Source organism: Salmo salar, chromosome 01, assembly GCF_965601325.2.
Source record: "Salmo salar chromosome 01, fSalSal1, whole genome shotgun sequence".
NCBI classification, from domain to species: Eukaryota; Metazoa; Chordata; class Actinopteri; order Salmoniformes; family Salmonidae; genus Salmo; species Salmo salar.
In genome coordinates, this window is record NC_138291.1 from 39,455,362 (window position 1) to 39,743,719 (window position 288,358).

A 288,358-nucleotide genomic window follows, 5' to 3' on the forward strand; every position below is an offset into this window, starting at 1 on the left:
TCTTTGAACTTTGGACAGATCTTGTTCATTAGTTTGCCCAGCTGTTGAATAAAATACTTTGCAGTGTGTGAAACCACCTTGTCGAAACGTGAAACAGCAAATAAAAACAGAGAGCAAACCTGTCAGTGACTTGTGTTTGAATCTGATTTAAATCTTTGCTATTAGGGCATACCTCAACGTTCACCTGTGAAAAAGGCAATGAGGTGTTTTTTCTAGGGGATAGGCTACACCGTGTATAATTTACTGTAAGAGCATATTACATTGAAACCCATAATAGCTGTTCACTTTAGTATTTAATAGTCTAAACCAGCAACGCCTTTATGCCCTCATTTAAGATAATATGAATTAATAACTTATGAAGGTACATTTAGTAGTAATTATAAAGACATATGCTTACCCGGATAAGGTTTATTATATACACATCGATATTTACAATAATAAACATGTTATTATTATTATGATTAGGGCATTATTATTATTTATATGCCTAGTTGTCAATTGCCTTGGCGTATAGGTTATACGTGTTTTTCTACACATTAAATTTGAACTACATTATTCAAGTCGTCCAACCTTTAGTAATGTGTGACATATGTTATCAGCAGGCAGTGTCCAGCATGGAGATTTCAGCAGCGCCTTGTTTTCCAACTTATGTGGCATTTCACGTTTCCCCATCAAAAGCCCTGGCGCTTTCTTCACCCTTATGGACAAAAATTTCGACAACAATGCGCAGACCCCTTTACTTCAAAAGCGACCATCAGCGAGCCTACCCGTAGACCTTTCTTCTCCGTCTTTTCATTCTGAGTTTAGAAAGCCACTACAGGGCCAAGGCGCTTCTAATACCTTTTGATGGGGATTGAATTAATTATCTCCAATAACACAATTGTGCTTGGCCAACGAAAAGAGCAAAGCAATACCCCTTCAGATTCAAAGACGAAAGAAAGGAGCTTTCAAAGGCGGAGGGAGAAGAGGGAGAGATCTCTATCCGAAATCAGCTTTAGAAGCAGCTGGTTTTCCATATAAAATTATACGGAAGAAGTTTATTAGGGCTTTGTGTCCTCCTAATATACATCGACTGTCAGGTTGGTGGTCCCTCGGCCTGCCTGCCTGCTACGAGACCATGGTGTTTTGTGTCTTCATTAATCCATTTGAGGCCACAATAAGGGGGTTGTCCCCTTATTGGTTGTTTTTTTTGTTGGTTGCTCTCTTTGCAGGGTAACGGAAAAAGTTGTAACAAACAAAGGAGGATACAGAATAGTGCTATACATCAGCTTTTGCAGAGGACGAAGACAAATGGAAGTTATTCCAAATGTATACCAGCGATCCAAATATGAAATACTAGGCTACCAGTCTGTTAAATAAAATAAGATGTGGGACTATGAACAAACAGTATTTGCTATATAAACTAAATGTTAAAAAATTTGACAATCTAATACGGAACGCCCAAATAATCTATAGTCAAAAATGTAAACCATGCATAGTCTACCTATATCAAAAGGACAACTAATCATATTATGCAACACTGTAAACAACGAGATAGCCAGGAGAATGAACTGTAGCCCACTTTTTATCATTGTGCAATAGGCACATTTCTCTCCAAATGGCATGCTTTTCACATAGGCCAAGGCTTTACAACATATGTGCTTCATGAACATTGTCATTTTTATTGTCAATTAGCCTCCAGTTTCATACATTGTTACTAGAAAAGAAGGTCCATAACGAATAAATGGATGGATGGAGTGCGATAAAGTGGAAGGAAAGACAGGAAATATTTGTTGTCGTTATAGCAACAGGATCAGTCACGCTTTTCTCTGAATTTCATTCACAACTGGGCTGCCTGAACACGTTTTTAATTAAAGCGTATAAAAAGTTGTTTTGTAGTCATGTCATCATGCGATTGGTTCTCAAAATGGGTTCATCGGGATTCCCCTTCTTTTTGATGCACCCGTGTACAATCCTTTACACAGAGACCAAGATAGTACAATTCCCAGGATAAATCAAGGACCAGACTCCAAAATAACATAGTACAATAAATATAAAATGGGCTTCTATAGGCCTAGTCAAGATATATTGAACTGAACCATAATACAAATTGAGACCTATAGGCTAGCCTACATTAGGGATTTTATTTGTACTAGTGTGTGCGATCATAACAACGCGTAACGCACAATTGGAGGCGTGGCCGATTTGGGGATAACCACGTATATCAAAAGTTTTCAGATTTCAACAAAGGGAAAGATTTTGCCTCCCTATTTAGAACAAGGCGGATTATATGACGGAGAAACATACATTGGGAGGACCTTGTGGGATTAAGAGTGGGGACACCCAAGTTGTGCGATCTCCACGGTTACCAGCGCAGATGAAATCGACAAGCTTGTCGCTCGAGCATTATCTGAGGGGAGGGTACTCTCTACCCCTCCTGTCTTTGGACTGCAACTTGAGGGCAACCGTGCATCCAACCATCCAACACAAGTTCTGATTACATAATCGATCTTGTATGGGTACACAAATCTCACCACGGCCATAGCTTTAAAAAAAAATTATTATCGAAGAACAGCGGGAGGAATGTCGGGCTCGTTTGGGTCAACCCATCAATATAAGAAAAATGGAACATACACGATGCGGATATAACCGTTTGGTGTATAATCTGTAGTAAAGGTCGCCTGATCTCTTCGGCCCTCTTATGTTTATAAACTATTAGTATGCAAATAGGGACCACAGAGAGGTAGAACAGGGGGGAGAGAGAGAGAGAGAGAGGGAGAGGTTTTTGGTGCAGGAAAATGAGAGACTGATAAATGAGCAATATATCCATGGACAGTGCCTCTCTCTTTGCATCCATCTCTAGACCACATCTTTTTCTCAAAGTCAGTACACACTAAGAAAAAATGGTTCTTCAAGGGTTCTTTGGGAAGGATGGTTCTATGTAGAACCATAATGATGCAAAGAACCATTTGAGCCCTTCAAAGGTCCTTTGCAGTTCACAAAAGGGCTCTTTGCTCTTTTAGTGCTAATTAAAATGTAGTGATTATTAAAATGTAGGGGCAGCGGCTCATTTGGATATTTGGGGGCATGGTTTGCTCACAGCTCTTTTTGTGCAAGTGTGAGTGAGAGTCATTCCAGTTCATCTCATCTGTTGTGTTATGCCATCACATGTTATTCATCACTATGGCCAGTGATTGGTCTTGTGAAAGACTCACCCTTGCCCATCGGAATACTAGAATGAACATGAACCTTCTTATGATGGGATAAAGGTTAGCCATGTTGGTCAGGGAGTTGGTCAACCATGCCATGTTTGCCAGTGCTGGGATAAGATAGTGTTAAATAATGAATTTGAAGTGTGTATCTACACTGTATGTTTGTTAGCTAGCTACACAGCCAGTTTAAGAGGAATGATTCCATACATTTTCTAATTAACTGCCAAAATTCCATTCAAACAATGCAGTCAATCCACAGCCAGACACAGGCAGAAATCAGTTGATGATAGGATTTAGACAAGTTGTAAATGCAACAATTACTGATATTGTATCATATAATAGCACTCACAGCTTTCCAGGAAAACAACAATTCCAATTAGACTAGTTTGGATTTCTCCCTGACCTATTTGGCTGCCATTTTCACACCGTTGTGGAACTTTGAGGGTTTATGACATAGCCCCTCCAGTAATTTAACAGGATCTCTATGCATTATGAACAGTTGACTAAATCAGTAGTTCTCAATTCTCTACTCAGGGAGGCCCAGGTGTTCCAGAGCTACCACACCTAATTCAACTTGTCAATTAACACAATAATAACACCTACAGAATGTTAACAATATAATATGGCTGACCAGAATAACAAACCCTGTATGGTTCTTCAAAAGGATCCACAAATAACCTTTGAGATTGAGAAAGGTTTTGTATAGAACAATTCTCCATAAAGGTTCTATAAAGAACCATACAAAATGGTGCAATATAGCCCCAAAAAGGGTTATAACCATAGCAGAACCCTTTTTTTGGTGCGATATAGGACCTTTTTTGAATGGTTCTTTATAGAATCTTAGGAAATGGTTCAATATAGCACCAAAAAGGGATCCACTATAGTTAAAAGCAAAATAACCCTTATGTGGTACTATTGAGAACCATTTGTTTTTAGTGTGCAATGCCTTTGTCAGAATCTGGCCAATTAGGATATGACAATAGCCAAAATAATAGTGCCACGGACAAAATACAAATGTATTAAAATAAAGAGATTTAAAGCTCTGCTTAAAACATAATTCTATAAAACCTAGAATGAAGTTCAAGTTCCATGAAATGGATATGCATGGACTACTGGAGTTACCAAAATATACCCCTCTCTATATACTTTGACCTACTTTGAATACTTCTAAAAACTTAATATTGCTTCATAAAACCTTTAGTCAGCGAGAGAACAAATACGACAGTTGTGTAATTTAGAGAATTTTGTCATATGGATCTTACAAAATGAATATCAGAGGTAGTGGGTTTATTTTTTTACTCTTTAAGACCTGTTCTAAATTAGCACACTTTGAGAGCTGAACCTTAGATACACAGAAGTGTTAAAAAAGACAGTTTTATCTTCAAATAGAAGTTTATATCAATCCATAGGGATATAATGGTCGTGACTGAGTTGAGAAAGTACTATATAAAAATGAAGAAAAAAAGTCCTGAGAATAAAATACAATTTTTAGTGGCCGCTAATAATGTGACACCTTTTTTCTTTGAGTATAGTAAATACTGTTGAGTTACCAGAATAAAGGATGAAACCATTTTTTATCAGTTGTTGATATGTTTTATTTCATACAATACTCACACCATAAAATGTCCATAAACTATTACAGCAATACTAACTTTATAATTCAACAGATGCAAAAATACAGGAAGTTGATAGGTGATGTTCTTCAAATCACAAATTCCATGAAAGATTTGATTTGAGAGCATCATGGAGTTGACTAAATAAATCACGTTATTTGGCCCGCAGCAGCATCGATGCCGAATCCAGGCAGCACCCAGCAACCTTTACAATACAGCACTAACCTTTTCAATGAAATACTGTATATGTCAGGACACTGTGTTGATCTGGGATATCAAAGAGAATACATATTTTATCAATAAAAGTAAGGCACATAGGCATTTCCCTTGTAACAGAGATAGATAGGCAGCAACACAAACAGCAATACACAATTTAGTTGATGACAAAACAAATGTAACATGATTTTTAGTAAGGTAAAATGTAGAATTTAAGAAGAGGGAAGAGGGAAAAAGAGAGCGGGCAGCAACAAACCAACAACCCAAGTGGTTAAACAGTTTACGATTCAGTTTGAACCCAGCCTGGAATGAGGCTTTGGAGTGCTGCACTTCTAACAACTGTTTGCCCAGTTAAGGCTTGGGTGTGTTTACACAGCGTTAAACACAACAGCCTGGGTCTGGGCAGGCAGGGAGGCAGCCTGGACACCAGATGTGGCCGTTCGACTGGACGGTCGCTCAGGCTGCTCCAGTTCGGGCAGAGCAGACAGGGGTTGCATCACAAATGGCACCCTATTGCCTTTACCACTTTTGGCCTATAGGGATGTAGGGCACTGGTCAAAAGTAGTGCACTTTATAGGGAATAGGGTGCCATTTAGGACAGAGCCAGGAACTGAGTGGATTCACTGTTGCTTCCCCCGGCATAGTCTCAGTCAGATGACTGTCCGGACGCTGCCTGTCCCCACCTTCTTCCTCAGCACCTCCACCAGCCGCTCCAACCTGCACGGTGACAAAGAGAATAACATTCATTATAATACATGGGTTTTATATAGTGCTTTTTAATGACCCAAAGACACGTAGAGGAACCCCAAATATAGGGATGGTGAGGAAGAGGGGGAGACAGGGGAGGAAGAGGGGAGAGGGGAAGGGAGGAGGGGGAGTAATAATGGGGAGGCAGGGTGAGGAAAAGAGGGAGATGGGGTGAGGAAGAGGGGAAGAGAAGGATGAAGAGAGGGTGTGAGGAATGAATGCACCTCTCCTGGTGCAGTGGTGCCCAGCACACCCTAACTAACACCCTAACTAACACAAGGATACACTTGTTACAGGGCAGACTGGGGCAGGATGTAGACGCTTCTTTAAGTGGTAGTCAGACCAAACCCACTGTACAAATCATTAAAATAAACTGATTATTTTCTCTCTCCTCCCATCTCTCTCTCTCTCTCTCTCTCTCTCTCTCTCTCTGATCTAGTGTTTTTCCTGGCAGAGGGGCAGGACAATAATGGTGTCCTTATGGCTGAAAAGAAAAGCAAATGATTCCCTGACAGGATGAAAATCACAGTGAATTGATGGGCGGGTGAGAGAGAGGAGAGGAATGCTTTTGGAGCGAGAGGCTTGGTGAGAGAGGGAGGAAACAGCACATTGCTTTTTTTGGCTCTCTGGAAACAAGACATGTGAAGCTGGCCAAAACATGCACAGTCATCACACATTCTAATTTTAACCTATCCAGACTGTTATGGGTCTGCTACTGAAATACGGATGTGATTTCACGGATGTTTATTGGCGGGTTGTACTTTTTTTTTTTTTTTTTACCAGAGTCAATAATAATATTCCTCGCTATTTAGTTAAAAAGCATCCAACTGGAATTATGTTATGGTCAAAGATGTAGGGAAATTGGCTTTGACTAAAGAATATGTTGTGTATTTTCAAATAGGAACATTTCACAGGACTTGAGAGGTTTTTTATCTCGTTCAATGATATTATAAACAGCAAAAAAGAAACGTCTTCTCACTGTCATCTGCGTTTATTTTCAGCAAACTTAACATGTGTAAATATTTGTGTGAACATAACAAGATTCAACAACTGAGACATAAACTGAACAAGTTCCACAGACATGTGACTAACAGAAATAGAATAATGTGTCCCTGAACAAAGGGGGGGTCAAAATCAAAAGTAACAGTCAGTATCTGGTGTGGCCACCAGCTGCATCAAGTACTGCAGTGCGTCTCCTCCTCATGGACTGTACCAGATTTGCCAGTTCTTGCTGTGAGATGTTACCCCACTCTTCCACCAAGGCACCTGCAAGTTCCCAGACATTTCTGGGGGGGAATGGCCCTAGCCCTCACCCTCCGATCCAACAGGTCCCAGACATGCTCATTGGGATTGAGATGCTGGCTCTTCGCTGGCCATGGCAGAACACTGACATTCCTGTCTCGCAGGAAATCATGCACAGAACGAGCAGTATGGCTGGTGGCATTGTCATACTGGATGGTCATGTCAGGATGAGCCTGCAGGAAGGGTACCACATGAGGGAGGAGGATGTCTTCCCTGTAACGCACAGCGTTGAGATTGCCTGCAATGACAACAAGCTCAGTCCGTTGATGCTGTGACACACCGCCCCAGACCATGACGGACCCTCTACCTTCAAATCGATCCCGCTCCAGAGTACAGTCCTCGGTGTAATGCTCATTCCTTCGACGATAAACGCGAATCCGACCATCACCTCCGGTGAGACAAAACCGCGACTTGTCAGTGAAGAGCACTTTTTGCCAGTCCTGTCTGGTCCAGCGACGGTGGGTTTGTGCCCACGTTGTTGCCGGTGATGTCTGGTGAGGACCTGCCTTACAACAGGCCTACAAGCCCTCAGTCCAGCCTCTCTCAGCCTATTGCGGACAGTCTGAACACTGATGGAGGGATTGTGCATTCCTGGTGTAACTCGGGCAGTTGTTGTTGCCATCCTGTACCTGTCCCACATGTGTGATGTTCGGATGTACCGATCCTGTGGAGGTGTTGTTACACGTCGCAGTGGCAGAACAGCCACTGTGAGGACGATCAGCTGTCCGGCCTGTCTCACTGTAACGCTGTCTTAGGCGTCTCACAGTAAGGACATTGCAATTTATTGCCCTGGCCACATCTGCAGTCCTCATGCCTCCTTGTAGCATGCCTAAGGCATGTTCACACAGATGAGCAGGGACCCTGGGCATCTTTCTTTTGGTGTTTTTCAGAGTCAGTAGAAAGGCCTCTTTAGTGTCCTAAGTTTTCATAACTGTGACCTTAATTGCCTACCGTCTGTAAGCTGTTAAGTGTCTTAATGACTGTTCCTCAGGTGCATTTTCATTAATTGTTTATGGGTCATTGAACAAGCATGGGAAACAGTGTTTAAACCCTTTACAATGAAGATCTAAGATCTACTTGGATTTTTACGAATTATCTTTGAAAGACAGGGTCCTGAAAAAGGGACGTTTCTTTTTTTGCTGAGTTTAATTCCATGGTTATAATATCAATAAAGGGAAGGGAATCAGATAAAGCCAAATGAAATGGGATCTTCAGGAGGACCATGGACAGGTGAAGAGCATGGTGTTAAACAGGAGGAAATGAACAAGATTACATGTAGCAAGAATTGCCCTTCAATCATGAAGGACACAAGCACATCGTGACTAGTGAACAAAATGTGAAAATAAATGTTCTTTTAATAATTGATGACGCAATGGAAGTTTTCTTCCAAATGCAAACATTCTTCTTCCGTAGAATTCAAAACTTTGGGAGCACTTAGACAGGGAAAATCTCCAACTGTGAATGAAATTAGAATAGAAAGCCGGGACTGAACCCCAGCATACAGCAAGCTTTTTGTTAGAGTGAGGATTTGAAGCTCTTTCCATGAAAATCTTATCCCCCATCCTCCCCGTGACATCACTGATACGGAAATAATAAACTTGACACAAGTGGAAAGGCTACACTGCTCCTGTATTGTGATAGTTGTAAAAAAAAAAACATTTTCACTTAGATTTTTCATATATACCATAACAAAAATCACAAGTTAAATCTTTAGTCATTGTAGTTATTAAAACAACTAATTAATCATGTGCAGTCTATTATATCAAAGCTACCTTTTAAATGTAACCTTGACTTGTACGGTGGGGGAGTGGATGTTGATAAAGTATTCTTAAATTCCTGATACTGTGCATGTGCCACGCACGCACACCCCCCGAAATAATAAACCCTTTTACACAAGGAGGGACAAGGAAGAAAGACACATTGTTGATATTTTCGAGGGAGTGCGGTCTTCTCATCTTTGAAACAGGTTGAACTGATTATTTTCCCTCAGCAGCTCAGTTGTAATGATCTGAAAAGAGGCCGAGGGTGCGTCAAAATGATCTCTCCTTTCCCCCAAAAGTGTGCACTGGTTCACTTCCCTTCATGGATTTGAAAAGAAATGACTGGTATATGGAAACTCCCTCTAGCTCATACAAACACTCAATTTGTGGGGAGTAGTGAACGAGTCCACACTTCAGCAGGATGGAGAGATTATTGGGACGCAACCGGAGAATTGCGCTGCCTGCGAGAGACTGTCTAAACTGTGACCTGCCAATCTGCTTGCCAAGGGTTTCTACCGACTGGCTGGTAATCAGGCAGCATCTGGGAGTGGTCTGACCCAGGTATTGTCTGTCCGGAAGTTATTCTCCATCTGTTTTCCTCAACATGGCGAGTCACCACCACCGCAAACCTGGCTGTGTTTATTTATGCGTGGTGAGGATGACACGATGGCTAGCGCTGTGTGTAACGTCAGCTTGCTGTGGAAGAGAGATCAACATATTAGCAATGGGGAGAGAAAATAAGGCCAAGAGGATTGCTAATGTTTAAGAAAGGTCCAAGTCACAAAGGCCATGCAAACACTCCAGCAACTGAATGTACAGGCCACGCACACAGGCCAACACTCACTGACACACACAGGCAAACACGGCTCACCTAACTAGTTAACATGAACACGAGGCAAGAAATCCCCCCCTCTCAAACACACACAAACACACCTTGTCCCCCTTGTGTGTAAATGGTGCAGCCCCTTGTTGCATTTTTAAATATATGCATTAGCCTCTCTGTCACGTTTAGACAGTTCCAGCTAATGTGTGTCTCTGTCCAAGGTGCACTGGTGGGGATTTGGAACAACACTGTTTACCAAGGGTGGCCAGTAAACCCAAACACACACGCCGGGGAGCAGCCAGAGAAAACATAAATCCTGATTAAGAATTCAGTGTCGCAAAACCAACAATTATAGCTGGAATAAGAAGGAGTAAACACGCAGCTCTTCACATTCATTCTAAACAACCCCGAATCAGACTTTTTTTGCAGTAGAGCAGTAAAATATAAGCTACCAGTGTTTCAGTAGAGTGTGCATTGTACTGGATGGATGGTGCAATTGTTAGTGTTTATCAAGGTTTTAAAGCTCAGAAAGTGTTTAAAATATACATATACAGTATATAAATTAATTAATACTGTTACACATGACATCGAAAATGCAATGCTCAACATTTACAACTATGAATCATAAGAAAGTTACATAACACCAACTCAAGTTTGGGGTCACATAGACTAGTTGAGTATCTGGAGCATCAGCATTTGTGGGTTCGATTACAGGCTCAAAATGGCCAGAAACAAAGCCCTTTCTTCTGAAACTCGTCAGTCTATTCTTGTTCTGAGAAATGAAGGCTATTCCATGCGAGAAATTGCCAAGAAACAAAAGATCTCGTACAACGCTGTGTACTACTCCCTTCACAGAACAGCGCACACTGGCTCTAACCAGAATAGAAAGAGGAGTGGGAGGCCCCGGTGCACAACTGAGCAAGAGGACAAGTACATTAGAGTGTCTAGTTTGAGAAACAGACACCTCACAAGTCCTCAACTGGCAGCTTCATTAAATAGTATCCGCAAAACACCAGTCTCAACGTCAACAGCGAAGAGGCGACTCCAGGATGCTGCCCTTCTAGGCAGAGAACTTCAGTTTCTTGGCAATTTCTCGCATGGAATTGCCTTAATTTTTCAGAACAAGAATAGACTGATGAGTTTCAGAAGAAAGGTCTTTGTTTCTGGCCATTTTGAGCCTGTAATCGAACCCACAAATGCTGATGCTCCAGATACTCAACTAGTCTAAAGAACCAGTTTTATTGCTTCTTTAATCAGGAAAACAGTTTTCAGCTGTGCTAACATAATTGTAAAAGGATTTCTAATGATAAATTAGCCTTTTAAAATCATAAACTTGGATTAGCTAACACAACGTGCCATTGGAACACAGGAGTGATGGTTGCTGATAAATGGGCCTCTGTTCGCCTATGTAGATATTCCATAAAAAATCTGCCGTTTCCAGCTACAATAGTAATTTACTACATTAACAATGTCTACACTGTTTTTCTGATCAAATTGATGCTATTTTTATACACTTGCAAAAACATCTAAAAACCTGTTTTTGCTTTGTCATTATGGGGTATTGTGTGTAGATTGATGAGGACATTTAAAAAATATAATAATAATAATAATTTTAGAATAAGGCTGTAACGTCACAAAAAGGCTCCTACTTTACGAATGCACTGTAGAGCAGCAAAGGCTCTGAGATGATGATGATGATGATGATGAGAGAAAGACAGCAGTAAGCAGCGTGCCCGTAACTAGCGGGCGAGGACCACCACCTCCTGATGAAAAGGGTCTTTGTGTCCTTTCGTCTCCTCCATGGCCAATTTTGATTCAGCAGGCAGCTTCAGATAGGTCATTAGACATTCTGCTCAGCTCCTCCATCAATGGAGCTGCAGGACAGTCAGCCCCCGGCACTCAGGTGCCACATTCTGGGCCTCCTCTCCGTTTCCTCTGGCAAGCCGTGTCCTCTAGGGGGTGATGAGGGGGGAGAGGGGTGAGGGGGGAGAGAGCGAGGTAACTCGGCTCCCCTTGCATTCTTCTCACAGCCGTGCGACGGGGCCCGCGTCAGAGCTGCTTCCCACACCACCACAACCCAAATGGTGCCCTATTTCCCTACATAATGAGCTACTTTTGACTTGAGCCCTAGTGCACTATAGAGAATAGGGTGCCATCTGGGACGCATCCCAGCAGGACCAGGGCCATCCATCTTGGGGTCAGTTAACGGTTGAGTGTGACTGTCTTCTGATGCTACTGCTGCTCCTCCTTGCCCTGGGCCGCAGTCTCTACCCACCCTCCACACCTTGACACATCTAACCCCCTGACAGGCCTCCTTCTGGGAAAGGATCTGACTGAAAGATGTCCCAGTGCCAGACCATGCTCTGAAACTGTTAACACTACCTTGTTGGCCTCCACTAGGAACCAGTAGTCCAAAAAAAAATTGAACTCATAAAAGTGCAGAACATCAGTAACAATACTAGTTCAGTGCACACAAAGTAATTTCTAGCTGCAGTTTTCAAACTATTCCCAGTCTGCACACTGCAAGAGCAGTTGAGCCAGCGGACTGAAAATGTTGCCTTCATACGGGAAGTGTGCGTTAGTTTTTACATTTAGAGTGAAGGTTGTAGAAGACGCTGTGTGATCTTCCAAGCATAATGGAGGCCCTCCAGTGAGGATCGTTTAAATACAATACTAACCAGAATCCCCTCTTTTCTCCCACCCAATCCGAGGGGTGTGGGGGGGAAGCCTTTCTGCTTTCCCAGTGCTGAGAACTGTCACCCCCCTCCATCACCATCCCCCAAACCCCCCTGTTAATTCACCAGGCAAATAGATGAGCAGGGCGACTGCTGTTTGTTTAGCGGGGAGCGGGTGGCCCCAGTGTGACTGTGGGAGGATGCAGGAGCAGCAGAGATCAGGCTGGGACTGAGAAGAGAAGGCCTCCCAGACAACCAGTAACCAACTATCCTTCAGCATGGACACCCCTAGCACAAGTCAAGAGGATGGGGGTAGGGTGCAGCAGGAGTCATGGGGGGGGGGGGAGAAGGTTTTGGGGATGGGAAGGGTGGGGAATCTGTTGCAGGGGCTAAGGAGGAGCATGTGTTTACCAAATTATTGTCATGGGGCAACATGGCGGCGGTTAAAACAACGTGTCTATATTAAGTGAAACTAAATTGGCGGTGGTGGATTTGACTTTCATTTTCATATGTCGAGAAAGTACATTTGATTTAGTAGCAGTTTTTCATGGGCTAGTCATTACTGAGGGGTCTGTAACACCAGAGTTGTACTCTAGTTAGCTACTCACTTCTGTACTTTCTCGTGGGCCTCCCTCGCTGCCTCTTGGGAGTGTTGTAGCTGGGCCTGGGTGTTCTGGTGCTCCGCGGCCATTCTCTGGAGCTGAGCCAGGAGGGGCTGCTTGTGGGGGGGACTGGCCAGACCAGAGGGGGCTTCCCTGGGCTGGAGGGGCTTGGTCTGGAGGGTCTGGGATGGAGAGCTGAGAGATGAGGCCCCTTGCCCTGTCTGACTGGTGGTCCCTAACTCACACTGGGCTTGGTGCAAGCTGTAGGGAGAGATAAGATGAATTAAATGAGATGATACTTAATTGCAGTGTAAAGTACTTACGTAAAAATACTTTAAAGTACTACTTAAGTCGTTTTTTTATCTGTACTTTACAATTTATATTTTTGACTACTTTTACTTCACAACATTCCTAAAGAAAATAATGTACTTTTTACTCCACTACATTTTCAATTCTTAGCAGGACAGGAAAATGGTCCAATTCACCCACTTATCAACAGAACATCCCTGGTCATCCCTACTGCCTCTGATCTGGTGGACTCACTAAACACAAATGCTTCGTCTGATTTTCTTATTATAAGCTATTTGAATTATTTATACTTTTACTTTTGATACTTAAACATATTTAAAACCAAATACTTTTAGACTTTTACTCAAGTGGTATTTTTCTGGGTGACTTTCACTTAAGTCATTTTCTATGAAGGTATCTTTACTTTTACTAACGTATGACAATCGGATACTTTTTCCACCATTGCTTAATTGAATTCTCCCTTGCATCACAATAATCCATCATCGCACAGATACTAAAATATTACACAGTAAAACTATGGACGTCAACACATCACCAGCAACATACCGGTACTTCAGGAAGCTACAGGGTGTCAGCTAACAACAATAGCGTTAGGACTGTTAACAAGGCACTCTGGAAAAAAGCAGTTCTCATTATATTTGACTGACACATTGATATGATCCTTTGGCTTTGAATTCGGCGGGAGGAAAATATTTGTACATACTGGGTCGACTGAACACCAAAGAGGCACAACTACTGAAAACAACCTCAGCTACAACAAGTACAGCATAGGTTGTAGAAAAAGGAAGGATGAGAATGATACAATAGTAGATCTTGTAGCTTGAAAGTGCAGTACAGGAATGATGCACTGAACAGGCTTCCTTTACTCTCCACTTCTGACTTTGCAGTCAGAGTGCAGCTGGACACATTCCTAACACAAACAGACAGAAACTTGACCTTAACCAATGAAAGCATGCCTGCAGTTTAACTGACAGTAGGGAACGTTATTCTGTATTAACACCCCGTGGCAAAGAGACACGTTTAATATTCAAACGCTATGTCACTACATGAGACAATATCTGGAGGCAATAATGCAGCAGAATGTCAGTGGAATATATTACCGTACATTACTGACGGGACTGACTGACTGAAAGCATCAAACGAGTGTGACCGAGTGTGTGTGTGTGTGTGTGTGTATGCGACTGAGAGCATCAAACTGGTTGAGACACAGGAGCACAAGGTGAAAGCAGACAGGTGTTTTCCAATGAGATGAGAGAGAGAGAGAATCTCTCAAATAAAGAGAGAGAAAGCAGCTCTCAAAAAGAGAACGATTGAGGTAAACACTACATTGGTGTGGTTATATTATCAATAGAGCTTGGTAGGGTGGTGTAGGGTACTCTTCACTTTAGTAAAGGGCTGACAAAACCCATTATCTATTGGGAAGGAGGGGACTCCCAGTCACGGCCGGTTGTGATACAGCCTGGATTTGAACCAGGGTGTCTGTAGTGACGCCTCTAGCACTGAGATGCAGTGCCATAGACTGCTGCACCACTCAGGAGCCCAAGTAGGAACAGGGGGCCATTTGGGACAAATCCTATTACAGCTTTAATACTTAATTCTTCACTCGATTACAGTACAGGAACAATACCCGTCCCCAGTTCAGTTATTAACACAAACCAATTCCAATGCATATTTTTGGACAATCCCACAAGAATGTGTCCAATCAATTGAAAAAATATATTTGAAAAATATGTCTCACTGGCAATATGATTAAAAATGAGATTGGATAATGAGGTTCTCTCTCTCTCTCTCTCTCTCTCCCTCTCTCCTCTCTCTCCCTCTCTCTCTCTCTCTCTCTCTCTCTCCAAAGACCAATATGTGATCCTTAATTTAGCAAGAGTTTCAAGTCACTGCTATTGACGCACAGAGATAAAATAGAAATAATAATCATCAACATCATTGAACAATCTGGTGAAGGCCATTGGATGACACAATCCTTGACTTGCAATATAACTAAGTATGCAATAACCCCAGGGCATTCCACTTCCACAACTGAAAGACTTATATTATATATGTTCCACAATTTGCTTGATGAAAAAAAAATCACTGTACCTCAGCAGAGTTAAATATCAATTCAAAGCTAAACATTAAAACAACCCCATTCATTGAAGGTGCAGGTAACTAGCTAGGTCAAGGCTCTCCAACCCTGTTCCCGGAGAGCTACTCTCCTGTAGGTTTTCACTCCAACCCCAGTCGTAGCTAACCTGGTTCAGCTTCTCAACCAGCTAATTATTAGAATTAGGTGCGCTAGATTAGTGTTGGAGTGAAAATCAACAGGACCGTAGTTCTCCAGGAACAGGGTTGGAGAGCCGAGCTAGGTAATAAGCTTTGGTCAGATAACAATACCCTTTCTATCCTCCATTAGCGACATTATAGTCAGTTGTCCACTGACGGCTGACAATCTAATCTAGATTAATGACCAGAGGTCTCTGCTGCCATTCCAGGTAGGCGTGTGGACATAGCTTTAAAATCATATCAGTCATTCTGGCCTGTAATGACTTTCAGAGGGGCGAAGATAAAGCTCCTGTTTAATGCTTCCTCTTGTTTTTCCAGAGCTGAGGGTAATCAATTCAGCTGTGCTATTGATAGCTATTGGAAGTGATGTAAAGTTTGTGTGCTTTGTTTAATTAAATGTAAACATATTGGGTCTGAAGGCCCGATGACAGTGACAAACAAGGACAGAGGAGGGAAGGGGAGTGTTGCTTAAATATGGATTATTTTATCTGACCCTGGCCACCGCGCCTCGACTCCCCAGCTACACTATACCCCTCCCTTTACAACACACATGGAAACCGATCAACAGGAGAGAGAAACATTGTCCTCAAACTGTTCAAATTCATTTCCTGGTAGAGCGAAAGGGCGAACGAAGCAGGGAGAGAGAATGAAGGGGGAGATTCTGAATTGGGCAAAAGTCCGTCTTCTCCTCGACTCCTCTGTGACCCGGAAACCGATAAGTGGTCGAAGAGAGTGTCGTTTCATTAGTAGGCAAACATAGGAGTCTGCTCCCCTCCTTAATTACCTGCTTCGGCAGAGGATGCACAAGAGTATCCTCGCGCTTCGGAAGCGTTTTAAAATCCGCCAGCCCACCTTTGAATCGGTTGTTGTTTGCACACATTTAAAAACAATATGCTACTAATCATTGTATCTATAAAATGTCTTGCACAACTAGCTATATTTGTTTTGATCAATATACAACGTTATTTGGGGATTTCATCCCTGTAAACGTCAGTTGCCTGATGAAACGTGAGTGGAGGAGTCTCATTTCATGCAATGAAACCTTTCCTCTCCTCGCCTCCACTCCTCGATGACCTTTTTCAAAAAGAGGCAAGGAGAGGACGGAAGACAGCAAAACCAATTGAGATTCTCCCAGGGAGACACAGAGAGCTACCTATTGAGAGAGAGTGGTTAAACGAGACCACAAACCAGATGAGAGGTGATTTGAAGTTGTGTTTCTAGACTGAAATCTGCTACTGTGATCATATTAAAGTAAAATTAGGGGATTTTAGCACTAATATTTAATAGAGCTGACAACTTCCATGGGAAGTACTCCTTGGAACAACAACAAAAGCACAAGGCCATGCATGTACTGTACTGTGGAGCTGATCACGTTCCATTCATGAGGACGAGTGTCCGTTTAATCTAGCTAGGAAGCTCCTGTTGTACTGATCTGGTCACGTTTCATCCATCTGTGTTTCATTCAAATACCTAGCTGGAGTGAGAAATAGGTCTAGTTAGCTCCCATGACTTTCTTGTCATGAAGTACAGTATTTACAACAAGTGACGCTCCGCTCCAGATTCCTCATTCTTATCTCCCCACCTGCTCTTGTGCGTCTGTGTCTATCTATAGAATGCTCATGACTATTCCTTCTGTGTTTTTGAACATGGTGGCTTTCTGCTCCAGTTTCTGCCAGTGACCTACAGAACAGTCTGCAACGCAGAACAGTTAGCCATTAAGTCCCCCATATCAGATAACACAGCACAGACGCTAGAGCTCAACGAACCTGCCCTCCAATTCTAGAGATGGGGTATGTCACAAATGGCACCCTATTCCCTATATAGTGCGCTACTTTTGACTAGAGCCCTGTGGGGCCCTGGTCAAAAGCAGTGCACTATATAAGGGTGTAGGGTGCCATTTTAGGATGTATGTATGGTTAATGGTTAGTGTGGAGGAGGATTGTTAGGGGCTGGGTATGTAAAATACCATTTAATAGAGACTTATCTCTCTGGGCTCTAAACAAATAAACCACAAGGTCAGCAGAGAGAGCCTGGTCACAGACCTCTCCTGTTACCAGACAGGTACGCCAAGCTACATACTGGACAGGATAACCTTCGGTCACCTACCTATCTTGTTACCTCTGAGAGGCAGCCAGGTCATCTCACCTTTTATGACACATGTACAGTATCCCAAGCCAAACCACATTAACTGGGAGGATAGCCACCTTCAGTGCCTTGGATCTAGACTGGTCCCAGATCTGTTTATGCTGTATAGCCAACTCCTATGGTCGTTGTCATGTTTGGCATGACAATATATTAAAGACCATAGACAGCACAAACAAATCTGGGACCAGGATATCTTGGCTCCTACTACCATAGAAATAAATCACAGTGAGACACTCTCAGCACTGGGAGGAGTGTCCACGCTGTTTATACTGGCTTGTCCCTAAATAACGCGTTTCTATCATCTGCCTACGATGTAGGAACACAAACCAATTTGGGTTTGAGGTTCGGGAGTTTGCCAGGGTGCCGCTGTGCGTTTTGAATTACTTCCTCCGTTTCTATCTCGATGGAGTTTAGCTTGCTCGGAGGGCTCCCAGACAATCCGCCAAATGTATTGGGCAGCACAGACTGAAAAGGCCGGGCTAACCCTGAGTCTGAGGCAATGGTTCACTTTTCCTTGTTGTTACTCAGTCAGGATTGATGGTGACGTACATTATGTATCACTTTAAAATTAACCTAAAATGCCCCATGAAAGTGAAGAGGAAATTCAGCAACTCCTGAGGGACAGTGGAAGTTGAGAAAAATACTTCTTTACTGTTAAAGCCAATGCAGAGCCTTCATCGGGGTTTTGTGCAGATATGAACGTATATAGTGAAGCCCCAGTAGGAAACTCCAGGCAGCCTGTCTTGTTTCCGTCTGCTAGCCAAGCTAATGACTATTGAGTTTTTAGGTGTTAAAGTGCGACCCACTCAGCCTCCGTTATAATCAGTCTTCCCCAGGGAGCCGTCTCTCTGTCTGTCCGGAGTGTTAATACGTGTCCTGCTTGGGCTGACTGACTCCCTCCAGCAGCCTTGGGTTCAGTCCCAAATGGCACCCTATTCCCCTATGTAGTGCACTACTTTTGACCAGGGCTCATAGGTCTCCGGTTAAAAGTCGTGCACTATGTAGGTAATAGGGTGGCATTTAGGACACATTTGGAAACCCGCCCTGGTCTGGCTGGGTCTCAAACAAAGCACCGTCCATCTCCCCTCTCCCTCAGCCCACCCCCTCCAGCACCTCCAACGTCAACCCTTTAAAACAACTGGCCCACGCCGGCTAGTACATTTCTCCCTATTTTTGATTTTTATCAACAGGGGTTTCTCTGAACATGGAACCCCATAATGTGAGTCTGTGTTTTGACGAGGTAGGCTGGCTGGTCGCTAGCGTTTTGGCCCCTTCTCTTCTTCTTCATTTTTATTTGACGTCTGCTGCCTCCCTTTCATGTGATTGGGTGTGTTGTTATCCTGGGGACACAATGGAGAGGGCCAGTGAATCCTCAGAGCAAACAGACACACATAGCCGAGCCATCTTCTCTTCTGGGCTTTGTTGGGCCTTGAAGGCTGGTTCCCCACATAAAGGTCTAGCACCACAGGACCAGTACAAGACCCACTCTTCTATCTCGCGCTTTCTTTCTCCCGTTCTCACACAAAGCAAATTGTCTGAGAAGAGGAGAAAACAATGTCGTCCTCAGTGTCCTAGGAGTAAAGCCAGGGTGAGGTGGGGGCTTCAGAAAATCCTACTAATGTTCTCAGAGCCTCTTCCCATTTACTACACTTCTGGTAAAAATACTGTCGGCTACACATATTACTCAAATGTAAACTTGCGTGCTTGCTACGTCTTGACTGCTACCCCAGACAGTTGCCTCCTTAAAGCAGGGCAGTGTGAACAAAATGGTCACGTTGAGCCAACATTCTTACAGTATAAATGGTAATAACAGAGAAATGTTTTTAAAACAGCTGAAATCTATAGACATTTTCCTAATATTTGAAACTTTATTAAGTTTCTGCCTGAAATTGTAGTAACAGCCTGTTACATTCTGAAATTGTCACATTAGCTGCCAACTGCACTGAGCCAAATAAAACAATGGAATCCCATCCTCAAAAACATGTCAAATGTAGTTATTATTTTTTCCCCCTTCATTTTTTACATTGTGTGGTGATTTCAGAGGTGGGGGGAGGGAATTGTTTTCCAGAGGCCCAGAGTTTTTCCTGATCTGGTAGTAGGCTAATTTAACCAACTTCGGACCCAAGTTGCAGCGTACAACAGTAATAAATCAGATGAAGAAAAAAAAACGGTTTTATATGGGTAATGCAGGGTTGCATCGTATAGGCCTTTGCATCTGTAATTAAAAATATACTCATACAGTATGTCATCACTATTGTGTTAATTGATTAATTCAAGTCAATAATATGGATGAAAAAGGCCTAGGTAGCCTAGCCACCTGAAGTGTGAATATAAACCAAATTTGATCACATTCACATTTTCTCAGAATACAAATAAATGGGCCTATTTTAGGCTAGAAATACATACTGTAGCTTGGGCTATAAAAACATGATGCTACGTTTCCCCTGGCCCCGATGGGATCAGAACACATAGGTGTCTCTGGGATACCTGGAGCTGTGGTTGTTATTAGTAGTCTACAGTTGATCACACTGAAGCACAGACTAATTGTGCACATTAACAAATCATTAAGATTATTCTTTTTTTTGTGGCAGGTATGGGCTTCCATATAAAACAGCTTATTGAGGTGAATTCACTCATACCCGCATTTTCAGTCGCAATTTGCTTTGACCATATGTAATGATTTGCATGATATTGATAAAAATATATAATTTGTGATAGGCTAACATTACTTGATGAAGACATGCTCTTATAGTAACTCTGTGATTTTGTCTTGTAGCATACTGACGAGAAAATCAAGCCTTTAATTGGCGGCACATACATGCTTGTAAATTGTTGCATTATTCAAGAGTGTAAATATGGTTTGGTTGCATTATTCAATAGTGTCATATGTTTGAGAAGAAAGGTTTCTGTCATTGTTGAATAGTTTGTGCTTAATGGCCAGTGGCTACAGTGATATTTACAGTCAATTTGAGCTGCGAACCAAAATGTTGCGTTGCCATCCACAACGAAAGTTAAGGCAACAATGTAATGTGGTAGAATTAGAAAGTATTCTCTTTCGTCACCCCGCTCCTCAGACTCTTCTTCGTATCTCGTAGTGGGAATAGGACCATAGATCTGTCACAATGTGTTAACCAACGCCAGACAAACACTCAACCACGTGACAGATGAGATGCAGATAAAACGTACTATCAGAATATGGGAAACATTAAGAACAGGATGCAGGTTACCAAACCAGAACGGCTACTTTCTGAGCCAACGGAAAATACACAATGAAGGATATCTACACTGCTGGAAGGTCAAGTGTCCCATGTTTTTTGTCTCTTTTTTAAGGCGTTCATTTCTTCCATTGAATGACAAATGACAAAAACTGTCATTGGCGGATTAAAGCTGAGACAAATAAAAAGCAACCTTTCCTTATTTTTCAAAACTTCTAATAAAGAAGTTCCCACGGATTCATATTATAAGTCTAACTAGAGTGTAATTACTTATTTTAGCTATCTCAATCCAGAGCAAACACGGCATATGAGGTCCAGTTTTAACTCTTAATATGGATTTTCTTGAGTATGTTGGAGGGAGAGCTGGCTCAGAACATGCTTCTCATTTTTAATAAGTGGGAGAGCAATGATCTGTCTTGCTGTGCAGCATTTTATTTGATTAAGAAGTTAAAATGAGGTGTGACACCCCCAACTCTTTCAGCCAAATACAATTGAAAGGATCTATGGTCCCATGAATGTGTAACACTCTCCCTGCTGCTGGTATTATTGGTGCAGAATCGGATTCAAAATTACACAGGAATATAATACTTTATTACTAGGGTCAGTATTTTACAATTGTTACATAAATTATGGGATACTTTTTGTTTACATAAAATGTACTATTGGAAAAATGCACGATTGAGCATTACATTATTTATATGATTACACAAATTACTTCCCACTAAGATCCTGCTAAGTCACATCAAAGCAGACTAATATATCGCTTATCATATTTCACTGTTGTGCCTTTAAATATCAAATATTTGGAGCTGCGTAACCACAGCAGATATCATATCAATGTACCAAGCAGCAATACGCCATATATTCCTATTAACTGTGAATGTTCACTTATGCAGATAGGGATTCCTATATTTGAATCTCCTAAGCAGATGATAGTGAAGGTGTAGCATTTTTAAAAGGGGAAGTGTGTGTGTGTGTCACCTGTGGTACGTTCGCAGTGTTTGTATTTCCTCCTCCAGCCGTTGAATGTGCTCCAGGGCCCTGTCTCTCTCTCTCTGGACCGCTTCTACGTCCTCCTGGTAACACTACCACACAACGGACAGACAGACCGTTCAGAATGATGCAGATAGAAATGCAATGAATAGATGGAACATGATTACTAATTGTAACATCACTGATCTTTTGTGTAGAACACATATGACTGACTATCTCCAGCACCTTCTGGTAAAAACACAAGGAACAGACACACACACACATCCCATCACAGTTTGACAAACACAGCTTGTAGCAGTCAAGTGACATTGATTCAAACACCCGGGCACAATGTTTTTCATCAATGGCTCTCTTTCTGAAAGAAGACATTCACAAATGCTCCTGCATTTTGACCATTTTGATTTGACAATAAAGTTATCACACTTTTCATAAAACATCTTATGCATTCTGTTTTTGAACACTGGGAAAAGTAGTTTACTCAAAACCAAATCATGTTAAAATGCAGCTGAATTATCACTTCTTTATGGGTTCTCGCAGTAGTTTTCGTACTGAGGCCGAAGCTGCAAACGTAACATCCCTGATTCCTCTCAGACAGAGAACTATCCATGTCTGCAGCGTATGTCTTTTAACAGCGTTTTAATTCAGCGCATGTAGAGCGCCAGCAGTCCCAGCAGCACACAGGGAGCATCCAACACAATGAGGATGCTCTGAGGGGATCCCATTCATGCTATTGTCTCTCCACTCAGCACCTACTCAGAGGGCCTACCGGGAAGGGAGGCCGGCGGGACTGGTCGCGGCGGTGGGTGGGAGCAGGGGACGCTGGGTAAACAGTGTGTGTGTGTGAGTGAATGTGTCCTGGGCAACCCTGTGGTTAAACCTGGCCCACAATAAAGACCCTGCTAATTAGCAGCCGTTGAAACAGATGTATTGATGTTCTAAACAGCTGGGAGAGGAGGGAACAATGGAGGAGGTTTAAATAAACAAGGCAGACAGGGCCATACTGTAAATGACCGCAATATCTATAGCTTCTGTGTGATAGGGGAGGAGGGAGAGAGCTAGGAGGGGATTTGTCTAAATCTGTGACAGGAGACGAGGATTGGACAACAGGGTTATGTTCAGTAGGGCACTGCAAAAAGGGAAATCTGTGTTCTTATTGGACAAATTCAGAAAGTACCTAACTGTAAAAAATAAATAAAAATGTTGTCGGGGAAAAATGCACTTGATTTTTTAAGCCTTTTATGACTTGGACAAGGATTGTAGAGGCTGAAACCATATGAGCACTGGGCTGGGGTCTGGTCTGCTGCTATAAACACCTTTGGCCTAACTAAGTACATGCAGCTTCCCCTCGGGTCTCCAGAACCATCCTTCTAATTACTGGCACCAAGGTCTCCCAAGTCAAAGAGAACATCAAAAAGAGGCCAACCTCTAAAGTCAATATGTACTTTTCACCAACAGGGAGGAGAGCTCGACTTCAAAGCCTGTTTCTTTTAATCATATGTATTATATCAGCATTCATTACAATAATATCCAAATGAGGTTGACAGAGTAGCGGGTTAACCTGTTGTGATGAAGGCAGGCAGTCCTGTGAAGGAGAATAACTAGCGTGACCTTTTAGAGGTACAGTACAGGAGGTTGCAGGGCATACAGCCGGTGGTGAGGCGGATGGGGCCAAAGTGCAACAGATTGGCAGCAGGGACTGGCTGGCATTTCTGACTCGGTGGGAACTGGGAAGATCAATCTATGGAAAGCTGCATCTGTTATGACACACAACAAACTATTGACTGATGTGGACTTTGTTGATGGATATAAATAGAAGATCTAATATATATCTAGTGACGTTTTATTCTGGACTATGTTCTCAACATTCTCCGTAATCTTATTCATCTGTAGTGACCAATTAGAATAATTGAATTTAAACTAGTGTCAAATTGCACTGCCTTTCCTCCTCCTGCCCTCCAGTCTGAATCACCTGCTAATGTTAATGGGCATCAATCAAAGAGATAGCGACAGCCAGAGACCACACCTGGCAACTAAGCCCTTGACATACTAGACCGCAGCAAAAGTAACGTACCTGCATTCACATTAAACCGAGGGCTAGTTAATGAGCAAGTGTATGATGACTGTGCTTTCATGATAATGTCTTCAACAAATAATAGTATCAAGCTGTAGGTTTCAGATCCTATTTAAATTTTTTAAAGGTCCAATGCTGCTGTTTCTAGCTCAATATCAAATCATTTCTGGGTAGCAATTATGTACCTTACTGTGATTGTATTTTTTTTTTTTAAGAAACAAAAAGAGCAATTTCTCAAGCAAGAATTTGGCTAGGACAGTTTGAAAGTGGTCTGAGTGGGGAGGGGAAAACTGAAAACGAGCTGTTATTGGTAGAGAGGTTTGGTCTCTTCTTATTGGTCTATTAACTAATTTACCGCACAGTGATGTCACCAGGCAGGCCAAAACTCCATCCCAAACATTTCAAACTTACACGAAAAGGCATTATCATAATTTTCACAATTTCACACTATTATTCCCACCTCAGTGTGAATAGAAATGTATATAAAACACAGAAAAATCATGTTTTCATCTATGAGTGCCTGTGAGAGAACCAGTTCTTCAGTCTTCTCAAGGACGCTCTGCAAGTGGGTCCTAAAGCTCTGTGTGTGTGTGTGAGAGAGTGTGTGGGCTTGTCTTGAGCGGAGTAGATGTCTGTGACTTTAGGGCCCTCTGAAATGGCAGGGGTGGAGAGGAGAGGGCCGGGGTTGAGGGGTTCTCATTGCTCTCAATGCTCAGGTCATTTCAAGTGGTCTGTTGTAGTGGCTGCCCTAGCCCTGAACCACCTGTGTTTGCACACCAGCTTTTCTTTCAAGCACTGACAGCCCAGAATGATCGCACTGCAATGCTCCTCTCCCCGCCTCGCCAACGCAGTTAATCATTACGACTGCTTCCTCCCTCTAGCTAGCCCTAGCAGCTCAGATTCAGCCTGCTCCTCCACAACACTTCTACTTGACATTACTTAGTCATGCTAGGGAAGAATTTGATATCATGATCAAATGCAAGTCTGGGGATCTTAAAATGTAAACAAATTGGGAATGTTGGGTTGGCCATGTCCCCTGTCCCTGTTTCTATAATTCTTTAGAAAATAAACCATAGGTTATGAGTATACAGAGAGTCCGTTCATGCAGTTATAGGAAAAAAATCGATTTAAAATGAGTACATTTTCTGCACGTCACGATGAATTTCAGCAGAAGACTTTCCGACACTGACCTTTCTATTGTGAAATCAATTTAAAAGTAATTTTCTCTCAGCTGGTTTCTTTAAAGTAAAATGTCAATTGATGAATCAAAGATCTGTGAGTTTTTAAATTGTTTTGTGGATCTGTTCCCGGCACTGTTGACTAATTTTATGACAGCTGTTCCCGTTTCATTTTAAATTAAAACCCCGCTCTGTAATCCCAGGAGCCAATCTGTAATTAAGGGGATTTATAGAAAAACCAACTGCTACATTAATAACAAAATGTAATATATTTCTTAATAAGCCATCAGTGGAGAAACCTTCTAAGAAATAAAGAAGAGTACAAATCCTGGCAGCAAGCAGCCTTTAGAAAGAGCAGAAGAAGACTGGACGGAGGTTCTCATAGTTGAGTTAAAGGAGAAGAAGTCATCATAGTCACCTGAAATAAATAAAATGACCACAATACTCCTAGTCACAAACGTGTTCATTGTTTTCGTCAACAAACATCTGGTGTGTCCGTTTCACCATACTGGCCAACAAATATTGCCGTGATTTTCATGATCATGAATTCTATTAGTGAAATATAAGGATTAAAAAATGTGGCAATCACACCCAGAGAGAGTAGTCATCTGAAAATCCTAAAGCAAATGTTAATTATGAGAATAAAAAGTATAAAATAATGTATAAAATAATGTAAAATATAATGTATAAAATGTAGCTGTTGGAATAGGTCAGAGGCAACAATAAGGGAGCTAGCTATGTAGTAATTCTGTGCCTTATTGCTTTTTCTATCAATTCCAAAATGGTGGTGACTCGAGAGCTCAGTCAGCCAAAGGACAAGGAGAAGAGAGCAGTGAATGACTACAGACAGAGCAATAGGCAAGCACTAGTCAGAATAGGCCTGACTGCAAACATATAGCAGTGTAATCTACTGTATCCTCAGAGAATCCTTTTCTTAATGGGACCATCAGCTGACCTCTCAGGCAACCTTGCTACTTCAGGCTCATCGGTGGGGTGATACCGTTCACCTAGCTAGCCCCATCTAATGAGCATGTTTTTAGCTCACTCTCTCCGCATTAAGCATAGGGGGCTCTGCTTCATCAGATAAATGGAAGAAATCAAATAGTCTTGTGTTTACCCTGTACCTCACTGGAGGGGACACGTGTGTGTGTGTGTGTGTGTGTGGGTGTGTGTGTGTGTGGGTGTGTGTGTGACATTACGGCCCTAGCCCTTGTTGATGATGTCATTTCTAAATCCCATCAAATAGTTGGTTGGATCACCCAACCAACAGCTCTATCGCTTTAGATCACCAGGCCAAATAAGGGCAAAAAACAAGCAAACAGTGAGTGGTTGAATAAACAATACCATTTTACCTGTGAGGAAAATTTAAATGGAAATGTGGTGTGTGAGTGTGGGGGCAGGGCTGGTTTTAGGGGTTGGTATCTAAGTAAGACCCCAGCATACTGTAGTAGGAGTGGGGGAGGCCATATAAGACTTGTTGGCAAACAGCAGCAGTGAGCTCGGCACAGTAATGTACACAGCCCCTTGTATTCATACACAGAGTTCTAGGCCCAAATGGCACCCTATTCCCTTTATAGTGCACTACCTTTGACCAAGGCCCATAGGGCTCTCTGGTCAAAAGTAGTGCACTATATAGGGAAAAGGGTGACAATTGGAACGCAACCCTAGAGAAGGATAACCTGTGCTGCTCAAAGCCTTAATTTGCAAGGATTCTTTTGCGAGAGGGGCAAAAAGAAGGGGAGGTAGATTTACCTTCCGAGAACGCTCTTGATTGTTTTCGGCAGTCAGGTGTCTCAAGTTGTTTGCTGAAGTCTGGCTCTGCTCTCTCGCCTGTAGGAGATCCTGCTCCAGCCGCTTGCACTGCGGAAGAAGAGCCAGAGGAAGAGAAAGGGAAATAATCACTTGAAATACATTAGTAGGGAATTCGCCCATCGCAGTGCAGTGAAAGCTTCGGCATGCCAGGCAGGCAGAGTTAAATGTATACATGCATCAGCCAGTCTTTCTCACCAGTAGCTCTCGGTTTCTACTCCTTGGCAGAGAAGCTTCTTATGAGTCATGAAGGACGAAGAGAAATGGAGAATTTATAGGCCAAACCGACCAGTTACAACCGTTTGAAAAGATCAGAGACATCTTGTTTTCACTGGTCTATTTCTGGAAAAAAATACTTCATACCGCAAATGTATGTGTCGACCTTTATTCTTCAGCATGTATAAATACATTATTTAATGACTTTATAACATGCAATATACTTTGATGACAATGAAGCTTTCATAAAAGTATTTAAAAATAATGACCAAAAGGTATCTTTTTCAATACCATAAACAGACGCAACGTGAATAACCACATACTATGTGATTGTTATCTACTCTGATGTCAGCAGTTCGCCTGCTTTTTTCCCACAGGCACTGCAGACTACACTGACAGACAGACAGACAGCTAGACAGACGGACAGTATAAACACCCAGACCGTGGCACAGACCGCGGCTCAGTCAGATCGTCTCAGTGTTATTGTAAGCCAGAGTTGTTTCATACCAGTCTATATGTGTTCTTCTCCATGTGCACATTCTAAGACTAAAGGACACTTACCAGGAATGTAAACCATCCCTCTCACCCTGACAAGCCGCAATGTTTCGACATCCAGCTGCCTAAAAAAAATACCAAAGTGCTCCCGCAAACAAGAGCAGGCGGGCGCAGCCTAGAAGCCCCGCTCGCTGCTCTCGTCCCTCATCCTCTTCCTCTGCCGTCTGGAATAATAGTTCCTGGTCCAGACAAAACACAAAGCTTCTCTTTAGTGTCAGGGTGAGTTATGGCTTACAGGCAACAGATGTTTTGGACTAAAAGTATTTCAATCTGAACACAGAGAGAAGGAGCGCACCTCTCTACTCTTCCCAGGCAGGCTAGGAAGGCCACTCCTGGAGCTACAGTACGGCCCCCAAACACATCACTCCTTCGGAACACATGGAGGACGGAGCAGACACAGACTACCTAGCGTTACATATGTTCGGCGCATTATGCCTGAAAACACACGTGCATCACACGGTCAATCAAATCAGAGGCTCGTCACTCAGTTACACATCATCGACGCTGGGAAAATATGTGGATCTGACAATGAGAGACGACAAAAATCAGAACATAGCAAAATGTCAGCACTCAGTTTTTAACATGTACACTAGTCTACCAAGGAACAATATTCACTAATGCATAAAGTAACCATACTGCCAGGTACCTAAGAAATCAATAACCTTTGTTTTGCAGCATTCACTTTATAGAGAGAAAATAAGGGGGGGGGGGGGTATAGGACAGAATAGATGTGTTCCTGTTTCTCCTCCCTCCCTTCACTTATCCAGCTTTTCATATTCCAGCAGGCTGGTGGGTGTAGCGGCCCTCTGGTAGTCGCAGTGGGCTAATCCCTTCGAGATGAAGAGAGGGATAGGAAGAGCAGCAGGGGACGCAGAAATCCTTCAGGATAGAGTGTGGAGACCATCCCCGCCTCACAGGGATTAGGAACAGGCATTTGTAACCTACTTTTAAAATTGCTCCAAAGATGATTTTTTTGGCCCTCCGCAAAAAGCAGGGGCAATATTTTTTCCAGGAGATGTGAATGTGATGTTAGCCCAGGGTTTTGTGGAGATATGGTTGTAGTCTAGGGTTGAGCTCGGCTGGTTGCTCCCACTCAGCCTTGTGTTAAAGTCAGAGGCATTAAGAAGACTGGCGACATCTCCCTCATTGACAACCTCAAAACTTGAGTCAACCTCAAATTCATTGACTGACTTCTATGAACTTGAGTCATTGCATTGGTCAGCTGATTACTAGATTTTAAAATGTGTGAGCACTGCTGTAAATGTGTACAAATCTGGAGAATCAACACATTTTCAAATCAGATTTAGGCTCTCATATTTTGAAGAACTTCTCTGGAGCGTAAAACTTGATCGCACCAGCTTGTATTTTGAACAAAGGGAAGTCCCCTCAAAGTCCACATACAGTCTTTGATTTAGGCATTGTAAATAAAAAAGCCTCATAAAATGGCTTGAACACCTGGGACAACAAAATTAACAGAGGTGGATGAGAGAGGAGAGAAGAGACTGAACCAATGATGAGAAATGAGCAGGAGAGGACAGGAGTGTTCTTTTCATAGAAATAGAATGAGGCAGCCAGTTCACCAATTATGCCATCATTGACTTGAATAGGGACGCCTGTTCTATTCATTCTAGTTCTGTGGTTCTTCTGTTACTGAGTCTCAGAACACAGTGAAACAATACTGAAACCATATTCTAATTTTATGACTGAAACGTATAACAGTAGCTAAGTTGGACCAATACAGCTAACCGGGCATTACTAGAAAAGGTACTAGAAATACATGTTTATTACACATCCCATTGACTAAAATGGACCCATTAGAGATCCTTTTTAAACTGAATCAGCATATCATACAGCCCTATTAACCAATATGCCTTCTTCATGGAGAGAGAGTCTACAGGCACATGAAACTAGACTAGCTTTAGACCAGTCGGAAGTGTTGCTCCGGAGCAGCGTGACCTCCATGAAGCTGAATCTGTTCAGTCTACATATAGGCGAGTCCCAAATGACCCCCTATTCCCTATATCAAGGACTACTTTTGACCAGAGCCCTATGGGCCCTAGTCAAAAGTATTGCACTACAGTATATAGGAAAATAGGGCGCCATTTAGAACGCAGGCATAGTGGAGTTGCGGAGGCCTTTCTTCTCCATACGTCTGATGCCTGCCTTTTAATGCCCCGGCGTCGGGCTGAATGGGACAGAGATCCATGAAGCTCACCCACAGGGAGGGGAGCAGAAAGGAAGCATCCCAATCATAATATGCCTGGTAAATCCAGGCTACAGAGAAAAATGTCAAACTCCAGCTAGAAACAGTTCGCAGCTCTGTCTGCGACCACCCACCCAGATGAATGCATGACCGTATGACTCCCTGCACAGTAGTGTCCTGCTGAAAACTCTGAGCTATGATTGACATTCTTACCACACCTTCCTAAAGAGGAGTGAGTGTCTGACATGGCGATTGTTGCATGTATGGACGGACACATTTTTTAAGGAAGTCCGGCTTTCAGCTTACTCTTGGAAGTTGTAAAAGTAGAAGGCACAAGGTGCAATTTCTAAATTGGGTAGTGCATCATCAGTTCCTCTTGTCATTTTAGTCATTACATACCTTAGAGAGCTATTTCTAACTTGTCTGAAATGTTCAGGTCAACAAGCCTAAGTCGGTGAATTTTTTTTGCTGTTTCTTTTGCGAATTTTTTTGTTGTTACGTTTGAGTCACTCAAATATCACATGAACACACATAAGACATGGCAAAATGTGTCGAACTGCAGGGCATGAGCTTTAAAACTGCTAATTACAGGACATACATAAACTGTCAACATTTTCTCTCAGCCAAGAAGAGGGGTGTGAACAGTTTGTGCCTATAGAAATAGACGTGGCACACACACGGGGGTTCCCCAATGGGGGCCTGAGTGAAAAAGTTTGGAACCCCTGCCCTAAATTCTAATTTGGGGATTTCTCTGTTGATAATTTGGTCAACAGTAATACTGTGGTGCTGTGACAGGTTCCTATTTTATTAACCTTATTTTACCAGGTAAGTTGACTGAGAACACATTCTCATTTACAGCAATGACCTGGGGAATAGTTACAGGGGAGAGGAGGGGGATGAATGAGCCAATTGGAAGCTTTAATATATGGACTTGTTTTGCACATTGGTACAAAACGGTGGCCTATCTGCATAACTCTCCTCAAACAAACCCAGTTGTAAAACAGGACACTGAATCACTATACGAGAGGTCTAGTCTATATATCAACATCCCAGATATCCAAGCAAATACCGGGCCCACATTTGAATGTTGAGGTATAATATCTGGATGTCAATATTTGTCAGACTGCTTGTTTGTTTTTAAATCCTTGAAAATATCCACGTAAGGTGGATGTATCAAATATTTGAGGTTACACTACCATAACCTCAAATGTGAATCAAGTAGTTGGCTTTACTAAATCAAAACAGATAACGTCAGACACAACCCCTGTGTGTGTCTGTTTGAGGGGGGGAAGAGATTTCTTGCATTGTGTACATGTGAACTAGTTAGGTGAGCCGTGTTTGCCTATGTGTGTCAGTATGTATCGGCAAAATAGACTTCCAATCAAAGGGCATTTTAAAATTGAGAAAATGGGGGAGATGTCAATAGTGCTGGAGATAGCAATTTCTTTCAGTATTCAGAGGAGAGACAGTGTGGTTCATTTTTGAAACATTGACACAATGAAAGGCGTACATGTCTCTCTCCTCTATAACGACTGTTTGTTTGTGTGTGTGTGTGTGTGTGTGTGTGTGTGTGTGTGTGTGTGTGTGTGTGTGTGTGTGTGTGTGTGTGTGTGTGTGTGTGTGTAGTGTCGTTCAGACCCACCCTGGCCAGTGCTGTCTCTCTCTCCTCTATAACAGCATTCATCTCCTCTGCTGTAATCTTCCTCCTTCTCTCCCGGACCTTCTGCAGCCGGTCCACGATCACACCCCCGCTCCGCTCAATCCCCAGCGCTGAATCTGCACTGTTCACCCTGTTCAGCAGTTCCTCAAGGTCCTAACACACACGACAAGCAGGTGCAACACACACACACACACACACACATCATTCCTAATTCAACAACAGCAACTGACCAAAATAAAGAAAACATACAAAACAACAGAAATGTTAAAAATATGCAGATGCTACAGGTGCACAAATATCAGTTCTCAGAAGTGGTGCATAGGTGTGTGCACATGTAGGATATATCTGAATTCATAAGCCAATAATAACAATATATTTATAGTCATGTTTCATTTAAGGAGATGTTAACAAAATATACTAAAATAACAATATCATAGTGTTGAAATGTGCTTAGCTGTCCTTTATTTCCCAATACCTTTTTATTGAGGACATTCTGGTGAGAGAAAAAAAGTGAGCCCACATGAGCTCCTAAGGGGAGGGCTTACCGCGTCGCTTTCCTCAGGGTTAATATTCTCCAGGCTGAGTATAGGGGGAAGAGAGAGAGACAGAGCGAGAGAAAGGGGGAGAGAGGACAGAGAGAGAGGGGGGAGAGAGAGAGGAGAGAGAGAGAGTTTCTTTTCCTTAGTGCGGCAAAATGAGATCACTTCCCAAATCTTCCTCACATCCAATAATTGCGTTCTGTTCTGGAGGTTTTCAGAGTCGATGATCAGAACAAAAAGACACCCCCAACATATGAAAAGTGCCAGCAGATCCCAGCCATTATTCCTCCAGTAATGCCCTGTATATTCATGTTTACTGCTAATAATGACTACTGGGATCAATTGTTCATATGTGCTGAGATGAGGTGTTGAATCATTTGTAGGTGTGCAGTATTGAGCACCTTTACAGAGAAAAGACTACTGTAATTACAGCAGTGTGTCAGGAGATTCATGGACCACCTCAAAGCACTCAGTACATTTTTCTTGCTAACAATCAAAAAGAAGAACAACTCCAGCACAGTGGTAATCTTCATGCTTCTAACAAGTTTAAGGGATCTTATTTAACCACATTTTTGGTCTCAATCTACCTTCATCAGAGTGGTTTCCTAGATAACAACCAGACATAAACCAGTTTACCAGTGGGATACAACAATAAAATGATATTTCTTGTTAAATGTTTTTGTTTTTTACAAATTGAGACTGAAGCGATTTTACAACAAAATTGTATTAAATCAAAATACAATTCAAAACAACACTCATATAGCATATCAATAACACCAGCTTTCCTCTGGCTTCAATCAGGACGGGACATGGCTCTTTACAACCCAGTTTAAACGTTTACCGGTCGAGGCACCTCTCCCTGTATGCATCCTAAATGGCACCCTATTCCCTTTATAGTACACTGCAATTGAAAAGGGCCCATAGGAATTTGAGAGTGGTTCAATTTCTCCAGCCCCATCCCTCAGCTTTTTACTGAAACAGTGGCGGGAGCCAGTGGCGGTTCTAGACCATTTCAACTGGGGGGCCAAGCTGGGGCCAGTTGTACTGTTAGAGGGGCCAGTTACATTAGACGCTATTGTTGTCATATCGTTTTCTTCACTGCATTGCAGGCATTAGCAGGCAAAAGACCATGTTCATAATGCAGATGCATGTGGTACGATACTGTTGTGTTCCGCCTAAAGCCGTCCCTCTAGAAAATGTGTGGGTTAAATTAGTGTTCCGAGTTGCCACTGTCTAATAACGGATGTAAAAAAAGAACGATAGCAAAAATTAGTTATGTAAAAATGATTTCATACTCCACATTTAGGGGGGCCACAAGGGGGTCCAAAATTGTTGTCACGGGGCACTGGCCCCCCCTAGAACCGCTAGTGGCGGGAGCACGCAGGCTGAGAACAGAATGCTGATTGCACCATTAAAGTGCCAATGTGATTTCCCCCAGGAGGCCAGTCAGTCGGTCCTCTCCTCTCATGGAAAAAAACAAAAATTCTTCAGCTCATTTACAAAGGCATTACACAGATCACCTCCCATTATAAAGGTACATACTCAATCATACTGGGCCTGCCACTGACCTGCCTGGGAAAATAAAGGTTTAGAACATGCTTTTCCATATTCCAGCTAAAATAATGGGATAGTGCTTGGCTATCAATTACCTTTTCTTTCTAAGAGGAAGGCTGGGAGACGCCGTTGAAGAGATGAAATGTGCTGTTTTTCTAATTAGATTGCCAGGCTATTTGGCATAATACTAGGCTGAAAGCGCTTCATGCCAACCAATAAGTCCAGCCAATTTAAATCACTTTAATCATTCAAATAAAAGGCAATATCAAATAAATGTGATTTGAGATAAAAAATGTGTTTGACAAATGTTTTAGAGTAAACAATGCATTGGATATACAAAAAAACAACAACAATGGGATTTATGCAAGTGGCTCACACACCAACCAGCATACCAAGGCTTATTGAAATATAGATTTGCTTCCGACAGAAAGTTATATATTCCCTTAAGTAGAAATGTAATTACTTCTAAACTGCACCAGCTAATATTGCCTGCCTGCCTCCATTCTTTCCTAGTGGACAATGCAGCTTTAATTTGAAAAGGTCTTGGACCTTAAGAACATACCCCACCCCAGTCGAACAACCACCTAAACAAAACAAAAAGATCACATTAATTAGCCCTCTCAGGCAGGCTGGTAAAGATCTGCTGGTCTGAAGGACTTGATTGATTTCCTATACAGTGCAACTCTTGACTGACAACCTCGCACGGAGGGCGAGGGGACTCTTATGAAATGTCACACCCCTCCGATATATTCCCAAACCAGTCGATATTGCATTTTTCTCCAACCCCCCCCACTTGTTTTGCACCGCCATTCCATTCACTTTGTCGACTAGCCTGAAGAACAAAGCGGAGTTCGCCTAAGCAATGGCAAGTAAACAGACTGACCCATTATAGCTGTCAGTAAATCCTCCGTCCCCACTTCCATAGAAGGGGGAAATGGGGAAGTGAGGAAATAACAAAGAGTTTAGCAGAGAGAGAGAACAAATTTAATGCTTTTCACTATTATCTCATAGACTGCATTCTCCTATTTATTTCCCAACTTGTCTATGTACTGCTGGTGTTGTGAAGTACAGTGAGAGCAGAGGGAGGGAGACAGGTGTCTTTCTGTAGTTGATCAGAGTGGTCCTGTGTGGTAGGGTTGGGGGTCAACGACACCACTTCCATTTATTAATTTCAGGAAATAAATTGAAATTCAAATGTTCCTTGAAATCTAAGTTACACTCTGAACTGACTGAATTCAAATGGATTGTGACAGAGAAGAGGCGGGAGAGGTGAGTTAGTTAAGCAGAATGAGTCAATGTGTCAGGGATGAGAAAATTAGGAAACTTGAATTTCTGTTCATTTCCTGAATTGTCACAGAATTGAATCCTGAATTGCTCCGTGATGTGTTGTGGTTTACTATGTTGTGGTTTACTATGTTGTGGTTTACTATGTTGTGGTGTGTTGTGGTTTACTATGTTGTGGTTTACTATGTTGAGGTTTACTATGTTGAGGTTTACTATGTTGTGGTGTGTTGTGGTTTACTATGTTGTGTTGTGGTTTACTATGTTGTGGTGTGTTGTGGTTTACTATGTTGTGGTTTACTATGTTGTGGTATGTTGTGGTTTACTATGTTGTGGTGTGTTGTGGTTTACTATGTTGTGGTATGTTGTGGTTTACTATGTTGTGGTTTACTATGTTGTGGTGTGTTGTGGTTGACTATGTTGTGGTTTATTATGTTGTGGTGTGTTGTGGTTTACTATGTTGTGGTATGTTGTGGTTTACTATGTTGTGGTGTGTTGTGGTTTACTATGTTGTGGTTTACTGTGTTGTGGTTTACTGTGTTGAGGTTTACTATGTTGTGGTTTACTATGTTGTGGTGTGTTGTGGTTTACTATGTTGTGGTTTATTATGTTGTGATGTGTTGTGGTTTACTATGTTGTGGTTTACTATGTTGTGGTATGTTGTGGTTTACTATGTTGTGGTGTGTTGTGGTTTACTATGTTGTGGTATGTTGTGGTTTACTATGTTGTGGTTTACTATGTTGTGGTATGTTGTGGTTTACTATGTTGTGGTTTACTATGTTGTGGTTTACTATGTTGTGATGTGTTGTGGTTTACTATGTTGTGATGTGTTGTGGTTTACTATGTTGTGGTTTACTATGTTGTGGTTTGTTGTGGTTTACTATGTTGTGTTGTGGTTTACTATGTTGTGGTGTGTTGTGGTTTACTATGTTGTGATGTGTTGTGGTTTACTATGTTGTGATGTATTGTGGTTTACTATGTTGTGGTTTACTATGTTGTGGTTTACTATGTTGTGATGTGTTGTAGTTTACTATGTTGTGATATGTTGTGGTTTACTATGTTGTGGTTTACTATGTTGTGGTGTGTTGTGGTTTGTTGTGATGTGTTGTGGTTTACTATGTTGTGGTTTACTATGTTGTGGTATGTTGTGGTTTACTATGTTGTGGTGTGTTGTGGTTTACTATGTTGTGGTATGTTGTGGTTTACTATGTTGTGGTTTACTATGTTGTGGTATGTTGTGGTTTACTATGTTGTGGTTTACTATGTTGTGGTTTACTATGTTGTGATGTGTTGTGGTTTACTATGTTGTGATGTGTTGTGGTTTACTATGTTGTGGTTTACTATGTTGTGGTTTGTTGTGGTTTACTATGTTGTGTTGTGGTTTACTATGTTGTGGTGTGTTGTGGTTTACTATGTTGTGATGTGTTGTGGTTTACTATGTTGTGATGTGTTGTGGTTTACTATGTTGTGGTTTACTATGTTGTGGTTTACTATGTTGTGATGTGTTGTAGTTTACTATGTTGTGATATGTTGTGGTTTACTATGTTGTGGTTTACTATGTTGTGGTGTGTTGTGGTTTACTATGTTGTGGTATGTTGTGGTTTACTATGTTGTGATGTGTTGTGGTTTACTATGTTGTGATGTGTTGTGGTTTACTATGTTGTGGTGTGGTTTACTATGTTGTGATGTGTTGTGGTTTACAATGTTGTGGTTTACAATGTTGTGGTGTGTTGTGGTTTACTATGTTGTGGTATGTTGTGGTTTACTATGATGTGGTTTACTATATTGTGCTGTGTTGTGGTTTACTATGTTGTGATGTGGTGTGTTGTGGTTTTACTATGTTGTGATGTGTTGTGGTTTACTATGTTGAGGTTTACTATGTTGTGGTTTACTATGTTGCGGTTTACTATGTTGTGATGTGTTGTGGTTTACTATGTTGTGGTGTGTTGTGGTTTACTATGTTGAGGTTTACTATGTTGTGGTTTACTATGTTGTGGTTTACTATGTTGTGATGTGTTGTGGTTTACTATGTTGTGATGTGTTGTGGTTTACTATGTTGTGATTTACTATGCTGTGGTGTGTTGTGGTTTACTATGTTGTGGTTTACTATGTTGTGGTTTACAATGTTGTGGTGTGTTGTGGTTTACTATGTTGAGGTTTACTATGTTGTGGTGTGTTGTGGTTTACTATGTTGTGTTGTGGTTTACTATGTTGTGATGTGTTGTGGTTTACTATGTTGTGGTTTACTATGTTGTGGTTTACTATGTTGTGGTTTATTATGTTGTGGTGTGTTGTGGTTTACTATGTTGTGATGTATTGTGGTTTACTATGTTGTGTTGTGGTTTACTATGTTGAGGTTTACTCTGTTGTGGTTTACTATGTTGTAGTGTGTTGTGGTTTACTATGTTGTGGTTTACTATGTTGTGGTGTGTTGTGGTTTACTATGTTGTGGTTTAGTATGTTGTGGTATGTTGTGGTTTACTATGTTGTGGTGTGTTGTGGTTTACTATGTTGTGGTGTGTTGTGGTTTACTATGTTGTGGTTTACTATGTTGTGGTATGTTGTGGTTTACTATGTTGTGGTGTGTTGTGGTTTACTATGTTGTGGTGTGTTGTGGTTTACTATGTTGTGGTTTACTATGTTGTGTTGTGGTTTACTATGTTGTGGTTTACTATGTTGTGATGTGTTGTGGTTTACTATGTTGTGGTTTACTATGTTGTGGTATGTTGTGGTTTACTATGTTGTGGTGTGTTGTGGTTTACTATGTTGTGGTGTGTTGTGGTTTACTATGTTGTGGTTTACTATGTTGTGATGTGGTTTACTATGTTGTGGTTTACTATGTTGTGGTTTACTATGTTGTGGCGTGTTGTGGTTTACTATGTTGTGGTTTACTATGTTGTGTTGTGGTTTACTATGTTGTGATGTGTTGTGGTTTACTATGTTGTGGTGTGTTGTGGTTTACTATGTTGTGGTTTACTATGTTGTGGCGTGTTGTGGTTTACTATGTTGTGGTATGTTGTGGTTTACTATGTTGTGGTGTGTTGTGGTTTACTATGTTGTGGTTTACTATGTTGTGGCGTGTTGTGGTTTACTATGTTGTGGTTTACTATGTTGTGTTGTGGTTTACTATGTTGTGATGTGTTGTGGTTTACTATGTTGTGGTTTACTATGTTGTGGCGTGTTGTGGTTTACTATGTTGTGGTATGTTGTGGTTTACTATGTTGTGGTGTGTTGTGGTTTACTATGTTGTGGTTTACTATGTTGTGGTTTACTATGTTGTAGTGTGTTGTGGTTTACTATGTTGTGGTTTACTATGTTGTGTTGTGGTTTACTATGTTGTGTTGTGGTTTACTATGTTGTGATGTGTTGTGGTTTACTATGTTGTGGTTTACTATGTTGTGATGTGTTGTGGTTTACTATGTTGTGGTTTACTATGTTGTGGTGTGTTGTGGTTTACTATGTTGTGGTTTACTATGTTGTGATGTGTTGTGGTTTACTATGTTGTGATGTGTTGTGGTTTACTATGTTGTGATGTGTTGTGGTTTACTATGTTGTGGTATGTTGTGGTTTACTATGTTGTGTTGTGGTTTACTATGTTGTGATGTGTTGTGGTTTACTATGTTGTGGTTTACTATGTTGTGGTGTGTTGTGGTTTACTATGTTGTGATGTGTTGTGGTTTACTATGTTGTGGTGTGTTGTGGTTTACTATGTTGTGGTTTACTATGTTGTGATGTGTTGTGGTTTACTATGTTGTGGTTTACTATGTTGTGGTGTGTTGTGGTTTACTATGTTGTGGTTTACTATGTTGTGATGTGTTGTGGTTTACTATGTTGTGGTTTACTATGTTGTGATGTGTTGTGGTTTACTATGTTGTGATGTGTTGTGGTTTACTATGTTGTGATGTGTTGTGGTTTACTATGTTGTGGTTTACTATGTTGTGGTGTGTTGTGGTTTACTATGTTGTGATGTGTTGTGGTTTACTATGTTGTGGTATGTTGTGGTTTGCTATGTTGTGGTTTACTATGTTGTGGTTTACTATGTTGTGGTATGTTGTGGTTTACTATGTTGTGATGTGTTGTGGTTTACTATGTTGTGGTATGTTGTGGTTTGCTATGTTGTGGTTTACTATGTTGTGGTGTGTTGTGGTTTACTATGTTGTGGTGCTTTAGTACATACTCAGCCATCGCCTGCTGCAGTCGCTTGGCTCTGAGCAGGGCCTCGTCCCTCTCTTCATTTGCCAGACGCAACCGGGCCATCACTGCCTGGTCCCTATCCCTCTGAGCCTGGTAGATCTCCTCCACTAGGGCTGAAGGAGAGAGACAGTGAAAGAGAGAGAGGGGGGACAGAGAGAAAGCAAGCGAGAGAAAGTAGTAATGGAAATAGAAAAAAGAGAAATAGTAAAAGAGAGAGAGGGAAAGATATAAAGAGAGAGGAAGCATTGTTCTTAGTTTCTGACCATCAGTTACTGCTCAATAACAACGATAAGCTCCCTGTGGAAGAAAGTTATTGCCACTGAAACACTGTGGCACAGGTATTAACTCCAGTCAAACTCATTTTGTGGGGAAGTGAACTGCTGCGGTGATCTCCACAGAGGCTGGACATATAGTTGCACCAAGCAATAAAGACACAGGATCTGCGCCTCGGAGACAGGCAGTTGGGTCTACATTGTCACAACATCAGCAAGTACTCATCATCTCACAATGGTTAAGAGATTGGCCAGTCCTTAACCCTAACTCAAGACGTTTGATTTGATAAACAAGGTTGAACAAACATTTTCATGCCAAAAACATTGTGTTCTTCTAATGTCTGAAAACGGGACAGGTTTTAGTGAGAATGAGCTGTGAAATGATTTGTCTAATGTGTTGCCAAATTGAGTTTGAGTTATGAAGAGCACATACTGAGTTAGACCAAAAGAAAAATAGTCCATCCATGAGTGCTTTTATGTAATTCTGTCTGTCCCACTCATGGAGGGAAAACTTTTCTTATTGATACAGACTCTGTAGCCTGGCAGGGAGAGATTTCCCTTCAGCTTACACCTGACCCGGGTCCCGAAATTCCTGCGCTGTATGCCGGTTGCCTTAAAACCAGCAGATTTTGGGATTACCACTGTCTTCAGATCCCTTTGTTAATCCCACTACGAAAGAGCCCCTGAGATCCATCAACAGCTAATTCCTCTACTGTCTCAGAGATGGCTTAATGATAAACAGTGAGCCTCGCTGTAAGCCATTACAAAGTTCAGTAAGAAAATCAATATAGCATTTTAGCTGGAATTTGCTCATTAAACATCGCCTCCCTGAGCCATGCAAATCATATTAATATGAAGACGGCAAATAGGCTACACGACACGCACTTTAAATTTATTAAAGGCACAATTGGAGCTGCTAATTGTGCAGCTCGATGTACGGTATTTTGTTTAATTATTAGGTGGGTTGAGAGGGCTCTCACCTAAGAAGAAAAGCAATAGTAAAGAAAAGAAGTTGTTTGCTCAGCTAAATTCTAATATTTGTTCAGTGGAGGTTGGGAGCGGTTAAATTACATTAACAAACACGATTAGTAAGTTACAATTCGTTTTGATACTCAAGTTGCATGTAAAACAAATGTATAATTATTTTCCACACTTGACATCTCCGTTTTTCTTCTACCAAAGTTAATCAGGGATAAAATGTCTGAGGAGAACTACGTTCTAACTTCATCTTGTAGACATTGCTTGCCTTTAGGCCATCTTGAAAATCTTATGGGCCATCACTTTACATTACAGCGCAGAAAAAATTATAATTGGTCAGATAATAGGCTTTATTTGAGATGTTATTATCCTCAATGTACTGTATTGTACTGTCTGTACTGTACTGTATGACCCTTCCTACGGCCAGCCTTCCCACAGGCCCAGGGTTTGTCCTCTCTCCCCTAGCCTCTCCCCCCTCCATAATGTACCTCCAGCCTTCCCACAGGCCCAGGGTTTGTCCTCTCTCCCCCCTCCATACCGTACCTCCAGCCTTCTCACAGGCCCGGGCATCCAGTTGAGTCTGCATCAGCTCAGCGTCCACCAGCCTGCTCTCTAACTCCTTCTCCCTCGTGGCCAACTTGTCCTGGAGCTGCCGGAGAGCACAAAATCAGACAGACGTCAAAATTGGCACGTTCATTGAATTGAGAAATGTCCTTTCTATGACGATTCATGAATTGGATTAATGAATTGAAAATGGAATTGACCCCAACCAATGCTGAGCTGCAGAGCCTGTCAGTACGTGTCCAGACATATTCGCTAACTTGCTTCACTCACAGACAGTAGCAAAAACCTCATGCAAAACACCAGATAGACACCTGACTCCATCCTGCAGTTTGACGACATACTAAATAACTGTTGTAGTTTCCCGGGTGGTGACAACCATCCATTTAACAAACAGAATATTATGTATCACTCAGGCATTCTGTAACAAGTTATACAATCGAGCCTCTACATCACATTATTTCAGACGCCAATAAAAAAGAAGCACTGCTATTGAAGTCCTATAAATCTTGTCGGGGAGTGATATTTTACAAGACCTAGTGATAGATTTAACCTCCTGTCTTAAATATTTTGCTCCAAGTTGGTGTTCCCCCCCCCGCACTTTGAAAACATGCCTCGGTTCAGTCCACAGAGTCGGCTCTCACGGCCCTGCCAGCAAAAACAGACTCTTGGGAACTGTTCCTGACTTTCTGTCAGGAGTCACAGCTACTTGCAAACCAGAGGCATCAATTATAGCCGTTTCAGAGGGCTTCTCTGTGGCTACAGCCTCTCTAACAGGCGCTCAGCTGCAAGGAGGCAGCCTGTGCACAGAGGGACACTGGGCATGCTCCAGACCAAACACAGGACAGGACAGGACAGGACAGCATAACCAGCTAGTCATATGCTTTGGACATGGCGGGTAACGTTTGTGGACAGACAAGAGAGGTGGACACTCAATAGTTGGCAGCTGTGACAGACACAACACAATCATCTATTTAAAGAGGAAGAGGACAAGTTAAGACAAAGGACATTTGAGTCACAAACAGATATTGCTCACAACCAAAAACATAGTCTATACTGCATATATTACAAACAGTGAAAAAAAGCTGGAACCACAAAATGCCATGTATTTTAGCTAGGACCTGTATCTAGCAGGGCAAGATTCCTTTAACATTTCAACCTACCTTCTTATTGAGCTCTCTGAGTGAATCCAGCTCCTTCAGCAGGAAGGCAATATTCTTCTCTTTGTCCAGGACGAGGCTTTGCTTTTTGGAGTCAAAGGAACTACTGCTAACTTTAATCTTTCCTTGGTCCTCTTTTATACTGCATTATGGGAGAAAAATCATTTGATTAGAGAGAGAGCAACAATATTAAAACTTGAGAGCGAACGGCAATACAAATCAGTTATAGCCTTGTCTCCAACGAAACAGACGCGCAATTATCAAATACGCAAGGGATGCACTCTGCACTATTTCAGGCATATTACAGTCTCTTTATTTACTCTGTTATATTAGGCAAATCATACAGTTGACCTTTAAGGTAATATTAAGGTATTACGGCAGTGTATTGCCATGTAGATTACTTCCCTCTTGTAGCCAGGAATATGATTCCGTGCAGCAATGCCTCATATTATCTATCTATCTATCTATCTATCTATCTATCTATCTATCTATCTATCTATCTATCTATCTATCTATCTATCTATCTATCTATCTATCTATCTATCTATCTATCTATCTATCTATCTATCTATCTATCTATCTATCTATCTATCTATCTATCTATCTATCTATCTATCTATCTATCTATCTATCTAGACCTTCATATCAGATGCCAAATCATGTGACCTTTGATTGAATATCTTTACAAGAGGACAAAGATACAGTAGCACATCTTTATGTTGTAGAAACACAGGTTTAGGTCACTCAGAAACAGCTCTTGTTACCAGACAGACCACACACAAGGAAACAAAGAGGCTATATTAAAATGACTGGAGTGACCCTTTATTGCATCATCTTCATGCGCCAATATTGCCAAGTGTTATAGTGGGTACAGATACTCCTTCACAGGTACATGTACAGTGCCTTTGGAAAATATTCAGACCCTTTGACTTTTCCCAAATTTTGTTACATTACAGCCTTATTCAAAAATGGATTAAATAAAACATTTTCCTCAGCAATCTACACACAATACCCCATAATGACAAAGCTAAAACAGGTTTGTATTTAAAATAAAAACAGAAATACCTTATTTACATAAGTACTTAGACTGTTTGCTATGAGACTCGAAATTGAGCTCAGGTGCATCCTGTTTCCATTGATCATCCTTGAGATGTTTCTACAACTTGATTGGAGTCCACCTGTAGTAAATTCAATTGATTGGACATTATTTGGAAAGGCACAAACCTGTCTATATAAGGTCTCACAGTTGACAGTGCATGTCAGAGCAAAAACCAAGCCATAAGGTCGAAGGAATTGTCTGTAGAGCACGGAGACAGGATTGTGTCGAGGCACAGATCTGGGGAAGGGTACCAAAACATTTCTGCAGCATTGAAGGTCCCCAAGAACACAGTGGCCTCAATCATTCCTAAATGGAAGAAGTTTGGAACCACCAAGACTCTTCCTAGAGCTGGCCGCCCGGCCAAACTGAACAATCGGGTCAGGGAGGTGACAAAGACCCGATACTCACTCTGACAGAGCTCTAGAGTTCCTCTGTGGAGAAGGGAGAACCTTCCAGAAGGACAACCATCGCTGCAGCACTCCACCAATTAGGCCTTTATGGTAGAGTGGCCAGACGGAAACCACTCCTCAGTAAAAGGCACATGACAGCCCGCTTGGAGTTTGCCAAAAGGCACCAAAAGACTCTCAGACCATGAATAACAAAATTCTCTGGTCTGATGAAACCAAGATTGAACTCTTTGTCCTGAATGCCAAGCGTCACGTCTGGAGGAAACCTGGCACCATCCCTACGGTGAAGCGTGGTGGCAGCATCATGCTGTGGGGATGTTTTTCAGCAGCAGGGACTGGGAGACTAGTCAGGATCGATACAGACAAACTGAGCAAAGTACAGAGAGATCCTTGTTGAAAACCTGCTCCAGAGTGCTCAGGACCTCAGACTGGGCCGAAGGTTCACCTTCCAACAGGACAACGACCCTAAGCACACAGCCAAGACAATGCAGGAGTGGCTTCAGGACAAGTTTCTGAATGTCCTTGAGTGGCCCAGCCAGACTCTGAACATGAACACCAACGAACATCTCTGGAGAGACCTGAAAATAGCTGTGTAGCGACGCTCCCCATCCAACCTGACAGAGCTTGAGAGGATCTGCAGAGAAGAGTGGGAGAAACTCCCCAAAATACGGGTGTGCCAAACTTGTAGCGTCATACCCAATAAGACTCGATCCTGTAATCGCTGGCAAAGGTGCTTCAACAAAGTACTGAGTAAAGGGTCTGAATACTCATGTAAATGTAATGTTTTTTATTTTTTATAAATTAACAAAAAGTTATAAAAAACTGTTTTTGCTTTGTCATTATGGGTAGATTGATGAGGGAAAAAACAATTTAATCAATTTTAGAATAAGGCTGTAACGTAACAAAATGTGGAAAAAGTCAAGGGGTCTGAATACTTTCCGAATGCACTGTATGTGTTTCTCGTTAAAGTGTTTCTGGGAGCCGTGCACGTAACTTGTTTTTTGCAAAAATCACCTATTGACCAAAATATGATTTACGTATTTCTGACTACAGCGTAAGTTACGATTGGGCTCTAAGAGAGCTCACCTTGATTGGAGAGCTTGGCTGGAGTCTGGAGGGACAAGGTGTCTTCTGTAGACTGGAGGACTGCCGTCCAACCCCTGGCTGTGACCCTCTGACCTGTAGCCGTCCTGGGTGAATGGGCTCCGGCTGGAGGTCCTCTCCTCCTCCATCCTCCTGCCTGTGTCTGGAGCCCTGTGGTAGGCCTGAGGTGATGGAGATCTCCTGTGGTGGGCCTGGGGTGAGGGAGATCTCCTGTGGTGGGCCTGGGGTGAGGGAGATCTCCTGTGGTGGGCCTGGGGTGAGGGAGATCTCCTGTGGTGGGCCTGAGGTGATGGAGATCTGGATGTCCGACTCTCTTCCTCTATGGGTCTAAAATACTGGGGGACTAAAGTTACTGAGATGACAGAATGAATTAAGCTTAATAGGGAACAAATGCTAAAAAAACTTTGAAAAACAGGCAACATCTGGTAAATCTTTGGTTCAATATCCTTCGGAAGTTGTGGGAAAATGGTTACACATCGATCACTGTGCAAAATACGGTAAAATGCTTAAATGAACATGTGGTAAGAAAGTAAACGGACATTAGTGGCGTGTGAATAGAAATAAAACATCTAAGAGCATCCTCAACACCGACCATGACAATATTGTTCCACTTAAAGACCCAGTGAATTATGAGCTGGTGGAATGGGCTATTTTCAGTCATTTTGGGGAGGGGTAGGGGGGCTTCTTGAGGAAACAAGGGAATACAAAGAGGCTTGGTGACTGGTGCTGGCAGGGAACTACATGGTGCTCTGTAAATGTTTCTGTTGAGAGCTGAGCCAGAGAGAAAGAGAGAAGAGAGGGAGAGAAAGGGCAGCAACTAGCCTAGCAGTTAGAGCATTCCCTATCCATTCCCTATCCCCGAGCCGACTATGTGGCATATCTGCCGAGGTGCCCTTGAGCAAGGAACTTAACCTTAATTAGTCGTGTAAAACGCTCTGGATAAGAGTGTCTGCTTAATGACTAAAGTAACGTTCCATGCTTTCAAGTCAAATTCTAATGCTCAACCCTGATAGAAAATAAGCTAAAATGCTTTAAAGAAAGTCATTACAAAAGGTCAAGTTATGATTGTTATGAACATAGAAAAGAAAAATACATGTTTAGAACTGATAATTAACCTGGCATGGTGGAAGAGCGAACGCAATTAATTGATTATTGAATGTGATGATGGACACAGCTTTGTGTAACCACTACATACACAGCCTCTGCTCAACAAACTCCAACTTGAGATTGAATCGTTGGGGACCTGCAGTTCGCAAACGACATTGCGCTGCTTATCACCCACACCGCAGTCAAGCAATGCTTTCCGCCAAGAGTCGTTCACAATCTAATCCGGTTACGGCCACAACTAGACCTTGTTTCAAATGTATCAAGACATAATCTTATTGGTATGCCTAGAAATCAACAAATGTACATTGTTTAAAGCACATGTTTACAAGTCTCAGTCGCAAATGACAGCTCAAATAAGCCACCTATGGTGAACAACTTGTCAGAGGCTTTGTAGAATCATGACTCTTTTGAGTTTTCAGTTCATCGTTCACCGGTACTCTGGACATGACTGAATCAAATGAACGAAATGAGTCAAAAGAGTCATTCTTTTGACTGAAAGAGTCGAAAAGATCCGAGATAGTAAAAAGAGCCGAACTTCCCATCAGTACTTTAAAGTATGATTGCCTTCCAAGTTACAACTTGACCTCCTCGTTCGAGTGTTGCATGAAAAATAACACCTCTTTATGATTACGAAATATATTTTAAGGAATAAAACATCAATCCAATTCAAATGTGGTAGAATTCAAACACGAGCTGGTTTAAAGAGCATCAAACATTGCATCAAACGGTTTTCTTTTTTAAAGCAGCAGTGTGTTGTGTTAATAAATGTGTTGTGATGGAGAAGCCCATGAGCAGCATTGCCCCACTATGTCCAAAACAAGCTCCAGCTTAGCGGTGACAATTATTTTGCGAAAGGTCAGGTTTTTGAAGTTGAGATCAGGGAGGTCTGCCGCCTCCTCGTAGCTTTGTTGCCAGGGTCCTCCTCTCTGGATTGTTGCAGACAATTATTAGTATTCTCTTTAAGACTCACCAATGCAAACAGTAAATTCAAACATGAATAACACCAAACGCGCTTATATAGCCCCCTTTGTCAAACTGAAAATATGGGCCACATTGTTCCTAAACCTGGGTTACCACTTAAAAAAATGTAAATCTGGCCGTGGCGGGTTCCCACAAAGACAACTGCCTCCACCAAGTATGGCATTTCCCAATGGTGAGAGCTGGTGTTGTTTAATCTGACAGTGGATGGGCTGTTGGCTGTTTCCTATGGGGAAAAAACCGAGGGAGATTCTCCTTTCAAGGATGAGAAAAATCAACTCAAAGACTGGAGCTGCAAGGACAGATGTGACGTTTTATGTGGTAAATAGTGTAAAAGGGTAACAGACGTATACAACAACATGTACAATGTGGACCCAGAGGATATCACCTAAAAGTATTAATGAAAACGCTTGTTTCCAAAGTGGTCCTCGATGGTAAAAACAATAACACATATAATGATTAAAAGGCAAGACAAATTTACAAACAACCATAAATACATTCATTTATATAGACATCCTAAAATGTGGCACTATTCACTGCACTTCTCCCTAACCTTAAAAATCAACCATATTAATTTCACATTAAAACAATCTATTCATTACACATCATACCGATCCTTCAAATGAATATACCTGACCAGCAGTAGGGGGCACAAGGGGCAGTGGAGTGGTTTCTCTTACTTAGACAACCTTGTCCAAATGAAAACCATTTCTACTTTTTCTTTGCTTGATCTCCATGGGGAAGCTATTCCATAGACAAATCCCTGTATAGACAAATTTGCTCCTCGCAGTACTGTTTACTCTTGGGATTTTACAAGACCTAACACTAGCTCTGGTATTGTGACTGTGTTGGTTATAGACCATAACAATGTGTTTTTTCATATTACCTGGGGCATGATCATTTATGATGTCAAACATAAGATTAAGTTTAAGTTAGTACACTCTGGACTCCAAAGGCAACACGCCCACCTCCCGGAACTCCTGTACCCCTATGTGGGTCCTAGGGGGGGACATTCAGCATATACCTGATAACATTATTTTGCATGACCTGCATCAGCTTTATTGATAGCCCACTATACCAAGCAGAGCAGGCATAATCAAAATGACATTGAATCAAGGTTGAGACAAGCAGTTTCTTAACTTTGATGTTAAAATACAGTGGTGAAAAAGTACCCAATTGTCATACTTGAGTAAAAGTAAAGATACCTTAATAGAAAATGACTCAAGTAAAAGTCACCCAGTACATTACTACTTGAGTAAAAGTCAAAAAGTGTTTGGTTTTAAATATTCTTAAGTATTAAAAGTAAACGTAATTGCTAAACAATACTTAAGTATCAAAAGTAAAAGTATAAATCATTTCAAATTCCTTATATTAAGCAAACCATATGGTACCATTTTCTTTTTTCTTTTATTTATGGATAGCCAGGGGCAAACTCCAACACTCAGACATCATTTACAAACGAAGCATTTGTGTTTAGTTAGTCCACCAGATCAGAGGCAATAGGGATGACCAGGGATGTTCTGTTGATAAGTGTGTGAATTAGACCATTTTCCTGTCCTGCTAAGAATTCAAAATGTAATGACTACTTTTGGGTGTCAAGGAAAATGAATGGAGTGAAAAGTAAAAGTTGTCAAAAATAAAAATAGTAAAGTACAAACTAATTAAGTAGTACTTAAGTATTTTTACTTAAGTACTTTACACAACTGTTAAAATATCTAGTGTAGATATAGATATAAACATTTCTATTTGTTCGCCATTTTAGAAAGAATCTTAGCAGCAATCAGGTTTCCAGAAAGGGATTGATCTAGGGACATACCAAGATAAGTTACACTTGTTTTAGATTCAATCTCCTTGCCTGCACAGTTTACCTTTATCTTGTCAGCCCTAAAGCAATCTACGTTTTGTTCCAAACAAAATCGATTCAGTTTTCCCCCCAAATGTAGCGACAATTTGTTGTCAGTTAACCAATCTCTAACAAAATGCAATTCCTTACTCAGGGTCTCCTCTATGTAAACTATATCCTTCTCTGATACCAGTATGGCTGAGTCATCAGCATAAAGCAGGAGTTTGTGCTTTACTGTATCTGGCATATCATTAATAACGTATATAAGAAATAAGAGAGGCCCTAAAATTGATCCCTGTGGTACTCTGACAGAACATCACCAACATTACATACTTGTGTTCTGTTGGTCAGATAAGACCTAAACCAATTCACTGCTACATCATTTAGACCCAGTTTCATCAGGAGAACATCATGGTCCACAGTGTCAAAAGCTTTCGGCAGCCTGTCTATTTCCTCTTCTCACTTTCCTGCTTAATGTGGTCAAAAAGGTGGATAAGGCATGTATCCGTGGAATGAGCTGTTCTAAAGCCAGATTGGAGTTCATAAAAAAGTTTGTGCTCGAGAAGGTATCCCTCAAGTTGATTAAAAACAAATCTCTTAACAACTTTGGATAAGGTGCTGAGCATCGACACAGGCCTGTAGTTTCCAATATAGGTTCACAATATGCGTTATCACTTTAGCAGTGACACAAGCACCATCCTTTATGAATCTTGCAGGAAGGCTCTCCTTTATGAATCTTGCAGGAAGGTTATCCAGCCCAGTTGCTTTGCTTCTGCTCAATAAGCATAGTAGTCCTCTGTTACCATGCACAGCTCCAACAAATAATTTGTGATACCTTTGCTATGGTAAAAGTTGTTAATGAAAGACTGGCCATAGCGTCCAGAACAGGTCGGTAATCAGAGATGAGGCTATAGTGGTAAAAAATGTGGTAAAATAATTTGCAACCTTTTCCTGGTATAAAACATCATCAATATCCAGGCCAATACTACAAGATTTTACCGTATGGGGAGTTTATGAGCCAATGTCCTTTAACATGTTCTACAGTTTACGAGGCTGGTGTAAGTTCTCATTAACAGTGTCTATGTACTTTAATAATGCCACTTTAATAATGTTTACATATCTTGCATTACTCATCTCATATGTATATACTGTATTCTATACTGTCTATTGCATCTTGCCTATGCCGCTCTGACATTGCTCATCCATATATTTATATTTATATTTACTTATTCCATTCCTTTACTTAGATTTCTGTGTATTAGGTATTTGTTGTGGAATTGTTAGATATTACTTGTTAGATATTGCTGCACTGTGTATGTGACCAATATAATTTGATTTGATTTGTAATGTTGGGATTTGGCCTTATCCATTTTGTATATTGCTGGTTTCTACAGTTAATATAACCATAATAATCTTGCTGTAGATTTGTCCTTCTGAATTTGGCCAGGTAGCGATCCCCTTTCCTTATGAGGTCTAAGATCTCGGAAGTGATCCATTTCCCTGACCGCTGTTTGATTTGAATTTGTTTCATCGGAGCCAGAGAGTCGGGCGCAGACAGAAACAGATCTTTAAAAAGATAGCAAGTTTGATCAACATCATCACAGTTTAGTACATGAGACCAATCCAAAATTCCAAGTACTTCTACAAAACGTTCCTTTCATAGACCGTACCTTCATGTAGTTATTACCTGGCTCAAGTAGGATTTTTGATTTCTTACAGGTACAGTAGTTTACCATATGATCACTAAAACCAATATTTAAGATTCCTGACTGACAGACTTTCTCTTCGTCTGATACAATAATCAAATCCAAAGTTGATTTACTATCAATTCACATCTGGGTTGGCTCAACAATCAGTTGTTTAAATCCAAATAAATCATACAATTTGTACAGGGCATTTAATAGTGTACTTATCTTGGGTGATATGTGCACATTTGTTAAATGTGATCGCCAAGCAGAATACATTCCCTATCAGCGAATACATTTTGATCACAGCAATTCGATTCAAGTAAATCATATAAATGATTATGCTTAGGAGGCCGATAGCACAGACCAACAAGTATTGGACGACATTTAGGAAGAAGTATATGTACCCATGATGAGTAGGGCCAGCAGCCTTTGCTTGCAAAAACATCTCCTTTTGGAGTTCCTTTCCGGCTCGCTCCTTATACCACAGGAAACACCACTCTGCTTGCCATCTTCTAATAACCGTACAGGCCATGTCATTAATAGCTGTTTGGCTAGCAAGACTAAGTGTTTTAGCTATAGCCCAAATGTATATTTGAGCAGAGGAGCTGAATACATTTACATATCAGGAGTGTTTGGTGAAGGGTGGGTAAATACCAATGACGTATATGAACCCTGGATTGCTGATGCTATGTATTGGCCAATGAGAGGCTTTGAAGCCATCGGTCGGCCATATTGGCACTCCCCAGAAGTAGCAGTCCTCCATAGGAATGAATGGAATTCTACAGTCTTTCAATGAAATGTTTCATGGACAAAATTACATTTATTTAACCATTGTTTACATTAGTACTTAAAAAAAATTTAACTTTAAGGAATTTAAAAAAATATATTTAAAAATGTTATCTTTAGCTTACATAATATAATTTAAAGTATGCATTAAGGTGTATGTAATAAAATACATGTGGCAAAACAAATGTAGACATTAGTAAATGCATTTCTATAGCTTCCAAAATAAATAAAAAATTAAACGGTGGGGGAGTACCAAGATGGAGGCGCGGAGGCTTCAAAACAGCACCCCCGTCAGTCATCTAGTGTACATATAAATCAATGGGTAAATACTCTGTTAATCGCTCATTGTCAATCCAACCAGTTTATCTAAATAGTGGCAGTGCCATATGACTTCGGACGGTCTAGGTAACGGTTATTAGAAGGCAGAGTGACACCCTAGCTGGAAGTGATTTACACTTGTAAATAAATGTTTATGTATCGCATGGAACAGCATTGAAACTAAAGCAAGCGGGTAAACAGGCAGGAACACCCAGGCTCTGAAATCTGCAGTCATTTACACAGGTTTCCAAATACTGAAGTGGACAAAATATTCCTATAATGTGCAATTACAAACACAGATACATACAGCCAGCCTAGTGCTCAAGCACTGAAGAAAGATATCCTTTTACAAAATGTTATATTTTGTGTCTTGAAAGATAGGAAGAAGAATTTAAAAAAAAGGTCAGATACCTAGTGGCCAGTCTTTGTCAGGTACCTCTAGTACAAGTTGATTTGATGTTGTGCCCAAAATGGCTCCCAAGTCAGTACTTCTGAAATAAAGCAAAATAAAAACTTAAGCTGACGGAACGAATGAATTCAAAATGATTTTGAATCTACTGCTAATATCCATTAATATTGCAATGCATGGATGGGTATGGCAGAATTTATAGCTGAGCATGGCCTGAGCTCAGATGTTCAAGTGGGCCACTGCTATAGCTAACAGGGGTTGCGTCCCAAATGGCGCCCTACCTCCATAGGGCTCCGGTCAAAAGTAGTGCACTATATAGGGAATAGGGTGCCCTTTGAGACGCAAGCAGGGACTTGACAGGTGAGTCGTGGGGTCAGGGAAAAGAGAGCTCATCACTGTCAACACTGTCACAGCAGCATGACCTTCCCAGTGCTAAGCCTGTAAGCTACGGCAAGCAAGTCTTAACCATCTTTTAACTGGAAAAAGTCTCATAGCATCCTTTTCACAGGATGTGGTAGGTCTATTTCTAATCTTTTTGTGGACATTTACAAACAGCATTGAGTCTGAAAGAGGGTGTTGTTGAGAGAAATAAAATGCTCTTTGAAGACAAGGGTGCAATGAAAATCATGTTAACACAATCGACAATGCGGGAACAAAGGTACCTAACACATTGACATAGTGTACAGTGTACACACTCCCCGTACAGTAGCTAATTGTATTGGTATCCAATTTAGTTTTCGCATTCAACTGAGGATGAACAAACTAGAAGACTACGAGCTTGTATTTTTAGCCTTTGTAGCCAACATTCGCTCAGGATTTTGAACACACAACTCGACAAAGAAGAAGTCATTATTGCAGTGAGTCGTCACAGTAACACTGATAAACATCCCGTAATATTATGACAAACGTTTTTTTTTTTGTCACGTGGGTGAAAAGCCATACCCAAACAATGTAAGTACATAGGAGCGGAGGAGAATAATACGACGGCATCTTTACCCAAGTTGTGGCAGCGTGGTCTCTGAGCGTTGGTGCCTTACTGGGGAGGGCAGTCTTTGTTTCAGCTCCTCATTGACTTTAGGATTAGCTGAAAATAATATAGAAATGGATATGATTCATTTAAAAATCAGGAAAAATGCATTTCGTTGGAGGCATCGAAGCAGGCACTTTCCAGTACATTAGCCTAGAGGAAAGGTTAGTATTAATTATAGCCTGTCAATATGATCTCAGGGGTACCTCTGCTGCAGAGAGACGATCTTTAATAACCTCCCTGAGTATAGCAAAACAAGACCGACATCTTTCATTTGCAGAGTGAAATGGTGCTTTATTTAAGTCATCTCATCATCTACCCCCTACCATTGCTCTAACTAACAGTTTATCAAGGCACTAATGTATGCCGGCAATTAACAAATCATAATCCCGTCACGCAGATATCATTTAATGCTTTTAGTTATCAGGAAAGTAAACAGTCATTTAATACTGCTCAAGCCCCGTATCAGATCCTCCTTGCTCGTTAGGAAGCCCCACCAATTAAAGTTCAGCCTCTACTCAGGTGTAATTAACGGATGGCTGTTAAATTGGTCCTGATAACTGCAAGTTAATTCATAAGCAAGCAACAAATACACTGACTGGAAGCAATTAAGGGAACCATTGACATTCACTTTTTGGAGGAGGGAGCAGGAAGGGAGCCTGTTGCTCTTATGCAGGTGTGTGTGTGTGTGTGTGTGTGTGTGTGTGTGTGTGTACTGTAGGAGAGGGCTACCATCTAGTGGTGAAGGGGCTAAGACAAAAGCAAATTAGTATACACCCACTGCAGTAAGCGACTTCAACAGAATCCTTCCAGATGCAGCATGGGAGCTGGGTTAGCATTCTGAAGGTGGTGCAACCTCAGAGGCACAAAGTGGTTTCTATTGTATGAACCATATAGATAAGATATACAAATCCCTTTAGAATCTCCAGAAAGGGCTATTGAAGTGTCTCTATCCTTCTCTTTTGGGTATACGGATGGCCCAAACAATGTTTCTAGAAGAGGGCTAGGGTTGTCGAAAGACAGAAATAACAAAGCATATGAGTTTGGGGGTCCACAACCACTGAGAGTTTAGGTGAAGAAGGAGACCTAGAGACGGATCCAGGAGAGGAGGGAGAAAGAGTGATTGAGTGAACAAGAAAAAAGAGAGGGAAAAGGAGAAAGCTCTTGGGAGGTTGGGTGCTTGGCGGGTGGGTGACCTCTAGGGCAGATGCCAGTGGAACGTTATCCCTGTGTTGTAAGCCAGCACACACTGCTCACACACTGCTCACACACTGCTCACACGCTATTCAGCTCTGACACGGTGAGGCGTGAACGGACAACTGGCTTTTTGTGGGAGAAACAACAGGGCTCCATTAATCCCAGTGATAGACTCTGGGCAAAAGCTAGTCTTTTGGGGGAGGATTTGGTAGAAGGAGAGGGACTTTTGAGCTGGTACGGCTGGTAGCAGTGGTAGGTATGGCTCAGGAGATTGGTAATCCTTTAACATGAACATGAGAAAGTAGCTTTGATAAAGGAGAAGCAGAAAAACAGAGCATACAAACCTGACCTTTTGATGTTCTCATCATTTTGGTTGGGCGGGGGGGGAATGAAGGAACCGAGATGGGATTGGAACGGCAAAGGGCGCAGCTCGACAAAATACGAACAAGAATCATTGATTGACGTGGGTTTCCACACAGTGAATCACCAAACAAAGCCTTAATGAAATATGATCCAATAATCCATTCCGCCCCAAAAAAGAGACTTTATTTCTATCTTTTCATAGAAGTTTTGCACCACGAGACGAGAGTCTGGGAGTTGCTCTTTTAAAGCTTAATGTTGCACTTGGAGGAGGTTATGTGGGAGATACAAAGACCTGCCTATCAATGAATAAATGTGAACCAATCAATCCAATCATCATCCTATAGTAAATCCTTCCATGGTGATTAGCAGTTATATTATGGTCATTCTTTGTCAAGGTCATTATTTCCCACAAGCAAGGTTGGGCACTTTTTAAAAATGTATTTCAGAAATAGTATGCCTGGTATGGTCAACAGAACATAATTGGGTGCTTAAAGAGAACCCTATCTCAAATTGTGAGCTATCCCGATTCATGAATTGGATTAGAATTCAAATACTATTGCTTCAATTAAGTTACTTTTAAGAGACAAACAGATGCCTGCAATGGAAACAATGGTGAAAGAGTGCTGGTTTAAAAAGTAATACAATTATATGAAAATGAAAATCCATGACAATGGCCTTTAAATGATGAAACCAGCTTTATCCGGGCATTTCAAACTTTTCTCATTTTCTTTGTCCTTTCCTGTCTTTCTGTGATCTTCATATTCTTGCCTTGTAGACTTTGAGCTAATTGCCTCTGTGGGCTACTTATTATTCATGTACAATTATTGCAGCGTAATGTCTTTAAATCCTTTTAAATGACCATTCATGCGTCGCATTCATTGAAAAAGCCTTTGAAGTCTGTCAAAGATGGAATTCTTCAAAAAGAAATATCTAAGCCCAATCTCAGTCAACCAATACCGGGTTTTGCATTCCCCCCACTCACCCCCTAATATAAACAAAATTCCATTAATTTTTTAAGCTGCATTTAATACATTTTCCGCGGCAAAAGTTTCCAGATTCCACAGTCATTTGTATTCCAGCTGACTTGATGAATATTAATAACAGCGTTATCCTGATTAAATGGGCTTCATACAAAATCCCTGTGAATCCTCTAGCTCAGGCCTCAAATCTTCCCACTATTCTTTATGAATTTTGATACAGACATTAATCTGGAGAGGAACTTAAAGCAGGTTTAATTGTGCAGCGGCGTGCTTATGGTTTTCCGTCCAGTAAAATGCAGAAGGACGGAGAATGTAGTAGGTGGTTAGGTAAACATACATCTTATATGGCATGGAACACTAACACCCAGAGAGGGCACCTGCTGAGACAGTTGATTGTCATGGGCTGCCTGTTCGAAGGCAGGTGATGGACTTGACTTCCCTGGGATGAAAAGATTTGGATACATTCTTCCTATTTTGCTCCACAAAAGGCCCATCTATGCCATGTGGAATTGTTTTATTAAATGTATTACTTTAATTTATGTAGTTTATTGATTTGACTATTGCAATAACAGTGTGGTAATATAGTTACCATTTATTATTAATGCTAAAAATACAAGAAAAACAACCAATTTCTCATTTGAATCAACTGGTATGGAATTACTAGTTTTTCAAATACAAGTTTTATGTTTACCATAAAAAAGTAAGCGAAAGCTAACCGATTCTTTCTGAAACTATCAGGAGACATAAGCCTAATGTGCCGATAAAATAAGAACCTTTTTAGAACAACAAAGTTAGACAATTATTGGGGGTTTCAAGTCATTAATCCAAATGATGACAAAGATCTTTTCTCAAACTTTCAACAACATTTCACTCAAAACTTCCACAAAGGGTTCTTACATAGGTCTACATACCAGTGCTACATATATGGGCATGGGGCTATTCTTTAAAGAAAGCAAACAGGTCATTTGTAACGGGTCTTTTAAAGAGAGGCGAGTCCGGTGGGGAATTCCATGACATTAAAAGGTATGGACAATGAAGCACCGAGCCAGCCAGGGCACATTTCAGCCGTTATGCAGTAACTGACCTTAGCACCTTTCCGTTTCATAGTTCATCCACCGTCAAAACGGACAAAATGCTGAATAGACTGGTAAAAAAAAGACACACTCAACTTGAGGACCTCTGAAGGGACAAATATTGATCTGTGTGTAATATTAACCATTCCCACAAGATAAATGGAGGGCAAAGAGAGAGCAGGAGGTGTGTGAGAGGCGAACAAAGAGGGAACACACAATGGCCGACCACGACGAGTGATGCAGAGCTTTCTGTTGAGGTCGTTTCACAGCCGCTATCGTTGACAGCCGCCAGTGTCCTGCCTGAAACAGTGACATAGCCAGTTACATTTGTTCACTTTCAAGTGATATACATAATAACATAACTACATTCTAAAGCTAGACAGATGTGTGGCCACAACTTCTAAGAGAACTCATGATTGCCGAGCGAATGACATTTTCGTCATTTGTCTTACGTCAGACAGCGTAACTTTGTTTGAGGTACTAGTGCTGTGTACAAGTGACGCCACCTTTCAGGAGACAATGCATATTTGTGCTACGTTGACAAAGGTAAACCTCAGACAACACCACTAGCATGGTGCAGGCAGAGAGAGGTCACCTCTAATAAGTACTGATGATGAACCTGCGTCTCATCACTCTCGCAGAACTTTTCCCCCTCAAACTTATGCTGCTACGTCAAAGTGAAAGGCTATTGGAAAGTAAAACTTTTGGTCAAATAGTTTACATCCAACCAGTAGAGCTGCCCTGTTAAACCACCTCACTAATCAAGGTGTGTGAATGTGTGCCTACATCCTGATTAGGCCTATACCTGGGCTTAGTGCCTCTCTGATGGTAGACTGGGAGCCCTGAGAGGAAGGAATTGGACCACAAGATCTCTATCTATCGGAGGCTCAGCCTCAGTGATAGTGATAATTGAATTGAGCCCTGGGGAATGGGGGAAAGTATGGTGAAAGCCGCACCACTGCAGATCCTCCGCAGGATGGATCCATTCTGGGTGGCAGTCTGTCAACAGGACGGGAAGCTCTGATCCCCCAGCATTAAGGGGGGGGGGGGGGGGGTGGTGGAGGAATGACCTGCAGAATCAGCCGGGATGAGTGCCTCATTTCCACAAAGATCCAGCTAATTTTTGGCGAGAAAAATCCGGGAGACGGGAGGTTTGGGGAGAGCCAAGGAAGCAAGCCCACCCTTCCCAATCCCGTGTAGGTGTGACAGCTGTGCAGAGTGAATAGCTTAGAGCACGAAACCCTCCTGCAGACTGCTAGATCAGCCCCTGAATATCTTATCTCATACTCAGGGGAGAAAAAGGCATCGCTCTGTCTGATTGTACTTCCTGCATTGTATCTCTGGTTGAAAACGGAAAGGTGATCCTAAAGCCTCTGCACATAAAGTGACTATGAGAAATAGTGAACCTGTTTTCACAAGCGCTTTATGGAAAATGATGCATAGCCTCAGTATGTAGGCCTAGGAAAAGGATACAGGACTTTTTTGTGATGGTAACTTGAAAAGTAAACTATGGCTAGCTATACGTATAGTTACAATTTCATATCAAGTCTATTTGTGGAAGTGAAAAGTCACTGCTTATCAGTACTCTAAATATCTACTGTAAGCTCTTCAGAAGATTTATTTTATTTAACCTTTATTTACCTAGGCAAGCTAAGAACAAATTCATATTTACAGTGACGGCCTACCCCGGCAAAACCCTAACCTGGATGACGTTGGGCCAATTGTGCGCCGCCCTATGGGACTCCCAATCACGGCCGGTTGTGATACAGCCTGGAATCGAACCAGGGTCTGTACTGACTGCCTCTAGCATTGAGATGCAGTGCCTTAGACCGCTGCGCCACTCGGGAGCACTGACAACCAGTGACGAAAAAGACAAGATTGATGTCTGAGGTAAAATTCAAAAGCGGTTGCATTTGAATCAATGTCAATGCTGTCTAACAGCATTTATCCAAACACACCGTTTACACAATGAATCAAGCTTGGCTAAAAGTACATGATAACACAAACCCATCACAGTGTGTATGGCCTTAGTCACTATAAAGGACTTGTTTAAATTCTTAATACTGTTGGACGAACGAGGAAGACAAATCTTATCAGCTAAGCTAACAAGAGTGCAAATACAGTGCAGATAATCAGATTTCTAATTATTGTCACTCACATCATCCAATGTGCTTATTTGAATTACAGCGATCACATGTGATTATATATTCAATGCTTTGGGTTTAGCAGAGGCTTTATTGGAATGTAAAGCCTGAATAATGACGATCTATCAAGCATCAACCAGGGAGCTAACTACTCATCAGCACTCAGCAAGACAGACATTCTCCTTTGGATCCCTACCTAAAATGTCTAGATCTAGTTAGCCAGGATTTCTCAACTGTTTTTATTCCAGAGAACAACAAACTAGCTTTACAAATGGCACCATATTCACTTGTGACTAGGGAGTATTAGGCTCAAGTCAAAAGTAGTGGACTTTAGAGGGGATAGTGTGGCATTTAGGACCCATCCCTGGTCCTTCCTTGCTTACCTTAACACTAGCACTTCAGAAGAGACTAAATCTGTGTCAGACCACCTCGGCTTATCCGTAAGTGGATAATACGTTCCGGAATATTTGGCTACATTAGTTCTTGTAAGGGAAATTAAAATGTCATTTTCCCTTCACATTCTCTATTAGAATCTCTATTGTTTCAAGTAATTGATAAATTGACCATTAAAATCAAATGTGGAATCAACTATGTGTCTCTAGCGTGAAATCCTGATATTTTCATGAAGATAATGAATAAATGATGCCAAACAATGGGAATAAACTCAGGATGGGTCAGGAGACCCATAATACTTGTAATATGTAATTATATGGTTGTAAGTGCAAAAGTGTTATGTTGTGTCATAGTAACAACACCAAACAAAGCCTCATTGTAACCGACAGGCTTGTGAAACCAGTAAAGAGTGGTGTGTCACAAGAACGGACATGTTATTAGTCACTCTACAGAAACTACTGAGGAGGGATAGGTGGGTGGGTCCACCTGCCTTCAGGAGTCAACTCAGGGTCACATGACGTGGCCAGCTTTGGTAGGCAGTTTCACATCCTTACCTTCTTTTCACCTTTCCCTCTATACCTGCATGGTGCAATATTGTGACATCCACAGGTTAGGGTAAATTGAGTTCTTTATGCAACTGTTAGGCAGAACTCCATTACTCACTACTGTAGGACAAAGTTAGTAGTACCCTCAATTAACATCATTTGTCCAACTATTATTTCACCTGCTTTTAGCCCCACAATCCATTAGTCGCTACATTTCAATGTGAGGATTCACAATGTGTACACACACACACACACACAATTTTAGTGTTAAGGAGGACTTTATAGTGGGGTGTTTTCTTTTGTTAAGAAAATCCCTCTACTAACATGCTTATAAACAGGAACCTTTGCTATGCGCTAGGACGGAATCCAAATGAAGCGCTTTTGTAAAGGATGAGTGATGCTCTGGCTTCGACCTGTCCTTCAGAACAACCAGCAGGAGACAAGTGGCCCAGCTCTAGAATCAACACTCAGCCAGCGTCCTAAACGTCACCCTACACTCTACATAATGTACTTCTTTTGACCAGAGCCCTACCATAGCCAAAATGGCACCCTATTCCCTATGTAGGGAATAGAGTGCCATTTGGGAAACAGCCTCAAACATTCCAGGATTCTTTCCAAAGGAAAAGGGAAAAAGTTTCAGTGACTAAGATGCCCTGCTATAAGTTGTAGTAGCTAATAATAATGAGAAGGGGAGGAAGGGAGGTGGGGTTTAGGTCACAAAAATATTCAAAGTTGGATTTAAATACATGTTTCCTAGCCGTCAAAACTACCTTGCAGCACCACTGTGCTTTGCAGAGCTCCTCTGGGGGGGGGGGGGGGGGGGGGGTGAATGTGGCTGAGGGTTGATCACATCAGCACAACCAACCAATCACACCTGGGTTCAAATAGTATTGGTTTCATTTCAAATTGCTTGACTGAGCTAGCCTGGCACAATGGAACCGATGGGATAGTCCCAAAGAGTGCAAACACCCCTGGTATTCCAGGCAAGCTCAATCAACTACAGCTTAAAGCATGTGATAGAAAAACAATACTATTTGAACCCAGGAGTGACAGGAGCAGCACAACCAAGAGGTCCTCATTAGCACTTGATGTTTGAGCATGGGTCACAGCAGTGACCGTTTGTGCAAAGCCAGCCCTGTTTGTTTTTCTCTATGGTTCATAGGCGGTCATTGGGTGTGTGGTCACGATTGAGGGGGACTTGCAAGGCAGCATTTGCACAACATTGCTGCAATGTTATTGAGACCTAGCAGAGACTAAACAATAGGCTGATTTCCTGGTGAATTATTTTAAATTCCTTAACAAGGCATTGGACTGGACACCATTCCCTTCCTGGCAGCAGGCTAAAGTAACAACAGGGTATCCATCGTCACCAGAGATGCTTCATTTGAGAAACTACTTTCAACAAGGAAGGTTAAGGCTATATTACTCATAGCGATTTTGTATGGGAAATGCTAACAAAACATGAATAACTCAATTATTAAGATGTTTCATTTAGTGAACCACAAAAACATCCAAAAACCTGTACAACAACAATGTGTGTGTGAGTCTATGTATGTGCTGTGGTCTCTCCCAGATGAGAATAATCACCCCAGGCACCGTTTTAACAGTGCCCACCCTGTGTCTATTCCCTAAACCAACACAGGGAGACAAAGAGGGACAGAGGCTGAGAATCCCTGTGCCTGCCTAGCGCTCAGAGTGAGACCACCCACTTAGGAAGCGGGGCGGCCTGTTAGGCCACACCACACTCAATTCCAAGGATTTCAGGACTTCAATCAGACCCACATGGTAGCCCAAACGTGCCGATAGCGCGCCTCTTGCCCCGGTGGAGGGGGAGTCAGTGAGTGGCTGGGTGGGTGTTGGAGGAACATCGCAGAGGGTCGTGAATGATGGGGGAAGACTAGAGACCAAACTGTTTCTTCCACACCGCTACCAGTTGCTGTTAGTATCACTGACCCAATGGGTTTAAACACTACATTTCCTGCCTGGGATACTGATGCTAAGAGCGGGGGAAGTAGGAGGGAGTAAGGGTTAGGGCAGAGGTCGATCCACCTGCTAAGAACAAAGCTCTCTAGGACTGGAGCTCTTCTCTCCCTGTTCAGAGAGCCAATTCAACTCCCTAGGAAACTTTACATCATTTGTTATTTGGCCCGGGCTTGAAGGCAGGCTGCACTTTGAATTCCTGGTGGGAGAAAAAGCAGTCAGCAGACAGATACACAGGAATTAGACATACCAGACGTGGGTTCTATGCTATGTGTTTCAGTCCAGTGTAACGGTAGCCCTGCCACTTGACTTGGAACAGAGCTAGCTACTTCGCTGGGAAATGTTAGACTCTCAAATTCATACAGAGCTGTGATTTCATATTGAACATCCACTGATCGGTGGTCAAGGCAAACACATATTTATTCAATTTACGCGAATAATAATACATCATAAATAGGGCAGGCCTAAGCAGCATTTCCTAACTACCCTTTAAAAAAAAGGCACAATTATTTTGATCTCTGATAACCCATATTTATTAGACAGCAAATTCTCTCCATTTGCAGAACATGTTAAGTTAACCTTTTTTTGACAAGTAGGAACCACTCTGATTATTTCTGACTGTTGCTTAACTATGGATGGACACATAATCATCTGAACGAACCACGTGATAATCCTCAAAGCATATTCATGTCCAAGATTCAGACAAGTTAGGATATTTGACACCCATTGTTCCACCTGCCTGAGTCAGTCTCATTAAAGTGAGTCAGACAGACCCACGCAGCAAAGTGTTTCTTGTTTTAAAGAGAATCAGGGATTTGCTTAGTGATGACGAACGGCTGCTAGTAGGATCTGAGAACTGAGAGCTCAACGCTGCTCGCAGACACAGGCTCTGTAGGAAAAGGTTAATAACTACAGATTAAATGAGCCCCTGAAGACAGATTAGACTTGATTGAGACACTGTGACGGTTTCATGTCTCACAGAGGTTGAAACACAAGAGGCTGGGACATAGGAGCGAATCTGCCTGTCATCCTTGTATGCGCTCTTTATCTGTGTATGTCCACCAGTGTCTGCTGGGGTCTGATGGGGTACCTGCAGGGGCTCAGGGCTGACATTAATGTGAGCCACAATGCCTCCAGGTGTAGTTTTTGACAAGGTACCGGTCACAGACAAGCTGACACACCTTCCTCTAAGGCCCTTTATATTAATATCAGGATTTGTGTTGGGCTACATCCTGCTCCAGTCGTTGGGCTCCACCCTCCTGCACTAGGATGTTGTAGGACAAGCAGAGCTGGAGCAGAATACATCTGCATATCAGTAACGCAACAAACCTGCCGCTAGGTCAAAACAGCTTCAATTAACATAGAGCGCTTACTGTTGGGAATTTTCCTATTCAGCTGTACTAACCTCTACTGTAACAGGAAAATGCATAGGCTACCAGCCTTGGGGCAGTTCTTGACTGCTGTTTTTGTCCCCCACCAGTCCTGCAGCAATCCCCTATGCTTGATAACCACTTGTGGTTTCTCTATGAAAGGACAACATTTATAATTCAAACCACTTTTTTTAAACACTTCACACTGTCATGAAGATGAACACTGTGAAATGAGGACTACCAGCACCACATCTCTGTGGATTAATAGGATCTACAATAACGAGTAACAGGCCAAAGGTTTTGGAAGTCAAATAAATTGTAATAAAAGGTTTTTGGCAAACATATTTGTTATGGTGTTCAGACTGTCTATGCCTATGGGCTCCCTGTTTCCATTCGATTTATTTTGAAGATTAGCAGCGAACCAAGGACAATGCAACTTTTTCCTGTTTGAAGAGAGACTTGATATAATTGTGGATAAATGGAATAGGCTAGTTCAGAAAACATATGTCAGTCACACCCACAGTTTAGAGCACTTCAATAGGCTTGAAAAAGGTCTTCACTTATTTCGTTTTAGAAGGATGGTCCACCTCAGGCTCAGTTTTCCTTCATACCAAAGTTCTCAAACAACAATTTGAAATGGCAAGTGTGCCCTCTTGAGGAGAGACTTGGGTCTAACATTTCAAATATCATTTTTTTCTCCAACAGCGCTTTTTGGTAATTCCATCCAACACATCACACTCTTCTGAATACATTACATTTAACACCAAAATCATCCACACAAGATTCAATTCTTACACACATTGGTCTCTAGTGTCAAAAGGAAAGGAGGTTTCTCAGAAGCCTTAGAAACTCAGTGGTGAAATCCTTTTTTTTTTTTTTACATTGGTTGAGTTGAGGACTTAGAAGTGCTGTTATTAGGCTACACTTCAGAATGCGTTCTAGATTCCCTTATGGAGTGGACTCACTATAAACACTCTGGTTGTCTTACATCTTAACAGAACAATTCAAACTTTATAGAACAACATATTGCAACGTTTCTAGACTGGTTTATCCTACTTGAACATTCTGCTACACATCCACTCTCACAAAAAGTTGACAATAACAACAAGGAAATGAGTATCTGACATGTGTAACATTGGCTTAATAACCAGAATACATAGTTGAACATTTGTATTTACCTTTGTACATATCAACGAGGGAGTCTTTGAGTTCCTTGCTGTGTGTCCATGACAGACTGCGTTCCTCTTCACTCTCAGAGAAGCAGCTCTCCCTGGGAATGAATGAGAATTAACTTGTTTGAATGTTAGAATCTCCTCTGGGTTTCATGCATTCTGTTCTAAGAAAAGAATCCCAGACTAGTTCAGCTCAACTGTTTGGAGACTCCACTAACTTCCTCTCAAGGGATTTTATGTGGCAAATCAAGCAGGTCATATGCTTTTCAGATTACGGCGTCTGACTAATCTCCCTCACAATGTGCCCTGACTGAGGTGGGGGGGGGGGCCCCTCAGATTTACAACCATGCTACTTTTATCATTTCAGATGACATAAGGAAATACTAGCAGAACTTTATTTGAAGGACACCTATATAAGGACTTAACCTGTTGGGGCTCGGGGGCAGTATTGAGAAATTTTGAAAAAAATATGTGCCCATTTTTAACTGCCTCCTACACTAACTCAGAAGCTAGGATATGCATATTATTAACACATTAATAAGACCTACATAACCATTATGACGAATTCTCATGTCAACAGCTGGACAGGTGTTTTTTTGGGGTCCGATACCGATTTTATGGGGGACAAAACTTACTGATACCGCTATACAGTGCTTTCAGAAAGTATTCAGACCCCTTGACTTTTTCCAAATTTTGTTATGTTACAGTCTTATTCTAAAATGGATGAAATAAAAACAATTCCTTATCAATCTACACACAACACCCCATAATGAAAACATGTTTTTAGAAATGTTTGCAAATGTATTAAAAATAAAAACACCTTATTTACATTGGTATTCAGACCCTTTGCTATGAGACTCGAAATTGAGCTCAGGTGCACCCTGTTTCCATTGATCATCCTTGAGATGTTTCTACAACTTGATTGGAGTCCACCTGTAGTAAATTCAATTGATTGGACATGATTTGGAAAGGCACACACCTGTCTATATAAGGTCTCACAGTTGACAGTGCATCAGAGCAAAAACCAAGCCATGAGGTCGAAGGAATTGTCCGTAGAGCTCTGAGATAGGATTGTGTTGAGGTACAGATCTGGGGAAAGGTACCAAAAAATGTCTGCAGCATTGAAGGTCCCCAAGAACACAGTGGCCTCCATCATTTTTAAATTGAAGAATATAGGCGCACAATTGGCCCAGCGTCGTCCGGGTTTTGCCGGGGTAGGCCTTCATTGTAAATAAGAACTTGTTCTTAACTGACTTGCCTAGTTATATGAAGGTTACATTTAAAAATATGAATTAAAAAAGTTTGGGACCACCAAGACTGATCGTAGAGCTGGCCCGCACGGCCAAACTGAGCAATCGGGGGAGAATGGCCTTGGTCAGGGAGGTGACCAAGACAGAGCTCTAGAATCCAGAAGGACAACCATCTCTGCAGCACTCCACCAATTAGGCCTTTATGGTAGAGTGGCCAGACGGAAGCCACTCCTCAGTAAAAGGCACATGACAGCCCGCTTGAAGTTTGCCAAAAGGCACAAAAAGACTCTCAGACCATGAGAAACAAGATTCTCTGGTCTGATGAAACCAGATTGAACTCTTTTGGCCTGAATGCCAAGCGTCACATCTGGAGGAAACCTGGCACCATCCCTACGGTGAAGCATGTTGGTGGCAGCATCATTCTGAGGGGATGTTTTCAGCGGAAGGGACTGGGAGACTAGTCAGGATCGAGGCAAAGATGAACGGAGCAAAGTACAGAGAGATCCTTGATGAAAACTTGCTCAGGACCTCAGACTGGGAAAGGTTCACCTTCCAACAGGTTAACGACCCTAAGCACACAGCCAAGACAAAGCATGAGTGGCTTCGGGACAAGTCTCTGAACGTCCTTGAGTGGCCCAGACAGAGCCCGGACTTGAACCCAATCGAACATCTCTGGAGAGACCTGAAAATAGCTGTGCAGCAACGCTCCCCATCCAACCTGACAGAGCTTAAGAGGATCTGCAGAGAAGAATGGGAGAAACTCCCCAAATACAGGTGTGCCAAGCTTGTAGCGTCATACCCAAGAAGACTTGATGCTGTAATCGCTGCCAAAGGTGCATCAACAAAGTACTGAGTAAAGGGTCTGAATACTTATGTAAATGTGATCAGTAATTTATTAGCAAACATTTCTGAAAAACTATTTTCGCTTTGACATTATGGGGTATTGTGTGTAGATTGATGAAAAAGTAAAGAGGTCTGAACACATTCTGAAAGCACTGTATATCGGTCAGCCTTTATCAACAACCACAAGTTTATTTTGTATTATTAGCTTCCCTCCCTCATTGAGCATTGTCTGGTCTGTGTTATCTGAGAATAGAGGTGTCACATTTCAGGAAACCGAGGTATCACATTTCAAACATAACAAATGATCATTAGCCTATATACTTCTCACATTAATCCTAAAACTCTTATCATTCAATATAGGCTAACAGTTAGGAATTATAGATCATTGCCAATTTCCCAACACTTTGGATAAGCCTACTTGTATGATAAGAATAAGGATCTTTATGGATTAGAAGTTAACTGCAACGACTTAAATCCTTGATGGCACTTCCCAAAGCATTAAAGACTACAATCAAACATTAAAACAACCTTTAATCAATCTGACAGTCAATTTTAGGCTATCATTTCTACATTTGCTGAACCAACGGCATGCATGATATCAACTCAGAAGACAAGTAGGCTGCCTAGCTGTAACAAAAGTAGGCTATTGCAACATGTGAGCTGTGGTACTTACTTCAGCGAGAGCTCCTTTTTTAAGCTTGATATCTGGTGCTTAGCTCTTTGCAATGCATTTCTAACATCGTAAGCTCTTATTTTTGTAGCCATCAGCCAACTGGAATTCCACCTGGGTGCTGAATAGCTACTGTTCTGGGCACCTCAGTTGCAATTTGATACATATCCATGACAACACTACTCACAGCATCTTAAAGAACATCCTGGTCAAATGAACAATCAACTCAATTCACCTGTCATGAACAGCCAATGGGCAAGAAGCATGCACCCTGTACAGTTGAAGTCAGAAGTTTACATACATTTATGTTGGAGTCATTAAAACTCGTTTTTCAACCACTCCACAAATTTCTTGGTAACAAACTATAGTTTTGGCAAGTCGGTTACGACATCTACTTTGTGTATGACAGTAATTTTTCAACAATTGTTTACAGACAGATTATTTCATTTATAATTCACTGTTTCACAATTCCAGTGGGTCAGAAGTTTACATACACTAAGTTGACTGTGCCTTTAAACAGCTTGGAAAATTCCAGAAAATGATGTCATGGCTTTAGAAGCTTCTGATAGGCTAATTGACATCATTTGAGTCAATTGGAGGTGTACCTGTGGATGTATTTCAAGGCCTACCTTCAAACTCAGTGCCTCTTTGCTTGACATCATGGGAAAATCAAAAGAAATCAGCCAAGACCTCAGAAAAACAATTGTAGACCTCCATAAGTCTGGTTCATCCTTGGGAGCAATTTCCAAACGCCTGAAGGTACCACGTTCATCTGTACAAACAATAGTACGCAAGTATAATGGTACGCAAGTGGGGTGGCAGACAGCCTAGTGGTTAGAGCATTGGACTTGTAACCGAAAGGTTGCAAGATCGAATCCCTGAGCTGACAAGGCAAAAATCTGTCGTTCTGCACCTGAACAAGGCTGTCATTGAAAATAAAAAAAAATTCTTAACTGACTTGCCTAGTTAAATAAAGGTAAAAATAAACACCATGGGACCAGGCAGCCATCATACCGCTCAGGAAGGAGACGTGTTCTGTCTCCTAGAGATGAATGTACTTTGGTGCGAAAAGTGCAAATCAATCCCAGAACAGCAGCAAAGGACCTTGTGAAGATGCTGGAGGAAACTGGTACAAAAGTATCTATATCCACAGTAAAATGAGTCTTATATCGACATAACCTGAAAGACCGCTCAGCAAGGAAGAAGCCACTGCTCCAAAACTGCCAGAAAAAAGCCAGACTATGGTTTGCAGCTGCACATGGGGACAAAGATCATACTTTTTGGAGAAATGTCCTCTGGTCTGATGAAATAAAAATAGAACTGTTTGGCCATAATGACCATTGTTATGTTTGGAGGAAAAAAGGGGGAGGCTTGCAAGCCGAAGATTACCATCCCAACCGTGATGTACGGGGGTGGCAGCATCATGTTGTGGGGGGTGCTTTGCTGCAGGAGGGACTGGTGCACTTCACAAAATAGATGGCATCATGAGGCTGGAAAGTTATGTGGATATATTGAAGCAACATCTCAAGACATTAGTCAGGAAGTTAAAGCTTGGTCGCAAATGGGTCTTCCAAATGGACAATGACCACAAGCATACTTCCAAAGTTGTGGCGAAATGGCTTAAGGACAACAAAGTCAAGGTATTGGAGTGGCCATCACAAAGCCCTGACCTCAATCCTATAGAAAATGTGTGGGCAGAACTGAAAAGGTGTGTGTGAGCAAGGAAGCCTACAAACCTGACTCAGTTACACCAGCTCTGTCAGGAGGAATGGGCCAAAATTCACCCAACTTATTGTGGGAAGCTTGTGGGAGGCTACCTGAAACGTTTGACCCAAGTTAAACAATTTAAAGGCAATGCTACCAAATACTAATTGAGTGTATGTAAACTTCTGACCCACTGGGAATGTGATGAAAGAAAAGCTGAAATAAATCATTCTCTCTACTATTATTCAGACATTTCACATTCTTAAAATAAAGTGGTGATCCTAACTGACCTAAGACAGGGAATTTTGACAAGGATTAAATGTCAGGAATTGTGAAAAACTGAGTTTAAATGTATTTGGCTAAGGTGTATGTAAACTTCCGACTTCAACTGTATGTGTACCACAACCTCACGTACAGCTCTCTGGGCACTCTCTCTCTCTCTGAGGTACTAGTTAGTAAACACAACAAGCTCTCACTGTCTCACTGCAGTATTAGACGTTCATCCAAATGTAACATTTCTAAGCTGCTCCAAACATCAAATTTCGAAATGTTTTTGACACCCTGGCAGGGTTTCCATTAGGAAAATGTGGCACCTGACAACATGACCGGGAAGATTTTAATTTACCAGCCATTTCAGATATTTACTGGAACCATATGCATTGGGTGCATAACCCATTAGGGTGTTAATCCACGGACCTTAGAATGACAGTGCTCAGAAATCACATTTACATTATGGTAATCCATTTTAACAGAACATGCAACTCATGTAATGAAGCAGCCAATAAAATGTCATTTTCAAACATTTGCCAAAATGCAATTCGCGGGGAAACGCCATTCTAAACAGAGCACCTGGGGAAACGCCATTCTAAACAGAGCACCTGGGAAAAGGCCATTCTAAACAGAGCACCTGGGAAAACGCCATTCTAAACAGAGCACCTGGGAAAAGGCCATTCTAAACAGAGCACCTGGGAAAACGCCATTCTAAACAGAGCACCTGGGAAAAGGCCATTCTAAACAGAGCACCCGGGAAAACACCATTCTAAACAGAGCACCTGGGAAAAGGCCATTCTAAACAGAGCACCCGGGAAAACGCCAGTCTAAACAGAGCACCTGGGAAAACACCATTCTAAACAGAGCACCCGGGAAAACGCCATTCTAAACAGAGCACCTGGGAAAACGCCATTCTAAACAGAGCACCTGGGAAAACACCATTCTAAACAGAGCACCTGGGAAAACGCCATTCTAAACAGAGCACCTGGGAAAACGCCATTCTAAACAGAGCACCTGGGAAAACGCCATTCTAAACAGAGCACCTGGGAAAACACCATTCTAAACAGAGCACCTGGGAAAACACCATTCTAAACAGAGCACCTGGGAAAACACCATTCTAAACAGAGCACCTGGGAAAACGCTATTCTAAACAGAGCACCTGGGAAAACGCCATTCTAAACAGAGCACCTGGGAAAACGCCATTCTAAACAGAGCACCTGGGAAAACACCATTCTAAACAGAGCACCTGGGAAAACGCCATTCTAAACAGAGCACCTGGGAAAACGCCATTCTAAACAGAGCACCTGGGAAAACGCCATTCTAAACAGAGCACCCGGGAAAACACCATTCTAAACAGAGCACCTGGGAAAACACCATTCTAAACAGAGCACCTGGGAAAACACCATTCTAAACAGAGCACCTGGGAAAACACCATTCTAAACAGAGCACCTGGGAAAACACCATTCTAAACAGAGCACCTGATAGCAGTTCCATACGTGACAGAGATGAAAATCTCTGTTAAAAACTTAGAGGGGGAGTCTAATGGCATAGCTGTGGGTTCAAGAGGGAACTAAATTGAAATACATTTGCCAAAATGATCAATACTCGTATATACAGAAACAATGAAAATAATTGAAAATACTTTACCAGAAAGCATGACTTAACCACAGAGGAATCAGTGAAAAGGTGTGTGCGAGCTTATTTAAAAAAATAGCTGTGGATTGTTTCAAATCACAAGCTCGTAGGCCTATGACTATTTGGGAAGCCTGTAATTTGGGCAGCGCGTGTGGCAATAGTCCTAGCTGATGATTGAGTTGTGGCTGTCAATGAAAAGCATCTAAAATATGTGTGAAGATAATGTGTCAGAGTATAATTTAAAATGTTGAGACAAGAAGAAGGGGAGGGGGGGGGTGGCGAAGATATGGGGGAGTCTCTCTCCAGAATGGCTCAACTGTCTCCTGCTCTTCTTGCTCATTCATTGTTTCATTGTGTGAATTGTGCCTTTTGATTTTGATCAGTTCCCCATCACATCTCCAGTAGTAAATGCAACGTTAATCCCCATTTGGTTACATTCATTTCTGTTAATGCATCAATTAATTAGTCATTTACCGTTCTCATTCTCAGAGTGGAAACGTTGTTTGCAGAGTTCACAACCTTCTACACTTTTGAGAAACAAGTTTTGGTTTATTTCATAACCATCATCATTAGTGATGCACCGATATGACATTTTTGGCCGATACCGATATCCAATATTTTCCTTGCCAAAAAACCCGATACTGACATTTAACATTTTTGAGGCCTTTTAAGCATTCTAGTACAGTTATATAGTTAACACACACACACACATGGACGCAACAGTCTAAGGCACTGCATCTCATTGCAAGAAGCGTCACTACAGTCCCTGGTTTGAATCCAGGCTGTATCACATCCGGCCGTGATTGGGAGTCCCATTGGGTGGCGCACAATTGGCCCAGCGTCGTCCGGGTTTGGCTGGGGTAGGCCGCCATTGTAAATACAAATTTCTTCTTAACTGACTTGCCTCGTTAAATAAAGGTTACACACACACCGACACGCACCGACACGCACCGACACCGACCAAAAAGTTATTTTGTTGGCATTTACGTATGTCCCCATTACCAGTAAAACATAATCAAAACCTATTTCTTTCACATACTTGATGTGCTGTTTCGTTGTTCATTTCTTTGTTCATTTCTTCAGTCGTTTCATTCTCAACCAGGATTTCTCATACTATGGAAAGCCGTTTGGGTCTTTGCGTGTCAAATAACACTATTTGACGTGTCAAATAAGCTTGTTGACCAATCAGGATCTGAATATGACTGCACGTCACATAATAATTTAACGCGTTCATTCATTTTTTACGTAGTTATTACACATTGATTACACTATCACTCATATTTCATGTCACAACAATTCATCGATACGTATGCTATGATGCTGGTAAAGTTTTATCGCGCACCTACAGTGCTGGTCATAAAAAAAGCTAGCTAGCTCATGGATGCAAACAATGTTCTTCCCCAAAAACATAGCAAAACGACATAATCTGTTTCAGTAGCTATAGTTAGCTAGCCTACTATATAGCTAGGTGTCATCATCTAAAATAACCCTAATTTATAAGACAGTTCTTATTTGATTAATGGTGGTCGGAACCATCTTTGTGAAGTTAGCCACAAGAAGGATTAGCCACAATAGTGGACTTTGCGGTTAGCCTTCAAAATAAAAGCAATTTTTAAATGTATTTTATTTTACCAGGTAAGTTGACTGAGAACACATTCTCATTTACAGCAACGACCTGGGGAATAGTTTCAGGGGGAAGGGGGGGATAAATGAGCCAATTGTAAGCTGGGGATGATTAGGTGACCGTGATGATATGAGGGACAGCTTGGGAATTTAGCCAGGACACCAGGGTTAACACCCCTACGATAAGTGCAATGGGATCTTTAATGACCTAAGAGAGTCAGGACACCCGTTTAACATCCCATCCGAAAGACGGCACCCTACACAGGACAGTGTCCCCAATCACTGCCCTGGGGCATTAGGATATTTTTTTAGACTAGAGGAAAGAGTGCCTCCTACTGGCCCTCCAACACCACTTCCAGCAGCATCTGGTCTCCCATCCAGAGACTGACCAGGACCAACCCTGCTTAGCTTCAGAAGCAAGCCAGCAGTGGGATGCAGGGTGGTATGCTGCTGGCTATCATTAACAGTGATGCAAATGAAAACAAATAGTAGAATTATGCCATAATTGAATAGATCATGCTAAACGAGGTTGGAATGTTTTTATATAAAATCAACAAAAGACAATAATTTGTTAATTTGACAAATCTATTGAAATCACACTGGATTAGACTTTAGAATTGCATTGGGGACATACTTATTTCACTGTACAGCCGTACCTATGGATTGGGGCTCAATGACATGGGGTATCAGTCTACTCAGTGACACCCAGAGTACATTAGCATAGTAGCTATTATGCAACTGAAACAACTGTGAATTGAGCCACATTTATTGTCAACCTATATGTATTGAACACTATTCCCGAAGAAAAACAATACTGCATGGATGTTTTGGAGTCTAATAACTCTGAGGAGGACATTGGGAAAAAATATATTGGGTATTGAGTAGACTGCTACCCCATTTCATTGATCCCCAATCCTTAGGTAAAGCTGTACAGTGCAATATGAATGTCAATACACACAATAGCCTGACTGGGGAGGTGATTTCACACACACAGTCCCGCGATAAGAGCTATAACGCTAATATTTGCGTAAACTCTTCACAGTTGTGTTCTGTGGGTGTCACCGAGTAGACTGACATCCCATTTCATTGCTTCACATACCAACCTTGTTTAACATTATCTAGTCTAAATATGGCATGATTCCACCAATTGTAACCTTATGCATCCCTTTCAAAGAGGTACTTTTATTTTGAAGGCAAACCGCAAATTCCACTATTGTGCCAAATCCTTATTGTGGCTAGCTTCACAACACATAACCCGGTCCGGTCGGGCCTCACTAGCCAGATGAAGCTAGCTGGCTGCTTATAACGTTAGCTTTGGGCAACAGGGTTAAGTAGCTGTCTAGCTATTTATTTTCATGAACTGAAGTTCAATTTCAATAGGCGAACAACAAGTGGCAACCTTGCAAATACTTACAAGGATTCCTAAATCATTGCTAAGAATAATGAAAATGACTGCAGTTTCTACTGGTCATTGTTATCAGGCTGGTTGTATTGGTGCTAGCTAGGTACCAAGCTAAAGCTAGCTACCCCAGAAGTTGCGGTCGAACAAATAATCCCTTACCACCAACGCGGTATTGTAAACACATCGTTCGTGGCCGGTGTGTGCTTGTTTGCCAGACTTTTTTTGTACAGCTTTGACAGTGCTACTGATAGTAGTGGTGGCGCTTGGCTTGCACGTGCAAATTCAGAACACACAACATTCTATAATAGAACTGTGTTATTTGACGGGTCAAATAGTGTTACTTGACGTGTATCTTTTTTGACACGCAAAAACCCAAACGGCGTTCCATAAAATGTTGTGAAGCTAATAGCAGTGACGCTATTACTGTGCAACTCTTGTAGGGCTACATGTGTACCGGTGCTCGACCAGTCGGCGAAAGCCAACATACCCCACGACAGAGAATGGTTGATTATCTTGGCGTTAATGGATTTCTCCTTTCAGTTGTCTCGCTGAAATGTTCTTACTCTTTCAAATGACTGCTGGACTTGTTGACTGCACGATCCACACAGCAGACATTGTGGGCTAGATTAGGAATGCTGTGTTGCACGTGTAGCGCACAATTTTACTTGGCGTCATTACGTCATGTGTCTACGTTATATAGGTATGCACGTCAGCTTTGACATCAGTTTTGCACATCGGCGTTAAACTAGACATCAGGCCGATACCGATGTTGTCATTTTTCGCTAATATCGGCCGATTCCGATATGTTCACCGATATATCGTGCATCCCTAATCATCATACATTTTTCGTTGTCTTTTGTTTGGAGTGCTCCATGTGAGCAATGAGCACGTGTCTGGTTTCTTTCCTTGGTGTGAAAGAGCAATGGAAGTTATAGGCCTACTGCTGCATTGGCCTATAGGCTATAAGTTCCATGCGCTCATTTCTTTAGCCACCAATGGATCACGATGTATCAATGTGTCCATATGGCAGAGGCTGGTGATCTCGCATTAGTTTACTTTTACCTTTAGGTTTTTAGCATTTTCATTCCTATTTTTATAATTAACCACATGACAATGATTTTGATAATCAAAAATGTTATTATTGAAATTAAACTGTTCCATGAAAATGTGCATATGAAAATTCGAAACTGGCACGCAAAACTAGAGAAATGGAAGGATATATTGTACGTTTCCCCAAACTTGAAACTCACACTCCGCCTATGAAGTCTTTATAAAAATAATTGCCACCATGTTTCCATAGTGGGATTTTGCCTATAGGTTACTTTGAAGCAAGGTAAAACATGCCTCATAATATGATAATAATATGCAATACAACATTCATGTTTCAAACAATTATGTTTTCAAAATGCATACTGCCTCCAGCTCACATTGTAAAGTGGTGGGTGACACACTGATAGCCTGTTGCCTGCACTTGAATGGTGAATGGGAGGTGCGCTTCAATTACAAGTTGATAAATAAAAATAGTAGATATTTTTAATTGTGCACCAAAACTGTTTTTAACCCACAATTGCATTTAGAATTTTTGCGCAATGAATGGGCTTATAAAAGCACATGTTTTACTCCAGCAGCAACCAGCTGAGGATCTTCAGGAGAAATCTCTCAAAATAGGCTCTGTAGTTGTGTTAGATAAATAAGATACATGATCACTAAAGAAAATACACACAGGCCAATTTATATTGAACAAAAATGTAAAACGCACATGTAAAGTGTTGGTCCCATGTTTCATAGGCTGAAATAAAAGATCCCCGAAATGTTCCATATGTACAAAAAGCTTATTTCGCTCAAATTCTGTGCACAAATGTGTTTACATCCTTGTTAGTGAACATTTATCCTTTGCCTGACAGGTATGGCATATCAAGAAGCTGATTTTTGTAGTTTTTACCCCATTGTCTCACTAATTGCTGGACCTTGTCTCATCGCTGCAACTCCTCAATGGGCTCAGAAGAGGCGAAGGTCGAGACACGCATCCTCCGAAACATGACACGCCTAGCCACCTACTTCTTAACACACTGCTCGCTTAACCCGGAAATCAGCCGCACCAATGTGTCAGAAGAAACACCATTCAACTGACTACCTTCATCAGCTTGCAGGCGCCTAGCCTGCCACAAGGAGTTGCTAGAGCAATTGAGAAATCCACGAATTGTGGACAAATTCTTTGTTTTATTGAAAGCATACGGCTTTCAATAAAACAATGAATTGTTTTGTTTTATTGAAAGCGTATGGCTTTCAATAAAACAAAGAATTGTTCAACAATTCGTAGATTTCTCAATTGCTCTTCGACTGACAACGGAGCAGAGCTAGCAGTCAGGGGCGGAAATCCCGGGGGGGGACGGGGGGGACACGACCCCCCCATCCTGGGAAAAATATGATTTGTCCCCCCCAATATATCACTGAAACATAACTATGTAATTTAAATAATATTAATAATACGCAATGAAAGCAATTGTGCTGATTATAGACACTTAATAGCGCGTTTTTAAGTTTCAAAAGATTGCAACCCCCCCACCCTTTGCCTCACAATGGTTTGATCCACTGCCAGTTCCTTAGCTTGCTAGGTAACAGAGAGGTCGTATCTACTGTCTGAAAGGCACTCAATGCACGTAACTGACGTGAGGTTAATCCAGTCAATCGCGCACACACACTAGCTGAATATGCAGAGCTAGCGCGCAAATATGAACTATTAAGCTAGCTAGTACCTATTCCATTTATGTGGCGTCGTCAAAGATGGAATCAGCATGCAGATGATGTAAGTTAGTGCTTCAAAGTCCCTGTGATAAGGTTAGCGATAAACTGAAATCCAAACTGAACAGAACTACACTCTCTTCTACCATTGTCTTAAATATATTTAATGGTCTCGTTGCAAAAGCTAAATTGTCGCAAGTGAACTTTTATTAATTTATTTTATTTCACCTTTATTTAACCCGGGTAGCAAAGATTATAGCAAACACCACTGAAACTGAATTGGTGCTCGCTAGCTTTGCAAATTCAGCTATTGTTGGAAGCCAGCCAATATGAAACAAACTATTAAAATTACAAAAGGTTGCAGCATATGTTGTGTAAATGGTGAACTCATACAGCTGTCAACTCTTGTCATTTTAATCCGTTTCACATTTGCTAGCTACCTTTTAGATCGAAGCCCAAATAGAATGATTGAAGATGATAGAAGCCCATCTCCTACTGTAAATAACCTACACACTGTGTGTGTAGCAGGCCAGCCAGCCAGGTAGAAAAATGGCAGAAAAATAAAAGACGGACATCAGAGTATTTTTCAATACACCAAAACGCATAGTAAGAACCCTAGTAGCCTAATATCTCAAAGACTAGTTGATAAAATGTTCATAAGAAAGAAATGAAATTCTAATGGAAATGTTTCACAATGTCATTAGGCAGAGCAGGCAACAGATGGCACACAGACAGCAGAGTTGGGGACAGATATGCAGGGACAGACTGGCAGAGACGGGGAGTCTCAGGTAAGTTTGTTGAGTCTTTGTTTGGCAACATTATGAAAGGTTCTCCATTTTTTTGACTTGTAAAATAGGAACATAATTGGAAAATGCCATGGATACCCCCACTCTCAACATAAACTGGTGACTGAACTAAGATTTGTTAAAGGCAATGGTATTGCTGTTGTGATTAGTTGTGTAGTTTTGGGTACCGGTAGTTAGGAGTACAGCAAACACCTTATTTCTTTGGTTCCTCAATATAGATTTACCATATTACAATGTAGGCTATGTGTTACAGCTCTACTTTTGGTGTCCCCCTCAGGAATTGCTCTTGAGAAAATGTCATGTAATTGCCCCCTCCAAAGTTGATATCAGATTTTCGCCAATGCTAGCAGTGCACAATGACATGTCACGTGACCCGTTCTTTTGCTGCTTTCCAGTTCTAGACCGCACGGAGAGGGAGGGGGAGAAGTCAAACTCCCTCTAACTAGTTTCAATGTATGGAATCACTTGGGAAATGTTGGATTTTAGGTAAACTTCCTATTTAAGGGTTAAGTGTAGGCACTCCTTCCGAATGGTTAAGGTAAGGGTTAACGTTTGGGATAGGGTTAAAACATAAAATAAAATAGTGTCCACCACTGGGATCAAACACACAACCTTCTGATCCAGAGTTATGGGATAGGGCTAAAACAAAAAAAACTGTGTCCACCATGCATGATCCAGAGTCATGGGATTACGCCAATCCACAATCACTGTCGAAAACGCCAAAGCAAAACCGAAATCTACTTGATGGTAATAGGGACAACTGTTTCCCCTAGTGGCCAGGTTTGAAAGCATTTCCCGACCTCCTCTGGACATGGATAGACGTCCAATTTCGAAGTCAATCTTCCTGAGTAAACAACGATGTCGTAGTAAGTCGCTCTGGATAAGAGCGTCTGCTAAATGACGTAAATGTAAATGTAAATGTAGTACATTGCTATTATGCACCCTACTTTTTGCCACTAAAATAACAGTCTGGTCTGTGTTTGAGGGTTTCACATACGGAGGTAGGGATTCACACCCTAACCCCATATCTTATTTTGTACAGTCCTCAATGCATAGTACAACATTGTTTTACTGCCCAAACTCAAGTTGACTAGGCTACATTATAGAAATCAGATACCATTTGTATTGTACACTTTCTTGACAGCCAAATAACGTTACGTGATGCAGTATTATAACAAGCATATTATACCCCTATACCTATATTTGCTGTGGCATGCCTAAAATATGTCAAATAGTTGACATGGAATCTATAGCCAAACCCTAACTTTGAGTTAGTGTGGCTATCTTGTTCTTAATCAAAGTTTTGCACACATTTCGAATCTAAAAATATTTGCCACGTGTGCAAATGTCATAAATGAATATGCTGCTTTCTCAGCCGCGAGTGTCAAGCAAAGATCCACCCCCTGGGTCAAGCTAGGTAGCTATCAAGCTATAGTTAACAAGCAAAGCTAGCTAGCTAACTTCATTGAACAATAGCTAATGGAGCTAACTAACCATGTAACTTTTCTTTTCACAAGACAGTATAGCGTTACATTGTTGAAGCACTTACCACAAAATCAGAAATATGACCAGAGACCAGTTTATCTGTGCCAATAAAAACCTATTTAAGTATTCACGCAACTGATAGCACACCGCTACAGTGCTTACAGTGGTTTCTGTGGATTGAGGAAGTTTACATTCCAAGTGGAATTCTGTTGTTGCATAACTTTTGTCCACCAGGGAGCAGTCGATGATTAGCTAAACTAAATCATTCATAAATATCAATACACATACTTCTCCCACGAATGTTGAGAAAATAGAAGGAACTGAATGAAATGTATGAACGTAAAGAAACAAATGGTAGGAGGGCGCTTCTGTTATTGATTAGGGCCGTTTGCAGGTGGGTTCGGGTTATGTAGCCAGTATTGATGGCAAGTTAACTGCTGAACTTAGTTTGTTTACCAGTGTATTACCGATTAAATCTGTTCATTTTGAAATGAGGTTAAACATTGAAGACTATAGTATTGCAAAATGAGTATGACTAGTGTATAAAATCTTCCTGTAGATGTTTAGGATGAAGTTTATGATGAGTGTGCAGTGCACTTCCACTCCACCACAGGAGGTGGCAGTATGTTTGCATGTTCAGCGCGGCTGCTGTTGTACGTAAAGACATTTTCTTGTTGGTTGGTGAATGACTGGGATGTGCTGAAACGCATCAGACGGAGTTGTTATAAAGGAGTTTTTAAAGTTTTCAACACAATGAGTTCAATTGGAACTGGGGTAAGTTTGATAGCTAAGATAGTGCTCGTTATACATTTGTATGCTAACAAACGAAAGGTTTGGTAACTTGTTAGCACCTGCTCATTCTTGGACAAGTTAGCTAACTGTGGCTGCTCTGTGGTAGTTTTAGGTTTTACAGTAGTAAACTAATAACACATTAAATTACGTCATTCGTATGTAGAGTGACACACATTTTACATTGGTTATTGCTATCTATCTAAGTAACGTTAGTTATTTCCCTGTAGAACTAGCAAACTAACTAGTTATCATGACTGCTGACTCACTTGTACTGCAGCTAGCTAGCTAAATTAGCAATGCTGGCTGAACTAAATCGAAATTGAAACAAATTCAACCGGATGGTGTTGGGTATTGGTTGCTCTCCTATCGCTAAACAAATGTTTTATTTCACCACTGGGTAAATTCAATTTCACAATACGATACTTACAAGTTCTTTAATCTTTTAAATAGCTACAATTACGCGCTGGCACCTGCATTGTAAGAATGGGATTACTCAAGTTGTAATGTCACATGCACAAGTACAGTGAAATGTCTTAATTGCAAACTCAAAACCCAACAATGCAATAATCAATAACAATGTATTACTAGAAAAAAAGCACACGAGGAATAATAAATATGAGATGCGCAGTGAAGTAAGTAATTAAGCATACTATATACAGGAAATATTTAAAAAGTCAGTTCCAATACCATATTTACATGTGCCGGGATACTGGAGTGATGGAGGTAAATATGGATAAGGTGACAAGGCAACAGGATATAAGCTAGAGTAGCAGCATCTTGCAGGTGTGTAGTCATGTATGTGCATATTATGTGTGAGTGAGCGTGTAGGGCCCTGTGAGTGTGCATAGACAGTGCAAAATACTGAAATAAAGGGTAAATAAAGATACAAGGTTAACTTGGTCCGTGTAGCTATTTTATCAGTTGTATTGCTTGGGGATAGAAGCTGTTCAAGAGCCTGTTGGTGTCAGATTTGATGCACCGGTACTTCTTGCCGTGCAGCAACAGAGAAAATAGACTATAGCTTGGGTGGTTGGGGTCTTTCAGGATTTTCCAGGCCTTCTTTTCACACTGCCCTATATAGAGGTCCCCGATGGCAGGGAGCTCAGCCCCAGTGATGTACTGGGCTGTCTGCACAATCCTCTAGCGCCATACAATCGAGGGCGGTGCTATTGCCATACCAAGTAGGGATGCAGCCAGTCAATATGATCTCACTTGTACAGCTGTAAAACCTTTCCAGGAGGGCCCATACTAAAGTTATTCAACCTCCTGAGGGGGAAGAGGTACTGACGTGCCGCCTTAATGACTGTGTGTGTGTTTGGACCATTTTTAACTCTTTAGTGATTTGGACACAGAAACTTTAAGTTCTCTACCTGCTCCACTGCCGCCCCGTCGACTGCCGCCCCGTTTCATGTAGTCCATGATCAGCTCCTTGGTCTTGCTGACATTGAGGGAGAGGTTGTTGCTTCGGCACCACACTGCCAGGTCACTGACCTCCTCCCTGTAGGCTGACTCATCGGCACCGGTGATCAGGCCTACCACCGTCATGTCGTCAGCAAACTTGATAATGGTGTTGGAGTCGTGCGTGGCCACACAGTCGTGGGTGAACATTCAGGCCTATCATGAAGCTACTTCCATGGTTTTTGCTAGCTAATATTTTGAAAATGGACACCTTTGAGTTTGGTTGGATTGATGTAAAAGTATGAAGTCTGACAGTTCCTGTCAATGACAAGTGTAGCTATGTTATCTCAACAGCAGTGGCCTTCAAAATATAACATCCAAAACTCTTTCCCTTTCTAGTATGACTTGTCTGCCTCCACCTTTTCACCTGATGGAAGGGTATTCCAGGTGGAATATGCCATGAAGGCAGTAGAAAACAGCAGGTATATGATCCTTCCCTGTTTGAATGTTTTCAATGCAGTACAACCACATGATGGAAAATAACCCAAGTGTCTCAATTTGCTGGTTCTTGTTCTTTCTCCTTACAGCACAGCAATTGGGATCCGATGCAAGGATGGGGTTGTGTTCGGTGTTGAGAAATTGGTTCTGTCCAAACTTTATGAACAAGGCTCAAACAAGCGCATCTTCAATGTTGACCGTCACGTAGGAATGGTATGTATTCATCCAGACCACATCCATAGTGTAATTACAGGTAGTGTTGACCAACAAAACTGATGCGCACATAACCAAAACACAGATGGGTTGTCTTATCAAAGGAGTATTGACAACATGTAAGCTATATTTCTGAGCTTGTCTGCAAATCTTTATTGAAAACACAAAAACATTTACTTAATGCACTTGTTTTGTTAGTTATTGGTTGGCTAGCTGGCTAACCCTAGCTACATTAGCATAGACGTGACAAGCGACTAAACACTTCAAAACAAGAGATGGTATCAAGAACAAAATACAGCTAGCTGAAACAAGCCTTCTACCATTAACCACACACCAGCTTCTAGTCAATGTTGCTAGCTATCTGACTGATCAGAGTGACAATAACACAGACATTTACCTCTGGGTTGCTCTTGCATTTGTCATGACGTTGTCAATATTCATCTCGAAATATCTTAGAGGGGGACTGAACTCTTCTACGCATTAAGAAAAACTGGATTTGGGTGTTGGATGTGGTTCGGTGTGTTATGTTTGTCCCTCTTGAGTCATGGTAAAAACATTTCACTCTCAAAATAGTCAGAATGAATCTAAGATGAATCAAGAAATGTGTAATAAATTGACGTTTTTGTCAGAGGTCTTAGTTGTGCAATTTTACATCTAGCTAAAAGTATTTGGTGCAGTATCTCTCTAGTAAAAAGTTGCATGAAAACTACCTAGTACTGCTATCGACGCGGCTGCTGCTCCCCTCAGGACTTATTTCTGACAACTTTTCTACAACTTCAGAAAGCTGTCAAACTAGCTACACACTGTTAATCATTGCCCAAAATCACAAGCTAGTTTAATCTGTTTGTCAATGAAGCTAGCTAGTAGCACATTGAGCAGGCAGGCCACGTTAACTAAATCTGCTTATCAAGTCACTGGCGAGTGGCATAGTGCTTCGGTGGCATTTTTACAACTTTCTCACTATTACCGAGGTGTGTGTCTGGAGGTTTGTGTGTGTGGCGCCCTGTGATGGAGCAGTGCAGACAGTCACGGGCTATCTTACTGTAGTGACATGGGCTGGTTAGAATCAGTCTGTCTTCAGAACTGGTAATAATTGCTTATTTGCCTGGCAAAATAATAGAACAATATTATTTCTATAATAAAGCTGTGATTGAGACTTTCATTGTTATTTTTGAAAGCCACAACTTTAGGAGAAAATCTTTGTAGGCTAGAATATTTGGGAAATAACTTTGTAGATGTCCTGGAGGGCAGGCCCCCGGTGATGCGTTGGGCTGACCACACCCTCTGGAGAGGTGGTTGCGTCCGGTGCTGTAGCCGTACCAGGCAGTGATGCAGTCCAACAGGATGCTCTCAATGGTGCATCAGGATGTTTGCGAGGGTCTTAGGGACCAAGCTGAATTTTTCAGCCTTCTGAGATTGAAGAGGCGCTGTTGCGCTTCACTACACTCTCTGTGTGGATGGATCATTTCAGGTTGTCAGTGATGTGCACGCAGATAAACTTGAAGCTTTTCACCCTCCACTGCTACCCATGTGGATTGGGGGCGTGCTCCCTCTGCTGTCTCCTGAAGTCCACAATCATCTCCTTCATTTTTTCCTGGCACCACTCTGCCAGGGCCCACACCACATCCCTGCAGGCTTTCATCCATGGATCTGTTGGGGTGGTATGCAAATTGTAGTGGGTCTAGGGTGTCGGGTAAGGTGGAGGTTTGATTAAATAGCCTCTCAAAGCACTTCATGATGACAGAAATGGGGACTACAGACTGGGATAGGGTGAGATTGAATATGTCCGTAAACACTCCAGCCAGCTGGTCTGCACATAATCTAAGGATGTGGCTATGGATGCCGTTTGGGCCGGCAGCCTTGCGAGGCTTAACACGGTTAAATGTCTTCACGTTGGCCGTGGAGAACGAGAGCTCGCAGGAGCGACGGGAGTAGCAGAATGTAGGCGTGATCGGATTTGCCAAAGGGAGGGCGGGGGAGTAGCAATGGTCAAGATTTCTTGATGAGCGAGTAGCGCAGGCGATGTGTTGATAAAGCTTTGGTTGCATTTTCCTGGTACGAACATAGGATCCAATTCAGGAATGTCTAATTTTTGGTGAAAATGCTGGTGAGTGACTGCCGATCTAATATCCAAGTTATTTTTGGCTATAGGTAATAATGCTAGAAACGTTCTGAGCAAATATAAGAAATAACACACAAAAACAAAATACTGTGAAGACTGCTAGGAACAGGGTGACCATATCTGTTGGCACCATGTCTGTTGGAGCCTATCCAATAGAAACACAAGATAGTTAAGGAGTATCCATTATAAAAAATAAAACAATGAATAGGATAAGGCTATAGCCCATGCATCCAGAGGGAGATTTTCTGACTGGACATTTTGGGGTGCTTTGGTATAATATTCCGCTTTGTCTAGCCTACATTCCTCTCTTGTGTTCTGTATAACATTTTTTATTGAAATAGGCTATAGGAATAGGCTAATTACTCTTAATGTCACTTGTGTGCTGCGAGACTCTGTTCTTTACTGTGGGGCGCCAGTCAAGTTCAAATAGGCTAAACCATCGTGTCACATCACAATGTCGTCACCTTCTACGATGGCTGTCAATCATCGTAAATAGACGATGTTATTGTAATAACACTCAACCTTACTTTCAACATAACATTGGTGACGCTTTGTCTTATCTAAACAAGTATGCGGCGCTGTGTAATGTGGGCAGGTCTGTCTGTCTAGTTTCTTCCGTACGATTGAATAGTTGCAGAGCAAGGAAAGCTACTAATTCAAAGTCTCGTGGGTGCGCACCGCTAGCAATTTCACAACGGTTACATAGGATGATCTAGGAATGGAACAGCTTCCATAAATCTCTTGTTTTGGAAGGTACTGACTTTGTGACAAATTATGCTATTAACACTTTGTAGTCAATTTCTACAGTTGTATTGATGTTTGAGTAATATCGAATATCAATGCAACAGACAGTTTAACCAGAGTTTTTTTGGGTTCACATGTTTTTAAAGCAGGGATTGATCTTCATTACCAGTTCATCTCATAGAAAGGGCGAATAAAGGCAGGTTCAAATGTTAACTCATTAAAATGAGACTCAGCGATTATACAACCTTGCCATGAGCAGCAAGATGCACCACAGATATTGCAGATAAGCGCGATGCACTCTATCTGGTATGGCCAAGAATGTGTTTCACACTGCTGCAACATGGTTGCTGCTGGACCATAACAATGGAGAAGTTTAGCATCAAGCCTAACACTCTTAGTTGTGGAAGTTGTCCCCGACTCTGCTGTTTACTTTGTGCATGGCTGATCTACCTTTTTAACTTTCTTACCCATAGGCAGTGGCTGGACTACTGGCTGACGCTCGATCCCTGTCTGAGGTGGCCAGAGAGGAGGCCTCCAACTTCAGATCCAACTATGGACACAACATCCCACTGAAGGTAAAAATAACTGCAATTTATCGGTGTTTCCCTCAAACTCCTCCTCGGATATCCTGTCAGTTCCACATATTTGATATATTCCATTACAGGACTACCAGGCCTAATTCAACTGGTTAACTGACTATACTAACCTATTTTGGAGACATATTCTGAATTGCTTTGTCCCTAAATCCTATGGACAGTCATATTCCTTGAATTGCATATAATCTCTCTCTACAGTATCTCTCAGAGAGAGTGGCCATGTACGTTCATGCCTACACGTTATACAGTGCCGTGCGGCCGTTTGGGTGCAGCTTCATCTTGGGCTCTTACGATCAAGATGATGGTCCTCAGCTGTACATGGTTGATCCCTCTGGAATCTCATTTGTGAGTTAGGTTTTGGGTGTTTATCACTAAACTAACTGTTGTCTAATGTCATTAACTTACTGTTGTCACACTCTTAGGGCCGGTTTCCCGAATCAAGATTAAGACTAGTCTAGGAGGCATTCTCAATGGAGATTTTACAATGAGCATGGGGTTTACTCCTTGACTAGGTTTGATCTGGGTCTGGGAAAATTGCCATTTAAAGGCCCCAGTGCAGTCAAAAATGTGTGTATATATAAAACACAGGAAAATCACATTTCCACACTGAGGTTTAGAATAATATTGTGAAAATTATAATGCCCTTTTAGTTTAAGAGTTGTTTGAAAAGACTGCCTGAACTTTCAGCCGTTTTAGTGTTATCGAGTTTTGGCCTACCATGGTGACATCACCATGTTCTAAATTAGTGAATAGACCAATAAGAAAGAGTTCAAAACCTTTCTGCCAATAAGTTAGTATTCTGTTTTTCCCTCCCCAGACAGGCCTAGCAAAATTCTTGCTTGAGAAATTAATTTTTTACCATTTTAATTGAAAGTACTTCATTGTTACCCAGAAATTATTTAAATAGTATGATTAAAAAACAGCTGATTTTGACCTTTTTAAATGTGTTTGGAACTATGCAATGTATTCAGAAGGGAATGTTCATTTTACAAACTCCATATGTCATCATGCAGCTTCAAAGTGATGTGAAATGTGTAACATTGTTGTGAAAATGTTCAAGATGGCCACTGAAATGTTTGTTTTAAGGGTTACTGGGGATGTGCTATTGGAAAAGCCAAGCAAGCCGCCAAGACAGAAATTGAAAAGCTTCAGGTGAGAATATTAATTTTGCCAAGCTGTCCAATTTCATAAAACATGGGAATATCTTCATTGTTTATCTTTGTATGTCATTGCTATCAACAGATGAAAGACATGACCTGCAGGGAGTTGGTAAAAGAGGTGGCCAAAATGTAAGTGTTTTTTATCTTATTTAAGGAATACACCTACTGTTGCTCATTCTCATCAATAGCCTTCAATCAAGGCACTGAGTATTACTCATATGCATTTTTGGTTTTGTAGAATCTACATTGTACACGATGAAGTGAAAGACAAAGCGTTCGAGTTGGAACTCAGCTGGGTTGGAGAAGGTAATGCAGCTTTCTCTTATACACTGAGTGTACAAAACAGACACCTGCTCTTTCCATGAGACTGTCCAGGTGAAAGCTATGATCCCTTATTGATGTCACTTGTTAAATCCACTTCAATCAGTGTAGATGAAGGGGAGGTGACAGGTTAAAGGATTTTTTTTTTAAGCCTTGAGACAATTGAGACCAGGATTGTGTGTGTGCCATTCAGATGGGAAAGACGGATGATTTAAGTGCCTTTGAACAGGGTATGGTAGTAGGTGCCAGGCGCACCGGTTTGTGCCAAGAACTGCAACGCTGCTGGGTATAACGCTCAACAGGTTCCTGTTTGTATCAAGAATGGTCCACCACCCAAAGGACAATCCAGCCAACTTGACACAACTGTGTGAAGCATTGGAGTCAACATGGGCCAGCATCTCTGTGGAATGTTTCGACACCTTGTAGAGGCCATGCCCTGACGAATTGAGGCTGTTCTGAGGGCAGGGGGGGGGCGACTGAAGGCAGGCTTAATCAGCGTGTCACACACCACTTTGCATTTTCAAAACATATACTTAATTGTTTGAAACCTGAACGTTTTACTACATATTATGAGGCATGTCTTACCTGGCTTCAAAGTAGCCTAGCCAAAAACAGACCATATCCGTGGAGGCAATTATTTTATATAAACTTTCTTTCATTGTCCAGTAACCAAAGGCACACTTCTAGTCATATTAGCAACCCATGCTAGTAGTTGCATATTCAGTCACCCCTCTTTCTAAATTTCTAACATATTTTCATCTGTCACATGAAACCGACGGCATGTGCAGTGAGCTTTTGATAACTGTGGTTTCCTGCTAATTGCATTATGGAACGAACATTTGCACTTGTGCGCATTGTTGCGCTTATAATGTGAAGAAATAATGGTTCATCAACATTAAGCTAAACATTCTGATCTGTTGCATCACTCATTCCTTTTTTTCATCTTTTTTATTTTTTATATAGCCTATGCCTATTGGTTGTGTGAATTTGGGACCTATCGTCCCACAACTGTCCCAGAGTCTGTTTTGGAATAGGCTATTTCTTTCTCAATAAGCTGACCAATAGAATAGGTTAACTTTTCTACTATGGGGGATAGCAGATTGAGATAGGATAGTGATTTTGCTGTTCGTTACTGGTCTTGTTGGCTGAGGAAAAGTAAATGTGGACAGGTATTCTAACATCTTCAAAGTGCGCATCAGAATTGGGTAAGAAGGACCGCACGTTGTTGCATCCTCGACTTGCATGTTCTGTTAATATGAATTACCATAATCGAAATGTCAATCTGAGCACCGTGGGTGGATGCCCTAGTCAGGTTATGCACCCAATCCAAAAGGGTCTGGTAAATTTCTCAAATGTCCGCTAAATTAAAATGCTGCCGGTCAAATGTCCGGCGCCTCATTTTCCTAACAGAAACCCTGGCGTGAGCAGTGTTCCACTCAAATCTGAAAGTTAACCCAGCTCCTAACAAAGTGATGTATTGCATGCATGTGCAGTAATGGGTTAGGATTCTGTTGGACGCTTCATCACCGGTTTTGACCAGCTACGTGACGGGCCATCGCCCGATCCAGTCAAATCAATGTTATGCATAACTTATGACCTTAATTTCCCTTCACCAGTGACAAATGGAAAGCACGAGCTGGTTCCTAAAGACATCAGGGTGGAGGCAGAGAAGTATGCTAAGGTATGTACCACAACCACCAGTTTGTTGCATGGCATTTCTGTGACCTGGGTTCAAAACAACAGTACCTTCAAAGTATTTTTTTCCACATTTTGTGGTTACAAACTGAATTTAAAATGGAATAAATTGAAATTGTGTCATTGGCCTACACACAATACCCCATAATGAGTCAAGTATTCAACACCTTTGTTATGACAAGCCTAAATAAGTTGAGTAAAGATGTGCTTAACTCACATAAGTTGCTGTGTGCAATAATGGTGTTTAACATAGTTTTTTTTATTTTTATGACTGCCTCATCTCTGTACCGTACACATACAATTATCTGTAAGGTTGAGCACTGAATTTCAAACACCAATTCAACCACAAAGACCAGGGAGGTTTTCCAATGCCTTGCAAACAAGGGTAGATGGGTATAAAAAAAAAAAATAGCAGACATTGAATATATCCCTTTGTGCATGGTGAAGTTATTGATTATACTTTGGATGGTGTATCAATACACCCAGTCACTAGAACGATACAGGCGTCCTTCCCTAACTCAGTAGCCGGAGAGGAAGGAAACTACTCAGGGATTTCAACATGAGGCCAATGGTGACTTTAAAACAGTTAGTTTATTGGCTGTGATAGAACTGAGGATGGATCAACAACATTGTAATTACTCTACAATACTACGCTAATTAACAGAGCAAAGAAATTAACTTCATGTCCTGAATAGAATGTGTTATGTTTGTGGAAAATCCAGCAGTGATCAACAACCAATTTAAGAGTTTGAATTTTAAAAGGAAGAATCCGCAAATATTGTACAAACCAGGTGTGCAAAGCTCTTAGAGACTTACCCAGAAAGAATCACTTTCTGAAGGCACTGTATGTCTATGAATCAAACTCGGGTTTCCTGTGCGCCACAAGACTGTTAGCCTTCTGAGCTAAATCCTAGGTTTTAGCCCAGGGAGCTAACTAGTCTTCAGGTCCCAGGCAAGGTTACTCATCACACGAGCGTGGTTCACTAAACCACCATTATACAGTATCTGTTAGTGTTGCACGGCGTACCGAAACTATAACATGAAAAACGGTTGGGTATTAGAATTTGTTACGTTCGCTTCTTCTATCAAATGTCTCACGTTTGGAAATGAGCTAAATGTGTTAAACTTATTAGAAAATATGATCAATTTGGCCAAATGATTACAAGAAATTAACAATGCATCAGTGTTTGTATTCCCTGCAACTTTCTGAAGAAGCATCGGCACGGGAATGCCTGTCTGGGTGTGCCAATGTCGACCACTTTGTGTAGCTGTTAGCAGGGTTGGGTAGGTTACTTTCTAGATGTAGTCAGTTACAAGTTACCAGTACAAAATTGTAATCAGTAACATAACTTTTGGATTACCCAAACTCTGAATGTAATCTGCTTACTTTCCCCTTAAGAGGCATTAGAACAAGACAAAAATGAATTACCAATTGAATGACATCTATTGCAGGATAAATGTTAGGTTACATACTTTTCACAGCATTGTATTTGCCCCCTTTTCTAATTTTCTCCACTTTTGCATATTTTTGATACTGAATGTTATCAGATCTTCAACCAAAACCTAATATTAGATAAAGGGAACCTTGGTGAACAAATAACAACAATGACATACTTATTTCATAAACAAAGTTAAACAACATCCAATGCCCTTGGGGAAAATTTATTTCCCTCTTACACTTAACTGGTTGTCACTTTTAGCTGCAATGACTCCAACCAAATGCGTCCTGTAGTAGTTGTTGATCAGTGTCTCACGTCGCAGTAGAGGTATTTTGGCCCACTCTTCCATGCGGAACTGCTTTAACTTAGTGACATTTGTGGGTTTTCAAGCATGAACTGCCCCTTTCAAATCCTGCCACAACTCAATTGGGATTAGGTTTGGACTTTGACTAGGCCATTCCAAAACTTTAAATTTGTTGCTTTTTAGCCATTTTCATGTAGACTTCATTGTGTGTGTTGGATCATTGTTTTGCTGCATGACCCAGCTGTGCTTCAGCTCAGATGGATGGCCTGTCATTCTGTAGAATTCTGATACAGACCACCACCATGCTTGACCTTTGGTATAAGGTTCTTACTGTGGAATGTAGTTTGGTTTTTGCCAGGTTTTCACCATGTTGTCCAAAAAGTTATACTTTTGACTGTCCATAGAACATTCTTCCAAGAGTCTTGATGATCATCCAGGCGGTTTTTGGCTAACTTGAGTCAACTTCTTGTAAGACGTGGTTCCTGTTGTGTCTGGTGAAATTCAAACACTTCCTATGGATTATTAGTAGTAGTAGTTTATCAGCATGAATTAGATTGCTCAATAAAAGCCCCACTCGGGGTCTTTTTAAATTGAATTTTTTTTCTGATGGTATGGAGCACAATACCACAGAGGAGTTTAGAAGTGAACTCCCTCAAACTTGTATTCCATAGGCTGGGATCCGCAGCTGTTGCAAGAGCGCATTTTTCACTGGTTGTCCACTGGTCACAAAAACAGTGATTGATAGGCATTTTAAATTTCTTCAATTCAATCATTATTTGGTTAAAATACAAATACCTTGAACAGCCATCCACAATCCGTAAGGTGCAAATAGCTTAAAGAGAGCAGCAGTATGATTCACATCAATGCAATATGTAATGCCAATAATAAGTGTTATCCGTATCGCCCGAAGTCGACACCACTGATGTCGTCCATAGATCATAACGTTTATTCAAATTGAATAATATTTTGATGCCGACAGCAGTCGTACCATTGGAAGACATGGCTTGGACTGTAGCCTACGAAGGTCTATTCCTGCTCATTTCCCATTAGCCATCAAATACATTTTGTGTCATCATAGTGGTCTCTGACTTGTGGTCAGACTCGCTCAGGTGGGGAAAAACTTTCACCTTTTTTTCCCCTCAATGCTGATTTGAATGTCATTGAGAAAATAAAGTTGTCAACTTTTTCGCAAACATCCTTTTAATCTAGTTTTTCAAAAATATCTGATTACAAAAAAAATCTGGTAACGGGCAATTTTTGGGGGGTAATCATTAATCATGTTTTCATGAGAGTAGAAGTCATACGCTATAAAAATACAAAATCACGACCGCGGTGATGAGAACGGGACATTTCGGTACAACTTCATGAATGCACTCGGAACAAATCATCTTTTGACATTGTGGGATGTTTTTGTCGGTAAAATTGTGAGAGATGGCAGTGGAAACTCCTTCATGTGCAAATATTGATATAATAACCATCATCGAAGTAAGCATGGAGTCACTCGATGATATGGGGTGTGGTCCTCCCACTACGACTCGGGAAACCATGCAATTTATTAGGCTACAGATGAAATAAACTAAACTTCACAGGGTGGTAAGTGCACGGTGATCTGGATGCTCCCTTTCAATAAATATCGTGGGTCTGATTCTGGTGACATTAGACGCTTAACTGCTGTTTTACAAATGCAAGTATTCTCACCCTTTTATATGTAATCTCATGTAGACTAGCCTAACGTTACCCGTACAGTATCTACGAGCTGTTGGCTACAGGAACGTCCTAAAACCAGATTTGCTATTTAACCCAAGTTTGACAACTATTGTTAGAGTTGAAAATGCGATGGAAACGCATTTAACTTTTAAATTTTTATTTTGTGAAATTATTTTTTACATGAAAAAGTACATTGTGTGCACTGTCCCCACGCACTAATTTTATCCGCAATTTTATCCATTTCCATGTGTTGGAAACACGCACATTTTCTTTGGATTTTAGAATATTTGCATTTAAATCGATAGGCAATTGGATTGAATCCTAGCTAGTTACATTTAATGTTACTTCCTATCCTTGGCCGTTAGCATGATGATGATGATAATAACCGTCTTCAGGCAGATGGAAAGGCTTTCCCAAAAATCTTCATTCGGAAAATATTCAGGCCCCTGGACTTTTTCCACATTTTGTTACCTTACAGCCTTATTCTAAAATTGATTAAATAGTTGTTTCCCCCCTCAACAATCTACACACAATACCCCATGACAAAGCAAAAGCAGGTTTAGACATTTATTTATTTTTTTATTAAAAATATCATATAGAAAAATCACATTTACATAAGTATTCAGACCCCTTACTCAGTATTTTGTTGAAGCACCATTGACAGCGATTACACCATCAACTCTTCTTGGGCATGGCGCTACAAGCTTGTCACATCTGTATTTGGGGAGTTTCTCCTATTCTTCTCTGCAGATCCTCTTAAGCTGTCAAGTTGGATGAGAGAGTCGCTGCACAGCTATTTTCAGGTCTCTCCAGAGATGTTCAAGGCCGGGCTCTTGCTGGGCCCCTCAAGGACATTGAGACTTGTCCCGAAGCCACTCCTGCTTTCTCTTGGCTGTGTGTCCTGGGTCGTTGTCCTGCTGGAAGGAACCTTCGCCCCAGTCTGCTGTCCTGAGCGCTCTGGAGCAGGTTTTTATCAAGGATCTCTCTGTATTTTGCGCTGTTCATCTTTCCCTCAATCCTTACTAGTCTCCCAGTCCCTTCCCCTGAAAAACATCCCCACAGCATGATGCTGCCAGCACCATGCTTCACTGTGGGTTTGGTGCCAGGTTTCCTCAAAACGTGATGTTTGGCATTCAGGCCAGAGTTCAATCTTGGTTTCATTAGACCAGACAATCTTGTTTCTCATGGTCTGAGTCCTTTAGGTGCCTTTTGGCTAATTCCAAGCGGGCTGTCATGTGCCTTTTTACTGAGCTCAATTGACTCTCATAGCAAAGGGTCTGAATACTTATGTAAATAAGGTATCTTTTTTATTTGCAAAAAAATCTAAACCTGTTTTCATTTTGTCATTATGGCGTACTGTGTGTGAACTGAGGGGGAAAATTATTTAATACATTTTAGAATAAGACCGTAACGCAACAAAATGTGGAAAAAGTAAAGGGTTCTGAATACTTTACGAATGCACTGTAAGTGATTATTTACATCCATTTTGTGGGCATTTATTTTACAAACTCCTTCATGTGCTACAGAAACACTGCTAAACAAAGTGGTAGGTGCACTTTGTTTAGCAGGCTAACTACACTGAAATCATGTAATTTTCCCCCAGACCTCAAAGTTATCTCCAGATGTGGTTTAAGCATTGTAGTGGACTTAGAAAAATGTTTCCAATTGTTTGTTCTATTAAAATGCTTGTTCTTTTGTTCTCTTTTTCGCAGCTTTTTTTTTGGAGGGGGGGGTTATTGAGTATTGTGATACTAAATCTGGTATCGAAGTCATTTCTGCTATCGTGATAACATTAGTCTTTCTGGTGTCTGATTCACAATGCTTCTTGCTTCCACCATAGGATTCTTTGGAGGAGGAGGATGACTCTGAAGAAGACAACATGTAAACTCAATTCTGCGGTTTCTTCACTCGTCACACACCTGACAGGACAGCTCTACAAGGAACAGACGGAAATTATTTTGTATGTTTTGTAGTTAATGGACCATTCATGTCATTTTTTCCCCCATATGGTTTGATGGATTACACAGCTTTGAAATAAAAGTGGATGAGCACTGTTTATACTAAAAGCATCTTTGACCATTTTTAATAAAAAAAACACAATACAGTCAACAAGGGTTTGTCTTTATACATTAGCAAAAAGTAACAAATTACTATGTATTTAGTCCTTGAGGTATTATTTACAAGACTATCACTACTTGATCCTTCTACTGGTGGTGCCAGTTGTGTAAGAACATAAAGACTATTTCAGTGCACAGTGTGATGTTTCAACTATGACATGAGTTCAGTGACTCCCGAAGGGCAGTAGTCTCCACATTGACCTTACCATAGACCTCCATCGGCTACCATGCCTCTACATTCCATCCTTGTTGTTCCGTCCCTGCTTGGATACACTTAAGACTCAATGCAGAAGACCTGACGATAACAGTGTCTTGAATCTGATTGAGCTCATCTCATCTGTACATTTGATGAAGAACACATGCCATGCTGTCTCGGACAAATTTATGCTATGGCCTTAGGTAAGTAGTAAACAAGATTTGACAGCAATCACTTCACTAGCTGTTCTGGTCATTGCTATCCGGGATCGTTGGGACGTCCATACCCTAACCTTATCCATAACGAAGGACAATACAGTATGTTTAGAAACTATGTGCCATAAGTCTAACCATTTAAAATAACTTCAATGGGGTAGGGACTTCCCAAAAAAGCCGGATAGCGAGGACCGCTTTTACCTGCACATGTTTCCGGTTACGTAAACCAACTTGCCCGCTGACGTCCTACAAACATGTACACGGCGCCATTGCCCTCGACCACAAACAAATCGATCTTGAGTATTTAACTCGTATCGCATTCTATCCCCAGCACACGACTAAATAGCTAGTAACTCCTTAGTTCAAATACGAGTCACGGCTAGCACCATCCAACGAGTGTGTAGAAATGGCACGTGTTTTCACATACAGTCCATTTCCATCCTTAGGAGTGACAAGGAAGCTTCCAGCCAGTGTCGAAAATAGGCGGTCCATGGTAAAATATGTCTAACCAGTGAAAGGCTTGGATAGAGATAAGAAAAGCCAATCATATTTCCATAGTGGGGTGTTCTGGAGGATAAAAAAGTCAAGTATATGAGGACCAATGGCAACTTTTCCCTCAAAGAGCCGATTTCATCTCTACCAACCATCAATACAGATTAGTTATGTCCTATAGCATTTGAAGCATGTGTTGACCAATCACATTTCTGCGATTTGACCACCACTGTCATGGCAGCCAATCTGATTTCGAGAAACACAGCTTCGGATCAAGCTTATTCTTCGTGTATTGCTTTGCAACTCTAGCAAGTGGTGAGCAGTCGGGTCGTTGCAGTAAGTATAAAAAAATATTAGCTAATATTCCTCTCAAATGAATTACAAACAGTTCAAGCTATTTAGATCAAGGTGACACCCGTTTTGTTAAATACGGAGGACACTTAGCTCAATGTCTCTTTATTTTGTCTTGCCAGATTAGACCGTAAGGAATTGAATGGCAGTGACCAGTCGGCTTGTTTTTGCAGTGAAGAAATGTATGCGCCTTTTGTGAAACTGTATAATAAATAAATAATTGTTGTCCTGATACTTTTTGTTTTATCGTCGTGAACTACCTGCTTCTCGTTTATCCAAAAGAGAACCACCGTTTGAAATGTTATGCCGGAACTAGCTAGCTGACAAACTCAAGGACTAGCAAGGCGGTTTAAATCGCCATATCGATAAACTGTTCTTAGCTAGCTAACCTTAGTATGGTGAAGTTAGCTAGCTAGGTAGCTAAATTTAGCTCCCGAGTTGAGAGAAATATTCTGTCTTTCCTTATTTTCACAAAGACTGACGATATTTTTATATTTTCCGTTTTACTGAAACAACCTTGTTTAAGATGACTGTGTGGCACACATTTTAGAAACAGATGTTGTTTGTAACGTTATTTCAAGCAGTTTGGAATGAACCCCCAGCCTGACATGGTGCAGCACGGCGAGCTATGATGGCGACGTGACACACACAGTCAGATTGCGAGGCAAGCGGGAAGAAACACGCATTATTCTTCTTGTCTATGTGCAACGTCCTCTTTTTAAAAAGCTTCCGACTAATTATTTGAGGTCTATTTTAACAATCAGCATACAGTTAAAACTAGCTACCTACACATTTTTGTAAATCTGGAGGGAGGGGGCGGCTGCATCGAGCTTGAAAAGAATGCGTTAAGTAGCTAGCTAGTTTGTTAGCTAGTATATTTATTCATTGTCCCAATTTATAGCTATTCTGACACGTCTTTAATAATCTGCTATTACTATATTGTTTTACAGCAATCAAAACCAATCGAGCTGGACTCCCTCATATAGTCTCTACGATGAAGGTAAGTCACTTGGCTAACCTCAGTTGAAAACAGGAGTGAAGCCGACGCCTCTTTCACTGAGCTTGCAAAAAAGAGACAGGGTCAACTGTATATGGTTGGCAACAACATATCAACTTGAATGTGTCAGAATGTCAGGCATATGTTTCACAATTAATTTAAATGTTCTCACGTTTTAATCTAGGCGTCACCACCACCTTTTCCTGAACAAGATGTTTAGATGAAAAATGCGAATGCAACTTCATGTTTGTGGCATTTGATCGGTGTTACAAGTTCATGCTTCATGGACATTTCATTAAATAGTGGCCTAACTGTTTTGTTCCGAAGTAAGTACAATGATGCATGTTATGGCGTGTCTGTTTTTCTCACAGGCAGCAAACGAGCCTGCCTACCTGACCGTGGGGACGGAGGTCAGTGCCAAATACAGAGGTGCCTTCTGTGAGGCAAAAATCAAGACTGTTAAACGGATGGTGAAGGTTAAGGTAAGAGCACCACACAACAATGGCTCCACCCCAAATGGCAGCCTATTACCTTTTCTAGTGCACTACTTCTGACCAGGACCCATAGGGTTGTGGTCAAAAGTAGTGCATTATATAGGTCGTGTGTCATTTGGGACAATGACACTAATCAAACAAGGTAGTTAGTGGAATGGTCCGTTGTGTCAGCAAATGTTGATGTCCACATATAACAATATGTTGTTTTATATAGACAAGCTGATTGTCCAGTTTCGGGTGACAGTTTTGCTGCAAAAGAACCCCTTCTCTCTAATCTAGATATTAGTGTCTGCCAGTGGCATCTTTCAAGTAGAGACTTGTTCTATGAACAGTTTTCCTCAGTTTGTTTTATAAAGCATTAGGTAGTCTGTAACAGCCTACATAGTACCAGGTACACACTCCAAAAAAAGTTAATTTAGTCATGACATAATCATAACACAACAATAAACACAGGCGATACTGGAATGTTTGTATATTCTGCTGTTAATCAGCAGGTAGTTTGTATTCAATTACTAACCTAATCTGTTGGTTTCAACATTTGGTAATACACATGAATGTACATTAAATGGGGACTGAAAATGCTTGGATTAGTCAAGTCTTGTTTTGTATGTTTTTGAGCTATGGATAGGACTAGGAATTTAAGTTAATATGTACTTTTGTATTCAAAACCCATTGTGAAAATGTGGAGTTGGTGAACCTGCTTCTGGTTGATGATGGTTATTGTTTCAAGACCAGATGATCCCCCACCAATCACCAGGTAGCAACATTGTGACCTGACCTCCTGTATTCTCCATTATTCTCCTTTGCTTTGCCACTTCCATTATGATTGTCACAAGGTCAGAGTTCCCTTGACTGATTGTTTCATGGGACATGGTAGGAAGCCCCATTGAACTTTTTCCACATTAAACATAGGCTGTCATTTGAAATAAGAATTTGTTCTTAACTGACTTGCCTAGTTAAATAAATAAAAACTGATGTGAACAATGAGGAAACAGTGAGTTTGCAAGTGAAGGCACCATTCCCTGTTAATACTATAAGCACAAACCTACTACCGTATCGTTGTCTTCCAGCACTGCCATGTGTAGCCCCTGAATACAGGAGTTCATCTAAAGTCCCTTGGGGACAGGTCAGGAAGGGAAGAGTTTTGTCTGTTACACAACTGAATTATTTCACCTTGACTGAACTTCTTATCTCATTCATTCTATTTCTTTGTCTCTCTCCCTAGGTGATGGTCAAAGGAGACACCACCTCGCAAGTTGTTCAAGATGATCAAGTGAAAGGACCGTTAAGGGTAAGTTGGAACTAACTGGCACCACCAAACTTGTCACAGGAAGATAAGGAAAATATTAGTTAGGCCCTCAGTGTCCTTTTGGTTCTCAGAATAAATAATCTGTTAATCACATGATTCTAAGAGCTGATCTGTCGGATACAACAATGGTGCTGTGCTTGTGACAGGAGTAGAACGGGGACAGTTGGTACATATTGGGTATTGTTGACGTTAAGCTTATGTATATTGCCTAATTGTAATGGTCATGTGACTAATGCTCTGGCAAAGCATGCTGATCACCTGTTTTTCAACATCAATGGCACTGCAAGTGTTACACATTCAAAGTTCCCCGACGGTTCAAAATGGCCTCAGTTTTTCTTTCTTGATGTTTTCGAAGCCCTGTGTGGTTCACTTTTCATTGTTTGAACATATGCGTTAGGCTTTCGCTCTGCTCAGGCACATTGTTCTTTATTTAGGGGAAGTCTCTTAACTTTTGCCGTTTTGAGTTCTTGTTGAAATGGGAGTAAAAGAGCAGAACGTATGAGGTGTTTCAGTCTCATCCCTTTGTTTCCTTTTGCAGGTGGGCTCCACAGTGGAGGTGAAGAGTGCAGAGGGGATCTGCAGTGAGGCAACCATCAACAAACTCACAGACGCCAGTTGGTACACAGTGGGCAAGTACAGCAACAACACCCAAACTAATATACAATGCCTGCTCTTCAGTTAATGTTAACGTACACACTGTACGTCTTTGTTGGTTGCATTTTCCCCATTTTTCTCTCAACTTGCCTAATGGTTAATAACTATTTGTCTATATAAAGTCCTTAGGAAGTCTCATATTTTGGTGTGACTTTTGCAAGGGGTGCCGTTTTTTTTAAACTTTTGCATGGGGCGCTGTTTTTCATGTGTTCCAGTGTTTGACGATGGGGATGAGAAGACACTCCGCAGGACGTCACTGTGTCTGAAGGGAGAAAGACATTTTGCTGAGAGCGAGGTAAAGGGACTACTATTCTGACCTGACTCTTTTCTTAGCCATTTGATTTGCTGGCCTCTCCGTTATGTTACACGTTAACATATTGATTAAGCCCTCTCCTTTCACCTCTCCCTCACATCTAGACGTTGGACCAACTGCCCCTAACCAACCCAGAGCACTTTGGGACCCCCGTCATCGGGAAGAAGGGAAACCGCGGAGGGAGGAGGTCATCTCAGGCTCAGTAAGTTGACCGTTCTTTTACTTTTGGCTATAGGGAACCACACCGTTCTTTCCTTTAGATACGGTTTTATGACTTAACAAGCATTACCTCTTACATTTACCAGTATGATTTTAATCTATAGCAAGCATGCTTCTTTAAATGCTCTGCCTGCATACATTCAGACATGGTCATTTATATACAACAACATAGCAAGATATATAGGCCTTTGTGATTGATACAGCGTTGAGCTTCTATAGAGCTCTGTCGAAGCTTTTGACTGAGACTAAATGTTTTGATGGAGACGGACTATAGCTTCTGACCTGTAACGATTTTGTTCTGATGGGGAGTCCTTTTGTTCAACTCCTCAGTGCGGACGATGACAAGGAGTCGTCTTCCAGTGAAGATGACAATGAAGACAGGAGGAGGCTAAACGATGACCTGATGGGTAAAGTGGCCAGTGTTCAGACTGGGACAGAGCGGACATCCTGGTACCTGGCCCTGGTGAGTCACAACCTGCACAGCCCCAGTTACACACGCTGTTTCTTTCTCTGCTCTCTTTCACTTTCTCTCTTGCTCTCTCAATATGTATGGTATAATTAAATGGTCCTAGACCTTATAGCAGCCATTGACAAGTTAGATTGAAACGTCCCTGATCTGTACAACTCTTTCACATTCAGCTACACTTGTCCTACCTGCTAATTGAGCAGTGTCATGGAGATGTTAGTTCTGTTCATACAACCACCTGAAAAACAACTCCTTGTGAAATTGAGAGCAAATGGTCAAAAACCCTCCTAGACCGTTGGCCCTTGTTGTATGATTGTTCCTAACTGTTCTTTATTGGTTCTGTCTAGGTGATATCACCCAGCTGCAATGATGACTTGACAGTCAAGAAGGACCAATGTTTAGTCAGATCATTTGCAGACTCCAAATTGTAAGTGTTGTGCATCCTACTTTTACATAATACAGTTTTAAAGAATTCCCAGTTCATTTACAAACATGTCTTGGTATACGTTTGCCCTGCCATGCAATGTAAATACACATGTATAATGTAAATCGCTGTTGCAGTCTTCTCAGAATTGGTACTCTGAAAAAAAATAATCTGAATGCACATTTAGATGTTTGTTGTTTTTCAGTCACACTGTGGCAAGAAAGGAGATCCATGAAGTGAACATGGACAGCATCTCTAAACCTGAGTTCTCACCCAGGAAAGGTAAGGATGGCTCACCTAGGGCTCAACACTTACAATTGCAGTAAGTTCCAAAACCGAATGTTATTATGTTTATTTCAACTGAATTGAGATGAAATTGACCTGTAGGCCTAACTCTTTACATAGGGGGCTTTCACCAAATTGGGTCGGAGCGGTTTTTCCGAACTCTGGCGTATTTCCCACCCTTAGTACGGTTCGTTTGGACTGGTGTGTGTGTGAACACTGCGCATTAAACTCACCGTGGTTCGCTCAAAAAGGGTGGTCTCAGTCCGATTCCATTCTTACCGTGGTGCGGTTCGCTGCAGGTGAGAACGCAGTCCGAACTAAACGGGAAAATAACCAAGGAGTATTATTGGTTGTTTGACTGCGTGCATTTCATAAAATGCACGTAGTACCATTACTTTATCTCTGAAACATTTTGTGATCGCATCCAGGCTATACCGGGGATATAGGCTATTCACATCCCAGTGAGAGCGGCTATTCCCTCCCGAATGTTGTTGGAAGACCAAAGCGAAAGTAATGAAGTTTGCGACAAGTTATGCTTCTTGGTAATCCTAGACGGATTGAACTTGATGATAATTTTTCTCTAATAAACAAATGACGTGGTTTTGTTTGGACATTTAGCAATGTGAAACCAACTGGACCAGATGGGGGGGGGGGGGGGGGGGGGGGAGACAACAACAATGTAACATAATCTACGTCTGATTTGAACTATGTGTGAAAGTACCCTTTTTCTGACTACTCTCAGGGTTGGATGGGGCAGTGCATTTCCTCAAGACCAAGGTAGTTCCTGACAGTTGGAAGATGGACATGAGTGAGATTTTAGAATCCTCCAGCAGTGACGAGGAGGACACAGAAGGAAAGGAGAGTGACGATGAGGAGGAGGAAGAGGAGGAGGAGAAGGAGGAGGAGGAGGAGGAGGAGGAGAAGGAAGATACCAATGATGAGGTAAGAAGAACATGGTTTTAGTCTGGAGGGTTATTTTAAGACTACAAGTAAGTCACTTTCCTTTTAGGTGATGATTAGGCCAGAGCCTTTTTATATTCATAAATGAAGTCTTTCTATCAGTTTTGACAAGGCAGTAGCTTATCCAGTGTTTTGACTGTTTACTGACCTGTGTTATACTCTACTAACAATGACCATTACAACCTGCTTGAATAGCTACTAATTTATGGAGAGAGAAAGGAAGTTATCACTCTCTTTGCTGCATATTCATTTTGTCGTGATAAGCTTTATCTGAGGGCCGGCTCTCAGTAATGTAAACCCAGCTGTGTATTGTAGTGACCTCACCTGCTTTGAGAATAAAGTTGGCTTGGCACCATGCATTCATTGCATTCCCTTTCTGACATCTTGTGGCTACTGAGCCAAAATTGATTGAGCCAGACTCCCAATAGACCCTGATTGCGTCCCAAATGGCACCCTATTCCCTCTTAGTGTACTACTTTTGACCAGGGCCCATAGGGAATAGGGTGCCATTTTGGACTTAGTCCCAGTGTGTGGGAAAGCCCCTTCCTCCGGAACAACAATGGTTCTTTCTGCTCCCAGAGTTTGGGACAAATGGCCATTCGTGTGGTTTCAGACACTGTTCCCATAGCAACTGGCAGCTACTTCCTATCGTTTTAGAGAGGGGCTGTGGGGATTGGCTGAGGGCCAGTGGAGGCTCCTGACTCGAGTTCTTTCTACCTCTGCTGCTTGTCATAAAGGCTTTGCTTCTCATGAGTGAAATTGGTTCACTTCACTGTGTATTTGCTTGTGTCTGGGGCACTTTGTCAGTCAAGGTATAATTCACACATTACATATCACAGCCTACATAGATTACAATGGCATGGACATTGTTGATTTTTCTTTCTAGTTCCTCCATTTTAGACTTCAGTGTACTGTGACAGTATCTGTTTAGTAATATATGTACAGTGCATTCAGGAAAGTATTCAGACCTCTTGACTTTTTCCACATTTTATATGGATTATAATTTTTCCCTCATCAATCTACACACAATATCCCATAAAGACAAAGCAAAAACAGGTTTTTAGAAATAAAATAAAAACTATAAAATATCACATTTACATAAGTATTCAGACCCTTTACTCAGTACTTTGTTGAAGCACTTTTGGCAGTGATTACAGCCTCGTGTCTTCTTGGGTATGACGCTACAAGCTTGGTACACCTGTATTTGGGGAGTTTCTCCCATTCTTCTCTGCAGATCATCTCAAGCTCTGTCAGGTTGGATGGGGAGCGTCGTTACACAGCTAATTTCAGGTCTCTCCAGAGATGTTCGTTTGTGTTCATGTCCAGGGTCTGGCTGGGCCACTCAAGGACATTCAGAGACTTGTCCCAAAACCACTCCTGCATTGTCTTGGCTGTGTGCTTAGGGTCGTTGTCCTGTTGGAAGGTGAACCTTCGGCCCAGTCTGAGGTCCTGAGCACTCTGGAGCAGGTTTTCAACAAGGATCTCTCTGTGCTTTGCTCCGTTCATCTTTGCCTCGATCCTGACTAGTCTCACAGTCCCTGCCACTGAAAACCATCCCCACAGCATGATGGTGCCATGTTTCCTCCAGATGTGACGCTTCAATGTTGGTTTCATCACACCAGCGAATCTTGTTTCTCATGGTCAGATTCCTTAGGTGCCTTTTGGCAAACTCCAAGTGGGCTGTCATGTGCCTTATACTGAGGAGTGAATTCCGTCTGGCCACTCTAACATAAAGGCCTGATTTGGTGGAGTGCTGGTTGTCCTTCTGGAAGGTTCTCCCATCTCCACAGACAAACTCTGGAGTTCTGTCAGTGACCATCGGGTTCTTGGTCACATACGCGACCAAGGATTTTCTCCCACAATTGCTCAGTTTGGCGGGGCGGCCAGCTCTAGGAAGAGTCGTGGTGGTTCCAAACTTCTTCCATTTACGAATGATTGAAGCCATGGTGTTTTCGGGAACCTTCAATGCTGCAGAAATATTTTGGTACCCTTCCCTAGAAGGGGGAGCACCGAGAGAGGATTGTGTTGAGACAATCCTGTCTCGGTGCTCTACGGACAATTCCTTCGACCTCATGGCTTGGTTTTTGCAAAAATGTAAACTCTCTTCGCTTTGTAATTATGGGGTATTGTGTGTCGATTTCTTAGGACTTTGAAATGTTTTTATTTTTTTTTCATTTATAATTACGTCTGCAACGTAACAAAATGTGGAGAGAGTCCAGGGGTCTGAATACTTTCTGAAGGCACTGTACATAGGGAGCCATATCTATGGCCATGGATGCTGTGAATAGGTAACACACCGTACAATATGATTCTCTGAGAATGGTTTCGCAAACTCATCGGAAGTTATGATGACATGTTTCTCTTGGCTATCGGATGAGTGAGTGTTAAATATATTTAACCATTAAATCTGTCCTTGAATTTAACCTACAGTAAGTTGTTTTGCCCAAGTGACTTGGCTTGACAAGTAACAGAATGTGCAACGACTTCAGAGGCAAAGCGTGAGCTCAAAATAATCTCAGCACCTGACTGACTACTGGCCTTGGCATACATGGAAAACTTCCTCTGCTCTAGTAGCATTGCTAACGCTACAGGAATGAATTAGTTGTGTCAAGACTGATGGCTTGCATGTCACCTTGTGTACTCTGCTAGACTAGTCAGTAGAGATTCTGACTAAGGTTTTTGTCTTTATCATTAAAAAAAGTAACCTTTTTTACCAAGTTAGTTGCGTTGATATTTTGACTCAAGTGTGTTTTTGTCGAGACCGTGTCAAATTAGCAGCACACTCAATGAAGGATAATGGCTATTATAAGTAATTGTCAGTTCATGTCTAATTTGCCTATATAACCAAGGTGTATGTTTCCTGCAGCCTGAGGATGAGGCAGACCCAGAGGAGAGAGATCACTTCCTGCAGCAGCTGTATAAGTTCATGGAGGATCGAGGTGAGCCTTCAGCCCTGTCCCATTTATCTTCCAGCTTGTCTACGTCCCAAATGGCATCCTATTCCCTATATAGTGCCCTACTTTTGACCAGGGACTATATAGGGAATAGGGTACCATTTTGGGATGCAGCCCTGAATTGTGCATTACCTCACTCACTAACCCACAAGAGTTTGAAACCATTGGATTGATGTAAGAAATATGGTGGACACTCTCCACACCTATCCAGTGCTTTTACATCCTTGAGAGAGTGAATCAGTGCACACGTCAGGGAGAAGAATGGGAAATAATTGGCGATCTTTCATATGACTTTTACTGAACACAACACTTTAGTGCACGCACACACTGCCTGGCCTGGCTCTGAATTGCCCATCCATCTTTCATTTGATTTCACTGCAGGTCTTTGTAACACAATGTATTCTAATCACTCATTCAACGACAACCCATGAAATAAAAGGATCCTCCTGTGATTTTTCAATGCCCTAAAATGTGGCTACTTTTCCTCTGTGTAACGTCCCTCTGCTCTTCTCATCCTTTCCTCCTCAGGGACGCCAATTAACAAGCCTCCTGTGCTCGGCTACAAGGATCTGAACCTCTTCAAGCTCTTCAGGCTAGTCTACCACCAGGGGGGCTGTGACAAAGTGAGTGCATCATCTCTACAGCTTGCTCTCTCTCCCTCCCTCTTCACTGCAGCGGCAGGCAGACTGTCTGGTCTCGTCGTCTAATGTGAACAACCTGTTCTCTCCAGCTTTGCCTTGCCTCTCCTGCGTCTCTGTAAGCAAAATTGCAGCGTGTAGGTTTTTAGTGGACTGTCAAGGTCAAGGGGTGTCTGTCTGGCTGGTGTTTTGCACATCGGCTGCTATGAGGGCAAAGAAAACAGGCCTGCAAAAACGACTTAATAATTTGGACTCGCTCGATCAAGTGATGTTGGTAGCGTTTTGTCTCAGTACCTCTTTCTTTTGTTGAATATATTCTTGATAAAGCGTAGCCTACATGAATGGTTATTGTGATGGTGTTTTTTTGCAGATTGAAAGTGGATCTGTGTGGAAACAAATCTACATAGACCTTGGCATTCCCGTCCTAAACTCTGCTGCCTCCTACAATGTGAAGACTGCCTATAGAAAGTAGGTGTTTGATCACTTCACTCAGACTTACAAACGGTCTTTACCAGATGGTTCTTTCTTTTGAAGCTGTTGAGTCATTTTCTGTGCTTCAAACTGTATTTTAGGCCAGATTACTGTAAAGCACTTGTGAAATATGTCGCTGTAAAAAAGGCTTTATAAATAGATTTGATTGATATTTCTGTTTTTATGCACCAAGATTGTTTCTAAGTGTTGTGAGTGATGTCTACTGTGCCTGAGGGAGTGCTAATACATTGTGTGTGTGTGTAGGTACCTGTATGGCTTCGAGGAGTACTGTCGCTCAGCCTGCATCGTCTTCAGGACCATCCACCACAGCGAGGATCCGCCAGCCTCCCAGTCCCAGACAGAAGAGAAGGCTGCCCAGATCTCTGAGGTGAAGGAGTGCCAGGGCCCAACACCATCCGTCAAAACTGAGTCTGCTGCGGCCATGGAGGACAAGCCTGCCCAGGAGGAGGCAGAGTCGGGGAGCGAGAGCGACAAAGATGTCTCCTCTCCCAGGGTTAGTAAGAGTTGTTTATTTACATTTTTTTGGCGTAATTTGTACATGACACTGAAGACAATTCAATTTTGGACTCTGTTAGATTGAAATCCTGTTCAGTTTCATGGTCAGTCAGCGTGACCAGTGTTGGTTCTCTTTCATTGAGATGGCTTTCTACTGTTCCTTCCCTCGGATCTTCTTTCAATGCGTTTTGAGAAGGAGCCGGAGGGAGGATGCGAGGAATAGAGGAAATACATTTGAGACGGAGCTGTAGGTAGTTTTGCTGCAGGCAGCCTAGGGTTCCACCTCCACAGACACTAATCACTTTACTTTCTTCTTTATCTCAGGGGAGGAGACGGTGCACTGTGACCCCGGTCAAAGCTGAGGTGAAGGAGCCCTCAAAGCTGGAGAAGATCAAAGAGAAGGAGGAGCAGAGTGGTGTGGGGGAGACCAGCGGAGAGGAGACTGGAGGTCCGAGAGACGGCAGCAGGTCAGATGGAGGGGACACCCCGGGGAACAGACGCAGCCAACGCCTGGAGGAGTCCGATAAAGAGTCTGAGGACGAAGAGGAGGAGGAGGAGGAGGAGGAGTTGGAGGATGAGGAAGACGGCGAGAGGAGAGTCGGAGAAAGGTACAGTTGAATGTTAATGAACTGTCGGTGTAAAATAAATGGTGATAGAATTCATGGAATGTTCAAGATGATGTAATAATTGAATGTCACCTCAGGGCATCAAGTCTATTAGCTGCCAAATGTTAATCTTCTCAAGTTCCTCTATTTTGTACATGTCAGGATGTGTGGCCATTGAACCGACTAGAATGTCATGAATTGTGTAACACACAAACGGGAGGAATGTGATTACAATCAACGTGTGGTTTCACATACTTGCTGAAGTTTTGTGATGTCATGTTTCAGGGTTGGTTTCCTATTGGATGGCAGTGCTGCAGATTTCTTTTGTTGCTGTAACGTGCAGAGCTAATGGTCATATTTACTAGGAAGCAAACTGACTGAAACGTGGAGGGTTTATCTGAACTTGTCCAATAAGAAACTCACATTTTCGTTGTAAAACGGTTTGCTACGGTGTGAACTAATGAATACGACCCATTTCTATCATGTGAAATTGGAGTGGTGCTTGTAGTACTGACTGAAGAGCTTCTTCGCTGAGTTTGAGGGCCTTGTTCGGATGGCTCTACAGTGAGCCCAAAGGTATTTTTTAGGACTCTTTTGTTAGATCACGGAACGGGGGTCTGTAGAAAACCCTTAAAGTGGCAATGTGTAACTTTCTGGGGGACTTGACCAATTTCACATAGATCTATAACTCACATTTCTATCATTCTATTTGAAAGCAAGTCTAAGAAGCGGTAGACCTATTCTATGTGTGCGATTTCTATGCTTCTTGTTCATCAATCAATCAAATTGATTTATAATGCCCTTTTTACATCAGCCGATGTCACAAAGTGCTGTACAGAAACCCAGCCTAAAACCCCAAACAGCAAGCAATGCAGATGTAGAAGCACGGTGGCTAGGAAAAACTCCCTAGAAAGGCCAGAACCTAGGAGGAAACCTAGAGAGGAACCAGGCTCTGAGGGGTGGCCAGTCCTCTTCTGGAGATTATAACAGAAAATGGCCAAGATGTTCATAGATGACCAGCAGGGTCAGATAATAATAATCACAGTGGTTGTAGAGGGTGCAACTGGTCAGAACCTCAGGAGTAAATGTCACTTGGCTTTTCGTAGCCGATCATTCAGAGTTAGACAGCAGGTGCGGTAGAGAGCGAGTCCAAAACAGCAGGTCCGGGACAAGGTAGTACGTCCAGTGAACAGGTCAGGGTTCCATAGCCGCAGGCAGAACAGTTGAAACTGAGAAGCAGCATGACCAGGTGGACTGGGGACAGCAAGGAGTCATCAGGCCAGGTAGTCCTGAGGCATGGTCCTAGGGCTCAGGGAGAGAGAGAGGGAGCATACTTAAATTGACACAGGACACCGGATAAGACAGGAGAAATACTCCAGATATAACAGACTGACCCTAGCCCCCCGAGACACAAACTATTGCAGCATAAATACTGGAGGCTGAGACAGGAGGGGTCGGGAGACACTGTGGCCCTGTCCGACAATACCCCCGGACCAGGCCAAACAGGCAGGATATAACCCCACCCACTTTGTCAAAGCACAGCCCCCACACCACTAGAGGGATATCTTCAACCACCAACCTACTACCCTGAGACAAGGCAGAGTATAGACCCCACACCACTAGAGGGATATCTTCAACCACCAACCTACTACCCTGAGACAAGGCAGAGTATAGACCCCACACCACTAGAGGGATATCTTCAACCACCAACCTACTACCCTGAGACAAGGCAGAGTATAGACCCCACACCACTAGAGGGATATCTTCAACCACCAACCTACTACCCTGAGACAAGGCAGAGTATAGACCCCACACCACTAGAGGGATATCTTCAACCACCAACCTACTACCCTGAGACAAGGCAGAGTATAGACCCCACACCACTAGAGGGATATCTTCAACCACCAACCTACTACCCTGAGACAAGGCAGAGTATAGACCCCACACCACTAGAGGGATATCTTCAACCACCAACCTACTACCCTGAGACAAGGCAGAGTATAGACCCCACACCACTAGAGGGATATCTTCAACCACCAACCTACTACCCTGAGACAAGGCAGAGTATAGACCCCACACCACTAGAGGGATATCTTCAACCACCAACCTACTACCCTGAGACAAGGCAGAGTATAGACCCCACACCACTAGAGGGATATCTTCAACCACCAACCTACTACCCTGAGACAAGGCAGAGTATAGAGCCCACACCACTAGAGGGATATCTTCAACCACCAACCTACTACCCTGAGACAAGGCAGAGTATAGCCCACGAAGATCTCCCTCAGGCACGAACCCGAGGGGGGCGCCAACTTAAGTATTTTTGTTTTTGCGTCTTCACTTTGGAAAACCAGCGTCACAGCTGAATTATTTTTCTTCTGTTATGCAAAATATATTTCACAGCGGTTTAGATGGTACAATGATTCGCTACACCAGTGGTTTCCAAAACTTTTTATAGTCCAAATGTTGTTTTTTGCCATCATTGTAAGCCTGCCCACACACACACACACCTCCACCTACAATACATTATTTAAACATAAGAATGAGTGTGAGTTTTTTGGCACAACCCGGTTCATGGGAAGTGACAGAGCTCTTATAGGACCAGGGCACAAATAATAATCAATCATTTTGCTCTTTATTTAACCATCTTACATATTAAACCTTATTTGTTCATCAAATTGTGAATAACTCACCACAGGTTAATGAGAATGGTGTGCTTGAAAGGATGCACATAACTCTGCAATGTTTGGTTGTATTGGAGAGTCTCTTAAATAATTTCACACACAGTGTGCCTGTATTTAGTTTTCATGCTAGTGAGGGCCGAGAATCCACTCTCACATAGGTACATGTTTGCAAAGGGCATCAGTGTCTTAACAGCGCGATTTGCCAAGGCAGGATACTCTGAGCGCAGCCCAATCCAGAAATCTGGCAGTAGCTTCGGATTAAATTAAATTTTCACAGAACCGCTTGTTGCAATTTCGATGAGGCTCTCTTGTTCAGATATCAGTAAGTGGACTGGAGGCAGGGCATGAAAGAGATAACGAATCCAGTTTGTGTCATCCGTTTCGGGAAAGTACCTGCGTAATTGCGAACCCAACTCACTCAGGTGCATCGCTATATCACATTTGACATTGTCCGTAAGCTTGAGTTCATTTGCACACAAAAAAATTCATACTATGATGGAAAGACCTGTGTGTTGTCCTTGTTAATGCAGACCTAGAAGAGCTCCAACTTCTTAAAGCATAGCCTCAATTTTGTCCCGCACATTAAATATAGTTGCGGAGAGTCCCTGTAATCCTAGATTCAGATCATTCAGGCGAGAAAAAAACATCACCCAGATAGGCCAGTCGTGTGAGAAACTCATCATCATGCAAGCGTTCAGACAAGTGAAAATTATGGTCAGTAAAGAACTTTAAGCTCGTCTCTCAATTTAAAAAAAACATGTCAATACTTTGCGCCTTGATAACCAGCGCTGCCCATATCATTGCATAGTGCAGAAAATACACAAGCGTTCAGGGGCCTTGCTTTAACAAAGTTAACCATTTTCACTGTAGCGTCCAAAACGTCTTGGCAGCAAGAGCCTCTCGGTGGATGCTGCAGTGGACCCAAGTAGCGTCGGGAGCAACTACTTGCACGTGCGTTACCACTCCCCTGTCATGGCTTTTGTGCCATCAGTACAGACACCAACATGAGCAGCAGCTACGTTTGGCTACATACGGAACATTCGTGGAATTCCCGTGAGAGAGTAAAGGTTAATGTGATTGGATGTTAATTATTTGATTAGGCTACCTTTATTTGATATTGTGGTGTTTAGCTGAACACTAGATGGTTGAATTATATTTTTGGCAGTGAAACGAGGCTACTCGGGGGGGGGGGGGGCGGCCAAACCTCAGCCCAAATGGAAAATATAAATGGACTGTTTGAAAATGTGAATAAAATACATTTATTTTTAATGTGAATCACATTTTTATTTGGCGTACCCCAGTTTGGTAATAACGGCTCTACACTATACTAGCTTATTTTGTCACAAACTGAACTTAGGTGAACTAAGATTTTTAGCAATCAGGAAATGGCGGAGCGATATCTGCATACGCCAAGCTACTTAGTTGCACTATCAGGGTAAAGCAATGTGTTCTACTCCTTTTCATCAGAACCCTGGGCTTTTATATCTTTGTGGACAGATGTCAGCTCAGCTGCTCCATTTATGTCGAACAAACTTTGAAGCAGGTGTGCATTCATTAGTGCACGTTGTAGAAAACTGTCGAAAAACGTTATGCAGCTGAGAACTTTTTGCAACAAAGTTACAAAAGTTCAGTTTAATCCCTCCGTTTGGTTCCTAGTGAATACACCACAGTATTGGCAGTGTTTAATAACCTGCTTTTGATGTTAGCTAGCTTTATTTTTGTGAATGGGCACCGTAAGATTTGAAGGCTCTCAGGGACAGCCTTTAACCGTGTGTGTATGTGTGTGTGTATGTGTGTGGACAGGGGTGAGGACGAAGACTCTGAAGACTCAGTAACAGGGATTAAGGTGAAGGTAAAGTACGGTCGAGGGAAGACCCAAAAGATCTACGAGGCCAACATCAAGAAGGCAGAGAATGATGATGGAGGAGATGTCCTCTACCTGGTTCACTACTATGGCTGGAACGTCAGGTAACCCATGGACACATGCTTCCATTCTCACCCACCTGAAAGAGATGATAGGGATGTTATAATTCGCTGTCTTGATCGCAGCAGTATTTTCAGTATTACTTTTCCACCTTTATCTGTTTTTGAAGTGACTGACTTTCAATGTAATATTTTGCTACTTAGTGCAAGCAGTATGTGTATAATCTGAGAGATGAATGAGTGGGTCTAGCTATAGGGTTAATGGTTTCATTTCCCCTCTAGGTATGACGAGTGGGTCAAAGCAGACCGGATAATCTGGCCTGTCGACAAGGGCGGAACAAAAAAGAAACAGAAAAAGAAAGTGAAGAATAAAGAGGAAGGCGAGAAGGAGGACGACAAGCAGGGGAAGCTGTGTGGCTTGAAGCGAGGTCGCCCTCTTCTTAGAACCACCCCCGCCAGCGCCAACCGCAGCGTCTCCAAGACCCCCAGCAGTGAGGGGCGCTCCAGCAGCAAGAGCAAATCTGATGTATCAGCCCTGCCCAACGGAGAGGGTAAGAGACCCGACACCTGTACTTAGGTACCAGCATGTAACATGACACCATGGGTGCATCTTGAACCCTGGCTTCCTTTTCTCCCATCTCCTCCTCACCATAATCTGCACCGATCATCAGTATTATGGAGAGGGTAAGACCGTGGAGCTCGTTCAGCAGGCTGCAGTCTTATACAATGTTCAGACCGAAATGTATTATTATATAGAACTGATATCGTTGTCTGTCATGTAGAATAGTGAATTGTGGCAGCTCTATTGATTTGATTTGTCTGTCGGTCTGTGTAAACAGGTACCCCTCGCCGACGCACAAGAAGAACCTCTGGGTTGTATGACTCGGACAGGGATTCTTCCTCCAATGGTAGGTCAACATGCCTCCAGATGCAGTATAGTCACTAGTTTAATTAGGATAACTAGGATAGTCCACATCTAAGAATGATTAGAGGGCGTTTCTGGCCACGTGAGGCTGGTTTTACCAGACACCGATTAAACTTAGTCCTGGACTATGAAGCCCTTTCAGTGGAGATTAATTCTAGTCATGGACTCAAAATCAATCTGTCTGGGGAAACTGCCCCTTGGTGTTTGGGAAGTAATTGTTGTTTTAAGGACTGAAGCCTAGACTTTTGATGGATGCAAGCTAACCCTTAATGTCCCCCCCTCTCTACTTCTGGTAGAAGAATCGGGGAACTCGTCAGAGGACAGTGAGTCAGAGGATTCTCCTGAGAAGAAGTCTGCGTGGGCGGAGAGGACGGACCCCGCCACGGCCCGTAAGCAGGAGGAGGAGGAGGACCGGCGGGTGGAGAGAGGAAGGGCAGAGGCAGCGGCCGCCGCAGCAGCCCAGGTCGCAGCCCAGGACCAGCCCCCCAGCAGCCCTCAGGAGAAGGAGCAGCAGGAGGACACGCTCCCTGAGAGGAGGGAGCCGGAGAAAGTTGAGGAGCAGCCCCAGGTGCCCCCCATGACCCCTGAACCCGACAGAACCAAGGAGGAGGACCCCCCTACCCCGAAATCCCCCAGGTCTAAAGCAGCACGTAGAAGTAACGTTCGTGAGCCAGAGAGGAACACCAACAATGACACTGGCTCTGAAACACCCACCATCATCACCACCACCACTCCCAACTACACTGAGGCTGAGTCGTCTCCCTGCCCGCGCCCCCTGAACAGGCAGGATGAGCCCATGGTGGTCCTTCATTGTCTCCCTGCTGAGCACATTCCCAGCATCCCTGACCTTCCCACCATGGACTCGGACACAGACTCAGCCACGGAGGAGGAGATCTGCAGGGAGGAGCGAGGTGTGGCCAAGCGTAAAGCCACTGAGCAGAGGACGCCGGACAAGAAGGTGCGTCTGGACAGGAGGGAAGAGATGACCAAGATGGCGTCGCCAGCCCGGCGGCCCGCCGACTCGCCAGAATGGAGGCTGGAGGCGGGGGGACAGAGAGGCGAGGAGCGCCTGACACCAGCTAAGGGTAAAACGGAGCCCGAGGTTAAAACAGAGATGCCTGCCCTCACTCCGGAGGTGCAGTGTCAAGGTCTAGGAGAGGGAGGTGTAGCAGGAGGTCGACCCAGGTCGGAGCAGCTAGCCTCGGGGGTCGAGGAGGAGGTGATGCCCCAGATCGGTCCTGAGGCGCTGGTCTGCCACGAGGTGGATCTGGACGACCTGGATGAGAAGGACAAGACCTTAGCAGAAGACCTCCTAATGATGATGAGTCAAGGGAAGGTCCATGCTCCCCCTCCGTCCAATGCCTCCTCCCACCAGACCCACAACAACCCTCTGTCCTCGGGGGGCGCTGCTCCTCCACGGGTCTTCTCCCCCACCTCTGCCCCCAGCCCTGATGAGTCCCACAGCACCAAGAGTGAGAGCGACGTCCCCATCGAGGTGGACAGTGTAGCCGGGGAGTCTCAGGAGGGGCTTGGTGATAACGAGTTGGCCAACTCAAACTGCTTTGAAGCTAGCACCAGCTCCAGCAACTCCAGCATGTCACTACAGGAGAGGGACACCAAGGACAGAGGTGGGTCACACAAAGAATGGCATAGAATAGGCTATCTTAGGGATGTGACAAAGGGCACATTTGTCTTAACATTAACAATTTTTGTTTGTTTTTGTTAAAACGATTTAAGTCATAATTTCAGAATGCAGAATATGGTCCTATTGCGTTTGGTCACAATGAAGTTCTATCTAGCGCAGTCATAGGCTGAATCTCAAACCCAACACTTGACTCCTAAGCCCTTTTATCGAGTGGCCACTTACTGTTGTGTTTGATAGCGACCACTCGAGTCTGCATTGAGACGATGCGCACTCAACGTCCAAACTGCCGCTTACCAATATCCCAAAAATCTATTTGCGAGCATTGTGTCCTTCGACCTGTCTTGTGCATGACTCACTCGCTGTGAAACTGGGGCAGACAGACGCATATACTGAGACAGTGAGAAAATTGTAAAGAACAAAATGACATGTCCTATTCCTGCACAAAATGTGCAATTTATATCGGTCGCCAGTGATTTCATCAACTGATTTAGGTTATAACCTGTCTTCTTCTTGCTAGCTTCACTGACACAGGGATGGAATTTTAGCTAGATAACTATGGCTGTTGGGCACTGCACTGATGAATGGCGTGTATTTCTGGTAGTTTGACAGCTTGCTGATGAAGTTGTAGACATGCTCCCAGCAGTCAGTCCATACTTCAGCATGCTTCCAAAGCACAGCAGCCAGGCAGCAGTAGACTCGGTACTGTACTGACTTGGGGCAGAGCAGGCTGTTCGCTGCTGTCACAACTCGCTTGCCTTTCTCTGCCATTTTTCCAACATGGCAACGATGACTTGCATGACTTTATATCCGTGGCAAATAATTTGATGGATGCGTATCTCCTAACGTTACAGCATTGTTGTGTTTAGGTATTTGTAAAAAAAATAATAATGATTATGATAGACCTGTTAATGGTCATTTTGTGAGAAATGCACAGTGATTTTGCCCTCTGAAATAAACATTCTCAATATTCTCCCTTTCATGATCAGGTCAGAAAAGGTTGATGGACTGCCATATGAGTTCTTCTGCAAAGAAGCAGAAGCGAAACCAGAAACGGCCAAGCACAACATCCAAAATTGATAAGAACGGAGCAGGTAAGTTTCATTGTTCAATTCCATTAATGGCAGGCTGCCAACTCACCCCCCCCCCCCCCCCCCAAAAAAAAACGTGCCAATGTTTGAATCCGTCTTGGCAGTAATGTGATTTGTGGATTCAAATAAAGTATTTTAAAATGTGTGTGACCACAGGGCACAGCAGTGACAGTGAGGACCTGTCTGTCATGGACACCTCTAGTAAGCTGACTCCAGTGAAACACTCCATGTCTAAAGGAAGCCAGAAGCTGGTCTCTCCTAACAGTAAGGAGCTAGAGAAATATAAGCACAAAGACAAGCAGTCCTCCTTCCCCTCCCCTCGCACGTACAAGTGGACCTTCCAGCTCAGTAAGTTCAACTAACTACTTATCCCTAATCAGCTTATCACACTGATCTCAGGTGTTGAGGATGAGGAATAACAACAGGGGCCGGTTTCCCAGACAGACAAAACATAATAATTATGACTAGGCTTAATCTGTGTCCGGGAAACTGGCCCTAGGAGTTTGGATTTTAGCCTTAATTTTGTGAATATTCTTAAATGTAATATATTCAGTGTTGTAAATGAAATGGTTTTGAAAGCATGCATAGGTTTATAGCTGAATGGTCACAGTGTGTTTGTTTTTGTTTGTTCTGACCTTTTACAATAAGAACTTTTGTCTCTGAGCAGATGAGCTGGACAGCATGACAAGTGCTCAGAGGATTTCCTTCTTACAAGACAAACTACAGGATATAAGGAAGTATTACATGTCACTCAAGTCTGAAGTGGCCTCCATAGACAGGAGGCGGAAGAGGTTAAAGAAGAAGGAAAGAGAAGGTAATATGGCTTTTCCTCCGTTCAACTCTGATTTCGCTGAAGACTCAATGTTCTTCTAATCCTCAGTAATCCTGTATTGTAATGCTTTACTTGGAATATTTCCTTAGTCTGTTTTTGGCACACATTCAGCTGTCGAACCTCGTCTCCCTCTTACTACTGTCTATAGCTTTCATTGTAATGGTTTGCTTTGTTTCCATGGTCTCTTTGCTCACCACGATACTTTGTAGAGTATGAAAGACAGATACAGCTGTCTAACCTAGTCTCTCCTCCCTCCCAGTGTCCCACACCACAGCGTCAACGTCATCCGGCTCGTCAGACACTGGGATGAGCCCCTCCTCTGCCTCGCCCACTCAGAACACTGTGGCTGTCGAGTGTAGGTGATGACACGCCTCCTCTCCCATGGCGACCACCCTGCCCATCTCTGCCTGCCAGCCCAGCATCCCGCTGCCTCCCTGGAGACACAGGGTACATCTGAAATGGCACCCTATTCCCTATATAGGGAATATCTTTTGACCAGAAGCCCATGTCAAATGACCAGAGACCCTAGTCAAAAGTAGTCTACTATATATGGCATAGGGGTGGCATTTGGGACGCACGCACGTACTGACACATAGGAGCAAGCGGCCTAAAGCACTCGACTGCCCCCCCCGGTCTCCTTTTACCCCTTATCCTTTCTACCGTATCCCGTCCACCACTCCCACTTCCTGCACTTTCCTGCCTCGTAGTCATTTTAGTCCACCTATCGCAGTCGTCAGGAAATGGATTCCATGTGAGTTGAATGTAAAGGAAACTACAAACCCAAGATATAGCCAAACACCGTCAGACTCTCCATCCTTGAACAGTCCATGGCACTTTTCTCCTACCGCTCTGTCAGAACCACAAACATATAACCTCCTCTGGTTCCCCAAATGGGACCAATCTGGATGCAGTAATGAATCAATGATGTCCCAGACAGAACCAGACAAATGCAATGTATGTAACCTACAATGTAAAGGGTTCCTACCTATGTTAATAATGGTCACTTAACCAGCTGGACATGGTTTGCAAGAAGGTAAATTATGTTCGCTTGCACCATCAGAACTGCCAAAGTACTAGTGTTACAGCAGAGTGCCCTATTTTGGAAGTGTGAAATTCAATTGTGAAAGGGAATGTAGTTTACTGAAAACTGCAGCTGTTGTCTTCCACTATTGCAGTGTCAGCACAGATTAATTATGCAAACTATTTTTTAGTTCTTTTTAAGGAAAGTAATTTAAAAAATAAAAGGTTTATAGTGGAACAAGAGAAAATGATTTCAGTGGACTAATTTCCTTTGCGAGTGTATTTTGCCGTTTTATATGTAATTGCAGAGTTTTTATTTTAGTATGGAAATTTTCAGAAACTATATCACAGCAGTGAAGTTATTTAATGAAAGATTTCTCAAACTGAAATTGTGTAAAATAAAGTCATGGTTTGCTTTGTTAAATATATTTATTCTGTTAGTGGAGACTTTTGTATTTTTTACAATATAGAGACATGAACCTTCTACAGTTTGGACAATGGGAAAGTATATTGAAATAATGTAATGTGCTCATCTAAAAGCTGACTTTGACTGTGTTTCAATTGGGGAGCTACTATGCAGTAGATACACTGTGTACAAAACATTAGGAACACCTTCCTAATATTGAGTTGCACCCCCTTTTGCACGGGAAACTGTTGAGCGTGAAAAAACCCAGCAGCGTTGCAGTTCTTGACACACACTACCATACCCCGTTCAAAGGCACTTAACTCTTTTTGTCTTGCCCATTCACCCTCAATGGCACACATACACAATCCATATCTCTATTTTAAGGCTTAAAAATCCTTATTTAAAAACCTGTCTCCTTCCCTTGAAGTGGATTTAGTGATTGAAGTGACATCAATAAGGGATCATAGCGTTCATTTGGATTCACCTGGTCAGTCTGTCATGGAAAGAGCGGGTGTTCCTAATGTTTTGTACACTGTATGTTTCCCCCATTTTCAATAGGGCCCACTACTTTCCCTTAATGTTTGCTTTTCCCTATTTGTTTTTTGGGAACACCATAATTTGGTGGCCTTCACTTTGTTTCTTGGTACTTGTATTTTGTTATTTAAAACATTGTATTTTCAACATGAGTTCTGACCAATTAAAAGTTGCATAAGAAGCATGTATGTTAAGCCCAGGGGTTTCCTATGATTTGTTTCTTTTGTACAGATTGTCCAAAACCATGTATTTGAAAAATACATTTTACACAAACTGTAATGAATGATTTATTCTTTTTAACCTCATCTTTGTACCAGTATATTAAAACATTAGCACACAGTGTATATACTGAACCAGTGAGTTTCAGCATTAGTCTGAAGAGAATGGAAGCATTCAGGACATTTTAAAATGTTTGTTTGACTTGATTTCATTGTGAAAAAATGTACTTCTTTAAATCGAAGTTGATCTACGGATTCCTAGATGAAGGTATTACGATTCCCTGAGCAAAGCCATTGTATCTTTGTAAAATAATGAGAGCTCTCATTTCTAATAAAAGTTTTTAAATATTTCCCTTGTGCAATACTGGTCATTGATGAGAGACAGAAATCTGTCTCCGGGGGTTGTCCTGCAGCCACCTCTGCTAAACTCTTACTGTTATTTTTGACATTTTCTGGAGAAATATCTGTATGTAGATACGCCCTACACTAGATTCAAGCAGTACTCATCTTGTTTTACCAGGTTGGGAAAAAGCATTTTGCTTGGATTACCTGAGATGGATCAATTTGATTTTAGCCTGCATTTACACAGGCAATCTAATTCTGATATTTTTTTCCCACTAGTGATTGGTCAACATATCAGAATTGGGCTGCCTGGGTAAATGCTAAGTGGAGTGACTGGAAGCAGCCCTCAATTGTGGTATATTGGCCATAAACCACAAACCCCTGAGGTGCCTTAATTATATTAAACTGGTTACCAACATAAATAGAACAGTAAGGTTGAGTCATACCTATGGTATATTGTCTGATACACAACAAATGCTGTGTAAACCAATCAGCATCCAGAACCTAAACTACCCAGTTTATAATCTTCAACCTCTGGTTATGCATCTCTAGGCCAATGACCTTCAAGTGAGGACAGTTGTCATTGAGCGGTTCCTCATTATTACCATCTTGGCTGCAGTGACAATCCATTACCAACAGAAGGCAGCGATGTCAAGTGTTTAGAGGTCAAACAACAGGACATTATACAATGGGCAATTTAGCAGTATGCCAATGTACAATTTAGTTTAATGAATGGTGCAGAAACATTTCAGAGAACAAATGGGCATTATCATAGGATAAAGGAGACAAACTAATACCCAGGATTGTCATTACCTTATTCAACAATCAGACTTTCACTATAATAAAACCAAAGGTAGCTACTTTATATTTTTATCTCATGTTCTCCCTGGATCGCAACTCAACATGATCTCATACATCATGATCAGGCTTTTCTGGATAAAAGTGTCCAAGCAGTCATCAGCCCCAGCCTAACAAGTAGTGGAGGTAGACAAGGACAGATTTGTGGCTGGTGTTAGCCATCCACTGATTCACATTGAGTTGGGACCAGACTGGAGGGGCGACTCCTGGCGTGTAAAGGGCAGAAAGTCTCTACCGTGGTCCCATTAAGCCTGCTTTCTGAGCCAGGGCTTCGTTCTGCTGGATGTGGTACTCCTGGAAGCGCATGGAGATGCGCTGGGTCATCTTTAGGTACTTCTGAAGGCAGCTCTCCGAGCAGGTGGACTGAGGTGGAAACAATGACACTATCACATATCCAGATAATCACACCTCTACAAATATTGCTTCTACTCTAAAGAAGCTAACCTGGTACAATGTGAAATTTGACAACATACAGGAACATTCAGTGACAACATTTTGTTGAAAAGCAATGGTGCCACATTGTGTCCTATTTTAGCCATTACTTAACATTGTCCCCAGGCTCGATTGCTAGAGAGAACCTTCTGATGGATGAGATTACCCACTACAGCTTCGATCGACGAGACAGGATTTGGAAGTATGGCCTCGAGACTGCCTACTACTCAGTAATAAGTATGAGGTCGTGTTCCCCTGCTCAGATCTTGCATGCAACAACCAATTGTTGTGTGCCACGTCAGACTGTGCCGTCGGGCACCAGGATCATGTTTGAATGGCTTTCAAGATATCATGAAAACGTGGTAATTTAAGATATGTAAAATTATATTATTTTTTGTGGATTCATTTACTTATACCCAATGCCTTCTGTGATGGTTTACAAAAAAGAAAACAATCATGAAAAGCTTCAGGTAAAAGTAAATTAATCCACAAATACAATTTGACATATCTTAAACGGCCCATGTTTTCATGGATTTGATTAAATAATTTTGAATGCCATTCAAAATCACCTTGGGACATGATCCAGAAAGTTTGCTAACAGAATGACGGCACAAACATCAAACTGTCATTCTGTTAGCATTCTGTTTTATATGCACTCTTCTAGTAAATGTGTTTTTGTACAATTTTCTTTGGAATTTGTTTTAAAAAGTAGTCATTGTGCATAGAGTTGTATGGTTTGTTTAACTTTGCAATCATTGGTTTTTGTTTGACATACATTTTAAAGAAAATAAATATATCGGAGTGTCAGCATCATTCTGCTACCGTGGAATTGCCCTATACATATGGATGTTGCTGAAGCATGCTAGGCCTTACGTAAAATACCTATCCAGGCGTATCAGCTAACCAAATCTTATTGTTATAGCAATCTGGTGTCCGACTGCACAGTCGATGACATGGTACGCAACCATTGGTTGATGCATGCAACGTCTGAGCAGGGGAACGCGACTAATGCGGTTAGCTGATACATAAAATACCTATCCAGGCGTTATAAGATCGGACATGCGTCAGCAACGTCTGAGCGGAGGAACATGACCTGAGTCTTGAAGACATGAAGGAAATCAACCTACCTCCTCTGACTTTACTTCTCTTGTGGTAAAATCCTTCACACAGTCCATGAAGCAGTTCTCGGTGAGTTTGTTGTAGGTGCCAAGAAATTCTTTAAACTGTGAACACATACATATTAAAACAGATAAAAATACACCTTATGGAACAGCGGGGACTGTGAAAAGAGAGAGACACACACGATAACATAATCATTATACACACACACCACAGGAGGTTGGTGGCACCTTAATTGGGGAGGACAGGCTCGTGGTAATGGCTGGAGCGGAATAAGTGGAATGGTGTCAAATACATGGTTTTCATGTGTTTAATGCCATCCGATCTGTTCCGACTATTATTATGTGCCGTCCTCCCCTAAGCAGCCTCCACTGACACACACGTACACATGGATTTTGTGTTGTAGATATGTGGTAATAGTAGCCTTGGCTTCAATACAAAACCTAGGAGGCTGTTAGGCCTCACCCCCTTCCATAGACATAAACTCAGCAACAAAAGAAACATCCCCTTTTCAAGACCCTGTCTTTCAAAGATAATTCATAAAAATCCAAATAACTTCACAGATCTTCATTGTAAAGGGTTTAAACACTGTTTCCCATGCTTGTTCAATGAACCATAAACAATTAATGAACATGCACCTGTGGAAGTCGTTAAGACACTAACAGCTTATAGACAGTAGGCAATTAAGGTCACAGTTATGAAAACTTAGGACACTAAAGAGGCCTTTCTACTGACTATGAAAAATTCCAAAAGAAAATTGCCCAGGGTCCCTGCTCATCTGCATGAACGTGCCTTAGGCATGCTGCAAGGAGGCATGAGGACTGCAGATGTGGCCAGGGCAATAAATTGCAATGTCCGTACTGTGAGACGCCTAAGACAGTGCTACAGGGAGACAGAACGGACAGCTGATCGTCCTCGCAGTGGCAGACCATGTGTAACAACACCTGCACAGGATCGGTACATCCGAACATCACACCTGTGGGACAGGTACAGGATGGCAACAACAACTGCCTGAGTTACACCAGGAACGCACAATCCCTCCATCAGTGCTCAGGCTGTCCGCAATAGGCTGAGAGAGGCTGAACTGAGGCCTTGTGGACCTGTTGTAAGGCAGGTCCTCACCAGACATCATCGGAAACAACGTCGCCTATGGGCACAAACACACCGTCGCTGGACCAGACAGGACTGGCAAAAAGTGCTCTTCACTTCACGGATTCGCATTTATTGTCGAAGGAATGAGCGTTACACTGAGGCCTGTACTCTGGAGCGGGATCGATTTGGAGGTGGAGGGTCCGTCATGGTCTGGGGCGGTGTGTCACAGCATCAACGGACTGAGCTTGTTGTCATTGCAGGCATTCTCAACGCTGTGCGTTAAAGGGAAGACATACTCCTCCCTCATGTGGTACCCTTCCTGCAGGCTCATCCTGACATGACCCTCCAGCCATACTGCTCGTTCTGTGTGTGATTTCCTGCAAGACAGGAAGGTCAGTGTTCTGCCATGGCCAGCGAAGAGCCCGGATCTTAATCCCATTGAGAACGTCTGGGACCTGTTGGATCGGAGGGTGAGGGCTAGGGCCATTCCCCCCAGAAATGTCCGGGAACTTGCAGGTGCCTTGGTGGAAGAGTGGGGTAACATCTCACAGCAAGAACTGGCAAATCTGGTGCAGTCCATGAGGAGGAGATGCACTGCAATACTTAATGCAGCTGGTGGCCACACCAGATACTGACTGTTACTTTTGATTTTGACCCCCCCCCTTTGTTCAGGGAAACATTATTCCATTTCTGTTAGTCACAAGTCTGTGGAACTTGTTCAGTTTGTCTCATTTGTTAAATCTTGTTATGTTCATACAAATATTTACACATGTAAAGTTTACTGAAAATAAATGCAGTTTACAGTGAGGACGTTTCTTTTTTTGCTGAGTTTCCATGGTAATTATGACCACTTCCGGAGGACGTCCTCCAACCAATCAAAGCTTTTGCAGTATGAACTGACATGTTGTCCATCCAATCATAGATATATGGTCAGACAATGAACCTAGTGTGTTGTATTGGGATTGTCCCACAGAGCATTATAGGGGTTCTATGTGTTGAGAAGCTTGGTAACATTGTTGGATAGAGACAGGTGAGCATTTTTGGGACATTATTCAATTCAAATTAGTTTTTTTTTAAATGACAGGAGATGGAGGAGGTATATTCTAATTTTTTTTTGGGGGGGGGGGGTTAGAACTTTATTTTTGTGTCCAGTTAGTGCAATTTATTTACATTTGCCTTGCTAACTTCAGTAGCTAGCTAGCTACCAGCGCGAGTGTGCAGTTTTCTCCGCCCGAACGGTAGAATGGCCAATGCTGCTGAAAATGTTGTGGACTTTTTGTTGAAGAACCCGTTTCATTCTCTGGGGTACACGGATAAGGTGCAAATTAAAAGCGAGGGTCGACCTCTGCCTGAGATCAGTTTCATGACTGATGAAAAGGTGAGGGCGGTCAATACCAACTGGTATCAAATGTATAGCTGGTTAACAGGGAGCCTATCATCAAGCCGCCTGTAATTGCACGTTACGATGCTTTACATCTTTTCTGGGATGTCGAAAAAAATTCTGAATGACTTGATAGCTTCCATCGCATCATCCATTAAACGTTAGATTAGAGAGGTTGACGCAGCACATTTTTTCACGTGCGCTCAAGTAGGCTTTGCACTTTCCTCCGGTATCTATTTAGCAAAGATGATAACACAATCACACACAAAAAAAAAGACAAATGTTGCAGCAGCCTAGGCTACACCCAATCTGACATGTTGTATGGGATGAAAACGAGACTATTTTTCCATCTGATCGACTGTAGGCTACTAATTTTGTGTTAGCCTTCCCTGTAGCTCAGTTGGTAGAGCATGGTGTTTGCAACACCAGGGTTGTGGGTTCGATTCCCACGGGGGGCCAGCACAGAAAAAAAATGTATGAAATGTATGCATTCACTACTGTAAGTCGCTCTGGATAAGAGCGTCTGCTAAATGACTAAAATGTAAAAATGTAATAAGAGCTTCTGCATACAGCCTATGCACCCTGTCCATCTGGTCAGGGTAACTAAATGGTAACGTTATGTATTTATAGTCCATTTGTGTATCAGGAGAAAATGTGAATGTGATCAAATGTTGATTATTTTCAAAATTGGGCTGGCTAGGCTGCCTATACGTTTTTAATCCCAAATTATTACCTGGAATGAATCAATCAACATAATAGTGATGGCAGATGTGAATCATTTAAAAAAAAATCAAGGCCTACAGTTGCATAGGCCTGCATGATGCAAACATGCATAAAGAAAGCTCAGCCCTTTGAGTTCTATTGTCTATGTGTCTGGGTAGAGGAAATCCCTCTCCAAATCTAGTCGAAATATAATTTATATGAACAAATACAAGGTAGCTGCAGTTTGAGAGTGTTTTCATCCCCCCCGGGCCAGGATTTTTTTTTTTTTCAGGAGTTAAGCCATGTGACTTGATTCTGAAAAACTGGTCCCTTAATAGTCCATATAAAACCTTTTTAGTACTGATTAATCAGTCATACCTTATAGGGTCCAGAGTTTTCCTAGTTAGGTTAACATAAGGAAAAACTCCAGGCCCCAGGGGGTAAAAATTGCCCCACCGCTCTGGGACCTATGGTGCCACCAGTCTGCTTGCAATTGTCAGTTATCGTCAGGTATGTGGATGATCAGATCTTTATTCAGGAATGTTTCTTGGGCTACTTTGATGTGTCAAGTGGGCAGGATGCACAGTCTGTGTTTGACTTTATGAATTTTGAGATGTCTGAGTTTAACTTCATAGAGAAACTCGTCATCCATACCTACGATGGCGCAGCTGTAATAAAATGGATCTGCTATTTGTATTTACAGCTAAGTCCCCTCCTGTTCCCTGATTAAGAGGTGATGACTACTCCACTCCACTACCATTGTCAACTTTCTCCTGACATGAACGGAAGCCACAGCGTCTCATGTGCCCGATCATCCACTGGCACATTGAATGTTTCCCTTCCAAGCACTGTGAGAACCCCTATCAATTTTCTCTCATGACCGTATGTAGTCAATCCCTTACACAATCACATTATTACACATCAACGATTTTACTCCTTGCTTGGACTAACTCATTCTTATCTTGTTTGTCTAACTGTGTAGTGTCTTATTGTTTTTTGTCTTCCGAGTAAAATCCTGTCATGCACTGGTCAAGCCTCAGAACACCTCAACTCATGCCTCCTACCCTCATTCAATCACTGCTGTGATCCCTTTCCAACACTTTAAGTAGCCCTCTCATTCCCCTTCCCCATAATATTGTACTATAAATGTGTTTATTAAATGCTTTAGGTTAAAATAATTAGTCTTTGATGACTTTGAAACACACTTTGTGGTCTCCGTGCGTTCCGCCCTATACAGTGAGTCTCCCATCCTCCTCATTTTTTCAAGTCACCAGCCTCCACTGGGGTGAGAGTATCCTCAATTTACATACCTGTTTAACCTGGTCCGCTTCTGTTACCTGGATAGCCATGGTGGTTCAAATCGACGAGATTTCTGTTGGATTAAAGTTACACCCATGAATGTAATTGATTTAATGACAGCCCTATCCATTGTTATGTAGCTATGATGTCCGTTCACTAGCTATAACTAGCTAGGCATAGGGAGTACTGAATTACCAAGATAGCTACAGAGTATTCGTTGATTAGCTATATATGACACCTGACCACGCATTCATAACTGACCATTTCCATAGCTACCTACTACATAGTTTAAGCCTTTTTGTGTTAGCTAGCTAGCTAGCAAGCGCAGTGTACAGCTAACGTTAAAAGTTCCCTAGCTGATTTGGTAAGGTTCACAAGCTAACTATATAGCGCAGGACAAGTGAAGCATTTGAAGACATTACATACATTTTGATATCAAGTTGTGTGCATAAAATGCATGATAAATCACATTTTCTTTAACACAGCAAAGAAGTCATTCACCCACCCAGATTCCGAAGGACATGTGACGTTATGAAAAGGGGACTGCAGTGGCTGCGGCACCAACAGTTTCGAGAGGCTTGAAAGGCCAGATATTGGAAATTAAAAATTGTTTTTAAAACAAATATTTCTAGGATAGTATTATATATTGTATACGTTCGTATGGATATGTATGGAACTCAAAATCAAAAAGTAAATTCTCGAAAATAATAACCGAAATGTCAAATTAGGATGAATTTTGTGTCACAACATAAACACTCCGGTGTAACACGAGGTAATTAAAATATTCCGGACCTCATTATCCAGTTGTTCGCTAGCCCTCCTTTTATCTAATATAAATAATGATCAACAACATACGTTTAATTATTTAAGATTGTATTAATATATGTTCTCTTTGGATTAATGTTTCCTCATCCATGGAGTCCCTATCATGCCCAGCAGATGATGGCGATATTTCTCGCGGAGAGAGGATGGTCCTTGGCCGGAAGTTATTGTTGTCAGCAACAGTTGCTGTGTTTTCATATTTTCCATCGTTAGCTAGCAGTTGGGAAGCTATTATGTATTGTTCGATTCTGACCTCGGGTTGCAACGAATTCAGTTTGTTCAAAATTACATAGGTCTAGCTAGCTACTTTCTGCTGAGTTTTGTCGCGTTGTGCTTTCAACTTTTTAGAGGTGTTAGCCAGCTAACGTCAGTAGCTAGCTACTGTTAGCATAAAGTCGTCATTAAACAAGCGTGAAGCGGGATATTTAAATGTTCGACTTCCTAAGGAGAATTGCGACATTGGTTGTTTTATTTATCTATATCAACTCCCACGGTTAGTAACAACTATGTTATGTGTAATGCCTGATCGGGTCTGGTGTTGAGCATACTATCTATCATACAATCTACTCTACTACAGTGCTCGCTACTAGATAATCAACTGAACGTCAGAGTCGATTAGATATGGCTCATACTCTTCTGAGCCGATCAAATGAACTTCTGAACTTTGCAAGGAATATAAACCTTGACGAATCCAATTCAAGTTCTGACGCTGGAGATGTCTTGATTCGTGCAACTAAGATTCACTTTCCTGAGCAGAGCTATGAAGGGCAGAGGGATTTGGGGTCGTTGTCCACCATATCTAATAAAACAGACAATGTAAAGATAACAGTGAAGAAGTTGCGTGATGTTGCCCAGCCCTCTCTTCTTGACGAGCCACCAAAGATCGAAAAGCAAAGACAAGCAAGGAAACAAGAGCACAGGCATGTGCCTCCTGCCCTGCAAGCAAACCTGCCATCAGTTTCACCCTCTGGTAGGCTAAGTAAACCCACACTCGTTATAAGGCCAGTGAAAATGTTATACTGTATTGCAGTTGTATATGCCATTGATTTCAGTCTGACCAACATTTTTCTCTTCCCATGTTGTCTTTTCCAGAGGGAACGAAAGCACGCAGAAAGAGTCCCATAAAAAGTGTCCCACAAATAGAGTCCCAAGTAAGATGTCTTCTAGCTTTTTTTTTCCTGAGAAGTGTGTGCCTCACAAGTATGTCACCCATACAAATATAATACATTTTAAACTGGTGTCATTTAAATTCCAATTTCAGGTTCCTAGTATAGATGGAAAAGAAACAGCGACCTCTGTTCAAACTAAGGGCAGTGAGGACAAAGGTAAGTGTCCTTGGGCTAAACCTCTGATGTACTGGACAGTATGCTGTCATTGATTATCTACTGGCTACTTCATATACAGTGAGCTCCAAAAGTATTGGGTCAGTGATTTTGTTGTTTTGGTTCTGTACTCCAGCACTTTGGATTTGAAACAATACAATGACTGAGATTAAAGTGCAGACTGTCATCTTTAATTTGAGAGTATTTGGAGTTACTTTGATTCAAAATAAGAATAGACTATGTTTCTAAACACTTCTACATTAATGGAGATGCTACTATGATTACCGATAACCCGGAATGAATCGTGAATAATGATGAGTGCGAAAGTTACAGAGATATAAGTATCATACCGCCCCCCCAAAATTGCTAACCTCCCCTGTTATTGTAATAGTGAGAGGTTAGCATGTCTTGGGGCTATGATATTTGTGCGTTTAACTTTCACACTCATCATTATTCAGGATTATCTGTAATCATGGTAGCATCCACATTCTATTATGTTATATTCTTGTTTACAATAAAAAATAACTCCAAATACCATTAATTTCTATTGGGCACAAAATAATCTGAAACACAACCAATACAAAAAGCAAATGCATCCAACAAGTTTGTGGAGTCACAAGCTTGATGTAATAATTGTGTGCTAGGAATATGGGACTTAAATACTAAACTTTTGATTACTTTAATACACATTAATGATTTTTTCCCCAATACTTTTGGTCCCCTAAAATGCGGTGACTATGTACAAAAAGTGCTGTAATTTCTAAATGGTTCACCCAATATGGATGAAAATACCCTCAAATTAAAGCTGACAGTCTGCACTTTAACCTCATAGTAATTGTATCATTTCAAATTCAAATCATTTCAAAGTGCTGGACTACAGAGGTAAACACCAACAACATTGTCACTGTCCCAATACTTTGGGAGTTCACCCTATGCCATTTTGTATCATAACCCCACTCTTGGGTTGTCCCTTAGACCATGATCTGCTAATATCCCGATATGCTGCTGGTGGCAAAGGGGCACTCTTGGCAGCTCTAAGACAGAGGTAAGCATGGCACAAAGCTGTGGGATGATTTTCACTTTTTACATGCCAGATGTATTTGTGTTTGTAATGTTTGTCTACATTGCAACACAGTTGTACATCCCAAATCTTTAGGTTGTAGTCATCATGACTCCATTCGATACTGTTTTCCTCAGGTCCCAGACTGCCCCCTTGAGGCGAGAGGTGAAGGTGCAGTTACTGGACCAGGGGCCACCATCGAGCCATGAGCCCCAGCCTGTTTCTGGCCTCTCAGGGGATACGGGAGCTGCCTCCACTGCAGCCGTGGTCACAGCTGCTGCCACAGCACCACTCATCAAGGTATTGTTGTAGCAGAGCAGTTGTGTGTTATTTTTTTCTATGTCCTTCTGAGATTATGATGCCATCTGAGAAAGCTTTTGTAAGTCCAAACCCCCCAAAGTCTACCTAAAATGCTTAGTGGACTGAATATGGATGCAAAATGGTTTGTTTCTCAGAGTGACATGGAGGCGTGTGTTTCCCAGGTGTGGGAGGGGCTACAGAGGCTGCTGGAGTCAGACAGGTACCCAGGCAGGGCTCAGGAGGCCAGAGAGGACAGAGCATCAGAGAGGGTGACCCAGCTGGAGGAGCAGCTCAACACCGTGACCCAGCAGAGACTGCAGCACCTGGAGTGGATCCAGAGCCAACAGATGGAGCTGCAGGTACTGTAGGGAAGGAGGAGCGCTGAGCCTTCACTCGAGTGCTCCAGATAGTAATATTTTCCTCAATAAGTTGCTGTCATTCTAATTGTTGCATGAAGTTATGTAAAAGTATATTTATGTAGACCCCTAAAGTTGTACACATCTTTATACAGTCCCAGAGTCTGAGTATGTCTGCAATGTTTCAAGCAGTGTGGTGTTCGGTGTACTTCTTTTTCTATTGCGTCTTTCATCACCGCTATACTCAACCCTTTTTACTTTTAGTCATTCAATAATAGTTCTGACCACTTCATCCATGCCCTCTCATCCTCTCAGAACCGTCTCCTAGGTTCTGCTCTGAGTGTAGTGACTGGCCACGCCTCTGTGCCCTCAACCTCCATGCTGAACACTGGCCCTGCTGCCACTGTCCATCCAGACCCTCGGCTTCCTCAGGACCTTCCCGGTCACGTTCATATTACCCACCTTGATGCTGCAGACTCTTCCCCTGCTGTTCCAGCCACAGGTAGGGTGCTACGTTTCCTGAGTCAGTTGCCTCATTGAAACAAATGATGAGAATGGCATTAGGATCTGTCGTCAGAAAGTATTCACACCCCTTTACTTTTTTTCACATTTTGTAGTGTTGTAGCCTGAATTGAAAATGTATTAAATGTAAAAAATAAAATAAATAAAAAAATTGTAACAAATGAAGGACAAATGAAAAGTTTCAATGTCTTGAGTTCAATAAGTGTTCTACCCCTTTTTTTTATGGCAAGCCTAAATAAGTTTGAGTAAACATTTTCTTCATAGGTTGCATGGACTCACTCTGTGTGCAATAATAGTGTGACTACCTCATCTCTGTACCCCACACGTACAATTGTCTGTAAGGTCTCTCAGTCGAGCAGTGAATTTCATTTTCATTTGCAAAAATGGAATCATGTGGTAACAAGGACAGATTTCCACCGGTCTAATGTCCATTGCTTGTGTTTCTTGGCCCAAGCATGTCTCTTTTTGTTATTGAGGTCCTTTAGCAGTGATTTCTTTGCACCAATTCGATCATGAAGGCCTGATTCACACAGTCTTCTCTGAACAGTTGATGTTGAGATGTGTCTGTTACTTGAACTCTGAAGCATTTATTTGCACTGCAATTTCTGAGGCTGGTAACTCTAATGAACTTATCCTGCTGCAGCAGAGGTAACTCTGGGTCTTCCTTTCCTGTGGCGGTCCTCATGAGAGCCAGTTTCATCATAGCGCTCGATGGTTTTTGCGACTGCACTTGAAGAAACGTTCAAAGTTCTTAATTTTTGCTTTGACTGACCCTCATGTCTTTTGTTTCTCTTTGCTTATTTGAGCTGTTCTTGCCATAATATGGACTTGGTCTTTTACCAAATAGGGCTATCTTCTGTATACCACCCCTACCTTGTCACAACACAACTAATTGGCTCAAACGTATTAAGAAGGAAAGAAATTCCACAATTGCACTTTTAACAAGGCACACCTGTTAATTGAAATGCATTCCAGGTGACTACCTCATGAAGCTGGTTGAGAGAATGCCAAGAGTGTGCAAAACTGTCATCAAGGCAAAGGGTGGCTACTTTGAAGAATCTAAAATATATTTAGATCTGTTTAACACTTTTTTTTTTTGTTGGTTAGTACATGATTCCATATGTGCTATTTCATAGTTTTGATGTCTTCACTATTATTCTACAATGTAAAAATAAAGAAAAACCCTTGAATGAGTAGGTGTGTCCAAACTTTTAACTGGTACTGTATGTCATCTGCTTTGTGTCTCCTCTTCTTCTGAAGCATCTCCAGACCCATCTAGCCAGCAGAGGGGAGGAGGGGGTAAGAGCCCTCTGGAGACCCCAGCTCCTCGCAGGGTCATCCCAAAGCCTACGCGCTGGAACACCACCAACGTCCGGACCACACAGAACGCTACACAGCAGCACAGCTACAGGACACAGAAAACACCTCGCACAGCACCGCAAGGTTAGTCATCAGTCTAGGCATCTGTTAATTCATGGGCTGTCTGAAATGGCACCCTATTCCCCATATAGTGCACTTCTTTTGAGCAGAGCCTTATGGGTCCTGGTCAAAAGTAGTGCACTATCTGGGGAATAGGATGCCATTTTGGATGTACCCATGGGTTTCTCTGGATTTCTTGTCAGATGCAAGTCCTTTATATTTTCACCTCTTGGGGGCAGTAGCGTCACTCCGACCTTCTGGCTCTTTAGGAAGCACAGGCTTCTGCAGGAGATTTGAAAAAGGCCGTGTTTATTCCAAAAATCTGAAAACAGGGTTTAATCATAGGCTTTAATGTCACTGTGTTTTTTCCTGTCTTTGTTGATTTTTGTGATGGCTATTTCTCTTTGTCACCCCTTGATGAGATGGAATTAGGGCTCACCCCATTTGTCGATTGTTTGTATGATATATAGGCTGTTGGTCGACCAAGGTTTCTTTAGTCGAGCAGCAGCACATTTTATAACTTTTAAAATCATGGTGTACAAGACAACTGTCTGATTGGCGCCTGTCTGAGTGGACTGATCCATTGTGGAAGCTGTGGGGATGGCACAGTCCAGCAGTCTAAGACATGTGCTACTGAAATTGTATATGGTTATATTATGTAAGAACAATGGTGCAACACTAATACAAATTCTACTATTTTATAACAAATGCGCTTTCTCCCGCGTTGGATAGTGGTCGTTGTCCACGGTTCAGAAACGCATCAGTGCGCTATTGAATTGCCACCTTTTCCTAGACCATGTTGCCATGTGCATAATAGCAAAGTTAACCAGCATATTGGTGTTGAAAACAATGCGGCGGAGGTAGCAGCAGAATGAGGAGACTAGAAAACAACCCTTGCCTTATTGTCTAAGAAAAGTGAGGAGAGAAGAAACCCCAAGTTAATCTATAATCAACAGCCTAACTGATAAATGTGCCTGGCTTTATAAATCATCCATATATATCTACAGAAATAAGACAGATCCTGCTTCAGTGTTTGTTTAATAGCCTACTGATTCCGTGAACTGCAAGCCTCATGAAACCCACATATCGGATAAATACTTTAAAAAAAAACTTTGCTATGCTGTAATGAAGGCTTTACATTTTTGTTAGACCAGCCTCTCTGGTATTATTTATCATTTATTTAGTGTTTACACTTTTCCTAATTGACAGAAAAATTATGTTTATAATAATGATAATAACTCTATTTTTTCCTTGATCTCCTTATTGTTATTATGATCAGCATTATTATAATAAGTAATGTCATTATCATTAGTAGGCTTAGTAAAGCAGCCTTGTATAACCACCATCGAGCTTGTTTGCCTAAGAGCACCTCCTGTTTAGTCTTAACTTACTTAAGCCTATATTTTAATACTTTTATATAGGCTGCTGTATCAAAAATGTATTTGTTCATGTCATCAAACAGCATACGAGTTATTCATGATTTCAAATGCAATCAAGCGTTTTAGTTTAAAAATAACAAAGCGGCCATTGAATAGTTAGCGTAAACAATAAATATTTCTGAAAATGCATTCACAAATGAATGCAGTGTTTTCTTTTTTTGTCTTTCCATTTTGCTGTCACGTGTTACGTTGTTCAGAGTTTGTTATAACTCATTTATTGATGTGATTATGATATGCTATAGGTCAGACCCTATTGGTCACGTGCATGCGATGCTTACATGTGTCGTAAAGAGAGCAAGGGTTGAGGGAATAGGGAATGTTAACTTTTCAGTCGGTAACATAACTTTTCAGTCAGACATGGCTGTATTAGGTTGCAGCTTCAGCAACACGGACAGCGCGATACACACTGTTGATGTTCTGTGGTGGTCGCTACAGCAGTGAGGGGGGAGAGAGAGAGAGAGAGAGAGAGAACGGGAGCTAGTCAGTCACTCGCTGTCTTTTTTTCTTTCTTTTTTTTACACAGGGCAGCAAGTCAGCCTGACCCGGCACAATCAAATCAATTGTTGGTCGGACTCTTTAGTCAATTGTGTGTCTTAATTATTTCATCCAACAGTTTGCTTAAAGCATCAGACAAGCTCAGTGCATATAGTTGATTTGATTAAAACACATAGGATGTGTCTATATATGGAAAAATACACGTTTGAACATTTAAACCAGTCGATTGGTAGAAAGAACAGAGGGCTCTTGGTCGACCAATATTTTTTCCCCTCGGGGACAGCCCTAGATGGAATAAGAAAACAACTGTTACTTTCAACCTCGGTTCATTCAACAAATAACAGATGCCTTCTATTGTCCTCTGACAAGTTCTCGTTATTTACAACAAAGTCATTAATCATTTTATGTCGATGCCAACTCAACACATTTCCATTTGGTCATTTTCTACACAATACTGCAGTTAGGTCAACACTTGTTGTACTGTCAGTATCTGCATTCCAGAAAATATCTCAAATGTTACCCGCTGAATTGAAAACCTGCGCTTTGTACAACGAGCCAGACTGCACTGTGTGTTTGGAATTATTGTCTGTCAATATTAAGCATTCATTACAAGTAGACCTACGGCTGACTTATTAACATATTGTTTGGACAGGTTGTGTGATACAGTGATAAATACATGCCATACATACAGCTCATGTTTTGGCGGTCCGTCACGTCTCCGTCTTGGTTTTGTGATAATCATACTTAATCTCCCTGTGTTTGGCTCTGTTGGCCGAGCACCAAGACTACTTTGAATTATGGCAATGGCCGCTGGGCCCTGCTCGGTCTCCCCAGCCGCAGGTCTTGGAATGCAGCCTCCTCCTGATCACTGGAGATGTGAATTACATCCATACAAAGCACCATTGACTATTTTAAAGGTCACATTTTAACAGTGTAGGAGGAATATGATGGTATTCTTAAGGAAAAAGGGTCACACCGCACCGCATGAATATATACTGAACAAAAATATAAACGCAACATGTAAAGTGTTGCTCCCATGTTTCATGAGCTGAAACAAAAGATCCCTGAAATTTTACATGCGTGCAAAAAACGTATTTTTCTCATGTTTTACACAAATTTGTTTACATCCCTGTTAGTGAACATTTCTCCTTTGCCAAGATAGTCCATCCACCTGACAGGTGTGGCATATCAAGAAGCTGATTATATAGCATGATCATTACACAGGTGCACCTTGTGCTGGGGACAATAAAAGGCCACTCACAACGCCATAGATGTCTGTTGGAGCTTCCAATTGGCATGCTGACTACGGGAATGTCCACCAGAGCTGTTGCCAGAGAATTGAATGTTAATTTCTCTACCATAAGCCACCTCCAACATCATTTAAGAGAATTTAACAGTATGTCCAACTGGGCTCACAACCACAGACCACGTACGTTTATGGCGTCGTTTGGGCGAGCAGTTTGTTCATGTCAACGTTCTGAACAGAGTGCCCCATGGTGGGATGGGATTATGGTATGGGCAGGCATAAGCTACGGATAATGAACACAATTGCATTTTATCGATGGCAATTTGAATACACAGAGATACCGTGACGAGATCCTGAAGTCCATTGCCTTTTTTTTTTTTTAAGGTATCTGTGACCAACTGATGCATATCTGTATGCCCTTTGATGTTAAATCCATAGATGAGGGCCTAATTCATTTATTTCTATTGACTGATGTCCTTATATGAATCTCTGAAATTGTTGCATTTATATTTTTGTACAGCCTATTAAACTCTGTACTGCTGTTATATTGTGCTGGCTGGCAATATCAATTAAATTGCTTGGGAAGATTAGGTCTTGCTCCTCTCTCTTTGTGTAAAACTCATTTAAGGGTGAAACCATTCAGGTGAAAACAATGGCTGGTGCACGGCTGTGCAAGTATAGACAAACAGACAGAAAGGCAGACTGCGCCCTTCAGTGCTTCAGTTTATTGATTTTATTTTAGGGCTCACAAGTGGCGCAGCGGTCTAAGGCACTGCATCTCGGTGCAAGAGGCATTACTACAGTCCTTGGTTCGAATCCAAGCTGTATCACATCTGGCCGTGATTGGGAGTCCTATAGGGCGGCACACAATTGGCCCAGCATCGTCCGGGTTTGGCCGGAGTAGGCCGTCATTGTAAATATGAATTTGTTCTTAACTGACTTGCCAAGTTAAATAAAGGTTAAATAAATAAAGAATTGATAGCCATCAGTCTTGAAATACTTTGTGAACAAATAGTTGGCTTTTTAACCAGTTGAATGATAGGGCAAAATTTAGATTTCCACCTAAATAAACATACCTGCACATGTTGCATAATTTCAGAAAGGTCTAGAACTCACCTTTCTGGTAAAAAAAAATAGTTATCAATTGCTGAGGTGTACTCACTTTTGAAGCCACAAACTCAAGTATATAGTACAATACCATTTTTTTACCCCCTATTCAACAAAAGTTGGGCAATGGGGCCTGAAATGACTGAAATTCTTTCTAAATATAGTAACATTTAAATTATAAACGACTTACTATAAGATTTCACCTTTCTTATAACTGTATAATACATGTGATCATACTTCCATGGTGACCAAACCGGACATGTGCACGTTGATTTTGTTCACCCACACCAGAAGTGACCAGGACACGCAGGTTGAAATATCAAAACAACCTCTGAACCAATTATTCATTTGGGGACAGGTCAGAAACCATTAAACATTTATAGCAATTTAGCTAGCTAGCTAATTTGTCCTGGTATATAAACATTGGCAATTAATCCCGAAATAAAACGGTGAACCGAATTAGTTTCTCGTCATCTCTCCTCCTTCCTTAAGGCTTCTTTTTCTTCTTTGGACTTAATATGGCGGTTGGCAACCAACTTTACAGCATTTCTACAAGCTACTGGAGTGTGGACCTCAGTTCATCTTTCAATCACCCACGTGGGTATATGCTCCTAAAAACCAATGAGGAGATGGGACTTGCAGCGCGTCGAGCGTCACAAATAGAACCAATTTCTATTTTAGCGCCTGGCCACGCAGATGCTCGCTGTCTCGCGCGAGCAGTGTGGGTGCAATGATTGAATAACATGTATGTGTACATTTATTTTGCAACGCTTGTGCAGTGTAGTCAGCATGTTAGTGATAGTACAATATTGACTCTATTTAATATAACTGACGACAGAGAATTTTTCTCCTAAACGTCCATTTCAAATGGTGTCTCGTTGCAACTTCAGCTTTAAGCACAGGGATTTCGTCCGTCTGAGACCAAGAGAAAGTAGTCTTGTTTTAATTCTATGAAATGATTTAGTCTTTTTTTCATGTTGAGAGCTCTAAATCATGCTGCGAATATCACAGCAGGATGAAACCACAACGGTTGGATTCTCTAGACTGTCAACTTTCATATGCCATCTCCCAGGCTGGGCTCCGTTATTCAGAGGAAGAGCAAATGTATTCTTTGCCTGGATAGACCAGAAAATGTGACACGTCACTCCCTATGCAAATGTGGGGTGTGAAACCTGACACTTCAAGTCGGTTCCGCTGACAGAGTGGAAGCGGAGGGCAGACAGATGGGTCTTTCTGGCACTATAAGGCACGGAACCCTACGGCGCTCATAGAGCGCTTTATGCACCAAAATGTCAGTCGGAACCGGTCCAGAACCGCTCAAAGTTCCCCGTATAGGGGACTTAACATCTGAATAGATGTGCCTTTTTGTTGATGTGGAGGTAATTGATGTTTCACACATAGACGTTGCAGCAAGCAAGTCAACTCCAAGACACCTATGAAGCTCACCAGAGTTGGAGAAATATAGTTATTGTTGATAGTGTGTATATACACTCAGCCATTTTGAGTGCACACTGACAACAACAGCACCTTCAGAAAGGTCATATAACTGCTATTCTAGTCATTGTGTCATTCACCACGAGGACTATTACTGGCTACTCCTCCACTGTCCTCTGTTCAACTGTAATTTGTGTGCAGTCTAGTGCTACATGTTGGGGACAAAGATCAGTGCCAGGTTCTCCGCTACACCCTAGACACTGCCGTCTGAAAGCCTTGGACAGTCTTCCCCTCGAAATCGAATAGGCCTCCCTCTCTAGAATTGGTATCCATGGTGATGGATGTGTGGGGGGTGAGTGGAGTGTTAATTATGGCTTGGAAATCATCAGTGTGTTTGTAGGTATGGGTGGATCGTGAGCGGGTGCTGTAAGAAATTAAAGGGAGACATTTGGGGAAATGCATAGGTCTTGTAAGATTGACTCGATACCCTTGCTTTGTTTGGCCGACTGACCAGTGTTACTTGACCAGCCTCCCTATTAAAGCCAGCAATGCAGTCAGAGGGACACAGTTGTGATAAGGGAATGCACTGAGTACGGGCATTTAACATTTGTATCAAGTAACGGTCTGTTCACATATTTTTAAATGTACATTGTCAGATGACTTGGATTTATCATCACTTGCAATTTCTATCAATTGGAATTTATTCAAGCTGGACATAAATGTTCATGAGCTATCACTGCGGCATAACAAGCACGGTGATGTAATGTACTTTATGTACTGCACATATTTGGTGTGACGAACTGGTTATTGTAATGATTAGAGCATGTTTGAGGGAGGATGTTGTTAGCCTGGCAGACTCGACCCACGTGACTCATAGAGCTGTGAGACACTGGTCTGGAAAGGAGGCTGTTTTTAATGCAATATTCGCTCAGAAGTTGTGCCACGGGTTTGATTGGTTCTCCAATTTATTTGTAATTTTATTTTTGGGGGGGGTTGAGACCTCTCATTGTTTTGGATTTGAAAATCCAAACGTTGTAATGTTTTGGGGGCTGTGTGTGGGTGTTTTAAGTGAGAAAGACACAGAGAAGAGCCAACCAGTAAAAGCACAGCCCCCTTCATTATGGACGCATTGTGCCGACAACATCAAAGAGCCGTTCCACACTCTGTTAGGTGCTAGTCAGACTAGTATCCTAGTGGTTAGAGCGTTGGACTAGTAACTGAAAGGTAAAATAAAATAGTATGTTATGCCATAAGATGTCTGAAGTGGCACCATTTTGTTGCTGGTAGTACCTCCAAACCAGTTGTCATGGCAACCATGCTATTTCTTCTCCTTTTGCCTTTTCTCTTTTTTTTTTCCTCTATATTTTTCTTTTCACCAGCTGCCAAACTGCTCTCTTTGAGAATTTGCTATTTATAGTCCTTTCTTTCCTTTGTTTCCCAAGCACTACATCCCCATAGGGGCGGCAGGTAGCCCAGTGGTTAGAGCGTTGGACTAGTAACCGAAAGGTTGCAAGATCGAATCCCCGAGCTGACAAGGTAAAAATCTGTCGTTCTGCCCCTGAACAAGGCAGTTAACCCACTGTTCCTAGGCCGTCATTGAAAATAAGAATTTGTTCTTAACTGACTTGCCTAGTTAAATAAAGGTAAAATAAATAAAAATGTGTCTTCGAGAAGCACTCGCTCGGTAATCTCCTATTTTAAAATGTGATGTCATCTTCAAGTGTTTCATCATCAGTCATCCGGATACACACAGACTAAGCCCCAGCCATACCAGACCCCCACTCACACACACACACAGTTATAGCATTCATCTGTCAGCCTGGGCCTAATTCTGATGAATGACACGGACTCAGGACTAATCTTCTCCTCTGAGGGGTATTTCCTCCCAGCACCAGATCACATGAGGTAAATGCCTCCCAAATGGTACCCTATCCATATAGTGTGCTATGTAGGGAATAGGGTGCCAATTGGGATGTATTTGCTTTTCTGATCTGCATAAAAACACAGCATTTTAATTTATACATTTTAACGGTGACTTCACCAGGGTCCTCATTTTGGATAGCTTTTGTAGACTCATAATTAAACCAGTGGAACACACCTTTATGATAAGCAAAGGAAATCTCTTAATGTGTTTTGGTAAACATCCACTTTCTTCCGGGTGATCCAAAACATGACTTCGTAATTTAATTACGTAGTTTAAGTTACTTAAACTACGGGTCTTTTTATAATTTCCTTCAGCCAAGTCCACCATTTTGGTTTTGTCACTCATCGTTGATTGGATTCCATGCTGCCATTACAGCGCCTGAGAAATACCACTTCGGGTCATGTCTGGCCCCTGTAGAGATGCCCTTTTGAACAGAAATGGCAGACTATATATTATTAGCCTGGTGCCCTTACCTGCCATGGCCTGGGCTGCAGCTGATGGTCAGCAGGGGGTGTGGTGGGGCATGCATTACTAGCTAATGGAGGGCACCAATCAGGTGACCAATCCTTTCATTCAGCAGTGTTGTCGTAGTCCCCTCCCCCCAGTGTCTGGTGAACAACATTCCCAGGTACTAAACCAAAAGAAAGGGTATTGCACAGTGTGGGAGCAATATATTATATATCTATGCACCACATTGCTTTGTTTGAAATGAGTTGGCAGAATTCTTTGCGGTTTTGCAAGTATATTGCTTTGTTTGTTTGAATATTTGCTGGCATTATCCAGTGAGACATGATGTTGCACAACATCCAGCTGTAACTATATTTTAATAAGCACTTCACTCTGCTCAGAATCATTATATTTGTTGTGGTGGTGAAGGAAGTTTGTTACCATGCAATTCCATTCAATTGCTTTTCGTCCTACTTGATTCAACTTAGTATGATAATGTTAAATATATGCCATTTAGCAGACACTTAAAAAAAATCCAAAGCGATTTAGTCATTCTTACATACGGATGGTCCCGGCAATTGAACCCAGTATCCTGGTGTTGCAAGCACTATGCTCTACCAACTGAGCTATAGAGGACAGCATGTTAGAGCAAAGATTGTCTATTATATTGACGAGATAGTCAACGGAACACTCTAACAATGGAAATACATCAGATTGAAGGCAGGTGGGAGGAGGTGAGATCAGGTGGGACCATTCTAGCCAATGAGAGGGCAGATATGCGTGTGAACAGACCATAGAGAGAGAGGACTCAGCTTCATCTATATCATCATAGCATCTGTGACAGCATGGCAGTGCCTTTTGAGGCTATCTCCGTTTTAAAGTAGTCCATTTTCTTTTTCATTGGCTGATGTCTCCAAACTCACCCAGTTAACTACTTTAAAATGGTGGAAGCCCTCAATGGCAATGTCCGTGCCAGAACGGGTTATATCCTTGATGAGTCCTCCTATCTTTCTCTATGACAACAGGCACAAGTCCAAGATGCTGTAGTCTCTTTTTTTCCAAAGTTGCCGAAATACCACGTGCGTCCACTTATATCAGTGCATTTGTAACAACCTAACCGTTACGAAACTTCAATTCCATCAAATGAGCCTCACTTAGAAAATCATAGACTTATTTATTTTTATTTTTTTTACATGTATTCGACACTCATTGACCTCCATCCCAAAATTCCTCACTTCATAGGCTTATTTTCATTGACAGATTTTGGGCGGAGTAAAACCTCTCGCTTCCTGTCTGGTTGGAGTCAATATTGTTTTAAGTGGGAAGAGACCTTTCTCCTTTGACCAGAGGAAATGATTATGCTAGCTAGACCATACAGACCAGGGCTAGGATTTTGTTCCAACTAGGCACTACACCTGACCAACTGAGCTAATTGACCAGTTCAGTGATTGCCTAAATTCAACACATCTGGTCTTCCAGGTCGTTTAAATCAAAAACATGAAGTGCCTGTTGCACTCCAGGACCAGGGTTGCCTACCCCTGTACCAGACAGGCAGACTGTTCTAACCATATGTTATCCATATGTTTATTTAACTGATTTCACTTTCTCTCTGTATTCTTAGTTTCTATGGGTGTCATACCCCTGACTGAGCTAAGCATTCCAATACATTGATGACAATGACTATGAATACAACCAATATCATCCATCTGCCTTTTACTCATGAACTAGTTAGCCTAGAGAGAAAAGCCATTTGGATCCAACAATAGATATTGATACAATTTCTGTGTGACAAATCTTTAATCTAGAATATGAACACACCATTGTATAGCAAATGATCTACAGAAGAAAGAGATTTGTGATGAAAATGTATGAAGAGGCCCTGTGAAGCAATCAGCTCATTGTGCGATGTGAATTCCTGTGTCCCTGTGTGGAATACTGAGAGAGGGGGGAGATAAAGTGCTGACTGAGCTGAGGCAGGTGTCTGAGACTGAGTGGCTGATTGCTGGTGTCTCTCTGTCTCTGCAGGAAATGGCAGACTTCTGGAGGCTATCCCTAACAACAGCAGCAGCTTGGCAACCAGAGGTGTGCAGCAGCAATCTTCTGCTAGGGCTGCCATAGCAACGCCCAACGACGGCTGCCAGCAACCAGCGCAATCCAGGTAAGGGAGAAAGAAAAAAAAATTGTGGTCAGTCATTTTTTTTTCAGGATTTGAAAGAATCATTGGATATCTTTTGTCTTTGAATTTAACCTCCCAAATTTTGCCCATCAATCTTTGACTGTGATTATTTCATAGACTAATATGTACACTACCATTCAAAAGTTTGGGGTCACTGAGAAATTCTTGTTTTTGAAAGAAAAGCTATTTTTTGGTCCATTAAAATAACATAAATTTGATGAGAAATACAGTGTAGACATTGTTAATGTTGTAGCTGGAAATTGATGATTTAAAAAAAATTGAATATCTACATGGGCGTACAGAGGCCCGTTATCAGCAACCATCACTCCTGTGTTCCAATGGCACGTTGTGTTAGCTAATCAGTGTTTATAATTTTAAAAGGCTAATTGATCATTAGAAAACCCTTTTGCAATTATGTTAGCAAAGCTGTAAACTGTTGTCTTGATTAAAGAAGCAATAAAACTGGTCTTCTTTAGACTAGTTGAGTATCTGGAGCATCAGCATTTGTGGGTTCGATTACAGGCTCAAAATGGCCAGAAACAAAGAACTTTCTTCTGAAACTCGTCAGTCTGTTCTTGTTCTGAGAAATGAAATTTCTCGTATGGAATAGCCTTCATTTCTCAGAACAAGAATAGACTGACGAGTTTCAGAAGAAAGGGCTTTGTTTCTGGCCATTTTGAGCCTGTAATCGAACCCACAAATGCTGATGCTCAACTAGTCTAAAGAAGGACAGTTTTATTGCTTTTTTAATCAGAACAACAGTTTTCAGCTGTGCTAACATAATTGCAAAAGGGTTTTTTAATTATCAATTGGCCTTTTTAAAATGATAAACTTGGATTAGCTAACACAATGTGCCATTGGAACACAGGAGTGATGGTTTCTGATAATGGGCCTCTGTACGCCTATGTAGATAATCCATTAAAAATCAGCCGTTTCCAGCTACAATAGTAATTTACAACATTAACAATGTCTACACTGTATTTCTGATCAATTTGATGTTATTTTAATGGACCAAAAATGTGCTTTTCTTTCAAAAACAAGGACATTTCTAAGTGACCCTAAACTTTTGAATGGTAGTGTATATTATTGGCATATAGTATGTTTAAAACAGAGCAAAGGACAATAGGGACAATGTTTTTCAAAGACCTTTACAATTTCAGCATTAAAGGGATAAAGGCTGTATTTTCTCAACTCTAAGAACAGCGTAAGTTAACAAGTTGTGTGTGTGTGTGATTGTAAAGAGTATTTGCATAAAAGGAAAGAGCAAAGGAGAGAGAAAGAGAAAAGTAGATGCAGTTATTCACTGGACCACTCCGGTCTGTCACCTAGCTGAGAATGATCCCCATGACAACGACAGCGGCATTTATCAGCTCCATCTGAGAGTGAGAGGAGAGAGTAGGTAAAGTAGTCTACAGTGCATTCGGAAAGTGCTCAGACCCCTTGACTTATTCCATATTTTGTTACGTTACAGCCTTATTCTAAAATGGATTGAATTTATGTTTTTCCTCCATCAATCTATACACAATATCCCATAATGACAAAGCGAAAACAGGTTTAGACATTTTGCACATTTATTTAAAAAAAAGCACACCTTATTTACAGAAGTATTCAGACCCTTTGCTATGAGACTTGATATAGAGCTCAGGTGCATCCTGTTTCCATTGATCATCCTTGAGATGTTTCTACAACTTGATTGGAGTCCACCTGTGGTAAACCTATTGATTGGACTGGGGAAGGGTACCAAAAAATGTCTGCAGCATTGAAGGTCCCATAGAACAACGTGGCCTCCATCAGAAGTTTGGAACCACCAAGACTCTTCCTAGAGCTGGCCGCCCAGGAAAACTGAGCAATGGGGGAGAAGGGCCTTGGTCAGGGAGGTGACCAAGAATCCGATGGTCATTCTGACAGATCTCCAGAGTTCCTCTGTGGAGATGGGAGAACCTTCCAGAAGGTCAACCATATCTGCAGCACTCTACCAATCAGACCTTTATGGTAGAGTGGCCAAACAGAAGCCGGTCCTCAGTAAAAGGCATACGACAGCCCGCTTGGAGTTTGACAAAAGGCACCTAAAGACTCTGACCATTAGAAACAATATTCTCTGGTCTGATGAAACCAAGATTGAACTCTTTGGCCTGAATGCCAAGCGTCACGTCTGGAGGAAACCTGGCACCATCCCTACAGTGAAGCGTGGTGGCAGCATCATGCTGTGGGGATGTTTTTCAGCAGCAGGGACTGGGAGACTAGTCATGATCGAGGGAAAGATGAACAAAGCAAAGTACAGAGAGATCCTTGATGAAAACCTGCTCCAGAACGTTCAGGACCTCAGACTGGGGTGAAGGTTCGTCTTCCAACAGGACAATGACCCTAAGCACACAGCCAATACAACACAGGAGTGGCTTCAGGACAACTCTCTGAATGTCCTTGAGTGGCCCAGGCAGAGCCCGGACTTGAACCCAATCGAACATCTCTGGAGAGACCTGAAAATAGCTGAGCAGCGATGCTCCCCATCCAACCTGACAGAGCTTGAGAGGAAATGCAGAGAAGAATGGAAGAAACTCCCCAAATACAAGTGTGCCAAGCTTGGAGTGTCATACCCAAGAAGACTCAAGGCTGTAATTGCTGCCAAAGGTGCTTCAACAAAGTACTGAGTAAAAGGTCTGAGTACTTGTGAATAATGTGATTTCTGTTTTAATTGTTTTTTTTAAATGTGCAACAATTTCTAACAACCAGGTTTTGCTTTGTCATTATGGGGTATTGTGTGTAGATTGATGAGGGGGGAAAACAATTTAATATATTTTAGAAGAAGGCTGAATAAGGCTTTTTCCTCAATGTGGAAATAGTCAAGGCGTCTGAATACTTTCCGAATGCACTGTATCTGCATGCTGCTGGCAGTCTGCCAACATCTCAAATGAAAGAGCACTTTGAACTGCTGCCAAGTTTGGAGGAAAAGAGGAGCTGTCAGGCCTGCTTAATGTTGGCAGTTTGTACTTGGCAAGTCTCACCTTTTCCCAGAATTCATCTGTCTGGCAACTTGCCAGGTGCTTAGCGGAAGCAAAAAATTAACCCCTGCGCTTGACTGTGTGGGCCCCGCAAAATTTTCCACAAAGAGGGAGAGCGAGAGAGAGAGATCAAGTTGGTGTGTGAGCAGCTCAGTGTGAGCAGCTCAGTGTATGCATGAGGGACCGTGGGGATTGCACAGGATCCTTTCAGGAAGGAGGGGAGCTCGAGGCTGGTACTCAGGCAGACAGTGTGTAGAGTTATGTATCTGGTTGTTTTTGAAGTCGTCTGAGGCAGAATTAGCTGATTTTAACATTGCCGCGATGTTGAGCTCTGCAGATGATATTTAAACGACAGAACTACCACTTACATGGATGGATATATGTTAGTTAGTTGATGTGGCATAGTTTTCTTATAGGCTTATGTTTTAATTCTATCCATATGTCTACAACACTTTTGCCACATGCTTTTAGGATCATTCAGACCTTTTTAGAACTGGAAGATTGTGCTCCACACTCATCAGGCACAACTATTGATAGTGTTGGAGTAAATGGAACAAACAGACTTTTCTCTTCCCCGGCCCAGGTCTTTATCTGCTCCAATTCTGTTGACTGATGATGGCTGCCTCTTTCATTTGCCTGTCCTTCACAATCCCTGGAGCACAAATAAAGTGACAGTTGTCCACATAACAACCTCAGCTGCTGCCTGCTGCTGGTAGTCATAGAGCCTGCTCTGTCTGGCACAGACTGAAGGAAAAACACCAATCCATCTTTTCTTCTAGTCCTGTTGTTGTTTCTAGCTTCCCCCACCACTGTGTGGGCTGGGAGAAAAAGCATGTATTGCTGATGATTTTATATTGGGTATATAGTTAAGGAAGGCAGTTAATATGTTGAAGTGCAATCATTTAATTTGGTCTGACTTTGCATCATACATACGTCGCATATTTCATATACAGTGACATCAGAGACATTATCAGTGTTTGTAATTACAGTCTGTGCTGTACTCAAAACACAGTATTTACAACTACTCACCAATGTGCACACAGTACCCACTTAGCCTAAAAGCACGGTACAGTGAAAGCAACATTGTTTTGGGAAAGCGGCGGCATGGCGCTGACTCTTTCTTGACCGAGGCCATACTTGGCCCCTTCTTGGCTGGACGGAGGGACCACACCACCACCACCATGCAGTACTGTGCCAGCGGTATGTGTAGACTGCAATATATGACTTTTCTTCCTCCCTCCCTCTGCTGCCTTACGTTGTTTTTCTTCCCTCTCTCGTCTTCCAGTTGTATAAAGGAAAATTCTGCTCGCCTGCCTACTGGGTGTTGTTAATCAGGAAGGGGAGACTGGGGAAAGGGGGGGATGGATGGGGCGCAGTGCAGACTATGCTTGTCTGTACATAGGTTAACAATCAACATGTAGGGAACCCCTAACTCGTGCTCAACTAGCCCAGTGTAATTATTACAGAGGATATTGCTGAGCAACCGCGATTTATTTTAGCCAGTGCGCTAAAAAAATAACAATAAATCTTATACAGTACACCGGTTATTGTAATCGCTCATATCTATTGGAATGAATAGGCTGCCAAATTCAATCAGATTAGTAGCATATTTTGGTCAGAAATTAACTGGATTACATAAAGGTAGACTATAGCCAGGCGTTTGCATTTTAACCAGACGTTTTGTTTGATTCAGTGAGTAGTTTGATATAAAATAATGTATTATTCTGTCGCTGCATTGCAAGCACGACGCATAATAAATTAGTTTGTTTCATTATCATAAATTATTTTATCATATTGAAGGTTTAGTTTAGCTGACATAAGCAAAAGTAACCTGTTTGAAACAGAATAAATGTTTATTTAATAATAATAATGAATGGTATAATGATTATATCTCATTCAAATGCCCATATTGTACAGACCCGTATTCTGCTGCATGTAATTTGTGTAGCCTAGCTCCCAGTCCATTCAGAAGATTAGGAGGGAGTGGTTTGAGTTTGCGCGTTTGGAAAGCAACAAGTGGCATGTCATTTGTTTCAAAGGAACTGCGGAACGTGGTGCTTGCGTCACTGCTCCAGCCAGGTGGCATTCCAAGTGGGGAGAGGAGACGTGGAGGCACAATCAACATTTCAAATCACAAACTAAGTCAGGATGTGAAGCGCGTTTAAAGCGAATTTCATTCCTACAACCCAACACTGCACGTCACTGGCATCAGAAGTCAGAAGACGAGTAGGAGAAGAGGGTTTCTTTTGTGTGGCAAATTCACGGACTGAAAAGAATTCCAAACGAATAATCTGGGGGAAAAGGACCAAGGCAAGGGACATTAAACATGTCTTCTGCACAAGTATCTTCATCACGGAGACAGTCATGTTACCTGTGCGATTTACCCCGTATGCCATGGGCTATGATTTGGGATTTTACGGAGGCAGTGTGCAGGGGTTGTGTGAATTATGAAGGTGCGGATCGGATCGAGTTTGTTATCGAAACTGCACGCCACCTCAAACGAGCTCATGGTTTCCAAGGGGGGAGATCCCCCGGTCCACCACCGCCGCCCACAGTCAAAACACAGTCGGCAATATCAGCCAAGGAGACGGTGCAAATCAGCCATGTGGACGGACCCTCCAAACAACAACAGTCGGGGATGGACCGCTACTCTCTGAGTGCGGAAAGACCTCGCTTTGACTACTCCAGTATTGGCGCCCATGCCAGCAGACTTCCCAATGGAATGAGCGGTCCAAATGGGTTCCCCAAACCGGACGATGGTCCCCCAGAACTGAACCGACAGAGCCCGAACTCCCGTCGGAGCCACGGTCTCGCTGCGGTCCCAGGACAAATGAACGTTCCCCCCAACCTTCTCCCACAGACCATGTTGAATGGACCCTCCTCGGCAACAACCATAGCCCCGCATAGCCTGTCCAGCCGCCCCCCTCCTCCATCCATTGTGGGACCCTCTTTGTCCATGGCCGCTCAGTCCATGTCAGAACAAGGTAAACGACCAGGTTCTGTGTCAAGCACTGACCAAGAGAGGGATCTGAAAGAGAAACAGCGTAACGCAGAAGCTTTGGCTGAGCTCAGTGAAAGTTTAAGGAACAGAAACGAAGACTGGGGAAACAAACCCAAAATAGTAAGGGACACTTTGGTTACTCTTTCGAACAGCTCCCCGTTTGATGTGAGATTTAAAAAGGATCATTCACTCGTGGGTAGGGTGTTTGCTTTCGATGCAGTGTCAAAGCCTGGAATGGACTATGAATTGAAAATATTTGTCGAATACCCAAATGGATCTGGTAATATATTTTCCAGCGCATCAGGGGTGGCCAAACAAATGTATCAGGACTGCATGAAAGACTTTGGCAGAGGGCTTTCCTCGGGCTTTAAATATTTGGAGTATGAGAAAAAGCATGGTTCGGGGGACTGGCGACTCCTGGGTGATTTGTTGCCCGAATCCGTCCGATTCTTTAAAGAGGGGCTGGGGGTTGAAATGTTGCCTCAGCCCTACATCGATGCCAGCTGCCCATTGCTGCCCACTGCTTTGGTCAACATCCCTCGTGCCTTGCCATCTACGAGTGCACCGAGGACTGGCGTGCGTAAGCGTAAAGCCTCCCCAGAACCTGACTCTGCAGAGAGCGCGCTGAAACTATCTGAACAGGAACAACAGAGGCAGCAGTGGATGGCCAACCAGAGCGAGGCGTTAAAACTGACCATGGCATCCGGATCATTCGGTGCCTCACACGGGGGACCTCCGCCGCTTGGCCCTGGCCATTCTGTTCACTCAAGTCGCGCCACACCCCCTGAATCTGCGCCCCAGAATGGACAGTCTCCAATGGCCGCGCTCATGTCTGTCGCGGACACGTTGGGCAATGCGCACTCTCCGAAGGACAACAACTCTGTTCACTCTACAACATCCACCAGGCATAACAGCAGCAGCCCAGTCTCCCCAGCCTCTGTTTCTGGGCAGAGGCGTTTGGCTTCCCGTAACGGAGAGCTCAATCTGGCCGGGACTCCGTCTCAGTCCAATGCGCATTCTGGCATGGATCAGGTCCACTCGCAAAACATTCCAGATTCTCCCATGGCAAACAACGGACCTCTGTGTTGTACCATTTGCCACGAACGTTTAGAGGATACCCATTTCGTTCAGTGTCCGTCAGTTCCCAACCATAAATTCTGTTTCCCTTGTTCTCGAGAGAGCATCAAAGCGCAGGGAGCAACTGGCGAGGTGTATTGTCCTAGCGGAGAGAAATGCCCCCTGGTAGGTTCTAATGTGCCTTGGGCGTTCATGCAAGGTGAGATAGCAACAATATTAGCTGGGGACGTTAAGGTAAAAAAGGAGCGAGACCCATAGATGTGATCTATGGCTTCCCATAGAAACGTGAATTTTAGTCGAATATATACACGTGTGATTACTCAAAACGGACAAAAATAGTCGATGTACAGAGACGTTCTCCACCTCATGTCTGTTTTTTTTTAAACAAAGGAACATGTGATGTCATGTCGCCTAATGTTATGGAGGGTGTGTTGACGGGTAGTAGTGTTGTATTTGGGTGGCAGTGACGAGTTAAAGCACTAACTTTATAATCACTGCTGCAGTTTTATTCCTTCCAATTAATGCACTTCTCTCATTATAAAAAGGCCAGTTTCTACTCCCAATGAATATATGTCTGTAAAATTAAACTACTCATCGTGAATATCCAATAACAGGTTACATTGCCCTAACTCCTGTATTGGGTACGAATCAATATGGGGATTTTTTTCTTCTTCTCTTCCTTATTTTATTTCATATCTTTAATTTTTTATATTTTTTACAGCAAATATCTCTTCATCTTGTGATCGAAAATATTTTTACTACGTGTTATTCATTTCTCTTCCAGTTTGTTTTGATGATGCACGGATGCTTAAAAAGGTAGAGCAAAATGCTGTACATGAACGTAAACTGTTTGTTTATACATTTCTGTAGGTACAGAAGACTTGTAATGTGCCTTGGAGCTGAGTAAATTGTAATAAATTCCATTGATATTAACCCTTGGTGAAATGTCAGTTTATTTAACAAGTTTAGACTGTTACAAAATCTGGGTCACTGAGGTATAATGAATAATTCCTTTAGTTTTGGTGTCCATCAGTATATTTCTCAACCATAGCATTTTAACAATTTACAATGTTATCCCTAACATAAGATTTGATCTAATTGGACATGACAACCTTGATATTAAGATCTGGTTCAAAAGTGTTTTATATTCAAATGTGTTTATTACGCACACACCTTGCTACAAAGCCAAATTAACCATGTACTCAAATATATTTATATATATATCAGATGATTCCATGTTTATTCATAACATCTTTCACTATGTCAAATTAACATTGCTTTACATTCTACAGGGATGATCCCTGCTTAAATATTTTTCCATTTTAAATGAGCATTTTAGTCATTCAGCAGACACACACTTGTCCAGAGCAACTTACAAGAGCAATTAGGGTTAAGTTTCTTGCTCAAGGGCACATCGACAGATTCCCCCCCCAAATGAGTATCACTTAGTTGCATCTATCTGAATGGCAAATAAGTTCCTTGCATTGGATATGCCCACAATTTCAACGGCTGTGCCTCTCGGCAAGACAAGAAAAAGAGGCCTCAACAAGTTGGCATTGAATGCCATGTTGCTCTCCTCCTTGTGCTTATAACAGTCAGCTGTTACGGCATGCTTCTCACTAACGACAGCTCATCTTTCTGATGGTTGTAGTATTGGTGCATGCTCAAGCAGCACTACGATTTCCCCATGTTTACGCTGCGTGTGTGTGTGCTTCTGTCTGAAAATGATTGCACATGCCTCAGTATAGCCCAAGGGAAGGTATTCCTCGTTTACAATGCAGCAGGCAGGCGGTCATTGGACACGGTTCCTCACTTCCATTGGCCGGTAATAATATAGATAGATAGATATAGCACGGTTGGTGCATGGCTGTTATGTAGCTGTGAGTCGAGCCTAGCGCTGCTAACCTAGCGCTGCTCTGGGTTACGGAGACAAATGGTCGTATGTACACACAGTCTGCAGCAGGCAGCGTGGTTCCCAATCCCACGTGGCTCTGTGCCATGGAGCGCATAGAGCAGGTAGAGACTGGGAGGTCAGATAGCCCCATAAATACCAACCAGGCTCAACTAGAGCCTTCTGTACGTGAGCTCGGAAGAGACTAAGACCATGGCTGCTATGTATGTCCCGGAAACATGTCACAAACTAGTATCCTTTTCCCAAGAGAACCAACCGATGTACATATACTGGAAATGGAGAAGAGCTTTGATACGCCCGTTGAGGAGTATTTGGTAATGTGAAGGCAGCAGTCCAGATGTAGCCTCGGCCTTAACATTGGTCTGACGTGTCTGAATTTAGATGGGGTCTGTCCTCCAGCCTGGGGTTGTTGGAGGTGGCGGCCTTTGTACAGTATCATCCCTGCTCGTCGGTGGGTTATGAGGTGGTTCTGTAGATGGAGAGGTGAGTAGGATTTATCCTCAGAGACTCCTGTCTTCTATGTAATGCTCTGACCGACTGCCGTAGTTAGTTTTGAATACTCTGTCCTGGTTACCGTCCCTGTTTCCAAGTAGGGTTTTTACCGCCTGGGGAATACTATGGTCAAAATAATTGGTTGTACGCCAGAGGAAAACGGGGTTGTTAGTGTCGAGTTTCTCAAATTTGGTTCACACAAATTGGCTCATCAGTTGGAATAGAGAAAGCGGCTGTCTGAGTGAGTAAGCGACACCCCCCCACCCTTTCTCCAAGTCTGATAGAAATACAAATCTCACACTCATTTTCTCACTCAATCTTTCTTTTTTCATCTCCCAGGCGGCATTTTCCGACTATAGTATATCCAAAATAATCTCTCTATTTACCAACATGCGCACACCCCCAACAAAAACAGGCCTATAGAAACCGTAGGCTGGGATTGAGGCATTGAATCGTAGCTACCCATCTAATGGTGCATTGCAGTGCCTCAGTTTCCATTGGCCTGTCTATCCCAGGTGCTGTGAGGCAACAAAGCACCTGGTTTGGGATGGAACATGTCTCTATTGTCATGCTAAAACAGAACAGAGCAGCCCTTCCATGGTTAAGGTGCCTTTGGCTGTCTCAATACTTTAGGTTTCAGGTTGCAGTGTGCATGCAAAGGAGGGAGCAGAGGCACCTACTCACCCAGACACCCCTCAGGGAAGGATCTCTCCCTCTCTTGCTCTCCACCTGTTTAGAATTCACAAGACTCCTCACTCGTTAGATTCAAATGCAGCCTCACACAGACACAGACACACTCACGTCGTACCACCACCGCCTTCATTCTGAGTGCAAAACACTGTCTCTTTTCTCTCCTTCAGACCTCTGAATTACCTGAGGTAACGAACTCTAGCCTCTCGCTAGATTGCGTCTGGAATAGCTGATATGTTGCGTGAAATCCCAGAATCGGTTTAGTTGATAACACCTTCTATACTTATAGCTTGTCTGGTGAAAAAATGCTGAATGTCAACTGAAAAGGGACCTCATTTTCTTCAGACATTTTAATGAAAGTGTCTATGTATATGCCCTCCCTTTGCAACTTCTAAGAATTGCACTGATCACATCTAATCGGCTCAAATACAGGATTGAAAAATATGAGCATTGTGAACGTACGTCCGTGGCTGTTCGTGCCAAGCCGAACAGAGCGTGTGCAGTGTCATTGGGAGTAGGAGGAAGGCTGGTGTCGATGAAATTGCAGGGGGTTTCTGCTCCATCACATAGACCTAGGAGGGGAGGCCAAGCGAAAGAGTTCCTGCTGGTGTCACAGACAGACCCCTCTGTTCCACATTCACCAGATGTTGTGTCTATCCTCAATTTAAGTGGTTGACTGATATCTCTGATGTCTTGAATGATGAATTGCATAATTTCTTGGGGTATTGTCCCATAAGGCGGCGCACAACTGGCCCGTCGTCCTCCAGTTAGGGTTTGGCCGGGGTAGGCCCTCATTGTAAATAAGAATTTGTTGTTAACTGACTTGCCTAGTTAAATAAATAAAATAAAAAAACTGTAGAATGTAGTTTTTTTTTTAACGAGTTTAAAGGGGATGTTGTGTTATTGCCCTGCATAACCACTTAAACAGTTCATTCCAGCACCTCGTGACACATTTACCTCCAGAGAACAAACATATAACTGCTCATAACAGTAGCTACATGATTATGAATGTTCTTCCATTACAGTGTAGAAATATAATCCCAACCCCATTTCTCTCCTCAAACAAACCCAGTCTGGAGAGGCCAGGCTTTCAGTGGACTGTTTCAGCTTACATTCTCTCAAATCACATCAGTATGTTTTCCTTCTGTTGGCCAGCAAGGGATGCCAGCCTGTCTCCCCCTCCTCCCATTCCCCCATTCTCCCCAGTCAGGAAAAGTTTACAGCGGATGAAAATACAGCCTTCCCAAAGGTTACTCTGCAGTGCCTCTGCTCTGCTGTTGCCATGGGTTACCAGCCTTGTTCAAAACATCATTTATTCAGGAATGTGCTGCGGACACAAAGGGGGGGGGAGGGAGGGAGGGAGAGAGACGACAGACTGGTGGTTAACCCTGCGTGCGCTGGAAGGACGATGTTTTCCCCTTACACAGATTCTCTATTTTTGGTACATTTGCGTCGTGCTTCGATTCAATACTTGTTTTTTCGTTGCGTCGAATACAATGTTGCTTGCTTTTGTAACTTTGCATTACTGGAGGTAATACTACATTACCCGAATAGCAACAAAACAATGTGCATGACATGCCTGGACGTATTCGGTGTATCAAAGTATTTGTAACATATAACGTTAGCAGATTGTTTACAAATGCACAAAAATCACAGGTCAGCTTTGAAACCCCAGCTTCCTTTATTCTCATAGAAACAAGCAAACCACTTTCATCTGGTCGAGACTCACACATGCTGTTTCTAGGGGGAGGGGAAGTGTGTGTGGGGAAAGGGTTTTGTTTTCCCTCCCAGTGTCTCAAAGCCCAGCCATTTATAGATGGTGATGTCAGCACTATCTTTCACAGCCCTGGGCCCCCTTAGCAGATAATGTATGCACTCAAACATTCCTCTCTGGCGAATGAGCTGCTGGGAGCTGCAGGCGTGTGCCTCCCTCCTGCCTCTTTGTGCGACTCACAGCCGCAGCGCAGAGAGGAATTTGATTTGCCCCTTTTCATTTTTTTTTTTATTCCCACTTATTTTCTCCTTCGTCCTCCCGCCTTATTTTTCAGAAAATAAAATGGAGCTGGAAAGGCTGAGGTAGTTTTTTAGTTTTTTATTGTGATCTCTTTTTAGAGCGTCTTCACTCAATTGATTTGATAGTTAGCTGGGCAAATAAATCGATGTTGAATGCGTATTTTCTTTGTTTTTAATCACCTTTGAGGGCTGATCTGCAACGTCCTACTCGTTTTACATCTGCATTTAATCATATGTGTTGTTTCCACTAGTGCATTTTAATTTAAATAGAATGTGTGTATACATGTATGTCCAATTGTCCTCTTATCAAATTAATGTTTTAAATTGGTTGGCAGAGATTATTTATTGTAAAACATTTCAAAAAATAAATAAATCTGGTTTCTTAATTGTCCAGTGCTGATACCCTTTGGAAAGAATACCCTAACATTTGCTTTTCAAGGCCCTCCCTCCTGGAGATGCAGCCTACTGCAGCCATTCTGAAGTTAACCGCCAAATCTCCACACAGGTTTCCCTGTTTAGTGGGGCACAAATAGAGGGGTGTTGTTTTTGGAGACACTGACAATAAGGTCACCAGTTTTCTCCTCTAGTTTGATGCTAGCACCTTCAGATTTGATTTGTTTTTTTCTCTCCGTCCCGGCTGAAGTTAGCTAGTCTTGTTATATTCCTTATTGCATAATTCCTCATTTCCTCCTCATGTTTTTAAAGTCATCTGTAATTCTTCTCTCATGTTGAACGTGAGGAAGCTTGAGAAGGGAAGGAGTTAACTCCACCCTCAACACTCTCGGTTAGTACTGCCCCTGCAGCCCCTGGCATGCACGCTGGAGAAATGTAGCGCTTTCATTCTCTGCCTTGTTTACACCAGGCTCTGGCAGCCATCTTAGGCTGCTGCCACAAGCAAGGGAAGGGGCACTGAGCTGCGTGCTCCTCGGGTTTCTCCCCAGCCCTCCAAGAGCACAGAGTTCAGATGGCAGACTGCCATGAATATCAACTACTACTGGGGCCCACTGTTCTCTACAACATTCTACCCACAGATGAGAATGTTCTGTACATTCATCCCTCATGGATACAATGCTATATCTGACTTTTTCCTGCATGCTGTCTTTCCCTCTAAGCTTCTGTTTGGTATTTTGCATTGTTTGCATTCTTTTTCTCCACACAGGTTTCTTGGAATATAAGGCTCTCCCTTTGTCTTTTGTTAATCCATATTTAGAAAGGCTTGACTGATCGCACGTGTTCCGGGGGAGTCAGTCGACTGTGTATCAGATAGCACGTGCTCCGGGGGAGTCAGTCGACTGTGTATCAGATAGCACGTGCTCCGGGGGAGTCAGTCGACTGTGTGTATCAGATAGCACGTGCTCCGGGGGGAGTCAGTCGACTGTGTATCAGATAGCACGTGCTCCGGGGGGAGTCAGTCGACTGTGTATCAGATAGCACGTGCTCCGGGGGGAGTCAGTCGACTGTGTATCAGATAGCACGTGCTCCGGGGGGAGTCAGTCGACTGTGTATCAGATAGCACGTGCTCCGGGGGGAGTCAGTCGACTGTGTATCAGATAGCACGTGCTCCGGGGGAGTATCAGGGCATCCTTTGTCTCGGGCCTTGACTGGTCTAACATTGTGATAACAACCACATAATGAAAATAGTTAACATGAAAAGCACAGCATTCCCTTGGTTAAGATAACTTTACTCTGTCATTTGGGAATGAGAGACACTCAAATCGAATGTTATATGTCACATGCACCAAATACAACAGGTGTAGACTTTACCATGAAATTCTTACTTGCGAGCACTTTCCCAACAATGCAGAGTTAATAAGACAAATAAGCGCAATAAAAAAAGAAATACTTACACAATAAAATAACATTAGCAAGGCTATATACAAGGAGTACCGGTACCGTGTCAATGTAATTGAGGTAGTACTGCATGTACATGTAGGTAGGGGTGAAATTGACTAGGCAATCAGGATAGTGTGTGTTGGAGTGTCAGTGTAGTAGTATGTGAGTGTGTGGCTAGAGTCCAGTGAGTGTATATAGAGCCTGTGAACGAGAGAAAGTGCAACAAAAATGGGGGGTCAATGCAAATATTCTGGGTGGCCATTTGATTAACTGTTCAGCAGTCTCATGGCTTGGAGGTAGAAGCTGTTCAGGTGCCTTTTGGTCCAGACTTGGTACTCCAGTACCGCTTGCTGTGCAGTGAGAACAGTCTATGATTTGGGTGGCTGGAGTCTTTGACAATTTTTATGGTCTTCCTCTGACACCGCCTGGTATAGAGTTTCAGGATGGCAGGGAGCTCGGCCACAGTGATGTACTGGGCCGTATACACACTACCATATGTAGCGCCTCAGTCGAATGCCAAGCAGTTGCCATACCAAGCGATGATGAAACCAGTCAAGATGCTCTCAATGGTGCAGCTGTAGAACTTTTTGAATATCTGAGGGCCCATGCCAAATCTTTTCAGCTTCCTGAGGGGGAAAAGGAATTGTCGTGCCCTCTTCACGACTGTGTTGGTGTGTTTGGACCATGATAGGTCCTTAGTGATGTGGACACTGAGGAATTTGAAGCTCTCGAACCGCTCCACTACAGCCCCGTCGATGTGAATGGGGGTGTGCTCGGCCCTTCGTATCATCTCCTTTGTCTGAGTCATGTGTTTCAAGTCATTTAACATATATCTGCAGCAAGCGATAGGATAACTAGGATGTAGCCGTGGCCTAGTTCTTCCATCAAGTAGGTCTGTAGGCCGACATGTCACCACACTATTCAATTGTTTTCCATTGGCAACAACCCCTGATAAGAGGAAGCTAACAGCCTTGTGTCCTCTCAGGCATGGCAGAATTTCCATATCTAAGGCCAGGCCTAAACGGCTCTCTGTTGACATTTAGAATCCTCTCTCTGAGGAGTTTACTCTGACTCTCTCCTGATCTTTCCCTCTAACCGTTTACTGTGAATTATCAATGGAGGACGACTCCTTGTGAAAAAAAAAAAGAAGCTTTCTGAGGGGAACAACAACCCCCAACGCAATTCACACTGACTGACCGCCTTTCATTCAGCTCTGTCCAGTTCACCGGTTTTGTCTTGTAAATTACAACAGTGTGAGACTCCTTTCCCTAGCCCAAACAAACAGCATGTCATAGAAAGTGTCGGTGTAGTGTTTCCAAAACATCACACAGAGAAAATGAATTGGAGATTACATGACATTATTCCTACATTATACTTCCAACCCACAACAGCCAGCCAGGGCCTACATCACCTTCATTTCCAGTGTGATAAGTATTTTTACAGACTGTGGGGGATGGGGATCTGTGGACAGTGTTGCCAGATTCTATTGACACCTTCCAGCTCTATCAGAGCCAATAGGCTATGAGACCCCCCACACAGGTGTGTGTGTGTGTGTGTGTGTGTGTGTTTGGTGTGCTGTAGTACAGCTGCAGTCACCTCCCTCCGAGTCCCTTCATCATCTCGTCACCTGGGTCAAGTGTGGATTGTTCCCTCTCTTTCCAAACATCTGTTGTGTGAATGAGGCTGCGATGGCTGATGCTAATTGAGGTGCTATAGCTAGCTGCCTGTCTTGTCTATCTACTGTCAAACAGCAGACGTGGCAGACTTCCTCTCGCACTTCCTCATACAGCTGACAAAAGTCTTTGAAAATGAAAGTTTCAATGATCCTTGTTGGGTTTCTGGCATGAACTAATAAATACCGCTACTTTCCATAGAATTTAGTTTAGAAATACGCTGTTAATACTTTTCAAAGAAAGTAGCCTTTTCACATTCAGACCTTATTTCTTGATGTAATACACTACATAGAAATGTGTCTTGCAAAATGGTGTAGTTTGGGGCTGGCTGCTATGGGGGTAACAGCATTGGGCTCTAAGCACAGTTTGGGACTGACTGGTACATTATGTATTCAGAGAGTGTCGATGTGTTCAAGCAGCAGTAGAGTCTTGGATGGCCTGGACTGCCCCCTCTGTGCCAAAAACACATGTTCTTTTATATGAGAGACAAAGAGCCATACCTTCCCTGTCCGGCTAATAAAGACGGTAGCCTGTTCTGTTTTGCAGCAGTCAGCGGCATCGGGTTGCTGCCTGAGCCCCACTCCTTTCCCCTTTCGCTCCGCTAGCTACATACTATTGAAATTTGATGGTTGGTGGTTTCGCACAAATGAGCTGCAACTTTCCCTAGAGGTCAACATACAGCACGCCGCTCGCTATATGCTGATCTGATTCTGTACCTTTTTGGTACTGGAAAACAGATCTGCTAATAAATGAAATATGTACATAGTAAATAGTCATTTCATGCATGGTGATGTGCTGTATGACATGAAGGATGTAGGAGAATAACTGTTATGTACTCATAATGATAATTTGTGAGTGATGGAAGTGCCAGTTGACATCTATCACAAGGAGTACTTGGCAGTAAGGTATATAACTAGTTACCTAACTGCCAAGTAATAGCATCTGTGTATGGCATGTAGTTATTTTGATTGCAAGGGGGGATTACTTTTCAAGCAGCATGCCATTATAGAATTCCATTTCCTGATTGAAAGCATTAAGGTATTACTTCACATTTTTTATACACACGCACTATTATAAATCAAGACGAAGGGTAGCTCTAGCCTCCTCCCGTCCTCCTGCAGTAACCCCCTAGCTACCTGCGGTAAAGAGAATAGTACATCGTCTCTGTCATGAACTGTTGTGCACTAACCGAGCCACCGCACCGCTTCCACCAGATGCCTGTTACCATGGCGACAGAGCCATCGGGTGATGCTGATTGGATGGCGTGGGGGTGTTTTTTTTAAATGTTGTTTTTTACCTCAATACTCTCCAAAGGATTGTGTTTTTCTACTGGCGCTTTTTCTCCCTCCAGAATGAATTTGAATGACAAGGTGAATGATAGTCTGCAGCATCCTGTGAGCTCTGCTATCTTTCGGATTCATTTAAAAACCTGATCACTACAGCACCTGATTATAATGGGGGGTTTTGTGATGGATTCTGAATATGAAAAATGACTCGTTTTGTGTGCTGCTCCAGCCTGTAAGAGAAAGACATAACAGAGCCAGTTAGTGAGCATGTTCCATTATGCGATGGGAGGCCTGTTTTTGTCATGAATGGATAGGTCTCAATGCATAGCACATCTGACCTGACCAGGTCTCTACTCCAGTTGAGAAAGGATGCGTGTGTTTCAGCGCTACCCAGGTGTAAAAGACATTACAGAAAGTCAGCCAGAACGACGCTAAATGAACATGGCGCTTTCCTGGTTTACAACAAGGAAACGGGTGCGGTGTCCTAAATAGCACCCTATTCCCTATATAGTGCCTATGGGGAATGGTCAGAAGTAGTGCACCGTAAAGGGAGCAGTGTGTCATTTGGGACGCAGACAAGATTCGTCTTGGTTAGTTAATTCCGGAGGTAAAATAGTAATTGCTCATCTGAGGTCATGTTTCAGATTCATGAGGCTCATTCATCTCTAAAATGCTACCAGCCAGTGTACTAAGTGTTAATACATTCCCTCACAGTGGCCAACACAGAACTGCCTGTGTACACTGCCAGGAGGACTCCTACAGGCCATTCCACGGTAGTGCGTCCACTGTCCAGCCACATGACGCATCCAGCCAGTGTGCTGCAGCCTCCCTGCCTGTCTGTCGTCTGTACTGCCTCCCCCTCCAGTGTGATTAATGGAGCTCTGTTCATCCCCCTGCCCCCCCCCCCCCTCCTCTCACCCCTCTCTGGACCACTGCTCACCCCCCACAGCCTGCGCTCTGTTTACCTGAAGACAGTGGATACACTTAGTCTCTGGTATTTCTAGGCAACAGACATTTCCAAGTTTCAAGCCTCTGGTATAAGAGAGCATCTGTGGTATTCCTGCTGTATTCTCTCCAAACTGCTTAGTCCATCATACCCCGTGTTTCTTTGGAAACCACTGTAGAATACTGATTGTCAGTTCCCAAAGTAAATAGTTGTTATCTTACAGCACTACTGCCTACTGTCTGACCGGTGTGTGTGTGTGTGTGTGTGGGTGTGTGTGTGTGTGTGTGTGTGTGTGTGTGTGTGTGTGTGTGTGCCCAGTTCTGTCCGTTCTACCAGTCATGTTAACAGAGCTGTGGTTCAGGCTAATTCTGGCCCAATGCTGCAGGGGAGACCGGAACAGTCCGCCAAACATGGCCTGAACAGGGCCGGTCTGTTGGGTTTGTTTGGTTAACAGCCTCTTGGGTTACCCAAGCGGAGAGAGGACTCTGGCACGACTTTCGATTAGGTGTGTTATGATGATGGGTGAGGTTGTGGAAGAAATGAGACGTTAAGGCTCAGAAATCAGCTGTGGAGTAGAATACCTTAGTTTGTAGCCATGGTGGCTGGGTCACAAGAGAAAGAAAGAACAGAAGGATAGATGGATGTCTGGTTGCTGCTGGTTCTACTGCTGCGGCTCGTTCCGGTCTGCTACCCCTTCAGCCTCAGTCAGTCAATGGGAAGACTGCTCTGGTGTCCTCTGTACCGCTCCTCTCCGTCGCTGCTCTGTTCTCTGCACGGGGGGGGGGGGAGGAGCAGCCAGCCAATGTCATTTTGATGTGATGAGCAGAGATGACACGGGCAGAAATAGCCCCCCGCTTACTCATTTAGCCGCTTGGTCCCAGTCTGCCCCAAACCCACTTGGCAGTTAATGTCTCCTCAGCCAATCACAGCCAGCTCTGTTGCTAGGTAATGGCTCCCTGGCCTCGCCTTTGAGGTATGCTAATATGCTGCTGCCTCTGCCACTGGCGCATCCTCTCGGTGATGGGGAGGACTAGGAGATGCCTCTTACAAGTGAGCGTTTGTCTTTCTGAGAGGGGAGGAGAGGAAATTGAAATGCAGGAGAGAGGAGGACATGTTGAGGTGGAGAAAAACAAGGAGGGGACTGACGGGAGGGATAGACGGACAGAAAATGGAATCGGGAGGAGGTGGCAATAACAGACCTTTTCGTCCCCTAAGGTTCACGTCCACTGAATGAATCACCACAGCACTTGATGATAGGACCAATGCTTTTGGATAGATGGGTGGGTGTGTTTTACCAGCCTGGCAGTGCAGGCCAGGGCACAGGGCTGTAAAGACAGAGAGACTCACTGTGGTGTGAAGACATTCATTGAGGAGTGTGTTTTTTTTCCAATCTGCGGTAGATATGATGTATTTAAGAGCGTCTCTGGCTCTGCAGTACTCAGGCCTGTGTTCAGTTCCACTCCCTGTAATGTGTAGTATAACTCTGCCTGCCTGCCATACCCGGCCAGTCACAGTCCCATTCCCAGACAGCCTGTTAAATACAGCGGGTCCTTTGACGAGCAGGCAGGCCTCTCACTCACTATATTAGGCCGTCCCTCCCTGCCTGCTTGCCCCATTAAACCGATGTGCAGCTATTAAATCAGCTTGTACTGTTCTGTTCATAGCCAAAACACATGGCTACGGCGTCCCTTACTATAGGCAGATCTGGAAGCTGTTAGGATTTTACCTATTACAAATTCTGCAATGCTGTATGTTAAGGGTTTATGTATTGAACTATTTTAGGCAGTTGGAATTGCAAATGCACAATTATCCTTTTGTCTAGCTAACTCTCTGCGCCATATTATTGCAGTTAGTTAGATGAGACACACTGGCCTTGCACGCCCTCCTTGGTTGTGGTAATACACACATGGCTTTATGTGTAGTGCTAAAACCTACTCATCACTGTTACCGATGCCTATTCATTTACAATATTCATACATTGAATTGGGGACTGAGGACTTGGAGAGGGAGGGATGGTTGTTGGTAGTCTGTTAGTAGTCCAAGGACGCAGCAGCACAATGTGGACGGATGGAAAGGGTTAAATTCAGAGATGCGGCCTGCGATAAGAAGCCCCATTATGATGCGTTCCATGAGTGTGTTTATATTTAGGAGGAAGAAGGAGTCTGTTATGCCCGCTGCATAATTCCAGCCTCTTTATCCAGCAGCACAGCATAATGCTTAGTTGGGACTTTCTGCCTTGGGAGAGACGAACTAAATCCACATTTTCTATGATTAAGTAGCAGCCTGCCTGCCAGCCACCAGAATAAATACGCCCCCGAAAAACACTCCAAGACAAACATAAATATGTATGGCCAGCATCCATCTGTCCGCATGCCCCCATTTGTTATATAAAAAGGACCTATACAGTCATAAAAAATGCTTGAGCTATATATTAACACAGATAAATATGAATGAGGAATGCGTCTATTGGGCGGACTGACGGACGGATGCGCTTTAATAACAAGCGTGTGTGTGTGGGTGGGTTGTGTGTGCTGTAAGCTGCTGAGTGCTGGGCTAGGATGAGGGGAGGGCTGTGTGGCCAGAACACAGTAGTGAGTAGAATACTAATGCATCCATATACCTTTTTGTTCTGAGTCTTTCTCTCCCTGGCTCCTCGGACCCACCCCACAGCTTCTCTCTCTCTCTCATTCACGCTTGATTCTACGTTGAACGAAAATATTACCACAACATGTAAAGTGTTGTTCCCATGTTTCATGAGCTGAAATCAGAGATCCCAGAAATGTTCCACAAGCACAACAAGATTATTTCTCTCAAATTGTGTGCACACATCTGTTTACATCCCTGTTAGTGTGCATTTCTCCTTTGCCAAGATAATCCATCCATCTGACAGGTGTTAAACAGCATGATCATTACACAGGTGCACCTTGTGCTGGGGGCAATAAAAGGCCACACTAAAATGTGCCGTTTTGATGGAGCGTGCAATTGGCATGCTGACTGCAGGAATGTCTACCAGAGTGGTCGCCAGAGAATTTAATGTTAATTTCTCTACCATAAACCGCCTCCAATGTCGTTTTAAACTTTGGCAGTACGTCCAACCGGCCTCACAACCGCAGACCACGTGTAACCATGCCAGCCCAGGACCTCCACATCCGGCTTCTTCACCTGCGGGATTGTCTGGACCAGCCACCCGGACAGCTGATCAAACTGAGGAGTATTTCCATCTGTAATAAAGCCTTTTGATGGGGAAAAACTCATTCCGATTGGCTGGGCCTGACTCCCCACCCATGGCTGCACTCCTGCCCAGTCATGTGAAGTCCATAGATTAGGACCTAATGAATTTATTTCAATTGACTGATTTCCTTATGTGAACTGTAACTCAGTAAAATCGTTGAATTTGTTGCGTTTATATTTTTGTCCAGTGTATATATAAAACCACCAGGCAAGATACATGTTTTGTGCTTTGAAATGTGTTTGTGTCATCTCACTAGATTAATGGATGACTACTGTTCAACACTGTTTTTGTCATGAATTACTGAGAAAAATAGCAGAGTTATGATGGCTGCACCGATTGAACAGGGTTTCTGTGGGTTGTTTGTGTGTTTGTGTCTGTGTGCGCATGCGTGCGTGTCTCCTCAGTATGAGGCAGCAGACGACAGACCCCACATGCCGCGTTGTTCCCCTGGGATACAGTTGCTATGTTGAGCATCATTAATTCATACAGTGACCTTGACCACCTTGATAACAACATTGATTTTACTTCCTCCCTTTTCATCGTTATCATGAAAATTCAGTCAATTCTGCCTTGTTCAGGACCCTGAAGGTCCAACACCTCACTGATATATTCAGGGAAATTGCTTTTAAATTACATTGAGAAGGGGCTTCTCAGCAACCCCTACTTTTATCAGTGCATGGAAAGAAATGACTATAACCATTCATGATATCCAATTTCACTTTGCCCAGAGCTCTGGGGTTGAATGAAATGTGGTTGTGTGTGTGTGTGTGTGTGTGTGTGTGTGTGTGTGTGTGTGTGTGTGTGTGTGTGTGTGTGTGTGTGTGTGTGTGTGTGTGTGTGTGTGTGTGTGTGTGTGTGTGTGTGTGTGTGTGTGTGTGGTCAAAGTATGGTATTTTCAGTTCAGACTCCACTGAAAATAATTGGCTAAACCAAATCCAGGCTTTTGATGTCATATAAAGCGGAAACGTTGAATGGTTCTGACTACAAAGCCGGGTCGGCATCAGGCTACAATAGGATGAGCAAGGCTACACCACCTGAGGTGAATGAATGGGCTTGTGGAAAGCAGAATCGTTTTCACCAACATCTTATGCAAGAAAGTGCTCGTGACTCCGTGGTCGAGCAACTGCTCGCTCCTTGAGTGCATGCAGCAGGAGAGGGAGAAAGATGACTCCAGTATCAAACGGAGTAAACTCAAGACAAAGGAGATGATTGTGGACTACAGGAAAAAGAGGACCGAGCACGCCCCCATTCTCATCGACGGGGCTGCAGTGGAGCAGGTTGAGAGTTTCAAGTTCCTTGGCGTCCACATCAACAACAAACTAACATGGTCCAAACACACAAAGACAGTCGTGAAGCGGGCACAACAAAACCTATTCTCCCTCAGGAGACTAAAAAGATTTGGCATGGGTCCTCAGATCCTCAAAAGGTTCTACAGCTGCACCATTGAGAGCATCCTGACTGGTTGCATCACTGCCTGGTATGGTAACTGCTCGGCCTCCGACCGCAAGGCACTACAGAGGGTAGTGCGTACGGCCCAGTACATCACTGGGGCCAAGCTTCCTGCCATCCAGGACCTCCTATACCAGGCGGTGTCAGAGGAAGGCCCTAAAAATTGTCAAAGACTCCAGCCACCCTAGTCATAGACTACATCATTATCTCAAATACCTCAACACCGGTGCCCCCGCACATTGATTCTGTACTGGTACCCCCTGTATATAGCCCCGCTATTGTTTTTTACAGCTGCTCTTTAATTATTTGTTTTTCTTATCTCTTACTTTTTTAATTTTACATTTTTTGGGTATTTTCTTAAAACTGCATCGTTGGTTAAGGGCTTGTAAGTAAGCATTTCACTGTAAGGTTACACCTGTTGTATTCGGCGCATGTGACAAATCAAATTTGATTTGATTTATATAAACGGATATTACACGCGCCGGAGTTGCGTATCACTTTTAACAAACCAAACAAATTCCGTTATAGAAGGTCAAGTAAAAACCCAAATCGGTATATTGTAGAATATGGTATACCGGTCAGCCCTAGGTCCCATAATAGCCAGGAATCGGGGAATCAGTTACCCAGAGCTCTGGGGTTGAATAAAATGTGTTTGATGAATGTTTGTGTGATCAAAGTATGTTATTCATAGTCCAGGCTCCAGATATCACAGCACAAATTGGATAAACTAAACCCAGGCCTTTTTATGTAAAAATGAAACAGATGTTGAATGGTTTTGACTACAAAGGCATTGGCCACTGCAAACAGTCAGGCTCAACAGGCTGAGTTACACCAGTGACGCCACCCTAGAGGGAACAACATTGAGCCGGAGGAGTGGCTGGTGTTCCTAGAATAGCTGCCGGGGCATCAGGTGATCAACGTAAACTATGGAGATGAGGTCACATCTGGTAGATTTGATTTACTTGGACATAGAGGGGCTGGAATTCAAACATGTGCTGCTTGATGATAACGTTTCAATGAGATTGGGGGGCGTTTGGGGAGTGCTGGTGCTGTGGCAGCCAAGGTAGAGGAATGGGGATATGACGGCCCTGGATGGTGGATGGTGCAGCTTGCCAACAGGAAAAGACACACGTGAAAAAACCAGAGCAGAGAGGGTGGAGGGTGAGACCACCACCAGGCTCCCTGATACGCCTCTGATATTGATAAGATAATAGCAGCTATTCTGGTGGTGGTGGGAGTAATGACCACATGTTGGAATGGGAGGCAGGATGAGAATGGATTTAGGAAGAGGTCAAAATAATCCCAATGTTCAAGGGGGCGGGGTGCGGTAGAGGATCACACGTAGAACTCACAAAGACAGATGTTTTAAGAGCTAACCTATCGGATGTATTATATTATGTTTAGAATAATTTCAGCTTTTTCCCTATGTGGTTCATTCATCATTTGTTGAAGACACTGGTTTGTCAAAGACATCCCCCTCACCTCACACCCACTCTACATGTGTCATAGTTCCATCTATAAATACTGTATCTGGCTTACGAATGGGATATGAATTGTCTCGACACCTCTCCTTTGCACTCACAAAGAGAGAGACGTTTGAAACTGTCCCCATGGCGACGAGTCCTCGTTCTACCTTTTTCGGAGGAAAGGAAAGCAGTGGGAAGTCTCTCCTTCACATCTGGCACGGTCCTCACTCCATCAACAACCCATTCTTTTTCATCCCTTTTAGCTGAAGGTATCTCCCCTCTTTTGTCCACCAGATACCACTTTAAGTTGTGTGTGTGTGTGTGTGTGTGTGTGTGTGTGTGTGTGTGTGTGTGTGTGTGTGTGTGTGTGTGTGTGTGTGTGTGTGTGTGTGTGTGTGTGTGTGTGTGTGTGTGTGTGTGTGTGTGTGTGTGTGTGTGTGTGTGTGTGTGTTTGCCTCTGCAGGAGAGAAGGGCTAGCTAGAGAAACGGGCTGTGCTCAGTACAATACAGAACGGTCTTCCCTCGTTACCAGAGAGAAAGACAATGTATGACCATGAGGTGAAATTTAAGAAGCTGCTGACAATAATCAAGTAGATCCGTTAGTATAGAAATCACTGAGACGTGGCGAAGGATTGACCAAGACCTCTAGCTCCAACCCAACATGTGTTGTATAACAAGACAGAAATGTAATGTAGATCTTGTTCTCATATCGACTTTCAAAAAAAACCCATTATCAACATATAGATTTCCTGTCAACGTGGGATCATTTCTTTACCTCCATAATGATTTTATGATCAGGTTCTACACACAGGCACACATGCATGGCTGCACGCACAGCTGTCAACAGCTTGTAGGAAAAAGTGGTGTCTGAAATAGCACTCTATTCAAAAGTAGTGCACTAACCGTTTCAGGGTGCCATTTCAGACGTTGCCTGAGTGAGTTGAACAATCTGTTCTATTTGAACGCATTTCCTATGGAAGGGGAGAGGGAGAGAGTAGACATTTGCATATGGTGACCTCTAACAGGACGTTTTGTCTCAGAGTCCCTGTATCTCCACCCTAATCAATTTGAGCAAGATCAAAAAGGCTGGCGTCAACAAGGCACTCTCGCTCTTCAAACGGATTAGCTCATTTTGAGGCGTCTTAAGGCTGATCGAAAACATCTTACTGAGTGGGATACATCAGCACTAGACAGATAGCATGACATTCTGCCTTAATGTTTATTTATTGGAAGAGAACAGAACGCCCCCGAAAGGGAAATGAAGGAACCAACGCTACTTCTTCTGGGTCTCCCTCAGAGGGCAGAACTGAGGGCAGAACAGACACATCATTGTGTGATTGCAGTGGTGATTTTAGCAAGTAAAAATATTTTTATGCATTCCAGCAAAGCCACTACATAACAACACTAAACAATATGTTATTTGCAATGTAACGGTGCCCACAAACTGTTAGGGCCTACATAAAGCTGTCTCAACAGCAGAGCTTTCTATTCAGCACCATGGAGTGAATTCTTACCTCTGCTACACCTGGTTATCAGCGGAGCCTTGTCTGGCAGCGAAACAGTTCATTCAGCCTCATTTACTGCCTGATATGGCTGACTTGCTTGAACAAATGTGGTTTCTACTGACAATTCAGATGTACAAACTATGGCATAAGGGGACGACGAGCGGATAAGGAGCAATCCGTCATTTCGATTAAGACATTGATGAGCGAGCTAGGACGGACGTAGTCAATATAACTATTTGTTCAGCACTTTTGAAATGGACAGCGACAGAATTCAGAACGTGGGCCGTTCTTACAGTATTCTCCCTGTCAGAGCCATAGGATAAATAAAGGTGGCATATAAGCAGACAATGAATGCTCTTACATTATTCAATGATTACATTTCTCTAAAATAGGCTATGGGCTACATGTGCACCACCAAGTCAGAACAGTAGGCTAAGTTATGAGGGGGAAAGGGACCATATAATTAGGGTGAGGCACACGGGCTACTAACAGCTTACTACACAACATACACTTAGTATTACTTTCTTAGCTACAGTATACATATCTCCCTGGCATATTACATCATCTTATGAAGCAGCATACAAGACATGTTTGGACTCATCTTGTTGTGCTGTGCTCACTTGAACAGAAAGGTTGTGCGGCGGTCCATTTGGGCAAATTTTGTCTTTTGTCATGAAAGTCTGGCATTCTCTGGATTGATGGTGCTTTCAAGACAACTGGGAACTCGGAAAAAAGAAAGGTAGAATAATGACATCAATGATCTTCTTGTCGGAGCTCTAGAAAGAGGCCCGAGTTCCCGACTTGGAATTCCGAGTTGGATGACTGTTCAAAACGTATTTTTCCAGTCAGAGCTCGTTTTTTTCCCCGAGTTCCCAGGTGTCTTGAACTCACTGATGTCTGAGATTTCCGAGTTTCCAGTTGTTTTGAACGCAGCAGAAGTCATGCTGGATTCACAGCATGGCCAATGTATTCAACCTTTTCTGGCCCATGGCATGTGAATGTTTATCCTCTTAAGCTTGTAAAAGAGACCCTTAAACCCAGACTTGGACCACACACCCACTCCAATGAATAGCAGGCTAGTGATTGATTTGCAACACTTGCAGTTTGCCTCTGATTCCTTCCAAACCACTCATTGTTGAATTTGTGATTCCCAGCTTGTTGTGTGATGTTTATGTCCAATGGCCGATGAGCACTGATGTTTTATCTATAATTTCTCTTCATATGACGGATTGAAAAGGATGACTGTAGATTGTCGATGTGATTCATGACTTTGACTTCTTGTCTAGCTTGCTAGCTAAGATTTTGAAAGTATGATGTTGACATGATCAGTCCAATCAAAGCTCGTGTTTTGACGTCATTTTATTCTTGGATGGGCAATTCTAATGTAACTCTATGGTAACACCCAAGGGGCTTGAATTTTCGAACTCTCCCTGTAGATTTTGCGGTGACGTAGTGTCCCCATGAGTGACAGAACACTGAGCCAGTCACGGCACAACTAGAGAACATTACCAATCCCTACGCTCCGTATTTTCCACTGGCTGCCCCACCACCACAGAAAGCACTGAGCTAGGCTGAAACACCTGCATTTTGGAGCTGCCTTACTCATGAAAAAAATACCATGTTTGTATTCGGCTTTATTAACTCAATGATTATTTTTTTTTTTAATTTTTTTTTACATTGTTTGCAAACTGATATGTGACACGTATTAATACCAAAATAACATGCAGAACATGTCTTTTTAATTTTTTCTTTTAGATAAACAGGTGGGGCTCTCCCCCACCTCCCCTGAATGACGGGCCGCCAGTGTGAAGATTGACATTTACAACATGTTCCATGTTAGTCCATGGATCTAAAAGTCTGACAATGCTCAGAGGTTGTTAGATTCTCCTTCCCTTTGAAGTTTACCTTGTATCATTTATGCATACATTTTCCTCAGTTGCTTACATAAATCCCAATGTGTATCATATTCCCGCCCAGCACTAAAAAACTGAATACATTATTACATGTTTTTGTAAACCCCACACAGCTGATCTGACTTGCATGGTTCTACCGCCGAAGAGGACTTAGTATACTGAGTAGAGATGCTGCCGTCCTAGCAATACTTCTCTGTTTTAGCCTGGACGCTAGGATTGCAATCTCTTGGAATGGAGTGGAATGTCAAGTACACAATACCTGTCACTGCTACGCATCCAGAGTAAATCCTGTCCTTTGTCAGTTTGAGTCAGAACATTCCTAATCTGTAAGATTCTTTGAGATGTGTCAAAAAAATCTTCCCCTCCCTACAGAATGAAGTTGTGAGTGCAGGGCCAGTGGACTGGGTATTGTATAAGGCAGTACTGTGAAGATTCCAGGGTTGCTAGACGTGTGCTGCAGAGACGCGTGCTGCAGAGACGCGTGCTGCAGAGCCCTTTTCTGCTCCAAAAGTTGACAGGATGATTGGTACCCACACGGCAGCACACCGTTCTGTTAAATACAGTTGCCTCCTGAATTATTGGCACCCTAAGTAAATATGAACAAAAAAATCTGTGAAAAAATGCCATTGTTTATCAGCTTGATCTTACACTCAAAATATATGAGTCTAAACTTTAATTTAGTTTAAATTGTTGAAAGAACATTTAATACTTTGTGAACCCTCCCTTTGCCAAGATAACAACTCTGAGTCGTCTCCTATAATGTTTGATGAGGTGGGAGAACACATAGGAAGGGATTCTGCACCATTCCTCCATACAGAAACTGTCCAGATCAATCAGTGTTCTTGGTCCTCACTTGTGGACTCTCCTCTTCAGTTCACCTCGCAGGTTTTCAATGGGGTTTAGGTCAGGGGACTGGGATGGCCTGAAAAAGCTTGATTCTATGGTCAGTGAACCATTTTCGTGTGGATTTGGAGGTATGCTTTGGATCATTGTCCTGCTGGAATATCCAACGACGACCCAGTTTTAGCTTCTTGGCAGAGGCAGACAGGTTTTGGCTTAAAATATCCTAGTACTTGATGGAGTCCATGATGACATGTATCTTAACAATGTTACCAGTGCCTTTGGAAGTAAAACAGCCCCACAACATTACAGATCCATCACCGTACTTCACAGTGGGGATTAGATTATTTTCTGCATGACCATGGCTCTTTTTATGACAAACCCACCTCTGGTGTTTGTTTCCAAAAAGCTCTATTTTAGTCTCATCAGAACATAGAACCTGATTCCAATCAAAGTTCCAAGGACATTTAGCAAACCCCAGGCGCTTACGTTTGTGTTTTGGTGACAGCAGAGGCTTTCTTCTGGCAACCCTTCCAAATAACTTGGCGTCTAATTGTAGTTTTGGAGACTCGGTGACCCCAAGATGTAACCAACTTCTGCAATTCTCTAACTGTGATCCCTGGAGATTTTATAATGCCACTTGAACCATCCTTCTTACTGTGCGTGGGGGCAAAATACACCTGCCTCCTCTTCCAGGCAGGTTCATCACAGTTCTAGTTGTTTTATATGTCTTAATTATTGCCCTAAAAGTGGATATGGGTATTTTCAGGAGTGTAGCTATCTTTTTATAGCCACTGCCTGATTTATGGTCAACAACCTTTTTGTCTCATTTCATTTGTGTGTTCTCTGGCCTATCTCATGTTGATGGATGACTAAGGGAGTTTAGCCTGGGTGTCACCTCATATTTATACCCCAGAGAAACAGGAAGCCATGGATGACCACTTAAGAGTTCCCAAAGACTCAGATTAACTTCAAAAAGTCACATCTTAATCAATTCGATTTTGTTAATAAGAATTTCAATAATTGGGACACTCATGTTTTAGAATAAAACAAATATTTATTGATTACTTTTAGTTTTTTTGTAGATAAAAAAAAAACTAAAGTAAAGGTTAGATTCATATGATATTTTGATTGTAAAATCAAGCTGATAAACAACAATGACATTTTTCAACAGCCTTTTTTGTTCATATTTATCTAGGTTGCCAATAATTTAGGAGGGAACTGTAAATAAGTACTCACACGCACCCTGCCCAGAGGATGGGCGCTGCCTCTGCCTCTCAATGGTGACCTTTGCATTGTCAGCACGGCTCAGCGGGAGCCTTACATGTCAGCTAGCCTCTCTCGCATCTTCTCTCGTTTCCTCCTTCCCTCTGTGGGATACACTAAATTAAAATGTGTAGGCCTCAGTGATCTCTCTCTCCGTTCTTTTTTGTTGTTGTACATTATTTTCTTTTTACAAAAGTAGTACACAGGGCCTTTACTTGTCCTGTATTAACGTACCGCTATATCCGTCTGCAGCGCGGGCAAAAAAAAATAAATCTAACTACTTCCCGCGGCTATGCAGAAGCATCAACAAAATCTCCATCGCCCGCTGTGAAACCATAGAAATTAAGGCCTACTTTTTAAATATATTTTTTTGCGACGTGACAAGACAAAAATAATCTAGAGGATCGTTGTGATTTCAATGGCGGTACTTTTGTGTGACAGTTTTGGCAATTCACAGTAGGCACTTCTGTTCCTGCCTGTAGAACCTGACAGGGACAATTATAACAGTCTGTCTACTGTGGATGAAGTTGCTTTTGTATCATTTCAAATATGTTACTATGATGAAGTTCAATGGAAACTGTGTGTGTGTGATTAAGTTCTCAAAAAAGTGGACAGACACAGCAGTATTGGAGCCATTGAGTTCACAGTCAGTAACACACAGTGAATTGGCAACCCAACACTATGAAAACAGTTCATTTGAAGGACACGCACAGAGTCGGAGAGGCCTTGGTTGTACCTCCATGAACCCCCTCTCTCAGATCTTTGGAGTCCACTCATTATCGGCTCCATCCCTGCCAGTGTAAACACAGCTCTCAGCTCCAATGTTAGACAGATTTGATTGTATGCCAATTATCACTCATATGAAACTGAAATGTAAATAATGAGGCTCACTGTACAGGAAAAGGACGGACAGTTCATGTGTTTTTTTTTCTTCATACGCTAATAACAGCCTGTTACTATTGGATATTTTAGAGGACTAGAGTCTCAACCAAGTATGGCATATAACAAGACAGCCGGCCTCATTGTCCTCTGAATGACCCTATGGGCTTTCCCCTCCATCCAAAGCAGGACTCACTCTACTCAGCCACTTAATGCAATTGAAGTCTTTAGTGATCTAGCAACAGCATTACGTAGTCTGCTTGGAAGCTATCCTATGTGTGAGTCATGTTATTGGTGCTGTGCCACCACTCTGGCCCTCTTCCCTGAAGGGCAAACACTTCTCCAGGCCAGATGGAAGGAAGGAGGAAGGCTGGCTGTCCTCTCCTACTTTCCTAATGGATGAGCTGACCAAGCTCAGCGGGCACATTCTGATTTTGTAATACCATCATTGCAAAGTTGTAATGATGTCATAGCATTGGCATTGCAGACAGTTTTGCCTGCAAAGATGGAATTTGTGTCATCTGACAAGAAAATGAACAATAGAAGCATTCTTCATCTAACGCCCACACTTTATTTCCTTACAGGGAAGGCCAACACCAGCAAGAGGTCTCTAATGTTACCTCTGGGGTTAGAGAGCTGGTCATTGCAGCATTAGCGAAGCACAGCGACACAAATCACCAACATAGAGGAGGAGGTCACCAGCCAGGCCTCCCATCATCCTTTGGGGTTCCTGAGCAACTCAGCTCAGCCGTGAAACGAGCCAATGATACACTTCAGGACCTGGGACGACTCAAAACTGAGATGCAGACCCTGCTGCAGGTGAGATGGACTGACTGAGAGGAACTATCAACTGTCAATCTTATCAAGAATACTGTATATAGAGATTTTCCCTGCACTATTTTAAGCCTCCTTGAATAACCTCTACTGGTAGCAATATGATGAGAACAAAAGTGGTCTGAGAACAGAGCCTTGAGGAACTCCAAACTATTGTCAAACAGTTTTCCTTTCTCCTAGAAGATAATCAAGGTCAAGAGAAAAACTGTCAACTGCTGTAGGCCCTCACAATGACTTTCCCATTACACCAGTTCTGTGTGGTCTTCTCCATTAACTTTCCTTTTGTATTCTAATGCACCAAGTCTATAAGCTGTTATCGCTGGTGCTGCTCAGTTCCCCCTAAATCTATTATTGGCATATTGGAGACATTCAAACTGGAGAATGAGATTATCCCTGTACCCATTTATTGCTCTGAACGACGGGAGGCACCCCGGCACCACACACACACACACATACACACACACACACACACACACACACACACACACACACACACACACACACACACACACACACACACACACACACACACACACACACAGAGCCGTCAGGACGTTTCCTGTTTCCTGTTTCCCTAAGTGGGCCAATATCATCCTCTCGTCTGTGTTCAGCTTTGGGATTTTGCTAATCTAATTGGTGCCTTTACCACTGATGAAATCAAGCCAAGACACAAGTGTGTCTGGTATTTCAATGACCAAGACAGCAGTGTTCTATTGTTTCTACCCTCTCTCCTCTCCCTCTCCTCTCCCTCTCCTCTCCCCTTAATAAATTACAACACTTCTTCATCCTTACCCAACGAACGCGTTGCCACAGCCGCCCGACGCCTGTTCCCGTCTATTACACTCTGATCCCGTTGCCGCGCCAACCAGGAATTGAGTTTCCGAGCACGCCTCTGCCGCTGCTGAAAAATTCCATCAGCTTAGAATAATGTGGCACACGGCAAATTATACATTAGCATATAATTGAGCATGCAGGGTGTGAATGCTATTTGGCCTGCTGCTGTCTGTCTGCCTGCCTGTCTGTCTCGCTGTCTCTGTCAGTCTGTCTGCCTGTCGGTCTGTATGTCTGTCTGTGGGCTGCAAGAATAGGAAGGAAGCACGTTTCTCTCTCTCTCTCTCTCTCTCTCTCTCTCTCTCTCTCTCTCTCTCTCTCTCTCTCTCGCTCTCTGTCTCTCTCTCTCTGTGTCTCTCTCTCTCTCTCTCTGCCCTCAGAATAGGCAGTGACACCCAGGTCCCTTCGCTGTGTGTCTGGATTAAATGGAATGCCTGTCATTGTCACACCAGGTTTTAATGCAGTAGTTCTTTTCTAGTGGGGTTTAGTGGCAGGCACGATCATGTAATGGTCGCCCGTTCTGGTGGTGTATGACATTTGTGAATGCTTGGTCATGACGAAAGTGTATGAGTACAGCGTTGCTGTGTCCCACAAATGATCAAGTGTGGCCTCTTACAACTAGAGCAGATCCTCTAGTATGACTTTGAGTCGGAGAAACATGTCCAACCAACACTGCTTTTTGTCAGTCGGTTGGTACTCAGACAGCCTGTGTTGCGTTCCACTGTCCTTCTCATCCAGGCTCGCGAGGCCTTTCCTGCTGCAGAGAGCAGAGAGACTGTCAGAGAGACGGCATCAGCCAAGACCAGCAACACCACAAGCAGCAGCAGCAGCAGCAGCAAGCAGCCCACTATCCCCTCACCCACCACCATGCACCACCACCCTCCTCCCTGCGTCTCCATGGTAGGTTCCCATAGCAACCCCTGCCTGCCTCTGCAGTGCCAGCCTCACGAGGTAGGGAGGTTTTCCTCCCTACATTCTGTGTTGTACGGTCTGTGTTGCCATCCGTCCATCCATCCATCCATACCAAGCCACCGCCAAGCAGCGGACAGACACAATGCCACACTTGTATCCCTGCATTTTCAGCTGTGTCCCCATTTTATGGACTTAAAGCGATAAATCAGTGGTGTTGTTATCTCTGTTTTACACATGGACCAAAGGAGAATGCACAATGGCTAGAGCAGAAAGAGATTTCCCCAAGCCTATTATTCAACCACTATAGCTGTTTCTACAGAGAGAAAGAGTAATGATGACCGTTGTCGCATTGGTTGGTTGGTCCTGTGCTAGCCTATTGGTGTGTTGGGTGAGTACTCTATTGGCTGTGTCTCATTGACCTGCATTCTGATTAAGTTTGGTCATTCTGGTGTTGTCACAATGCCTGTTCTGTACAGGTTCTGGGATTGACTTGGCAACTAGGGAATTTCTTCTCCCATGCTGTACCTCACCAGACTATTTCAGTTGCCACATTTCGGACAGAATTCCTGAATTGCTGTCAGCAGCGCAGATGTGAAAAGCAAGGACGAACCTCCTCCCTTTACTGCAGTGCACTGTTGCTGTGAAAATGCCTTTCCCACAGAAACGAACGAGACAAATAACCCGTTTATACCCAAAAGGAGGGAAATGGTGTCTGATAACCGTGTAAGTGGTTTTGATTTTGCATTATTTGCGAAAGCGACGGGGAAGCACGAGGCTGAATCAAACGACCCTCAGCTAGCTAACGATGGAAGGCTGTGGTCTGTTCCTCCCCACGCAGCCACGCAGGGCAGCCAGGCACACAGATTCATATAATATATATACGAGATGAGAACAAGATGAGGGGAGGATGAAAGAAACAGCCAAGGTCTCCAGCTGTATCAGATCTGTCTGAAAGGAACGCCTTGTGATGGGTGGGGAGAAAAAGAGAGGGAACAGAACGGGTCCCTATCTCTCTCTGTCTCTTTCATCAGCACAGAAAAAGGTGATTTGGAGTAACTATTGCTATTGGTAGTGGATGCAGCAGATGCGAGAGCCTGGCTAGCGTTCTCTGTCACCGCTGTCTGTCGCCCGATAGTGACAGTTATTAAAGCCAGAATCAAGCTGGAGTGTAATGGATTCTTCTTGAAATATTCTTCCAAACTGTTCTCCTTGTGACACGCCCAATATTTTACTCCTCTCATGCTTCTGAATGGTTTTGACTTAATAGCTAAGCCCAGCCGACAAATGTTGAAATGTGTGGAGCCAGAGCCATATATTTAGGTTTCTGTACATTTAGAAGGTAATCGAGATATCCGTTGAAATCTAGATATTTCTTTGTAAATATATGTTTCTGTGGTGAACTGTGTATGTGTCATGTAAAGGTCCCCCACCCTCCCCCCAACAGTCTCAGGAAGAGGTGGCCGTAGCGCTCCCTCCAGTCCTCCCCCTGCCTCCCGCCAGGCCCACCCCCACCCTGCTGCAGCGGAGCCGGCCGTGCCCCTCCATGTTTGAGGATGCTGAGAGGGTCCTCCGGCAGGTCCAACGACACAAGAAGACCCTGGAGGAAAATGTAGAGGCCATACTGAGGGCTAAAGACGGAGAGACCCTGCACTCCCAGTTAGAGGCACTCTCCTGCAACAGGTAACACACAGGTGGACTGCTCCGGTCTCCCCTGCAGCTTGGGACCAAAATTAGCCTGTTTCCAAACATTGGAGTAAAACAAGTTTAATATTCTGGGTTCTGATGGGGTACGACAGTTGAACTAAGCTCATGAGGCATTTCTAAGTTATATTCTTCAAGAATCAATGGGTGTATAGCCTATCGTTAATTTATCAGTCAAAACAATGGAAGTGGCAACTAAAGATTGAAGCTTTAATGGACATAAACAGATCATTTCCTTAATATAACCTTTCTTGAACTCTAAGCAGTTTAAATGTTTCAGGTACCTCCCCTCCACCACCAGTATGTATCACCACCAATGTGAGGGTAGAAATGTTAAAGATGGATAACAAGCCCAACAGTCCTACAGCATGGTCATTCAAGCAAATCTATCCCTGGAGAAACTTTCTGAATATAATAAATGTCCTCGCAGCATTTTGGGTTGTTGTTGTCAAGTGGGAAATGTGTGGAGGGCAAATTGGGAGAATTCAGGGCAGTGATTGCCTGCGCTGAGCTCCGTTGTTGAGAGCTGTGTATCTCCTGTTGAGAGCACACTGGAGGCTGCGGAGGTCTAAGCCAAATGGAACAATCACTATGACAGGCAGTTGTCAGTGGGGAGGAGAGGCTGCGTCCCAAATGACGCCCTATTCCCCATGGTCCCTGGTTAAAAGTAGTGCACTACATAGGGATTAGGGTGCCATTTGGGACATAGACGACTGCTGCCCTGCCAGCTCTCAGCTCGACCCAATAAATTCTATGTGAGTTGTGGACTCTGAAGTGACTGACTGTCTGACTGGAAACTGGGGATGCTTATACTGCCTGTTTCACTGCAAGTGGGTAACCTGTACAAGTGCGAGGTGTGAAATGGAATCAGCCATTATTGACAGCGATCCTAGAGCAATTAGGGTTAAATGCCTTGCTCAAGGGGCAGATCCACAGATTTCTCACATTGTCTGCTCGGGGATTCGAACTAGCAACCTTTCGGTTAATGCTCTAACCGCTAGGCTACCTGCCGTGGCAGAATCTCTAGAGGTCAACTGCACCTTGCATAGCTAGACATGCAATGTTGTGGTGAGCAGTGAGAATCTGTAACGTAGCAGATGTTTGGCATGTAGGGACATCTCAGGGCTTCCCTCTCTTATCCTTCTTCTCAGTGAGTCTGCTTGAGAGACGGTGAGCACCCAGGAGGTTTTACCCAGGGAAATGGTACCTTATTAATGGTAAGGTAATGGCACACAAATGAATGTCATTTCTTTCATTCTTGACTGATTGTTGTTTTCCTTCCTTGCCAACATTAGTATCCAGTAGGCCAACCTGCCATGTTGTTTCTGGAGAACTGACCAGGGAGAACTTTTGTGATTAATCAACGTTGTAAATCTCAGGAGATGTTTGGTTGTGTTTGTTTGTTTGTTTACTGCCTTTCAAACAAGCCAAAAAATGGTCAAATCACTTCCTCATATAAAAGAGAGAGGTTATTTGAAGTATACTGAACAAAAATATATACATAACATGTAAAGTGTTGGTCCCATGTTTTTATTTTTGCACAAATTTGTTTACATCCCTGTTAGTAAGCATTTCTCCTTTGCCAAGATAATCCATCCCCCTGACAGGTGTGGCATATCAAGAAGCTGATTAAACAGCCTAGTCATTACAGAGGTGCACCTTGTGCTGGGCAAAATAAAAGGCCACTCTATAATGTGCCATTCTGTCACACAGCACAATGCCACAGATGTCTCAAGTTTTGAGGGAGCGTGCGATTGTCATGCTGACTGCAGGTATGTCCATCTGAGCTGTTGCCAGAGAATTTAATGTTCATTTCTCTACCATAAGTCGCCTCCAGCGTCGTTTTAGAGAATTTGGCAGTACGTAACCGGCCTCACAATCGCAGACCATGTGTAACCACGCCAGCCCAGGACCTCCACATCCAGCTTCTTCACCTGTGGGATCGCCTGGGGGGGTATTTATTTCTGTAATAACGTATTTATTTCTGTAATAACGCCCTTTTGTAGGAAAAAAACTCATTCTGATTATCTGGGCCTGGCTACCCAGTGGGTGGGCCTATGTCCTCCCAGGCCTAATCCAAAGGTTAGGACCTAATGCATTTATTTCAATTGACTGATTTCCTTATATGAACTGTAACTCAGTAAAATCTTTGAAATTGTTGCATGTTATGTTTATATTTTTGTTCAGTATAAATATCCGCTACACATCCGAAGCGTTGCATTCATCTTATGGAGTGGTGGCGGAGTGATGCCTTTTCATGCCTAGAGATTCATTGTGACATTAATAAAGTTCACGTGGGTGAGATTGCCTAATGGCTTGCGATGCAGCACCCAAGGCTGAGCTCTGTCTCCTCTCTCGCTCTCTAATGGAGTGCGGAATAAGTGGTTTAAACATTGAAATGGAGAAGGTTTGGCTGCCTTACGTCCACAGCACACAGACGGGGTCCTTCAGGAAGGAGTAGTCTTTAGCATAACGATACGGAGTCTCTCTCTGGGTGAAAAGTTCTCTCATTACAGCCATAATATAACAGGAGTTTTCAATGCTCTTTTAATCATAGAAATAGGTTCTAATTCTCTCCCGCACTGAAGAAGCTAGATTACACCAGAGAAATATAATTACTAGAGTGGACAAAGCTTCTCAGACCACAGTCATTTTACTGATTGAGTCGCATGGGTTCACTCAATATGGTGTTCTAATTCTAAGGATTATACATGGTGTGAATGTTTAGTCTGTCCAGAGAACGGGCAAAGAGAGGAACCATAGAATTTCAACATAAAGGAAAGTACAGTGAACAGGTTACTCAGATGATGTCATCGCATAGCAACCACACAACACACATTACTACGGTGTGATGTGTTTTCAGTGTTTTTTTTATGTTGGCTCAGTGGGACACTACTCCCTCCACCTTGTATTATAATTAACTGAAACCAACCTGAGTCAAAATGTCAGCTCGTATGCTAATCATCTCCAAAATGGCAGCCGGCCGATAATCAGCTCTGAGCTAATGTCAGAGCATGACAACACAAACGCACTGATTGATGCAGCCCTTCCCCCGCATAATGGCGTTAGTCTTTTCCTTCGTTGGAAAGGTCACGGGACTAGGATGGGGCTGCCAGATGCTCAGGTAAGGAGGAGGGAACTGTAGCGGATGGCTTGACATCCCCCTCAAATGTGGCTGGATGGTTGGTTGGTTGCTTGATGGATTCAGTCGTTTGTATTGCATGACATTGCAAAATGAGGCAGGGCTGTGACTTAATGCATGCCATCTATTTCCACACAACATATTAATGAAGCCATTTGCAAACAAAAATGTGCCTCCATCTCAATTGCTCAAACAAGCGTGACAGTTTGCTCTTGTTTACTTGTGTTATATCTCACCAGGTGGGTTCAGTGAGAACACACTTGGACGGGCGTCCTGGCCCTGGTCCACACCTGTCTCTGCCTGTCTGCAGTATCTGTGTTCCTAGAGTTGGTGGACTACTTCCACTTTCGCCACTCCACAGCGCTTTTGTTCTTTTTCAAAAACTGTTCTCGATTAGATTGATTTCCTCTCATTTCTTTTGTTTGGCTTCTTCAGCGTTTTGCTGCTGGACACATGTTGTCTCTGGCTTAAATATGAGTCCTGATATCCCCTGTCTGTAAATTAGAAGCAGACAGTCATTTGTCCACGACCCTTTGCAGTTGGCACAGACAGTTGTTTGAATTTTTCAAACAAAACATTTCTCGGCAGGGGTTCAGGCAGCCTTGTCTGTTGTTGTTTCTGTGTTGGATTACAGAATAGTTGAATCGTAGTGCTCTCTCCGCTAGACCTCATAGACAGTGACGCACTGTTCCTGTTTTTCATATTCCAGAGAATTTCCTGATGCTGTTCCAATGGGGACAGTATGCCTGCAGACAACTATCATTAGGCCTAGTTCTGGTAATTTCCTACCATCTGTATCATTGCATATTGGCTGTGTGATTCCCAGGCCTCTGCTTTCAGCTATCATTTAAATGTTTTACATAGAATTTTGTCCAGCAGTTGATACGTTTGCCATCATGGACAAGCCTGTTACAATAAAGGTATAATCAGGCGCGGTGGTGTTATGCCACCATAATGGCAGGCTTTGAGCATTCTAGAATAATAATAGTACAGGTTTGTTTTCGAAGCAAGTCGTTTATTGAAGGTCACATGCTGAACTGATGACTGACATGCTTGAGCAGGCAGGTAGCCTAGCAGTTAGACGGTTGGGCCAGTAACCGAACGGTCGCTGGTTCGAATACCCAAGCCGACAAAGTGAAAAATCGGTCGATGTGCCCTTGAGCAAGGCACTTAACCCTTATTTGCTTTAGGGGCGCCGTACTACTATGGATGACCCTGGAAAACAACACATTTCACTGCAACTGTGACAGATTATTATTATTATTATTATATATTTTTGTGTCTGGAGGCATCGCCTGATTAGGTAGATCCATCCCAGATCACACTCAGAGACACCAGGGCTTGGAGCGAACGCAGCCATAGAGGGTAGCTTCATCTGTATGGGTAATGAGGTTTGGGTCTGTGTCAATAAAGCTCAACTCCCTCTCCTCTACCCTCCTCTACCCTCCACTCTCCCCTCCCAATCCAGCCAGCTGCTCACCTCACAGCAGAGACCAGACCCCCCTCTCTCACTCCTCAGGATCTCAGAGGGAAAGGGAGATGGCATTTTTCTGCCCAGAGACAGCGACTCTCCCCTCAGCATCAAAATGAGGAGCTATCTGCCTCCCTGCCTCCCTGCCTGGCTGACGCACACACACACACACACAGACTCGCAAACACGCACGCACACACTTACACACTTGTGTAAACACACACACACAGCAGCCCTGGTGGGCTTTCCTCACTGAGCTGCTGCATTGATTCTGAGTTCTGGTCCGAATCTGTCAAGCCTCAGTACCCTCTCTCTAACTCTTATTCCTTGTTCTGTCTGGATAGCTGGCACGGTGCTATAGAAATACAAAAGGAGAGGAGAAAGTGGGATCTGCATAATGTAGTATACCCTCTGATTATATCGCTCTGCCGTTTTCATTTCCATAGCTGATGAAGTCAAATCAAATTGTATTTGTCACATGATTCGTAGACAACAGGTGTAGACTAACAGTGAAATGCTTACTTACGGGTCCTTATCCAACAATGCAGAGTTAAAGATAAAATAAAAAGTTCAAATAACATGGCTGGATGTAGGAAAAAAAGTGGATTGATCTGTTGTGATGATGACACAGTACAGTATATTACTGTATATTACAGTATACTAGATAATCTGGTTCCAAGTGTGTGTTTATATGGGTAGACAGACAATGCTCTAGTCTAGTGGATATAGCTAGCTACCGGTTTAGTTAACATGAACAGTACCCACCCATTCATGTTATTATGACACATACTTAATAGTCTTGTTAGTGTTTCCTCATATGGAAACATATCAAGTGCTGTGTTATGAGTTGACGTTGATATGATTGAGTGTCCTGGGAAGAGCAATAATGTGTGATTTATGTTATGTGGTGTGGATGGGGGATATGTACATTCCGTTGGTAAGTAGGGACGTTGGCTGCAGCTCCAGCATGGTAAAGAATCCATGTGTTACAGGGACACCACAGAAGAAGTCAGGATTAAGAAGACAGTGGATGCATGGATCAACGCCCTGAGTAAGGATATCCAGGTGAGTCAGTCAGAAGGTCACCTTCAGTCATTTCAGTTGGTTTGTTCCAACTGCCATTTTGTTTTTGGTCCAGTTGGATCAGCATATGGTGCACAACATTCATGTCCAATTTAATAATGCTAGATCAAGGTGTCTTATGAACACCCGACACCCCATAAGATATTACATTTCATTGACATTACTCTAAGTAGTATGCCAGAGTGGTATGCGATCCAGAAAACAATATTTTTTCAAGTCAAGTCTTTCAACTTATTTTCAACCCTTAGTCCTCCTCTGAGAGATCAAAATAATCCATGCAATTTGGTTTAAATGCTCCGTGCTGTTTGAAAGTAAATATCTCGGCCACAAAAGCCGTGAGGGACTGAGTTCAGCCGCCCTTTTTTCTAGGCTTTGCAGCAGAGAGCATATTCCAACTTGTTCTCTTTTTTTTCTCGTTTTCGAAAATTGCTTTCTGGCACAGTTGAGAATTGACTCAAACTCAGAGTTGATGGTAGGTTCACAATTTCACTGTGGTAGAAGAAGAGTAATGCTCCATAAAAAGAAGAGCGTTTGAGCAGCGGTAAAGGCTGCTGACTGTGCCAATTATATGTCCCCAGGATTTCAGGTCCTCAAGTCCAAATATCTACAGTACCAGTCAAAAGTTTGGGCACACCTACTCATTCCAGGGTTTTTCTTTATTTTTTGGCTATTTTCTACGTTGAAGAATAATAGTGAAGGAATCAAAACTATGAAATAATCATGTAGTAACCAAAAAGGTGTTAAACAAATCAAAATATATTTTATATTTGAGATTCTTCAAAGTAGCCACCCTTTGCCTTGATGAGAGTTTTGGACACTCATGGCATTCTCTCAACCAGCTTCATGAGGTAGTCACCTGGAATGCATTTCAATTAACAGGTGTGCCTTGTTAAAAGTACATTTGTGAAATGTATTTCCTTCTTAATGCATTTGAGCCAATCAGTTGTGTTGTGATAAGGTAGGGGTGATATACAGAAGATAGCCCTATTTGGTAAAAGTCCATATTATGGCAAGAACAGCTCAAATAAGCAAAGAGAAACGACAGTCCATCATTACTTTAAGACATGAAGGTCAGTCAATCCGGAAAATCTCAAGAAGCTTCTTCAAGTGCAGTCGCAAAAACCATCATGAGCTATGATGAAACTGGCTCTCATGAGGACCGCCACAGGAAAGGAAGACCCAGAGTTACCTCTACTGCAGAGGATAAGTTCATTAGAGTTACCAGCCTCAGAAATTGCAGCCCAAATAAATGCTTCACAGAGTTCACGTAACAGACACATCTCAACATCAACTGTTCAGAGGAGTCTGTGTAAATCAGGCCTTCATGGTCAAATTGCTGCAAAGAAACTACTACTGAAGGACACCAATAAGAAGAAGAGAACTTGCTTAGGCCAAGAAACACAAGCAATGGACATTAGATCGGTGGAAATCTGTCTTTTGGTTCCAACCGCAGTGTCTTTGTGAGAGGCAGAGTAGGTGAACGAATTATCTCCGCATGTGTGGTTCCTGTGAAGCATGGAGGAGGAGGAGTGATGGTGTGGTGGTGCTTTGCTGGTAACACTGTTTAGAATTCAAGGCACGCTAAACCAGCATGTCTACCACAACATTCTGCAGTGATACACCATTCCATCTGGTTTGCGCTTTGTGGGACTGTCATTTGTTTTTCAACAGGACAATAACCCAACACACCTCCAGGCTGTGTAAGGGCAATTTGACCAAGAAGGAGAGTGATGGAGTGCTGCATCAGATGACCTGGCCTCCACAATCACCCGACCTCAACCCAATTTTACATTTACATTTACATTTAAGTCATTTAGCAGACGCTCTTATCCAGAGCGACTTACAAAATGGTGCATTCACCTTATGATATCCAGTGGAACAACCACTTTACAATAGTGCATCTAAATCTTTTAGGGGGGGGGGGTAGAAGGATTACTTTATCCTATCCTAGGTATTCCTTAAAGAGGTGGGGTTTCAGGTGTCTCCGGAAGGTGGTGATTGACTCCGCCAATTGAGATGAGTTGGACCTCAGAGTGAAGGAAAAGCAGCCAACAAGTGCTCAGCATGTGGGAACTTTCAAGACTGTTGGAAAAGCATTCCAGGTGAAGCTGGTTGAGAGAATGCCAAGAGTGTGCAAAGATGTCATCAAGGCAAAGGGTGGCTACTTTGAGGAATCTAAAATCTAAAATATATTTTGATTTGTTTTAGCACTTTTTTGGTTACTACATGATTCCATATGTGTTGTTTCGTAATTTTGATGTCTTCACTATTCTACAGTGTAGAGAATAGTAAAAAAAAAAAGCATCCTAAATGGCACCCTATTCCCTCTATAGTGCACTACTTTTGTAGTGCTTTGTAAAGGGAATAGGGTTCAAATGTGTCTCACGGCTGGATGTTGTCTGTTACTTGTCTGTAGCATCTGAATCCATCGTCTTTGTGAAAAGCTTTCAGTCTTAGCTGAAGAAGACAATTACCATTTCTGAACAAATCACTATCCCAAGATAGATCACTAAATGCTGTCCTCAAGTAAATCCGCCTTTGCTTGGTTGTTTTTTGCAGGCTGATATTACAAAAGAAGACCTTGTTGCTCAGACGAGAGCTAAAGACAAAGTCAAAGAGTCTTCTGCTGCTGCCGCCGTGTTGCTCCAGAAAGACAGAGGGACCAAGAAGGACACCACCACCTTCAGGCTTAATGACGTGAAGAGCAAGATTCAGACTGGTGGGCCTCGAACAGCAGGAAGTAAGCCCTGTCAGAGAGCAGGCAGAGGACAGACGGAAAGCACTGAGGAGCTGAACAACAAGCGCAAACACACCACTGGCCCCAATGTGAGGCTGAGACGATCTCCATCTCAACAGGTGGTGAGCAACATGACAGCACTGAACCTACTCTCTATTCCCTATATAGTGCACTACTTTTGACCAGGGCACTATATAGGGAATAGGGTGCCATTTCGGACAAAGGCGACTGCTGCCCTGCCAGCTCTCAGCCTCTCAGCTCAACCCATTAAATTCAGCCTTTGACAGCACTGAACCATACACCCCCTTCATTTCACTCATCAACAGACAATTAGCAGCGTGACATCACAGCCCGTATCTGTACCGTCTCTTTGAACACAACTTTCTGTCTTTGCTTTTCTGAAACCCTGTATTTACTTATGTAATCTATTTTTGATTTTAGTGTTGACTGACTTATCGACAGGAACCGAACAACAAAGTGCTCACACCACTCCGTCGCATGTCTTGCTAATCTTCCCATCTGGATACAAACACTGCATTTCTGAAGCTTCCGCCACGTCGATTTAACTAAATGAGGTTTTCTAACTGGCCATATGTTTCCTCCCACATTGATAAGAAGCACAACACCTAAACCAGACAAAGAACGACCCTGCTTATCTCCAAGTTGCATACCTTTTTTTGCTTAATGGCCGACTGCGTTGCCATGAGCCCAAGAACAACATACAGAACCTAGCGACCAGGACAGTGCTTAGTTTAGTTTACCCCTGTGTCTGCTCTATCCACTTTCAGTTTCAAGTTTTTTGGGGTCACATATACAGCGGGTGTAAAACAGGTCAGTGACATGCTTAACATGCCAGCTCTTTACCAACAGTGCTCAATAAAGCTAGTAAAATACATAAGAAATAAAGCATGTGAAATGGCAGAGAAGAAGAAAATAAATATGAGAATGCAGTTATACAGGTCTTCTATACAGGTCAGTGCAGTATCCATGGCCGTTACTTTGTGTACAAACCTGTTAGCTGTTCTCTTTATTACTCAAACACAGGAAGGAAAAGCCACAAAGACAGCACTTCAGATATAAGGTTTAATGTCCAACAGAAAATAGCTTGAGGCTGAGAAAAACATCACTCGGTACAAGAATCAGTGGCACTGAAGTGCAGAAAGTAGCTTCATCGGTTCCACAGACACACACACACACACACACACACACACACACACACACACACACACACACACACACACACACACACACACACACACACACACACACACACACACACACACACACACACACACACACACACAGTAGTATTTGATAGTGTATTCTTATTACAGAGTCAGTGTGGAGAGATGAAGTCAAATCAGGATGGAGAGGAGTATTTGGTGAAACTGTATGGGAAGGCTCTGTACGAAGGCAATCGGAGGACACTGAAGAAAGGACCCTATCTCCGATTCAACTCTCCCTCCCCAAAGTCCAAAGCCCCGCGGCCAAGAGTGATAGAGAGTGTGAGAGGTGAGTGGTAGAGTGTGTGAGTGGTAGAGTGTGTGAGAGGTAGAGAGTGTGAGAGGTGAGTGGTAGAGAGTGTGAGAGGTGAGTGGTAGAGTGTGTGAGTGGTAGAGTGTGTGAGAGGTGAGTGGTAGAGAGTGTGAGAGGTGAGTGGTAGAGAGTGAGCGGTAGAGAGGGTGAGTGGTAGAGTGTGTGAGTGGTAGAGTGTGTGAGAGGTAGAGAGTGTGAGAGGTGAGTGGTAGAGAGTGTGAGAGGTGAGTGGTAGAGTGTGTGAGTGGTAGAGTGTGTGAGAGGTGAGTGGTAGAGAGTGTGAGAGGTGAGTGGTAGAGAGTGAGAGTGAGAGGGTGAGTGGTAGAGAGTGTGAGAGGAGAGTGGTAGAGAGTGTGAGTGGTGAGTGGTAGAGAGGGTGAGAGGTAGAGAGGGTGAGAGGAGAGTGGTAGAGAGTGTGAGTGGTAGAGAGTGTGAGAGGAGAGTGGTAGAGAGTGTGAGTGGTGAGTGGTAGAGAGGGTGAGAGGTAGAGAGGGTGAGAGGAGAGTGGTAGAGAGTGTGAGTGGTGAGTGGTAGAGAGTGTAAGTGGTGAGTGGTAGAGAGGGTGAGAGGTAGAGAGGGTGAGAGGAGAGTGGTAGAGAGTGTGAGTGGTAGAGAGGGTGAGAGGTAGAGAGGGTGAGAGGAGAGTGGTAGAGAGTGTGAGTGGTGAGTGGTAGAGAGTGTAAGTGGTGAGTGGTAGAGAGTGTAAGTGGTGAGTGGTAGACAGGTGAGAGGTAGAGAGGGTGAGAGGAGAGTGGTAGAGAGTGTGAGTGGTAGAGAGGGTGAGAGGTAGAGAGGGTGAGAGGAGAGTGGTAGAGAGTGTGAGTGGTGAGTGGTAGAGAGTGTAAGTGGTGAGTGGTAGAGAGTGTGAGTGGTGAGTGGTAGAGAGGGTGAGAGGTAGAGAGTGTGAGTGGTGAGTGGTAGAGAGTGTGAGTGGTGAGTGGTAGAGAGGGTGAGAGGTAGAGAGTGTGAGTGGTGAGTGGTAGAGAGTGTGAGTGGTGAGTGGTAGAGAGTGTGAGTGGTGAGTGGTAGAGAGTGTAAGTGGTGAGTGGTAGAGAGTGTGAGTGGTGAGTGGTAGAGAGGGTGAGAGGTAGAGAGTGTGAGTGGTGAGTGGTAGAGAGTGTGAGTGGTGAGTGGTAGAGAGGGTGAGAGGTAGAGAGTGTGAGTGGTGAGTGGTAGAGAGTGTGAGTGGTGAGTGGTAGAGAGTGTGAGTGGTGAGTGGTAGAGAGTGTGAGTGGTGAGTGGTAGAGAGGGTGAGAGGTAGAGAGGGTGAGAGGTGAGTGGTAGACAGGTGAGTGGCTCACCAGAGATCTCAACAGGTTTATGTCTTCCCACAGTTGTTCATGTGACGTGTTCTCTCTGTCTCTTTCTTTACCAGTTAATCACACGCTCTCTCCTCTCTCTCTTTCGCCTCTCACACCTCCCTCCCTCCCTCCTCTCTCACCTCCCTCCCTCCAGGGGTGAAGATGAAGTCATCGAAGACCCAGACCAGTCTCCCCCACGGACAGTCAGTCTCCTCTTCCCTGTACCCGGCCGTACCCAGTGAACCTCAGTACATCTTCAGCCCGACCTGTGGAGGAACCCAGTACCACCCTGGAACCTCGCTGGAGGGGTACCTCATCCCCATGGCCATCCCGCTGGGTGAGACTGGACTCTACCTGGGGCTGATATACCCATTTTACACCACCGTTCCGACCCTTACTGTGCTGACTTGGACACCAATTCCAATTTTCCCAGTGGAACCTAGCTAACACAAGTCTGTTGTTGACATCGGTGTTATTTTCACCCCTTTCTCTACTGTTTGTTGGCTGTGCCTCAAAGGCCATCTAGCTCCTCACTGCAATTAAATGGTTCCCGGGCTGACCTATTATAGGAGTGTGGTGAATCAGTGCATGGTGTGTCACTCTGTTCGTCTCCATCCTCTCTCAGCTGAAAGGTCACTGGATTGTGACACAGACCGAACACACACTGGCACAAAGTAATGTTGAGGGGAGACGAGGAATCTAAAGGCCTTAATTAGTATTACAATGAAGCTTCTCAGTTTAAAGCTTAATTATAGCTTCTTTTCCCTCCCTCTTTTTCTAATTCCGAACCTCTATTTGAATGAACAACAAGTAGATCCTGGCTCTCTCATTTGTTTGAGGGGCTGCATCTGATAGACTGCTTTCTCAGGCAATAGTCATTTTGCTTATTGAAAGCTTTTTGGCGTAGCGAGTTCTATACATTTTACATGATGGGATGTTCCTTTTCTTGAATGATAATGACCTCGCCTAAACTTCTATTAACATTCGTTGAATTTATATCGTTATTTTGAGAAATATGTTTATTTTATTTTTGTTTAAAAAATGTATGATATCCTCAGCACCTCCACACACAAAAATCGAAATGGGCATTTCTGATAGGAGCGACAGTAATAACCTGTAATTGGCCAGCAGCCAAGTAAAATTAATGACGCGCCGTATCCGAAATGGAATCAAATAGAATTAAATCAAATATTTTTGTTCAAACAGCGGGAGATCATTTGTCTCTTGTCTCCTGTCTGCTTTGTTGACCTCAAGTACCGGTGGGGTTTTTCAGACAGAGAGAACAAAAGAAATCCGGTAATAGCATCTGCAATGCAGTGTCTCTCTCATTACTGTGTTAGAGAGAGGGAGAAGGTCCTTTACTCTCTAATACAGACTCATCCCCGTGTGTTAGTGGGACACACAAACGCTTGTTAGTGTTGGGGCTTATTTGGGAGTGTCTTGACGGTTCCCTCTCAAGGACAATAAAGGCTGATTTATCAGTGTGTCTGCGTGGGGGTTTTCCTGATTCCTACCACCGCAGCATCGTAATGCAGTCCCGTAGTAAAGCTCTCTAGCTGTTATGCAGTCTATAATCTGAGTCTATAAGTCTGGGTAGCTAATTCTGACAATTACGTTCCTATAGCAGCATATATATATAGTTTTCCCATACTCCTCCTATATATATATATATATATAGAATCAATATCATACATGTGTACTGCATGCAACTCCCTGGTTAAACACAATTAGCTTTCGAATAGTGTTTCTATATCTATGGCATCACCATATCTATGCAGGACTTCCTGTTTCATGTGTAGGTGTATTATTTGAATACTCTTTGCGTCGGTGAGACCCAGCGCAGCCAGTCAGAGTAGAGTACCCTGTAGGGATCCTCATTAAGCAGATTTTGTTTATAGATTTTATTGCTGACAGTCGGAAGGTAGAAAGGGAGACCGAGAGTAGAGGCAGAGGACATGTGTGGTCTGGACTTTGCAGCACTACCTCTAGACCAGACTCTGCCACTCCTAAATAAGTAGGCCTGAGATGAAAGTTTCTGGCTCCCATTAATAACTGATGAGGATGGTAACTTAGTATGTCTGGAAGGGGTTAGGACTGGGAGAGCAGAGCAGTCGGTCTGAGTGTGTGTGTTAGCTAGTCAGAGACAGTGTGTCACGTTGTGAGGGTATAGATTAGAGTTGGCCTAATTCTTCTTCTCTGGCTGTGCATCCCCGGGGAGGGAGGAGGCCTCCAGGAGCCTGCCAGCCCTTTCATCTGCTGCAGATGCTCCCGCTCCCACTCTCGCTCCCTCCGACACACAGAGGCACAGCTCAGGACAGCCAGCTAGCTCACTGACTGCCCCCCCCTCTCTCGGTCTCTCTCTCTCTCTCTCTCTCTCTCTCTCTCTCACTCTCTTAACACTGCAGGGCAGGTTGCCCTCCCCTCCACTGCAAGCCGGTTTTGGGAAGTTGTGCAAGAAGAAGTTTCTGGGGTTTGCAGTCAAGGCGTAAAATAAGTAGCCTCATCCCATTGTGTATGTGCTGTGCTGGAGACAAGTCTTCTATCAGAGTGGTTGGTCAGACACGTTGGAATCTGTGTGCTGCTTGTCTTGCTTGTGAACCCCGTAGGGCATCAGTGTACAGCAGCAAGACCACACTTCCCCTAAAATCACTCCACACACTGACTTCTTTGTTTCTCATCTCGTGCATGTTGTTGGTCACTGGGTTTGAATACAAACATTCTGCGTCAGTTCATCTGTTCCTTGTGTCTCATTATCTGCTATTTTGGCTTGGTGCTCCTTCCAGTTCTATTTACATTCAACCAGTCTTTGGGCGAGGAGGACGACTGCAAATTAGCTGGGATGGTTTTCCTATACTGCCAGCAGTTACACAACCGACCACCCCTGCCCACGTGTTTTCCATAAAAAGTACTCGCACATTCCAAATGACTCAGAGCCATTTGCTCTGAATGAACTAACGCAAAAAGAAGTCACCCTTTTTGGATGCCCTTCAGCCAAATTATGGAAATCATAAAGCTTATGTTTCCCCAGCTACGGGCTCAGAGCGGGATAAACAGCTTTCTGTAGTCCGCTGTGCTCTGAGCAGCTTTACGTTAATGTAATCCTGTGTGTTATATTACAGGGTGGTAGTGGTGGTGGTTGGGGTGGGGGGGGGGGGGGGGTGTTTTAGGGCTGGGCTGCATGGCCACGTGTCTCTTAATAGGAGTTAACTCATCAACAGAAGCCTTCACCAGCGAGTCCAATAACAAATTATACAACCAAACTACACTCTGTCTGAACTTATTTAGCTAGCTAGTTTTCCCATACTCCTCCTCAGCAATCTTTGCGAGCGCCGAGCGGAGCGTGTCCAGTGGGCAGCGTCCAAGGTTGGCAGATGTGCGGAGGACAAAAGAGTGATGCGTGAGAGTTATTATTTAGGATGTCGTTTACAGCCCTCCTCTTCCCACAAACTAAACTGAACAGCAGCTCGGGAGAAATAAGAGCCAGGTGTGCTCACTGTGCTTGGCGTTTGGTGCTTTCCACAGGCGGAGCGAGCCAGCCATGGGAGGAGAGCAGCTCTCCTCTTAGCACGCCCAGCACGTAATGCTCTTCACTGTTCACTACCCCCGTGTTGTGTAAATACGGTTGAGATATTATCTGCTCTGCACCAAGGGGATGTACTCTATGAGCTGGACGGAAGAGACAGAGAGTGGAGGAGAACCAGAGAGAGAGAGGGAGAGAGAGACGTACCCCTCTCTCTTCTTAAGTGCATCTAGCTGCGATATAGCCTCCCCTTGCATGTATCACCATATGCTAGTGCTTGAAACAACAAACAACTGTTTTTTTCCCTTGGTGACTTTTTGTTGACGGTAACTCAGTGCCATGATATCACCAACCACCAGTGTTTAACAGTATTGCCTAGACACTTAGCAGGAAGTACCACTTCAGCATACTGTTTAGTTTGATGTTGGTGTCTGCTGCCTCTGGGTCTTGTGTGTCTAATTGAGACCGTATTTGACGTCTCCCTCTACCTCCAGGCCAGCCCAGAGTGGATGGATTGGCCCCCCAGCCCTCCCGTGTCCTCATCAGTGACTGGCCGGTGACCACCTCCATGCCCCCCTCCCCACCCAGACGGGCCCCTGCCCCCCGCAAACCCACCGTGGCCGTGCCGGAGGTGACGTCTGGCCCGAGGAGAAGACAACCACAGCTCCAAGTGCAAGTAAGGCTCAGCCTCATCGGTCAGCCTCGATATCTGCCTGGTTGTGGACAATCATCCCAAATGTAATGGCGTCGTTGTGTGGACTGTGTAGTCTATATTTGAATCATGCATCTGAAATCTCTCTGAATGCAACAGGTTCAGCCCAGTGTGAATATCGAACCCCACACGCCAACTCCAACCCCCAGCCAGAGCCCTGCTCCCTCTCCACCACCTCCCCTTGCTGCTGTTCCTCCTCCAGACATTCAGGTACAGTAACAACCAATGAGAAATGTGACGTACTTGTCTCCCCCCACCCACCCCCTAGCCAGCTGCGTGAAGGCCCAGTATTATGCAGTAACATAATGTAACATTATTCTGTAATGGGCTCAGCCTCAAAAACATCCATCAATCAGCATCTAGACCAGGCCAGTGAAACGTGTGGTTGTCCTACGGTGTGCAGCCAGGACTGCACTTAGCCAGGACTGCACTTAGCCAGGACTGCACTTAGCCAGGACTGCACTTAGCCAGGACTGCACTCAGTCGTCCCCCCAAGGCCTTTCCTTTCCACACTCCCCGGGACAAAAGACCCCCCCGCTTGCCCCCAGACCGGGACTCCCTTCTTGCTGAGTCCACAGACTGGGGTAGAAAAGGAGCATTGAGTGAGAGGTGTAACAGTATCCGTATGGGGAGAGAAAGGAGGGAGTGGTCCCAGGGCTGGGGGTTATCCGTGTCTGCCGTGATGCCTCCTCCTGTTCTGTAGACACCAGTGTTTCTTGCCTGCTAACATTTTCTTCAGGATGCATCGCAAATGGCACCCTATTCCCTATATAGAGCTCCACTTTTGATCAGAGCCCTATGCACTATATAGGGAATAGGGTGCCAGTCTCTCCCAGACTGTTTGATTCATGACGACGCTAGCCTTCCTCAGTAATGTCTCCATGCTGAACTGGCTGTGATGGTGTTGTGGGAAGAGGGTCTATAATGTCTCTCATATAGCAGCTTGTGGCAGACCATTCACTGGCTATAGATGGCAGTTTGGCCCTCTGAGCTTGGCCCTGCTCCAGACCGCGGGGGCTTCTGATGGCTTATAATAGAGAGTTTTCTTCTCTTCATGCAGCACAGCACATTTGTTTTGCAATGAGATGTGTGTGTGTGTGTGTGCATGTGTGTGTTTTGCTCCCACGCAAATATTTCCATCGTGAGTGTGTGTGTGGAAGTGAATGATTAATAAGACTCACAGGAGGTTGGTGGCAACTTAATTGGGGAGGACAGGCTTGTGGTAATGACTGGAGCAGAAAGAGTGGAACGGTATCCATCACATGGTTTCCTGGTCTTTGATGCCATTCTATTCACTCCGTTCCAGCCATTATTATGAGGCGTCCTCCCCTCAGCAGCCACCTCTGACAAGACTGTGGTGGAGCCTGCCAGGCTGCAGTGCTGCTCACACTTAAAGGCCCCAGCCACTCACTCTCTCTCTCTCTCTTACAAATTCAACTGCGCTCCAGTCAGGCAGGCACATATGGTTGCCTGGCAACGGATGTGGGTTATCAATCTCTGTGCTTGCAGTGGGAGTCAGTCGATGCAAGGACAAAGCAGTGCTCTAGAGGTATGGCTGATGCCTGACTGCTGCAGTGAGCATCCTTCCTCCTCCTCATAATACTGCTTGTCACATACCAGTTATGCTGATTGCAGCTTTGGTTATGTCCCAGAATTGCTGAAGGTTCCTGGAGTCGGCTATCCAGTTTTCGCTGGTGGTCTAAATGTGTTCTCATTCCTATCACCGTCCTGGCAGTAATGTCTTTGTCATAAGCACTCCTTCAGTTGAGTCATGTCTTGCTATGTACTTGATATTCTAGCATTCCACACTGTCTTGAGGGCTACTTTCGAGAGATAAAAAATGTCCGATCCGCTCTGCTGTTCTTTGGTTATCAGTTTCGTTTAGAACATTGTAGACCTGTGTTTGTTCATTTTCTATGAAGTCTAGCTACTGAGCAGGGAAGAGTGTTTTAAGTGTGGGTGGCCATTTTCTTCCTCTGTCTCACTGAGGTACTAGTGCATCACCTGGCCACTATTGGCCTGATCTGTCCGGTCCATCTGTCCGGTCCACCCCCCCCCCCCCCGTGCTGACTGAGTGGAATGATAATGTGTTGGTGTGGTTCTGTGCCTCTCTCTCTGCAACACTTTGCCCTCCAAGTCCTGGAGCTTTATCCGCAGTCCACAACAACAAACACCGCAGCTCTCAGTTCTCTTACACTCACTCACCTACCGCCACAGACGGCCCAATACCGCCCAGACGGCCCAATACCACCCAGCAAACAAATAGTTGCACTGGTAACAAACAAACTCAGCAGTGAACACTCATTAGCACAATGGTATTCCTTTTAATGACCAAATTCCTTACCCGGTAGCCTAATAGCACCTGTCAATCAAATGGTGTCAGTCTGTTAAATGAAAACTGTCTATTACTCCGTATATTACTGGCGTGCTGCAAAGGGAGTCAATGGGAAATGAATCAAGTATTTGAACCAAGCAGGTTTTTGTGTGTGTTTACTACAGCAACCAGTGCATATGTCCCATGTATCACAGGCCTCTCAATCAGTCATAGCAGTGTGTTTTCTGCTGAATACGGAGGCTTCGCTCTCCTGTAATCCTGTACTGTGTGGGACAGTATGTGAATAAAGCCGGTGCCAAACACTGGTTTCAGTCTGAGCCACGGTTAGCTCATTGAACTAATGTAATAAACCTTCCAACTTGATTCATGGCCCTCTCGGAGACCACACTACATGGGGTGAATGCACTGTATGAAGGGAATAATCAACAACACTGCTGAATGGTACTCGCATTGGTACCTCCTGCAATCACGCCGAAAGAAATCACTGAGCTTGAAGAACAGTTGTATTTTTCCTATCATAGATTCAATATTTGGACGGGCGGGACTCAGCGAGAGGCTACCGCAGATTTTGCGTTGGATTGATTGGGTTGTACTTTATGAATGGAAAGCAGGATAAGTTGAACGCGCTTCATAATTGTCTCTCTCTCCCAGGGTGTTGTTGTTTATTGTTTACGGTCAATAGCCGTACACAAATCTTAGAATGTCACAACAACCCTATCGATAATAAATGGTTTTCCAGGCACTTGTCATTGTCTAGCATGAACAGCAGGTCTGCCATAGCTGGGGGGAACCCAATAGTTAGACGGGTTAAATAAGGACTATGATCTATCCGTCCTCTTATTGCAGAGTGTGGAGGGGACGCATGATGAAGAGAGGGACGATGAGGAGCAGAGCGTTTTCCCCGGAACACATTTCCTGGAGGTTGCTGACATTGCCCAGGTAGAGACCATTTGAAAGTCCGTTTTGCCCGTCTGTGTCTGTGCGTGCCCAGTCCTGTGTGTGTGTGGGAAGCATGTGGCATCTGAGTCACCAGCTCAAGGGCATCTAGAAATCAGGTCTGCTGCTTCCAACACTTTTAACCCCTTCCTTCTTCCTTGACGTTCACCTCCTTGGAAGGCTGATTGAAATATTGCAAAAGGAATAGATTATTTTATTCATTTGATTTTCATACAGTGTGTCACCTTTGCATGCCAATAAGAGCGATATTCAGAGCAGTGCCACAGAGCTTTGAATTTCTCCTCACTTCCACGCATAAAATGTTTTAAAAATTCAAGTCATCATAAATGGATGTCAATTTAATTACAATCTCGTCAATAATAGGCCTACCTTTTTTCACCTTCTATTGTAATAGTAGCTGTTGTACGTTTTCTCTTTGTTTGATGCACTGTCTTTCTCCAGCAGCCCTCCACCGTGGCTTCGCTAGGAATTTGTGTATTATGTAAACCTACATCCCCTCAATCAGAAAATCCACACAAACCATACGCTTTCCATATTCACCGCTAACAAGCAGCCAAAGCAGCACTGACGCAAATCGGGCCATTAAGGCAGGTTCCTCGCAGTCACACAAGGGCAAATAGTTTGTTAACATAGAAATGCTCCTGTTGTCATGATTGTGTAAGGAGGCTTAGGAGAACAACAGGCTCCATAGCTGTCAGAAAGGAAAGAAAGAGAAAGAAAGGTATTGGAATTAAAAGGGGGTTTGAATTGAAGAACATCTCTATGGTTCCACAGTGCCCTCTTTTGGTCGGGAAGTGAACTACATTCTCAAACAAGGCCAATTTGAAATGTAGCTTTGTGTGGATTTGATATGCAATGGAAATAATGTTAGGAGAGGGAGTTTTACATTTGGTAGAATATGGTGTTCCAAATGGCAAAAGTAGGGCACTACATAGTGAATATGGTGCCATTTGGGATGTATTAGTAGGGTTCAGTTGCTGCCTGCTGCTGAATCACTGTCTGGGTTACTCAGTCCTCCCTCTCATTGTTTCAAATTGTGGTCATTTGGATCAGAGAGATAGTTCCAATAAGTAATGCACACATTTCCAAAAAAGTTAAAGCTGTAAAAGTTTTAATGTGATCTGGAACCATTGCCCATAATTAAGCTCTTTTTAAAATTGCGATCTTTCCCTGCAATCACTCTTTAACGTTTCCCAACAACCTAATAAAGAGTTGTGTTTTTAAAACCCCATCTAAACAATGCATCCAGTCAAAAAAGAGATATCATGAAACATGGGCTGGCTCTGTTGTGTTACACAACTGTGTATAGACAGACGCCAGCTACTAGTGTCCCCACCTCAACGCCTTAGCCCTAACACTATTTTGATATTTTTTTATTTCAATGTTTTGACCAAGCAGAAAACTTCAAACAGTCTCCTTTTGGCAGGCAAACCACACTCTCTCTCGTTCTCGCTCTCTCTCTCTCTCGTTCTCTCTCTCTCTCTCTCTCTCTCTCTCTCTCTCTCTCTCTCTCGTTTTCTCTCTCTCTCATTTTCTCTCTCTCGTTCTCTCTCTCTCTCGTTTTCTCTCTCTCTCTCTCTCTCTCTCTCTCTCTCTCTCTCTCTCGCCATCTCGCCACTAGAAATGAGATAAAAGAGCCAGCTTGACGCAGCCTTCCCTGTCTTTACTGCCAAGGAATCTGCAAGTAATGCAAACCAGTGACCAAAACGTACTAAACGGACACCATAAAGCCAGAGCAAGGGATCTAAAACCCCAAATCACATTTTCGTCCTGACCTTTCAGGCCTCCAATCCTACTACTAGTGTATCCATCTAGCATTCCCCACCCATCTTCTTCCTACAATTAAAATGTATTTTTCCATCAGGATCCAGAGGAGGAGGAGGAGGAGGAGGAGCTCCATGATGGTCCTATAGAACTGAACGGTCTGGCCTCTCCTCCTACTGCTATGTACCACGGTCCTGTGTTCCCCTGCTACCCTGCAGAGCCCCTGCCACCCCCAGACCCTGTCCTCAGCTCCATCCAACACAGAGAGACCCTGGAGAACAGGCTGGTTGACTGGTGAGGAGGATAGCATTATGTTACGCAGTGAAGCTGAACACGTTTTTTTTGATTGCAGAATACACAAGCCACATTCCAATATCCCTACTGGTGTACTACTTGGAATACCAAATTCATGCCAACAGGCAATGTAGAGTTCACGATCAACATGAAGGGAGGTAGTTAGAAGTAACGGGTTTGTTTGTTCGCTTAGGGTGGAGCAGCAGCTGATGGCCAGAATGATCTCCGAGATGTACCAACCCCCTCTAGCTGACCCCGCCCAGAACCAGAGCCCCTCCCACTCCGAGCCAGAGGACAGTGTTACCTCTGACATCGGTGAGAACTGGGACTGGTTACATAGTATACCTTAACCGCATGATAACCCTTAACCTGACTCCCTTACAGCACTAGTTCCACGTGGCTAACTTGGTCATGCTAACCCTTACTGTAACTTGCCGCGTGGCAAGTTACAATTTGCTTTTTGAAAGTCTTATATCTTGAAAACCGTATTGCTGACGTGCAAAACATTTTGGGACTGTATCAGCAGTGAACTAATGAACAAAAATACCAAAAGATAGTTTTTGAGTGGATTATTCCTTTAATCCCAACCCTGACCTTAACCCTCACGGAAAAAGCCTTATGTGAGAATTGGGTCCTTTCACTGCAAAAGGTCTAGTCCTGGTAGAGCATTACAGCATAGCTGTGGCCTGGGAGATTCTGGTAGCCACTTTCCTCAGGGAATTTGTGTGGGGCTCTGTGGTACAGGGACTGTGTCAGTGGGGCTCTGTGGTAGCATTGTGAGTGCTGTTAACCATCCGATGACATGCGAAACGCTACTTCAAGCTCAACGGCTTTGTCAAGCCACCGACCACAATCCTCATGTTCAGGAATCCCAAAATGTCCCTTGTGGCTTTTAAAAAATGAGCTCAAATGGGTCCGTATGCATGCTGAGATATTGACTGACATTAAACTGAGTAGATGAACTATACATCATCCCCTTAGTTCAAGTAGCTGACTGACCTTTGGTGTTGAACAGGAGCAATGTTGCTGGGCTGTTTAATGTTTATTTTGTTTGGGGGGGGGGGGGGGTCAAGGTGAGAAGGAGGATTGGCTTCAGGGGGAAGCTGGTTCCTCCATTGGGGGGCCAGGACAGAGAAGAACTTGGACTGGGCTGAGCGGGAGCTGCCATCCCGTAGTGGTGGGAGGGCCAAGAGACCTGAGGTGGCAGAACGGAATTCTGGGGTTAGGGTGTAGGGTCTGAGCATAGCCTGAAGGTAGAAGGTAGGGAGGGGCGCAGGGGTGAGATGAGAGAACTTGCCTCATTGAAGTTATGCCTCATGGTTTCTCTGAGTTCGAGCTGTCTGTCCTGAAGGAAAAAGACATGTCAAAGCCCCAATACGATAATACAGTTTCTCATTAAGTCATTGATTGCTCTTTCTCATCTACTCGGCTCGGCTTCTCCTTCTTCTGCGCTGCTACGGATTGCAGTCAGAACACTTAAGAGAGGCAGTGGCAGCGAAGTTAGCGGGCCATTGATTCAGGTTGTCTCCCAAACGGCACCCCGTTCCCTTTGTAGTGCACCCTTTTATAGTGCCCTATATAGGTAATAGGGTGCCATTTGGGACGTTGCCTCACACTCTCATCTAGTAGAAAGATCAATGATGTATCACATTTGCAGATGAGGCCTCCACTCTGTGATCACTGGAGGGTTGTCAGCACTTTTTCCACTGACTCTGCTACTTCCCTTTAGACAGAACAGTCAGAAGAATGAGGGGAATACTGCTGGGGCTATTTTGTGCAATATAAACCCAGCTATTGAATGTGAACTATAATTTTAATTGCTTTGTTACAACGATCCAGTATGCAAAAATGGGTATACCAGAGTAGTAGATGTTCAGTAGTGAGAATCCGTTTTGAAACTTTGTGTCCGTCCAATAAGAACACAGATTTTGGTTTTCTGATGCAAAACGCTGTGCTACAATGTGCCCTAATGAATCTGTGGTTCCAGTGGAGGCTGCGGGTGGAGAGGGCCTACAGCTGTTTGTGGACGCCAGTGTTCCTGTGGACTCAGAGCTGATCAGACAGTATGTGAACGAGGCGCTGGCAGAGACCATAGCCCTGATGCTGGGACAGAGAGAGGGACAGGAGAGACCTGTAGCACCAGCCAGGCCTCAGGATCCTCCCCCACAGGAGGTAGTGTGTACAGTCAATCAATCAATCAATCAATCAATCAGTCTTTACTGTATAAACAAACAAAAAAATAGTATTTCTAATCTAACATTTACACTGGGTTATTTGTTCCTTTTCCTACAGTAATTTATTTGTATTCTTTCTTTCCACAATGTGGTGCTGTTGTAGGAGCCCTTGGTGCCAACCCCAGTGCCCACCCCAGAGCCCAGTGTTAGTCCTGGGCCCCCCAGCAGAGGCCTGTCCCCCCTGGCCACCCCACAGGCTTCAGAGCAGGGGACCCCCCAGCAGTCACCCAGAGAACCCCAGCCTCAGGAGCCTCACACCTCCACACCTGCAGGTCTGATAGCATAGTTACTGTATCTCCATTACACAAGCACGCTCTGAGTGGTCCATGACTAGGGACCAGAGCTTTTCATGATCATGTGACCTGATAAGGGAAAACTCAGGGCCCTAGTTATGAGCAAGGACCTAAAGTTTTTCTTGTGCTGGTCACGTGGTCAGGAAAAACTTGGGCTTATCCATGATAGATTGATCCCCAGCCTATCCAATGAGATAATGAACATTTCTGTTCCACTTTGATCTCAGACCCAGAGCCTATAGTGACCCCCGTCACCACTCCAGACCCCTCTCCCCTGGCGGTGTCCCCTCTCTCTGGCCCTGCCGGCCCCTGGGGAGACGCATCGCTGCCCCTGGCTGAGGAGCAACCCCACAGCCCTGTAGAGGAGCAGGAGAAGCACAAGCCACTGTGAGTCTGCCTGTCTGCTGATTCTACTGTCCGTTTGTCTGACTGAATGTCTGTCTTTCTGAATGGTGGAACTGCGTGGGGACCTCCCTCAGAAGACACTAAGGGTACATAGTGGAGAGTGTAGGATGCACTGCTTTGTGTGGTTGTATTGTACCACAGCTCCCCCTGCTGTCAGGAGATTACAATGCAGTTAGAGTTACAAAGAACATAGAAAGATAACACACAGGCCTGGAACATAGATGGTTATTGGTTTTAACCTGACCGAGTACCACCCATCCTACTAATATCTCCTCTCTCTCTCTTTCTCTCTCTCCCTCTTTCCCTCCCTCCCTCCTTCCCTCCCTCTTCTCTCTTTCTACAGAGTGATGTCAGTGGCTGAGGAGGAGCCTGTCAGTGTGCCTCCAGTCCCACCTGTAACCTCCAGCCCCCAGCCCCTGTCTCCCCGCTCCCCTACTCCACCACCCCCACCTGGGCCTCAGACCCCCTCCACTCCCCCGTCCTCGTCGTCGGAGGAGGAGAGTACCAGCAGCAGCAGTAGTTCCACAGTCACTGGGACAGACGCAGCTGCTAGACACATCTCAGAGGGAGAGCTGCTCCTCAGCTATAGCCAGGCGGCAGCAGCACGAGGTGAGATGGATAGACAACGCAGCTCAACACACGCACACTCACACAGTGTTGGGGCTTATTTGGGAGTGTCTTGACTGGTTCCTCAGCCGTCGGGGTGGTCTACAAAAGGCCATCCGTTCCTAAGATTGTAAACTCCATAGTCATCATAGTGTGACTATTATCATGTCAAACCCATCAATGCCTTTTCCTCTGTTTCCACCCAGCCTTTGAGGAGGAAGGCTTCTATGTTCCCTATCTAGTCAACAGCTTCTCCAGCTCGCTGCAGGAGGTTCAGGACATGGTGAGTGGCACAGTCTCCACTGCTTTTCTTTTACTAGCATAACGCTGTTATTCCAAATGTCCAAATGGCTCCCATACATAGCATACATGCTAATCGTTACATTTTCTGTGTCACTCAGGACTACGACCCTCCCAGTGAGGGTCAGGTGAGGAGGCCTGTCATCCCGGCCCACCACGACCCCATCCTGTCTCTATTGGCTAAGATGGACCAGGGGGTCATCACGCAGACACGCCTTGACCCGGAGGTAACTATCAGACTACTGCACTGCTCTGTACATACTGGAACCTTCTGTGGTCACTGCTGTCCATGATTCTACTTATATTGAATGCCTGTCTGCTATTTGTCCTGTTGTGACATTATAATTCCTCTAGGTGGCAGGTTTACCCCATTTGTCAATGCATGCCAAAATGGAAGGTGACCTTATCGTGTTTGTGCATAGCATTTATGCAAGGGAAATCCAATGAAATGCAATATAGGCAAAAGCTTTGGCACAGTGTACATAAATACTGGGTTTATGCTGACGTGGAATAAAAAAAATTATTGTGATTCGCAAGCAAACAGCCAAGGCATTAAGCCCTTGCAGTGCAGGGTCATGTTCAGAATGGCAGACCATAGCCAAATGTTTTGCAAAAGGTCAGTGAGCTGTGACTGCTGTGTCCCCCCCCCCCAATCCCCAGGAGTCCTGGGAGGAGGAGGGAGAGGTCAGCGAAGGCCAGAGACCCAGGCTGCATCCTGCAGGGGAGAGGCTAGTGACTGGACACAGGACAGTGACCAGGACTGGGACAGAGCCCAACCCCAGACAGGGACACGTCTCCTCCCCAGGACAGCTCACCCTGCAGTCAGCAGGTAGAACTGGAACCCCACGCCAATGTTTCTCTTTCCATTCTACCTCTGTTCCCCCCTGCCTAAAGGAGTTTGTTGTGTATATTTGTTGGATTCAAATGGCAAAATATGTTGCCTTTTAAAACTCTGGCCCAGAACCCACAAACGACAGGCCTACGACCGGACTTCTCTATCGCATTAAAACGAGTTGATATGTGTGTGAGGAGGAGGAGAGGAGAGGGGTACTAGAAATACAAGACAGCATAAGGGTTGATATGGTGTTCACGGACACAGGGGAAGGGAACAGGGAAGGACAAAGAGAGGAGAGGGGGGAATAGAGGTGTTGACACCACAGAGCAGAGCCACAGTGCTGAGAGATTTATCCTGAGTCATAGGGGAAATCAGACAGCCTGGATTCTCCATCAGGGGCTGCTGGGAGCACAGAGAGGCCAGGCCAGCGGAAAACCACTGCTGCTGCCTCGTAGGGGGGCTGTGTGTGTCTTTACGTCGTCTGCCTTCCAGATATAATATGTAATCATGTAATTCACTGAATTTATACAGCACTATTCTAGGACCCAAATACTCTTTCAAATACTACTAGATCCCAGAACTAGAAATGACAAATAAAGACAAAAGGAAGTGGGATAAGGGTTCTTAAAAAGATGATGATTCACATGATATAGGAGGAGGAGGGGCGGCAGGTAGCCTAGTGGTTAGAGTGTTGGGCCAGTAACCGAAAGGTTGCTGGATCGAATCCCTGAGCTGACAAGGTAAAAATCTGTTGTTCTGCCCCTGAACAAGGCAGTTAACCCACTGTTCCCTGGTAGGCCGTCATTGTAAATAAGAATTTGTTCTTAACTGACTTGCCTAGTTAAATAAAGGTAAAAAAAAAAAATATATATATATATATATATATATATATAGTGGTGATCATAACCATGTATGGCAGGGGAACTAGAGATGTCCTCGGTTTCCCATTCCTGGTATGTTAACCATAACGTCCACTCTTAACTAGGCCTCTTCTCGTAAAAACCTAGCACTAATCAGTGTTTCACACCCTGCATACTGGTGTTTCAGTGTATACAAATATCCAGTTTAGAGCTGGATGAAAAAGCGTGAAATGAATACTGTAATATGTACTTAGTGGTGGAAAAGCAAGATGCGATTCTGTTACGGTTGTCGGTCTGATGTTGTGAATGCTCCTCTGTGTTCACATGGCTCTGTAAGACTCTGTGTCTAAGTTCTGCATCCACTCAGACAGAAGAACCTCATAGCAGATTCCTATCCTCTTCCTGTGTTGGCCAAAACCAATATTTACCCAACTCAAAATCAACTCGACCCGCGGTAAAAAAAAGAGCCCCGATGTTGCTTGGAGACCAGACCAGAGAGAAGGGGGGGAGCCCTGCAATCCAAGCAGAAAAGACAGGGACTGTATTAATGACAGAGGAAGAACTCAAAGCCATTTAGTTTTCCACTCAAACTGGAGCTGTTTGGTACTACTTTTGAACAGGGCCCATAGGACACTATAGGGTGCAATTTGGGATGCACACTACTTTTTAATAATTTAGCAGACACTCTTATCAAGAGCGACTTACAGGAGCAATTAGGGTTAAGTTCCTTGCTCAAGGGCACATAGACAGATTTTTCATCTTGTCGGCCCGGGGATTCAAACCAGCGACCTTTCAGTTTCTGGCCTAACGCTCTTAACCCCTAGGGCAGCTCTTGACACCAACAGACTGGCGACTCAATTACAATATCACTGAGCTGACACAGAGCCTGTAAAACAGTTTGACAAACCCTCTGTTGTGGCTTATCCTGAAAAGCATCTCAAACCCCATGTTTTGGCTAGAGAAACCATTGTTTTTGTGGCTTTGTGTCATCTGTTTCAGACTGCAACGCCTTGTGTTTGGACTTGTGAAAGCGTTTGAAGTGACAGGGCTCCATCTCCTTTCGAGGCTAGGCTGCATGGACACCAGTCATTGATGCAATAGTTCATGAAGTTCTACATGATACTGTATATCTCTATTAGTGGGGAAATGTTAGCTAGGCTTGGATACGGAAGAATGAAAGTGTGTTTCTACAGATGTTACAGATGCAACGAGCTTCCAGGACACTCAGTGGCCAGTTGACATCAGAGTCCTGGATGTGGAGCCAGAGATGCCAAATCAACCTGACACCTCAATGTCACCTCCGCCGATGGAGGACTCCATCTCCCACTGTGCACCACAGGCAAGCATTACACATTTATACTGTACACAGCATCTGCTCTGCTCTGACGCACACACACACACACACACACACACACACACACACACACACACACACACACACACACACACACACACACACACACACACACACACACACACACACAGAGAGAGACCTGGCTCTCTGTCTTTCACGCTGTGTTATTCTTGGCAGCTAGGTAGATGAGGATAAGGTTCCACCGAGTTGTGTTTCTGTTAAAGATATAGTTGATTTGAGGACACTTGCACAAGAGAAGAGTCTCTTTCAACAGCTGTAAGAAGGATTAGCCAATGTGCTTCTTTCACCCAAGATGCATTGCAACCTAATCTCTTAGAACAGATCATCTTCTTCCATATCAACTCGGCTTATAGGACAAGACAGAGAGTACAGCCATGTGCTGTGGCTGCATCCCATGAGAAGGATCAGGAGGATTTACTATTCCCTATGTATGCAATGGGGTGCCATTGGGGACGAGCCTTTATCTTCTATAAAACTGGTGCAGATGTCCTCATGGTTGAATCATTGGCTGGCTCCAGCAGCCTCCATACAGTATTGTCTGGTGTTGAGTGTTGACAGTGACAAACAACAACCAGTTTTATTTTTTAGCCCTGTGTCCTGCCTCCACATGCGCCAAATGCAACAGGTGTAGACTTTACAGTGAAATGCTTGCTTACTTGCTCTTCCCAGTGACACAGAGTTTACAAAATATATATAATAAACATACAAAAGGACGATACATATCAATATAGTATCCTCCTTTTGTTCCTCTATTTTCTGAATCAGTTAAGCGAAGTGGACTCTATTGTTGAGTGTTGACACATGAAACACGCTCATCAGTCGGGATACCAGATCTGGATGCAGCCCATGCGTGTGTTTGGGGATTACTCTTCTTAAATGGAGACATCAAAACAATGTGTTGGCTTCCTCCTCTGCTTTCTGTTTTCGCCTGATCTCCTTTGAATACAATGTCTACCCTACCTACAGTTGAAGTTGGAAGTTTACATACACCTTAGCCACATACATTTAAACTCAGTTTTTCACAATTACTGGCATTTAATCTAACTAAAAATTCCCTGTCTTAGGTCAGTTAGGATCACCACTTTATTTTAAGAATGTGAAATGTCAGAATAATAGTTGAGAGAATTATTTATTTCAGCTTTTATTTCTTTCATCACATTCCCAGTGGGTCAGAAGTTTACATACACTCAATTAGTATTTGGTAGCATTGCCTTTAAATTGTTTAACTTGGATCAAATGTTTCAGGTAGACTTCCACAAGCTTCCCACAATAAGTTGGGTGAATTTAGGCCCATTTCTTCTGACAAAGCTGGTGTAACTGAGTCAGGTTTGTAGGCCTCCTTGCTCGCACACGCTTTTTCAGTTCTGCCCACAGATTTTCTATGGGATTGAGGTCAGGGCTTTGTGATGGCCACTCCAATACCTTGACTTTGATGTCCTTAAGCCATTTTGCCACAACTTTGGAAGTATGCTTGGTGTCATTGTCCATTTGGAAGACACATTTGCGACCAAGCTTTAACTTCCTGACTGATGTCTTGAGATGTTGCTTCAATATATCCACAAAGTTTCCCTTCCTCATGATGCCATCTATTTTGTGAAGTGCACCAGTCCCTCCTGCAGCAAAGCACCCCCACAACATGATGCTGCCACCCCCGTGCTTCATGGTTGGGATGGTGTTCTTCGGCTTGCAAGCCTCCCCCTTTTTCCTCCAAACATAACGATGGTCGTTATGACCAAACAGTTCTATTTTTGTTTCATCAGACCAGAGGACATTTCTCCAAAAAGTACAATCTTTGTCCCCATGTGCAGTTGCAAACCGTAGTCTGGCTTTTTTTGCGGTTTTGGAGCAGTGGCTTCTTCCTTACTGAGTTATGTCAATATAGGACTCGTATAAATGTGGATATAGATACTTTTGTACCTATTTCCTCCAGCATCTTCACAAGGTCCTTTGCTGTTGTTCTGGGATTGATTTGCACTTTTTGCACCAAAGTACATTCATCTCTAGGAGACAGAACGTGTCTCCTTCCTGAGTGGTATGACGACTGCGTGGTCCCATGGTGTTTATACTTGCGTACTATTGTTTGTGCAGATGAACATGGTACCTTCAGGCGTTTGGAAATTGCTCCCAAGGATGAACCAGACTTGTGGAGGTCTACAATTGTTTTCCTGAGGTTTTTGCTCATTTCTTTTGATTTTCCCATGATGTCAAGCAAAGAGGCACTGAGTTTACATTTAAGTCATTTAGCAGACGCTCTTATCCAGAGCGACTTACAGTAGTGAATGCATACATTTCATACATATTTTATTTTTTTCCCGTACTGGTCCCCTGTGGGAATCGAACCCACAACCCTGGCATTGCAAACACCATGCTCTACCAACTGAGCCACACGGGGCCTTGAAATACATCGACAGGTACACCTCCAATTGACTAAAATGATGTCAATTAGTCTATTAGAAGCTTCTAAAGCCATGACATCATTTTTTGGGATTTTCCAAGCTGTTTAAAGGCACAGTCAACTTAGTGTATGTAATGTTCTGACCCACTGGAATTGTGATACAGTGAATAATAAGTGAAATAATCTGTCTGTAAACAATTGTTGGAAGAATTACTTGTGTCATGCACAAAGTAGATGTCCTAACCGACATGCCAAAACTATCGTTTTTTAACAAGAAATTTGTGGAGTGGTTGAAAAACGAGTTTTAATGACTCCAACCTAAGTGTATATGAACTTCCGACTTCATCTGTACATGTACATATTGTAGGTGTCACAAAGTGCTTACAAAGAAACCCAGTCGGAAACCCCAAAGAGCAAGCAATGCACGGTGGCTAGGAAAAACTCCCTAGAAAGGCTGGAACCTAAGAAGAAACCTAGAGTGGTACCAGGCTCTGAACCAGCCTCGTATTTATTGTGTTACCTCTCCTCTATGTTTAGGCAACTGAGTTGTCTTGTCCTCCAGCTCCCAGACCTGCTCCCATCCTGGTCAGGCAGTTTCAAAAGACTAATGGAGAGACGTCAGAGAAACCAGGTATGGTCGTTCAAGTCCAGTTTTATTGATTTTATTTTTATTCATTCAATTGGTCTCACCAATGCTACAATGTAAAAACATTCTAATTGATTCTTGTAAAGGGGACGGTGTGGCACGTTACAAATCCATCTGAAAGCTTTGTAAAAAATGGCTACATCTTATGGAAAAAAAGGGTACATCTTACGGAAAAAATGGGTACATCTTAGACACAAACGATGTGTTTGAGAAGCCAACTTACAACGACGTGGGTCGACCATCGGGTGTCCCTTTGTTCTCCTCTGACCACCAGATGGCAGTAGTGTATCTGTGCGGTCTGCACTTCAACTTCCTCCCCTCTCCTTTTCTCCTCCCCTCTCCTTTTCCCCTCCCCTTCCCTCTCCTTTTCTTTTCCTTTGTCTCCAAGTCAGGTCACTGCAGTTGTTCTCCCAGAGAGGGTGAAATCATTTTTGCCTGACTTCACTGTTGTGTCCTGTCCTCCCTAGCTACATCTAGACCACAGGGGGCTAGGAACTGCTCAAGTCAGTGCTTTAAAACTCAATATTGTACATGGAGATGGCATTAGAGTCACTCAGCATGGAGGAAGGGAGGATAGACATGGAGTGACTGAATAAATAGGCTGCATCTCAAATGGCACCCTATTCCCAATATTCCTCCTTTGGCCTCCTTTCCTTCCAGTTCTCTGCTGCCGATGACTGGAACGAACTGCAAAAAAATCATTGAAGCTGGAGACTTATATCTTCCTCACTAACTTGAAGCACCAGCTGTCAGAGCAGCTCACAGATCACTGCACCTGTACATAGCCCATCTATAAATAGCCCATCCAACTACCCCATCCCCATCCTGTATTTATTTATTTATTTTGCTCCTTTGCACCCCAGTATCTCTACTTGCACATTCATCTTCTGCACATCTATCACTCCAATGTTTAATTGCTATGTTGTAATTACCTCGCCACTATGGCCTATTCTATTGGTTTTACCTCCCTTATCTTACCTTATTTGCACACTCTATATTGTCTGTATGTTTGTTTATTCCATGTGTAACTCTGTGTTGTTGTATGTGTCGAACTGCTTTGCTTTATCTTGGCCAGGTTGCAGTTGTAAATGAGAACTTGTTCTCAAATAGCCTACCTGGTTAATTAAAGGTGAAATAAATCAATCGGTGATCATCAACTAGATTCAGCCGCGGCCGATTTTATTCTTGGGTGGATGGTCGAGGGGCCGGAACATAATTTGTAAACTGCAATTTGACCCCAAGAATCCCAAACAGATATAAAATATTTGACCAAAACATAATATTTTCAAACCGTATACAATCACGTCTCTCTATTAGCGTGGGAATACTTGGGAACAGATTTCCAAAATTCTCATCACCAAGGAGTTGATTTCCTGGTGTTTTCACAGTCTTATGTCCAAATAAAACCACTCGCGGGCAAAATTCGTCCCAGAGGCAGCCAGGTGGGGAACCATGCCCTATAAAGTGCCTTCGTAAAAGTATTCAGACCCCTTGACTTTGTCCACATTTTGTTAGGTTACAGCCTTATTCTAAAATTGATTAAATTGTTGTTTTCCTCAGCAATCTACACACAATACCCCATAATGAAAAAGCAAAAACTGGTTTGTCGAAATGTTGACAAATGTATTAAAAATAAACAACTTGAATATCACATTTACAAAAGTATTCAGACCCTTTACTCAGGACTTTGTTGAGGCACCTTTGGCAGTGATTACAGCCTCGAGTCTTTTTTATTTTTATTGAACCTTTTATTGAACTTGGCAAGTCAGTTAAGAACAAATTCTTATTTACAATGACGGCCTACACCAGCCAAACCCGGACGACACTGGGCCAATGGTGCGCCGCCCTATGGGACTCCCAATCACGGCCTGGATTCGAACCAGGGTGTCTGTAGTGATGCCTGTAGCACTCAGATGCAGTGCCTTAGACCGCTGCGTCACTCGGGGTATGACGCTACAAGCTTGGTACACCTGTATTTGGGGAGTTTCTCCCATGGGGAGCATTGCTGCACAGCTATTTTCAGGTCTCTCCAGAGATGTTCGATCGGGTTCAAGTCTGGGCTCTGGCTGAGCCACTCAATGACATTCAGAGACTTGTCCCGAAGCCACTCCTGCGTTGACTTGGCTGTGTGCTTAGGGTCATGGTCCTGTTGGAAGGTGAACCTTCGCCCCAGTCTGAGGTCCTGAACGCTCTGGAGCAGGTTTTCAACAAGGATCTCTCAGTATTTTGCTCCGTTCATCTTTGCCTCGATCCTGACTAGTCTTGGTGGTTCCAAACTTCTTCCATTGAAGAAGGATGGAGGCCACTGTGTTCTTGGGGACCTTCAATGCTGCAGAAATGTTTTGGTACCCTTCCCCAGATCTGTGCCTCGACACAATCCTGTCTTGGAGCTCAACGGACAATTCCTTCGACCTCATGGCTTGGTTTTTGCTCTGACATGCACTGTCAACTGTGGGACCTTATATAGACAGGCGTGTGCCTTTCCAAATCATGTCCAATCAATTGAATTCACCACAGGTGGACTCCAATCAAGTTGTGGAAACATCAAGGATGATCAATGGAAACAGGATGCACCTGAGCTCAATTTCGAGTGTCATAGCAAAGGGTCTGAAGAATTATGTAAATAAGGTAATTCTTTTTTTTTTTTGTATTAATACATTTGCAAACATTTCTAAAAAACTGTTTTTCACTTTGTCATTATGGGGTATTGTGTGTAGATTGCTGAGGAAATTGTTTTATTTAATCATTTTTAGAATAAGTTTGTAACGTAACAAAATGTGGATAATGTCAATGGGTCTGAATACTTTCCCGAAAGGCAGTGAAATAGTGGAATAAGTCTCTCTGGTCAAAAGTGGTGCACGACATATAAGGTACCATTTGGGACACACCATTGGAGCATGGGTACTGTTAAGGTTATTGTATATCAGTGGGAGAGAGACTCTGGGAGTGAAGCAATGTCACTGCGTTGAGATTAGGTAGACTAATCCAATCTAATACAGAGGAACAGTGAAGGATGATGGAGAATGTAGTACTAACACTGCTGAAGGAAGAGGAGCCTCATGGGCTTTGTCTTAAAGGTCCAATGCAGCTGTTTTTATCTCGATATCAAATCATTTCTGGGTAACAATTAAGTAGCTTACAGTGATTGTTTTCATTAAAACAGTCAAAAAGAAGCAAACAAATAGCAATTTCTCAAGCAAGAATTTAGCTAGGACTGTCTGGGAGTGGTCTGAGGGGAGGGAAAAACTGAAAACTAGCTGTTATTGGCAGAGAGGTTTGGAACTCTCTTTTTTATTGGTCTATTAACTAATTTGCCTCCTGTTGACGTCACAAGGCAGGCCAAAACTCCATCTCACCAAAACAGGCTGAAATTTCAGACGGCCTTTTCAAACAGCTCTTACACTAAAAGAGCAATATCATAATTTTCACAATTCTACAGTATTATTCCAACTTCATAGTGTGGAAAAACGGAATAAAACACAGGAAAATCGCGTTTTCGACTGCACTGGGCCTTTTTAAATGGCTCCCGTGTGGTCAAAAGTAGTGCACTATGTCGAGAATTGGGTGCCATTTGGGACGCATGTAAGTCGCTCTGGATAAGAATGTCTGCTAAATGACAAAACTGTAAATGTAGAAATGCATACAGAGCTTTAGCTTCCTGGTATTCTACTAGGCACTGGGGGGTTACTGTTGCTGTAAAAACATTTGCCTTCCATGTGTTTGTTAATGCGAGAGAACATACATGTCACCATGTTGACCAGTGGAAGCCAGTCCAAACTGCTTACTGGGAGCCTTTATTGTGCTGGCTAATGGCTGTCTCTGCCTGCTTTCTTCACTCTATGTGTCCCAAATGGCACCCTACACAGTGTACTACTTTTTGACCAGAGCCCTATGGGCCCCAGTGCACTATATAGAGAATGGGTGCCATTTGGGATTCAAACTATCATATGAAGCTGTAAGAATCTCTCGGCTTGATCCTGTGCCCTCATATCTAATGGTTCATTATGTATCTGAAATTGTATCAAACTTTATCCGGTTTATCAGTTGGATTAGTTTTCCTTATCTGCTTTTCTCTCAAATCAAACACGTTCCCTGCCTGTCCTTTAAGCCTGTGAGTCTGTGATGATAACTAGCTACCGTCCATGTCGGGTATTTTGTGATGGCCAGCAGAAGGCCTCGGCTGAGTCTGTTAAAGTAATTCCTTCTGTGTTTGGATATTTTTGTAGCTGTGTTGAATGTCAGTGTGCTTTGTCTCTCACTGCGTCGCTGTAGAGATTTTGTTTCAGCAGTAATTTGATGGACCAGTGAGACGAGGGACGGGGGAATGAGCAAAGCTTCCACCTGCATGTTAATGTTTCTCGTTTCGTTTTTGTTTATCGCCTCAGCGCCTTCAACCCTTTCTTCTCCCCCCAGTTGTCTAGTCGTTGTAGCTACTTGTTGTTAGGGAAGAAAACACAAGCCTGAATTGAAAGGGAAATCTCAACTGACGCCTTTGCAGCTAACATGATTATGTTACCACTCAGTTATTGTGTCTTAGTCTATATGTTGTGCTCTAGCTTTACTTGGGGAAACGGAACTCAGCCAGCAGCAGGGGGCTTTGATTTGGGTGGTCAAATAAAAAAGCCATTCACATAAAAAATACATTTTACTAGCCGTTCATTACTAGGTTCAATGAGGAACTGCATTTAAAGGTATTGTCAAGGCACTACACTAGGACTATGTCCCAAATGGCACTCTATTCCCTATATAGTGCACGACTTTTGACCAGAACCCTATGGGTGCACTAAATAATGGGGCTCTGGTCAGAAGTAGTGCACTAGATAGGGAATGAGGTGCCACTTGGGACGTAGTCTAGGACCTGGTTGTGTGCGCTGGAGCTAGAGTACTGAGTGACCGAGGCCTGACTTCTCTTACAGAAGCCCCAAGACCAGTAAGCTGTCGCCTCCTGTCCTGCCTCCCTCCATGCTATAGATGGGCCAATGGTCTGATTCAATGCGGACTGTAGCCTAATCATTTAGACTGGATGTGACACAGTGAAGGTTGTCTGTCCGGTGTCTCTCATTGCTTTAACTGTGGCTTGAGTCCCAAATGGCCCCCTATTCCCTATATACGATACTACTTTTGTCCACAGCCCTATGGGGGATGTAGTGTCCCATTTAGGACGCAGGTTCTATTTACAGGTCGGAAAGCAGTAAGAAACTATATAGGATATATGGTCAGAGTGGATGCACTGTCTGTCTGTCTCCCTGCCTCAGTTTAGTGTTCACTCCAGGCACTGGAGTGTAACAAGATCATAGTGAATGAGACTTTATATAACCATGGCTTGCAGTTGTCTTAAAGGATACATCCACAGTTGTTGTTGTTATGTATGGCAAAGCTACTACTGAATGCAAGCTTCAAGAAATGGTATATTGTTTTTAGCTTCATTTTGACACACAATGATCCGTACTGCAAACGATACCTTTATTAGCACCAGGAAGTACTGGACTGTACTATTTATTTGGAAAGGGGGTGTTCTGCTGGGCTCCCTGGCACTAAATTGTATACATTTTTCTGGATTCATGTTTTCTTATGCTGCGTTTGGACATCAACTGTATAAATGACTATTTTGCTGTGGTCCTGTACTAGTCAGCCCCAGCCTGCCCTGAAGCCAGACCAACTTGGCTGAACACTTGTCTGTTTTCTGTGATGTGGACCTACTGTATAGTATGTGTGTTTGGGGAGGTGCGACAGGCGGAGCGGGGGTCTACTTTCCCCTCCCTACCGTCCTGCGTCATTGGCAGCAGATGAAGTGTAGAGGTCTAAATCTAACAGGCCCACTAGAAGAACACCATACGGATATAGAAGCTAAACTGTTTCCAAGCTTCAGTTATGTTTTCATCGTCAGGATCAAAACACACCACACCGACTCGCTCAAGGAGTTTTAACTTTCAAAGAGCTCTCCCTCTCTCCAGTTAATCCTCATTTAGCTGATGTGCTTCTGAGCTGGGATCTGTAATTAACAGTCCGTCAGCCCCCCAAGTTCACAACACTAGCTGCTGTAGGATGAATTACCACAGCAGCACCACTGAGTTGACAACACTGTTGGGATAGAGTGCCGTTTGTGACACAAAGTCATTTATCGAAATGGGAATATTTGAGGACGTATTTGCAGACATTGCACAGTGTGATGTTTGTAGGATTTTAGGCCTAAGCCCTTTGAGGCGCCACCCGGTTTTTCCTATAGTGATTTACCGTTGTTTATCTGACTATGCCTTGTTACAGTTCATCAATGTTTACTCGTGACTTTGAGTAAATTGAACTAACTCTTCCCACTGATCTCCCTGACTGTTTGGTTATTAGTGTTTTTTTCTTGCTGAGAGATTAGTCTGGCTGCTGGGTTTTTTCCACTCAGCCAGGCAGCAGTCTTCGCTAAAGCAAACAAACAGTACATATTTAGACACAGTGGTTGTGTCCAAAATGGCACTCGATTCCCTACATAGTGCACTACTTTCATCCATGGCCCATTGGGCTCTGGTCAAAAGTAGTTCACTCTATAGGGAATAGTAGGGAGCCATTTAGGACACTGCCTTAGACAAACAGTGTATAGGTTTATGGCTATTCATGGTTCTCCCAGGGAGGAATGATTATTTACCCTGTAGCAGAGTGGATGTCTGCCCTCCTACTTTGAAGTAAAAGATACACAAGTTAGGTCCCTTATTTTAAACAACTCTCTCTCCCCTGGCCAATAGCCAAGATTTAATAACCTTTTGTCGTTTCAACAAACACAACAGACTCGGTGTACTTAAATGTGTTTAACCTAGCTTCAACCCAATTCTAACCCAGTTTCATTCAGTCAACCTCCCTAGATACTGAGTTATGTGGAAAAGGGCAACACGCTTACAACAAGCTGGCAAGAATGGGGGGGAAACAATTCTAAAGCACGATGGGAGCATGTTTATCGTCCACGCTCGTGTTGAGTCCTGCATTTTCAGCCAAACACTCTGACGCTTTGTCATTGACAGTGTTAGCACAAACGTGTTTATCAGCAGCGTTGGCTGGCCGGACTAGCTCCTCTTTAGAATTGAGGCCAGACAAGATGGACATTGCTACTCTGGTCTTAAGGGGGATTTCACTGTGTTGTTGTATTGGTTAGCAGGAAGTGGAGTAACAATGATCAAATCCGCTGCTAAACCAACAAAAGACAAGCCAGGTTCTCTGACGTAGTCTGCCAACAGTCCGGGCACTACTGCGCACAGGAGGTTGGTGGCAACTTAATTGGGGAGGACAGGCTCGTGGGAATGGCTGGAGCAGAAAGAGTGGAACGGTATCCATCACATGGTTTCCTGGTCTTTGATGCCATTCTATTCGCTCCGTTCCAGCCATTATTATGAGGCGTCCTCCCCTCAGCAGCCTCCTCTGCTACTGAGTATGGAAAACATGGAGCTCCTTCTGTGTAAACCCCTGCATTTTAGTGTTGCCCTTGAAGTGCTATATCAAACGTAGTGCACTATATAGGGAATAGGGTGCCATTTGGGTTGCATCCAAGCATCTGCACAATGGAGAAGGTTGTTCCTGGTTGTTCTTCTATCTAGCAGCCAGGCTCAGGGTTACATAAATCACCACTGCAGATCACAGCGCTCACGAGAACTTAATTAAGAAATCATGTCAGCTCTGAAAGTCTCTGTAACAAATGCAGGAGTCCTTAACTTGGTCCACATGAGTCAAACTCCAGAGAGGGAGAACAAAAGAAAGAGAGAGAGGGAGAACAAAAGAAAGAGAGAGAGAGAACAAAAGAGAGAGAGAGAGAGAACAAAAGAGAGAGAGAGAGAGAGAACAAAAGAGAGAGAGAGAGAACAAAAGAGAGAGAGAGAGAGAACAAAAGAGAGAGAGAGAGCGAACAAAAGAGAGAGAGAGCGAACAAAAGAGAGAGAGAGAGAGAACAAAAGAGAGAGAGAGAGCGAACAAAAGAGAGAGAGAGCGAACAAAAGAGAGTGGGAGAAAGAGGGAAAAGAAAGGGGGATACCTAGTCAGTTGTACAACTGAATGCATTCAACTGAAATGTGTCTTCCGCATTTAACCCAACCCCTCTGAATCAGAGAGGTACGGGAAGCTGCTTTAATCGACATCCACGTCATCGGCGCCCGGGGAACAGAGGCTGGAGTTGGATAGAGACAAGATGAGTTGGAGAGAGCGAGTTTGAGAGACAGCGAGAAAGTGTTAGAGAAAGTCGATGCTGCTCTACTCGTGACATGTCCTACAGGCAGATGATGACCAGCTAGCTAGCTGCTAGCCCAAAACAACAGTGAAAAGCCAAACTCTATTTGTCATTCTGCTGCCTCGCTCACCAACCACAACTGCCTACTTCACTGATTGTTCCCCTGTTAAACTGATGTTTTGACAGACCGGGAGAACGAGAATGCCCTCCAGTACAGTGTGTCTGTGTGTGTATAACACACTCTCTTTCTCTGTGGCGCTACGATGAGTCGTTCCCCCGAGGTTATTGAGTGCGACATCGGCGCTCGAGTAGTATGTTTATTTTCACGGTTGACTGTGTTCTCCTTCTCCCATTATCTGACCTGGAGACACTGACTGCAGCACCAGTTCACTCTGCGGTCACACTGCAGGCAAACGCTGTCACGATGGTCAGCACATGGGAATACACATTCAAAGAGACTCCACTGTTGAACTTGATGTGTTGAGTCTTGTTGTATACAGTTTGTGTGTAATGTGAATGATGTCAGTGAGGGATTGTGGTTGGTTAGTGCTATCTGGGATCCTTGGGACGTCCCTACCCTAAACCCTAATCTTACCCCCGTACCTTAACCATTTTAAATTTCAACTTCAAAGGGGTGACGTCAAATTTGAGACGTCCCAATGACCTCATTTAGACTTTTCCAATTGTGGTTTCACCCATAAGTGTCAGAAGACTTCCTCGGTTATTGTTGCTCCATTTACAATGTCAGAGTCATTGACTGGTTAAAAAAAACACTGCCCAAAACCCTTTTACTGTAGGGCTTCTGTAGCTGTAAAGGTTGGCATTTGGGATGCAGACTCACTATGCAGCAGATATCTCCTCACCCCTGCCAGTAGGCTGTGGAAGTCCTATTAGAGCCAGTTTCCCAGTTCCAGACTAAACCTAATCCAGGACTAAAAAGCATTCTCAATGGACATTCTCCATTGAAAGACCTTTTTAAGTACTAGGCCTAATCTGTGTCTGGGAAACCGTCCCTTAGCTATCTTCCCCTTTCAATTGTAATAATAGATTCCCAACCTACGGTTTGTGTTTTATAAATTCTAGGAGGAGATGAAATATAAAGAGTTCCACCTATCCTCCAATTTCTTTCAGCACCACATGATGCATGCTTATGACCTACAATATTCTGCATCAGCTATAAGTCACACCCGTATTGAAAAAGATCTGAAGGCCCAGAGAAATCTCCAGCAAGCCTGAACAATGGTCTAGCCTAGAAGACAACCATTGCGTGGCTCAGCTAATCAACAGAGCGTTGTGCTTTCTGTCTGTTGGGAGTTCGATATATTTAGTCCATTTATCTTGTCTGCTCTCGTAGCTGCCTGGCCTTACATGAGGGGGAGAACACTATGGGTGCGTCCCAAATGACATCCTATTCCCCATATAGTGCACTACTTTTGACCTGAGACCAATGGGCCCTGGTCAGAAGTAGTGTACTGTATAGGGAGTAGGTTGCCATTTGGGAAACATCCTATGTATTCAGGCCTGGTTTCATCCTCCACCCTCCACAGCTGCACTGGTATGTCTAACAGGCAACAGCTGCAGGTAGCAGGGCATGTGAGAGAAAATCAGAGAGAGAATATGTTGCGTCCCAAATAGCATCCTATTCCCTTTATAGTTCACTACTTTTGACCATGGCCCATTGGTCTCCTGTCAAAAGTAGTGTGCCATATAGAGAATAGCATTTGGGACAAAGACAGAATGCTGTTGGCTCAAGCCGAGGGAGTGCTAGGCATTCCTAATGGCTTGACCAGCCCAGGCATATCATTTTATTGTGTCTGCCAAAGATTCCACCACGTGTTTGCATTTCTTTACCGACCAACCACGGTCCTCAGTGACAGGTCCTGGTTAAAAATAGTGCACTAAATTGGGTATAGGTTGCCGTTTGGGACGCAGATTGACAATGCAACAGATTGCTTCTCCTCACCCCTGCCAGTAGGCTTTGTAAGTCCTGTTAATTGCTAAAACAGAGCCTGAACAAGGGCCAAAGTACTGAGGAACGGTGTGTCAGATTCACTGTTAATTGCTGTGATCCTCCCTGGTATTGTCTGGTAGATAGATAATTTCATACAGAGCAGCTGCACACACTTCTGTTTTCATAGGGTAGTTATTAACCGACGGTCTCACAAGAACACAGGTCTGAATTTTACAACACATGGAGTTTATTTGAACCGAATCCCCATCAACTTAAAAGAGCTTCTTAAATCATGCAGAAATCATTAAAAACTTTTGACGTTGTGAAATGCTATTTCCATTAGGTTTTTGAAGATTGGCCATGCCTCTGCTGTGATGCCTGAACCGTATCTCTGCGGCGCTCTCATCCTCCGCAGCATGCAATGGGGGGGTGAGAGAAGAGGGAGGGATGAAGAGAGGGAGGGGTTATAGATAATGTTCCTCGCACAGATGGAGACGTCAGTGAAACCCAAGTCCCTGTTGTTGAGTAGGTCCCGGCCGTATCATGCCACTGATAGGCCTCACCTCTTCACCCCTGGCCCTTCATCTGGGCGCCGGAGATGGGATGCTTCCCCGATTCCCCTGGCCGTGGGGCTTTGATCAGCGGGGCCCCCAGACGGGCCTGGCCCCTGCAGGCCCCTCTAGGCCCCTGGGTGCTAAGCCACGCGCCAGAAGGACAGGGGCTCTGCTTTCACAGGCAGGTGGAGGAGCAGCCAGGTTTAAGAAGAGCTCTTCTTTCAGTTCAGCCATGTCTGACAGGATTGCCCCCCCTCTGTTTGATGTCGGCCGAAAGAGAGTCCAGGCAGAGGCAGATGTGGTGGGTCATCAAAATTACCATGAGGCAATATGGCATGTCTCTCTCATGGGAGTCTAGGGTTGCGATCCAAATGGCACCCTGTTCTGTATATAGTGTACTACTTTTGACCAGGGTATGGTGCGCTATAAAGGGAATAGGGTGCCGTTTGGTGTGCAGACTGTTTAAATAGTTAGGAAGTTGGCTACACCAGTAGCAGCATGACTGTTGTTAGCGAAGCTACAGAGGGCCTCTTAGCTAACTGGATTAGTTAGAAAACATTATTTTCCCTCTAAATAAGATACATACCCTGGTTTTTCCCGAAAGTAATCAACCCTCCTTAGCCTTACTTTGCTGAAAGTCAGCCTGTGTAATGTGAAGATTAGTAGGTGATGGTGCAGAGGGGGGTGCTGGCTGCCTGGGCAGGCTTCCTGGCTGAACTCTGGCTTGTCTTTTGTTTTAGAGACTCCTCTCCTCATCTGGTTTACATTAAGCTCTGCTTTAGCTCCAAACCAATCCCCCTCTCTCTTCTTCTCCCTCCAGGCAGCTCCCTCCCTTTCTCCCTATCTCATATCAAAGTCCCCCCGCCCCCTCCCACTACCACCACCATAACTCAGGCAGCATCTTGAATCTATCACCTTTGTCTGTCCTGTCCTGTACTAAAGCTACAGCTAGCACTGCCTAATAAACATAACAGAGCCATACTCTGAGCTGAGCCACTGCCCAATCACCAATCACTGGGCCAACTCACTCACACGGACACCCGCACAGAGCCCCTCCCCACACACACTGCCCAGTCCAGCCCCGTTGACTGACTGAAGCCATGTTGGAACACAATTCAAAGCTCAGAGGTTAGGTGACCATCAGTGTGGATTGGATTATAGACCAATAATGAGCCACAGAAGACTGACTGTGTTACCCCACACCACACACACACATACATACACACATGTAACGCTGTAGTCCTCCTTATTAAAACGGCATGTTGCTGTTCCATTGCTTAGTCTCTAAACTAGCTTGGCTGCAAAATCAATGAATGGAAATTCACTGCAATTCAGTTTATGAATCTGTCACTAACTGGGCAATCGCTAAAAGGATCCTGGTATTAGTTATACCGCCTTTACAGCACCAGTCCTAAATAAGTAAAACGTTCAAATTATTAATCAGACAGAGGGTGCCCTATTCTCTTTATAATGTACTGCTTTTGACCAGAGCCCTATGCACTATATAGAGAATAGGGAGCCGTTTGAGACGCACAGGAGAGATCCAAACTGCTGCGTTCGTTCATTTCCCATCCAAGATCATTACAGTGGATGTGTACAGAGTAGACAGATGTCCTACTCCCCTGTTCCCCTGTTCTGATCCCAGATGGTTGTTGGGGGGGGACTGGGCGCCCTGCCCACAGGCCCTGGATAACCCTCTTCTCCAGATATGGCCTGTGTTCCAGGCTGACTTCATTGCGGGGTCAGACACCTGCCACATTTCACAACGCATGGATAGGTGTTGAACATCTCAGCTTACCAACCATCATATGATTCAGCCATCTGATGCCCAACTGCTCAGTCGACGACGTGGCACGCAACCATTGGTTGCTGCTCGCTGCGCCGCTACAATGTCGGTCTGGAATGACACCATATGCTGTGATCTGCGCCCAGACGGACAGACAGACAGACGTATGGAGCCCTAACAGCCTGGGTACTGTAGTATGTTGGAGTACCTACCTGGAGAACACTGTCCCTCCCAGGTCTCCCTCCATCTATCAGGGCCAAAGCAGGCTGTCATATTGACTCTGGATCAGCTTTCAGTTTCACTACTAAACCCTTAATGTGTCTCAAACGGCACCCTATTCCCTTTATAGTTGAAACATAGTGCACTATAAAGGGAATAGGGTGCCATTTGGAATGTAACCTGGATCAGGTTTCATCACTAAACCCTGTCACATCTGGCCCCCTCTGATGAAGGGAGAGGATGGCAGGTAGGTGTCTCAGAGGGCCCCTAGTCTAGTGTAGTGCCAAATCCAAACACTGGAAAATCACCAAGCTGTGAAGGACTCATCTGTTCTTTGTGAACGTGTTCATAAGGATGACTGTATTCACGTTGTTATATGTTTGGGCATGTACCTCTGCACATAACAAGATGAACAATTTACAATGCGGTGAGTAAATCAAAGTAGGTGTTTGATTGTAACAATTTAAAGTTAACCAGACTTTTTCCCTTTCAGGGTTTAAGATATAGTGAATTTAGAAATTTGCCACAGAATTTACTACAAAGCAGTCGTTTCTCGAAGAGGGTAAGATTTCTGTTTGGTTTAATAGGAATACTGTCCGGTTTAAGAAGCTGGAGATACTGTGTGATCCGCTGATAAGGTCTTTGTGTGGGTGAGATCTCTACTTCTGACTACAGCTGTTTTGTAAATAGACTCGGTAACACATTATTATTTTGTTAACAGAATGTAGCTGCCTGGTGTCAATAGCGAAAATTAGCATCTATTCATTTCCAATTTCTTCAAATGTTCCAAGAACATGTTTGTACAATAACAATTTGAAATCAACTGATGTATTTTATCCTCCCCCCCCCCCAATTTTTTTTTTATCTTAATAATTAATATCACTCGTTGATTCAATTAGTTACATTTTCAAAGATGGATAATTCCTATTACCAATTGTTTAAAATAGAATGACTTCAAACTCATTTCCATTTAGCTTGCTGTAACAATGGTCTCAATATTATTCTACCTTTAACTGGGTTTTCCCATATTCTGTGAAGTGTGCCTGTTTTCTTTCTCAAGTTGTGCTTTCTGAAGAGCCTTGCGGTGTCTCGTGGGACAGGCCAACCCCCTTAAAAAAGTATCAAAATAATTGGCACTATTGCAGGGGTCTTCGGTGGGACTAGGAGGGGGGTTTGCGAGGGGCTGCCTTGAGATCTGGTGTTGGACCATCTTTCTAAAGCATAACGATGCAGAACAAAGCTACTTATAGCAATGCCTGACCTCCTCTTAGGCTGTGGGGAATTGTGACTGACGACTTGTCTGTTTTCATGTCTTGTAACATTGTGTATCCTACATTATTTATAAAAACAATGGCTTCATAATATTAGCCCAACATTGTTTTTGCTGTGCCTCAAGTGTAGCAGGCCTACTAGTGTGTAAAACAGGTTGCCATAGCAACCCTTTTGTCACAACGAGTCTGTAAATCCTTTTTATTGTTCTGGGTTTTTCTTGAATGTCTTTCTCAAAATGGCACAGGTCGCCACATTTGTATGTCTCGTTTTGATTGATTCGTATGGTTGGTTTGTTGGTATGTAGCTGCGTTCTGAAGAGTGTGTGTGTCAGAGAAAGATGGATGTACAGTAGCGTTGGTTTGGAACAGCCTGCAGGGGCTCTCTAAATGAAGGATTATCCATGTCTGTTCTCCCTGTAGCTACCACTTCTCCTCTCCTCTCCCCTCCCTCCCTCAATTGCCCACTACACAGGAGACTCTCTCACCCTCTCTCTCTTTCTCAGTTCAATTCAAAGGGACTTTATTGGCATGGGAAACATTGCCAAAGCAAGTGAAATAAACAATAAACAAAAGTTAGAAGACACAAAACAACATCAACAAAATCGATTTGAATTTGACAGTAAATATTGACCTCAAAAAGATTTTCAAAAGATGGAATAGTAGGGGAAGATAAATAAACAGATAAATATTGGTGGTATTTACAATGTTGTTTGTGCTACACTGGTTGCCCTTTTCTCATGGCAGCGGGCCGCAAGTCTTGCTGCTGTGATTGTACACTGCGGTATTTCACCTAACATATATGGGAGTTTATCAATGTTTGATTTGTTTTCAAATTCTTTTGGGTCTGTGATCTGTGGGGAATAAATAAAATCAAATTGTATTGGTCACATACACATGTTTAGCAGATGTTATTGCTGGTGTAGCGAAATGCTTGTGTTTCTAGCACCAACAGTGCGGTAATATCTAACAATTCACAACAATAGACAACCTAAAAGTAAAATAATGGAATTAAGGAATATATCAATATTTCAAGTCTATGTATATAGGGCAGCAGCCTCTAATGTGCTAGTGATGGCTATTTAAGTCTGATGACTTTGAGATAGGAGCTGTTTTTCAGTCTCTCGGTCCCAGCTTTGATTCGCCTGTACTGACTTCGCCTTCTAAATGATAGTGGGGTGAACAGGCAGTAGCTCGGGTAGTTGATGTCCTTGATGATCTTTTTGGCCTTCCTGTGACATCGGGTGGTGTAGGTATCCTGGAGGGCAGGTAGTTTGCCCCCGATGATGCGTTGGGCAGACCGCACCACCCTCTGGAGAGCCCTGCGGTTGCGGGCGGTGCAGTTTCCGTACCAGGCGGTAATACAGCCCGACAGGATGCTCTCAATTGTGCATCTATAAAAGTTTGTGAGGGTTTTAGTTGCCAAGCCAAATTTCTTTGGCCTCCCGAGGTTGAAGAGGCTTTAACAGAGGTTGTGTCTCTAATGTGGTCATACAGTTGAAGTCGGAAGTTTACATACACTTAGGTTGGAGTCATTAAAACCCGTTTTTCAACCACTCCACGAATTTCTTGTTAACAAACTATAGTTTTGGCAAGTCAGTTAGGACATCTGCTTTGTGCATGACACAAGTAATTCTTCCAACAATTGTTTACAGACAGATTATTTCACTTATAATTCACTGTATCACAATTCCAGTGGATCAGAAGTTTACATACACTAAGACTGTGCCTTTAAACAGCTTGGAAAATTCCATAAAATGATGTCATGGCTTTAGAAGCTTCTGATAGGTTAATTGACATCATTTGTGTCAATTGGAGGTGTACCTGTGGATGTATTTCAAGGCCTACCTTCAAACTCAGTGCCTTTTTGCTTGACATCATGGGAAAATCAAAAGAAATCAGCCAAGACCTCAGAAAACAATTGTAGACCTCCACAAGTCTGTTTCATCCTTGGGGGCAATTTCCAAACGCCTGAAGGTACCACGTTCATCTGTACAAACAATAGTACGCAAGTATAAACACCATGGGACCACACAGCCGTCATACCGCCCAGGAAGGAGACTCATTCTGTCTCCTAGAGATGAACGTACTTTGGTGCGAAAAGCGCATATCAATCCCAGAACAACAGCAAAGGACCTTGTGAAGATGCTGAAGGAAACAGGTACAAAAGTATCTATATCCACAGTAAAACAAGTCCTATATCGACATAACCTGAAAGGCCGCTCAGCAAGGAAGAAACTACTGCTCCAAAACCACCATAAAAAAGCCAGACTACGGTTTGCAACTGCACATGTTGGTAAAGATTGTACTTTTTGGAGAAATGTCCTCTGGTCTGATGAAACAAAAATAGAACTGTTTGGCCATAATGACCATTATGTTTGGAAGAAAAAGGGGGATGCTTGCAAGCTGAAGAACACCATCCCAACCGGGATGCACGGGGGTGGCAGCATCATGTTGTGGGGGTGCTTTGCTGCAGGAGGGACTGGTGCACTTCACAAAATAGATGGCATCATGAGGGAGGAAGATTATGTGGATATATTGAAGCAACATCTCAAGACATCAGTCAGGAAGTTAAAGCTTGGTCGCAAATGGGTCTTCCAAATGGACAATGACCCCAAGCATACTTCCAAAGTTGTGGCAAAATGGCTTAAGGACATCAAAGTCAATGTATTGGAGTTGGCCATCACAAAGCCCTGACCTCAATCCTATAGAAAATTTGTGGTCAGAACTGAAAAAGCGTTTGCGAACAAGGAGGCCTACAAATCTGACTCAGTTACACCAGCTCTGTCAGGAGGAATGGGCCAAAATTCACCCAACTTATTGTGGGAAGCTTGTGGAAGGCTACCCAAAACGTTTGACCCAAGTTAAATAATTTAAAGGCAATGCTACCAAATACTAATTGACTGTATGTAAACTTCTGTCCCACTGGGAATGTGATGAAAGAAATAAAAGCTGAAATAAATCATTCTCTCTAATATTATTCTGACATTTCACATTCTTAAAATAAAGTGGTGATCCTAACTGACCTAAGACAGGGAATTGTTACTAGGATTAAATGTCAGGAATTGTGAAAAACTGAGTTTAAATGTATTTGGCTAAGGTGTATGTAAAGTTACAACTTCAACTGTACCTTTGGCAGGAGTTTAGGAAGTGCAGCTCATTTTCCACCTCATTTTGTGGGCAGTGTGCACATAGCCTGTCTTCTTTTGAGAGCCAGGTCTGCCTGCGGCGGCCTCTCTCAATGGCAAGGCTATGCTCACTGAGTCGGTACATTTTGGGTCAGTCATAGTGGTCAGGTATTCTGCCACTGTGTAGTCTCTGTTTAGGGCCAGATACCCTTCCTTTATGTCCCTCCACTAGGCAGGTACCTGAGATGAAAAGCCCATTGATTGTCACTCTCCTGTACCCTGGCCTGCACCCCACTCCCACTCCCCGCCCCACCCACCCTCCATAGGAATAGAGCTGGGGGGATGAAAGCCTTCTTCTTGGGGCAAATGCAAATCCCCCTGTCCTTTCCCCCCGCTGCTAGGCTTTTCTACCCACACAGCTGCCTCTCCTTTCAGCCTACTTACTGCAGGAGAGTAGCTCTGTGTGGCCGCAGGGACTTTCCACGAGACCCCCTCTGCAAACCAGGCTCCGCACCCCACGCAGTGTGGCGGCTCGGGAGAGAGGGGCTCAGTGCCCCCTGACAAAGGTCGCAACCTCTGACTTTCAATTAGCGTTACTCTCATTGTGCTCTCTGTGTTTTGAAGATAGGGCTTGGGTCGAGGCTGGCTGGGGGGGTTGGCTGCCCCTCTTTACAACACTATGACTCAATCAACAGCGCATACAGTTTCCCTGTTCAGTGGTGTAAACAAGCGAAGAGAAAAGGATTGGTTAAAAGAGCCATTGAAGTCTTCTGATTGACTTAATCTGTCTTGAGGGGAAAGGAAGTTTGATGGGGTTCTCCTTTTGACACCAGGGGTGACCTAGCCTACCCCCTAACTCCACTCCTGACCCCCTCTGAGCTAAACCTCCGTGATGGATACCTAGTGGGTAGAGAATGAGCTCCACTTTGTCTTTAGGACAGGTGAACTGACCCTAAGGTGTCTGCCAAAGGGCGCTGCTCAAAAGTATTGCGCTATATAGGGAATAGGGTGCCATTTGGGACGTGCAGTCTAACATCCAGATATATGAAGTAACAAATGAATATTCCAGAAGCAACCAGGAGCCACGTTAATTTGGCATGAAGCTTCTCTTCTCAGTTGGTGATGTCAGGCTAGGTGTATTTTCTAATGAATGATGTGTTGCCATGGTGAATATACAGTAGTTTTGATATGTAGGTGTGGTGGGATAATGAAGCAAGGCTGGCCTGGCTTAGCCTTGTGTCCATACTTTAAATGCTATAGCAAACAGTGGAAGACTGTAGCTGATCTCTATAAGACGAGCCTAGATAAATAAAGGTTGAATGAATAAATAAATACAAGTCTGCTACAGCACATACAGTGTGGATACTGGGTTAGTCTTTCCCTTCTCTATACACCTTTAAAATCCTATTCCCAGCACTGCTGCACAGCCTTAATCCTGCTCTTTCTATCAGACGCGTGGATTAGCAGAGTTCCCAGTCTGTTGGTGTCAAGAGCTGGCCTAGGGGCGGCAAGTAGACTAGCGGTTCAGAGCGACGCGCTCGATTCCCTGAGCCGGCTATGTGAGACATCTGCCCATGTGCCCTTGAGCAAGGCTCTTAACCCCAATTGCTCTTGTAAATCGCTCTGGATAAGAGCGTCTGCTAAGTGACTGAAATGTAAATGTAGCGCCACTGCGTCGTTACGTTGTGCCACATTTAGCTTTTCGAGGCTTTTGTAGGTGGAAAAGATTGGTGGGTTTTCCATTCCGGAGGAGTTTTAAATTGTGGAGATAGTTGGGGTGGGGTGGTATTACCATCAGAATGATGGGTTCGTATATACAGTACTCACTCTACTCTGTCTAGGAGTCATTTACTGACCGACTTTCTTCACTCAATTGCACCTGCAGGGCTGGACTCTCCTCCAGTTGTCTCTCTGCTTGTTTTGATCCATTTCCATCCATACAGATAAATATACTTCCCTATGAAGAGCAGTGGTAGCCTAGCAGTAACTGTTCCTCCTGGGCTCCAGGCTGTTGACGGTGGAGAGTAAAGTTGTGTGTGTGGTCGGTGGATGTGAGAGGGAGAGGAGGGTTTTCTACGTAAGACAGCCATGCCTGTAGGCCAGGTCAGGAGTTCACTGGTTTCCATGGCTTTGACTTTCCCTCCAGCCGCACCACAGAACCAGCTGTTGTCAGTTGTAGCCTCTTTTTTTTTTTTTCTCACCGCTGAAATATCAGGTAGGGAAAACAAGAAAGATATCCTCCTCTCTGAAAATATCCACTGTTTGTACTTCTTATACCCTTTGTTGGGTTGTGGCTATCAATCTCCACATTTAAGAAATGCCAGCTTTTCAGAACAGACTTGAAACAGAATGAATGGAGTTACATATTTATTTTCACTAGGCTGTACATTTTTATCCAGTTTTTAAAAATGTTGAGATAGTGGAAACCTTCCCATTCTCACTGGTGTGGTTCACACCCATGTCTTTGAGGACTGGGATTTTAATCAAATGTAAATACTTGTGTGTGCATAAACTCTTTGTCATTCCTTCCCCTATGTTTTTATTGAGTTCAGATATTCAGACCCCCAAAAAAACATTCCAAAGGTTCCAACATGAATCCATGAGGTTCATTCGTTTTATTGTTCAGTTTATCATCGAGGGCTCTCATTTAACAATGTCTATCATCGGTTCCAAGAACTATTAAACTGAAACATCAAACGAGAAGGAGAAAGAACTTTCCAGAAGTCCTCTACCTCCAGGAATGGACTGCCAGTAGGCTCTTACGTCAGTGTCCCACACCCTCTGCAGTTAGTCAGTCAACCTTGGGAGGCTCAGTCAGTCAAGGGGAGGCAGGGGATCGTGAGTTTGGCGAGAGCGTAGTCTGTCAGCTCTGGTTCACTGAGAGGAGGGTGGAGACAACCTTTTTAAGTGTTTGCAGGTGTCCTTTTGAGAGAAGAAGAACACCGCCTTTCTCCTCTGATGTGTTCGTGCGTCGTTCACAGTCTAGCTATGTAGCTTCCTTGCTGCCCGTCCATTCAGCCGGACTTGACTCAGACGTTATTTATTTTGATGCTCTTCTTAAAGCCTTCCTGTCCTGGGTCTCTCTATGTGTGTGTGAATGTTTCATCTCCATGGGCCCTGGTCAAAGGTGGTGCACTATAAAGGGAATAGGGTGCCATTTGGGACGCAGACCAAGGGTTGACCTTTGACCTCACTGCACCTGGTCCACATATCCTCTCGGGTCACCATTCAGCTTATGTTGTCACACCTGTTGTGAATCAAGCATTCATTTTTCAAGGTGTCATTGATAGAATCAACTCAAAGTATTTCAAGCTGTGATGACAGATATGGGTCAGTCAAAAGCCTCACCTGACCCGTTGTTCAGGAAAAGCTGCTCGACCATTTGACGGTTGTTGTTCTAGTTGTGTTGAAGAAGGAAGACGTGCAAAGATCACAGGATTGTGGTTGGTGGTTGAAAAAGGAAGAGACAGCCAAATGTTACGTTGACAGCAACATGAAACCGAGCAAGACTGCTTTAAACCGCGTGTCAACAGCCAGCACCTGATCAATGGAGTAATCCATCTTTGCAATGTTGATAGTATCACTGTCACCCTTCTGAAAGTCTAGAAATGCAAGGGCTCTCCGCTGACATTTCTGGTCGTAAGTCAGGGGGCTTGCGCTCTTTCCTCACTTGGGAGACTGGCCGTTTAACAACTTTGATATGTCAGTTAGCAGAATTCATTAGAATTTTGACAATATTTATTACATGGACTTCAAAGATGTCCTTGAGTTGCTAAATGGATGTAAGGCGGGTACATAGATGGCAGCGCACAGGGAGAGTATTTACTGCTTTCTCTTCATCTCGGTCTTTCCTGCATCTCTCGCTTTCATCCACTACGGGGCATTTCCTGTCCTGGGCCAGGCCATTTTTCATATCAGCAGATAGTAGGCTTCTAGGCCTGCTAGTACTACAGGAAGCACTGAGCAGACACAGGCAGCCTTTGACAGGAAGGATGATAAATAGCTCATTTCCAAGATAGCATGCTCATTTCCAAGATAGCATGTGCATCCAAAATGGCACCCTATTCCCTTTATAGTGCACTGCTTTGGACCAGGTACCATAGGGCTCTGGTCAATAGTAGTGCACTATATAGGGAACAGGGTGCCATTTGGGATGCAAACAGCTACTTCTTTGTCTCGGCTCATTCACAAAGAGGATGTCCTCTCTCTTATCTTGCATTAATAGTTTAGAGGGGATATGGAAAAGGAGCATGTTACAAAGCAGAGGTGGCCTGGAGAAACTAAACTCTGGCATAACACCATGAAAAACCAGCTACTAGCAGCATCAATAAAATATGGTGCTTTTAGTCAGTTTCACTGCTGGAACAAGTACCACAAGAGCACCCCAACAATAGGCTTTAATGGAGCTGTCTATTTCACACCACATCATGCTCTGTGTGTTTCTAAGACAACAGGGTAAAACAAATGCATCTGAATCATGAATTTTTTATTTCTTGGTAGTTTTGCTCAAGGTCAAGAGAGAGCCGAAGCTTAGCATCCTCTAATAGCATGTTTTATTTCTGCACACATACACTCACTAGCTGTGTAGAGATACACACGTACACTCACTAGCTGTGTAGAGATACACATACACTCACCAGCTGTGTAGAGATACACATACACTCACCAGCTGTGTAGAGATACACATACACTCACTAGCTGTGTAGAGATACACATACACTCACTAGCTGTGTAGAGACACACATACACTCACTAGCTGTGTAGAGACACACACGTACACTCACTAGCTGTGTAGAGATGCACACGTACACTCACTAGCTGTGTAGAGATACACACGTACACTCACTAGCTGTGTAGAGATACACACGTACACTCACTAGCTGTGTAGAGATACACACGTACACTCACTAGCTGTGTAGAGATACACACGTACACTCACTAGCTGTGTAGAGATACACACGTACACTCACTAGCTGTGTAGAGATACACACGTACACTCACTAGCTGTGTAGAGATACACACGTACACTCACTAGCTGTGTAGAGATACACACGTACACTCACTAGCTGTGTAGAGATACACACGTACACTCACTAGCTGTGTAGAGATACACACGTACACTCACTAGCTGTGTAGAGATACACACGTACACTCACTAGCTGTGTAGAGATACACACCTACACTCACTAGCTGTGTAGAGATACACACCTACACTCACTAGCTGTGTAGAGACACACGCACACTCACTAGCTGTGTAGAGACACACGTACACTCACTAGCTGTGTAGAGAGACACACGTACACTCACTAGCTGTGTAGAGATACACACGGACACTCACTAGCTGTGTAGAGATACACACGGACACTCACTAGCTGTGTAGAGATACACACGTACACTCACTAGCTGTGTAGAGATACACACGTATACTCACTAGCTGTGTAGACACACACGTATACTCACTACCCGTGTAGAGACACACACACACTCTCTAGCTGTGTAGAGACACACATACACTCACTAGCTGTGTAGAGACACACACACTCTCTAGCTGTGTAGAGACACACATACACTCACTAGCTGTGTAGAGACACACACACACTCACTAGCTGTGTAGAGACACACACACACTCACTAGCTGTTTAGAGACACACACACACTCACTAGCTGTTTAGAGACACACACACACTCACTAGCTGTTTAGAGACACACACACACTCACTAGCTGTGTAGAGATACACATACACTCACTAGCTGTGTAGAGAGACACACATACACTCACTAGCTGTGTAGAGAGACACACACACACACACACACACACTCACTAGCTGTGTAGAGAGACACACATACACTCACTAGCTGTGTAGAGAGACACACACACACACACACACACACACACACACACTCACTAGCTGTGTAGAGATACACACGTACACTCACTAGCTGTTTAGAGACACACACACACACACACACTCACTAGCTGTGTAGAGATACACACACACACACACACACACACACACACGTACACTCACTAGCTATGTAGAGATACACACACACACTCACTAGCTGTGTAGAGATACACACACACACACACACACACACACACACACGTACACTCACTAGCTGTGTAGAGACACACGTACACTCACTAGCTGTGTAGAGACACACACTCACTAGCTGTGTAGAGACACACACACACACTCACTAGCTGTGTAGAGATACACACACACACACTCACTAGCTGTGTAGAGATACACACACACACACTCACTAGCTGTGTAGAGATACACACACACACACTCACTAGCTGTGTAGAGATACACACACACACACTCACTAGCTGTGTAGAGACACACGTACACTCACTAGCTGTGTAGAGACACACGTACACTCACTAGCTGTGTAGAGACACACACACACACACACACACACACACACTCACTAGCTGTGTAGAGAGACACACACACTCACTAGCTGTGTAGAGATACACACGTACACTCACTAGCTGTGTAGAGATACACACGTACACTCACTAGCTGTGTAGAGACACACACGTACACTCACTAGCTGTGTAGAGATACACACACACACACACACTCACTAGCTGTGTAGAGACACACACACACTCACTAGCTGTGTAGAGACACACACACACTCACTAGCTGTGTAGAGACACACATACACTCACTAGCTGTGTAGAGACACACATACACTCACTAGCTGTGTAGAGACACACACACACACTCACTAGCTGTGTAGAGACACATACACTCACTAGCTGTGTAGAGACACACACACACACACTCACTAGACGTGTAGAGACACACATACACTCACTAGCTGTGTAGAGACACACACACACTCACTAGCTGTGTAGAGACGCATACACTCACTAGCTGTGTAGAGACACACATACACTCACTAGCTGTGTAGAGACACACGTACACTCACTAGCTGTGTAGAGACACACATACACTCACTAGCTGTGTAGAGACACACATACACTCACTAGCTGTGTAGAGACACACACACACACTCACTAGCTGTGTAGAGAGACACATACACTCACTAGCTGTGTAGAGACACACACACACACACACTCACTAGACGTGTAGAGACACACATACACTCACTAGCTGTGTAGAGACACACACACACTCACTAGCTGTGTAGAGACACACACACACTCACTAGCTGTGTAGAGACACATACACTCACTAGCTGTGTAGAGACACACATACACTCACTAGCTGTGTAGAGACACACGTACACTCACTAGCTGTGTAGAGACACACGTACACTCACTAGCTGTGTAGAGATACACACACACACTCACACACACACACACTCACTAGCTGTGTAGAGATACACACACACACACACACACACACACACACTCACTAGCTGTGTAGAGATACACACACACACACACACACACACACACACACACACACGTACACTCACTAGCTGTGTAGAGATACACACACACTCACTAGCTGTGTAGAGATACACACACACACTCACTAGCTGTGTAGAGATACACACACACACACACACACACACACACACACACACACACACACACACACACACACACACACACACACACACACACTCACTAGCTGTGTAGAGACACACACACACACACTCACTAGCTGTGTAGAGACACACACACACACACTCACTAGCTGTGTAGAGACACACACACACACACTCACTAGCTGTGTAGAGACACACACACACACACACACACTCACTAGCTGTGTAGAGAGACACACACTCACCCACTAGCTGTGTAGAGACACACACGTACACTCACCCACTAGCTGTGTAGAGACACACACGTACACTCACCCACTAGCTGTGTAGAGACACACACGTACACTCACCCACTAGCTGTGTAGAGACACACACGTACACTCACCCACTAGTTGTGTAGAGACACACACATACACTCACCCACTAGCTGTGTAGAGATACACATACACTTACTAGCTGTGTAGAGATACACATACACTCACTAGCTGTGTAGAGATACACACGTACACTCACTAGCTGTGTAGAGATACACACGTACACTCACTAGCTGTGTAGAGACACACGTACACTCACTAGCTGTGTAGAGATACACACCTACACTCACTAGCTGTGTAGAGATACACACCTACACTCACTAGCTGTGTAGAGATACACACCTACACTCACTAGCTGTGTAGAGATACACACCTACACTCACTAGCTGTGTAGAGATACACACCTACACTCACTAGCTGTGTAGAGATACACACCTACACTCACTAGCTGTGTAGAGATACACACGTACACTCACTAGCTGTGTAGAGATACACACCTACACTCACTCACTAGCTGTGTAGAGATACACACGTACACTCACTCACTAGCTGTGTAGAGATACACACGTACACTCACTAGCTGTGTAGAGATACACACGTACACTCACTAGCTGTGTAGAGATACACACGTACACTCACTCACTAGCTGTGTAGAGATACACACCTACACTCACTCACTAGCTGTGTAGAGATACACACGTACACTCACTAGCTGTGGCTGGTGTGTTTTAGCGTCTTATTCTTCTGCCTGGTATGTGAAGGCTATCTCCATGTTGACTGATGTAGAGATGCATACAGACATCTTGCTATATACTTGATATTGCCACTCTCAGTCCACGCCTCAAGGTTGTTGTGAATAGCCACTTCTATGAATGACATACACATTGTTATGTGGGCTGAAGTTCTTTCTTATGTCCTTTACATTGGAACATTAAACGTTTTGGTGTTCAGTTTAAGTCTATGGATGCTTCTCAAATGACACCCTTTTCCATATATAGTGCACTCCATTTTAGCATAATGCCATAGGGCTCTGCTCGTGCACTATGTTTGGGAATAGCTGTATTTTGGGGGGATTCCGCCTTTGTCTAGCAATTTGATGATCCAAACATTTGAAATGTGATCAACCACAGCTCTCAAGCATGAGAGAAGAAAACCTCAGCTAACCGTATCTTATTTCTGGAAAGATGAGTTGAATCAACAACACTGGAACACTAGAGAGTAATATTTGTAGTGACATCTGATCAATCCTTCACCGCTCTCCAAACACTTTTTAATTGGAAAATAGGAGAGTTAGGGCTGAGTAATCACAATCCAAATATTTCACCAAGACCCAAATTCCCACATGTGTTCTTGAGCTGAGAACACTGGAGCTCTTCTTTGCATAGCAACGTCTGCCTGCGCTGCCTTTCTGCTCTGCCTGCTCTGCCTTTCTGCCCTACCTGCCTGCTCTGCCTTTCTGCCCTACCTACCTGCCTGCTCTGCCTTTCTGCCCTACCTGCCTGCTCTGCCTTTCTGCCCTACCTACCTGACTGCTCTGCCTTTCTGTCCTACCTGACTGCTCTGCCTTTCTGTCCTACCTGCCTGCTCTGCCTTTCTGCCCTACCTACCTGCCTGCTCTGCCTTTCTGTCCTACCTGACTGCTCTGCCTTTCTGTCCTACCTGACTGCTCTGCCTTTCTGTCCTACCTGCCTGCTCTGCCTTTCTGCCCTACCTGCCTGCTCTGCCTTTCTGCCCTACCTGCCTGCTCTGCCTTTCTGCCCTACCTGCCTGCTCTGCCCTACCTGCCTGCTCTGCCCTACCTGCCTGCTCTGCCCTACCTGCCTGCTCTGCCTTTCTGTCCTACCTGCCCGCTCTGCCTTTCTGTCCTACCTTCCCGCTCTGCCTTTCTGTCCTACCTGACTGCTCTGCCTTTCTGTCCTACCTTCCTGCTCTGCCTTTCTGCCCTACCTGCCTGCTCTGCCTTTCTGCCCTACCTGACTGCTCTGCCTTTCTGTCCTACCTGACTGCTCTGCCTTTCAGCCCTACCTGCCCGCTCTGCCTTTCTGTCCTACCTGCCCACTCTGCCTTTCTGTCCTACCTGACTGCTCTGCCTTTCTGCCCTACCTGCCCGCTCTGCCTTTCTGCCCTACTTGACTGCTCTGCCTTTCTGTCCTATTTGCCTTTCTGCCCTACCTGCCTGCTCTGCCTGTCTGCCTGCCTGCTCTGCCTTTCTTCCCTACCTGCCTGCTCTGCCTTTCTGCTCTACCTGCCTGCTCTGCCTTTCTTCCCTACCTGCCTGCTCTGCCTTTCTTCCCTACCTACCTGCCTGCTCTGCCTTTCTGTCCTACCTGACTGCTCTGCCTTTCTGCCCTACCTGCCCGCTCTGCCTTTCTGCCCTACCTGCCCGCTCTGCCTTTCTGCCCTACCTGCCTGCTCCGCCTTTCTGCCCTACCTGCCTGCTCTGCCCTACCTGCCTGCTCTGCCTTTCTGCCCTACCTGCCTGCTCTGCCTTTCTGCCCTACCTTCCCGCTCTGCCTTTCTGTCCTACCTTCCCGCTCTGCCTTTCTGTCCTACCTGCCTGCTCTGCCTTTCTGTCCTACCTGCCCGCTCTGCCTTTCTGCCCTACCTGCCTGCTCTGCCTTTCTGCCCTACCTGCCTGCTCTGCCTTTCTGTCCTACCTGACTGCTCTGCCTTTCTGTCCTACCTGCCTGCTCTGCCCTACCTGCCCGCTCTGCCTTTCTGTCCTACCTGACTGCTCTGCCTTTCTGTCCTACCTGACTGCTCTGCCTTTCTGCCCTACCTGCCCGCTCTGCCTTTCTGCCCTACCTGCCTGCTCTGCCTTTCTGCCCTACCTTCCTGCTCTGCCTTTCTGCCCTACCTGCCTTTTCTGCCTGCCTGCTCTGCCTTTCTGCCCTACCTGCCTGCTCTGCCTTTCTGCCCTACCTGCCTGCTCTGCCTTTCTGCCTACCTGCCTGCTCTGCCTTTGTGCCCTACCTGCCTGCCTGCGTTGCCTTTCTGCCCTACCTGTCTGCCTGCGTTGCCTTTCTGCCCTACCTGTCTGCCTGCTCTGCCTTTCTGCCCTACCTGACTGCCTGTGTTGCCTTTCTGCCCTACCTGCCTGTCTGCGTTGCCTTTCTGCCCTACCTGCCTGTCTGCGCTGCCTTTCTGCCCTACCTGCCTGCCTGCGCTGCCTTTCTGCCCTACCTGCCTGTCTGCGCTGCCTTTCTGCCCTGCCTGCGCTGCCTTTCTTCCCTACCTGCCTGTCTGCGCTGCATTTTTGCCCTACCTGCCTGCATGTCTGCCTGCCTGCCTCTGCCTGTCTGTCTGTATCCATGTGTCTGATTGTTTTGGCAGCGCAATTTCGATCTTTCATGCAGCTGTGAATATTTGTTAAGAAGGCCCACATCGAAAGTAAAATCATTCCTTTTTGCTCCTCACACTTCAAGCACTTGGCAGTGCTCTGGGAGCCATGAGAATACGGTGGGTCTCTGGAGAACCCAGCAGCAGAAAGGCCAAAGCTAGCTTGTGTCCAAAATGGCACCTTATTCCCTATTTTGTGATCTACTGGTCAAAGGTAGTGCACTATATAGGGAATAGGGTTCCATTTGAGACGCAGGCCAGAGTCAAGCAGCTGCATGGGAGGGGAGGGACCCAGCCGGTCTCTCTGAGGAGGCAATGATACTGGAAAATATTATATCAAAACCCCTTTTCTTTTCAATTCACTCTCTCCACCAACTTTAAGAGTCCCCATTAAGATTTGAATAATTGTATCATATATATTTTATTACATGTCATTTATTGGCTTTTTCCTCCACCAACAAGCTTATTTGGGCCTTTTGTAGCTATGGGCTGTTTACTTGTGTTTTTGGCTTCAAAGTAGTTTTGTCCTCCAGTACTTTTCCAACTCCCACTCTTCTTTTACCTACCCCCAGGTAGCGTAGGCCGTCTGTTGTGTTCACTAGCCATGGGGCTCTCTCTCTCGTTCTCCCCCTCTCTCTGTCTCTCTCTTTCTCCCCCTCTCTCTATCTGTCTATCACTATCCCTCGTGGAGGAAATGAAACCTGCCTGAATTTTGGCCCATCTACTCAGCATAGGCCTCTTCCAAACCTTTTTTTGTTTGTTGCAAATAGACTGTCAATTTGAGAATCTAGGCCTTGGAGAGTTTTCGCCCCACAAGACCCACCATGTTTAAAAACAGTGATGTCTTTAATACCGCCAGGCTGCTGTTGTCCCCCTGGCCAGCCTGCGCGGTCGGGACAAAGCGTAGGTCGCTTCATTGAGAGCTGCCTGCATGGTTCAGGCTGAAGACTACTGTTGCCATATTGATTGTTATGCTTGACCTCTCTATGCATTTAAGGTCCACTCTAGGGGAAGATTGTGTTTCGACTTTAGCAAAGTAAGAACCTCATTCAAATATGAAAGGTTACCAAGAATTTGGTAATGATTTCCTGGTATATTCTGTAATGTGAAATGAATTAGCCTATAGACCTATATTTCAGTTGATTCAAATTAAGTCCGCCAATATTAGTTATGCTCTTTCTCTTGTCGAGCTATAAATAGCCCATCTGACTGAGTGATAACCCTGAGGGACACATGTGTCCTGCCTCTCCCATGTGAATTCCAAGCCCTGAGTTGCAGAACACAACCAATCTGTGTGCATCCATATGGCAGCGGCTTGGCATAAGCAAACCTGTCAGCCTCAGTCAGCGCTGGGAACTGGGACTGTGTAGAGTGCCTCAAATGGCACCTTATTCGCAAACAGTGCACTACTTTTGAGCCCTATGAGCCCTGGTCAAAGGTAGTGCACTATATTGGTGTTTGTCTCGCTACGAGTAAACGTTTATGCTTATCTAGACTGCGAAAGACTCGATTCAATTCAATGGACTTTATTTGTCTCCTTTAGGGCCATATCAGTAGTAGGGTCATATCAGACTTTTCAGCAGTTTCCTCCTTACCCATCCACGACTTTTATAAATGTTAAAGGACTAGTTCACTATTTTACTTGATGTTAGATGATTCCTTACCCTGAAAGTTTTCTATGGACCAGGAGAAACTATGATTCATGGTTCAGTTTACTTTAAAAAGCAATTACAAACTTTAGAAACCGCTAGCTAAAAATCTATGGAAGTGATGTGAGCATGCTTGCAAAAATGATGTCCAAATCACCTGAAATCAACTCCATATTTGATTTGATGTTACTTAACCCTCCTGTTGTGTTCTGGTCGAATTGGACCGATTTACAAGTTTTCTCTCTGAAAAATGTATTTAATTTAATCTGATTGTCATAAGGCTCCATGACTTTGTCCACACAGGGCATTTGAACACACATTTTCATAACATTTGGGGTGTTTTATTTAACTTTTGTACACCTGTGGTGTTCCCGGTCAAAAATGACCGGTCATTAGAAATGAATGGGTGAGACTACAATTAGTGTTTAAAATTGAGTTCAGGCACATGCCCATTCATCAGATGGACGACACTTCCACTCTCAGACCCCCACATGCATGTGTGTTTGAACACACACACCTCACTTCCCTTCTTGGCTTCCATGGCAACCCCCATGGGAACCTTTCCCCAATAGAATCTTTCTCGCACGGGAACCACACCTGTTGGCATTTTCACAAACAATCGCTACATTGTTTCAATAATATATAGAACTTTCCTCGCAGCTCTGGTATATAAAGCTTTTTTGAGGCCTTTCTCACAATTCATTCTGTGGCAGCACAATGACCAAACGATATACTGTATGTGAGGCTCTTGATCATATCTTTAATCATGACACTGGTGAGGAGGAGAGAGGCCAGGAAACTGACAGTGAAGATGCATTAGAGGAGGAAAGTGGCAGAAGTTGAAGACAACACAGAATATGATCCAGACCAATAGTCAAACAATGTGGAACAATCCAGTGATGAGGACCCTGCTGAGGTTGTTGTTACATTCCGGTCAAAGAATTTGTCCTGGTCTTCATCCCCACCTGAGAGGAGAGGTCGGCTGTCGGCTGAAACTTTTATCAGGATGACCCCAGGGCCAACGAGATACGCCATATCCCGGGTTGATGACATAACATCCTGCTTCGAACTGTTCCTGACTGAGACAATGGAAACTATAGTGATGAACATGACCAACCTGGAGGGGAGACGTGTAAACAAAGACAACTGGAAGGAGGTAGACCGCACAGACGTCCAAGAAGACGTGGGTCTCTTGATTTTGGCTGGTGTGATCAGATCCAGAAACTAATCTACCACCAGTTTATGGGATGCAGAGTCTGGTCGGGGGATTTTTCGTGCCACTATTGGACTCCAGACATTTCAGGTGTTGTCACGGGTGATTCGCTTCGACAACCGTGATACAGGACCAGGCTGCCGTCAACAAGACAAGCTGGCAGCGATCAGAGAGGTTTGGCACTAGTGGGTGGAGCGCCTGCCACTCATCTATAAACCAATTCCAGACATCTCAGTGGATGAGCGTCTGGTCACATTTAGGGGACGCTGCCCATTCAAACAGTACATGCCAAGCAAACCGTCTAAATATGGAATGAAGATATGGGCAGCATGTGATGGCAGGACAAGTTATGCCTGGAACATGCAGGTTTACCCCGGGAAACCTACTGACGGTGTTCCCGAAAGGAACCAGGGGAAGTGGGTGGTCCTGGAAATGACTGCAGGTCTCCAGGGGCACAACATAACGTGACAATTTCTTCACCTCATATGCTCTTGGTTAGGAGCTGCTCCAAAAACAAATGACCATGGTGGGGACAGTCAGAAGGAACAAGCCTGAGTTCCCTCCTGCCTTACTCACCACCAAGGACAGGGATCGATTTTCCTCTAAATGGGCCTTCACCGATACACACACTCTTGTGTCCTACTGCCCGAAGAAAAGAAGAATGTGCTCCTGATGACAACTCTGCACAGGGATGCCGCTGTGAGTACCAGGGAGGACAGGAAGCCCAGCGGTGTCCTGGATTACAACAGGAACAAAGAGGAGTTGACAACCTTGATAAGGTATGTTACTTTTTATCTTTCAGGTCTCATGTACTTTTTTTTCTATTACCAGATTGTTTTATCTGCACCATAAAAATAAGACCTGTTGTTATTTGGTGAAATGCTCATTGAATTTGTGAACAATATGGAGTCAATTCTATTCAATTGATTATGTAAATATCTTTTAGATGTGATAAATGAAAACAACGCTTTGATGCAATTTTTCATGTTACTATGCAAGACATGAAGTATCACTTGTATGTACTCATTCTTTTATTTACTGATTGTTGCACTTTTGCAGGTTACTGGCACATACTCTTGTCAGAGGATGACGGCACGTTGGCCCATGGTGGTGTTCTTCAACATCCTGGATGTGTCGGCCTACAAGGCGTTTGTGGTGTGGATGAAGATGATTCCAGGCTGGAAGCAGGGGAAGTTCTTCAAGAGGAGACTATTCCTAGAAGAATTGGGGAAAGCCACGGTGGCACCCTTCACTCAAAGGCGCCAACACCTTCCTCCAACACCATCCTCTGCTGGATTGGTGAGAGATATACAAGGGCCAGATGCAAGATCTATGGCCGCCAGAGACAGAAGAGACAAAAGGAAGAGGTGCAATCTGTGTGCACCAAGAGATGTCAAAACGAGCGTTATGTGCCATAAATGCAGTACATATATTTGTAAGGCACATGCAGCAACCACCACGTATTGTCCAACATGTGCATGAGAACACACAAAATGTATCCACCATTGATTGACAGATTGTGAACATTTGAATGTTTTTGTTAGTAATACTGTTATTGTTACTGTTGCTCTTTAATGTGTTCAGACATACATTTTGTAATATGGTAAAGTTTTCATGTGTATGAGCTCAGGTCAATGAGGCCTACAGGCCATAAATAGCAAATACAAGTTCAAAACTTGTAATGTTCACAAGAACTTAAGTTGATAAAAAGATCTAACACAACATTAGGTGATAATATATGTATTATTATGGATTTATAATCAACTATAATGGGGGCGGTCATTTTGGACCGGGAACACAGAATGAATGAACATGAAACCAACCCAACAGGAGGTGATTTGGCCATAAAAACACAACATGCTGACATGCCCCCATTACTTCCATCGATTTGCAGCGTGTGGTGGCTGAAGGCAGCTGAAGTTTGTAATGGCTGTATATAGAGAACTGAACCATGACTTACAGTTTCTCCGGCCCCATAGACTACTTTCAGGGTGAGGAATCGTCTAACGTCAAGCTGTAAAATAGTGAACTTCAGTAGAGTCATGTCAACTAGTATTAAGTCAACTATAAGCACTCGAATGTCAAAGCCAAACCTCATAATATACTGTATGTATTTAGCAGACGCAGGCTAACTTGGATGTGGCTGTATTTGATCTAAGTGGAGTTGCCATGTAAGAGAGCTCTTGGTTTGTAATATTTTTCTTAGATATCGTAATAACACGGGGTCCTTAGAATATAATAGTATATGCCATCTAACAGACGCTTTTAACCAAAGTGACTTTTTCATCCTCAAATACATTTTCTCATGGGTGGCCACAGTGGGAATCGACCCTCGATCCTGATGTTGGCAAAGCACCATGGCCTACCAACTGAGCCACACAATTCATTCTTCACAAACCCAGACACTCATTCAGCGGGTTAGTGGCAGACAGACAACAAACAAGTTCAACAGACAAGTTCAAAAAGTATTTTTGATCAACCTTTAAAGAAACTAAGAAATGAACCTCTGCCTTGGCTCCAGTCTGTGCTGTCAGAGTGAGTCACCTAGCAGATGGGTCCTACAGTAGCTCTGCCACCACATGCTCAGCTGCTGCTCTGCATTAGTGGTGCTTCACCCTTCTAGGCCTGAACATCTCTCTGTGTACAAACACCACTGACCTTACCAAACACTGCTGGCTCCTACATAACGTGTGTGTGTGTGTGTGTGTGTGTGTGTGTGTGTGTGTGTGTGTGTGTGTGTGTGTGTGTGTGTGTGTGTGTGTGTGTGTGTGTGTGTGTGTGTGTGTGTGTGTGTGTGTGTGTGTGTGTGTGTGTGTGTGTGTGTGTGGAAACAACACTTCCCTCTACACTGCTGGTTCCTACACAACACACGTCTGTGTGTCTATGTGTGTGTAGAAACACCACTTCCCTCTACACCGCTGGCTCCTACACAACACACGTCTGTGTGTGTAGAAACACCACTTCCCTCTACACCGCTGGCTCCTACACAACACACGTCTCATTCATCAGGCTAACCAGCCAGCTTAGGGTTGGGGTGAGGCTGGGCAGGGCTGGAGCTAGGGCTGGTGGTTGGAGCTGGTGGCTGGGGTTGGGTTGGGTTGGGGTGAGGCTGGGCAGGGCTGGAGCTAGGGCTGGTGGTTGGAGCTCGGGCTGTACTGTGCTGGTCAGGCAGGCAGCAGACCGGGTGACTGATGTAGTGAGTAATGTGTGTTTATGTTCCAGGGGAGCGGGCTCAGCAGGGCTCCAGAGTGGTGGCCGTCCGGCTGCCCTTCACCGGCCCAGAGGAAGAAGAGGAGGAGGGTTCTGTCAGTCTGGGGCTCAGCACCAGAGGAGGAGGAGGAGACACAGACTCATCAGGGAATGACGTGTTCTAGTGCTGCTGACCCGCTTTAGTCATTACTGAGACATTACAGAAAAATGCCTCCAAGACGCCAACTACTTCCATCTCCGTTTCATCACACTCAGTGGAACGATGGTGAGACCACTAAAGCCTTCTTACCAGGTCTGGACAGAGCTCAGCAGAGAGAGATAACATTCCATTTCTTGTGAAGATCTTCAGACAGTCGCTATTTATTTACCACTGGAACCAATGTGTTTGGACCAATTTGCCTGTCAGATAATCAATGTATTGTATGTAGCAATAATCAATTATACTTTTTTTTACCAATAAAGTTGATACTTTTTAGTGTTTTAGTAACAACTGTTATATAAACTGTTATCTTAACTTCATACTTACCCTATGCAAATGAAAGATTTTTCATTCAAAGACACATTTTCATTTAAATACAGCCAACTCCAGGCATATCAGTTAAGTGGTTGTTTTCATAGCTGCATTGTGATATTCAGACAAGTCAGCCAGTCATTCAAATGTTTCGTTGAGTTATTTCCCAAGCCCATGTAAACAGTGTGATGTCATGGTCATGCTACTACAGTACATTGCACTAGACTAGGAGATTGGCTTTTCACCTCATTACACACCCATTTGCTTTCCTGCTGCCCCAGATGAAGATAGTATCTCCGTCCCAAATGGCACCCTATTCCCTGCATATAATGCACTACGTTTGACCAGGGCCCAAAAGGCAGTGGACTATGTAGGGAATAGTGAATTTGGGACTCAGCCAGTATATCTGATGTTGGTGTGCTGTACGCAACACTAACAACGCCAGCCTAATGAGCATCCTGTTTCAATTCACCAAGTGTGCCAAGAGGAGAAACTAAATGAGCGTTCCTCTCCCTCCTAGCTAAACCAAAGAGAAGAAGTCTAGTTGGGTCCCATTTCTTATCCAAATTAAGGAGATGTTGAATCTGCTATAAACTGCTGCTCACACTCTATGGAGTAGCCTGGAATCCAAAACAGAATATCGCTCCATTTGACTAGTGTTTCACTTCACTGATCGACTGAATCAGTAAAGGGTTGTAGCTAAGTAGAGGAGCAGGATTAAATGTGGCTCCATGTCAGGCCATGCCGTATAGTGATAAGTCACAATGATAAAGAGAGGAAGGAAATGAGATTAAAGACAGGAGGGCAGATGGTCTGGCATGACACTGACCAGGAAACTGCACCTCTATCTGCAACAGCTCTCTCTGTCATTCTCGCTCTCCCTCACCCCATCTCCCCTCCCTCCCTCCCTCCCTCCCTCCCTCCCTCCCTCTCTCTCTCGCTCTGCCTTGTATCTTATTTGAAATTGTAAATAGTATTTGATGTAAATTGGCGTAAGATAGATTTCAGCTTTTCAACGACAAATTCCTCCTACATTGTTGGAGTTGTTTTTTTGGATGGGCATGTTCTGTTGAGAAATGCTTCCATTACAGAAAATCAAGGCCTGTGTCCCAAATGGCACCCTATTCCCTTCAGAAAGCCTTCCTTGCCCTTGTTAAAAGCAGTATGCCATTTGGGATGCAGACATGGTCTTCCAGTTCATCTGGGGCCATGGCACACGTTCCTGTCGAATAGTAAGACTTACTACACTACAGTACGATGACCTCAGATACATGTAGTGTGTCACTAGCTGGGATTGCTGAGCCGGCCCTGTCCAGGGGAAATATCAAACTTCAGCTAATCTCTGAGCTGGTCTTAAATGTCTGAGCTACAGCTAATCTCTGAGCTGGGGCAAAAACTCTTAACTGTTTAGTAAAGACTAGACCAGAGGTTGAGGGGTGCAGAGCATTCTCTCTCCCCACCCCCACCCCAGTGCCTCCAGCTTTCTCTCGGCCAGCCCAGCTGTTTATCAAAGCCAGATGTGAGGGGTGGGAAGAGGAGGGAAATCGAGCATGACATTGACCACTCTCCTCTCACAGCCAGGCACCAGAATGCACTGCAGCGAGGGACAGGACGGCACTTATTTTTACCCACAACCCTACAGCAAACCCAGCCTGGTCCCAGATCAGTCGATGCTGTCTAGCCAACTCCTTGGCATATGACATGACAATGACCATAGGAGTTGGCACGACAGCACAATCACAACTGGAACCAGGCTACAGTAAGCGCCACTGTCGTCACTGTGGCGTTTTAACACATCGGAGATGGCACCCTTTCAATATTACTTTGGAGCTTTTCAGCTGAGACACCCTTTGGACTCCAGAGAGAGGTCTGACATGATTTAGATGTTTGCTGGCAGTCAAAACATGGAGTTTTCTAACCCTGACATGAACCATAGGCACCTTATCCCCTACATAGTGCACTACTTTTGACCATGGGGCCCTGGTTAAAAGTAGTGCACTATTTAGGCAATGGAGTGCCATTTGGGACACAGCCACTGGCATCCTTATGGAGGAGATACTGTAGTTAGAATTGCACTTAAAACACCGTGTTTTTTTTACCCCACAGGAACTTGGGGATATGAAAGAGGCTGTATATTTGGGAGGGCTTTGAGTGCGTGTTATTCATATTCCATTTGAACCTCGGGGAGGATTCCGCGGTGAGTGTTAGGGTGTTAAATGGGGTGAAATGAAGGTGAAATCCATGCAGAACATTAAGGATTCATACCTATTGGCTGATAGAGAGAGTGGCTGTTTAGTTGGAAAATGTTGTAATGATGACTTGGAAAACCCTTAGTAGTGTCTACAAATGTTTACCGTCTTTCAAGATGAAGACGCTACTTGTGTGTGTGTGTGTGTGTCTGTGTGTGTGTTTGTGCTGTGTGGGTTGTGGTAAAGCAGTACAACTGATTCTCAAGCATTACTAAGCATTCATATTTCTAACATTTCATTTGGGTTCCATGATTGAATGAGTGCCTTATCTGAAAGCTTTAAGTCCGCTGCTGCTGCCTTTAGACCACACAACAAGCCACTACTCTACTGGCTCAGTTAAACCTATAGGTCATGTTAATCATGGCTTTTACAATGTTGATGATAATTGTTTGAGCCTATGTGTCTGAAAGGAATACTGTAAACTTTGAAGTTGCATTCAGATTACATTGATGGAGACCATCAAATGTGGAAGTTTGTATTTTTAATCTTTGTTTAATTATATACAGCGTTGCATTTCTAAGTTTTTGACTCATTCCAAAGGATCCCTCCCTGATGACTCTCAAAATGGCAATTAAATCTGCATATCAAATTAGCTTTTTCCTTTAATTAATCATGTGAAAGGACTTCATGTGTGAGTCCCAAGTGGCACCCTATGCCCTATATAATGCACTACTTTTAAGCAGAGCCCTATGGGCCCTGGTCAAAAGCAGTGCACTACATAGGGGATAGGGTGTAATTTGGGACAGAAACCCTGTATTTCTCTATCTATCCCCCTGCCTGCCCCAGTCAACATCAACTTCGGGAGCAAGTTAGTTAAGATAATATACTAAGGAGATTATGAATGATCTAGATCCTGAGTAGTCGGTTTGGACACAAACAACAGCTTTAGTTTCCTTAAGGTGATGGGCTTCATTAGGTAGAATCCTGGTCTGGGTTCCATACGGCACGCTGTTCCCCACATAGTGCACTACTTTTGACCTGGCCCCTATGGGCCTTAGTCAAAAGCAGTGCACTACATAGGGAATAGGGCGCCATTTGGGACACATCCCTATTTGATTGGTGTATAGGAGGAGCCTTGTTATTAGGCCCTACTGAGTTTTAATGGGGATAAACCCAGCAGGAGGGCCATAGTTACTGGACTGGATCCAGAACCGCATGGCTGGCAGGCTCGGTGTGAATTCTGTTCTAGTCAGCCAAATCAGGCTCGCCGTGAAGTCTGTTCTAGTCAGTCACATCAAGCTCGCCGGTCAATGACACATGCAACTCTATACGCCCTTGCTAGAAAACTGCATTCCAATGAACTCATTACTTTACAGAATGTTTTCTCTCCCAGTCTGAGCTTCATTATGAGGGGGTGTGTGTGTGTGTGTGTGTGTGTGTGTGTGTGTGTGTGTGTGTGTGTGTGTGTGTGTGTGTGTGTGTGTGTGTGTGTGTGTGTGTGTGTGTGTGTGTGTGTGTGTCTGGCAGTTGTTAGATCCCTGTACATGAGGGATCAGAACATCACCCCCTCTCCTTTTCCCACCTGAGACAGTGTTTGATGAATGGATAGGTTTAAGAATCCTGAGCACACCTATCGATACTGTAGGCAAACGGTTTTTATTGATAACCGAAGATAGACCCCGGCCTGTCATTTCCAACGGGAGCAAATTAATCATAGTGGGCAGAACAAGCAAGGAGGTGGGCAGGGCCTCCCGAGTGGCGCAGCGGTCGAAGGCACTGCTACGCAGTGCTAGAGGCGTCACTACGGAGCCGGGTTCGATCCCAGGCTGTGTCGCAGCCGGCCATGAGGCAGCGCACAATTGGCCCGGCTGGGATGTCGTTGTCCCATCGTGCTCTAGCGACTCCTTGTGGCGGGCCGGGCGCATCCACGCTGACTTTGGTCGCCAGCTGTATGGTGGCACATTGGTGGCTTCTGGGTTCAGCGAGCAGTGTGTCAAGAAGCAGTGCGGCTTGACGGGGTCATGTTTTGGAGGACGCATGGATCTCGATCTTTGCCTCTCCCGCGTCCATACGGGAGTTGCAGCGATGGGACAAGACTGTAGTTATCAATTGGATATCATGAAAATTGGGCAAAAAGGTAAGGGAACTCCTACTCTGAAGTGCGCGTGTGCAATAACACCATTTTTTGGAAACTTTGGCAAAGGGTAAAGTCTACAAAACTTAAGTCTACTCTGTTCGTAACAGATTATAGTTTTGGAAACAAAAGAGTATTGAGATCAAATGTTTCGTCGATGAGAACATTTGCAGTATGTTGGCCAAAATCCATCCCGCTCCATCTTCTCCGACTGCCAGCCACTGGCCTTCCTTTTCAATCAAATCAAATGTTATTTGTCACATGCATAGACAACAGGTGTAGACTAACAGTGAAATGCTTTCTTATGGGTCCTTTTCTAACAATGCAGAGTTAAAGATAATATAAAAAAATATATAAATAATGAGACAGAGATTAACGAATAAAAAATAACATGGCTAGATATAGGGAGTAGAAAATAACATTACTATATACCGGGAGTACCAGTATCAAGTCGATGTGCAGGGCTACAAGGTAATTGAGGTAGCTATACACTGTACATATAGTTAGGGGTAAAGTGACTAGCAGCAGCGTATGGGGTGAGTGTATGCAAGAGAGTTAGTGCAAAAAAGAGTCAATGCAGGTAGTCCGGGGAGCCGTTTGATTAGCTCTTACCATATTTGGTGGTGGGTAGGAATGCCAAGCAGATGTTTCAGATTCATACATCTGTTGAAACATCTGGCTCCGTCTTCTATCTGTGCTATAGCCCTCAGAGCTTAGCCTTGATAACTGGCCTGAATTATGGAGCTATGTAGATATGTCGGATTGTTAGGCAGAGTTGAGTACAAACATAGTCCTGGCACATGGTTTGTGAACTGATACGCAAAACAACACAGATTCAAAACATAGAATTTTTCAATTTAAGTTATTATACAAAGTTATTGCAACCAATAGAATGTTATATATTTGAGGGATACAACCGTCGCAGTTCTGCAGATTTTGCTGCGAAGAGACAGAATCATTAAATAATTTGTTTTTGGTACTGTCCATATGTAGCTTGTTTTTGGTCACAGGTCCAGGAATGGTTGAAGAAGTGCAACATTTACCTGGAGCTAACGCTGCAGATAGCGCTGCTGGGTGATTTGAAAAGTCATAGTCAATCGATCAATAATATAAAAATACTTTTAGCAAAAATGATTATCTTTAATTTACAATCTGTAGAAACGATGAGAATAGAAAGCTTCAGAACTTTTGTGAAACATCACAGTACAGTTGAAAAATATATGGCAAATATAAATAAAAAATGTATGTTGTTAAGAGATAGATGGGAGGGGTTGAGTGGAGCTGAAGGATGGGACTAAAAACGAACAAAAGATAACTGATGTAAAATGTACAGTGTCCTTGAAAATTATATAGTATGTTAAGCAGGAAGTAGAAGCCTAAGTATTGTTATCCATTAGTTTACTCCTTAGGGGAGGGTTTAGGGGAAAATAATAAAGGAAAATATATTGAAAAAAATATATACAGTACCAGTCAATAGTTGGGACACACCTTCTCATTCAAGGGTTTTCTTGATTTTTTATATTTTCTACATTGTAGAATAATAGTGAAGACATCAAAACTATGAAATAACACATATGGAATCATGTAGTAACCAGTGTTTAACAAATCAAAATATATTTTATATTTGAGATTCTTCAAAGTAGCCACACTTTGCCTTCATGAAAGCTTTGCACACTCTTGGCATTCTCTCAACCAGCTTAATGAGGAATGCTTTTCCAACAGTCTTGGAGTTCCCACATATGCTGAGCACTTGTTGGCTGCTTTTCCTTCACACTGCGGTCCAACTCATCCCAAACCATCTCAATGGGTTGAGGTTGGATGATTGTGGAGGCCAGGTCATCTGATGCTGCACTCAATCACTCCTTCTTGGTCAAATAGCCCTTACACAGCCTGGAGGTGTGTTTTGGGTCATTGTCCTGTTGAAAAAGAAATGAGATGGGATGGCGTATCACTGCAGATGGCGTATTGCTGTATCAACAGTGAAGAGGCGACTCCGGGATGCTGGCCTTCTAGGCAGAGTTGCAAAGAAAAAGCCATATCTCAGATTAGCCAATAAAAATAAAAGATTAAGATGGGCAAAATAACACAGACACTGGACAGAGGAACTCTGCCTAGAAGGCCAGCATCCCAGAGTCGCCTCTTCACTGTTGACGTTGAGACTTTGTTTTGCGGGTACTATTTAATGAAGCTGCCGGTTGAGGACGTGTGAGGCGTCTGTTTCTCAAACTAGACACTCTAATGTACTTGTCCTCTTGCTCAATTGTGCACCGGGGCCTCCCACTCCTCTTTCTATTCTGGTTAGAGACAGTTTGCGCTGTTCTGTGAAGGGAGTAGTACACAGCGATCTTCAGTTTCTTGGCAATTTCTCGCATGGAATAGCCTTAATTTCTCAGAACAAGAATAGACTGATGAGTTTCAGAAGAAAGTTCTTTGTTTCTGGCCATTTTGAGCCTGTATTCGAACCCACAAATGCTGATGCTCCAGATCAAATCAAATTTTATTGGTCACATACACATGGTTAGCAGATGTTAATGCGAGTGTAGCGAAATGCTTGTGCTTCTAGTTCCGACCATGCAGTAATATCTAACAAGTAATCTAAGTAATATCTAACAAGTAATCTAGTACTCAACTAGTCTAAAGAAGGACAGTTTTATTGTTTCTTTAATCAGGACAACAGTTTTCAGCTGTGCTAACATAATTGCAAAAGGGTTTTCTAATGATCAATTAGCCTTTTAAAATGACAAACTTAGATTAGCTAACACAACGTGACATTGGAACACAGGAGCGATGGTTGCTGATAATGGGCCTCTGTACTCCTATGTAGATATTCCATAAAAAATCAGCCGTTTCCAGCTACAATAGTTATTTACAACATTAATAATGTCTACACTGTATTTCTGATTGACTTGATGTTATTTTAATGGACAAAAAATTAGCTTTTCTTTGAAAAACAAGGGCATTTCTCAGTGACCCCGAACTTTTGAACGGTAGTGTATATTTACAAAAATATATATGGGGGATTGGAAATGATGCAGACAATCACATTGATTAAAGCTACAATCTATCTGCAATATTAAAGCTGATCTACCCCTCATTTTCTTTTGTCTGAATCACGTAGTCCTGGCTGTCTGATACGTTGTCAACAATATAGCTCATTGATGTGTAAAAGGCATCATTTTATTAAAATCAATCTCAACAGGAGATTCTGCAAGCCAATAGGAAATGGAGAACAGCAGACATCTGGCTTAACCATGCATTCATTTGAACAAGCCAGCCTACAGGAGATTCCTCCCATTCAGTTCACCTCTCTTTTTGGATTGAATGAAATCTACAATACAGTACATCGGTAGAACAATATTATGTTACATTTTATATACAGAACAACAAGAACGGGACAGTGAGTGTATGTTAAAGTGGGATGGTGCAATGCATTGGACTGTTGTGTATTCAATGTGTCAATGTTGTAATTGTAATGAAAAGGCTCACAGTTCCTGGATCCTGGTGAGAGAAACACATCATGTCTGTCAGTGAAGATTATCTAGATATTTGTCTGTGGTGTTTCTAGCTGTAAGACAACACCAGTGTCTGTGGATGTTCTGGTTTAGTGGCGATGACCTTCCTGGTGACTTCACACTTCCACAGAGGGAGCAGTTGCGTCCACATGCGTGGAAGTAAGTGCTCAATCGCTGACCCTTTTCTCAAGAAGACAGGATTCTCTTTGTCAGGGAAGAGAGAAAGAGAGAAAACGGAAGACACGCTGAGAAGAGAGGAAGCAAGACAACAATCAAGCCCCTCATGTCCTCTCCCACCACCCCCATGCCCTTTGCCTATGTTCAGTCCAAACCAACCCTGATCCAGGCAGCTGTTTTCTGCAGCTGTAGAGACTCCTGGACATTGGCTTTCCACACTACACATACAGAGCCTCCTATTTATACAGCCAGGGGCCCCAAGTTGTGTAGCAACGCGTGGGCTGTAAGTGTCTAGGGGCCTCTGAACAAAAAGGTACATTTACAAGTGAAGTACAGTAGTTTGTTTTTTGAAAATTAATAATAATTGATTTAACTTGTATAGCGCTTTTCATTACATTTTATTTTTTATCTCAAAGCTCATAAAAAGCAAACCAAACAAACAACACATTTTAATTGACATGGTAGAGACAGAGATTGAATGTCTCTATTTGGCTTTGGATGAAAGGCTGGGAGTAGAGGCAGTTTGGATTGGAAAGACCTTGTAGCTTCAGTGGAGGAGGCATAAATGGTACAGCCAAAGAGAAACAAAGACAGTCTGACAAACAGGCCTGGAGCGCTTCATCAGTTCACCACATCTGCTTCTCCGACGATCAGTTCCTCCGTACGACCCGCTCCAGTAGGTACTGGTCCTCTATTCTCGAACATGTAGCACCCCACCTGGGTGATGCCATGGTTGCTGAAAAGTGCACAAAATGACACCTCATCTTAGCAGTGGTTAAGAACGGCCCCTGAGCCTCTTCTGCCATCTCTGGACACAGCATCCAGTACTTGTTTTAATTCTTCCCGACAGATGAAACCATAAAGCCAGAGCTGCATTATTTGAATCCAAACAGCCAGCTAGCTAGTTGTAAGCCAAAAATATACTTTTCATCCCAATTCTGCAACTCTGAGAGTCAAGACCACGAGATGTAAGTGATCAAAAACATTCAAAAAACACAAAAAATGTGCAGAATGATGTACAATATTTACAGCGCTCTTTGCCTAGGTGGCGCTATGGCAACCACAGAACTGAACTTTTGGGATATTTAAATCCCATTGTCTTTATAATTTCGGAAGTCAAAACGTGAAGACAATAAATACATTCATTAAAGCCCTAGACAATAGTTATTACAGTGTATAGAGTGATAGACCGTATAGGCCTATATACTGTGTATATCTGAGTGAAGGGCTGTGATTTGAGCACGGCTCCATACACTCCTGATTACTTATTTAGCCGACTGAGGTTGCTGCGTCATGGGGTTTTCACAGATGAAGCACAGGAGAAGAAAAAAGGGGGGCTGAGACAGTGAATAATGCAAGGATGTAGAAAATAACATAAAGCTGATACTCAGCACAGAGGCACTGGAATGAGCTTCATCAAGTAAATATAGAAAATGATACAAATTTGCCTACTAGTTGCTCCCAACTGGAGAATCAGCGTCCTCGGGCAGTGCCGTAGGCTCCAAGCACCGAACATGTCTGCCTGTCTGTGCAGCTGAAGTGCTAGGCTACTCCCTGTAGGCTACAGATACTAAATTAGACTCTGAAGACTTTTGTGTCTCTTCAATTTTCAGCACACATTTTTTTTAATTGTTTCTGGTGGAATGAACAAAGATCAGTTAACCTGATTCCTTTGTTGTCCTCATGAGAAGACAGCTTAGTCGTGTGAAACATGCTGTGTGCTGTTTATGTAAATCATTATTGCACTGTATTACCATAGAAATCAATTTAAACATGTCTCAAAATTAGCCTTCACTTGTTTTTGACGATTCATATCAGCAGTTCTACATGGCTCTATGTGTTACTGTCAGAGAGTAGGAAGGAAGAGGGAGGTTGGGTAGAACTGTCTGACATTTCTGGTTTTCACACTTCTACCCCTTGGGGACCAGGCTGTCACTGGCGTGTCTGACTCTACACACTCCAGATGTGTCATTATAAGCATGTTATTTCTCATGGAAATGCCTCGTGTCGTTTCAGCTAACAAATGTAGTTCTCTAGAAACACAATTTGGGACATTATCTGAGATAGTATTGACAAATTTGAGGGTAGAGTTTTGAGATTTAAAAGGGAAAAAATATATTTTTGTGGAGGTTTGGGCCTCCAACCATAACCACAGAAATCCTGGTACTAGGACAGAGTAGCCTACATCACTGTTTGCCAACATGTCTTAACGAGAGACACTGTGTGGTTATTAGATGGCTCGTATCATATTATCAAAGCAATCCAACACTGGATCTGGGTGTTGAGGAGAAAAGTGCTGCCTGGCTTGAAAAGCTCAAACTGAAACTTTAAAGGGGCAATCTGGGATTGGTACATCCATTTTTATATCATATTAATGCACTTTTATATTAATGATATACAGGCATTGAATCTTGAAAAATATAACTTAAATGCCTCATGAACTTAGTTCAACTGTCTTACCCTATCAGAACAGCAACAAAAAGTGGTGGGGGGTCGCTTTGTTTTTTGAATTGCCCCTTTAAGAGTAAGTGACCTCTATTTACCACTTTCTGGACAGCATGTCTGAAATAGAATTTATGTCCATGCTCTCTCTACTCTCTAGGTAGACAAAGTGTTTTACTCTGAGAAGAACAATGCTGCATTATCTTTGCTATTTTTGGAGAAGTTATCAATACTTTAAAACATCTAAAAGTTCCACCTTGAAACTTTCATGACTTTAAAAAGGATTTGCGTTAAAGGGAAATTTAAAAAAAAATCTACTTCATATTCATAATCTCCAGCACCACCTCAACATCAAGAAACACATTATACAGAAGTATGTGGACACCCTTTCAAATTAGTGGATTTGGCTATTTCAGCCACACTCGTTGCTGACAGATGTATAAAATCAAACACAACGCCATGCAATCTCCATAGACAAACATTGGCATTAGAATGGCCTTTCTGAAGAGCTCAGTGACTTTCAATGTGGCCCCATCATAAGATGCCACCTTTCCAACAAGTCAGTTTGTCAAATTTCGGCCCTGCTAGAGATGCCCTGGTCAACTGTAAGTGTTGTTATTGTGAAGTGGAAACGTCTAAGAGCAACAATGGCTCAGCCGCGAAGTGGTAGGCCACACAAGCTCACAGAATGGGACCGCCAAGTGCTGAAGCACATACAGTATGTTGTTAATGCTACAGCATACAATGACATTCTAGACGATTCTGTGCTTCCAACTTTATAGCAACAGTTTGGGGAAGGCCATTTCCTGTTTCAGCATGACAATGCCGCCATGCACAAAGCGAGGTCCATAAAGAAATGGTTTGTTGAGATCGGTGTGGAAGAACTTGACTGGCCTGCACAGAGTCCAGACGTCAACCCCATGGAACACCTTTGGGATGAATCAGAACGCTGACTGTGAGCCAGGCCTAATCGCTCAACATCAGTGCCCGACCTCACTAATGCTCTTGTGGCTGAATGGAAGCAAGTCCCTGCAGTAATGTGCCAACATCTAGTGGAAAGCCTTCCCTAGAAGAGTGGAGGCAGTTATAGCAGCAAAGGGGATACCAACTCCATATAAATGCCCATGATTTTGGAATGAAATGTTCGACAAGCAGGTGTCCACATACTTTTGTAGTGTAGTGTAGATTCCTCCTCCATTAAACTTTACAGTTGGCACTATGCATTCGGGCAGGTAGCTTTCTCCTGGCATCAGCCAAATCCAGATTTGTCCATTGGACTGCCACATGGTGAAACGTGATCCATCATTCCAGAGAACGCATTTCCACTGCTCCAGAGTACAAAGGCGCCGCGCTTTACACCACTCCAGCCGACGCTTGCCATTGTGCATGGTGATCTTAAGCTTGTGTGCGGCTGCTCAGCCATGGAAACCCATTTCATGAAGCTCCCGACTAACAGTTCTTGTGCTGACGTTGCTTCCAGAGGCAGTTTGGAACTTTGTACTGAGTGTTGCCGAGGACAGATGATTTTTACACGCTACACGCTTCAGCACTCGGCGGTCCCGTTCTGTGAAATTGTGTGGCCTACCACTTCGTGGCTGACCCGTTGTTGCTCCTATACATTTCCACTTCACAATAACAGCACTTACAGGTGACCGGGGAAGCTCTAGCAGGGCAGAAATTTGACGACCTGACTTGTTGGAAATGTGGCATCCTATGACGGTGCCACGTTAAATGTCGTTGAGCTCTGCAGTAAGGCCCATTCTACTGCCAATGTTTGTCTATGGAGATTGCATGGGGTGTGCTCGATTTTATACACCTGTCAGCAACGGGTGTGGCTGAAATAGGAGTGTCCACATAGTTTTGTATATATAGTGTGTGTTGATGTTGGAGATCCTGAATATGAAGTTGAAATATCCCTTTAAGGCCACAGGAGACTATAGAAAGTCTGTGTATCATATTTACTAGAACGATAAGTGAGATTGTTTAGTTTCTTTTGAGGAAAGTTAGTGATAATATTTTACCAATTTTAAAATATTACAATTGGTTGAGTTTTGGGTTTCTTAGCTATTATAACCCCTCAATGTAAATTGTCAAATTCACGTCATGAATGTCATCTTATGTATATCAGGGAAGTATGCCCTTTATGCTTCATTCTAAGGAATCTTTCTCATGTTTTCCACTACAAGAAACTGATTTTCTATGGCTCTCTGTGGGATCTTAGTGAATGCGCCCTTGTGTGCATGACGGTGATTGATATGTTAAATGTTACACATAATAACTGGAGCTACTGTGTACAGCGTTACACGAGTTATAGGATTCATTTCCATCCTGTATACTCTCTAGATCTATTTGATGGAAGTCCAGCACAGCTGTGGGTCATTTGTGGGCAGCAGTCCTTTTGCATCTCCTATAACCTCACTAGCAATGTCAATTCTGTAGTGCAGTGGCCAGTCCATTACCCCCTGCATAGAGTCTCTGCTTTCAATAGATGAAAACAACTGTTTATAGGAGCCAGACCAGACACCAAACCAGCCGCCATTGGAGACTACGAGTCATCACTGAAGCTCTATTTTATTTCCTGGCAAGCTCCTTCACCTCCTACCTCCCACCTCCATTTTAGCACTTGAATGCCAAGTCTGGTCTGATGACGCATGATATAGTCTGATACAGGCAGTGAGTGGTGCAATAGCAGTTAATAAGCAGCCAAATGCCTCGGAGGAACTGTGCACCGCGGTGAAATGAGGGCACAGCCGCTTGTTCATCTATCTATTGTATGCCACTCTGAGCACTGCGTTTTAATTGCAAACAAATCACCCGGACGGATAACTCGGACAGAGGGGGGTGTGGGAAGAGAGGAGGCTGATGATGATGAGGCATTGCCATGACGACAGCATTGGTGGCGGTGGAACTTTGCCGTGGCAACGCCGGGAGGATTAAGAGAACAGAAACACAACACTTCTCATCCCAGCTCAGCTACGCTCAGCTGGCTGGGTGAGAACGATGATGTTGGCTATTGTTATCTCTCTCTGCTCAGACACCTTGGCGAAGAACCAAGACTGCATTTCCTTGGAGATGTTTTATTTTGTTTTGCTATATAAATACATATAAAAGTAAATGTTGAAAGTCCAGACAGAGTCTTAAGGTAAAATACTGGTTTTATGTGCAATTTTAAAGCAGCATCAATGCCCAGAATTCTGGGACCTCTTTTTCATTCTTGCCTCTAAGGAACTGACCAAAAAATACAAACATATTCAGATCCTGCACATACAAACACTCACCTTGATCTTCAATGGCAAACGAATTAATTTAATTCATGATTCATCAGTGTGTTAGACTATTGAAAGTGTAAAACCTATTCAATTTTACTACTGAGGCTGTGACTATAGAGAGCATTGCGTCTGGTTCTGTTGGGATAATCAGGCATCCGGAGGTGGACACGATCGTATAATTCAGTTTCTGTCGATTAAATAAACACGGACACAAATGCGTCCTGTAACTGTCACAGAGAGAGTTGGGAAAGTCATCTCCCCATCAGAGATTCTCATCCCCTGCTAGCAGCATAAGACTGACTCACTACCAGTAGGGTTATCTGAGTCGTTTGTTTAGATATCTGTGACAGTTACTGGCTGTACACTAAAATTCTGTCTCTGTGAAGCAAGCCTGTTTTTCACCTCTTGTTTGTTTTTGTACTGGTCATGCTTTTAAAGGGATGTTCCATTCTGGGACTGGAGTAATATACTAAAGCCAAAGTAAGTGTAAAACCAAGGAACCATCCCTTTAAGAAGAGGGAGCACACCAAAAGCCAGGAACTCAGTCCCAAGTTTCATCCAGCCCAGATGTGCCTTACAAGTCCAAACCTGCAAAGTCACCACTGTTATGTGGACTCTCAAGTGACACTTCCTCATTGACATTGGCATATGCTTTCTGATCAAAAGTATTGCACTTCATAGGGAATAGGGTGCCTTTTGGGACACCGCCATGGTCAATTTGAGATTAGTGAACGGCAGCAGATGGATATGTACAGTTGAAGTTGGAAGTTTATATACACTTAGGTTGGAGTCATTAAAACTTGTTTTTCAACCACTCCACAAATTTCTTGTTAACAAACTATAGTTCTGGAAAATCAGTTAAGACATCTACTTTGTGCATGACAAGTAATTTTTACAACAATTCTTTACAGACAGATTATTTCACTTATAATTCACTGTATCACAATTCCAGTGGGTCATAAGTTTACATACACTAAGTTGACTGTGCCTTTAAACAGCTTGGAAAATTCCAGAAAATTATGTCATGGCTTTAGAAGCTTCTGATAGGCTAATAGACATACTTTGAGTCAATTGGAGGTGTACCTGTGGATGTATTTCAAGGCCTACCTTCAAACTCATTGCCTCTTTGCTTGACATCATGGAAAAATCAAAAGAAATCAGCCAAGACCTTGGGAGCAATTTCCAAATTCCTGAAGGTACCACGTTCATCTGTACAAACAATAGTACGTAAGTATCAACACCATGGGACCACGCAGCCGTCATACCGCTCAGGAAGGAGACGCATTCTGTCTCCTAGAGATGAACGTACTTTGGTGCGAAAAGTGCAAATCAATCCCAGAACAACAGCAAAAGACCTTGTGAAGATGCTGGAGGAAACAGGTACAAAAGTATCTATATCCACAGTAAAACGAGTCCTTAATCGACATAACCTGAAAGGCCGCTCAGCAAGGAAGAAGCCACTGCTCCAAAACCGGCATAAAAAAGCCAGACTACGGTTTGCAACTGCACATGGGAACAAAGATCGTACTTTTTGGAGAAATGTCCTCTGGTCTGATGAAACAAAAATAGAACTGTTTGGCCATAATGACCATCATTATGTTTGGAGGAAAAAGGGGGAGGCTTGCAAGCCGAAGAACCCCATCCCAATCGGGAAGCACGCGGGTGGCAGCATCATGTTGTGGGGGTGCTTTACTGCAGGAGGGACTGGTGCACTTCACAAAATAGATGGCATTATGAGGATGGAAAATGATGTGGCCCTCAATCCCATAGAACATTTTGTGGGCAGAACTGAAAAAGCGTGTCCGAGCAAGGAGGCCTACAAACCTGACTCAGTTACACCAGCTCTGTCTGGAGGAATGGGCCAAAATTCACCCAACTTATCGTGGGAAGCTTGTGGAAGGCTACCCGAAATGTTTGACCCAAGTTAAACAATTTAAAGGCAATGCTACCAAATACTAATTGAGTGTATGTAAACTTCTGACCCACCGGGAATGTGATGAAAGTAATAAAATGTCAGGAATTGTGAAAACTGAGTTTAAATGTATTTGGCTAAGGTGTATGTAAACTTCAAACTTCAACTGTTGCTGATTTAGCTGTATTTTGCTCAGTGGCGACCCGTCATTCAGGGCAGAGCCCCACCTGTTTTGAGCCCACATTTTTTGCAAAAAATATAAATATATATATATATATCATTCAGTTAATAAAGCTGCGTACACACATGGTCTCTTTTTTGTTTTCTTGAGTAAGGCAGCTCCAATATGCAGGTGTTCCAGCCTAGTTCAGTGCTTTCTGTGGTGGTGGGGCGAGTCAGCAGAAAATAGGAGCATTGCGCCGTGATTGGCTCAATGTTCTGTCACTCACGTGGACAGTACGTCATCGCCAAGTTTAAGTCCATAGTAAGGGTAGACATCCAAAATGTCTGCCCTTTGGGTCCTGGCTTAGAGTTATATTACAAGTGTCCTTCCAAGATGGCTCAAGGTCATTGGCCACAGATGACATTACATTAAATCACATTATATGTACAGTAGCTTTGATTGGACTGATCATGTCAACATCTTACTTTCAAAGTCTTAGCTAGCAGTCATCATCATGAATCAAGTCAACAATCTACTGGCAAATCCCTTTTAATCCTTGTCATATGGAGAAAAATAATTCAGAGAAATTATATATAAAACGTTTCGGTGCTCATCGGCCTTTACACAACAAGTTGGAAATCGCAAATTCAACAATGAGTCGTTTGGAAGAAATCAGTGGCTAACTGCAAGCATTGCAAAGCAACCACTAATGTTAGCCTGCTATTCAATGGAGTGGCTGTGTTTTTTTTCAGAGTTCCCACCATAAATCCAGAGAATGCCAGACTTTGATGACAAAGTTTGATGACAAAATTTGATGACAAAATTTGCCCACAATGGACCGCTGCGCCACCTTCACAAGGTGAGTCCAAAAATGTATTGTATGCTGCTGCATAAATGATGTAATATGCAAGGGAGATATGTATACTGTAGCTAAGAAAGTAATACTAGGTGTATGTTGTGTAGTAAGCTGTTAGTAGCCCATGTGGTCTATTTTCACCAACGCGGTATTGTAAACACATCGTTCGTGGCTGGTGTGTGCTTATTTGCCAACTTTTTTTGTACAGCTTTGACAGTGCTACTGATACTAGTGGTGGCGCTTGGCTTGCACGTGCAAATTCAGAACACACAACATTCTATAATAGAACTGTGTTATTTGACGTGTCAAATTAAAGATTTTTTAACGCATCAAATAGTGTTATATGACGTGTATCTTTTTTGACACGCAAAAACCCAAATGGTGTTCAATGTGTCTCACCCTAATAATTTGGTCTATTTTCACCTCTTAATTTTGCCAACTGTTCTAACTTGGTGGTGCACATGTAGCCTATAAACTGTTTCAGAGAAATGTAATCATCGAATATTGTAGGAGCTTTAATTGTCTGTTTATATGGCCCTTTATTTATCCTACCGTTCTGACTTGGTGTACAAGGAGAACACTGTAAGAACGGCCCATGTTCTGAATTCTGTCGCTGCACATTTCAAAAGTGCTGAATAAATAGTTATATTGACTACATTTTTTGTTGTTGTTGTCCCACCAAGATTTACATGCTAAAATCAGCACTGGTTTAGCGACGAGAGTTTTTAGATGAGACAGTGAAGGACAAGCTATCTCTAAGCACATCGTCCCCAAACTATACCCTTCTCTCATATCTCACTTAGATTTAATCCGAAATGGTACCCTATTCCCAATGTAGGGAATCGGGTACCATTTTGGATGCAGCCTTACTGTGTAATTCCCTCGCCAGCTGTACTCGCCTCACCAGTGGAAAAGTGGCAGCAGTCAGTGCAGCCTTATATACTCTGGCAGCTTATTACTGCTTTCTGTATGTATAGAGGGAAGCCTAAAGTACTTTTTAATGCTTAGCGAAACTCCACCATAGTTTTGTGGTTAGCAGCTTGTAAAACCCTCATCACTTGTCTCTGCTCAGATCAAACTGTTGCCTTCCTTAATTACACTATATACACATATGCTTCAGAACTGGTTGTGTGTGTTTGGTTTGGTTATACTTTCCTTGTGGGGACCAGAAGTGCTCACAAGGATAGTAAAACAGAAAATTCAGACAAGTGAGGATATTTCACCAGTCCGCATAAAGGCTTTTCATTTATCCAGGCAAGTCAGTTAAGAACAAATTCTTATTTACAATGTCAGCCTACCAGGGAACAGTGGGTGAACTGCCTTGTTCAGGGGCAGAACAACAGATTTGTACCTTGTCAGCTCAGGGATTCGATCTAACAACCTTTCGGTTACTGGCCCAACACTCTAACCACTAGGCTACCTGCCGTTTAGGGTTAGGGTTAGAATTATAGTTAGGGTTAGAATTAGGGATTTGTTTAGTTTTAGAGTTACGGTTTTGAGGTTAGGGTTAGGTTAAGGGTTAGGTAAAATAGGATTTCGAATCAGAATCAATTGTTTGATCCCCACAAGGATTGTAAAACAAACATGTGTGTGTGTGTGTGTGTGTGTGTGCTGTGTACAATGCCAATTACCTCAGCCTCATGGTGAATACTCAGAGGACCCTTTAAAAGGCATTCAGCCTGAGAGGAGCCATATGATACGACAGAGGCCTGGAGTAGTCCCCCCTGGCCCCACACACTCCAGCACACACCATCACGCACGCACACATACACACACACCACACATTACTTAACCATGAATAGTCTTGGAGGCGGACAGTAAAAAGGTGCTGGAGAACTGCTTGGCTGGCTGACCACAGTGCATACGTGTGTGTGTGAAAGTATTTTCTCTCTAGGACAATAAGCGGTCTGCCATCAACATGATCTCTTCCGATTTGACCAATTTGACTTCAGATTCTAACGTTTATCCACGTTTCTCCAAATGTAACATTTTGAAGTTGCTCCAAACGTCAAATTTCGAAGTGTCTTTAACACCCTGGGTTGACTCCTGCTCAGCATCATTCTGTTTCTTCAAACGTCCAATTTCGAAGTTAGTTAGAATAGTTAAAGTTTTTGATAGGGTTAAAACATGAGGTTTAGGCATTCATTCCAAATGGTTAGGGTTAAAAAAAAAATAAGAAAAACAATTGTTTACCACTGGAATTGAACACGCAACCTTCGGACACGGAGTCATGGGTAATCCCAGTGGTAGACAATATAAATAAATAACAATTGTAATCCCATGTCTACCACTGGGATTGAACGCATAACATTTGGATTCCGGAGTCATGGGAGTAAATCCATCCACAACTCCATAGCAAAACCCAAGCCTACTTGATGGTGATAGTGCTCACTGTTGCCCCTAGTGGCAACAGTCAATCTTGAGCCATCTGCCTGCTGCCATTGTGATGCTTTCTGAAAGGAACACTTTATGATGGGCATGTTTACCTTTCTGTCTTTTTGTTTCTAATTCTGTTTGATCCAAGGCTTGTCGTCACAAGAGTTAAATCATACAGTAAGTGGAACCATTGTGAAAAGTAAGCATTTGTGTGGTAAGAGGAAGTAGGAGTGGACACATTTTTATAATCATAGTAATAACTACAGTTGGCAACAAGCAGCTTAGCTCACTCACAAATCTACTTCCACAGTGCTGTTTTAACTAGGACATTGTGTTCAACTGTGGATTTGGAATTTATGATCTGATCGGGGTCATGTTAAATTTATGGTCTGATCAGGGTCATGTTAAATTTATGGTCTGATCGGGGTCATGTTAAATTTATGATCTGATCGGGGTCCTGTTAAATTTATGATCTGATCGGGGTCATGTTAAATTTATGATCTGATCGGGGTCCTGTTAAATTTATGATCTGATCGGGGTCATGTTAAATTTATGATCTGATCGGGGTCATGTTAAATTTATGATCTGATCGGGGTCATGTTAAATTTATGATCTGATCGGGGTCATGTTAAATTTATGATCTGATCGGGGTCATGTTAAATTTATGATCTGATCGGGGTCATGTTAAATTTATGATCTGATCGGGGTCATGTTAAATTTATGATCTGATCGGGGTCATGTTAAATTTATGATCTGATCGGGGTCATGTTAAATTTATGATCGGATCGGGGTCATGTTAAATTTATGATCTGATCGGGGTCATGTTAAATTTATGATCGGATCGGGGTCATGTTAAATTTATGATCGGATCGGGGTCATGTTAAATTTATGATCGGATCGGGGTCATGTTAAATTTATGATCTGATCGGGGTCATGTTAAATTTATGATCTGATCGGGGTCATGTTAAATTTATGATCGGATCGGGGTCATGTTAAATTGATGATTGAACTATTTCCCTCTCTTTCTTTTCGCTCTTTCTCTCCTAGCACGTTCAACCCTTTAGCTATTTTAACACTTTAATATTTCAGTTGTATAAACATTAGTTGACAGACATCAGGTCAGATTTGATCACTATGAATGTTTTTTGACATCTTACTGCCCCCATGTTAAACAGCTGTAGCATGAGTGCCATTTCAAGCAGGAAAACACACCCCAAACACTGCCTGCCTGCGACCGCCAAGCAAGGTGAACTGAACTTGATCATAGCCCGAGGGCCTGTAGGTCTGAATACAGGCTGTAGTCCTGTGAAAGTGTCATTAACGCAGAAGCTTGTGCCTCCTCGCTCCTGAATGGGAAATTAGTGTTCTTCCAGTCTAAAACACACACACACACACACACACACACACACACACACACACACACACACACACACACACACACACACACACACACCTCCACAAGCCTCACACTGAAAACTAGACACTGTGTTCAATTATGAGAACATTCAGGATGAATGAATGAGAAGACCGCAAGCTCAGGAAATCATTTTCTGTGTCGAGATAATGCCATTTATAATTGCTTTATACAGAGACTTGAATTTTAAATATTCCTCAGGACTTTACCTTGATAAATGTTGTATTGGGGTTTTTGTAGCCCCCCTCCCTCCCCCTCTCTCTCTCTCTCTCTCTCTCTCTCTCTCTCTCTCTCTCTTAGATGTTTTACTTTCTCCCTCTCTCTACCTCCCTATATGTCTCCGTGATGGTTTTTCTCTCTCTCCCTCTTACTCTCTCTCTCTCTCTCTCTCTCTCTCTCTCTCTCTCACACACAACTTTTTTTTTTAAATCAGTCCTATTTATCAATGGTCATGTTTTTTGTTGGCTTATCAACGTTTGACAGTACGTCATACTGTATGTGTGTGATTTCACAATCAATAATAGGCCTACTGTACAAAGAAAGGCTCTCTATTCAACGGTGGTGTGCTTAGAGCCCTCTGTGCCTCACTGTATGGGATAGAAGGCATGGCAAAGCCTTCATGACCTTGACTCACCCTGAGCATTTGTCCAACCAGCATTGGAGAGAGGATCTCATATTGACTTCAAGGACACAACATTCAATTAAAATAAAATGACTTTAGAATTTCGCCAACATACATTATGTCCCTTTTGTAAGAGCGCGTAAGCAGACATCGTTCTTTAAAAAAAAAAAACGGATTTCTAAGAGAGCCGTCACCGCTGGGGTACAGTAATAGTAATCCTCTTGTGAATAAACCTTCACTGTATACTGTGGTGTGCTTTGCTCCGTTTGTACCACAGTATCTGAATTTGAAGCGCCAGCCTTTGATGCATTTAGATGTATTCATTTATTCTGTGTTTTCTCGCCAGGTCTACATAATAGCTTCCTTTTGTTGTTAAATGGGCCTTACAAAATACATGAGGTAATTCATCACTGGCATTATAGGAGGAGAAACTCACACACACAAACTCCACTCTCTCTCTGTGTGAACGTGTTTAACTATTCTTGTGGGGACCAGAAGACCCCACAAGAATAGTAAACAAATAAAAATTTGACCAACTGGGGACATTTTGTTGGTCCACACAAGGTCAAATGCTATTTCTAGGGCGTTAAGGTTAGTGTTAGGGTTAGAACTAGGTTTAGGGTTAGGAGCTAGGGTTGGTTTTAGGATTAGGGTTAGGAGCTAGGGTTATGTTTGGGGTTAGGGTTAAGGTTAGGTTTTTGGGTTAGGGTTATGGTAAGAGTGCGGGTTAGAGAAATTAGGATATTGAATGGGACTGAATTGTGTGTCCCAACGAGGTTAGCTGTACAAGAATGTGTGTGTGTGTGTGTGTGTGTGTGTGTGTGTGTGTGTGTGTGTGTGTGTGTGTGTGTGTGTGTGTGTGTGTGTGTGTGTGTGTGTGTGTGTGTGTGTGTGTGTGTACCTGTGTTTGTGCGAGTGTACCCGTGTGTGTGCATGCATGCCTGCGTGTTTAAAAAGCAGGTAAATTGTGTCAAACAGCCCATGTTCTGAAAAGAGCCAGTATGACGGGGCCATTTTGACAGAGTCATAATAATGATGCTCTCATCGAGGGGTAGCACTCCCATCATCATCAGAGTGCTGCTTGCCTGACATTAATATATGCAAGAACCAGTAGCTGGATTAAAACTCTGGTCCTGTAGGGCTTTATTTCACAGCACTGGGAGCCCAGACATCCCAGACCAATTCTTTCTGGCACTGCAAATCATCAAAATCCTTAAAGACCAAATACAGCCGTTTTTATATCAATATCAAATCATTTCTGTGTAACAATTAGGTACCTTACTGTAACTGTTTTCCATTAAAATGGTCAAAAATAGATATTTTGCAACAACAACAACAAAAAACTTTTGTCAAGCAAGCATTTTGCTAGGATTGTCTGGGAGTGGTCTGAGTGGGGAGGGAAAACTTAAAACTCGCTGTTATTGGCAGAGAGGTTTGGAACTCTTTTGTTATTGGTCTATTAACCAATCAGGCAAGCCAAAATTCCCGCCCATGCAAACAGGCTGACTGTGTGGATTGTATTTTCAACCAGAAACTATCAGGAATTAACACTGATCTAAAATGTTCACACTTTTACAGTGTTAGTTTCATCAACTGTTGTACAATATGATATAAAACACAGGAAAAACTGAACGTTGACTGCACTGGGCCTTTAAGGAAATGGAACTATGTTTTGCATAATAAGTGGAGCTACTGTACTAATTAAAGTAGAGCTATACTAAAACATATTTGCATGGCAAACCAACCACTCCCGGCAGGTAGCCTAGTGGTTAGAGCATTGGGCCAGTCACCGAAAGGTTGCTGGATTGACTCTCCGAGCTGACATGGTAAAAATCTGTCGTTCTGCCCCTGAACAAGGCAGGTAACCCACTGTTCCCCGGTAGGCCGTCATTGTAAATAAGAATTTGTTCTTAACGGACTTTCCTAGTTAATTAAAGGTTAAATAAAAAATGTGAATATGGCTGGCAGTCACAGTGACATAGACTGACATGCTACTGGAGTGTTCTGGTGTTCTTGTTGTTTGCCAATGGGATTTGATTAGAGAGCGCAGCACAAAGGGCCCCACTCCACTGGCTGATCTCATTAAGGTGTTTGTATTTATCCCCAGGCTTTCTTTTCCCCTGTTCCTTAAATGGTATTACCCCGCCCCTCTAGAGACACACACTGAACTTATGGTTCATTGTTGCCAATTCTGAATTGATTCTCCCTTCTTCTTGTCTCTCTCTCTCTCTCTCTCTCTCTCTCTCTCTCTCTCTCTCTCTTTCTTCTTCAGGCTGCTTGGTTTGTTTGTTTGAGTCCATGTTGGAATGCTAGCTGGATGATGACATGTCGTCCAGAGGATGTTTGTTTAGGACACAAGTTTCTATGTCAAACATCTGTTTTTCATAGAGCTATCCATGAATCCAATTTCCTAAATCCCCTGTCATGTTTAGAGAGAAGGATTACATTTGTGTTTCCCTGAAAACTCCCCCCACAGTTGTGTTTGATATAAGCTTGTGCATGTGTGTGCAATGTAAAAAAAAAAAACGGTTGTTTTTATGGTAACTTAATGTCAGTTACCTGTAAGTTACTGTTAAAAAAGTACAGTATATTACTGTAAATTCCAAATAAACATTGGTTTAAAAGTACATTACTGTAAAGTTGTTTTTACAGTGTGTGTGTGTTTGTCCGGACTCCACAAGCAGAAAATCAGTTCAGCTAATATCAAACACAACTGTCTATGAGGTAAACTGTGTGTGCTGTACTGACTGGGACAGGTTAGAGATGTGTTTCTGTGGTTTTAATTAGCCTGCATGGGAACTGCAGGCTCCTAAACATCTGAGCTGATCCATCAACTATGCAAATCATGATTCCAATTTAGAGAGACTGCATCCGCTAGGGGGGTTTTCTATTGTGGCTTTTCTACTTCTTCATTATCATTCTTTTCAAATACAGAAAACTGGTTCTGTGATTTCATGTTTTGTTGAACAGTTTGGTTTATATTTGGGCCAACCTGCACCGGGAACCCTAATGAACAATGTACAAATGTAGAAAGTTAAAGAAAAATAAGTGTTTTGTGGGGATAGCAGCTGCTTACGGTGCTGTCTAAATTGATATTCTGGGCTTGACTGTATGTTTACAATTTTGCTCACAAAAGATCTTCAGACATGATGGCCTTACCTTTGTGATAGGATGGTAGTGAAACCTTCCCTGGGTAAACACACATCCTTAGTAAAGATGAAGAATAGGCACCTAAGAGTGATAGGGGCTAGCATTGAAATCCTATATGTTTTCTTTTCATGCACACCACTCAGATAAAGAAGGGAATAAAAGAAGGTTGGCTGTTTATAAAGGGATAATATTATCTGATAGGCTATATTGACTGGATGTTATAGCTTCTCTGGTTAATTGATATTTGCATACACTGTAAACTTTAATGCCGGACTGATTAGGCCTACAACGACCATCACTGAAACATGACTCACCTGTCATTCTTGTGAAGTAAAATGGGTTTTTAAACTTGTTACATATTGATAAACTCTCTCCTTTAAATTTCATGGAAATAGTATGTATTCATAGATCTATCTGTAGAAAATATAATATTAATAACATAGGGTTAAATGCGCTCCAGATGACATAGCCTAGAAGCTGTTCTTCCCTGTGGTTTCTTAACAGAGGAGGGCGCCCTCATCTTTAGTACAACGTCATTCTCATTGAATAAAGGCACATCCTTTGCATACCATATATGTCATAATAAACATAACGTAATTGCCTAATGAATTGTTAATAAAACGCAATTAGCTTTTAATTCCATTTGAATTCCAAATCAGATTTTACAGTAGGCCTAGCCTAATAATGTGTCACACTTTTTCCAAACAGAAAACGGGGGAATTGTTCATTTAATAGTTGTTTTAGCATTTATTGTAACGGATTGATTTATAATTAATATGTAGCCTAGATTCAATAGCCTACAAGGCTCAAAGCAGAATCACAGATCTCGGGACTTATTACTTGCAATTGTTACGCTAATTATATTTAATAAGCACATGTTATCTGTAAAAGATTAAAACAATCACAAGTGTGAAACTCCAAGTAATTATTATTTTTGTTTTATTATATATCACAGAAAGAGAGAAGAATCGAATTAGGGAGAAGGGGCGAAACGTAGATGCGGCAGGCACTAAGACATGTTGCTACCACGGAGAAAGTAGATGGGTCTCTAAAGAGAGAGGTGGTCCAACGCTGCTCACCACTATCCTCAGAACGCTGCGACCTGCTTGACAGAGAGATAGCTACACACGCCCTATTTGACATTACACTAAAACTTTGTCGTTTTCACCATGCAACTTTTTTCGATTTGTTCAAACTGAAAAGCACTGAGATTTGTTGTTTTATCTTGGAGGCCCGGATACTGTTTGGACAACAAAAAGGACCGCTTTTACGCACGCAATTTGTCTCGGGATAGCTGCTTCAAAAGACAGAATTTATGGACAAGTAATTTAGTGGTCGCTAAGGTTAGACCGTGGTATGTGCGTCCACAGGTCAACGTTTTTGATGCACATCATGATTTTCTAAACTCTTCACAGTGAATTTATGTGGCCCGCTGTTGCCAGTTATATGTTGTAAATCATAGTCGCTTGTTGGATGGATACAATGAAACAAACGGCTGCTGGTGCAGAAATGCTGGTCTCCAAGGATTACACGTTACAGATGCGGGATAGGAGAGAATGCGATACGCGCTCCAGGGAAATAATAGAGGAAGAGATGGCTCGTGTGCGAACTCGGGAGAGATTGGAAGCCACTCTAGCGGGTCTTGGAGAGCTGGACTATTTGCGACAGCGTCAGGATTTACTGGTCAGAAATGTGTTGAATCGCCAAGAGGACTCTATATCAACAGGAGACGATCCAATGTGCGTTACGCATGAGGAGAATTACTTGAACTCGGAGGAAAAACTTTTAGAAGAAAACATTTTATTGCTAAGAAAACAACTGGTATGTAGACTAAATAAAATGTAATTTCTTTACTCCCGCTGTGTTTTGGATAACGTTCATTTTTGATTAATTTGGGTCCGTTATTTTGGTTACATTTCAAACGATGTCGTGAAATATAACAGTCAATCTATTAATGTTGGTTTGAGTCTATCCAAATTGTTCAGCCAGACGTCTATTTTCTGACCCAGTCGCAGCTCCATGGACGCACGTCCAGGGAATAGCAGGACACAGACCAGCCTACTGATAATAACCGTTGGACACGTTGAGTTTGTGCCGCCTCAGGGCAGGCGCAAATCTGTCGAAGGATGAGGTAGATAGATGTCTAGTAATGATACAAGATTAAAATAAAAACAGGCCTGTAAATTTGATTCCCAGATTACTTTCCAGGCAGTTTTATTTGTTCATTTTGGGCCTTTAATAGCATTACCTCCTATCCTTATTATTTCACTCACAGATCAAATCAAGGGAAGTCTGTTTCAAATTGTAGAGTACATAATGTTGTAAAAGTTAAATGGAACATTATTTACCACTTACAATAAATGAACGATTACGTTATTAGATATGTCATCGTATCCCAATGCAAGCAGATTCACTAGTTGGTTCCCAGAGAATGTTGGTTCCCAGAGAATGAAATTGAGTGAATAGCAGGATGGCTATTAGAAAATGAGTGTTATTTAAATCTAACTTCATGACGGGCGAAGGTCTGTGAGGGGGTCCAGCCTCTTGAATGAGATTTACTGATGAGTTACAATGGATGTTGCGACTGAAATTAACTTTTACAAGCAGATCTACCACACCCTGTTGCTGTTAAAGGATGCCGGGTAATTATGTGCTGGTCGTTTGAGATTAGGCCATTTAAACAGACCAAAACACACCTGGGTTCAATTAGGCAGAAAGGCAGTAGGGGAAAGTCATGAATGTTGTGTTGTGTTTTTATATATTTATATAAATATATAAATTAAATTGTATTTGTTTTCAAACTCATTCTATCATTTCAGACCATTTCACACTCAGCCTGTCAACCCAGTATGAGGATAGTGTTATTCAATAACACAACCATTGTGCCTACCTCTGCTTTTTGAAAATGGTACATTGTGTGGAAATGGTCTCTGAAGCCATAGCATGTTTGGAGCACATTAATCACCCTCTGCCTCTTGTCACCAGGCCTGGTTTTATGGCCTGCTAGTCTGCTGCAGCCCTGCTCTGTAGGAAGTGCTGCAGCTTGATATAGCCTGGAATCTGTGTGTATGTTGCATTACTGGCCTCAGTCATGGATCAAATAGTATCACTGTATATGTATAATGCACAGGGGATAGCTAGACCTACTGAGATGGCTAACAGGTACTGGGGAGAAATGTAGCCTATGTCTGTGGTCTGCAAGCCACATAATTGTCACAAATGTAGGGTCTGACTGTCACTAAGCCTTCAGGGTTGACATTTGCAGTTGGTCTTTGAATTCAAACCACACTTGAGAGCAGAATGGCAGAATGTAACCACCACATGATCTGGTTGTTGTCATATGTGACCCGGGTTGGGCTGTTCCACATAACCCGCATGTTTGAGGGAGGAATTGTTTATCTCCCATGATGCCATTCTAATTTAGTTTGGGATATTAATGGGTTCTGATAGGGCAACCCAGTCTCGCTAAGATGTTGAACACTTGCAGCACAGTGACTATAGCCCTACTTTAAGTAACCAACATGCAAGGCTATGGATTTAATCAGAAATGGAACCAAAAATAGGAGGCTAAACATGCTGTTTCTTGTCAATAGCAATGTAGAACAACGCTGAATTGGATTGAGCTGTAGATGTCATAGACATACCCTTGTCCCAGATCAGTCTGTGCTCTTGCCAACTCAGTCATGGATCGGCAGGTAGCCTAGTGGTTAGAGCGTTGGGCAGGTAGCCTAGTGGTTAGAGCGTTGGGCAGGTAGCCTAGTGGTTAGAGCGTTGGGCAGGTAGCCTAGTGGTTAGAGCGTTGGGCAGGTAGCCTAGTGGTTAGAGCGTTGGGCAGGTAGCCTAGTGGTTAGAGCGTTGGGCAGGTAGCCTAGTGGTTAGAGCGCTGGGCAGGTAGCCTAGTGGTTAGAGCGCTGGGCAGGTAGCCTAGTGGTTAGAGCGCTGGGCAGGTAGCCTAGTGGTTAGAGCGCTGGGCAGGTAGCCTAGTGGTTAGAGCGCTGGGCAGGTAGCCTAGTGGTTAGAGCGCTGGGCAGGTAGCCTAGTGGTTAGAGCGCTGGGCTAGTAACCAGAGTTGCAAGATCGAAACCCCGAGCTGACAAGGTTAAATTCTGTCATTCTGCCCCTGAACAAGGCAGTTGAAAATAAGAATTTGTTTCTTAACTGACTTGCCTAGGAAAATAAAGGTGTGTATGTATTTAAAAAAAACAAAAAACTGGTGTTCATTGTCAAGTCAAACGTGGCATGTTTGGTTTGGAACGACAAGGAGTTGGCATGATGGGCACTCAGGCTAATAGATATAGCTACATAGGAACCAAATGTCACTGTACAACTGTAACTAACTCTATTGTCTGTGTGTTTCCCTCCAGAACTGTCTGAGAAAGAGAGATGCTGGTTTGATTAATCAGCTGCAGGAGCTGGACAGGCAGATCAGTGACCTCCGATTGGACACGGAGGCATCACATGAGCAAGTGGAGACAGACAGCCGCCCAAGCTCGGGTTAGTCTGGTTCTACAATAGAATTAGAATGGATTCTAAGGGTTCTACCTCAGAATGTTACCCTGTGGAAACTAGACATTATCAGTAGGATCTGTCAATTGTGAGTCAGTTCCACTTAAGTAATTGAGGATACTGCAGAATGTGTAATCCCCGAAAGGTAGGGTTCTTAGCAAATAAACACGAACATGACATAGAAGTGACCGGCAACGCTACATTTTTGGTCACACTTTATTTGAGTAGTCCAGATAGTATTTACTGTAGTTCATCTGTAGATGCTCTACAGTAAATACTATCTGCTTGTTAAGGTTAGGTTTGGAGCTAGGTTTAGGGTTAGTATATAATTTGTTGAAACGTTACTGATAGTGTGTAGATGGTCTGTAGAGCGTCTACGGATGGACTATCCAAATAAAGTGTTAACCAATTTTATTTTTGTCTATTTAAAAAAAAAAAATGGGCTAGCATCTCACATAGAGAAGTGTTTATCTAACCCATTGTTTAGACTACTAATATGGTAACACTCAGTCCATGAGCTGTGGCTGGTACAGTATTCTCTTATTAGTTGTATACATTCCACATTCCTTATGTAGGAGGTCACTTTGGAAAGTGTGACATAGGGAATCTTACTACAGAACATTCTGTACTGTCCATGTACGGTATATTATTGGAGATTGTGGATTTTAATATATTTTGTTCCGCAAACTGTTCACAACTAACTTTAGATAGATCTGTCCGAAGTGTTTTTTTCCAGTTGGTTTGGAATCAGCATTTAACCATTCTACTCCAAAGCTCATTTCATATATGCGTGCCAGAAAATTAGAACGGATGTAGGGAAGGCTACGCTGCAAATAGAAGAAGCATTACTTGAATCTAGTCTAAACCCTATTTACACCAGCCTTGTTTTAAGTGCTTGAGATTTTCTGCATTAATTCTTTTAATAGCCACAGCCTGACATATAATAAATTGTTGGATGACAGCTCCCTCCCTGCGGGGTGTAAAATTAACGTGTTAAAAAATGTCCCTTCTCTCTCTGCCCTCTCTCTGCCCTCTCTCTTTCTCTCTGCCCTCTCTCTTTCTCTCTGCCCTCTCTAGGTTTTTACGAGCTGAGTGACGGAGCTTCGGGGTCCCTCTCCAACTCCTCCAACTCGGTGTTCAGTGAGTGTTTGTCCAGCTGTCGCTCCAGCACCTGTTTCTGCAGTCCTCTCGACACATCAGTGTGTGCCTCTGAGGGAAGGCTCAAATCTGCAGGTGAGAGAGAGGCCCTCACAGCCCAGCCCCATAAGGGTTGTGGTGAATTTCATTTGAATTCAGTCAATAAAAAAATAAAAAAGTTTTTCCTCATAGAGAAGCATTGATGAGAATTGGAATTTCAGTTTACTTCCTCAATTAAAAAGGGGTTGACTCCAACCCTGCAGCACAGCCCAGCACTACGCCTTTGGGCAGGACAGAATCCTGATGTTTGATGGCACGTGGTCTATCTTGGGAGCAACAAGCAGGGCTGAATAATTTTGTTGTCCATTGCTGTATAAACAACGCTTTCCTCCTTTCCCGAAAGACCCCCATCACACCCACCATCCACATAACAGTGTCTTTTATTACAGTGCGTCATTCCAGCTGGCCCCAGTTCAACTAATAGTTTCCTTTGTGTTGTTACCAATAGTGGGGTTTGTTGTGACAATACTTTGATTCAGTTTCAAACGAATGATAGAGTGGATGGAAACACCAAATGGCACCCTTTCCCCTACATAGTGCACTACTTTCGACCAGAGCCCTATGGGCACTATATAGGGTGTTATTTGGGATACAGAACACTGTCAGTTGCGCTAGATTCCCGGCCAGGCCAGGCAGATGGCTTGGCTGTAACTAACAGCCACGCCTATGATGATAAGACACAAACAAAAGGGCCATTAACACATCTAAACCAACTGCCCCCTTCGTTAGCATATTGAGAGGTTGCATGCTTTGCTCTGCTTACCCTTTCAACACTACTGTAAGCTTCTGGGTGGTTTCCGTTGTTTGAATTACTAGTGGTGTCTGTAGTCCGTACACTTTCTTTCCGGTCTGGTTTCCATATGAGATACTGTTGTTCTGTAGTCTTTGTACTGTAGTTCTTACTCTTTGTCTTCTGTGTGGTTTTCAGATGAGCTGGGCAGCTGTGCTGAGTGTGAGAACCAGTGTGCAGAGCAGCAGACCATAGGGACGGTTAGGAAGTCATTCTCCACTCCCTACTCCCCCTCTACGGATGCCTCTTCCACCACTCAAGACATCCAGTCTAAGTACCACTGTGACCTGATCGCCAAGAATGGCAGCGACGTGTACCGCTACCCCAGCCCCCTCCATGCAGTGGCCGTACAAAGCCCCATCTTCTTCCAGTCTCTTGCCGGCCATCTCAAGGAGGACGTGGGGCTATCAAAGAGCAGCGGAGGTGAGGGCTTCGGTGACTGTCAGAAACTAAAGCAGCTGCCGATTCTGGTGCCCCAGAACACTTCTTGGCCTGCCTCCCACGCGCCTACCAGCAAACGACTGGACAATTATATATTCGGCCTGCTTCAGAGGAGGGCTCAGCCCATTAGGACCAATAAGCCGCGGACGAGCATCAGCACAGACCCCTCTAAGAGCATCCTGAGGCAGGGCAGCTTGTGTGTGAGACAGGCTACTGTTGCCCAGCAGCAGCAAGGAAGGACTGCTGCTCCTGTTCCTGACCTCAAACCAGCCTGGCAGATGTGTTTACATGCAGGTGGTGCCAGTAACACTGATCCAGGAACAGGCACTTCACAGAGACAGTGGTCAGTGGAGAGCAAAGGGGAACTCCTCTTAGAAAATGGGATGGTGTCCCAGTCTCTGGGCCAACCTCAGAACGGATATGCCACAATCGACGGCAGTGACATTCACACCAACAGCCTGGTAAAAAAGAAGGGGTCTGGGTCGTCAGCCAATAAAGGACTTCCATCGGCGACCGGTCCTCTGTCTAAGGATTACCAAGACTTGGGCTCCCCAAATGCCAACTCCTCCCCCAAAGAGAGCAAGCATCCTTATTTCCCTGCTGCTCCAGAGGACGTCAGTACTAAACCCCCCCAGACACTCCCTAGAGACCGCACCAAAACAGGCACTCCCAAGAAAAGCCCTAAGAGCATCCTGGTCTCTGTCCAGACAGCCCAGACCACTAAGGAAGAGAGGCCCATGCTAGAGCTGGTGAGTCTAGGGTCTTCCTCTCAGAGCCAGGATGAAGGTCAGGGTCACATGGTCAGTGCCCAGTACATCCCTGCCCAGAGGCAGACTGTCAAGCTCCGCAAAGCGGGCAAGAACATCAAGATCGTCAAGGTGAAGAATGCCTCTCTGAAACCACACCGAGGGGTTCACGCACATGCTGAGCCTGTGTCATCTGAGGCAACAGGGGGGAGGGAGAAGGGTCACCGATCTGGATGGTTGAGGAAGTCTCGTCAGCCTGAGGAGGTACAACACGTGCACAAAGTCTCCTCCAAGAGGGGGGTGTCCTCTAGGGCCAAACGCACCATCCCTGCCTCCATCCCTGAGGGCCGGGTCCTTGAGAAACACACGGCCACAGTGTCCACAACCAGGTCCACTGTGTCCAGGCATCATGGTCACCATGGCAGGGAAGTGGTGGTGGCCAAGCCCAAGTACAAGAGGACAAGCGGACATGACTACAACCGAGGAAGGCTGAAGGCCATCACTGAGGTGCCTTACGATGAGGCCTTTAGGAGAGCCCACCGCAGACAGAAGAGGGAGGTCCTCGGCCAGGTCTCCACCACCACATACCTACCCTCCAACGTGAAATTCGCCAGCCCTTACGCCTACGTGGCTGGCAGCGACTCGGAGTACTCCGCGGAGTGCGCCTCTCTCTTCCATTCCACCATCGTGGACACCAGTGAGGATGAGCGGAGCAACTACACCACCAACTGCTTCGGGGACAGCGAGTCCAGCCTGAGTGAGGGGGACTTTGTGGGAGAGAGCACCACCAGCAGTGACTCTGAGGAAAGCGGAGTGATGAACTGGCCCCAGTTTTCAGGGCAGGGCGCTGGGCATCATGAGTTAACCGCTGCCCAGGCTAAGGCCTTCATCAAGATCAAGGCCTCTCACAACCTGAAGAAGAAGATCCTCCGCTTCCGATCGGCGGGCTCGCTAAAACTGATGACGACTGTATGAGGGAGGGATTTCAGAGTGTCAGGCGGGAAGCAGTGACTCAGCCAATCAAATTGGCCACTCTCTCTCTGCCCAAGATCAAGTGCCTAGGCAGATTTTTTATTTACAGAAAGTCTTTACTGAAATCAATCTCAGACGTTTAAGGAAACTTTTAATTGGGATGCAAGGATTTGTACAAAATGTCCAGCAGACTCCCTCTCCCTGCACTTTCTGACAAATGTTGGACAAGGTGAAAAGCATCTAAGTAGCCCCCATTTTTATTTTGTTGTATGTAGCGGTTTTTGTATTTATTATGGACATTACCCTTGCTGTGGTACATGGCAAGAATCTGTACATGCTTTTAATGTTCTTGGTTTACTTTTTTGGATTAAAGATATTTCTAACATAATATATTTGGTTGCTACTTCTTGGACACGTGATTAAAGCAGAGTATTAAGTGTCTGTAAGGAATATTAACGGCAAGATGGACATATTCTATTCTGACCACTGACAACTGCTGATGATACCATGATAACGCTTTGATATACTGCACCACTTTAAAGTTTGGACACACCTACTCATTCCAGGGTTTTTATTTTTTTACTGTTTTCTACATTGTAGAATAATAGTGAAGACATCAACACTATGAAATAACACACATGGAATGATGTAGTAACCAAAAAAGTGTTAAACAAATCAAAATATATTATTTCACATTCTTCAAAGGAAAGAAGCCACCCTTTGCCTTGATGACAGCTTTGCACTCTTGGTATTCTCTTAACCAGCTTCATGAGGTAGTCACCTGGAATGCATTTAAATTAACAGGTGTGCCTTAAATTCATTTGTGGAATTTCTTTCCTTAATGCATTTAAGCCAATCAGCTGTGTTGTGACAAGGTAGGGGTTGTTTACAGAAGATAACCCTATTTGGTAAAACACCGAGTCCATATTATGGCAAGAACAGCTCAAATAAGCAAAGAGAAACGACAGTCCATCATTACTTTAAGGCATGAAGGTCAGTCAATACGGAACATTTCAAGAACATTCTTCAAGTGCAGTCGCAAAAACCATCAAGCGCTATGAAACTGGCTCTAATGAGGACCGCCACAGGAAAGGAAGACCGAGTTACCACTGCTGCAAAGGATAAGTTCCTCAGAAATTGCAGCCAAAATAAATGCTTCAGAGTTTATGTAACAGACACATCTCAACATCAACTGTTCAGAATAGACTGCATGAATCAGGCCTTCATGGTCGATATTGCTGCAAAGAAACCAGTACTAAAGGACACTAATAATAAGAAGAGACTTGCTGTCCTTTGGTCTGATGAGTCCAAATATGAGATTTTTGCTTCCAACCGCCGTGTCTTTGTGAGATGCAAAGTAGGTGAACGGATGATCTCTGCACGTGTGGTTCCCTCCGTGCAGCATGGAGGAGGAGGTGTGATGGTGCTTTGCTGGGGACACTGTGATTTATTGAGAATTCAAGGAACACAACCAGCGTTGCTACAACAGCATTCTGCAGCGATACACCATCCCATCACGGTTTGCACTTAGTGGGACTATTTGTTTTTCAACAGGACAATGACCAAACACACCTCCATGCTGTGTAAGGGCTATTTGAACAAGAAGGAGAGTGATGGAGTGCTGCATCAGATGGCCTGGCCTCCACAATCACCCGACCTCAACTCGATTGAGATGGTTTGGGATGAGTTGGACCGCAGAGTGAAGGAAAAGCAGCCAACAAGTGCTCAGCATACGTGGGAACTCCTTCAAGACTGTTGGAAAAGCATTCCAGGTGAAGTTGGTTGAGAGACTGCCAAGAGTGTGCAAAGCTGTCATCAAGGCAAAGGGTGGCTACTTTGAAGAATGTAAAATATATTTTGATTTGTTTCACACTTTTTTGTTTACTACATGATTCCTTATGTGTTATTTCATAGTTTTGATGTCTTCACTTTTATTCTACAATGTAGAAAACAGTAAAAATAAAGAAAAACCCTTGAATGAGTAGGTGTGTCCAACGTTTTAACTGGTACTGTATAATATATACACACAATATATATACACAAGATATGCATGAGGAACTGTTTTACCTTCATTTGTTGTTGATAGCAAGTAGCTGTACATTGCCAATTGTTGTATATAATGTCTATGTATGTTAATACTGGTGTTTAACCTTTTTAAGCTTTATTAAATGTATGCTTTAAAATCAATATTTGGTCATCACCTTCCCTTCTTCTGAATTGTGCACTCACTGGCATAACGCAGTTTCTCTAGAGCCCTGCAAGGTCGGCGTCATCCCCCGCCTCCCTAAAATGAAATGGAACGTTTCAGCCAGACAGCCACTCAATAAAGTATAGACTACCAATCGCTGTCCGTGGTGCTGAAATTGCGACATGTCTATGCTGTTGCTTGGCTGTCGAATCGATGATAGGCTTTCTGTGGTGCCAGGACATGTATAGCTTTGCTTTAGGTAATGGATAAATGTTTATTGGTAGGCCTATTTGGTCATTTTCTCATGTTTAGCTTAACATTTCAGGAAGCTATACACTGTCGCAATGCTGCCATTTTTAGACTGCTGGCACGTTGCAATGTAATTACTTGTTCAGTAATTAAAGTTGGAAATTCAAACATTGCAGTTTGTAACATACATTTTCGTTGCAACAGCATACTATCAGCTACCAATAGATTTTTTGGAATATACATCTGTCCTGTATAGACTACCTGTATGACCGGAGAAATCCTCATCCCAGCTTGGATAGGAAGTTGTGCATAAAACCAGTCTATTAACGCCAAATAATAGCTAGTCCACCCTGAAAACACTAGCTGACTAGGGAAAGTTTCATTATGCAGTGTACTATCTATAGCTATATAACGTATTCAGCTGCTATTTATAAACTTATAAAAATTACACTTCAAATAGCCTAATGAGGAAAAAAGTAGTCGGCTTGAGGATAAATTCAGCCACTTTTTATTGTTGAGCGGGGTTTGTCTGGCTAGTAGCCTACAGAAATATTCAAGGTAAATTAAATCAAATGAAATCCAACTTGAGAGACTCCCCTGGTGTCCTGAAGTCCTCCTTTTTTGTGTGCAAATGTTTTCAATACAGCCTGTAGGTCCAGGTTGCGGGACAGACTTTTCTATACTCAGTATTGCCACCCAGACAGTCTTTCCTGAGACATTGTGCATTAGACCGTATGTTCATTGCGCTGCACACATTTTAATGCTTGCCAAGATATACCAAATATAAGGGACTGTTGATATTACAACCACACAACTCCGGTTCACCAGTATGAACGAAATCGCAAACCACTTTTTTTGTTCAATCCCTCAAGAACTGTTGTCCGCTAAAGATGATAATTTGTTTGCATCTGTCATTTTATTGGCTCTCCAGTATCCACACGACCTGTCCCCAGAGGTTCCTATAGAGTTAATCTCTTTCCGTAACGTGTTGAGGCCGGAAATTAAGGACAATGAGAGGCTCAATTAAAGATGCCGCAGAACCAGGGACGGTTCTGGGGGGGGGGGGCAGTGCCCCTGTGACAACAATTTTGGACCCCCTTGTGGCCCCCCTAAATGTGGAGTATGAAATAATTTTTACATAACTAATTTTTGCTATTGTTCTTTTTTTACATCCGTTATTAGACAGTGGCAACGCGGAACACTAATGATTATGAACATGGTCTTTTGCCTGCTAATGCCTGCAATGCAGTGAAGAAAACAATATGACAACAATAACGTCTAATGTAACTGGCCCCTCTAACAGTACAACTGGCCCCAGCTTGGCCCCCCCCCCCAGTTGAAATGGTCTAGAACCGCCACTGCGCAGAACTGCTGTGTTCGAAGCACCAATAACTTCTGCCCAGTTTCCCTGCTGCTGCTACGGCAAACAAGCTGTTTTTACCATCCCTGCAACTGACACTTTTTCTGAACTAAAACTCATAAAGAACTAGGCCTACCTAAGAAGCGTTAGGCTCTCGGTCTGATATGCAATTTTGAACACCTGAGTAAGCTCCACTCATTGCACTGGCGCCGTCGTAACCTTGAACACAGCATTTGTTCAGTAATATTTTGTTCCTTGTTCCTCATACTTTGACTTTGTAATTGTTTTTATTTTTCAAGGCCTGAGGCACTTTTTCAGTCCCATTCCTGAAGCCCAAGAAACACACCCTTAGCTTCCTAGTACATATGGAAATTATGAATGACTTTTGGAGGGTTACTGCCAAAATGATTTATTCAATTTAAAAAAAATGGACCGATGAGAGGCACGTGGGCCCCACCCACCTTGCGGGAGCTGAGGGGCTGTCTGGTACTCCAGCGTGTGCACTGAGGTAGCATAGTTGTGTTGTTGACAAATGTTCATGTATTTTTTCCAACTCAACCTCTTCACTGTGACATTATGATATGCAATGTGACCTTTCACTCTATTTTGTATCAATAAATGTAACGTGTAACTCTAGAACCTTATTTACCTTTATAGGTCATTCTACAGTGTAGAAATAAAAGTATATTCTATGTTCTACAGTACTAAAGCATGTTCCAGAACCTTATCCACCTTCATAGATCATTCTAGAATCCCCAGTAATGAAGCATTGCTTCAATGTCATAAATGCCTCCTAGACAACTAAACAAATAGTGTTTTCACTCCACATATTGGTCCATATCACTGTCCTGTCTGTGTTTGTGCCAGTCTCTTGCTCAAACGCTAAACTTAGTGATCACGTCACAGTGTTAACATGACACCCTGTCTGTGTCTGTGACACTTCAGTAGTCAACCCTCTCAGACTCAATATCTTCAATATTCCAATCCACAACCTCACCTGGCTGCAAGTGGGAGGAAAGAGAGAGACAAAATAAGTACATTTTCAGCCACCGTCTGGGAATTAATTAGCTACAGAAAATGGTACAGGATATTTATAGGAAATGGGAGTAGGTAGAAATGACTGTACTGATGTGTGACCTTCAGATAAACATCGGCATCATGTCCTCCAGTCAAATATCATCCAGTTTACATGTTGAATTCTTCATAACAACATGTATGGAGTCAGGCACTGATACATAGGGAGTATGAGTAATCACAGAGACCTTTGCAATGTGTAGTTTTCCAGTGACCCTCAGCCTTTTTCTCTCTACCCTGCAGAAATGATAGTCAAGGTAGTGTATGTACGTGCATGCGTGTGTAAGAACATGTAACCTGATTCGAATATTTGACCCAGTTTTTCTCCTATTTGGCAACTCACCTCACTTTTTTGGGTTAGCTTTCATCCCAGTCACATGTTAATATGCTTTGTTTAGACTTCCAAATCTCTTATGAGATCCCAGCCCAGCCAACAACACATGACTCTTTCATGGGGAATAATTGTTTCTAGCTGCAAATGTTTTCAAAGGTCATTCTTGATAGAGAAAATTCATTTAGGCCTGTTATGAAACTATTTTTGCATTCCCAAAATGGCACTACTTTTGACCAGAGCCCTATAGACCGTGGTCAAAAGTAGGACACTAGGGTCTCTGTCCCTAATGGCACCCTATTCCCTATGTAGTGCACTACTTTTGACTATAGGGCTCTGGTCCAATGTAGTACACTGACTAGGGAATAGGGTGCCATTCGGGGTTCATATAAGGGTTGAGCTACAATGATTATGCATCACGTGTCATATGAGGTTTCTTTATTTTTTATTATTATTTTTGTATATAATCTTTTGTATTTTACCCCCTTTTTCTCCCCAGTCATAAGAGGTTTCTGAAAGATTGCGTAAGTCCTAAGCTATAACAGTGAAATATGTGTTGAAGTGTGTACTAATTTCTTCATGTTATAGACTGCATGTGTATAATAATTCATTTGATCTTTCTTTTGTCGTGGTTTCTTTTGCACAACAATGTATGTCCCAACAAGTGGCCAAAACTAACATCTTGTACTAATCTCAAGTATGGTTTCCTACAAATATTTGTCACGTCATGTCTTCGCAGTATGACCAGGCTGTAAAATAAGTCATTTACGAGCATTCATGGGAGTGTATTTATTTTTTTGTGAGTGAGTGAGTATACAGTTGTGCAATTAGTATCAACCACATTACATTCCCGGTAGCTGGTTCATAAAGAGTTCAATCCCAGCCCCAAAAAATGTATCCAAAAGGAAATGAGTGTCATAACACATTATGACATGATCATAATATGTCATAACAGCTGACAAAACTTGTCATAATCTGTCATAATATGGTCATAACACTGTCATGACCCATATATTGAGTTATTTTATGGCTGGTTATGACACAAAATACATAAGAGTTGCAAAGAAAAAGCCATATCTCTGTCCAGTGTCTGTGTTCTTTTGCCCATCTTAATCTTTTCTTTTTATTGGCCAGTCTGAGAAATGGCTTTTTCTTTGCAACTCTGCCTAGAAGGCCAGCATCCCGGAGTCGCCTCTTCACTGTTGACGTTGAGACGTGTTTTGCGGGTACTATTTAATGAAGCTGCCAGTTGAGGACTTGTGAGGTGTCTGTTTCTCAAACTAGACACTCTAATGTACTTGTCCTCTTGCTCAGTTGTGCACCGGGGCCTCCCACTCCTCTTTCTAGTCTGGTTAGAGCTAGTTTGCGAAGGGAGTAGTACACAGCGCTGTACAATATCTTCAGTTTCTTGGCAATTTCTCGCATGGAATAGACTTCATTTTTCAGAACAAGAATAGACTGACGAGTTTCAGAAGAAAGGTCTTTGTTTCTGGCCATTTTGAGCCTGTATTCGAACCCACAAATGCTGATGCTCCAGATACTCAACTAGTCTAAAGAAGGCCAGTTTTATTGCTTCTTTAATTAGCACGGCAGTTTTCAGCTCTGCTAACATAATCGCAAAAGGGTTTTCTAATGATTAATTAGCCTTTTAAAATGATAAACTTGGATTAGCTAACACAACGTGCCATTGGAACACAGGAGTGATGGTTGCTGATAATAGTCCTCTGTACGCCTATGTAGATATTTCATGAAAAATCTGCCGTTTCCAGCTACAACAGTCATTTATAACATTAACAATGTCTACACTGTATTTCTGATCAATTTGATGTTATTTTAAATAGACCAAAAAAATGTGCTTCCATTCAAAAGCAAGGGCATTTCTCAGTGACCCCAAACTTTTGAACGGTAGTGTATAGACAGTGCATTCGGAAAGTATTCAGACCCCTTGACTTTTTCCACATTTTGTTACATTATAGCCTCATTCTAAAATTGATTAAATAGTTTTCCCCCCTCATCAATTTACACACAATACCCCATAATGACAAAACAAAAACTGTTTGGTAGAAATATCACATTTACATAAGTATTCAGACCCTTTACTCAGTATTTTGTTGAAGCACCTTTGGTAGCGATTACAGCCTCAAGTGTTCTTGGGTATGACGCTACAAGCTTGGCACACCTGTATTTGGGGAGTTTCTCCCATTCTTCTCTGCAGAACTTCTCAAGCTCTGTCAGGTTGGACGGGGAGCGTTGCTGCACAGCTATTTTCAGGTCTCTCCAGAGATGTTTGATCGGGTTCAAGGCCGGGCTCTGGCTGGGCCACTCAAGAACATTCAGAGACTTGTCCCGAAGCCAATCCTGCGCTGTTTTGGCTGTGTGCTTAGGGTCATTGTCCTTGTTTCTCATGGTCTGAGAGTCTATAGGTGCCTTTTGGCAAACTCCAAGCAGGCTGTTATGTGCTTTTTACTGAAGAGTGGCCTCTGTCGGGCCACTCTACCATAAAGGCCTTATTGGTGGAGTGCTGCAGAGATGGTTGTCCTTCTGGAAGGTTCTCCCATCTCCACAGAGGAACTCTGGAGCTCTGTCAGAGTGTCACCTCCCTGACCAAGGCCCTTCTCCCCCGATTACTCAGTTTGGTTGTGTGGCCAGCTCTAGGAAGAGCCTTGGTGGTTCCAAACTTCTTCCATTCAATAATGATGGAGGTCACTGTGTTCTTGGGGACCTTCAATGCTGCAGAATTGTTTTGATATCCTTCCCCAGATCTGTGCCTCGACACAATCCTGTCTCGGAGCTCTACAGACGATCTTTCGACCTCATGGCTTGGTTTTTGCTCTGACAAGCACCATCAACTGTGGGACCTTTATATAGACAGGTGTGTGCCTTTCCAAATCATGTCCAATCAATTGAATTTACCACAGGTGGACTCCAATCAAGTTGTAGAAACATCTCAAGGATGATCAATGGAAACCGGATGCACCTGAGCTCAATTTCGAGTCTCATAACAAAGGGTATTCAGAATATTTATGTAAATAAGGTATCGGTTTTTTAATTTGTAATTTTTTTTCTTTAATAAAAAAAAAGCACACATTTCTACAAACCTATTTTTCTTTTTGTCATTATGGGGTGTTGTGTGGCGATTGCTGAGGGTTTTTATTTATTGAATCCACTTTAGAAGAAGAATATGTTAACGTAACAAAATGTGTAAAAAGTCAAGGGGTCTGAATACTTTCCGAAGCCCCTGTATAGAACATAAACATACTGTTGACACGTAGGCTATAGTGTAATGGAATGTTTTGCCTTGTGTGGTAGGTTTTGTGGGTTTTGACACTCTTATGGAGGTCTCATAACCAGCCATAAAATAACGCAATATATGTCATAACAGGTCTAAATATACAGTACCAGTCAAAAGTTTGGACACACCTACTCATTCAAGGGTTTTTCTTTATTTTGACTATTTTCTACATTGTAGAATAATAGTGAAGACATCAAAACTATGAAATAATACATATGAAACCCTGTATTAACCAAAAAAGTATTAAACAAATGTTATATTTTTCAAAGTAGCCACCCTTTGCCTTGATGACAGCTTTGCACACTCTTGGCATTCTATCAACCAGCTTCATGAGGTAGTCACCTTGAATGCATTTCAATTAACAGGTGTGCCTTATTAAAAGTTAATTTGTGGAATTTATTTTCTTCTTAATGCATTTGAGTCTATCAGTTGTGTTGTGACAAGGTAGGGGTGGTATACTGACGATACCCCTATTTGGTAAACACTTTTTTGGTTACTACATGATTCCATATGTTATTTCATAGTTTTGATGTCTTCACTATTATTTATTATTCTACAATAGTCAAAAATAAAATATATAATTAAATAAAAAGAGTAGGTGTGTCCAAACTTTTGACTGGTACTGTATGTCATGACACTGTTATTGCCATATTATAACAGGTTAGGACAAGTTATGACATATAATGACATGGTTATGACCGTGTCATAATGTGTCATGACGCTGGGTGTCAAGTAAAGTGTTACTCATTTGTGTTGCTCAGATCACAATCACACTGACACACGTACATGTTGCATTAAAAACAGATATTAAGTGACAAGATTAGCACGACTGACAGAAATGAATGTAACTAACTAACTAACTAACTAACTAACTAACTAACTAACTTTAAAGCAGGCCTTAAGACTCATCTCTATCGGCTGGCCCACTCTTCCTCCTAGACTTTGAATGTTGCTTTCATGATATGGCTATATATACAGTGCCTTCAGAAAGTATTCACACACCTTGACTTTTTCAACATTTTGTTGTGTTACAGCCTGAATTTAAAATGGATTACATTTAGATTTGTTTTTAATCACTGGCCTACACACAATACCCCATAATGTCAGTGGAACAATGTTTTTTGAAATGTTTACAAATTAATTAAAAATGAAAAGCTGTCATGTCTTGAGTCAATAAGTTTTCAAATAAGTCTAGGAGTAAAAATGTGTTTAACAAGTCACATAATAAGTTGCATGGACTCACTCTTTGTGCAATCATGTTCTTTAACATGATTTTTGAATGACTACCTCGTCTTTGTACCCCACACAAATCTGGACTTGGTTTCCTCTATCGTAATCACTCCTCTTTCACCCCAGCTGCCAAACTAACCCTGATTCATATGACCAGCTTTCCCATGCTAGATTACGGAGATGTAATTTATAGATCAGCAGGTAAGGGTGCACTTGAGCAGCTAGCTGTTCTTTACCATTCAGCCATCAGATTTGCCACTGGTTGATGGTTATTTATAAAACCCTCTAATGGCATCACTCCCCCCTATCTGAGATAGATACTGCAGCCCTCATCCTCTGCCAGTCACATTCTGTTAAAGGTCCCCAAAGATCACACATCCCTGGGTTACTCATCTTTTCAGTTCACTGCAGCTAGCAACTGGAATGAGCTGCAACAAACACTCAAACTGGACAGTTTTATATCAATCTCTTCATTCAAAGACACCCTTACATTTACATTTTAGTCATTTAGCAGACACTCTTACCCAAAGCAACTTACAGTAGTGAATGCATACATTTCATAAATTTTTTCTCCATACTGGTCCCCCGTGGGAATCGAACCCACAACGCTGGCATTGCAAACACCATGCTCTACCAACTGAGCCACACGGGACCTGACAGTTGTGGCTGCTTTGTGTGATGTATTCTTGTCAAATCAAATTAAATCTAATTTTATTTGTCACATTGTTATTTGTCACATACACATGGTTAGCAGATGTTAATGCGAGTGTAGTGAAATGCTTGTGCTTCTAGTTCCGACCATGCAGTAATATCTAACAAGTAATCTAACAATTTCACAACAACTACCTTATACACACAAGTGTAAAGGAATGAATAAGAATATGTACATAAAGATATATGAATGAGCGATGGCCGAACGGCATAGGCAAGATGCAGTAGATGGTATAGAGTACAGTATATACATATGAGATGAGTAATGGAGGGTATGTAAACATTAGATAAAGTGGCATTGTTTAATGTGGCTAGTGATACATTTATTACATCCATTTTTCATTATTAAAGTGGCTACAGATGAGTCAGTATGTTGGCAGCAGCCACTCAATGTTAGTAATGGCTGTTTAACAGTCTGATGGCCTTGAGATAGAAGCTGCTTTTCAGTCTCTCGGTCCCCGCTTTGATGCACCTGTACTGACCTCGCCTTCTGGATGATAGTGGGGTGAACAGGCAGTGGCTCGGGTGATTGTTGTCCTTGATTATCTTTTTGGTCTTCCTGTGACATCGGGTGGTGTAGGTGTCCTGGAGGGCAGGTAGTTCGCCCCCGGTGATGCGTTGTGCAGACCTCACTACCCTCTGGAGAGCCTTACGGTTGTGGGCGGAGCAGTTGCCGTACCAGGTGGTGATACAGCCCGACAGGATGCTCTCGATTGTGCATCTATAAAAGTTTGTGAGTGTTTTTGGTGACAAGCCGAATTTCTTCAGCCTCCTGAGGTTGAAGAGGCGCTGCTGCGCCTTCTTCACCACACTTTCTGTGTGGGTGGACCATTTCAGTTTGTCCATGATGTGTACGCCGAGGAACTTAAAGCTTTCCACCTTCTCCACTACTGTCCCGTCGATGTGGATAGGGGGCTGCTCCCTCTGCTGTTTCCTGAAGTCCACGATCATCTCCTTTGTTTTGTTGACACTGAGTGTGAGGTTATTTTCCTGACTCCACACTCTGAGGGCTCTCACTTCCTCCCTGTAGGCCGTCTCGTTGTTGTTGTTAATCAAGCCTACCACTGTAGTGTCGTCTGCAAACTTGATGATTGAGTTGGAGGTGTGCATGGCCACACAGTCATGGGTGAACAGGGAGTACAGGAGAGGGCTGAGAACGCACCCTTGTGGGGCCCCAGTGTTGAGCTTAATGACGAGTTTGGAGGGTACTATGGTGTTAAATGCTGAGCTGTAATCGATGAACAGCATTCTTACATAGGTACTCCTCTTGTCCAGATGGGTTAGGGCAGTGTGCAATGTGATTGCGATTGCGTCGTCTGTCTACCTATTGGGGCGGTAAACAAATTGGAGTGGGTCTAGGGTGTCAGGTAGGGTGAAGGTGATATGGTCCTTGACTAGTCTCTCAAAGCACTTCATGATGACAGAAGTGAGTGCTATGGGGCAATAGTCATTTAGCTCAGTTACCTTAGCTTTCTTGGGAACAGGAACAATGGTGGCCCTCTTGAAGCATGTGGGAACAGCAAACTGGGATAAGGATTGATTGAATATGTCCATAAACACACCAGCCAGCTGGTCTGTGCATGCTCTGAGGATGCGGCTGGGGATGCCTTGCAAGGGTTAACACGTTTAAATGTTTTACTCACGTTAGCTGCAGTGAAGGAGAGCCCGCAGGTTTTGGTAGCGGGCCGTGTCAGTGGCACTGTATTGTCCTCAAAGCGAGCAAGAAGTTGTTTAGTTTGTCTGGGAGCAAGACATCGTGGTCCGCGTCGGGACTGGTTTTTCTTTTGTAGTCCGTGATTCACTGTAGACCCTGCCACATACCTCTCGTGTCTGAGCCATTGAATTGAGACTCTACTTTGTCTCTATACTGACGCTTAGCTTGTTTGATTGCCTTGCGGAGGGAATAGCAACACTGTTTGTATTCGGTCATGTTTCCGGTCACCTTTGCCCTGATTTAAAGCAGTGGTTTGCGCTTTCAGTTTTGCGCATATGCTGCCATCAATCCACGGTTTCTGGTTGGGGAAGGTTCTAATAGTCACCGTGGGTACAACATCACCCATGCACTTGCTAATAAACTTGCTCACCGAATCAGCGTATTCATCACTGTTGTTGTCCGACATTATGCGGAACATATCCCAGTCCACGTGATCAAAGCAATCTTGAAGCGTGGAATCCGATTGGTCGGACCAGCATTGAACAGACCTGAGCACAGGCGCTTCCTGTTGTAGTTTCTGTCTATAGGCTGGGAGCAACAAAATGGAGTCGTGGTCAGATTTTCCGAAAGGAAGGCAGGGGAGGGCTTTGTATGCGTTGCGGAAGATAGAATAACAATGATCCAGGGTTTTGCCAGCCCAGGTCGCGCATTCGATATGCTGATAAAACTTAGGGAGCCTTGTTTTCAGATTAGCCTTGTTAAAATCCCCAGCTACAATAAATGCAGCCTCAGGATATGTGGTTTCCAGTTTACATAGAGTCAAATGAAGTTCTTTCAGGGCCGTCAATGTGTCTGCTTGGGGGGATATACACGACTGTGATTATGATCGAAGAGAATTCTCTTGGTAGATAATGTGGTCGGCATTTGATTGTGAGGAATTCTAGGTCAGGTGAACAAAAGGACTTGAGTTCCTGTATGTTGTTATGATCACACCACGCCTCGTTAATCATAAGGCATACACCCCCACCCTTCTTCTTACCAGAGAGATGTTTGTTTCTGTCGGCGCGATGCATGAAGAAACCAGGTGGCTGTACCGACTCTGATGATGTATCCCGAGTGAGCAATGTTTCCGTGAAACAAAGAACGTTACAATCTCTGATGTCTCTCTGGAAGGCAACCCTTACTCAGATTTCGTCTACCTTGTTGTCAAGAGACTGGACATTGGCGAGTAGTGTGCACGGGAGCGGTGCGCGATGTGCCCATCTACGGAGTCTGACCAGAAGCCCCTTCCGTTGTTTTGGGTCGCCGGCTGGGATCCGATCCATTGTCCTGGGTGGTGGACTAAACAGAGGATCCGCTCAGGAAAGTCATATTCCTGGTCGTAATGTTGGTGAGTTGACGTTGCTCTTATATCCAATACTTCCTCCCGACTGTATGTAATAAAACTTAAGATTTCCTGGGGTAACAGTGTAACAAATAACACATAAAAAAAATTAAATACTGCATAGCTTCCTAGGAACGCGAAGCGAGGCGGCCATCTCTGTCGGCGTCGGAAGTTATTGGCCTCGATGCGACCATGTTGTTGTCATGTTGTGTTGCTACCATGCTGTGCTGTTACCATGTTGTGTTGCTACCACATGCTGTTGTCTTAGGTCTCTCTTTATGTCTCTCTTGTTGTGATGTGTGTTTTGTCCTATATGTTTTTTATTTTTAATCTCAGCCCCCGTCCCCGCAGGCCGTCATTGTAAATAAGAATTTGCCTAGTTAAATAAAGGTTCATTAAAAATAAAAAAATAAAAAAACATACAATTATCTGTAAGCTCCCTCAGTCGAGCCGTGAATTTCAAACACAGATTCAACAACAAAGACCAGAGAGGTTTTCCAATGGTTCGCAAAGAAAACATTGAATGTCCCTTTGAGCATGGTGAAGTTATTAATTACAATTTGGATGGTGTATCAATACATTTACATTACATTTAAGTCATTTAGCAGACGCTCTTATCCAGAGCGACTTACAAATTGGTGCATTCACCTTATGATATCCAGTGGAACAACCACTTTACAATAGTGCATCTAAATCTTTTAAGGGGGGGGGGGGGGGGGTTAGAAGGATTACTTTATCCTATCCCAGGTATTCCTTAAAGAGGTGGGGTTTCAGGTGTCTCCGGAAGGTGGTGATTGACTCCGCTGTCCTGGCATCGTGAGGGAGCTTGTTCCACCATTGGGGTGCCA

At 43.2% G+C, this 288,358-nt stretch overlaps 7 protein-coding genes across 11 annotated transcripts; 5 read left to right on the top strand and 2 right to left on the bottom strand.

Annotated features, from left to right (window-relative positions):
* Nucleotides 1-4,761: 4,761 nt before the first annotated feature.
* On the bottom strand, nucleotides 4,762-78,726 carry mipol1 (mirror-image polydactyly 1). Of its 4 annotated transcripts, none has more exons than XM_014194636.3 (14): nucleotides 78,574-78,726; nucleotides 64,086-64,177; nucleotides 52,832-52,919; nucleotides 51,838-51,914; nucleotides 44,689-45,049; nucleotides 42,100-42,238; nucleotides 40,919-41,024; nucleotides 39,109-39,238; nucleotides 32,103-32,136; nucleotides 31,540-31,710; nucleotides 26,867-26,974; nucleotides 21,854-21,957; nucleotides 12,936-13,190; nucleotides 4,762-5,737 (listed from the first exon to the last, which is right to left on the bottom strand). In XM_014194636.3, exons 2-14 carry the CDS (start codon nucleotides 64,093-64,095, stop codon nucleotides 5,671-5,673), a joined length of 1,650 nt encoding a protein of 549 aa, XP_014050111.3. In that variant the 5' UTR covers nucleotides 64,096-64,177; nucleotides 78,574-78,726; the 3' UTR covers nucleotides 4,762-5,670. The 4 variants fall into 4 exon arrangements, with proteins under 4 accessions (XP_014050111.3, XP_014050102.3, XP_014050107.3 ...); XM_014194627.3 differs by having other exon boundaries at nucleotides 44,689-45,058; XM_014194632.3 differs by having other exon boundaries at nucleotides 51,838-51,917.
* A 427-nt stretch (nucleotides 78,727-79,153) lies between these two features.
* Nucleotides 79,154-93,610, top strand: LOC106602205 (proteasome 20S subunit alpha 3). The gene is made up of 10 exons (XM_014194707.2): nucleotides 79,154-79,283; nucleotides 81,099-81,181; nucleotides 81,287-81,410; nucleotides 84,750-84,851; nucleotides 85,071-85,217; nucleotides 85,959-86,024; nucleotides 86,115-86,161; nucleotides 86,271-86,338; nucleotides 87,970-88,034; nucleotides 93,339-93,610. Exons 1-10 carry the CDS (start codon nucleotides 79,263-79,265, stop codon nucleotides 93,381-93,383), a joined length of 768 nt encoding a protein of 255 aa, XP_014050182.1. The 5' UTR covers nucleotides 79,154-79,262; the 3' UTR covers nucleotides 93,384-93,610.
* A 1,160-nt stretch (nucleotides 93,611-94,770) lies between these two features.
* Nucleotides 94,771-117,799, top strand: arid4a (AT-rich interaction domain 4A). Its single transcript, XM_014194664.3, has 24 exons — nucleotides 94,771-94,854; nucleotides 95,820-95,869; nucleotides 96,238-96,348; nucleotides 97,586-97,651; nucleotides 98,208-98,298; nucleotides 98,539-98,618; nucleotides 98,741-98,838; nucleotides 99,186-99,318; nucleotides 99,669-99,748; nucleotides 99,951-100,027; nucleotides 100,773-100,972; nucleotides 103,857-103,929; nucleotides 104,473-104,567; nucleotides 104,953-105,050; nucleotides 105,318-105,567; nucleotides 105,894-106,177; nucleotides 110,662-110,826; nucleotides 111,064-111,332; nucleotides 111,621-111,689; nucleotides 112,003-113,334; nucleotides 114,338-114,442; nucleotides 114,596-114,787; nucleotides 115,107-115,253; nucleotides 115,531-117,799. The coding sequence occupies exons 2-24, from the start codon at nucleotides 95,864-95,866 to the stop codon at nucleotides 115,632-115,634; spliced, it is 4,125 nt and encodes a 1,374-aa protein (XP_014050139.3). The 5' UTR covers nucleotides 94,771-94,854; nucleotides 95,820-95,863; the 3' UTR covers nucleotides 115,635-117,799.
* Nucleotides 117,800-118,497: 698 nt separating this feature from the next.
* Nucleotides 118,498-125,238, bottom strand: timm9 (translocase of inner mitochondrial membrane 9 homolog). Of its 2 annotated transcripts, none has more exons than XM_014194720.3 (4): nucleotides 125,180-125,238; nucleotides 124,686-124,747; nucleotides 120,209-120,304; nucleotides 118,498-119,012 (listed from the first exon to the last, which is right to left on the bottom strand). In XM_014194720.3, exons 2-4 carry the CDS (start codon nucleotides 124,722-124,724, stop codon nucleotides 118,881-118,883), a joined length of 267 nt encoding a protein of 88 aa, XP_014050195.1. In that variant the 5' UTR covers nucleotides 124,725-124,747; nucleotides 125,180-125,238; the 3' UTR covers nucleotides 118,498-118,880. The 2 variants fall into 2 exon arrangements, with proteins under 2 accessions (XP_014050195.1, XP_014050203.1); XM_014194728.2 differs by having other exon boundaries at nucleotides 125,101-125,202.
* A 205-nt stretch (nucleotides 125,239-125,443) lies between these two features.
* kiaa0586 (KIAA0586 ortholog) lies at nucleotides 125,444-241,148 on the top strand. Its single transcript, XM_082974267.1, has 31 exons — nucleotides 125,444-126,466; nucleotides 126,589-126,647; nucleotides 126,758-126,821; nucleotides 127,794-127,863; nucleotides 128,016-128,178; nucleotides 128,361-128,537; nucleotides 128,850-129,036; nucleotides 130,317-130,499; nucleotides 140,593-140,725; nucleotides 171,800-172,034; nucleotides 173,619-173,780; nucleotides 175,237-175,472; nucleotides 181,099-181,171; nucleotides 183,749-184,048; nucleotides 185,261-185,438; nucleotides 186,918-187,100; nucleotides 190,778-190,959; nucleotides 191,095-191,205; nucleotides 194,177-194,269; nucleotides 196,152-196,345; nucleotides 196,539-196,660; nucleotides 198,333-198,517; nucleotides 198,683-198,851; nucleotides 199,100-199,259; nucleotides 199,621-199,886; nucleotides 200,090-200,166; nucleotides 200,285-200,410; nucleotides 200,844-201,012; nucleotides 203,072-203,217; nucleotides 206,186-206,279; nucleotides 240,671-241,148. Exons 1-31 carry the CDS (start codon nucleotides 126,118-126,120, stop codon nucleotides 240,820-240,822), a joined length of 4,998 nt encoding a protein of 1,665 aa, XP_082830393.1. The 5' UTR covers nucleotides 125,444-126,117; the 3' UTR covers nucleotides 240,823-241,148.
* On the top strand, nucleotides 145,687-148,753 carry irf2bpl (interferon regulatory factor 2 binding protein-like). Its single transcript, XM_014194694.3, has one exon. The coding sequence runs from the start codon at nucleotides 146,069-146,071 to the stop codon at nucleotides 148,076-148,078; it is 2,010 nt and encodes a 669-aa protein (XP_014050169.1). The 5' UTR covers nucleotides 145,687-146,068; the 3' UTR covers nucleotides 148,079-148,753.
* A 25,278-nt stretch (nucleotides 241,149-266,426) lies between the features above and the next one.
* dact1 (dishevelled-binding antagonist of beta-catenin 1) lies at nucleotides 266,427-276,224 on the top strand. The gene is made up of 4 exons (XM_014194740.3): nucleotides 266,427-267,206; nucleotides 269,750-269,879; nucleotides 270,969-271,124; nucleotides 272,017-276,224. The coding sequence occupies exons 1-4, from the start codon at nucleotides 266,859-266,861 to the stop codon at nucleotides 274,038-274,040; spliced, it is 2,658 nt and encodes an 885-aa protein (XP_014050215.2). The 5' UTR covers nucleotides 266,427-266,858; the 3' UTR covers nucleotides 274,041-276,224.
* The last annotated feature ends 12,134 nt before the right edge of the window (nucleotides 276,225-288,358 follow it).

Bases quoted from the DNA above. Each gene is read 5' to 3' on its own strand.
- mipol1 (XM_014194619.3), bottom strand. The intron at 42,239-44,688 runs GTGAGCTCTCTT...CCCATAATGCAG, and splicing joins AGCCAAGCTCTCCAATCAAG to TATAAAAGAGGACCAAGGAA. The intron at 39,239-40,918 runs GTACGGTATGGA...TCTCTCCTTCAG, and splicing joins GGCCTGTGAGAAGGCTGGAG to CCCTAGTGGAGGAGATCTAC.
- LOC106602205 (XM_014194707.2), top strand. From the start codon at position 79,263: ATGAGTTCAATTGGAACTGGG. The intron at 85,218-85,958 runs GTGAGTTAGGTT...GTTTGTTTTAAG, and splicing joins ATCCCTCTGGAATCTCATTT to GGTTACTGGGGATGTGCTAT. The intron at 86,162-86,270 runs GTAAGTGTTTTT...TTGGTTTTGTAG, and splicing joins GTAAAAGAGGTGGCCAAAAT to AATCTACATTGTACACGATG.
- arid4a (XM_014194664.3), top strand. The intron at 104,568-104,952 runs GTGAGTGCATCA...GTTTTTTTGCAG, and splicing joins ACCAGGGGGGCTGTGACAAA to ATTGAAAGTGGATCTGTGTG. The intron at 105,051-105,317 runs GTAGGTGTTTGA...GTGTGTGTGTAG, and splicing joins GTGAAGACTGCCTATAGAAA to GTACCTGTATGGCTTCGAGG.
- timm9 (XM_014194720.3), bottom strand. From the start codon at position 124,724: ATGGCTATCCAGGTAACAGAAGCGGACCAGGTTAAACAG. The intron at 120,305-124,685 runs GTATGTAAATTG...ATGTGTTCACAG, and splicing joins AAGCGGACCAGGTTAAACAG to TTTAAAGAATTTCTTGGCAC. The intron at 119,013-120,208 runs GTAGGTTGATTT...TTTCCACCTCAG, and splicing joins GAGAAGTAAAGTCAGAGGAG to TCCACCTGCTCGGAGAGCTG.
- kiaa0586 (XM_082974267.1), top strand. From the start codon at position 126,118: ATGGCTCATACTCTTCTGAGCCGATCAAATGAACTTCTGAACTTTGCA. The intron at 184,049-185,260 runs GTGAGCAACATG...TTCTTATTACAG, and splicing joins GATCTCCATCTCAACAGGTG to AGTCAGTGTGGAGAGATGAA. The intron at 191,206-194,176 runs GTACAGTAACAA...CTCTTATTGCAG, and splicing joins TTCCTCCTCCAGACATTCAG to AGTGTGGAGGGGACGCATGA.
- irf2bpl (XM_014194694.3), top strand. From the start codon at position 146,069: ATGTCTTCTGCACAAGTATCTTCATCACGGAGACAGTCATGTTACCTG.
- dact1 (XM_014194740.3), top strand. From the start codon at position 266,859: ATGGATACAATGAAACAAACGGCTGCTGGTGCAGAAATGCTGGTCTCC. The intron at 269,880-270,968 runs GTTAGTCTGGTT...TGCCCTCTCTAG, and splicing joins AGACAGCCGCCCAAGCTCGG to GTTTTTACGAGCTGAGTGAC. The intron at 271,125-272,016 runs GTGAGAGAGAGG...TGTGGTTTTCAG, and splicing joins GGGAAGGCTCAAATCTGCAG to ATGAGCTGGGCAGCTGTGCT.